Consider the following 221,539-nt stretch of genomic DNA (forward strand, 5'->3'; position numbering starts at 1 on the left):
GATGAAGGTAGAGCAGTAGAGGTAGGATATATGGATTTCAGCAAGGCATTTGATAAGGTACGTCATGCAAGGTTTATTGAGAAAGTAAGGAGGCATTGGATCCGAGGGAACATTGCTTTGTGGATCCAGAACTGGCTTGCACACGGAAGGCAAAGAGTGGTTGTAGACGGGTCATATTCGGCATAGAGGTCAGTGACCTGTGGTGTGCCTCAGCGATCTGTTCTGGGACCCCTACCCTTTGTGATTTTTATAATGACCCGGATGAAGAAGTGATGGGTTAGTAAATATGCTGATGACACAAAGGTTGGGTGTGTTGTGGATGGTGTGGAGGGCTGTCAGAGGTAACAATGGGACGTTGATAGGTTGCAAAACAGGGCTGTGAAGTGGCAGATGGAGTTCAGCACAGATAACTGTGAAGTGGTTCATTTTGGTAGGTCAAATATGATGGCAAAATGTAGCTTTAATGGTAAGACTATTGGCTGCGTGGAGGATCAGAGGGATATTGGGGTCCGAGTCCATAGGACGCTCAAAGCAGATGCGCAGGTTGACTCTGTGGTTGAGAAGGCGTAGGGTGCATTGGCCTTCATCAGTCGTGGGGTTGAATTTAAGAGCCGAGAGGTAATGTTGCAGCTATATTGGACCCTGGTCAGACCCCACGTGTAGTACTGTGCTCAGTTCTGGTCGCCTCACTGCAATAAGGACGTGGAAACCATAGAAAGGGTGAAGAGGAGATGTATTTGTATATTGCCTGGATTGGGGAGCATGCCTTATGAGAATAGGTAGAGTGAAATTGGCGTTTTCTCCTTGGAATGTTGGAGGATGAGAGGTGACCTGATAGAGGTGTACAAGGTGATGAGAGGCATTGATCGTGTGGATAGTCAGCTGCTTTTCCCCAGGGCTGAAATGGTTAGCACGAGAGGGCACAGTTTTAAGATGATTGGAAGGTAGGTACCGAGGAAATGTCAGGGGTAAGTTTTTTTTATGCAGAGAGTGGTGAGTACGTGGAATGGGCTGCCGGCGGCGGTGTTGGAGGCGGAAGGTATAGAGATTTTAAACAGACTCCTGGATGGCTGCATGGAGCTTAGAAAAATAGAGGGCCAAAGGTAAAGCCTAGGTCGTTCTAAGATAGGAACATGCTCGGCACTGCTTCGTGGGACGAAGAGCCTGTATTGAGCTCTATGTTTTCTGTCTTTCTATGTTTCTAACTGAATCGTTGTTTTCGGCAGGAGTTAAGCTGTTGATGGTTCCATTGACACGGCACACCGGCTCAGCAAAATGAAATGAAAGCTGAATGGATTTACTCCTTTTTACTACAGTCCAGTCATATCATCTGGCGCCCTGTAGACCAAGTTTCGATTGTGACCGACATATTGGCCTGAATGGCAAAGGAATTGTAGCTGATGAAAAGGAGAGAGCAGCGAAAGTTCGAGGGGAAAGTGCAGAGGGCATATGGTCTCGAGGGCATATGGTCTCCAGCCTGTTTCACTTAATTTATATATTCATGATATTTTATACTTTTTCTTAAATAATTAACGAATGCAGTGCATTGCTTCTGCAAACTAGCAAATCTCACGACATATGCCAATGAAAGTGTGCCTGATTCTTGTTCTGATTTAAAATACTGTTCATAGACATTGCAAGACGATTCACCAGGCGGAAGTATGGTATTCTTATGAAGGCGATACTCATGCAGAATCTGAACACAGCGCGAATGTCAGGTCAGAATACTAACGCAAATGCAGGGGACGAATACTAACCCACATACTGGGTCTGAACACTCACTCCAATGCAGGGCCTGAACAGTAATCCGGGTCCCAACTGCAACCGACACAGCTAGGGTTTGTCTACCCAGAATTTAGGAGGACTACCGTTCTGATCTTTCTCAAACAGTTCCTATGACAGGTTCTGGACAAGGACAGTGCTAAATATTAGGTGAGCGCAGGGAGTGAAAAGGAGATGTGCCGGATAAAGTTTTATCACTGTGATTGGATTGTAGCTGGAGCAATAGTCCCTCGGCGGGTGATGGAAGCAGATGCCTTATTGGTGGCTTAGAGGCATGAGCACACAGCAAGTGAAGGCATATGGATCATGAGCAGGTGGGTGGGTCTGGCCACAAGGCCAGCACAGGCACGATGGGCCGAACGATCTGATCCCTCACTGTACTGCTCTCCGTGTAATACTAAATTGTTTCCGCACGTGGGACAGTCACTAACAAAGCGACATAATTACCAAATAAATGCTCCATCTTTGAGAAGGTGGGTAAATGGAAATGTCTTCTCTCAGTGGCAGGTGAATGTCTGGAAATCTCTGCCCCTGACGGAGCTGGAGGCCGAGTGGAAATTGATAAATATTCGAAAGATGGGTTACCGGGAACTGGAGAAGAAGGATTTAAGTTTGCATAGTTCCGACATTTGAATGGTGACGCAGGCCTTGGGTTAGCTTTGTATTTTTTAAATTGGATTTGGTCTGACAATCAGCCAGAGAGAAAAGCATTCAGGCCATCGATAGGACCTGTCCCTGTTCGGAGGAATAATGTAATTGTAAGGGGAAGAAGCGTTTCTGAATTAAGCAGTCGTCCGCTTCTGATCATGAAACTCTTGGGAGTTTGCATCCATGTTGAGTTGTGAGGAACGAGTCGCAGGCTGTATAATTCCGAGGTTGACAGAGGTGCTTTCATTGGGCGATAGGGAACACAAGGGTTCAGTATACACGGGCATTTGATCGCGTCAATGTAAACAACATATCTCTGTCTGTCTGTCTGTCTGTCTGTCTCTCTCTCTCTCTCTCTCTCTCTCTCTCTCTCTCTCTCTCTCTCTCTCTCTCTCTCTCTCTCTCTCTCTCTCTCTCTCTCTCTCTCTCTCGCACCCCCTCACGTTTGGGTCTTACAGTTATTAACTAAACTATCCAGAACACATCTGACAAACTCTACTTATAGAATTTCCAGTCAAAATCTGGAAAGTTATATCACCTTTTTTTTTTCTTGCAACAGTTTGCAATCTCTGCTAATTTATTCCTCGAAAACCTTCGGACAGTTGTGTGGTCTGCATTGTAGCCCCGTTAACGTGGGCGGAGCTTTCCCATTACTCCGCCCAGTTCCACCCGGAATGCCTCACTAGGCGAGTTCTCCGTGATCTGGCAGTCTGGTTCCCATTCCCCTGGTTATTAAAATTCCAACCCCACCCCTACCTTGCATGCAGCACCAACATACCTTCCCGCTGGGACGTTAGTCCGTCTCTTCTGCACCGGTCCCACCGTCACTGGAACCTACTCCAATATAAAACAAACGACTTCTCTGTATAATCCTCTATTTTACTTTCATGCAGGTGTCGCCGAAACTCCCGTAATCTTTCAGCCACGTACATCAGCATGTGCCAAGCCCGCAACATTCTCTGTGTAAACAAAAAATCGTACTTCTGACATCCCCTCCCCAATTTCCTCCAATTAGCTTACTACTATATCCCTCACATTATCCACTAACGCCCTCGATAATGGCTCGCTGTTCAATTATCAATAACACTTATCGTGGAAAAAACCGAGGGCGCTCATTTTTCTCTGATAAGACCTGCTCCTCGTAAATACTTTCTGCATCCTATTTAAGGCTTCCAAACCCTTTCTATCATATGAGGCCATACGGCCTATTCTGCTCCAACATGCTATCATTGATGACTTGACATCGCTCGCAATACCATTCCGTTCCTTCTCCCCAAAACCTTTGAAGCCCTGACTAACCAAGAACCTGACAAGTTCTGCTTTAAATACTGCATCTATAACTTGTCCTCCACAGCCGAGAGGGGAAGTGTATGCACAAGATTCGCCGCCGTCTGGCTAAGCAAGAACAAATCCTCCTAATCATCTATTCCAAGTTAATGCCTATCTATTGGGATTCTTTAATAATGTGGGGCCAGAACTGAACTCGTTTCTGCCAGTGTGGTCTAAACAGAATTTGTGGTGCTGTTGCATTATCACCTCGTCCCCAGAATGAGGAGGTTTAACACCTGCTGAGCCTCATTATCAACTTGCGCGGTAACTTTGATCCGTGCAGGTGGTCACCAAGTCCCGTATGTACCTCCTCACCGCGAAGAATCCTGTCAATAATCCCAGACTTCTCCTTGTATTTCGGCCCACCACGGCGCACTGCTTCACACTTTTCCGGATTGAACGTCGACTTCCACTTCTCAGCCCAGCTTCACTTCCTATTCATGGTCCGCTCTAAGCTACGACAACCAATTACATTAATCATAAAACGAACAGTCTTCGGGTCAGCCACAATCGTGAAAAGCAAACCTTCCACTTTCGCAAAAAGCTTTTGTATTAAAGCCAAAAAGGGCAGGGTACCCAGAACAGACCCCGCGCAACACGACTGCCCATCGACCACCAGGCTCAATGATCTCCATTTGCTCTCAGTCCCTTCCTTTTGAGGGCAAAACAGTCTGCCGATCATAGAGGTTTATTAAATATCAGTGGAGGTTTCTCGAAGTTTCAGTAAGTACTTCCTCTCAGAATTCTGGAGCGTTAAACAAAGGAACAACATTTGTCACCCTCCAGCATTCTGTAACTACTCCTGTGGCGAGTGCGTACCCAGAGGTCATCGTCAACGGCGCTGTGATTTCTCCCCTAGTTCTGTTTTTCTGAATACCCCGGGGACCAGAACGTCTGCACCCTGCGACCTAGCTATCCGAATGTTTTCTTTCTCGCACATTTTGTTTTCTTTCCGTAAATCTAAATGACGTTTGGTGTCATTGATTTATTTGCAAGGCTTCTTACGCTCTTTCATTTGGTCTGTCTGCACGAAGACAAATCCGGCCATCGTTCACTGGATAAAGAGTATAAATTATGAAAAGAGATGCACCTTGTATTCAGTGGCTGCGGAGAATGGGACCTAAGAATATCGCGACTTACATGACTGACTGTTTTCAAATTTTCTGTTCACACGTATACATACGTTTAGTATACTTAACATCTAAAAAACTATAATGCGCTGAATGCTTCCAATAAATATTCATGTTTCTGCTGTTTGAACCATGCTGTGTATCAACAACAAAGGAGAGTTGCTGTACAATCCTAATCAGATTCATTGCAGGCAATAAGCGATGCCGTTAACCCTTTATATTCAGGCACTTGCAGATTTACGGGAAACGTCCATCTACATGCTTATGTGCAAGAAAAATAAGACAATATTTTCTGAGAGATTTTCAAAAGATTTGTAGATATTGCTGTAATAAGGGAAAAAGAGCAGAACAAAGATGTCTCTGTAAGTGGGAATTGATGTGAAACAGTCTGATGAATGCTCCCAAGCTCACCAGGAGGCGCACTCGCCCTCATCTCTCTGTGCGACTGCAGCGCCACCACCTGGACTGGGTTAGCACGTCATCTGACACAAAGCAGGCACGTTGACAGTAGTGTTGATATGTTTGAACGAGTACGGGGCCTGGTTTATTGTTCATATAGATTCTCCCTTTACATAAGCAGAATGGTCTGCGCTGCGCTTTCATTAACACTTGCCACTTGCCACGCTGAGGCTATCACTGCTTCTTAAACCATCATTGAGCTGAGATGTTGATGATATCATTTCTAGCCATGCTGACCGCGTCATTACTAATCCGCGCCCTTCGTTGGCCATGATGATGACGTTGTTTCCTCTGCACAATTAGCTGACCAAAGAGATGATGTCACAGCGTACCCTAATTATTCAATAATATGCATTGCTAAGAATGCATGCTTGAAGTTTCCCGTCTGTACGAAATTCAGGTGGTGATTTGTACAACCCATTCTGCGATCGCTGCAGTCAGCTGTTCACCGTTGAGCTTGATCAAGTGTATTTTGTACATTATTGTTTTTAGTTTTTATTTTTTTGTCGGCGTGGATTGTCCCAAGCGGACATAACAGCTCACCAGATGTTACTGTCCTGCTGAAGACATAACTGTATGACATGGATTAAAATCAATGGATATTTATCAAATAGTATTACTCTAGAAAGGGGCACGAGGCAGGGTTGTGCATGGTCACCGCTACTCTTCGCATTGTGTCTGGAACCATTATCTCAATACATCAGGCAAAATGAAGATATCAGGGGAAATAGTATTAAAGTGACAGAGCATAAATTGGCTTGTTAAGCTGACGACATTTTGATCTATCTAGGGCAACCAACATATTCTTTACTTAAATTGTTGCAATCCTTTGAACAATATGATCAATTATCAGGATAGAAGATCAACATAGTTAAAACCCAATTACTTTCATATAACTATAGCCCACCAAAAGAAATTGAAAGTCGATACCTCGGGCATGGCAAACAGAGTCTTTCAAATATTTGGGCATCATTATGCCAAAAAATTTGGCAAAATTGTCAGAATGTAATTATTAGCCTTTATATAAAACAAATTAAGGAAGATATGGCAAGATGGAACCTGATTTCTATTTTTTTAGTCTCAGTTCAAGGATTGAGTCTATTACAATGAATATATTGCTCAGCCTGTTATATCTCTTTCATACACTACCAATAGAGATGAATCAAAATCAATTCAATGAATGGAACGAGATGTTATCAAGGAATATTTGGCAGGGTAAAAGGCCTAAAGGTTTTCTTAAAACTTTGAAATTAACAAAGGAAAAGGGGATGGAGCCTATCTTCTCTTAGAGATTATTATTTTGTAGCACAGTTGAGAACTGTGAAATCTTGGTGCAAACCATCATATGACGCTCAGTGGAAAAACTTTGAGGAGCGGGTACTTCCCATCCCCATACAAGCAATTTTGGCTGCTAACAACCTGCAAAGGTACATAAATACTATTGATAACTCATGGGTGAAATTGACTCTTAAAATATAGAAAACTACTATCAAAAAATATAATCTAGAGGGAAATATTGCAATTATTAAATGGTGTGCATATGACTCGGATTTTACGCCAAATAAACTGGATGCTAGGTTTAAGGACTGGGCAGCTAAAGGAATAACAGTTCCTTGCAACATAATGAAAGAAGCAACACTGTTCAGATTCGAAACGCTTAAAGAGAAACACATTAGAAAAACAAGATTTTTATCGATATTTACTTATGCGACAATATGTTAATAGGACGCTTAAAAATGTAACCGGGGCAAGTACATGCTTGATAGAGCTATTTAGAAAAGCATATAATTCAGTTAACGGTAGCAGAATCATTTCAAACTTGTATAAGTTTTTGTGAAATAAAGCACAGTCGTCTTCATACATTAAAGCAGAATGGGAGAATGAATGAGGGATAATTATATCTGAGGAAGAATGGACAATAATATGTCCATTATTATCAATGGAAGAGTAGCAGTTCACAGAAATGGAGGGAGTTCGGATGGAAATCACATGATAAGATATTTTATTATACCCTCTTAGAAATTCCATTATGATAGTAACCTCCCTGTTCGCTGGTGAAATTGTGGAAATCAAAATGCAAATCTTTATCATATTCTTGGGACTGTCCTCGTATCAAAGACTATTGGAGGGGGATACGCAATGCCCTACAAGACATCGTTAAATGTGAAAGACACTTAGAGAGAAAGACCATAAATTTTGGGTATATGGGTCTATACCTCAAGAATGGTTTAATAGAGATGAATATTTACTGAATATACTGTTGGTGGCTGGTAGAAAGACTCTTACTAGGAAATGGTTATCACAGGGGAGCCCAACTTTAAATGCATGAATGGAAATTACAATAGATATTTTCAAAATGGATAAAATAACAGCATCTTTTTATCGTAAGCTGAAACAATTTGATTCATACTAGGTAAAATGGGTTAACTACATAATGTCTCATAGGCCAGGTTTTATTCTTAGAAATCAATGAATATGTTGTTAAAAGAAAAATCACTCCCTTCTTGTACATAGTTTTTTTTTCATTTTTTTGTTTTTTTTCTTTCCGCTGTTTTCTATACAGGTTTTACCTCAGATCAATACTAAGTGGAGATTTGTGACATATATTGTAACGTAGGATGAACAACTCTGATGGGCAGAAGGGTGCAGAGTTGCCCCCTTTGGAGAATCGCAAATCGCTACGATTCCGATGTTGCTGACAAGGAAGTAAGAGAGACGAAAGAAAACCTGCCAGGGCGGCTGTTACTGATAACAGCTCATGAAAGAGAAAGGGAAAGAGAGACAGATAAGAGTTACACAAGGTGGAACGTCTCCCACTGACAAAAGAGGAGAGGAGCCATTGATTTACTGCTATTGTCTTTTGGAGAAGGATTGTTTACTTGATACTATGCAATTCATTGAAATCCCTCAGGGGACAACTGGAGTGGGTTGGTTTAATGGGCTCGGAGATTCGAGTATCAAGTCCTGACTCCGAGGTTCCAGTATCAAGTCCTGACTCCGAGGTTCCAGTATCAAGTCCTGACTCCTAGATTCCAGTATCAGATCCAAGCTCGGAGGTTCCAGTATCAAGTCCGGAATCGGAGGTTCCAGTATCAAGTCATGACTCCGAAACTGATTGACACTTGAAACCCCGTGAGTGGGTGATAAAAGGGAGGTCTGGGGTGACACCCGTCAGACGCACCAGGAGACACGCTAGTGAGAATCAGAAACCCACGAGACAGGGTGGGACATCGGAGACCGGACGAAGGATAGGTAAATTTTAACTCACAGTGTTTACAGCGAGGCCGGTTGGGGCTTGTGTGTGCGTCCACCCTTGCCTGGGTGACGAGTCCATCACAGAACGGTCCAGCTAAAGGACGGAGGGGTCTCACTTGAATGGCCAGAACAACAACGCATCGACTGATCAAAATCGTAAAGGAAGGTTTGCAAGACAATAGCTGTTACTGTTTGTGCACTCCCTTTCTTTCTCTCTGTCTCTCTCTCCAATCCTCCCCGCTGGCAGGAGTAAATTGGCAACCACGCATAGTTACGGATTGAAATAAATCTTGTGATATAACTTATTTTTGAAGAAGAGTACGAATTGTTGGATCATTGTGGATTGTACCAGCACCCTCCAGTCTGTCATAATTGAGAGTGGAGTTTCAAGATAAATTCTGCTCTTTCTCTCTCTCTCTCTCTCTCTCTCTCCCCCACCCCCCACTCCCCCGCGCCCCGCCACTTTAGGCTTTTCGATCAAACCTTTGATAAGATGTCTTACCTGTACCAGTTGGGAATTATATTAAATATAGCTATCACAAGCATGTCCAGCTGGGGATTTGAAATAATTCACCTGCAAGATGATAACGAATGCGATCAAGAGGGCAGATATATATCCCAGAGGAGGAGCTTATTTACTGATCGACATTTCTGAAACTATTGAGTTTCCGTCAGTTTGTGTACTGGCGACACTGGACGAGTCAGTGAAGTCCATTTCTGCTCAACGGGCCCCGTGCTCATTCATTGTCTAAAAGCAGGGAACGAGTGCATCAGTTTCACCCTGGGCCTGGTGACCGAGAGTAGCACGACCCCACTTAGTCCGGGGCAGTACTGGCTCAATAATCATGACAGCTCCGTTGAGTGGAGTCTGTCGAGTTCACATCAGCCGGCCCTCCTGCAGCTGCCGGGTTCAGCTCTGTCCCGGCTCTCATTCCCGAATGTGCCTGAATGTGGTTTCGAGGGTAAGAGACATTGAAATGACGATCCCACGGGTAGGGGATGTAGGGCGCAAGGGAGGTATGGGAGAAGGTGGTGATCTCAGTTTTTCTGGGTTGTGATGGCGAATGAGCAGAGGTTCTGCCCCTCTCGGTTACTTCGCCAAGGTGAAACCGAGAGCATGTCATCAGCAAATTAACCCGGAGCAAATGCGCAGTTCGGCTGCGAACCGTTTTACTTCACTGAATGAGGAGTTTCCAGTCTCTATTGAAATATTTTTAAAATATTCCGGCTTGGAACATATTTCGCCAGTAATTTTACCGATCACTGTCGGAATAGTATTTTCACATTGGACTTCGCAAACACTGCTCCTCTCCCTGTTTGTAACTCACGATTTGTGATTCTTTCCCTAGCGAACCTATTGACAATGGTGGTCCGCTCCCGAGGGAATTGCGGCCTTTCCAAATGTATATCCCACTACATGGTTGCCATGGCAATGACAGATCTCCTGGTGATGACGTTCTGTGTAATCGGGTATCATGTCGTCATGTGCCAGTTTCCATTCTCCTTCCTGACCTACACATCCGCTTGTAAGGACGTCGTGTACTTCACGTCGACCAGCCTGCAAACCTCGGTCTGGTTCACTGTCCTGTTCACCGGCGCTCGCTTTGTCCCGATCTGCTGTCGGAAGCTTCGAGCGAAATATTGCACAGTGAGGACAGCTGTTGCCGGCATTATAACCGTGCCGTTCCTGATGCATTTACAGAGCGTCCCGTGTCTATTTCAGTATAAACCTGTGTATGTAGTTAACGGTATTCAATGGGGCTGTCAGCCGAGCTCATGGTTCATGAAGTCTCTTGTGGGAGTCACATTCTCCTTTCGGCAGAGTATTTTAACGGTTATAATACCTTTTTCTCTGTTAAACTGCCTGACAGTGAGGTGAGCCGCGGACTGCGGGTTCACAGCAGTCAGGCGCAGAAAGATCCGGAGATGGAAGGCCGCCGGAAATCCATCATTTTACTCTTCAGTGTGTCCGGCAGATTCATTCTGTTGTGGCTGACGGCCGCCGTGAGCTTTCTGACCACCCGACTCGCAGGAACCGCGCATAACCACGGCGATTACACCGACTCTGCCGCCTATGTCGCCACTGAAGCCGGCTGCATGCTCATGTACCTGAGCTCCTGCACCAACACCTGCATTTACACAGCGACCCAGGCTCAGTTTAGACAAGAAATGCGACGGGTGTTAAAACCCCCTTGGACTTGGTTTTTAATATTGATTAAAAAACACAGTTACAGCAAAGCACATGTTCCTAAAGGTCAAAAGTTCATCAACAACTAATTCTCCGCTTTGGGATCCGTCATTGGGTCGCGATGTGCATCTCGGTTTTATGCGTTTAAGTATAATGGGTCTCGCTATTAAATTGCCTTGGAATAAAATAACACTCAACTCCATTTCCGTGCAGGAGCGCCCTTGACAGCGTGACGTCATCAACAATCCCGGTATCCGGGATTTCATTCACTCCTTCCGCTTCGCAGCTGCGTTGACACTCAGGGCTCATTTGGAGCAATCGCAGTGACTTTTACACTGACAGTGGAGAGCCACTGCGGTCAACGCTGTGACAGAGCCACCATCTTGTAGATTGTAGCGGGGGATGAATATTGCACAGATTCTGCCCCAGCTCGACGATGGAGAACTAAGCTAATCCCCAGAGCCATAATACAGCCGGTATCCCTCGCTACCTTCGTCAACCAAGCGCCATCCGGACACGTTTCCATTATTTGTTTATCACATCTGCTGCAGACATAACCACGCAGCACTGGGCGAAAACAAAATGTATTCAGATCTGTGTCTGCATGTGCCTGTAGTTTTAGCTGCTACTGGCGTAGGAAAAGCCAAAGTTGTTGGCTATCCGTACAATATACACCTCCTCATAATTGTGTAAACTTATAAAAGAACCCTTCAATTTATTTTCTATATCAATCAATCAAACTTCTCCTTATAGTTTTTTCCCTTCCCCACAGTCCAGAAACAATCCGGTGAATTTTGATCTACCATCGCTCAAAGCCTTGTTGGACAAAGCAAGTATAACAAAAACCCCTTGTACTGTCCACTTGTCCCACTGCATTCGGAGAGGTATGACCCAGCATTGCAAGGTTACAACGAAAAGCGACCCTACAAAGGTCCCAGAATCTTATTTCACAAAGTACATTAAGTCACATTTTGTTTCACATACTGTTTTGCAAACAATGAAGGATCCAGCAGCAAATCTACACTCGCCGCCTATTGCCGGGGTCCGGGAAGAGAGAGACACACGCACACTATCATTTGCATCCATTTACCACGCTAATATTGTAACTAGTTTGCCAACTCATCTTGGCGTCTCTGTATCTGCCATTGGAGCCTTCTGAGAAACATTACTGAAGCCCATCCAAACTCCCTCTACCTTCCTGCTTCGTTAAATCGCCGAGATTATTCCTTTAAAATCACAGTCATATTTCTGAGACATGACGGCCCTGTCACACGACAACACTAACTCATTATTCGCTTAGATGGACAACCATCCGGGCTGTATATACATCAATTTTGTTAACCGGAATTTTCCCGCATGATATTCCCACACTGATATAAAGAGAACTGATCTCAATATTCAAGAAATGAAGTGATAATGGGAGCGATGTGGAATCGGTGAAGAAGGGAGAAAAATGAATTTAAGAGCCACAAACTGTAAAAGGAGTTTGGGGGATAAATTGAAGACAGATGTTTACATGACTAATGGCACAGCTTAATCGAGAACGCTGGGTTCAGAATTTATGCACTTGTATGGAAATCACTCCAAAGTCCCGTCCAGATCAGTCCCATGATCCCAGAGTTCAGCGCTCTTTCAGTCATTCCCGCATGGGCCTCCCTCCACCGCGGACATCCATCCTTCAGCTGCCTGAGGTGAGAATTGCGCAGTAACACCCGTCCGCTCAGTGGCCTGTCTTTTCCTTCCATTTTTGGGCATTGGCTCAGTGAAAAGCTGGGCGAGATCCGCTTCCCGACAAAAACTCACCCACTGAAATTCTGCAAGCCAAGTGATAAAGGACACGTAAATGATGCATTCCAGGAGTACGAAACGGGGCAAATAGAGCATAGTCTCCTGGGTAATAACTGGGGAACAGGGATCACACTGGGAAAATTCGCGGAAATCCGGATGGACATATGAAATACAAGCAGAAGCGATTCCTTAATGAGACATTATCACGGCTAATATTTTCCCACGAAGAAGTTTTTTTTTTCTGTTTCCGCATCTAACCAAATCGATTTATATAAACAAATGAATATTATGAAGTATTTCAAAGACTGAGCCTCCGCGGAACCTCGGTTAAAACGTTGCAAACGGACTCGACATTTGCTGAAGGGTATTCTTCCCGTCACAGTTCTAAATCATCCCGTTTCCTAACCCCTCACCTGGGGAAAATTCTCTCTGTGTCCTTTCTTTTGTATCCTGTCTTCAGTTTGGAAGTATGAGTCAGTTCATTTCTGTCCATTGTATTCACTCTGTGGTTCTCCTCAGCCCCGCCTCCTACATCCATTCCCCACCGTCATACTCCTCGTTTGAAGCTGTATTCCATTCTCACAGTTTCCATGTCTCCGCTGTACTTTTCCAATATTGGAATCTTCTCCACGCGGGTTTCTCTGAAGTTCCGTCCCTCTGCCAATGGAAAGAAATTCCTTTCTGCATCTCAATTATTTCCTCTGCATGTGCTCCCCACACCCCTTCCGAATTCAGCACGGTGTTATTGGCCTGGTCTTCATGCTCTTCAATTTCTATTAGTCAGCAAGATTCCACCAACCTTCACAACTCTTTTTATATTCTCTGCCACTCCACGACTTTCAGCATTTTTAAGGGAACATTTCTCCCTGATTTTCTGAACGATTCGGCCCTCGCCACCATTAAGTCCTGGTCCTGGATGAGGCCCGTCCACTGTGATCCAGGAACATGGAGCTGAGCAAAATAGCGGGCTGAGCGCTGGCGAAATTCTTGGCAGTCTCTAGAGTAGGTCTCTCTGCTGTGGGCCGAAGGGCCTGTAATGTGCTGTAAATATCGATGTTCCATGTTCACACAGTTTTTTGTCACTCCGTCCAGAGGAAACAGTAATGGAGTGGTACATCTGTTATTTCTGTGTACTCGATGGAACGTTTAAAGAAACGCCGCCTGTGGTTTGGACAAACGACAGGCGGGTGAGGAACCGCTCCTGCTTATCGTCGACGTTTCAGTTCCTGCCACTTTAATTCCCTGTTCCGGTTAAGTTCTGATCTTCATGTGTCTGGCCACATGCACTGATATACGGGTGAAACGCCACCGTTTCCTTGGCTGCGGAAGTCTAAGGAGAGCACACTCAATTCCCGCCGAACCGGTGAGATTGAGACGGCTCGAACCCACCTCAGACCCCGGTTTGTGTGGATGTTGTGTAATTTGCTATCCGGTTACAAATAACAGACTGCACGCTGCATAGGATTAAAGGAATTATGCTTATGAATCTCGACTTAACTGGAAGGTTAGTAAAGAGTAACAAACGGAAACTGCCCAATCCAAATTAAGCAGTCAAATGTGCACAAGTTGGAACTCATCTGGAACTTCTCTGTCACTCACGCGCTGGGTCCTCGGTCAAGCTGAAAGCTCACACCACCTTCCGCACGTCGCTCGCAACCCACCTCGAACAAGCGGCTCTCCCACCGGATCCTATGCTTCGACCGGTTCTCTGCAGCGTCTTCTCTCCCCATCCCCCGCAGAACAAAACCCAAGCCCAACCTTAGTGTCCCTCACCAGAGAATCATCTCCTTAACTCAACCATCCGAATCGGATGGCGCACATGTCCCCTCATCTCTTATGTTCAACCACAAGCCAAACAAGCTGAAAGCAAGCTGCTTTTACAGAACAGCCAATATGAAAGACATACAGCATAACAGTAAAAGTAAGAACCGTGGCATTACACTCTCCCCCCACCAAAATAGTCATGTCCTCATGACTTGGAAGTAACTTGTCATCTCAGAATAATAAAACCGTTTTCAGTAGAATTTCCTGATGTCAGCAACTCTAGTCCACTTGTAAAGGGTGGTGACATATCTCCTTCGTGGGATATTCGTAGCACTCTGTTCCCCTGATGGTACATAGACAAGCCTACCTGGGGGTCTCCTGATTCTTTGAGACCCCTTTGTTCCATCAACTATTCCTTCAGTTTCATACACTCCTAGGGATACCTCTGGTGTACATGACGAGGCTTCCCCCGGTCTATCACTCGTGCCTTCCTGCAAACCGGATCCCCCTGCTCAGTTTCATCCCCAGTTACTGTGGAGCCCACACCCCCTTCCTGGTCCAGCTGCAAGCCTGCCTGAGCACTGCTAATGCCACAACCTCCACCCCCCGACCAGGTCACCTGCCTCAGTGTGGGAAAGGTTAGGAATCTCCTCCTCACATTTTGGGGAGTTGGCGAAAGGCAGCAGATACCACAACCCCTTTTCCTCATCCTCTGAGTCATTCAATCTCTCCACGTTGCCGCAGAGTCCTCTTACTAAGTGTAGGGTCCAGGTGAGGCAGCTCTTGCCCCAGATGTTCCGTTTCAGAATCCATTCCCATGCTCTGGTATCGCGCATAACACTGGTACGTTTGACACCCCAGTCTCCATTACATAGGGCGCAACTCCCGGCGGCCAAACAACTTATGCTTCCCAGGTCGCCCCAGATATTTATGAGTACTCATTCTGCATGCATGCGTGAGGAGAACCTAACTTTTTGATCATACCTCCTGTTATTTCTTTGATTCTGCCTGGGAGCCGAGACCTCAGCTAATTCATCAGCCCTTTTCAGCTCCCTTCGCATCTCGGACACATACTTCAGATAATTGTTCTGCGGTAGATCTTCAGCGCCAGTCTCAAAACAGAGGTCGACAGGCAAACTTTCCTCGCTCCCAAACCCTACCATAACTTCCCTGTCTCATCGGAACGTACCGACGGAGAACTCCACACCGAACAAACTCCACCGCATCTAAAACACTTGCTCTAGGGAGATGCCAATTTATATTTGTGAAATTAAAATCTCCCACCATGACAACTGTTATTTTTATAACCTGCCACGATCTGTTTCCCTACCTGCTCCTCGATATCAATGTTACTACTGGGCGGCCTATAAATAAAAGACCCAGTTCAATTATTGACCCCTTCCTGTTCCTAACGTCCACCCACAGTCTCCGTAGACAATCACTCCATGACGTCCACCTTTTCTGCAGGCTTAACACTATCTCTGATCAGCAGTGCCACGCCCCACCTCTTTTGCCTCTCTCCCTGCCCTTTCTGAAACATTTAAAACCCTGCACTTTCCTGTCAACGAGCCATCCAAGTCTCTGTAATGGCCAAAACATCATAGATCCAAGGTCTGATCCAGGCCCGAAGCTCAACCGCTTCATTCACAATACTCCTTACGTTAAATCAGACACATCTCAAACCGTCGGTCTGAGCGTCCCTTCTCTATCACCTGCCTATCCTTTCTCACACATTGTCTCCAAGCTTCCTCTATTTGCGAGCCAACCGCCTCTTCCGCAGTTCCCACCCCCCAACCATTCCAGTTTAAACTCTCCCCAGTAGCATTAGCAAATCTCCAAAATAGGATATTCCCCCCCCCTCCCCGGGATTCAAGTGCAATCCATCTTTTTTGTACAGGTCACACCTGCCCCAAAATTAGTCTTAATGATCCAGAAATCACTGCCCTCTGCTCCAATCCCTCAGCCACGCATTTAACCTTCACCTCATTCCATTCCTATACTATCACGTGGCACAGGCAGTAATGCCGAGAATATTACCTTTGCGGCCCTGCTTCTCAACTTCCTTCCTAATTCCCTGGAGTCTGTTTTCAGGACCTCTTCTCCTTTTGGGACCAATATGTACCACGACCTCCGGCTGCTCTCCCTCCCACTGCAGGAGAGAACGCAGAAATTTGTCTGACTGAGGGCAACAGCAAACTGAGAAGCTGGAGAGGGGAGTTTGCGGAGGTGAAGAAATCACAGACAAATCTCGGAAGAGGGAAGCGGAAGCTTGAAGGGAACCTGAAGATGACCATCGACAGTTCAAATGAAGTGCAAAACCTGAAAGTTGATCTGGAAGAAGTCATGAGGAAGGAACAACTGGAGAGAAGTGCAGTGAATACTGAACTGGAGGCTGACCATTCTTTAACTGCTGCTTTTCCGGTCGGGGTGGAAGAAGCTGTTGGAGTAACTGCCTCCCCGATTGAGATGGCCGGGATGCGTGAGTCAGAACTGCTGAGCCTGTGGCGAGAGTTGCAGGAGGCTGAAGAGACAGCCGGAGCAGTGCAGGCCACGTGTTTCCGTTTGGAGAAGATCAAACAGTAGCTACCGATCACAGAAATGAGGAAGAATACAGATTCGATGGATAATGTGCTGGGTGTGTGGTACATGCTGCCTTTTGCTGACTTTCCCTCGATTGAGGAAGAGACCATTGGCCCTTCTCCCACTGAGTCAGGTGTAGCGGGGAGGGTTAGCTGTGTGCAGTGTGGGGCATGAGTGAGAGGTTGAGAGAGGAGTTGGCAGTGGGCCCAAGGTATCCCCAGTTGTATCCGAGCCTGAAGGGTTTAGGTGAGGGGGTACGGAAGTCTCAGCAGGATTAGGGAACTCCCAGATAGTTGGCCTATGTAGCGCCTGAGGAACAGGGCGTGAGGTTTACTGTGTGGGGAGGAGATGTCACTGTTTGTGCTTGGGTTACGGTGTGTTGGCAGGAAAGGTGGCGAGTTATTTAATAGTCATGAGGACATGACTTTTATTTGGTGGGTGTAGAGAGTAAAGGGGGTTTATTCTTTTTTCTTTGTTATTGTGTATGTAATCAAAATGGCTTCTTTGTTTTGTTAAAAGCAGGAATGCTTCTTTGTTGCGAGAGAGTGCTGGAAACTTGTTTGGGTTAAAATTTACTGATAACGAGAATTGTATTCCTTTGTAAACCAATTGGGATTAATGTTATTCTTTCTTCTGAGTCTGTAAGCTATTGTTGGCGGACTTTTGGGAGATCGGCGCGAGGGGGTGAGAGAGAGAGGACGCGATGCTGTAAACTGGGCGATGAACGGACCCCAAGCGGGGGTCCGAAGCCAGCAGGTACTCCGAGGAGGGGGGATGAAGCTCGATGTGCTTGGTTGACCACTCGGAGGGTCCTGAGCTGTTTGGAGAGTCGAGGAGTTCGGAGGGTCCTGAGCTGCGAGTCGAGGAGTTCGGAGGGGATCGAATGGTGGCCAGAAGACTTCAGTAATTGAGCTCCAACCGTTGTGCACGAAGTGCTTTGGACTTTGATAAGTTTGGCGCCTTTTCTTTATTTTTTTCCCTTCATATATACTGTATCGTTATTAATCACTTAGTTATAGTAACCTTTATAAATTGTACTCATTTAATTGCATATGGTGTGCTGTCTGTTTTTGGGCGAGGCGGGGACATCACACAGCATCCACACCAGCTGATTACCCAGTTTGGCGGGGCCGGAGGCTGCTCCCCCTGGACGGGAACGAGCTGAGCGAGCCTCAGGCGACCCAGGGGGTTACACTAGAATCGTCATTTCTTTGTCTTTGAGATTTTGCAAACTCATCACAATTGGGATTTTCCTTGAATTACATCATTTTTATTTTTTACCGCAGCTGTTGGAAGACACGCCAGCCTTGTGTAGTATTGAATATTCAGTGTGCTGGAGCGATTATAGATGAATGACCGTGGAGATTCGTCAGCTCAGAGATTCTTCAGCGAGATCGCGGGCAGGTAGAAGACAGGCTGAATCTCACACAAAATGCTTGAAGTATTTTACCGTGTGAGAAAGACATGGTACATGATCATCGCCGTTATCGGCGATCCCGGTAAGAACACAGGCGAACGAACAATTGCGGGTTTCTGTGCGCGGTCTGTGAACTCGTTTAGTTACCGACAGCATTGTGATGCCGGTGTATAAATGAGAGCGGTGCAGACATTGTGATAAATCTCTGTGTTCGTTCAGAAATCTCCTTGCTGTTTAATCCGTGCCCTCGACTGAAAATCACCTGGCGGTTGAAATAGATGCAGAGTAGAAGATCGGAGATATGATTCATGTCAGGCTGTCGAAGTAAACTCCGATAATCCCGAGCTTCTGCTCCTTTACGGGCTATTAGTGCTTTTCCGAATCAATAGAGCAACATGCTTTAAATTCATATTTAAATTATTGCGCAGTGTTTTCAGAAATCGCTGCAAGTTTGAAGGGAATGCAGGAAGCGGATCGCCGGTGAGATTCAGCGGGGAGAAGTAGACATCTCTTGAGATACACTCACAATGAAAAAGTGAACAGACGACGTTACGGGCCGAGCCCCCTCAGCAAGTCCTTCCTGCTGAAGCGTCTCGGCCGGAACTGTCGACTGTACCCTGTTCCATTGACGCTGCCCGGCCTGCTGAGTTCCTCCAGCATTTCGTGTGCGTTGCTCGGATTTCCAGCATCTGCAGATATTCTCTTGTTTGTGAATGGATTAGATCCCTTGCGGGTTAGACTCCGAAACATCGGGAGTTTCCGAAATTAAAATCCGGTTCTGCGTGCGTTTGCGTACACCAGGATTTGTTCCCCCGTGAAGTGAAGCGACATTTAAGAGCCAACCCAGCAGGGTCAGTTGGAGGTCAGAGGGGCAATATGCATACAATATCATGACCTCCTCTACTGCCATGATGAGGCCAAACTCAGGTTGGAGGAGCAACAGCTCATCTACCGTCTGGGTAGCCTCCAGCCTGGTGGTATGAACATTGAATTGTCCAATTTCCGGTAATTCCCTCCGCCTCCCCTTCCCCTTCTGCTATCCCAGGTCCCGCTCTGCCTCTCTCCGCTTTCAGCTTTCTGCTCCTTCATCTCTACAGTTCTTTCATGCTTATCCCCTCCCTCCCCCCCGTTTATCTTTCCTCTGATTGGTTTTCCACCTGTCGCCTCTGGGCCCTCCCCCCTCCCCTATCTCTATTACTGGGCCTCGGCCCTCTCTTCCCCCCCATTCCTGATGAAGGGTCTCGGTCCGAAACGTTGGCTACTCTTTTCTCACGGATGCCGAGTTCTTGCAGTGTTGTGTACGTATGCATACGATACTCCGCTCTCGAACGATAAACGATACGGGCTTTAAGTTCGCGCACCCACGTTTCCACAGCCTGTCGGCACCATCTCCAACTGACGGTGGCCAGTCTCTCTCGGGAGTAGCCTCGGCAGGAGAGGTTGGTCTCCGCCCCAGGCAAGGAAATTCCGTATATGATACGGAGGGGCGCCTGTAAAACGCCAGGCAGCGGGTTCAATATTTGACAGGTCGGAGTATGCCAATTATGGGTGGCTACAGGTTTTCTCAGCGGATCGGGGTGTCCTTGATCGGACTACGTAACTCAGCCGGAGTCCAGGGTTTTAAAATAGGGACATCGTCCACCATTATCCGGCGGAATAGAGAGGTCCCTCGCCTTGTGAGGCTATCGGGCAACACCTCTCCCCTCTCTGGTGGAAACCCGAACCTCGATGAACGGAGAGTCCGTCCCCGCCCAGGCTCCGAAAGAATCGGGCAGCGCGGCAGTGCTCCGGTCCTGGAGAGCATCCGGTGCTGCCGCAGACGGGGCTGGCAGCCCGTTCTGTGGTCTTTGTTTCAATCCCACTGCCACCTCAATAACCTCCCTATCTGCATGGGGTCTCATGGGGCGGTGGAAGCGCCAGCGGAGCCTACAGGTCTCCCAATGGAGCTTTCGGAGTGACACTAGAATCTGCCATCGGACTGTTACCTTCCCTATTTCTGGCGTTTCCCTTAGGGCGCTAGCGCCGCTTTCCCACCTCTTCCCATTTAGTAACATATGTAATTAAGATCCCAGCGAGTATCCTCACCCACAGACTCAACGCAGTGTCTCCCTTGCAGTATTCCATTTTGACCAAATCGAAATAGTCTCCATAGGGCCAGTCTCCTTGATCCAGCCATGTAAATCACTGGTAAAGGTAACAGAGTACCTGTTGTTCCTTGGTTCCAACCAAACCTTATAGGCGGGCGAACCCAGAGGGATTAACGTATCGCGCAATTATTGTTTTGTGTTCTTGAATTTTGCAATTTTCCTCTCCGTGTCCTTATTCACTGGGGCCTTCGTGTTCGGATCGGCCGGGCGTCGTTCCCGGGGGCGTCCTTTGTTCTTCTCCAGTTCGCTTGACCAAGACTTACTGGCTTGGTTTCCTATTTTAACGTGTATTTCTATCCTCATTTATTCCAGTTATTAGTATTCCACGTTCTATTTCCCATGCAAACCGTACTTCGTAATCATCTGGTTAACATATACGAATACCAGGTTCCCCTGAAATTTAACAGATATATTCTGTCCATTGGGTCTGATCTCCCTCTCCCAGTTTCGTTCTTGTTCTTACCAGAGCTTAGAAACTGGGCACCGGCCGGTCAGGGACGGACTTTCTCCCACCTCGCCCTGGTCCTGATCTTGACTCCCGTCTTTCAGGGAAGTCTCACAGGTAAGAATGAGATTCCTGTCCGAGGGGCCAATTACTCTGTCGGGGCTCAGCTGGACCCCGTACACAGGGATCCCATCCTCGCCGCCAGATTGTCAGGGATTTTTCCTTTCCACACAAGACTGGGACTCGGGTTTTCGTTGGAGACTCTGTATTGACGTGACATTGAGAGCAGTCCCTCCGTAGAGCAACGCCTTCGCTTACAATCCTCATGGTTGATTTTAACGGGTATGGTTTGTTCAACATTTCATATTAGGTATTTTTCTGAGCAAGCTAGAGGGGAAAAAAAACACTGAAGTCACGTGGCCTCGCGGTGTACCGCTGCAGGCCAGAGGGCAGTACGACGTAGTGTTTTCTCGACGCTAGAGGGCGCCTTCAGGATTTTATACTGATCCAGGCATTAAGCAACACAGACACAAGATGCTATAGACCCGCAAAGGTATTTACCCAGCGCAGCTGACCAAAATTCTCGACATAAGTGAAAAACCCTTCCTCAGGACCCTGATGCAACCACAAAACCTCTATCACACACAACCGACAAACCAATATATTGTACTTGAAACTTGTTAATGGAATACCAAGTGCGTGTAGTAAAGCACCTCACTGGGAAACAGTAAACATTTAGTAAACAGCTCGCTGTCCAAGTGACGAGACCTCAGTGCTGGCGGGATATTCATTAGTCTCGCAACCCGAGGGAAGATGTTATTACCCGGCATTCCTAGTGCTGATATGCATGCACCTTCATCCTGACCGCCGTGTGTCAAAGAGATCATGGGATGGGTGGTAGGGATTCTCAACAATGCTTTGGCCCCTTCGACTGCAACGATCCCGGAAAGTGTCACAAACAGGGCCGAGTGAGAACCCGATCATCCTCTCGGAGGTTTTTGCTCTCCCCCATATTGTCTTGTGGTTCGATGCCTTGCAGCTTCCGTAGCATAAAAAGACGCCGGACGTGACACTCTCCGTGGTGCTCCAGTAGATGCTGCTGTGTCTTCCTGACTAGTGTGAAGGTGTTGTGGGTCCAGGTTAGATCGTTTGTTATGTGCACACCAAAGAACTTGGTCCTCTTCATCCTCTCCAGAGCAGAGCCGTTGATGATCGATGAGCAGTGGTCGATCTCTGCCTTCTTGGTCCCCCATCAGCGCTTCACTTTCTCTTCTCCACGCTGACACTCGCGCTGTTGTTCTCGCACCATTGAACAAACCTCTCAACCTCCTCTCCGTGTGCTGAATCACCATTGTTGCTGATGATACCGACCACTGTGATGTCATCACGGAACCTGATGATGTTGTTTGAGCTGAATCTGGCAGTGCAGACGTCAGACAGCAGTTTGGAGAGCAGAGGACAGAGTACACAGTCCGGATAGCGCAGGATGAGAGGTGAGTTAATAGAGGTGGACAAGATATTGAGAGGTACTGATCGTGTGGATAGTCAGAGGCTTTTCCCCCAGGGCTAAAATGGCTAGCACGAGAGGACATATTTTAAGGTGCTCGGAAGTAGGTACACAGGAGTTGTCAGCAGTAATCTTTGTTTTACGCAGAGAGCGGTAAGTGCGTGAAATGGGCTGCCGGCCGCGGTGGTGGAAGCGGAAACGATAGGATCTTTTAATTCCAAGATGGCTACATGGAGCTTAGAAATATAGAGGACTATGGGTGAAACCCAGGTAACTCTAAGGTAGTGACATGTTCGGCACAGCCTTTTAGGCCGTATTTTGCTTTAGGATTTCTATGTTTATACAACCCTGGGGGTAGTGGCAGGGACGGATTAAGCTAGAGCAGGGCCTGTAGCATATGTTATAAAGGGGCCCTCAATTCCCATTTGCTATACAGCCAGATAATGCGACAAATGTCTGACACTTCAGCAATAGTATTACTTACATGCACGTATCCATTTCAAATGTCAAAAGTAACAAAAGTACAATTTAAAAGTTAGATTTTCTATAATCATCGTGAGCAAATTTGTTGGTGATACTGGAAATGTCTATTTCACGCAGACGTTCATGTTCAATGCTCATTAGAGTGAGATTGTTCAATCTGTTTTGACCCAGGGTGCACCTTAGTTCATTTTTAATGCTGTTCTCTTTTGATAATGAGCGTTCTCCACCGCAGTTGGTAACCATGAGTGACAAATAGATGCGCAACTAGACCCCGGCCGGTATTGCAGCCTTTACCCGAAGTGCAGCTCCCAATCTCCGGCCTCTCCCCAGACCGCTCCGGGCGCACACCGTCCCGCCCACTGACACTCCTCAACCAATGAGAGCATGCTTCTCCCAGCAGTACTCGCTGATTTGTTCAGAATGTCTGAAGATGCGCCGCTACCGGGAGCTGGAGCTGTCAGTCTCATTTTGCTCTCAGAATCAAAGTAAGTTCCCCAAAACACTTTCCCCATTCCGTGGACTTAGCTATATGTAAGTCACGTGAGCTCTTTCCCCGCTCCCATTTTACCGCAGATCTGCCTTATTTCCGAGGCTCCGCCCCCCGCTCTGATGACGGGAATTCCAGTCCTGACTTCCCTTCAGTTCTGTGTTGAAGCGGGACTGCGGCGGCGGCGGATCGTCTGCAGGATCCGGATTAGGAGACGACCATCACCCCCAGAGTCGGGAATCCGGGGGAGGGTTCACTGTCCGGGCGTGAAAACAAGTTCTCATCGGTGAGTACTGAGGCTGGTCCCGAGTGTGGACGTCTGATGTAAGGTAATGCACCCAGTTAACTTCCCCGATCTGGCGGCCTCTCTGCGCTTGCTGGACAGAACCTGTAGGGGTCGCTCTGTGTTGTGGGACCTTCACAACATACCGACTGAGATGAGCCGCCGCTCGGCCCCTCTTGCCCTGGTCCTGGGAGCGTGATGGGGTGGTGATACCGAGACTGCACTCATCCATTGAGGTTTATCCCGGGAACTTTACCTTCCTCACCCAGCCCCGTATCGGGTCCAAACTTCACCGGGGTCGATATCCGGTGTCGACAATAGTTTTCCATCATTCCAGGGCACGGAAAGCGGCCCTTCCACCTGTTGTGTTCTTGCAGACAGAGAATGTTAAACCGGGTAATCGCACCTTCGGGACACTGCTCCGTCTGTCTGAGTAGATCCATCTTTCACCCGTTCAGACTAGGTAGTGACATCCAGATCTCTCACGGCCTCTCGTTCTGGGTGGCCGTCGTTGTGTTTTCTGTTTTCTCACCTTCAGTTCTCTGACTCTCTCTCTCTCTCTCTCTCTCTCTCTCTCTCTCTCTCTCTCTCTCTCTCTGACTCTCTCTCTCTCTGACTCTCTCTCTCTTCCTCTCTCTCTCCCTCTCACACTCTCTCTCTCTGACTCTCTCTCCCTCTCTCCCTCTCCCTCTCTCTCCCTCTCACTCTCTCTCTCTCACTCTCTCTCTCTCCCTCCCTCTCTCTCTCTCTCTCTCTCTCTCTCTCTCTGACTCTCTCCCTCTCTCTCTCCCTCTCTCTCTCTCTCTCACTCTCTCTCTCACTCTCTCTCTCTCTCTCCCTCTCCCTCTCCCTCTCTGTAAAAATTAAAAATGAGCTGATCAATAACATGGATAGAAAGAAGGACGAGGTCCTGCAAAGACAGTTTGGGGAGTTAGGTGAAAAGTTGGACAGGTTGTAATCTCAGGATTTCTACCAATGCCACATGCTAGTGAGGCGAGAAATAGGGAGAAAATGCAGCTAAATGCTTGGCTATGGATTTGGTGTAGGGGGGACGGTTTCATGGTTCTGGACAATTGGGCCTTGTTCCAGGGAAGGTGGGACCTGTTCTGACTGGACGGGTTGCACCTAAACTGGAAGCGGGCTAATATCCTTGCAGGAAGGTGGGCTAGTACTGTTCCGAGGGGTTTAAACTAAATTTACAGAGGGAGGGGATCCAGAGTGTTACGGCAGATAGTGAGGTTGAGAGGGATAAAAGTCATGCGAGAACTGCAAGTACAGTGCATGGAGTAAAGCCAGATCTACGTATAAAAAAAAACTTTGAGGAAAGATAAGCAGAATAAATAAAGGGTGTAAAGGTAGAAGGGCGAAAGTGCGTGTAGTTCAATGCAAGAAGCATCAGGAACAAAGGTGATGAACCGAGAGCTTGGATACATACATGGAATTATGAGGTAATGGTCAGTACAGAGACATGACTGGCACCAGGGCAGGAATGGATTCTCAATATTCCTGGATTTCGGTGTTTTAAAAGGGATAGAGAGGGCGGAAAAAGGGGAGGAGGGTAGCATTACTGGTCAGGGATAATATTAGAGCTACGGAAAGTGTGGGTATTGTAGCAGAATCCTATTTTGAGCCAGCACGGGGAGGTCAGGAACAAGAAGGGAGCAGTCACTCTATTTCGAGTATTCTATAGTCCCCCCGGTAGCAGTAGAGATACAGAGGAGCAGATTAGGTGGCAGAGTTTGGAAAGTTGCAAAAATGAAAGGGTTGTCATCATGGGTGACTTTAACTTCCCTAATATTGATTGGCACCATATTAGTTCAATGGTTTAATTGGGGCAGAGTTTGTTAAGTGTGCCCAGGACGGATTCCTGTCACGGGATGTTGACAGGCCGACTAGGGAGAATGCCATACTGGATCTAGTATTAGGTACCGAACCGGGTCAATCACAGATCTCTCAGTGGGTGAGCATCTGGGGGACAGCGACCGCCGCTCCCCGCCCTTTAACATTATCATGGAAAAGGATGGAATCAGCGAGGATTGCGAGTGTGAATTGGGATGATGTTTTTGCAGGGAAATGTACTATGGACATGTGGTCGATGTTTATGGATCTCTTGTGGATGTTAGGGATTAATTTGTCCCAGTGAGGAAGGTAAACAATGGCAGGGTGAAGGAACTATGGGTGACAAGTGAGGTGGAAAATCTAGTCAGATGGAAGAAAGCAGCATATATGAGGTTCAGGAAGCAAGGATCAGATGAGTCTATTGAATATAGGGTAGAAAGAAGGGAGCTGAAGAAGCCGCTGAGGGGGAGCAAGAAGGGGGTATGAGAAAGTCTTGGCGAGTAGGGTAAAGGAAAACCTCAAGGCATTCTTCAAATATGTGAATAACAAAAGGATGACAGGAGGGAAGGTAGGATAGATTAGAGATAAAGATGGGAAGATGTGCCTGGAGGCTGTGGAAATGAGCGAAGTCCTCAATGAATACTTTTCTTCAGTATTCATCAATGAGAGGGAACTTGAAGACGGTGAGGACAATATGAATGAGGTTGAAGATCTGGAGCATGTTGATATTAAGGGAGAGGAGGTATTGCAGTTGTTAAAATACAGGACGGATAAGTCCCCGGGGCCTGACGGAATATTCCCCAGGCTGCTCCACGAGGCGAGGGAAGAGATTGCTGAGCCTCTGGCTAGGATCTTTATGTCCTCGTTACGGGAATGGTACCGGTGGATTGGAGGGAGGTGAATGTTGTCCCCTTGTTCAAAAAAGTTAGTACGGATAGTCCGGGTAATTATAGACCAGTGAGCCTTACGTTTGTGGTGGGAAAGCTGTTGGAAAAGATTCTTATAGATAGGATCTATGGGCATTTAGAGAGTCATGGTCTGATTAGGGACAGTCAGCATGGCTTTGTGAAGGGCAGATCGTGTCTAACAAGCCTGATAGAGTTTACTTTCAGGATATGACCAGGCATATTGATGAGGGGAGTACAGTGGATGCGACCTACGTGGATTTTAGTAAGGCATTTGACAAAGTACCACACAGTAAGCTTATTCAGAAAGTCAGAAGGTATTGGATCCAGGGAAGTTTGGTCAGGTGGATTCAGAATTGGCTTGCCTGCAGAAGGCAGAGGGCCGTTGCAGGGAGTACATTCGGATTGGAGGGTTGTGACTTGTCCCACAAGGATCTGTTCTGGGACCTCTACCTTTCGTGATTTTTATTAACGACCTAGATGTAGGGGCAGAAGGGTGAGTTGGCAAATTTGCAGACGACACAAAAGTTAGTGGTGTTGGGGATAGTGTAGAGGATTGTCGAAGATTGCAGAGAGACATTGATAGGATGCAGAAGTGGGCTGAGAAGTGACAGATGGAGTTCAACCCGGAGAAGTGTGAGGTGGTACACTTTGGAAGGACAAACTCCAAGGCGGAGTACAAAGATGTCATGTCTACAAATCCCTGAAAGATGCCTCACAGGTAGAGAGGGTAGTTAAGAAAGCTTATAGAGTGTTAGCTTTCATAAGTGGAGGGACAGAGTTTAAGAGTCGTGAGGTAATGATGCAGCCCGATAAATCTCTGGTTAGGCCACACTTGGAGTACTGCGTCCAGTTCAGGTCGCCTCACCATAGGAAGCATGTAGAAATATTGGAAAGGGTACAGAGGAGATTTTCTAGGATGCTGCCTGGTTTAGAGAGTATGCATTATGATCAGAGATTAAGGGAGCTAGGGCTTTAGTCTCTAGAGAGAAGGAGGATGACAGTGGACATCATAGAGTTATACAAGTTATTAAGAGGAATAGATAGAGTGGTCAGCCAGCGTCTCTTCCTCAGGCCACCACTGCTCAATACAAGAGGACATGGCTTTAAGGTAATGGGAGGGAAGTTCAAGGGGGATATTAGAGGAAGGTTTTTTACTCAGAGTGGTTGGTTCGTGGAATGCTCTGCCTGATTCAGTGGTGGAGGCAGAAACACTAGTGAAATTTACGAGTCGACTAGACAGGTATATGAAAGAATCTAAGGTGAAGGGTTATATGGGAGGCAGGGCTTAAGGGTCGGCACAACATCGTGGGCCGAATAGCCTTTACAGTGCTGTATTGTTCTATGTTCTATTCCCGAACCTTTCCCACATAAATGAGATTTAGCTCTCTTCTGGTCGGCTGGCACATCATCTGTAGCTGTGACCATTTTATAAGTCTGCCAGCATTCACGCAGTTTCAATACTAGCGTCCCAAATGCTTCCAGGGAATATGCTGTCAGGCCCTGGAGATTTAACCATCTGTGCTCACTTCAAGAGAGCAAGCACATGAGGGCCTTGACGGGCAGGATTAAGGAAAGACCCAGGCATGTGAACGACAAGAGGATAACACTTGAGAGAATAGGACCAATCAAGTGTGACAGTGGAAATGCGTGTATGGAACCGGACGTGATAGCAGAGGTACTTAATGAATGCTTTTCTTCAGTATTCACCGCGTATAAGGATCTTGGCGATTGCAAGGGTGATCGCACTAGTCTGAAAAGCTTGAGAATGCAGATATTAAGAAAGGGGATGTGCTGGAGCTTTTACAAAGTATCAAGTTGGATAAGTCACCGGGACCGGACTGGATATATCCCAGGCTCCTGTGGGAAGCGGGAGAGGAGATTGCTGAGCCTCTGGCAATGATCCTTGCATCATCAATGAGGACGGGAGAGGTTCCGGAGGATTGTAGGATTGCAGATGTTGTTCCCTTTTCAGGGATAGCTCGGGAAATTATAGGCTAGTGAGTCTGACTTCAGTGGTTGGCATGTTGATGGAGAGGATCCTGAGAGGCAGTATTTATGAACATTTGGAGAGGTAAAGTATGATTAGGAATAGTCAGTATGGCTTTGTCAAAAGCAGGTTGTGCCTTTCGCGCCTGATTGAATATTTTTGAGGATGTGACTAAACATATTGACTAAAATAGAGCCGCAGATGTAGTATGTCTGGATTTTAGCAAAACATTTGATAAGGCAAAAATAAGGCAGAAATACTGCCTCTCAGGATCCTCTCCATCAACATGCCAACCACTGAAGTCAGACTCACTAGCCGATAATTTCCCGAGCTATCCCTGAAAAGGGAACAACATCTGCAAGGCGTAATAAGAAATTAAGATGGCATGGGATCCAAGGGGGCATGGCTTTGTGGATCCAGAAGTGGCTTGCCCACAGGAGGCAAAGAGTGGTTGTAGACGGGTCATATTCTACATGGAGGCCGGTGACAGTGGTGTGCCTCAGGGATCTGTTCTGGGACACCTACTCTCTGTGATTTTTGTAAGTGACCTTGGTAACGAATTATAGGGATAGATTAGCAAATGTGCTGATGACTCAAAGGTTGGGTGTGTTATGGATAGTGTGGAGGGCTGTCAGAGGTTACAACGGGATTTGGATAGGATGCAAAACTGGGCTGAGTACTGGCAGATGGAGTTCAACCCAGATAAGTGCGAGGTGTTTCATTTTAGTAGGTCAAATATGATGGCAGAATTTAGCATTAATAGTAAGACTCTTGGCAGTGTGCTAGATCAGTGGGATCTTGGGATCCGAGGACACTCAAAGCTGCTACGCAGGTTGACTTTGTGGTTCAGAAGGCCTGCAGTGTATTGGCCTTCATTAATCGTGGAATTGAATTTAGGAGCCGACAGCTAATGTTGAAGCTATATAGGACCCTGGTCAGATCCACTTGGAGTACTGTGCTCAATTTTGATCGCGTCACTATGGGAAGTACGTGGAAACCACAGAAAGGGTGTAGAGGAGATTTGCAAGGATGATGATTGGATTGGGGAGCGTGCCTTACGAGAATAGCTTGAGTGAACTCGCCCTTTTCTCCTTGGAGCGAAGGAGGACGAGAGGTGCCCTGATAGACGTGTACAAGATAAACAGAGGCCTTGATCGTGTGAATAGTAAGAGGCTTTTCCCCAGGGCTGAAACGGCTAGAACGAGAGAACATAGTTTTAAGGTGCTTGGAAGTGGGTATAGAAGAGATGTCAGGGGTACGTTTTTGCACAGTGGTGAGTGCGTGGAATGGGCTGCCCGCAGCGGTGGTGGACGCGGAAACGATACGGTTATTTAAGAGACTCCTGCAGGGGGACATGGAGCTTAGGAAAATAGAGGACTTTTGCTGAATCCTAGGTCGTTCGAAGGTACATGTTGGGCACAGCTTCGTGGGCCGAAGGGCCGGTATTGTGCTGTAACTTTTCTATCTTTCTATGTTTCTATGTGTTGCCTCATCAGGACCATAAATTCTCAACAGCACATCCTTCCTTTTATATTACAATCTTCTTGAATTGGTTGCAAAGATCGCATTTGCCTTCTTCACCGCCGACTCGGCCTGTAAATTAACCTGCAGGAAAACTACACACGCACTCCCACATATCTTTGCATCTATTTTTAAAAATTACTTTCGGCCCCTCTTGTCCATTATTATTTCAGAGAAATTGCAGGGCAGGGAGACATGTGGTACAGTTATATTGTGAGGTTAAAGTCCTCCTTATCTTGCTGGCCACCGTTCATTTTGCTTATAACAACAGAACGGAAACCGTCCTTAAGCCTGGTTGCAGTGTTTTCCTTTTTTTTAAACTTCTACCCAAGTGGGATGTCAGACTGTCCCGGGATGTGAGGTTATGCTGTGCCTGCTTTACCAATCAAACAGGAATTGCAGGCACAGTCCATGGTGGGCAGATTGGTTTCTATGCTGTCCTCAGCTGTCCACAGCTCTCTGCAGTTCCTTGCACTTACGAGTAAAACAGGAGCCGTATGAACGCGTGAAGAATCCTGTTGGGATGCTCTCTATGGTAGGTTGATGACATTTACTGAGGGATAGAGGTCACAATTCAAAGTTCCCGTTGCTTCTTCTATCTCTATCGTTCCATTCGATTTTAATTTAGTATCTGTGCATTCCTGGAGGACCATCTTTGATTGTCATCGATGCTTTCTCCCACATGGTTCCATCAGCTCACTCCAAGCCGATTTTGTTCAAAATCTGTCCAGCTTATCTCTTCAAGTTAATGATACATATCAACTATCTTGCCCAACCTCTGTCCAATCTATTTCCCTCCACATCAATGAAATATATCAACTATCTTTTTCAAACGCTGTCCAGTCTGTATCCCACCACCTCAATATCAGCTATAGCTCTGTGCATTTTATTTGTCTCTGACAGTGTTCGAGCAGTTTCTGCACTGGCCTCCCACAAGGTCCAAAGGAACAACTTGTCAGGCCCCGGGGATTTGTCCATTCTAATTCAGCAAGCACCTGTTCTGTAATCCGCATACAATCTAGAACAAGACTAGCTTTTCCCGATTTCTATAATCTCTGTAACTGTCTCCCAGGTAAATACAGGCATTCAAAAATCATTGAAGATCTAACCCATCCCTTTCGGTTCCTTGACTAGATAGCGCAATGTTCTTTTTCGACAATTAATTGGGCACTACGAAACAGTACATGAGGCTCAATAAATTATTCCCCCGGCAAACTCTCTGTATCCGAGGGAATGTGCTCATTCCAGTTGTTGTTTACAAAGTTCACAAGAGTGATTCTAGATTGAAAAGGTTTTATGTATGAGGAGCATTTGGTGTTTCTGGGCCTGATCTCAATGGAGGGGTGATGACTCTGGGAACAGGAACCTCCATGAAATCCTGAGGTCCGGATGGAGCGGATAGGAACAAGATGTATTCAACAGTAGGGGAGTCTAGTAACTGAGGTTACAATCTCAATATATTCAGCTGTTTCTGCAGACCTTCCCTTCCGTCATTCTGTCCAGTAGCAGGATCTGAATTGAACATGAATCAATGCCTGGAGTTGATCATAGATATAAGCTATTGGTAGACACAAGAACATGATGGAATTTTAGCCACTTAATTGAACAAAGAAGTACACTTTATGGTTATCACCATGTTATATCTTTTGTAAATATCCGATAGTTGCCATTTGAAGCAGATAGGCCGCATCCAACAACGTGTTTTGATTTTGGAACAGCTTCTGCACTGCTGGAAGTTCTGTAGAGATGGAAATGCCAACAGATTTAATGGATACACCTCGCAGCAGGGTTAAAACAACCACTGGAATTTTAGCTTCCCCATTACAAAATGGCTGAGAGGCCAGTATTCATGTTTGTCATAATGAAACTCAGAGCATGTGAGGTCGAGTTCCTTATTTCCTATTTTCCCTTAGATCTGCTCAGCCACTTCCTCCATCACCAGAGTAACAGCCCACCACAGCTGCAAGGAGTATTGAACATTTTTATGGCTCTCTGGTCACTGCCCTTCAGCGGAGAGACAGTGACTTCAGGAGTCAGTGTGGATCTCCCCCAAAGTTTTTCGCTCCATGCGTACATAAGCACGCTGATCTTCAGAAGTTCGTTTGTCCAGTTATTGTGGCAGTAGGGAAACAACAGGTTTTCTCAAATAAATATACTACCACCAAATAGTTTGTTACTCGTGGAAATGTGCTCATTACAATAATTGTTTATAATAATGATTTCTGGATTGAAAAGCTTAATGTATTTGAAGCATTTGCTGTCCCTGGGCCTGTTCTCAAATGGATGATGGGGCACGCTAGCGGAGGGAAACTCATTGAAACGGAGCAAATACTGATGACTCCATAGAGTGGACGGATAAAGATATTTTCATCAGGAGAGGTGTCTTGAAACAGAGAAAAAAACCTCACAAACCACTGAGATGTATCTGCAAGCCTTCTCCTCCACCATTCTATCCAGTAGTTGGGTCAGAATGCTGCCTGTATTGTCAACTGTACTTTTACGTTATTCAAAGCTACAACAATTTGTCAGAATTTTTAATCGCTTAATTAAGCAAAGAAGGAAACTTCATGAATATCACCACAATGTGTTGTGTAATGTATTTTGTAAATAACAGATAACCGACTTTTGAAGCAGACTGACCGTATTTAATGACCAGCCTCAGCACTGCTGAGAAGGAGCTAACAGCAGATTTACTGGATACTGGCATTTTGATTTCAACATTGCAACATTGCTGAGTGTTCAATATTCATTGTGGTCATAAGGAAACTCAAAACATGTGAGGTTCAGACTGTTACTTCCTTTTTCATTTACTTCTGGTGGGCCTCTTGCTCGGTTAGTAGGGTTCAAGGAGGGTTGAACATTTTATCGCACTGTAATCACTGTGCAGACACAGTAGCCTCAGAAACAGGTGTGGATTCCAGGATGCTTTGAGCACTTACTGTATGGAATATATGATGCCTGTGTTGGAATGAAGAGATGAGTAATGAATGTTGGGATTGCATTTGTGGAAATCATTTTAGGCTGCCACAAACATCTTGCAATCAGTCAATATTTATGCATCGATAGAAAAGGCAAATATGCTTCCTCCACTCAACAATAAAATAATCGACAAGTGTTTTCAGTTTACCTGCTGAAAGGTATCCGCGTCCGCGCTGTGACCCAAGGCCCGGAATTCAACCCCGATCCCCGTCCAGACAAAGCTTCCACCGGCTACTATTCCGTCATGGGTTGGTTCAGGAGTTTTAGTTTGTGAACTGGGCATAGCTGAGACACCGAATTACGTCAGCGGCAGCAAAGAGTCCTGGGCCAAGGTTATCATCCTGGGATGGGGACTCCAGGAATATAGTATTTGTAGTGTTTGGCGTTCGTCTGAGCTTATTGCTACTACAGATGGCACTGGGCGTTCCTCTTTCCCCAATAAAGCAGACGTTTCGGACAGATGGGCATGGGCTGCGGGGAATTCTACGTGAGACGTGCGACGATCTGCGAATCTCTTGGGTCCAGGTTTTGACCCATATAAAATGGACCTGTCGGTCAAGCTGCCCGGGCGGATGAAGTGATGAGTTAGTATTAATGTTCTGTGCTCAGCTGTTTAGTTCTGGAGTTCCTTTGGAAGCAAAGAAGAGAACGAGTTACCTCTCCTTCCCTCGCAGTGAGACGCTGTGAGTTAATGGGCTGCTCCGTGTTTGCAGCAGTAAGCATGGACCGGGGTTTAGTGTTCAATCCGTGTTTGGAAAGTCCCTCTCACTGTCCCCCGTCTCTCAGCTAGTGGGAGTCAAACAGAAACTCCAGAAGGAGAAGCTAAAGGCAGAGGTATCAGTATTACAGAAGTACCAGCATTACAGTGGTGTACAGGGAATTACCGAGGCAGGAGAGGGGAATTGGCCAGAATTGATGGGAAACGGTCACTCGCAGGGATGGTAACAGAGCAGCAATTTGTGGGAAGCTGGAGGATTGGTAATGTTGTTAAAACAAACAGAAAACAAAAGGCAACAGTAAGTCATTAAGAAGGTAAAGGTGAACCACCAAAGAAAACGAACCTATAATAGTAAAGATGTTACTAAACGTTTCTTCAGATACATAAAGTGTAACAGAGAAGCACGGCTGGATATCAGAACGCTGGAAAACGACACTGGAGAGGTAGTAAATGGGGACAGGAATGGCGGCCGAACTGAATAAGTATTTTTCACCAGCCTTCATGGAGGAAGACACCAGCAGTATATTGGAAGCTCCAGGTGTCGGGGGCATTAAATGTGTGAAGTTAACATAACTAGAGAGAGGTTTCTTGGGAAACTCAAAGGTCTGAATTTAGATATGTCACCTGGACTAGGTGGCGTGTACACAAGAATTTTAAAAGTGGTGGCTGAAGAGATCGTGAGACATCAATAAAGTTCTTTCAAGAATCACCAGCTTCTGTAATGGTTCTGAGAGTCTGGAAAATTGCAAATGTTACTTCACTCTTCAAGAAAGGAATGGGAACGAAGAGAACCCATCTGTCCGTTTGTCTGACAGTGTTTAGGAAGGTATAGGAGCCGATGATTAAGGATGTCGTCTCAGGGTACTTGGAGACCCGTCATAAAATAGGCCGTAGTGGACATGATTCCTCAAGGGAAAATCATGCCTGACAAATCTTTGAAGAAATAATAAGCCTGATAGACAAAGGTGAATCGGTTGATGCTGTGTATTTGGATTTTCAGAAAGTCTGTGTTACGCTGCCACACATAAGGTTGCTTAACAAGCTACGAGATCATAGTATTACAAGAAAGTTTCTGACGTGGATAAAGCAGTGGTTGGTTGGAAAGGGGCAAAGCCTGGGAATAAAATAATCATTTTCTGGATTGCTCCCAGTGACCAGTGATACTCCACAGTGTCTGTTTTGGGACCGATTCTTTTACGTCATATGTTAATGATGTGGACAATGGAATTGATGGCTTTGTTGCAATGTTTGCAGATAGCATGAAGATAGTTCGAGGTGCATGAGGTTTCGAGGAATTAGAAAGGCTACAGAAGGTCATTGACAGATTAGGAAAATGGGCAAAGGAATGGAATACAGTTTGGAGAAGTGTATAGTCGTGCAGTTCGGTAGACGAAATGAAAGTCTTAGTTATTTTCTAAATACAAAAGAAAACTATGGTGCCAACGGACTTGGGGATCATTGTGCAGGATTCCCTAAAGGTGAATTTGCAGGTTGAGTCTGTGATGAGGAAGGCAAATGCGATGTTCGCATTCATCCCAAGAGGAATAGAATATAAAAGCAAGGATATCATGTTGAAACTTTATGAAGCACTTGGAGTGTTCTGAGCAGGTTTAGGCCTCTTAACTTCAAAAGGAAAGTGCTGAATCTGTAGAGGCTTTGCCGCAGATGTAGTATGTATGGATTTTAAAAAAACATTTGATAAGGTACCCATGCAAGGCGTAATGAGAAAGTAAGATGGCATGGGATCCAAGGGGACATTGCTTTGTGGGTCCAGAAGTGGCTTGCCCACAGGAGGCAAAGAGTGGTTGTAGACGGGTCATATTCTACATGGAGGCCGGTGACAGTGGTGTGCCTCAGGGATCCGTTCTGGGACACCTACTCTTTGTGATTTTTATAAATGACCTTGGTGAGGAATTAGAGGGATAGATTAGCAAATGTGCTGATGACACAAAGGTTGGGTGTGTTATGGATAGTGTGCAGTGCTGTCAGAGGTTACAACGGGATTTGGATAGGATGCAAAACTGGGCTGAGATCTGGCAGATGGAGTTCAACCCAGAAAAGTGCGAGGTGTTTCATTTTAGTAGGTCAAATATGATGGCAGAATTTAGCATTAATAGTAAGACTCTTGGCAGTGTGCTAGATCAGCGGGATCTTGGGATCCGAGTCCATAGGACACTCAAAGCTGCAATGCAGGTTGACTTTGTGATTCAGAAGGCCTGCAGTGTATTGGCTTTCATTAATCGTGGAATTGAATTTAGGAGCCGACAGCTAATGTTGCAGCTATATAGGACCCTGGTCAGATCCACTTGGAGTACTGTGCTCAGTTTTGATCGCGTCACTATGGGAAGTACGTGGAAACCACAGAAAGGGTGCAGAGGAGATTTGCAAGGATGATGCTTGGATTAGGGAGCGTGCCTTATGAGAATAGCTTGAGTGAACTCGGCCTTTTCTCCTCGGAGCAATGGAGGACGAGAGGTGCCCTGATAGACGTGTACAAGATAAAGAGAGGCCTTGATCGTGTGAATAGTAAGAGGCTTTTCCCCAGGGCTGAAACGGCTAGAACGAGAGAACATAGTTTTAAGGTGCTTGGAAGTGGGTACAGAAGAGATGTCAGGGGTAAGTTTTTGCACAGTGGTGAGTGCGTGGAATGAGCTGCCGGCAGCGGTGGTGGACGCGGAAACGATACGGTTATTTAAGAGACTCCTGCAGGGGGACATGGAGCTCAGGAAAATAGAGGACTTTTGGTGAAGCCCAGGTCGTTCGAAGGTACATGTTGGGCACAGCTTCGTGGGCCGAAGGGCCTGTATTAACCATAACCATATAACCATATAACAATCACAGCACGGAAACAGGCCATCTTGGCCCTCCTAGTCCGTGCCGAACCCTTAATCTCACCTAGTCCCACCTACCCGCACTCAGCCCATAACCCTCCACTCCTTTCCTGTCCATATACCTATCCAATTTTACCTTAAATGACACAACTGAACTGACCTCTACTACTTCTACAGGAAGCTCAGGAACTTTTCTATCTTTCTATGTTTCTATGTGTTGCCTCATCAGGACTTCATAAATTCTCAACAGCACATCCTTCCTTTTATATTACAATCCTCTTGAATTGATTGCAAAGATCGCATTTGCCTTCTTCACCGCCGACTCGGCCTGTATCTCTTCAAGTTAATGATAAATATCAACCATCTTGTCCACCCTCAGTCCAATATATTTCCCTCCACATCAATGAAATATATCAACCATCTTATTCAACCTCTGGCCAGTCTGTATCCCACCAGCTCAATGATATATATCAATCATCTTTTTCAAACTCTGTCCAGACTGTATCCCACCACCTCAATATCAGCTATAGCTCTGTGCATTTTATTTGTCTCTGACAGTGTTCGAGCAGTTTCTGCACTGGCCTCCCACAAGGTCCAAAGGAACAACTTGTCAGGCCCGGGTGATTTGTCCATTCTAATTCAGCAAGCACCTGTTCTGTAATCCGCAGACAATCTATAACAAGACTAGCTTTTCCCGATTTCTATAGTCTCTGTATCTGTCTCCCAGGTAAATATAGGCATTCAAAAATCATTGAAGATCTACCCCATCCCTTTCGGTTCCTTGACTAGATAGCACAATGGTCTTTTTTAACAATTAATTGGGCACTACGAAACAGTACATGAGGCTCAATAAATTATTCCCCCGGCAAACTCTCTGTATCCGAGGGAATGTGCTCATTACAGTTGTTGTTTACAAAGTTCACAAGAGTGATTCTAGATTGAAAAGGTTTTATGTATGAGGAGCATCTGGTGTTTCTGGGCCTGATCTCAATGGAGGGGTGATGACTGTGGGAACAGGAACCTCCATGAAATCCTGAGGTCCGGATGGAGCGGATAGGAACAAGATGTATTCAACAGTAGGGGAGTCTAGTAACTGAGGTTACAATCTCAATATATTCAGCTGTTTCTGCAGACCTTCCCTTCCATCATTCTGTCCAGTAGCAGGATCTGAATTGAACATGAATCAATGCCTGGAGTTGATCATAGATATAAGCTATTGGCAGTCACAAGAACATGATGGAATTTTAGCCACTTAATTGAACAAAGAAGTACACTTTATGGTTATCACCATGCTATATCTTTTGTAAATATCCGATAGTTGCCATTTGAAGCAGATAGGCCGCATCCAACAACGTGTTTTGTTTTTGGAACAGCTTCCGCACTGCTGGAGGTTCTGTAGCGATGGAAATACCAACAGATTTAATGGATACACCTCGCAGCAGGATTAAAACAACCACTGGAATTTTAGCTTCCCCATTACAAAATTGCTGAGAGGCCAGTATTCATGTTTGTCATAATGAAACTCAGAGCATGTGAGGTCGAGTTCCTTATTTCCTAGTTTCCTTTAGTTCTGCTCAGCCGCTTCCTCCATCACCAGAGTAACAGCCCACCACAGCTGCAAGGAGTATTGAACATTTTTTGGCTCTCTGGTCACTGCCCTTCAGCGGAGAGACAGTGACTTCAGGAGGCAGTGTGGATGCGAGGATGACTTCAGCATTCACTGTATGGAAAATATGATGTTTATATTGGAATAAAGAGATAACGAATGAATGTTGGGATTGCATTTATGCAAATCTCTTCAGGACGCCACAAACATCTTGCAGTCAGCCAATATGTGTGCTGACATATTGCACATTTTGCTGACATAAAGGCAAAATCCTGCACTGAGTTTCCGGTGATTTATTTTCAATTTTATATTAAAAGCATTTTCTTACTGTTTCACTACGGGATATCTTACTATCTTTCCTTTCAGTTAGTCCTGACGAAGTGTCTCGGCCCGAAACGTCGACAGATCTTCTCCCTATAGATGCTGCCTGGCCACCAGCATTTTGTGTGTGTTGTTTGGATTTCCAGCATCTGCAGATTTCCTTGTGTTTGCATTTTAATTCTGATTCCCATTCAGAGATCTCGATCAATGGCATCCTCTTGTGCCAAGATGAGACCGTCCTCAGGGTGGAGGAGCAACACCTTATATTCCATCTGGGTACCCTCCAACCTGATTGTATGAATATTGAATTCTCCTTCCACTAAACAAATCCCCCCCACACCAAAAACCTTCTGTATTCCCTACTCTGAACTTTCATTTCTGCTCACCAGCCTGTTATTGCTCCCAGGTCCCCTCCATCCCTTTCTCCTATTGACAACTCTCCGATTATTTCATCTTCAGCCCTTGACCACCTATCACCTTCTAGCTCGCCTCTTACCCCTCACTTACCTTTTTATTCAGATACCTCCCCCCTCCCGCATCAGTAATGAAGAAGGCTCTTTGCCCAAAATGACGAACGGTCTACTCTTTTCCTCAGATACAGCCTGTTGTGCTGAATTCCTTCAGCATTTTGCGTGTATTGCTTTGAATTTCCAGTGTCTGCAAGCTTTCTTGTGTTTAAGTGTAGTAATTACCGTAACAATTATTTGGGTTTTGTTGAGATTGTACCTGGAATATGGTGTAAAATCCCGCTCTCCATACTAACACGGGTTATCCAGACCAGAACAAACTGCCGGAGGAACCATGGACGTCCAGTGTAGTTTCTCCTTTGGCTCCTCCCACTTCCGCCAAACCAACGGTGTCGCCATGGGCACCCGCATGGGTTCCAGTTATGCCTGCCTTTTTGTTGGCTTTGTGGAACAGTCCATGTTCCAAGCCTATACGTGTGTCCATCCCCCTCTTTTCCTTTGCTACATCGACGACTGCATTGGGTCTGCCTCCTGCACGCACGCTGAGCTCGTTGAATTCATTAACTTTGCCTCCAACTTTCACCCTGCCCTCAAATTTACCTGGTTCATTTCCGACACCTCCCTGCCCTTTCTTGACCTGTCTGTCTCCATCTCTGGAGACGGCTTATCTGCTGATATCTACTATAGGCCTACAGACTCTCACAGCTACCTGGTCTATTCCTCTTCCCACCCTGTCTCTTGCAAAAATACTATCTCCTTCTCACAATCCTTCCGTCTCCGCCGCATCTGCTCTCAGGATGTGGCTTTTCATTCCAGGACGAAGGAGATGTCTTCCTTTTTTACACAAAGGGGCTTCCCTTCTTCCACCATCAACTCTGCTCTCAAACGCATCTCTCCCATTTCCCGCACATCAGCCCTCACCCCATCCACCCGCCACCCCACTCGGGATAGGGCTCTCCTCGTCCTCACCTACCACGCCACCAGCCTCCAGGTCCAACGTATAATTCTTCGTAACTTCTGCCACCTCCAACGGGATCCCAGTACGAAACACATCTTTCCTTCCCCCCCCCCTTTCTACTTTTTGCAGGGATGGCTCCCTACGCGACTCCCTTGTCCATTCGTACCCTCATCCCTTCCCGCCGATCTCCCTCCTGGCATTTATCCTTATAAACGGAACAAGTGCTACACCTGCCCTTACACTTCCTCCCTCACCAACTTTCAGGGCCCCAGATAGTCCTTCCAGGTGAGGCGACACTTCACCTGTGAGTCAGCTGGTGTGATATACTGCATCTGGTGCTCCTGGTGTAGCCTTTTATATATTGGCGAGACCCGACGCAGACTGGGAGACCGTTTCGCAGAACACTTGCGCTCGGTCCGCCAGAGAAAGCAGGATCTCCCAGTGACCACACATTTTAATTCCACGTCCCATTCCCACTCTGATATGTCTATCCATGGCCTCCTCTACTGTCAAAATGAATCTAAACTCAGGTTGGAGGAACAACACCTTATATACCGGCTGGGTAGCCTCCAATCTGATGGCATGAGCATTGACTTCTCTAACTTCCGGTAATGCCCCTCCTCCCCTTCTTACCCCATCCCTGACATATTTAGATGTTTGCCTGTTCTCCATCTCCCTCTGGTGTTCCCCCCACTCCTTTCTTTCTCCCTAGGCCTCCCGAAAACATGATCCTTTCAGCTCGGTATCACTTTTACCAATCACCTTTCCAGCTCTTAGCTTCATCCCACCCTCTCCGGTCTTCTCCTATTGTTTCGCAGTTCCCCCTCCCCTCCTTTTAAATCTCTTACTATCTTTCCTTTCAGTTAGTCCTGACGAAGGGTCTCCGCCCGAAACGTCGACAGTGCTTCTTCTTATAGATGCTGTCTGGCCTGCTTGTGTTCCACCAGCATTTTGTGTGTGCTGTTTGAATTTCCAGCATTTGCAGATTTCCTCGTGTTTCCACAACATGAAAGCCAGGACATCAACAGGATCCGGGACAGCTTCTTCCACCAGCCTATGAGAATGATTAATTCATGCTGACAAAATCGTATTTTATGTTCTATTGTTGAACATACTATTTATTATAAAGTACTATAAATTGCACATTGCATATTTAGACGGAAACGTAAAGGTTTTTACTCATGTATATGAAGGATGTAAGTGTAACTATCTTGGTCAACCATTGTCCAGCCTGTATCCCACCACCTCAAAGATATATATATATATATATATATACACACCATCTTGGTCAACATCTGTCCAGCCTGTATCCCATCAACGATTATATATCAACAATCTCTCTTCTGACGTTGTCTTCATTATGACGTATTTTTGACTCACTGAGTTGATACTGAAATCGGTGTATGTACCTGGAACTACTGGAGGGTTTATTGAATACAGCATGTAATAAGTTAAAGACAGCCATTGCGATTTTCGCTTGAAAGTTAAAATGTCTGATGTATTAATCGTTGTCGGAAGGAGGGCTGGAAGCAGAGAATACAGATTGATAGTGGGGTGGGATGGATGTTGTGAGCATTGACTGCATTATCCCTGTATTGGATTGAAGAGAAAACTAATGAATATTGGTATTACATTTGTGCTAATTTGTTCTGACCGTCACAAATATCGTGTAATCAGTTAATAGTTGTGCATCATTTAAAGTAAAAAGAGAAAATGGTGGAAATCTTCAGCAGATCGGGCAGCGTCTTGGACAGTCCCGGTTCAGATACTGGGTCTTCCACAGTTTCTCTCTCCACACATCCAATCTGATGTACCGGGTTTCCAACACATGACTTTCAATTTTACATTTAAAATGTTTTATTCCTATTAGCCTGCAGGAAGTGTGACGGGCAACTGTGCTGGGCAAGATCACATTTAACAATAGCATAATGATAAAATGTGCTCAGTTTATCTGGTGGAGACATTATACCCGCCTGCTGTTGCCCCGCGCCCAGGTTTTCCAGCCCGATCTCTGGCCCGGTCAGAGGTTCATCAGGTCCCCGTTCTGACACAGGCTGATGTCGGAGTGTTGGTGTTTGCAGTCTGAATGGCCGAGACACTGCAGCATATTACTGGCAACAAGGAGTCCTGGGCGAGTTGCTGCTTGAGCTGTAACCCTGGGAGACATTGGGCCCATGTAGCTGTCAGTATCGGGGATTTGACCCAGGTCAATACTTCCACAGATGGGGGCTGGATGTTCCTCCTTTCACAATGAATCAAAAGCCTCGGGGTGCTGGGCATTGGCTATGGGGAAATTTCTGATTACACCACGCAGTGTGAGATGCGGGGACGATGTGTGAGGATTCGGGGGTCGGTGAGTGGCAGATTCAGCTGTGTGACCCTGTGAGGTTAGGTCCTGGGATATCACCGTTTTAGATCCAAGTACAATGGCCCCGGGGTTCAAGCTGCCCGGGTTTATGAGGTGTTGAGCCAGTATTTCTGTTCTGGGCTCAGATGTTTGTTTCGGGAGTTTCTGTGGAAGAAATGACTGCCACACCGAGGAGAGGATGAGTTACCATCCCATCCCTCACAGTGAGAGGCTGTGAGTAAATGGGCTGTACCGTGTTTGCAACAGTAGAAATAGACCCGTGAGTTTGGTGTTCAAACTGTGTTTGGAAATCGCCCCTCATTGTCTCCTGTCTGCCAATCGTTGGAAATGAAGCAGATGTGTTCAGTACAACTGTGGCTCACGTGGTTCACAGGAGTAATCTCAGGAACGAGAGGGTTCCTGTACGAGGAGTGATTGATAAGTCTGTGGCCTGTGGTGGATGGAGATGAGTTATTAACTTCAAACTTTATGTATGATCACTCAAAGAGTTGATCTGAATGTGCATGTAACGAGAGCTGTATAACTCGTCTCCTTCTACCTTAGGCCATGAACATATCAATCACTCTTACTGTCGACCAACTCCGGAGGTCCAAGTTGTCGAATTCTGCAAAGAAGGGATCCGTTTGCTCCACGACCGCTGGACTGAGCGTGTAAATGTAGGCGGGGACTATGTCGAAAAATGAACGTGCTGGGTTTTCTAAAATGGACTCCTTCTACCTTGGGCCACGAACATATCAACCACCGCTCGTATGAAAAGCATTTGATGACTCTGAGCCTGTACTCTATTGAGTTCAGAAGTACAGAGGTGGACGGGATCTTATTTAAACCCACAGAATACTGAACAGCCTGGAGACAGTGGACACGTGGAGGATGTTTCCATCAGTCTGGGGTCTGAGAGAACAGCCTCGGAATAATCAAGCTTCCCTTTAAAACTGAGAGAAACTTCTCCAGCCAAAGAGTGGTCGATCTGTGGAGTTTGTTGCAACAGATGGTGATTGGGGCTGTCACTGGATATATTTCCGGCAGAGGTTAATATATTATTGATCGCTAACTATTGTCATTTTTTGTTAGGCAGAACTATCAGAGGATTATTGAATACAGCATGTTAAAAACAGACTTTACAATTTTAGATTCTTCATTTCAAAATGGCTGCAGTGTTAACCTTTTTCAAAATTATACTCGCAGCATACGATGTTGAGTTTGTTATTTCCCTTTTCGGTTATTTTCGGTGAGCCACTTCCTCCGTTTCCAGGGTAACGGCCCACCAGAGCTGCAAGAAGAGTTGCACAATGTTTTTATCGCTCTGTGGTCACCGCCTCTCAGCGTAGAGACAGTGGCCTCGGGAGCAAATGTAACAGAGTGATAGTGGGAGGAAAGGATGCTGTGAGCATTGGCTGTATGGAATGAACTGAGAACATAGAATCAGAGAAACATAGAGAACCCATAGCATAATACACAGGCCCTTCGTCCAACAGTGCTCTCCCAAACATGAACATACTTTATAAATTTCATAGGGTTAACCACCAGCCCTCTGCTTTTAACCTCCATGTACCTATCCAAAAGTCTCTTTAAAGGCCCTGATGTATCCGCCTCCACCACCGTCGCCGGCAGCCCAATCCACGCACTCACCACTCTCTGCCTAAAGAACTTACCCCTGACATTGCCTCTGTAACTTCTCCCAAGCATCTTAAACCTGTGCCCTTTCGTGTTCGCCATTTCAGCCCTGAGAAAAAGCCTCTGACTATCCACACGATCTATGCCTCTCATCATCTTATACACCTCTATTAGGTCACCTCTCATCCTCCATCTGTCCAAGGCCAAGTTCACGCATCCTGTTCTCATAAGGCGTGCTCCGCAATCCAGAGAAATCCTTGTAAATCTCCACTGCACCCTTTCTATAGCCTCCACACCCTTCCTGTAGTGAGCCGAACAGAACTGCACTCCAAGCACAGTACTCCATGTGGGGTCTAACCAGGGTCTTATACAGCAGTAACATTACCTCTTGGCACTTGAACTGAATCACTAGGTTGATGAAGGCCAATACACCGTGTGCCTTCTGAACCACACAGTCAGGCTGCGCAAATGAAATCAGACCCCAAGATTCCTCTGATCCTCCACACTGCCAAGAGTTTTACAATTCATACTATATTCTGCCATCGTATTTACCTTCTAAAGTGAACCACCTCACACTTGTGTGGATCAGACTCCATCTTCCACTTCTCAGCCCAGTTTCGCTTCCAATCGAGGTCCTATTATCACCTCGACAGCTCTCCACACTATCCACCATACCTCTGACCTTTGTGTCATCAGTAAATGTACTGACCTATCCCTCCACTTCCTCATCCAGGTCCTTTATAAAACTGACGAAGAAAAGTGGTGCCAGAACAGATCCCTGAGGAACAGCACTAGTCAGCGACGTCCAGGCAGAATATGACCCATCTACAAACAATTTTGCGTTCTGTGGGCAAAGCCGTTTCTGAATCCACAAAGCAAAGTCCGCTTGGATCCCATGCCTCCTTACTTTCTTAATAAGCCTTGCATGGGGTACCTTATCAAGTGCCTTGCTGAAATCCATATTCACGACATCAACTGCTCTACCTCCATATATGTGTTTAGTCACATCCTCAGAAAATTCAATCAGGCCGGTAAGGCACGAGCTGCCCTTGACAAAGCCAAGCTGACTATTCCTGATCATGTTATGCCTCTCCAAATGTTCATAAATTCATGAAACAGGGCATGTGAAGTTGAATTCCTTACTTCCTATTTTCAGTTAGCTCTGCTGAGCCCGTTCCTCCATCACCTCCAAAAGCCCAGCAGAGCTCCAGAGTGTTGAACATATTTATCGCTCTCTGGTCACCGCCCCTCAGTGACCTCAGGAGCCGGTGTGGGTGCCCGGATGCCTTGAGCATTCACTGTATGGAATATATAACGTTTCTATCGCAGTAAAGAGATAACTAATGAATGTAGGGATTGCATCCATGCAAATCAGTTTAGGAAGTCACAAACAGGGTTCAACAGGGATCACTCTCTCCACAATTCCCTTGTTCATTCATCCCTCCTCACTAATCTTCTTCCAGATACTTATCCCTGCATAAGCCTAAGTGCTACACCTGCCGTACCCCTCCTCCCTCACCTCCATTCAGAGACACAAAGCAGTCCTTCCGGATGAGGCAACGCTTCATCTGCGAATCTATTGCTGGGGTCATCTATTGTGTCCCGTGCTCTCGATGCGGCCTCCTTCACACTGGTGAGACCCGCCATAAACTGGGAGACCGTTATTTTTTTACAATCTCTGTATCATCTGCCACAAGGGGGACTTTGCAGTGGCCAAACGTTTTAATTCTGATTCCCAATCCGACGTTTCGATCAGACCGCCCTCAGGGTGGAGGAGCAACACCTTAGTGATCGTTTTCACAAAAAAAAGGCCGGCAGATGTGTGGAGACGGAAGGGATGGAGGAAATATGGATCGGACAGAAACATGTGGCTGAGATGGGAGAGCAGCCGCCATCTTGTTGATGGTTAGAGGGGCTGAATGGCCTCCTCCTGCTGTTTTTCACTTGATGTTTCAGTGTTCCTGTCCAGTGAGGCTCCGGAGGAATGTGAATAGAAAAAAAAACTGTTTATATACATAGAAGTGATTTCAATGAAACCTGCACAATTCCTTTCCGGGTGGGAATTGTATGTCGTACCGGGATGGGAATCGAACCCTTAACTCTGAGAACCGGAAGATGGTGCCATGGGGACGGGAAAGATCCAGAGGAAAACACAAAAAACGTAGCTGGTGTAAATATGGAATAATGTGGGGAATGCGGCAGGTAGGTCGGACAGTGTGTGAGGGGCGAGGAGCAGAGTCACCGGTTTCTCGCTCCCATTTCAAACGCAGATCTGCAGCATCTCAGGTTTTCGCTTCCGAGGCCCCGCCCCCGCTCTCACAGTCTCCGGATGGGCGGGGGTTTTCTTTCCGTTCTCTGTTGAAGCTGATCGTCTGTGGGGAGCCGGTGGACGGATCTCGCTGCTCTCCGGACAAATTGATGAAGTTCTCATCGGTCAGTTTTGAGGCCGGTCACTGGGGTTGAACGCAACCGACAATTTCCCATCGGTGAGTACTGAAGTCGATCCCGGGGGCGGGGAACCTCATGTTGGGCAGAGAGTCCCGTTCACTTCCTCGAACTGGCGGCCTCGTCCCGCTTCCTGGATACAACCTGTCGTTGTCGGTCCGGGTTATGGGACCTTCACACCGAACCGCCTGAGGTGAGCCGCCGCTCAGCCCCTGGTGTTCTGGTCCCAGGTCCGGGATGAGGTGGTGATGCCAAGACTGAACCCATCCATTAAGATGTACCTGGTGAACTTTACCTCCATCACCCGGCCCGCTATCGGATCCAAACTTCAACTGGATCGACGCTTGGAGACGATAATTGTTTTACATATTTCCAGCACACTGGAAGCGGCCGTTCGACCCGGTGTGTTCTTGCAGACAGAGGGTTAAATTAAGCCATCGCACCCTCGGGACACTGCTCCACGTGTATGAGAAGTTTCATCTTTCCCCGTTCAGACAGGACAGTAAGATCCAGATATATATCAACCTTCTTGTTCAACCTATGTCCAGCCTGTATCCCACTACCTCAATGATATATATCAACCGTCTTGTTCAACCTCTGTCCAGCCTGTATCCCACGACCTCAATGATATATATCAACCATCTTATTCAACCTCTGTCCAGTCTGTATGCCACCAGCACAATGATATATATCAACCTACTTGTTCAACCTCTATCTAGCATGTATCCCTCCACCTCAATAATATATATCAACCATCTTGTTCAACCTCTGTCCAGTCTGTATCCCACTACCTCAATGATATATATCAACCATCTTGTTCAAAATCTGTCCAGCCTGTATCACACCACCACAATGATATATATCAAGCATCTTGTTCAACCTCTGTCCAGTCTGTATCCCACCACCTCAATGATATATATCAACATCTTGTTCAATCTCTGTCCAGCCTGTATCCCACCACCTCAATAATATATATCAACCATCTTGTTCAACGTCTGTCCAGCCTGTATCCCACTACCTCAATATGTATCAACCATCTTGTTCAACCTCTGTCCAACCTGTATCCCACTACCTCAATGATATATATCAACCATTTTGTTCAACCTCTGTCCAGTCTGTATCCCACTACCTCAATGATATATATCAACCGCCTTCCTCAATGTTTGTCCAGCCTGTATGCCACAAGCACAATGATATATATCAACCTACTTGTTCAACTTCTGTCTAGCATGTATCCCACCACCTCAATAATATATATCAACCTTCTAGTTCAATCTCTGTCCTGCCTGTATGCCACCAGCTCAATGATATATATATCAACCTGCTTGCTCAATGTTTGTCCAGCCTGTATCCCAATGCTGCAATGTTATATTTCAGCAATCTCTCTTCTAATCTTTGTCTTCATTGTGAAGTTTAGTATTGCCCCTTTCTAATTATTTAGTTATTTATTTGTGTGCCTGTCTGTTTGTTTATTTATTTATTTATTTATTTAGTTAGTTATTGTTCGCTCGGAATACCAGAGGTTTAGTTGGACACAACACGTGGCAGGGTAAAAGCAACCATTTCAATTTTAGATTCACCTTTACAAAATGGCTGCAGTGTTAATCTTTGTCATAATGGAACTCATAGCATCTGATGTTGAGTTTGTTATTTCCTTTTTCGGTTATTTTAGTTGAGCCACTTCCTCTGTTTCCAGGGTAACGACCCGTCAGAGCTGCAGCAAGTGTTGCACTTTTTATCGCTCTGTGGTCACCGCCTCTCAGCGTAGAGACAGTGGCCTCGGGAGCAAATGTAACAGAGTGATAGTGGGAGGAAAGGATGCTGTGAGCATTGACTGTGTGGGATGTGTTACACCAGCGTCAGAATGAACTCAGAACTAACAAATTGTTTGGGGTGGGGTGGCATTTACAGTTCAGGGTGGCAATCAGTTACTATCTGTGCATTAAAATGAAGAGGGAGAAAATACTACAGTTGCAGGAAATTTAAAGTAAGGAAGGGAAAATACTGGAGACGCTCAGCAGATCGGCAGCATCTTGGACAGTCTCAGTTCTGGAACTGGGTCTTCCACCATTTGTCCTTTCAGAGACGTAGTCTGATGTACTGAGCTCCCAGCATTTTCTACTTAATAATTTTACATTTTTTTCCTGCTACACTGCAGGAAACATGGCAGCCCGCTCTGCTGGGCAAGATCCCACGCAGCGATGACATAGAGATCAAATGTGCTCTGTTTAGCTGCTGGGGTCAGGCTGAAGTGTATCCGCGTCCTCTATACAGACCGGGGAACCAGCCTGAGCACCGGCCCCGGCAGAGGGTCATTAGGTTCCAATTCCACCTTAGTTTGTGAATCGGAAATGGCAGGAACTCCACGGCAAATTGCCGGCACCAAGGCGTCTTTGTATGGGTGATAATATTGGGCTGATGAATCTGATGATATGAAATTGCCAGAAAACGGGCTACAGTCCAGGCTGGTAATTCTGCAGCTGGGATCGGAATTTTCTCAGTCTGCAGTGAAGCTGAAATCCCGGGCGGTTGGGCATTGGTTATGGGGAAATCACCGTCAACACTGTCCAATAGGATATCATATCTGTCAAGTATTTTGGAGATTATTTAAGAATGAACTAGGGCGTTAGGTGAAGTTGGGCAGTGATGTTGTTCATCTGAACTTTGGTAAAGTCTGTAACAAGATCCTGCATGGCAGCTGATCGGGGAGTTTCGGTCACGTGGGATTCACAGGGGGCTGGCGAGGTGGATTCACACCGGGCAAGAGAACAAGAAGGAGAGGGGGATGAATGTAGATGGTTCTAACGAATGGAGGTCTGTGACGAGTGGGATGGAAGTGTCAGTGCTGAGATCTCTGTAATTTACTATTCATGCCATTGATTTGTATATGAGTGTACATGGCTACACAGAGTATTATGTACCGTTGTGTTCACCCTACTGTAGTAAATATATTATCAAGCTGGAGAGGGTGCAGAAGAGATTGCTGAAGATGTTGCCTGGACTACAGGGCCGAGTCACAGGAAGCATTTGGCTGAGCTGGATCTTTAGTTCAGATGAGAATGAGGGTGACATTGTAGGAGTTCATGAAATCAAGATGGAATATAAATAATGAGGTTGGTCGTAGCATTTTCCCCAGGATTCAAGATTCAAAAATGATTGATGTCATTCTAGTAATGAAGAGTAAAAGAGAACAAAATAATTCATACTCTGGATCCAAAGCAAGACAGAAAATAAATAATGATAGAGACCACAATAATAAACAAAACACAATACATCAAGTATGATAGTTTAAAACGATTGATTGTCTGTCCATAAAGTGACGTTAATCACAGAAGTGTCTGGACATATGAGGCTGACATTGATAATTCTTCTGCATGTGTCTTGCGCGTTACACGCTTGGGCGATCATGGGTCTCCACATCCGATGACTCCTCACAGCGTCAATGATATCTTGCACACTTAGATCTGTTAGTTCTTTCACAGTGTCCATATATTTTCTTCTTTGTCTTCCTCTTCCGCGTTTCCCAGGCATAGGGCCTTGCAATGTAAGGCATTCTATTTCGCCCTTTCTGATGACATGGTCCAGGAATTTCAGTCTCCTCTCATTTAATGTTCTCATTAAAGATCTTTTTGCATGTGCACGTTGGAGTACCGCCTCATTAGTTACCCTATCTCTGTATGATATTTTCAGCATTCTTCTAAATAAAAACACATTTCTGTTGCTTCTAAGTTTTTTTGGAGTTCAGGTGTTACAGTCCATGTTTCGGAAACATACAGAAAGATTGACCAGATGTAACACTTTAGTAGCCTAAGCCTTGTTTTCATAGAAATGTGTCTGTTGGTAAAAATGGGTTTCATTTTTTTGGAAACACGAGTGAATCTGCAGATGCTGGAAATAAATAAAAACACAAAATGCTGGCAGAACTCAGCAGACCAGACAGCATCTATGGGAGGAGGTAGAATGATGAAGGGTTTCGGCCCGAAACGTCATCACTACCTCCACCCATAGATGCTGTCTGGCCTGCTGAGTTCTGCCAGCATTTTGTGATTTTATTCATTTTTGGACGTTGGTTTTGGCAATGGCAATTCTTCTTTTTATTTCTACTTTACTTCTAGCATCTTGTGATATAAAGCTACCAAGGTAATTAAAGCCGATCTTTTGTTCAATCGCTTGGTTACCGATGGACAATTGGCAGTTGGGAGTATCCTGCCCTTTTTATATTTCCATATATGTGTTTTATTTTACCGTTGATGGTTAGACCAAAATCTGCACTTGTTTGTACTAATTTGTCTGGGAGGATTTGTAAGCCTTCTGCAGCACTTGCTATTAGGGGGATATCGTCTGCATATCTTATATTGTTGATGCAAACACCTCCAATTTTTATCCCATCTATGTCTTCTATTTCTCTGAGAATCTTTTCAGTATAAATATTAAATAATTCCGGTGAGGCAACGCATCTCTAACTCCCCTTTGAATTTTAGTCTAACTGCTTATATTATCATCAATTTTTACAGCCACTGTTTGATTCCAATATAAATTTTGAATAAGTTACTGGTCCCTTCCGTCAATGTTTAGTTAAATGAGAATTTGAAAAAGTTTTTCATGTTACACTTTGCCGAATCCTTTAGTGAAATCAATAAAAAATGAAAAGACATCAATTTGACACTCAATTGCCCTTTCTGAAAGCATTTGTAGTATGAAAATTGTGTTCCTTGTTCCTCTATCCTCCATCAGCCCATATTGCAGTTCAGAAGTTTCTGGCCTTAACTTGTTTTTAATTCGACTCAGAACAATTATCAACAAAATCTTTATTATGTGACTCATAAGACTGATTGTTCTATAATTTTCGCAGTCAATAGTTCCAGGAATTTTAGGCAGAATTGTAAATACTGATTTCAAGAGATCGTCGGGCAATTATCCAGACTCATATATGCCATTAAACTCTTCAAAATGAATATCCATGCCCAGATCTTCCGGGGCTTGTATCATTGCCACTGAAATTTCATCAGGTCCAGAGACATGGTCAACCTTTGCCCCTTTTCCACTGAACTCTCACATGGTTAGCTTGCTCACCAGTGTGGAATAGGCCTTCACATACTCCTTTCATAGGATTTATCTTATCACCAATGTTTTCCAAACTTAGCCCATTCTCTGAACTTCCACACACTTCTTTATTTCTGAGCAAATCATTAATTCTATCTTCAGGACCTTCATTCTATTAGTTTTCATTTTAACATCTGCAAGCGATCCCCCTTTGTCCAACCAACACTTTTGGTTCAGTCTCTCCAAATCACCTCCTTGAATAACATCAGGCAGTTGTTCACCTTCAAATTCCAAAACAAACTGTAATAGATTCACAGGCACCTTGTTAACAAGCGATTTTTCCTTCAGCCTGGTTACTGCTTCTCAAACCAATCCAGACATTAAATTTTCTTTATTCAATTTAGGAACAACACCTTTCCCTTCTCCTTCAACAATATTCACATCACCAGCTTTCATCTCCTCACTAACTTTTAACACATCTTCTAATACAAACAACAGAGAATTCTCACTTTCCACTGGTACCAAGTTTAACCCTTTCTTCACTAAACCTAGTCCATCTGACCCAGAAGGACTGCATTCCTTTTCAACTGAATCAGATACCTCAGACTTTTTCTGAGCTTCAACACTAGGTTCAGTATCCTGTGACTCCACAGGTACTTCAACAACCTGAACACAAGCAAACGGGACATCTAGGCTTCCAATACCAGTCCCCTTTTCAAATTCTAAGTTCCCCTGATCCTCCCAGTTACTTTCTGGGCAATTCCCATCCGGAGTAAACTCAACCCTGCGGGTTAAAACAACTCCATCTGCTAACCCAGCAGACTCCTTCAAGGTAATGGCATCCTTTTCATCTAGGACTGCCCTTATATCATTATCGGGAACACATTTAAATTTTTCAACTTCTTCAAACAGTTCTGCCAAGCCAGACAGATCATCGGTGTCCAACCCTGGACCTTCTAACTGCCTCAACTGTTTCTCATCCTTACTCTGTGCCTCTATAAATTCCCTCTTGGCAAAGGTTAAATCTACCTCCTCTCCTTTACCTTCTTTCACCTCCCTATTCCCCGCTTTAACATCCCCTAACCCATCTAGATACAGGGTCGGTAAAAACGTCTCAGCAAAATAAACAGTGGACTCATTTAAACTGTCTTCTTTCTCAGCCGCCTTTCTCGACATGCTGCGAGTGATTGCGCATGCGGGAGAGATCTGAGAATTTAGGGCCGGGTCCTCAGCACTCACAGGCTTGCTTGTCAGCTTCACTGCTGAACACACGTCACCACCTGTTAAATCATTACAAGAAGGACGTCCACGCCGTCTCTCGGTAATTCTCAACGCACCCCTACTTCGACTGGTCCAGATACCAGGTCACATTGTAAAATGATCCTGTGCAAAGGTACAGCTTCTGTCCCTTTTCCTATGCCTCTTAATACCACCTCTCCAGTTTCTGGACCGAAATCCAGCACCTTACTTAGGATCAATGACTGGTCAGCCCCAGTATCCCTCCAGATCCTCACTGGAACTGGGGTTTCTCCTTCTTTCACAGACACCGTCCCTTCCGAAATAAATTTCTGACGGCCCTTTCGGACTCTTATCTACCTTTGCCTTCCTCGTTGATCTGCTGACCGACTCAATGCATCCTGTAGGGATTGCTGTTTTCCCTTTTCCCGTCTCCTTCTTCGGAGCAAAGCACTTAGATGCAATATGACCAACCTTTCCACAATTATAACAGGTCAAGCCAGGAACCTTCCTGCCAGCTTGCTTGTCCTCCTCCTTACCTTTACCACTAGCTCCCTGCTTATTCTCTACCTTAGCCCGTGGACTTTCTCTACCGTCTCTACTGCCTTTCTGGTAACTCTTATTTGGGGGAAACTTTGTCTTGTGGTTTAGGGCATATTCATCTGCTAACCTGGCAAATTCCGTTATAGACTTATTTGACTTCTCGTTCAGATACATCCGGATATTATCCGAAGCACAACCTTTAAATTCTTCAATCAGAATTAACTCTCTTAAACGATAGAAATCCTCCTCCACCCTTTCTGCAGCGCACCAACGATCCAAGAGCACACCCTTCTCATAGGCAAACTCTGTATACGTCTGATTCCACTGTTTCTTTAAATCACTGAACTTTTGTCTATACGCTTCAGGTACAAACTCATAGTCCCGAAGGATAGCCTGCTTTACTTCCTCATAATCCTCAGACTCTTCCATGGACAATGCCACATATGCCTGTTGAGTCTTTCCTTTTAATACACTTTGTAACAACGCCACCCACTGATCTCTGGGCCACTTCTGATTCACGGCCACCTTTTCAAAATGCAAGAAGTAACTATCAACGTCCGTCTCTCGAACGGAGGTACTAAACTAAACTCCCTACTTACATTAAACTTATCCGCTCGATCTGCCCCGCTACCCATATGTTGCCATCTCTCCCTCTCGAACTGCCGTTGTTTCTCTTCCTCCTCCATCCTCCTTTCAGATTCCTCTTTCCTCCTTCCAGCTGCCTCATCTGAAGTTCATTCTGCCTCTGCTTCTCCTTCTCAACCAACTCAGCTCTTCCTTTCTCCCTTTTCGCCTCCAACTCCTTTAGCAGGATCTCATACTCCATTTTCCTCTTCTCCATCTCCAACCTTATTTTTTCTATCTCTAACTGAGCCGCCCGATCGACTGGTTTCTTCTTAGGAAACAGGTTCAATGTATCAAGCGCGAACACAGCCTTGGATATATTATGCTGGGCTATGGCTCTCTGTATCTCCCACTTTCTCATCGACGATTTCACCGCCGAGAGACTTAATCGTCTTGCAACACTCACCAAATCCACCTTCCTGGCATTCTCCAATGCCCCCAAAGTCGGGTTCTTTATAAATTTGTCTATTCCCATCTCTGCTGGTTCCCGTCTGGTTACTCACGCAAACAGATCAGATAACGGACATAGCCGATTTCTCTGCGGTGGACTCGTCACTCTGTCATAAGTGGGCACACACACAAGCCCCCACCGGCCCTGCTATAACACTGTGAGTTAAACTGACCGATCATTTGTTCGGTCTCCGATGCCCCAAACCTTCACGTGGGTTCCAACATTCAAGCAGTACTCAATAGTGTGTTCCTGGTGTGTCTGAAGGGAGTCTCCCCAGACCTCACTTTTATCCCTTCTCAGGGGGTTTCAGTTGTACATCAATTTTGAATGACTGTGTCCATCAAACCAGCCCACTCCAGCTGTCCACTGAGGAATTTTAATGAACAGAATGGTACAAGGTGAACAACCCTCTCAGAAGCCATACGACTTTCAGAAGTCAGAATATGGTGGATCAACAAGTCTCACTCCCCTGCTTTATCTCTGTCTCTTATCTGTAGCAGATGTTCCAATTCCAGCATGTTTTCTCTTACATCTCTCTCTCTCATTAACAGCATAGCAACAGTAACGGTTTGTGATTCTCCAAAAGGCGGGGGGGGGGAGATGGGCAACTCTGCACCCTTCTGCCCATCAGAGCTGTTCATCCTTCGTAACACTGGCAAGTCCACATCTGACATGTGGAGGGTGTTTAAAGTCCATCTGCACGGAGTATAGGGTATTTTGAAGTACGGGAGGAGACAGTGTTGGGTCTCTATGTTCGGTGCTCAGTGACGCTCTCTTGCTCTCCGCTGTTGGAGTGCGTGGTTATTTGAGTTCTTGCCGCTTTCCTGTCGGATTTAATCAGTCTGCCCAATCTCACTGAGTTCTCTCATTAACGGGGCCTTTAGAACCGCTGTTCACTGGATTTTCCTTTGGTTTGATTCCGGACCATTCTCAGTAAACCGAGAGATTTATACTTGAGAATCCAAGCTGCTGATCAGTTTCCGTAACCCTCATACCACCCGGTCTGGCACCAACGATCATTCCACGGTCAACGTCACTTACCTCACATTTATTTCCTATTCAGATGTTTGGCCTGAATAACAACTGAACCCGTTGACCATATCTGCATGTGCTTGTGCTTTGAGTTGCAAGCAGATGATTAACAGATTCGTATTAATGAGCTGGAATAGAGTTGTACCTAACAAAGAGGCCATTTAAAACATTTCCCATTTAAGCAAACCCTCACCCATCTCGAATATGCACACGGATGAGATCTGGGCCTGATTGTTGATGATCTGCATGTTTGTAACAACAGGTTGTCGCTGGCAAGGCAGTGTTATAAGGTGGGGAATATCTGGAGAGAGAGACCCGTCACTGTTCCCTCTAAACTGCGCGTCTGCGTAACCACAATGCTCCCACGAACGGAGCCTTTGTTGCAGCGCAGATGGAATTAAACACTGTCGTATAAACGTTTATGAAACCTGAGTTTTTCTTTGTTGTACTACATTTTTATCCTATCCTTTAATTAGTAATTAAAATCAATAGCATGTTTTTTTTCTCTTGTCTGTCTTAATCCTAAAATATTCATGGATGCATTTTACAAAAGAGGACGCATCTATGGTGTTGTGCTTTTCTCAGTCCGTGTGAAAAGTTCCATCTCAGAGCAATGGCTGATCCACGCAGCTGCAAACATAGTCATTAGATGGAACATTGGAGACCGACCCACATTACATTCTATGCATATTAATCACGATTGAATATGGTACATTATCGTGCTTCCTGTTATAGAGGAGATGTTATAAGTCAATAGAGTGGACAAAACAGTTTCACCGGGAGCCTCTCTGGTATCCAGGAAATAGTAATGAACAACACAAGAAAAATTAATAAGTGTGTCATGTTGTAGTGCTTGTAGAAATGTGGAATTACCATGAACTGCAGCAACATGCCCTTGATCCCATTGGCTGTTGCAATCTGCAGTGATATACTTACCCTCGTCGCGTCGGCTTCTGCAGAGAACAGACCATTTATAAAGGAAAATATCCCAACACTGCATTTTATTCAGTCCAAACTAGCACATGGCAACCCATAATTTAGCTTGACAGACCTTGGCCTCATCAAGTACTTTTCTGCTAATTACATTGTCAGAACCTGTGAACGTGACATTAAGCAGAGGTGGAAATTCAAAGTTATGCTCCCATGGATGTTGTGCAAGGGCCTTCAGCAAAGCATTTGACAAGGTGCCACATGGCAGCTTGGTCTCGATGATCAGGTTCCACGCTGTCCGGAGAGAGCAAATTGGATGTATTCAAAATTAGCTTCAAGGTAGCAAGCAAAGAGTGCTGGTTGAAGATTTCTCCTCGCAATGGAGGCGTGTAAATAGCAGTGTGCCGTGGGGCTACAAGTTGGGACCTTTGATATTCGTTATTTTATAGCAATGATTTGGATGCGGTTGCACAAGGATTACTTGACTGGTAAGTTCGCAGAATGCACAACGTTAGTATTTGTTGTTCACAGAGAAGATTATCGTAGCATCTAGGGGATCTAAATGGACAGGGTCTGGTAAAGAGATTGCAAACCCAATCTGATCAGCAGCGGATTCATGCAGATGTTGGGGATCATGTGGAGGAAACAGCCAGAGGAAGTGGATGAGGCAGGTGCAGTTCCATAAATCAAAAAGCAGTTGGGGTGTGTAGATGGAGTGAAGAGGCCAGAAGGGAGATGGCCCTATCACAGGAAATTCTGACCATCTCAGTGGGCACTGTGGTTGGCATTGTGTCGTTGGGCTGAACGCTCTGAATTTGCATTTTCTTGCTCTGTGACTCTGTCAGTAGATGCGCCAGGTATCAGTGGACAGATATGGTGTGGAAGTGGTTACTAACAGGGAATGTTTGGTCCCCATGCCAAATGCTACAGGGGATGGAAATACTGTCATATTTGCAAAGCAGTCGTACTCTCTGACTCACTGTCTGCTTGTTGTGAAATTTAGAGCCTCACCACCAGGTGGAGCTGTCCTGCAGAGCGACCGAAGTGTGAACAAGACGACGACAATCAACAATCGTCAGTCAGAATCAGAATGGACAAAGGTATGATCACAGGGGTCTTTGAATTAAACTTTTATCGCGTTTGTACAGAATAGTTCAGATGAAAGAACTGACAGAGGTGTTAACAGTGCATAGAAGAGTTTCATCCAGCAGTGTCATTTATCCCACTGGTAAAGCGGCCTTGAGTAACTGATCAACCTAACAGTTCCAGCGCAGGGACCTGACACCAGTAATGATCGAATCACTCCGCTCACCGCACAAACCTTCAGCTGAGTGAAGGGAGCAGGGATTCCTGAATCAGGTGGTCGTGAGTGAAACACAGACAGGAATGTGACAGTGATCTTGTGGTTTATGTGAATGTTCAGGGTCAGGGTCCGTTTCACCTCCAGACAGGCCCTGACGTGTAAGACATCTTCAACTTTCACTTATAAAATTCAAAAGCAGATGATAGGAGCATTTCAGGGATTACCGAGATTCTATGATAACACAGCATTTCAGGTTTTGGAGGGAAAGCTACCAACTCACCCTGGTTTTTCTTGCCTGCTACGCAAAGGAGGAGGGGTGTCACCGAAATCTGTTTTCTGTAGCGGAGCGGAGATCATTGCCGGTGCTGGGAATGGCTGAGGATCAGAAGGCAGCTCATTGTAGATACATTTGTGAACTGCTTCGCAGTTTTAACACCCCAATGAATGTCTGGGCTGTGGAGAAATGGTGAACCTGAGTTTCTAAATATTTCCCTCCTGATATGACGTTCTACCTGAATTTAAATTCCCAGGATCTTGGCTGGAAAACCCGGCATAACCAATGACCAAATGTCTATGTCACCTGTAGACATTGTGATTGTGCTCAAATCTGAGATTCCAGTTGGAATAAAAACAATGCTCCAGCCTGGAAACGGGTCCTTCGGCCCATATAATTCATGCTGATCTAAATGCCCCACTTTCCTGCAGTTTTCCCAAACTTCCCTCGTAAACTTTCTCTCCCCTTTTTCCTGCCCAGATGCTCTCAATTTTGTAATTTTATTTGTGTTTGCGGCCTCCTCCGGATGCATGTACTTTATACCCATCAGCCACCACGTGGAAAAATGCCCCTTTGGTCCCTTTTAAATCTCTGTCCTCGAGTCTCAGACTCCCTTACCCGGGCAAAAAGACTGTGACCATCTACCCTATCTGCACCCCTGATTACTGTATGTGTGTGTGTGTGTGTGTGTGTGTGTGTGTGTGTGTGTGTGTGTGTGTGTGTGTGTGTGTGTGTGTCTGTATGTGTGTGTGTGTGTGTGTGTGTGTGTGTGTGTGCGCGTGTGTGTGTGTGTATGTGTGTGTGTGTGTGTGTGTGTGTGTGTGTGTGTGCGCGCGTGTGTGTGTGTGTGTGTGTGTGTGTGTGTGTGTGTGTGTGTGTAAGATCACCCTTCAAGCTCCTGAGCTCCTGGGCAAGCTGTCCCAGCCCAACCATATAACACTAAAAACAACACCCTAGCCCAGTACCGTAGTGTTCATTCTTCACTTCACACTTTCCAGCTTCATCACCTCCATCCTATAGATTAGCAACTGCAACTACACACAAAGCTCTAGAACCAAGACTTTGCCAATGACATGCATAGTTGTTACATGATGATCTGCGGGTGGGGAACAAGATGGGAACCAGGGGAGAGGACAGCATAGATCGCAAGGAAATGATCAGCCTGCGACCCAGGGGACCGGAGGACGTGCGTCTCAAGGGAATGGTCAGTCTGTGACCAAAGGGACTGGAGAAAGCAACTCCAGTCCCCTTGTCCAGTCTCCAGCCCCTCGTGTGACAAAGCAAGTGGAGAATGTGTGATCCAGCAGACTGGACCATGTGTAATCCCGTTGCTGGTCTTTGCGTGACACAGACTCCTGCACAGTTAGTGACCGAGGGAGATTTTAGCTTGTGGAAGATGATCACAGTGATATTTCCCAGTATCACCGGACACGGGTGCATTATGATCCCGTGGTCATCCGGGCGTTCAACTGCTGTGATTAGTATTACTGTGCCGATTGTGCTATTTTACTGGGAGTAAATGTGTCCGGTCACCGGCTTATCGGGATGGTCACCTGACAGGATGTTCGGTTCACATTAACCAGCTCAGTTCCACTCCAAATCTGGTCAGCCAGAGTCTCGGCTCCTTTGCAATCTGAATCAGTTTTGCTCAGATCTAAATCACACTTGTATAACCTGCAATTCATCACCAATTTCAGGTGGGAAATTGAAACGAGCAGCGAAAAGACTGAAGAGGATTTTACCAGGCAGATCATCGAGGGAAGATGATCTGAACACGGGAAGCAAGGTACCAAAGCAGGGTCAGATTGAGAGCGATGTCCCAATGGAATGCGGTCTGGCCGCAGAGGAGGAGGAGCAAATTCAGCCCAGAGAGAGTGGCGTCAGAGACACCAATCAGGACCCTGGAACCGGCACAAGTGAGGCGACTACCTGTCAGCCCAGAGACAGTGACGTCAGAGACACCGATCCAGACCCTGGAACCGGCACAAGTGAGGTGACTGTCTGTCAGCCCAGAGACAGTGACGTCAGAGACACTGATCAGGACCCTGGAACCGGCACAAGGGAGGCAACTATCTGTCAGCCCAGAGACAGTGACGTCAGACACACTGAGCAAGACCCTGGAACCGGCACAAGTGAGGCGACGGCCTGTCAGCCCAGAGACAGTGACGTCAGAGACACAGATCAGGACCCTGGAACCGGCACAAGTGAGGCGACTGTCTGTCAGCTCGGAAGCTCATTGAACACAGAACTGTCAAGTCCCCAAGAAGGATCGGGTGAGTGAAATATGAGCGTGATGTGCTCACAGAATGCGGCAGGGTGGAGGGTAAAGGTGTGACCTTGTTGGAGGGTTGGTCAGAGGAGAGGGAAAATGTGTGGGTGTGGTACATGTGGTGCACTGGGCAGCCGTTACCCCACGACAGGAAATGTACTACCTGCTCTGAGGATTTTCAGGATGTGAATTGGAGGAAATGCAGCTGTCCAGATGAGGAGAGTGTTTCCGGGATGTGAATCAGGGGAAATGTATTCGCCAGGATGGAGAGAGTATCTCTGGGAAGCGAATATTACCAACAGTCCCAACATTTATGCCCATCCAAATTGAAATAGGTGAATGGGTTGGATGGGGGATGGACTGGTTTATATTAAATATTGTCCTTCTATTATGTAATGCCTAGAACACTGTTGGGTAGGCTTTAAGGCAAGTGTTAAGTTACATTCAAGTCAAGTCAAGCCTTTTATTGCCATTTCGACCGTAACTGCTGACACAGTACATAGTAAAAATGAGTTGCTTTTCAGGACCATGGTGTTACATGACACATTACAAAAACTAGACTGATCTATGTAAGAAAACAGAGGAAAAGAAAAAAAAACACACAACAACTACACTAAACTACACACCAATCTAGGACGGCATAAAGTGCACAAAACAGTGCAGACATTACAATAAATAATATACGTGACAATCGGGCAGTAAGGTGCATGCCAGACTCTGGGTATTGAGGAGTCGGATAGCTTGGGGGAAGAAACTGTCTCATAGTCTGTCGGTGAGATCCCGAATGCTTCGGAGCCTTTTCCCAGACGGCAGGAGGGACAAGAGATTGTTTGAGGGGTGCATGGATCCTTTATAATGCTGCTGGCTTTACGGATGCAGCGTGTGGTGTAAATGTCCATGATGGCGGGAAGAGAGACCCCGATGGTCTTCTCAGCTGACCTCACTATACGCTGCAGAGTCTTGCGATCTGAGATGGTGCAATTTCTGAACCAGGCAGTGGTGCAGCTGCTCAGGATGCTCTCAATACAACCCCTGTAGAATGTGATGAGGATGGGATGTGGGAGATGGACTTTCCTCAGCCTTCGCAGAAAGTGGAGACGCTGCTGGGCTTTCTTTGCTATGGAGCTGGTGTTGAGGGACCAGGTGAGATTCTCCGCTAGATGAACACGAAGAAATTTGTTTTGTTCACATTGAGAGACAGTTTGCTGGCTCTGCACCAGTCTGTTAGCTGCTGCACCTCCTCTCTGTAAGCTGACTCGTCGTTCTTGCTGTGTGTTGCAGCACAGTCGTGGGTCAGCAGAGTGAACAGCAGTGGTCTGTGCACACAGCCGTAGGGGGACTCCGTGCTCAGTGTGATGGTGTTGGAGATGGAGAATTAATCCTATTTTGTATCTGGAGGCAGGTTCAAGACACGGTTTTTTTGTTGAGTTGGGTGAGAGCAGTGGAGACGAGGGATATCTGAGTTCAAGCCTACATTTTCCTTTTTATATTCACAGAGCCAGAGTTTATAATCTCCGACCTCCTGGCACAAGGGGAGGAATATCGACTGTACCAGCTGACAAAGTTCTACAGGGACAGACTCAAACAAGCAATTGAAGAAAAGGTTGAGAGACTGGGTTGGATGTTGACAAAGGAGGGACATTTCAGTAGAGAAGAAAATGAGGTGAGTGCAGTTCGTGTATTGTCACTGATCTGCTGGTATCAGAGGGAATAGTGATCAACATTTATCTCCTGCACGTTTTAGGAGATTGACTTGGGAATGGAGACTTTGATCTCTGACTTGCCTCTCGCAGATCTGGTTTCAGTTTTTCAGGTGGGGAGCACTGGGAACTGCAGGTTTAGCATCACCTTTTCCTGTATCACCTGCTGTATTTATCAGTGTGAAGTAAGAGCAGTGGCTGCATATCAGGACTTCCAAAAGGCATCCGGTCTGAAACTAATTTCAAATCTTGGCTGAACCGTCGGGTAGCTTCACCTCATCTCATTAATCCAGAATGAGTATTAAACTGTCAATTGGGCCAACCGGCTTCACTGCGGTACCTGAGTGAGGGAAACCAGCTAACCACAGCTTGTCTTGGCTCCGTGAGATCCCAAACAATGTGTGGCTGACTTGTCATAGTCGCAGCAAAGTACAGTACAGAAACAGGCCTTTTGGCCCATCTATTCCATGCCAGACTACATAATCTACTTATTCCCTTTGACCTGCACCGGGCCATGGCGCTCTATACACTCATTACGCAAGCATCTATTCAGAATTCTCTTAACCACTTGCACTACTTGCCCTGCTAGCTAGTTTTGCACTCTCACCACCCTCTGAGTAAACCGGTTTCACTTTTGTACCCTTTGAACTTTTCACCTTTCACCCTTTAGTGATAACCTCTTGTTGTAGTACCTCTTTACCTCAGTACAAAATGCCTGCTTGCATTTATCCCACCTATATCCCAATGTAATTGTGTACACTTGTATCAAATCTCCGCTCAACCTTTCATGTTCCAACGAATAAAGTCCTAATCAGTTCACTCTTTTCTTATAACTTAGGTCTTCCAGTCCAGGTTACATCCTTGTAATGTTTTTTCTGTACTCTTTCAAACTTATTTCCATCTCTCCTGCAGGTAGGTGTGCAGAACTGCACATAATATCCAAATTAGGCCTCTCCTACGTCTTATACAACATCATATCGGACACGATATTTTCATTTACCAGGGTTAATCCGCTAAGAAACTTTCTTTTAGAGCCTATCAACATTTGCTGCCACTTTCAATGGCTTATGTACCTGTATTCCCAGATCACCTTGTTCTACCGGTCGCTCAGTAAGATCTACCCTGATTGGTCCATCCAAAGTGCAACATCTTGCACCTGTCTGTATTAAATTGCATCGGCCCTTTTTAAACCCATTCTCCGGTTGGTCCAGATCTCACTGCAAGCTTTTGTACTCTTCCTCTTTGTCCACTGTGCCTTCCCAATGTTGGAGTCATCAGCAAATTTGCTGATGCTCTTAACCGTAATTTCATCAGATCATTGATATAGATGACAAACAACAACAGGAACAGCACCGATCCCCGTGACACTGCACAAGCTACAGGCGCCAATCAGAAATGCAACAGTCTAAAGTGACACTCCGGATTCTTTCCAAAAAGTTAGTGTCTAACTTTACCTTGAATGCTAAGCAACTGAATCTTCTAGACCAACCTCCTATACGGGACCTTGTCAAATACCGTGCTGAAGTCCATGTAGACAATATCCACAACCTTGCCTTCATCAACGTTCCTGGTAACTTCCTCGAAATACTCTGCGATTGATTGGATGTGAAAGATCACGCACAAAGCTGATATCTTATGACCACAAACATCAATAGTTTGACCTAAAAGGACAGAAGAAAGCACAAAACATAAAATAAATCTGGTGACTTGCTGATATCCCATGATCCCAAAAGATCAACAGGTTCTCCTGAAAGGGAAGAAGATCAATAGGATTTCCTGAAAGGGAAAGGGCAAACAAAAATAAATCTGCTAACTTGCTGAATATCTGACTAATGAGAGACAGGGACACACCATTTCAGGTCACTCTCCTTGGAGCTCACAAACAGTGATTGTCTTGTCCGAGATCTGACCTATTCAGCCATGAGTGGTATTAGAAAACCAACTGTGTTACACCCGTGAGTAACTCTGTTCTTTTTGGGATTCATTGGCGCTGTCTGTAATCAATCACACAGGCATTATCCAAAGGCAAGAGGAAATCTGTAAATATGATGCTGATCGATAAATTTATCATCTGGAGACGTCTGATTTACTGGTTAAATTTCTTTCACAACTGTAACTCCTCAAACCTGGTAGCAGTGAAACTGAAGAATTATTTTACAGTGCAGTGGGCCATCAGGGAATTATGCTGATTTATTTCAGTACAGCACAGTACAGGCCCTTCGGCCCACAATGTTGTGCTCACCCTTAAACGCAGCCTCTCTTATTTCTCAGAGCAAGGTCCTCAGCCCATCCATATTCAGTTACCTTAATTCCATCATAGATGTATGTTGCTTGAAGACTATTCAATGTTTAACTCATAATTCCTCAGTTAATCAGGAAGCCCATGCCGGCATTCAGGAAGTCATTACCATTTCACGGTACTAGTGCCAGGCAGTAACCATCTCCATTATAAGATAGCCGCACTGACATTTATTAATCTTCTTTTGTCTTTACACATCATGAGACCATAAGGCATCAGAGCACAATTGGCCATTAGGCCCATCGATTCTGCTCCGCCATTACATCATGGATGATTTACTATCCCTCTCAACCCCATTCTCCTGCCTTCTCCCAGTGAACTTTGCTGACCAGACGAGTCAAGAAGATACCAACCTCTGTTTTAAATATACCCAATGACCTGGTCTCCACAGCTGTCAGTTCCAATGGATTCTGCAGATTCACTACTCCTAGGTTAAATAATATCCTCTTTTCTGTTCCAAATGGACGTCCTTCTAATCTGAGGCTGTTCCGTCTGGTTCTAGACTCCCACACTTAGAAACGTCCTCTCAATGTCTTTCGATATTCCGCAGGTTACAATTAGATTCCCCCTCATCCTCCCACCCTCCAGCTATTACAGGTGCATCCAGGATCAATTCCCATCAAAATCTGGTTTAATATCACTGGTTCTGTTTGTTTAGATTCCTCTCTGGATGTTTCACAATGCCATCACATATTTTCTCTGATCAGGGGATCAAAATATGCGACTGCGGTCTGGCCAGTGCTTGTTCTTATATTCTGATCCTCTCGAAATGAATGCTAGCTTTGTATTTGCCTTTCCTAACACAGACTCAAACTGCACGGAATCCTGCACCGGGTCTCCAGAGATTCTTTACAACTCCGCTTTCTGAATTTTCTCCCAGATTCAAAAATAGTCTACGTCTTCATTATTTCTGCTAAAGTATATGGCCACGTACCTCACTATACTACATTCCAATTGCCACTGATGTGTCCATTTCTTCATAGGTCCATGTCCTCCCGCGAAATCCCTGCTTCCTCAACACATCCCCTCCCTCTCTGATCTTCGTAACACCTACAATAATGGCCATAAAGCCTACAAATCATTGACATAACGGAAAAAGAAACTGTCCCAAAACCAACCACTGCAGAACACCTCTGGTCACCAACATTCGACCAGAAAAAGCCCTATGTGTTCCCATTCTGTGCTTCCTGGCAGTCAGACAAATCTGTCTGGAGAAAATCTTGGATCCTCTATCCATGCCAGTGTCTTTCTTGTCCTACTGTCGGCCATTGTTAAACGGCGCCATGTGGGACACCTGGTCAAAGGTCCTCGGGAAGTCCAAGTAAACAACTTGCACTGACTCTCTGTTGTCGACTCAGCATGCTGTTCTCTCAAAAAATTCCAACAGTTCTGTCAGGCAGGATTCCCTTCCATGGATGTTGGCCTTTTTCTTATCATGTGCATCCAAATACCCCGAAACCTTATCCTCAATTATCGACTGCTGACATCTTCCCAAATGCTGATCAGACTAACTGACCTATAGTTTAAAATGATCAGTCCTCCGGAACCATTCCAAAATCTAGTGATATTTCAGCGATCATTACTAATGTCTCCACAATCTCTTCAGCCACCTCTTTCAGAAGCAATCGGGTGAGTTGATCTGGACTCATCTATCTTCAGAACTTTCAGCTTACCAAACGCCTTCTCCGCAATAATTGCAAATACACTCACTTCTGCCAGCTGACATTCTCAAATATCTGGCACGTTCTAGTGTTTTTACAGTGAGGACTAATGCAAAATGCCGACCAATATCTTCCGGCATTTCCTTGTCCCCTGATAGTGGTCCAATTTTTCCGGTGGTCCAATATCCACTCTCCTCTCTTTCAATCTTCATATATCAGACGTACGTTTTGGTAAGCTATTTTACATCATTCCCTAGCCTGCCTTCCTATTTCATATTTTCTCTACTTACAGTTTTTGAATTGCCTTCTGTTGATTTGTAAAAACATCCCAGTCCTCCAGCTTTCTGCTATATTTTGTAATACTCTGTGCCCTCACCTTTGCTTTTGTGCTGCTTTGACTACCTCGTCAGCCACGGTTGATCATCCTCCCTTTAGAATAATTCTTCATTTTTGTGATAATTTGTCCTGCACCTTCTGAATTGCTCCGAGAAACTTCAGCCATTCCTGCTCTGCCATTGTCCCCGTTAGTGTCATTTTCGAATTTATTATTGCCCAGCTCCTCTCTCATGCTGAAGTATTTCCTTTATTCTACTATAGCACTGATATCTCTAACTTCACCTTCTCCCTTTCAACTTGCTGGCTGAGTTTTGCTATTTTATGATCACTGCCTCTTAAGGGTTTATTCAGCTGAAGCTTCCTAATCAAATCTGGTTCAATACACAACACAGAATCCAGATCTGCCTTTCCTATAGTGGGCTCAATCATAAGCTTCTCTCAAAAGCCATCTCATAGGCATTCTATAAATTCCCTCACTTGGGATTCAGCACCGACCTGATTTTCCAAAGCTACCTGAATATTGAAATTCCCTGTGACAATTTTAGCATTGACCTTTTTCCATGCTCTTCTCTCCCCCGTTGTAATTTGTAGCCCACACCCTGGCTACTGTTAACATGCCTGTATATAATTTCCATCAGGGTCATTTTACCTACGCAGTTTCTTAACATCCACATCGTCTAATCCGACATCACCTCTTTCTCAGGACTTTTCATTTTTAATGACAGCAGCTTCGACCCAACACTTTCACCTACCTGTGTATCCATTTGATTCAATATTTATCCTTGGGTTTAAGCACCCAACTATAAAATTTTGTCAGCCACGATTCAGTGATGCCCGCCATCCACTTGTTTTTGCTCTCTCTCTCCCCTCTCTCCCGTTCTTGTTGTCACATCTTGTTGATATAATGCTGCACATTGACAGATCAAGGAAATTAATCACATTGCATCTACTGTAGGGTGTCAGGAAATCCTTATTCTTACACACTATTGATTTAGAATTTCCTTCAGTTACTGTTTCTCTGTTAATGACTGAACCCAGGGAGGATGAGGAGCAGCCCAGTGACTGCATCTGTTCTGAAGCTACCAGGGCCATGAACAGATACTTTCCTGCACATTCTCCATGTCTGTCTGTCTGCTCCACAGTAAGTCCATTGTTTCCATTTGTAGAAAGTCACTGAGCTGACAGAGAAGGGAAACCGGGCAGAGAGTTCCAGACTCTTCCTCAGTCTGGTGAATGGCAAAGGCTCCCGGGCCCGGAGGGCGATGTGGGAATCCTTTCTGATGTGGAGGACTGAGTTACCGAAGTTGGACAGAATACTGAGGGAAATACAGGAACTCGGTATGTTAAAACCACGCACTGAACACAAAGGCACATTGAGATAAACATTTTAGTTATTTTAATTATTTTAGCTCTGTTTCCATGGATTTTTTTTTTCATATTTAAACAGGTCCTGATCCACAAGAATACTTCAACATCGGCCAAGGTTTATATGAATTACCCACTCAGCTGATGGGTGAGTGATCAAATGCACAGTTCAAACCACATCTCAAGTGTTAGTCTGTGACTTGGCAAAACCTGGGAATCAAAGTTCGCCATTAATCATTCACTGATCTCTGGATTTTAGTAACAGTTCAACGAGTGTCTCTTTGCAGCCTGAATATTCTACAATATACTTTTCTATTAATCCAGCTGTTGGTTCTGCTGAAGCCTTCACTCCAGGTCCTCACGCTCTGGGAATCCCAACACACCCCAGGCAGGCTCCTGATACACTGTATGACCCAGTCCAGGTGACTTTTCTATCTTCAGACCTTTCATCTTCCAAGCCCCTTTTCCTTTGTAATAGGCCTACACGCAATTCTGTTCGCTGATGTTCTTTACCTTTTGGAATTCTGCCAGTGCCTTGCACAGAGTTTGTCTGGCATTTCCTTTTCACCCGTTACTGCAACTACAACAGCAGTTTCTAGTGGTCCGATATCGACCCTCTCCCATTTTCCACTCTTTATATATCCGGGAAAGAAAGGAAAAATACTTTGGTATCCTTTCTTATATTATTGACCATTTCCTTGCATTTCCTGCACATTCATGTATAACTAGAAGCATCTATAACATAGTTGCCTCTGACATGACCCTGGTCACTAGACCCTAGACACTAGAATACTACAGCACAGTACAGGCTCTTCCACCCTGGATGTTGTGCCGACCCATGTATTCCTTTAAAAAGAGTACTAAACCCACACTGCCCCGTGACCCTCTATTTTTCTTTTATCCATGAGTCTGTCCAAGAGGTTCTTAAATACCCTTAATGTTTTAGCCTCCACCACCATCCCTGGCACGTTGTTCCAGGCACCCACAACCCTTTGTAAAAAACTTACCCCTGATGTCTCCCCTAAACTTCCCTCCCTTAACTTTGTACATATGCCCTCTAGTGTTTGCTATTGGTGCCCTGGGAAACAGGTTCTAGCAATCCACCCCATCTATGCCTCTCATAATTCTTTAGACCTCTATCAAGTGCCCTCTCATCCTTCTACGCTCCAAAGAGAAAAGTCCCAGCTCTGCTAACCTTGCTTCACATGACTTGTTCTCCAAACCAGGCAGCATCCTGGTAAATCTCCTCTGCACCCTCTCCATAGCTTCCACATCCTTCCTATAATGAGTTGACCGGAATTGAACACAATACTCTAAGTGTGATCTCACCAGAGATTTGTAGATTTGTAACTTGGCCTCTCTACTCTTGAGCTCAATCCCCCTATTAATGAAGCCGAGCATCCCACAGGAGTTCTTAACTATCCTTTCAACCCGTGCAGCGACCTTAAGGGATGTATGGATTTGAACCCCAATGTCCCTCTGTTCATTCACACTCTTAAGTAACCAACGATTAAACTTGTACTCAGCATTCTGGTTTGTCCTTCCAAAATGCATCACCTCACACTTATCCGGATTGAACCCCATCTGCCACTTTTCCGCCCAAATCTGCACCCTGTCTATATCCTCTTGTAACCTTCAACAACCAGCTCCATCCACAACACCTCCAATCTTCATGTCATCCACAAGTTCACTCACCCATTCTTCCACCTCTACATCCAGGTCATTTATAAAAATCACAAATAGCAGGGGTCCCAGGACAGATCACTGCGGCACTCCATTAGTCACCGACCTCCAGGCAGAATACGTTCTTCCACTACTAAACTCTGCTTTCTTCCAATTATTTATTATTTATCCAAACAGCCAAGGTTCCAATTATCCAGTGCCTCATGATTTTCTGGATGAGTCTCTCGTAAGGGACCTTGTTAAATGCCTTGCTAAAATCCATCTAGAGCACATATTACACCGTACCTTCATCAATTGCTATTTGTTACCTCGTCAAAAAACTCAATTAGCCTCGTGAGGCACGATGTTCCCTTCACAAAGCCATGTTGACCCAGACAATAAATTCCAGGCATCCACAACTCTGTTAAAAAACTACCCACAATTGCTGTAAATTTACCCCATCTCACCTTAACCAAATGCCCTCTGGTATTAGACACCAGTCATATGAAAACAAAAACAACAAGCAAAATACAGGCTATCGACCCAGACTTATATCTCTCAATCTTGTACACCTCAGTCAGATCTCTATTCTAACTCCAGAATAAACAAACCAAGTTTATCAAAACTCTACTTGTAGCACATGTCACCGAATCCAGGCAACATCCTGATGAACCCATTCTGCACCCTCTCCAATTCTTCCAAGAGCTGGACAATCAGAAGTGAACACAATACTCCAGATGCTCCCTAAAACCATAAGACCTAGTAGCAGAATTAAGCCATTTGGCTCAGTGAATTTGCTCTTCAATTTCTCCCAGTTTGTCCCCGGCAGCCAGGACAATTCCCCACAGTTCTCAAGCATGTTAATATTCTGTATGAGCCTCCCTTGTGGGACTTTGTCAAACACTCTCACAATATACAAGTAGACAATATCCATGTGTAACTACATGCATCACCTTTGTCACCTCCTGGAGGAACTCCATCAAGCTGGCAAGACACAAACCCGACTCAAAGCCTTTCTACTTAACCCCAAACCACCTCATATATCCTCTCTGTCATACTCCCATGGGGGAGAACATATAAAAGGCTGAAGGTATGTACCACCAGTCTCAACGACAGCTTTATTCTGCATTTCTAAGACTACTAAATGGTCACTTACTATGTTATTATTGGCTGTTAATAATAATAAGACAATTTTATATCTAAAATTATAGCATCTTACGTCTTGTAACTAATAACAACTCAGATAACAACTTAGATAACCACAATATACTCACAGGAGAGCAGACAGAATACAATAATTCTAAACAGATTATGTAATTCTATTTCAAACGCTGTGGAAAGCAGAAAACTTTCACTGTTATATTGTCAATCAGAAAAAAAATCACATCTGATTCTGTTCCTCGTGTGTTTAAGAGAAGTTCCAAATTTATATACAATTCATACAATGCTTGTGAAATTTCTAGAAATGATGAAGCATTCGCTTAAAATAATCGTCCCAGTAACAACCAGAGAGGAACAACGACCACTATCAAAATAAATGGAGGGATTTTCCAGAGCGACTCACTGAGCCCACTATGGTTTTGTCTCGCTTTAAGCCCACTCATAATTTACTGAAACAGATAAAAATCAGGTATCTAATCAGAAAAAAATACGAATTATACCTTGACACAGCTATACATTGATGATTTGAAATTATTTGCTCGCATCAGTAAAGCTGAAATAAACAATTCAAATAATGGAACTAATTTCCATATATACAAGCATGAACTTTAGACTAGAAAAGTACAGAACATGATTAAACATAAAGAAAGGTACAATAGAACCGGTAGAATATCAAACAGAGCATCAGGATGCAATGCAACAGAATATGAAATGAATATTTAGGATATCAATAAGCAAAGAAGATAGATCATCGTGTGATAAAGGAAAACCTTCCAACAAAATTTACTTCAAGGCTGAAGAAAATCTGCATTTACTGCAAGGCTGAACAAACTTTGAATTTACATCAAGGATCAAGAAAATCTGCAAAACAGAGCTGAACAGTAAAAATATAACGAAGGTAGTAAACACTCACTGTGCCCATATTGATGTATAATTTTGGTAAAATCTCCTGGTCTGAAACAGATCTGGAAAATATGCAAAAAAATAAGAACTTAGATAACAATTTCTGGAAAATACCATGTGCACTGGAGCGCACTTGGATTGATATGAACGAGGATGATGAATAACAGATCTAAAAAAAAATCTGACAACAGCCAGATAAAAAATTTCAGGATCAGGGTTAATATCATGGACATGTCGTGAAAATTGTTTTTCTGCTCCAGCAGCACGATTACGATAAAGTGTGGGCAGTGAGTCTGTATTTATGTATACAATTGTGGAAATAGAATTGTATCAGCGTGAATTAATCAGTCTGATGGCCTGGTGGAAGAAGCTGTTCCGGAGCCTGTTGGTCCTGGCTTTTCCGCTGCGGTACCATTTCCCGGATGGCAGCAGCTGGAACAGTTTGTGCTTGGTGTGCCTTCAGTCCAGAATGATCCTTCGGGCACTTTTTACCCCGTCACTGAAATTACCTGAATAGTAGGAAGTTCACACCTACAGGTGCACTGGGCTGTCCGCACCACTCTCTGCAGAGTCCTACGATTGAGAGAAGTACAGTTCCTATGCAAGGCAGTGATGCAGCCAGTCAGGATGCACAAATTGTGCTCATATAGAAAATCGTTAGCATTTAGGAGCCCATTCCAAACGTCCTCAACCATCTCAGCCATCTGTTTTTCTGTTTTCCTTTTTTTTGTTCAGACTAGAGAATATGCCAGGCAGGATGTTGGAATGCTCCTCTTGCAGGATGTGGGAAGTCAGGGAGGCCTCCTGTGTCCCTGACAACGATACCTGCAAGAAGCGCATCCAGCTGCAGCTCCTAACAGACCGTGTTAGGGAACTGGAGCAGGAGCAGGATGACCTCCGTATCATCCGAAAGACTGAGCAGATTATAGATAGTAGCTTCCAGGAGGTAGTTACACCTAAGGAACAGGGCACAGGTAATTGTGTTACCGTCAGGTGAGTGAAGGAGAAAGGGCAGTTAATGCAGAGATCTTCTGTGGCCATTCCCCTCCAAAATAGGTATTTGGATACTGTTGGGGGGCGGGGTGAGGATGGCTTACCTGGGACAAGCTGTGGCAGCCGGATCTCTCGCACTGAGTCTGGCTCTGCAGTGCAGAACGGAGGGAGGAGGAAGAGGAGAGCAGCAGTGATAGGGGACTCCATAGTCAGGGGTTCAGACTGGAGATACTGTGGTTGTGACAGAGACTCCCGGATGGTATGTTGCCTCCTGGGTGCCATGGTCAGGGATGTCTCTGATCGCGTGCACAGCATTCTGAGGTGGGAAGGTGATCAGCCAGATGTTGTGGTACACATCGATACCAATGACATAGGTAGAAAGAGTCAGCATGTCCTAAAGAGTGAGGACAGAGAGCTTGGTAGGAAGTTGAAAAACAGGAGATAGAGGGTAGTAATCTCCGGATTGCTGCCTGCGCCACGTGCCAGTGAGGGTAAGAGTGCGATGCTCTGGCAGATGAACACGTGGCTGAGAAACTGGTGTAGGGGGCAGGGTTTCAGATTTCTAGATCATCGGGACTTCTTCAGGGACAGGTGGGACGTGTACAAGAGAGACGGGTTACACCTGCACTACAAGGGACCAATATACTTGCAGGGAGGTTTGCTAGTTTTATTGGGGAGGGTTTAAACTAGATGGGAACCAGAGTGCCAGAGTAGATAGTGGAACGGGGGTAAAAATAAATGATGCTGGTAGTTCATGCAAAGTCACAAATAGCAAGGTTGTGTGTGCCGGTAATAATCTTCTGAGGTGTGTATATTTCAAAGCGTGGAGTGTTGTGGGAAAGGCAGACGAGCTGAGGGCCTGGATTGACACATGGAGTTATGACATCATAGCCATTACTGAACCTTGGCTACAGGAGGGGCAGGACTGGCAGCTCAATGTTCCAGGGTTCTGATGTTTCAGACGTGATAGAGACAGAGGGATGAAGGGTGGGTGATGGCTTTGCTAGTCAGGGAATATATTAAAGCAGTGTTTCGGCAGGACAGATTAGATGGCTTGTCTACTGAGGCCATATGGGTGAAGCTGAGAAACAGGATGGTACGACCACATTAATAGGGTTGTATTATGGACTACCCAATAGTCAGGGAGAATTGGAGGAGCAAATCTGCAAAGAGATAACAGACATCTGCAGGAGACAGAAATATGTGATTGTAGAGGATTTTAATTTTCCACACATTGATTGGGACACCCATACTGTTAAACGTCTTGATGGGTTAGAGTTTGTAAAATGTGTTCAGAAAAGTTTTCTAAATCAATATATAAATGTACCAGTTAGGGAGGATGCAATATTAGATCTTCTATTTTGAAATGAGTTAGGGCAGGTGACGGAAGTCTGTGTTGGGGAACACTTTGGTTCCAGTGATCATAACGTCATTAGTTTCAACTTGATCATGGATAAAGACAGATCTGGTCCTCGGGTTGACGTTCTAAACCTGAAAAGGGCCAAATTTGAAGAAATGAGAAGGGATCTAAAAATCGTAGATTGGGACAGGTTGTTCTCTGGCAAGGATGTGATTGGTAAGTGGGAGACCTTCAAAGGAGAAATTTTGAGAGTGCAGAGTTTGTATGTTCCTGTCAGGGTTAAAGGCAAAATGAATAAGAATAAGGAGCCTTGGCTATCGAGGGATATTGGAACTGTGATAAAGAAGAAGAGAGATGTATAACATGTATAGGCAACACGGAGGAAATAAGATGCTTGAGGAGTATAAAAAGAGTAAGAAAATACTTAAGAAATAAATCAGGAGGGCTAAAAGAGGACATGAGCTTGCTCAGGGTAAAAGATAATTTTAATAACTTCTACAGGTATGTTAAGAGCAAAAGGAGAATAAGGGATAAAATTGATCCTCTTGAAGATCAAAGTGGTCGGCTATGTATGGAACCAAAAGAAATGGGAGAGATATTAAATAGGTATTTTGCATCTGTATTTACTAAGGAAACTAGAAAGGAGTCTATGGAAACAAGGCAAACAAGTCGGGAGATCATGGAACTTATACAGATTAAAGAGGAGGAGGTGCTTGCTGTCTTCAGGCAAATCAGAGTAGATAAATCCCCAGGAGCTGATAGGGTATTCCATCGGACCTTGAAGGAGACTAATGTTGAAATTGCAGGGGCCCTGGCAAAAATATTTAAAATGTCGATATCCACGGATCGGGTGCCAGAGGATTGGAGGATAGCTCAAGTAGCTCTGTTGTTTAAAAAAGGCTCAAAAAGTAAGCCGTGAAATAATAGGCCAGTAAGTTTGACATCCATAGTAGGTAAATTATTGGACTAAGAGATAGGATCTCCAGGTATTTGGATAGACAGGGACTTATTAAAAAAAATGTCTGTATGGCTTTGTGCGTGATGGATCATGTTTAACCAATCTATTAGAATTTATCGAGGAAGTTACCAGGAAAGTGGATGAAAGGAAAGCAGTGGATGTTGTATACATGGACTTCAGTAAGGCCTTTGGCAAGGTCCTGCATGGGAGGTTAGTTAGGAAGATTCAGTCGCTAGGTATACATGGAGAGGTAGTAGATTGGATTAGACATTGGCTCAATGGAAGAAGCCAGAGAATGGTAGTGGAGGATTGCTACTCTGAGTGGAGGCCCGTGACTAGTGATGTGTCACGGGGATCAGTGCTGGATCCATTGTTATTTGTCATCTATCTCAATGATCTGGATGAGAATCTGGCAAATTGGATCAGCAAATTCACTGATGATACAAAGATTGGAAGTGTAGTGGACAGTGAGGAAAGTTTTCAAAGCTTGCAGAGGGATTTGGACCAGTTGGAGGAATGGGCTGAAAAACGGCAGATGGAGTTTAATGCGGACAAGTGTGAGGTATTGCACTTCGGAAGGTATTGCACTTCGGAAGTTAGAACATACAAGGTAAATGGTAGGACTCTGATGAGGGCAGTAGAACAGAGGGATCTGGGAGTATAGATACATAATTCCCTAAAAGTGGCGTCATTAGTAGATAGGGTCGTAATGACAGCTTTTGGTAAATTGGCCTTTATAAATCAAAGTACTGAGTATAAGAGTTGGACTGTAATGGTGAGGTTGTATAAGACATTGGTGAGACCGAATTTGGAGTATTGTATGCAGTTTTGGTCACCTAATTACAGGAATGATATTAATAAGGTTGAAAGAGTGCAGAGAAGGTTTACAAAGATGTTGCCAGGACTTGAGAAACTGAGTTACAGGGAAAGTTTGAATAGGTTAGTACTTTATTCCCTGGCATGTAGAAGAATGAGAGGTGATTTGAGAGAGGTGTATAAAACTATGATGGGTATAGATAGAGGGAATACGAGCAGGCTTTTAACACTGAGGCTAGGGGAGAAAAAAAAACAGAGGTCATGGGTTAAGGGTGAAGGGGGAAAAGTTTAAAGGGAACATTGTGGAAGGTGCTTCTTCACACCGAGATTGGTGGGAGTGTGGAACGAGCTGCCAGATGAAGTTGTGTATGCGGTCTCACTTTTGACATTTAAGAAAAACCTGGACAGGTATATGAATGTGAGGTGTATGGAGGGATATGGGCCAGGTGCAGGTCAGTAGGACTAAGCAGAAAAATGGTTCAGCACAGCCAAGAAGGGCCGAAAGGCCTGTTTCTGTGCTGTAATGTTCTATGGTTCTATCTGAGGTGAAAGAGGTGCTGTTGTGCCCTTTTTCACCACACAGTTGATGTGTACAGACCACGTGAGGTCCTCAGTGATGTGAATGCCGAGGAACTTGAAGCTGTTCACTCTCTCAACCCCAGATCCATTGATGTCAATAGGGGTTAGCCCGTCTCCATTCCTCTTGTCTTTGCAACATTGCATCCAGCTCCTTTGTTTTTGCGACATTGAGGGAGAAGTTGTTTTCTTGTCAACACTGTGTCAGGGTGATGACTTCTTCTGTGTAGGCTGCCTCGTTATTATTTGAGATTTGGCCAATAAATATAGTATCCTCAGCAAATTTAATTAGCAGATTGGAGCTGTGGGTAGCGACACAGTCATGCGCATACAGAGAGTAAAGGAGGGAGCTTAGGACACAGCCCTGAGGGGCTCCTGTGTTGAGGGTCAGAGGGGCAGAGGTGAGGGAGCCCACTCTTACCACTTGCTGGTGATCTGACAGGAAGTCCAGGACCCAGCTGCACACGGCAGGGTGAAGGCCGAGGTCTCTGAGCTTCTTGTCAAGCCTGGAGGGAATGATGGTATTGAATGCTGAACTGTAGTCTAATAACATCATTCTCACACAAGCATCCCTCTTCTCCAGATGTTTAAGGAGGTGTGCAGAGCAGTGGCTGTTGTGTCATCTGTTGATCGGTTGTGTCGGTAGGGGAATTGTAGGGGGTCCAGTGTGGGTGGTAACAAGCTGCAGATGTAGTCGTTGACCAGTCTCTCAAAGCATTTGCTTATTATTGAGGTGAGTGCGACAGGACGCCAGACGTTCAGACATGTTGCCTTAGTTGTTTTAGGTACAGGAGCAATGGTGGATGATTTGAAGCAGGAGGGAACTCTACACTAGGAGAGGGTGAGATTAAAAATATCCGTAAATACACCTGCCAGTTGTGCCGCGCGCATCCTGAGTACCCGCCCTGGGACGCCGTCCAGTCCCGCAGGCTTGCGACTGTCCACTCGTTGGAAACACCTGCGAACTTCAGCCTCAGAGATGACCAATGTGCAGGTCGCTTTGTCGGCTCTCCTCGGGGTCTCAGTGTTGGCGATATCGAACCGAGTGTAAAGAGACTTAGATCCTCTGGGAGACAGGCAGCGATGTTGGCAGCACCACTGCACTTAGCTCTGAAGTCTGCATTGGGGTGCAGAGCTTGCCATAAGCTGTGTGTGTTGTTGGTGGAGAGCTGTGCCTGAATACGATCTCTGTATTGTCGTTTCGCTGCCTGGATGACTTTGCACAGATCGGAGCTGAATTTCTTGAGCTCCTGCTGATCACCGGCAATGTAAGCAGTCGGTCACACGGCAAGTGCTGTTCACACGGAACTGTTGTTACAAATTTTGTGGTTTGGGAAGTCCTGACCGATTCCTGAAGGAAATCATCTCCCCTTTGTGACAATAACACACAACCGGGGGATGTTGTTATTACACAGCTGTGATAATAACAGCCGGGAACTCCCTTGGCAGCCGGAAAGGTTTACACAGCAGCACCAGGTACTCCAGATCCGGGGAACAAAAGGGTTTGAGGGCATGGACATTCCGGGGTTCCACCAAGCATTAATGATCATGAAGCATACCCTAAATCCTGTTCTCTTCCCAAATAGGTGTGTGTGTGTGTGTGTGCGTGCGTGTGTGTGTGTGTGTGTGTGTGTGTGTGTGTGTGTGTGTGTGTGTGTGTGAGGGGGTGGGGTGGTACTGGATGACGACACGATTGTTGGTGACGGTAGGGGCCAATTCTGGATCTGTGGACTCGTGAGCAGTTGGGACAGAGGGACAGCTGGGATGCAGGCGCTTGGGTAGTTGGAATCTTCTTGTATCCCCTCTTCTTTTCAGCACTCGCTCTTCGGGGTTCCTCAAAATTCTTGGCTTTTCCGTGGATCAGCGGCTGCCACTCGTTGACCTCCATATTTGCCTGAGAGAGCCTCTGCTTAATTTGGCCCTTGTACCTCCTGCGCGGGGCACCACGATCTCTCTTGCCCTGAGAGAGTTCTCCGTAGTGTACTGCTTTCGGTAACCTGGAGTTGTCCATGCGAGACATGTGGCCTGTCAGACGGTGGATCTGGCTGAGCAGCGAAGTGGCTTCAGGGCCTGGAAGGAACATATATAGCTGTGCATGTCTGTGTGATTATATGAAATATTAAACTAAATAAGTAGTGCAGAAATAGAAATTTAAAAAGAGATTAGTGAGGCAGTATCGATGGGTTCAATGTCCATTCGGAAGCTGCATGGTAGAGGAGAAGTTGCTCCTGAATCGTTGAGTGTGCACCTTACTCCGTTCATCGTGAACCAGACGGTGATGCAGACAGTTACAATGCTCTGCAAGTTACCCCTGTAGAAATCTTCAAGTGATGTTGAGAACTCCTGATGAAATATTGCCACTGTTGTGCCTTCTCTGTAGCTGCATCGATATATTGGGTCCAGGTTAGATAGTCGGAGATATTGACAGCCAGGAATTTGGAATTGCTCACTCTTTCCACATCAGATCCCTCTGTGAGGACTGGTGTGTCGTGCTCCCTCATCTTGCCTTTTCTGAAATCCACAATTAGCTCCATTGACATAGATGTCGACAAGGAAGTGTCGAGCTCCTGTCTCACAGTTGGAGACTTCTTCCCAGAAATAGAAGGGATCATTGTAGCAATACAGGACAAGGTTGTTGACACACGTAGTTATCAATAATACAGAATAAACGACCAATAGGTCCAAGACCGTATATGCTGAAAATTATAAGAGAAACTACAAACAATCCGACTTTAAAAGATCCTGCAGTTCAACTGAATCTCATCACTTGCACAAGCAAAATAAAATGGCGAACAACATTCACAAAAACATTGCTTAAACTACAACTGATGAAAAACCCCATAATTTACTAAATATACAAACCTCTTCCACTTTTGGAGTTAGAGTCCTTCATATCATACTGCATCCGAACATTATTTCAGATAGGATAAACAAGCAAAAGCAACCTTTTAAATATATATAGCCATTCCAAACACACATAACTTACAGAAATGAATTAGTAAAAAAAAATATACCAGAAATATATTGAATTGAAAGGGCAAAATGAAAGACTGGAACACGAACAGGGTATTATTTATCCCAATCGTAATATCGATAACTGGTATCATCCTAAAGGCTTTACAGAATAGTATTAATAAATTAGGCCCACACGGCGATACTCGTGTAAATCTTCGAAAAGCCATAACACTATACACCACGAGAATAGTCTGAAATCTCCTATCAATTGAGACATGAGTGTGCTTGGCTATGCCTGTACCTCAAGGTTTACCAGTTTAGGCTAAGATGATGATGATGATAATAATAATAATAATAATAATAATAATAATAATGACTTATTTATAAAGCACCTTTCATCCAGACGATGCCGTTCAAACCGCATCACAACGGGATAAAGTGCAAACTAGAAAACAAAAGACAGAATGTGTCAGTCCTAATATACACCTCAGACTTCTGCACAGTACTGTAGTTTAAGCTGTTGAATTCTACAGTTTTGGAACATAGTCCCAAAAAAACTCAACGCTGACCTCCCAATGATGCTTTGGCCTTCTACCTTATCGTCTGCCTGCACTGCATTTTCTCGGCAACTGAAACACTGTTTCCCTGAACTATTCTGTTCCATTTTTCCTTGTACAACCTCATTGCACCGATGTGATGTAATGATCTATTTGGATCGCATGCAGAAAAGTTTTCCATTTTACAGTGGTGCATGTCACAATAATAAACCAATTTACCGATTCATTGTCAATAATACATCGCCCCTCGGTTGCTTAAGATTGTTATAACCGGGGGGTAGGGGGGGTGACAGTGCGGATGAGCTGCCAGGACCTATTAAATGCTCCCAGTGGCGAGTAGCCTCTGTCCAGCTCCTGGTCTTCACGTGAGATTTAGCCACTAATCCCGGTGGAAGCGTTTGTTCTGACAGGAGAAGAGGCAGAGGTGGGTTACTGGTGCCTTACAACCAGTCACTTTGGGCAGATGGGGCTTGTTGGCTGTGATTGACAGCTCACCCAGGAACAAGAAAACTCTGATCTCAAAACTCCACTGCCTTGTAACTGTAACCCCTCATGGGGAAGAGTTTGGGAGTAAACCCAGTGGGAAAGCCTGGAGCTGGAGTTCCTGAGTCAGTGTTAAATGGTGTTCAACGCAGACTGGCATCTCCTGCGACACCTCTGGTGCCAAGCTGTGTCAGTCTTTTGTGCACATCAGATGCATGGAGAGAGGGAGCTTGCTACTTCGGCAGAAGCTTCCTCTCCATATCGGAGAGTCCCGGCTTGCAGGGGCAGGACATCCATGGTCGACTCTGACAGACGGAGGCCTCATTAGACAGAGCCCCATACCCCCACAGCAAGATTGATGAGTAGCAGTTGCCAAGACTTCACCGCCCTCTCCCACAGACACAATGTGCATCACTGAGACAGACCCTTGTGGCTTCTTCCATTAACAGAGATTCCTTTCCACCAATCCTCCATCACTGCGATTGAAAACTACCCATTTTCATCTCTGTCATTCCGATGGGTTATCGATCCGCAACTTCACTGTGATTCTCCCCCAGACGCTGCCCGACTTGAGTATTTCCCGCGTATTCTGCTCCTGTTTTGATGCGAGCAGTGGACACCTGTGACTCCCCAGTGTGCAGCCTTGCCAAAATGCACAGTGACCTGCTCTCCATAGTTCCACACCAGATCAACATTAACATCGTCTGTTAATGAGTCAAACAATGCTTTAAATATAGTGAAATGTTGTTATAACGGGAGGTGCAGTCAGGATTGCAATAGGATATTCAAGATTCAAAAACTTTATTGTCGTTCCAACCGTACATCAGCTCTGCAGGGTAGAATGAGACAGCGGTTCCCAGAAGCAGTGCAATCATAACATAACAAACACAACACTAAATAATAAACACAACAATAAATAATAAAACACAACAGCCACATGTTGCTTTAAATCAAGTTATAAGTGTCCGGTGCAAGTTAAAAGTGGAGAAAGCAGAGTCAGATAGAGCAGCTATTTAGCAGTCTGACTGCCTGTGGGAGGAAGCTGTTTAGTAGCCTTGTGGTTTTAGTTTAGATGCTCCTGTAACGTTTACCTGATGGCGGAAGAACAAACAGTTCATGGAGAGGGTGTGAGAGGTTTTTAATGATGTACCGTGACTTCTGGAGGCATCGACGTTGAAAGAGGTCTTGGAAGAAGGTAGGGAGACCCTAATAACCTTCTCCACTCCCCTAACCACCCCCTGCAAGGCTTTTATGTCGGCAGCACTGCAGCTGGAGTACCAGGTTGTGATGCAAAAGGTCAGCACACTCTCACCACGCCTCTGTAGAATGTAGTTAAGATGTTATTGGGAAGTGATGCTTGCTTAAGCTTCCTCAGAAAGTGCAATCAGGGGAATGTTCACCTTCACAAATTACTAGAACCAGAACATGAGGATTGGACATTTTCAGGGACATCCATTGCTGTCAGTTCCGTGTCTGTGAACAGAATTTAACTTTCTGTCCTAATATCCATGGAAGCAGTGAATTTATTCATGTAATCTCAAACACTGAATGCTGAAATACCGTTATAAAGTTCTTTGTCAGATAAGCCATTTAACGTTTTGAATATGTTCTCTGTTCCCATGGAAGATGTTCAACAGAAACACAAGGAGACTCTGCGGGCACAAACTGAAACACTGAGAGTGAACACGATCCTGATGACGGAGAAGGTGAAGGTTTTCCAGCTGGCTGATCGATACGCTGAGCTCACGGTCATTTCTACTGTTCGAGATCGGACACTGGTGGAACATGAGCTGCTGGCAAGAGGCAGAGACCATGAGGATTATAGAGAGGAACAACTCCGCAGACAGCTGGAAAAAATCCGGACTGATCAGTTATTCCAGAGCAGCTTTTCCCGGAGTAAATCCAAATCTGGGAGTTCAGCAGCAGTGGCCGGAGTCCCGGGGATCGGGAAAACTACGATGGTACAAAAGATTGTTTATGACTGGGCCACGGGGAAAATATACCAACAATTCCAGTTTGTCTTCAGTTTCAAATTCCGAGATTTAAACAGTATTGACTGTCGAATAAACCTGAAGGAACTGATTCTGGATCAGTATCCTTACTTTGGGAATATCCTGAGAGAAGTCTGGAAGAACCCAGAGGGATTACTGTTTATATTTGATGGTTTGGATGAATTCAAACACAAAATCGATTTTGCGGACAGTCGGAGAGATACAGAAGCAAAGCACCAGTGCCCAGATCCCGAGTGGTGGTGTGAAGTGTCTGACATTGTGTACAGTTTAATCCAGGGCAAGCTGCTCCCAGGGTGTTCAGTGCTGGTGACCACCCGTCCCACTGAGTTACATTTGTTGGAAAAGGCGAATATCAGTGTCTGGGCTGAAATCCTGGGATTTGTTGATGAGGAACGGAAGGAATATTTCATCAGACATTTTGAAGATCAGACGGTGGCGGAAGCTGTTTTCAATTATGTGAAGGAGAACGAGATCCTGTACACCATGAGCTACAACCCCTCCTACTGCTGGATCCTCGCTCTGGCACTGGGCCCCTTCTTCACACAAAGAGTCAGGGACCCACAGCGAGTTCCCAAGACCATCACCCAACTGTACTCCTACTATATTTATAACATCCTGAAAAACCACGGCCGTGAGATTGAGAGACCCCGTGATGTGTTTCTCAGGGTTGGTCAGATGGCCTTCAGAGGAGTGTCCGAGAAGAAGATTGTGTTTACAGATGGAGATTTGGTCAGCTACAGTCTGCAGCCTTCCCAGTTCCTGTCCGGGTTCCTGATGGAGCTTTTGGAGAGAGAGGATTCTGCCTGGAGCGTGGTGTACACATTCCCACACCTCACCATCCAAGAGTTTGTAGCTGCAGTCGCACAATTCCTGACTATACATCCCAGGGAAATCCAGAAATTCCTGACTGATACACACAACAGGAGAGATGGACAATTTGAGGTATTTTTCCGTTTTGTTGCTGGTCTCTCCAACCCAATGACAGCTCGGGGCCTGGAGGAGATTCTGGGTCCATTTCCTCATGAAACAACCTGCCGGGTGATTGACTGGGTGAAGGAGGAAGTTAAACGCCAGAGTGGAAACACGGGGAGTGAAGCTGGTAAAAGGAGCCTCCTGAACACATTGCACTACCTGTTTGAGTCTCAGAATCGTGGACTGGCTCAGGACGCACTGGGATCTGTGAAAACACTTTCATTCCGTGGAATGACGGTGAACCCGATTGACTGCGCGGTCCTGTCTCATGTCATCGGACACTGCGATACAATAAAACATCTCGACCTGGAGGGCTGCCACATTCAGTGTGAAGGAATCCAGCGGCTGGGTCCCGGGCTGCACAAGTGCCAGGAGCTGAGGTAACTTGATTTATCTCTCACTCTGAACTGTGAAACTGTTCTGTTGTTTAATTTCAATGTAAAGAGATTTGGGTTAAACTGTGATAAATCAGATTGTGAAGAATTGTGACAAATGCCCAGGGGATCAGTCAGTAATTCCCCAAGGACAGGAGGGTACTGTGGTTCCTTGTGAAGGGATGTTGCAGACTTCATTAGATCAGTGAACAACGGCCATTGGTTTAATGGTAGTAAATCACAGGAATGGCCGTGTTTCCTGCTGCCTGTGACACGTCCATTGACAATGTTCCTTCTCACTGTTACTGTCACCCAGACCGACACTGACTGCAGGAGGTGGGTCAAAGATTCACATCCCCTTCCCGGTGAGGGACAAGAGGCCGTCTGCAGACTGTCCCAGTGAGAAGGAAAGAAATGCCATTGTGAGATTGTCCTCCCTGTCCTTTCCTGTTTGTGACTTTGCTCGCTACCAGATACACAGAGAGCGAGGCCGCATCTCCTCTGGGTCTCTGTTCAGACCCAACACACACGTACAAAAATGTTCTGCATCCTCTCGTCTTGTAGGATTATCGTTTACCCTTGGGACTTTTCATCCCAATCCCCCTTCGATTCTTAGGGATCTCTTCCCCATCCCCAATCCTCCTGTGGGCTCTCTATTACCCTTTCTTCATCCTCCAGTGGAATGTCTTCCCCCCCCCCCCTTTCTGCGGGATCTTTCTTCCCCATGCCCCTTCCTCCTGTCGGATCTCTCTTCCCCATTCCGCTTCCTCCTATGGGGTCTCTCTTCCCCATCCCCCTTCCTCCTGTGGGATCTCTCTCCCCCTTCCCCCTTCCTCCTGTGGGATCTCTCTTCCCCACCCCCCTTCCTCCTGTGGGAACTGACCTCTCCATATTCCTTCATAGAATCGTAAAATCATAGAACACTACAGCACAGAAAACAAGCCATTCGGCCCATCTGCTCTGTGCCAAAACTTTAATCCGCTATTCCCATTGACCTACACCCTGTCCATAACCCTTCAGACCTCTCCCATCCATGCATCTATCAGATTTATTCTTAAAACCAAAGAGTGTGTCCGCTTTTTCCACATCAGATGGCAGCTCGTTCCGCATTCTCACAACTCTCTGAGTGAGGACGTTCCCCCTAAACATTTCCCCTTTCACCCCGAAGCAAAGTCCTTTTGTAATTTATCTCTCCTAATCCGTGTGGAAAGAGCCCATTCGCATCTACCCTGTCTATAACCCTCGTAATTCTGTAAACTTCTATCAAATCTCCCCTCACTCTTCTGCGCTCGAAGGAATAAAGTCCTAACCTGTTCAATCTTTCCTTGTAACTCAACTCCTGAAGAGCCGGCAACATCCTCGCAGATCTTTTCTGCACACTTTCAGTCTTACCGATATCGGTCCTATAGTTCAGTGACCAGAACTGCACACAATGCTCCAAATTTGGCCTCACCAATGTCTTATACAACCTCACCATAACTTTCCAACTCCTATACTCAACTTTGATTTATGAATGCCCGGATGCCAAAAGCCTTCTTTACAACCCTGTCTCCCAGTGACGCCACTTTCAGGGAATTATGTATCTGAACTCCCAGATCCCTTTCTTCCTGCGCATTCCTCAGTGTCCTACCATTTACTGTCTATGTCCTACCTTGATTTGTCCTTACAAAATGGAACACCACACACTTGTCTGCATTCATTTCCATCTGCCATTTTCTGGACCATTTTGCCAATTGGTCCAGATCTCTCTGCAAGCTTTGAAAGTTTTCCTCGCTGTCCACAACGCCTCCATCTTAGTGTCATCAGCAAACTTGCTGATCCAATTTATCACACTATCATCTAGATCATTGAAATAGACAACAAACAACAATGGTCCCAGCACAGATCCCTGAGACACACCACTAGTCACAGGCCTCCAGTCTGAGAAGCAATGATCCACTAAGACTCTGTCTTCTCACACACAGCCAATTTGGAATCCAATCTACAACCTTTCCATGGATACCTACTGTCTGAACCTTCTGAACTAACCTCCCATGTGGGACTTGTCAAAAGCCTTACTAAAGTTCATGTAGACAACATCCACAGCCATTCCTTCATGTGCATTCTTGGTAACCTCCTCGAAAAACACTACAGGATTCATTAAACACGATCTGCCATGAACAAAGCCATGCTGACTATCTTTAATCAGCCCTTGGTTGTCCAAATCCTTGTATATCCGATCTCTCAGAACACCTTCCAATAATTTACCTAACACCGATGTTAGGCTCACTGGCCTGTAATTACCTGGTGCACTTTTGGAGACTTTTTCAAACAACGGAACAACATGAGCTACCCTCCAATCCTCCGGCACCGCTCTTGTGGCGAAGGACATTTTAATTATTTCTGCCAGGACGCCTGCAATTTCTGCACTAGTCTGTCTCAAGGTCTGAGAAAATATCATGTCAGGCCTGGGGGATTTATTTACCTTTATTTGCTGTAAGGCAGTAAGCACCTCCTCCTCTTTAATCTCTATATGTTCCATAAAACATAGAATAGTACAGCACATTACAGGCCCTTCGGCCCACAATGTTGTGCCGACCCTCAAAACCTGCCTGCCATATAACCCCCCTCCTTAAATTCCTCCATATGCCTGTCTAGTTGTCTCTTAATCTTCACTAGTGTATCTGCCTCCACCACTGACTCAGGCAGTGCATTCCACGCACCAACGACTCTCTGAGTGAAAAACCTTCCTCTAATATCCTCTTTGAACTTCCCTCCCCTTACCCTAAAGCCATGTCCTCTTGTACTGAGCAGTGGTGCCCTGGAGAAGAAGCACTGGCTGTCCACTCTGTCTATTCCTCTTAATATCTTGCACACCACAATCATGTCTCCTCTCATCCTCCTTCTCTACAAAGAGTAAACCCTGGCTCCCTTAATCTCTGATCATAATCCATACTCTCTAAACCAGGCAGCATCCTGAAAAATGTCCTCTGTACCCTTTCCAATGCTTCCACATCCTTCCTATAGCGAGGTGACCAGAACTGGACACAGTACTCCAAGTGTGGCCTAACTAGAGTTTTATAGAGCTGCATCATTACATCGCGTCTCTAAAACTCTATCCCTTGACTTATGAAAGCTAACACCCCATAAACTTTTTTAACTACCCGATCTACCTGTGAGGCAACTTTCAGGGATCTGTGGACATGTATCCCCTGATCTCTCTGCTCCTCCACACTACCAACTATCCTGCCATTTACTTTGTACTTTGCCTTGGAGTTTGTCCTTCGGAAGTGTACCACCTCACACTTCTCTGGGTTGAACTCCATCTGCCACTTCTCAGCCCACTTCTGCATCCTATCAATGTCTCTCTGCAATCTTCGACAATCGCCTACACTGTCTACAACACCACCAACCTTTGTGTTGTCTGCAAACTTGCCAACCCACCCTTCTACCCCCACATCCATGTCGTTAATAAAAATCACAAAAAGAAGAGGTCCCAGAACAGATCCTTGCGGGACTCCACTAGCCACAACCCTCCAATCTGATTGTTCTACCTCCACCATGACCATCTGCCTTCTGCAGGCAAGCCAATTCTGAATCAACCTGGCCAAACTTCCCTGGATCCAATGCCTTCTGACTTTCTGAATAAGCCAACCGTGTGGAACCTTGTCAAATGCTTACTAAAATCCTTATAGATCACATCCACTGCACTACCCTCATCTATAAGCCTGGTCACCTCCTCAAAAAACTCTATCAGGCTTCTTAGGCACGATCTGCCCTTCACAAAGCCATGCTGACTGTCCCTGATCAGACCATGATTCTCTGAATGCCAATAGATCCTATCTCTAAGAATCCTTTTCAACAGCTTTCCCACCACAGATGTAAGGCTCACTGATCTATAATTACCTGGACTATCCATACTACCTTTTTTGAACAAGGGGACAGCATTCGCCTCCCTCCAATCCTCCCGTACCATTCCCCTGGACAACTAGAACATAAAGATCCTAGCCAGAGGTTCAGCAATCTCTTCCCTTGCCTCGTGGATCAGCCTGGGGAATATTCCGGCAGGCCCCGGGGACTTATCCGTCCTAATGTATTTTAACAACTCCAACACCTCCTCTCCTTTAATATCAACATGCTCCAGAACATCAACCTCACTCATATTGTCCTCACCGTCATCAAGTTCCCTTTCATTGGTGAATACCAAAGCGAAGTATTCATTGAGAACCTCGCTCACTTCCTAAGCCTCCAGGCACATCTTCCCACTTTTATCTCTAATCGGTCCTACCATCATTCCTGTCATCCTATTGTTCCTCACATAATTGAAGAATGCCTCGGGGTTTTCCTTTACCCTACTCGCCAAGGCCTTCTCATGCCCCCTTCTTGCTCTTATCAGCCCCTTCTTAAACTCCTTTCTTGCTACCCTATATTCCTCAATAGACCCATCTGATCCTTGCATCCTAAACCTCGTGTACGCTGCCTTCTTCCACCTGACTAGATTTTCCACTTCACTTGTAACCCATGGTTTCTTCACCCTACCATTCGTTATCTTCCTCAGCTGGACAAATTAATCCCTAACATCCTGCAAGAGATCCTTAAACATCGACCACATGTTCAGAGTACATTTCCCTGCAAAACCATCATCCCAATTCACACCCGCAAGTTCTAGTCTTATAGCCTCATAATTTGCCCTTCCCCAATTAAAAATTGTCCTGTCCTCTCTGATTCTATCCTTTTTCATGATAATGCTAAAGGCCAGGGAGCGGTGGTCACTGTCCCCCAGACGCTCACCCACTGACAGATCTCTGACCTGACCCGGTTCGTTACCTAATACTAGATCTGGTATGGCATTCCCCCTCGTCGGCTTGTCAACATACTGAGACAGGAATCCATCTAGGACACACTTAACAAACTCTGCCCCATCTAAACCCTTGGAACTAATCAAGTGCCAATCAATATTAGGGAAGTTAAAGTCACCCATGATAACAACCCTGTTATTTTTGCACCTTTCCAAAATCTGCCTCCCAATCTGCTCCTCGGTATCTCTGCTGCAACCTGGGGGCCTGTAGAATACCCTGGTAGAATAACTGCTTGCTTCCTGTACCTGACTTCCACCCATACTGAATCAAAAGAGGATCCTGCTATATTACCCACCCTTTCTGTAGCTGTAATAGTATTCCTGACCAGTAATGCCACCCGTCCTGCCCTTTTCCCCCCTCTCTATCCCTTTGAAAGCACTGAAATCCAGGAATATTGAGAATCCATTCCTGTCCTGGTGCCACCAAGTCTCCGTAATGGCCACTACATCATAATTCCATATGTATCCAAGCTCTCAGTTCATCACCTTTGTTCCTGATTCTTCTTGCATTGAAGTACACGCACTTTAGCCCTTCAACCTTACTGCCTTTATACCCTTTATTCTGCTGCCCTTTCCTCAAAGCCTCTCTCTGTGTCAGATCTGGCTTTACTCCATGCACTTTTTTCACTGCTCTATCGCTCTGGGTCCCATCCCCCTTGCAAATTAGTTTACACCCTCCCGAACCATGCTAGCAAACCTACCAGCAAGGATATTGCTCCCCCTAGAGTTCAGGTGCAACAGGTCCCACCTTCCCCAGAAGAGATCCCAGTTGTCCAAAAATCTAAAACCCCGTCCCCTGCAGCAACTCCTCAGCCACGCATTCAACTGCCATCTCATCCAATTCTTACCCTCACTATCACGTAGTACTGGCAACAATCCTGAGAACACCACCCTTGAGGTCCTCTTCTTCGGCCTTCTGCCTAGTTCCCGAAACTCACACTTCAGGACCTCATCCCTCTTCCTGCCTATGTCGTTGGTACAAATATGTATCACGACTTCTTGTTGCTTTCCCTCTCGTACCAGGATGTCACGCACCCTGTCAGAGACAACCCGGACCCTGGTACCCGGGAGGCAACAAACCATGCGGGTTTCCTTCTCACGTCCAAAAAATCTCCTCTCTGCTCCCCTGACTATAGAGTCTCCAATGACGACAGCTCTCCTCCACTCCGTCCCACCCTTCTACACCACAGGGTCAGACTCAGTGACAGAGGCCCTGCCACCGTGGCTCACACCTGGTCGGTCGTCCTCACCAACAGTATCCAGGACGGTAAACTTATTATTCAGGGGAATGGCTACACGGGTGCTCTGCACTACCTGTCTACTCTCCTTCGCTTTCCCCCCTCGGACTGTCACCCAACGACCTGCTTCCGGCAGCCTAGGTGTGACTACCCCCCTGTAGCTCTCATCTATGGCAGCCTCATTCTCCCTTATGAGTCGAAGGTCATCCAGCTGCGGCTCCGGATTCCTCACACGGTCTTCCAGATCGCCCAGCCGCAAGCACTTCTGGCAGATGTGACTCTGCAGAAGACTGCCTCATCTCACAGGAGAGGCACATCACCGTCTCAGCAGGCATTGTAAAGACCTGTCAAAGCCTCAAATCACCACTCTCTCACTGGCCGCTTTCCACGGGCCGCTCAGCTTGAGCTACCCCTCTATTTATTTGTTCGAGCTTTTCAAACTGCTTGGTCAATCAGCTGCTTTCTGCTGAGTCTGAGCTATTCAAATCTTCGTTGTCTTGATTTGCACAGACCAATTGCCAAAACTGCCAGAATCTCTCAAGTCAAAGCCTCATATTTCCACTCCTTCACTGGCCCACTCACTCACTGGCCGCGTTCCATGACACTACTGTTTGTTTCCTTTAATTCCATATCCACTATGCCAGTTTTCTAAGTAGACACTGATGCAAAAAACTGTTTAAGATCTTCCCCATCTCGTGATGCTCCACACATAGACAACCACTCTGATCTTCTAGGGGACCAATTTTGTCCTTTACTATCCTTTTACTCTTAATATACTTGTAGAAACCCTTCGGGTTTACCTTCACATTATCTGCCAACACAACCTCATGTCTTCTTTTTGCCTTCCTGATTTCCTTCTTTAGTATTCCCTTACATTCTCTATACTCTTCAAGTATCTCATTTGTTCCTTGTTGCCTGTACCTGCTAAACACGTACTTAACCAGATCGCCAATATCCCTTGAAAAACAAGGTTCCCTATCCTTGTTAACTTTGCCTTTAATCCTGGCAGGAACAAGCAAACTCAGGATGTAAGCGCAGTTCATTAACTCCACTTACTGAATACATCACTGCCAGAAAACAACTTATCCCAATCCACTCTTCACAGATCCTCTCTCATTTCCACCAAATTGGCCCTTCTCCAATTCAGAACCTTAACTGGTGGACCAGTCCTATCCTTATCCATAATTATCTTGAAACTAATGACATTATGGTCACTGGACCCAAAATGTTCGCTGACACATACTTCTGTCACCTGACCTGTCTGATTCCCTAATCGATCAGGTACTGCACCCTCTCTTGTTGGTACCTCAATGTATTGATTTAGAAAACTTTCCTGAACACATTTGACAAACTCCACGCCATCTAACCCTTTCACAGAGTGGGAGTCCAGGTCAATATGTGGGAAGTTAAAATCCCCTACGATTACAAATTTCTGTTTCTTTCATTGGTGTGCTAACTCTCAACAGACTTGCTCCTCCGATTGGGCCGTATATAATAATACCCTATTAGTGTGGTCACAGCTTTCCCGTTCCTCAGCTCCACCCATACGGCCTCTGTAGACGAGCCCTCCGGGCTGTCCCGTCTGCACACAGCTGTGAGATTCCCCTGACTAGTAATGCCACCCCTCCCCCTTTCATCCCTCCCCCTCTATCACGTCTGAAACAACATAACCTCGGAACATGAAGCTGCCAGTCCTGCCCCTCTTGCAAACCAAGTCTTACTAATAGCAATAATGTCGAGATCATCATGTGCCAATCCACGCCCTAAACTCATCTGCCTTACACACAATACTCCTTGCATTGAAATAGATGCACCTGAGAACATTTCTATCACGTACAAACCATTGATATCTGTCGAAACAGGCAGTCCTCGCATGACCATTATCCTCCTCCACATCACTATCTGCTCTAAAACTCTGCCCCGTCCCCCTGCAACCTTGTTTAAAACCCCCAGAGCAGAACTTGCTAGCCTACCGATAAGGATGTTAGTTCCCCTCCAGTTCAGGTGCAAACTGCCCAATTCGAACTGGTCTCACCTCCCCTGGAAAAAGCCCAATTGTCCAGAAACATGAACCCCTCCATCATGTATCATCCCCTCAGCCACGTATTTAGCTGCATTATTTCTAGCCTCACCAGCACGTGGCACGGGTAGCAATCCACCTGTGGGATCTCACGTTCCCATCCCCCATTCATTCTCTGGGCTCTCTGTTTCCACTCCCCCTTTCTGCTGTTGGATCTCTCCTCAGCATCCCCCTTCCTCCTGTGGGATCTCCCTCCCCAATCCCCCTTCCTCTTGTGGGATCTCTCTTCCACATCCCCCTTCCTCCTTTGGGATCTGTCTTTTCCTGAGGTATCCTGAGGTATCTCTCTTCTGCATCCTGCTTCCTGCTGTTGGGCCTCTGTTCCCAATCCCTCTTCCTCTAGTGGGATCTCTCTTCCCGATCCCCCTTCCTTCCGAGAGATCTCTCTTTCCTAACCCCTTCCTCCTGTGGGATCTCTCTGCCGCATCCCCCTTCCTCCTGTGGGATCTGTCTTTTCCATACACATTCATCCTGAGGTATCTCTCTTCCGCATCCCGCTTCCTGCTGTTGGGCCTCTGTTCCCAATCCCCCTTCCTCTAGTGGGATCTCTCTTCCCGATCCCCCTTCCTTCCGAGGGATCTCTCTTTCCTAACCCCTTCCTCCTGTGAGTCCTCAGCTCCTTTGCCCCCTCTTCCTGTCGGATCACACTTGGCCATGCTCCTTCCTCCTGTGGGATCTCTCTCCCCCATCCCCCTTCCTCCTGTGGGATCTCTCTCCCTCATCCTTTCCTCTTGTGGGATCTCCCTTCCCATCTCCATCCTCCTGTGGGATCTCTCTCCCCCATCCCCTTTCCACCTGTGGGATCTCTCTCCCCCATCCCCCTTCCGCCTGTGGGATCTCCCCATCCCCATCCTCCTGTGGGATCTCTCTCCCCCATCCCCCTTCCTCCTGTGGGATCTCTCTCCCCCATCCCCTTTCCACCTGTGGGATCTCTCTCCCCCATCCCCCGTCTGCCTGTGGGACCTCTCTCTCCCCCATCCCCCTTCCTCCTGTGGGATCTCTCTCCCCCATCCCCCTTCCTTCTGTAGTATCTCTCTTCTCCATCTCCCTTCCTCCTGTGGGATCTCTCTGCCACTTCCCCCTTCCTCTTTTGGGATCTCTCTCCCCCATCCCCCTTCCACCTGTCGGATCTCTTCCCCATCCACCTTCCTCCTGTGGGATCTCTCTCCCCCATCCCCCTTCCTTCTGTAGTATCTCTCTTCCCCATCCCCCATCCTCCTGTGGGATCTCTCTTCCCATTCCCCCACCCTCCTAAGGGATCTCTTTGCCCCATCCCCCTTCCACCTGTGGGATCTCTTCCCCATCCCCCTTCCTCCTGTGGGATCTCTCTGCCCCGTCCCCCATCCACCTGTGGGATCTCCCACCCCCGATCAACTTCACCCCTGTCTGATCCCACTCCCCAGTCCAACTTCCCCCCTGTGGGATCTCTCTCCCTCGTCCCACTTCCTCCTGTGGGATCTCTCTCCCCCTTCCCACCTGCGTGCTCTCCGTACCCCGTCCACCTTACCCCCTGTGGGATCCCTCTCCCCCGTCCCCATTCCTCCTGTGGGATCTGCCTCCCCTGTCCCCCTTCCTCCTGTGATATCTCTCTGCCACATCCCCCTTCCTACCGTGGGATCTCTCTTACCCGTCACCCATCCTCCTGTGGGATCTCTCTGCCCCGTCCCACTTCCTCCTCTGGGATCTCTCTGCCACATCCCCCTTCCTACCGTGGGATCTCTCTTCCCCGTCCCCCATTCTCCTGTGGTATCTCTCGTCCCCGTCCCCCAACATCCTGTGGGATCTCTGTGCCCCGTCACCCTTGCCCGTGTGGGATCCCCCTCCCCCGTCCACCTTCCCCCTGTGGGATCCCCCTCCCCTTGCCCCTTCCCCATTTTGGGATTCCCGTCCCCCTTCCCCCCTGTGGGATCTCCCTCCCGTGTCCCCCTTCACCCCTGTGGAATCCCTCTCCACCGTCCACCATCCTCCTGTGGGATCTCCCTCCCCCGTCCCCCTTCCTCCTGTGGTATCTCCCTCCCCCATCCCCCTTCCTCCTGTGGTATCTCCCTCCCCCGTCCCCCTTCCTGTGGGATCTCTCTTCCCCGTCCCACTTCCACCCTGTGGGATCTCCCTCCCCCGTCCACCTACCCTCCTGTGGGATCCACCTCCCCCGTCCCTCTTCCCCCTGTGGGATCCCTCTCCCCCGTCCCCCTTCCCTCCTGTGGGATCTCCCTCCCGTGTCCCCCTTCACCCCTGTGGAATCCCTCTCCACCGTCCACCATCCTCCTGTGGGATCTCCCTCCCCCGTCCCCCTTCCTCCTGTGGTATCTCCCTCCCCCATCCCCCTTCCTCCTGTGGTATCTCCCTCCCCCGTCCCCCTTCCTGTGGGATCTCTCTGCCCCGTCCCCCGTCCACCTGTGGGATCTCCCACCCCCGACCCCTTTACTCCCGTGGGATCCCCCTCCCCCATCCCCCTGTGGGATCTCTCTTCCCCGTCCCACTTCCACCCTGTGGGATCTCCCTCCCCCGTCCACCTACCCTCCTGTGGGATCCACCTCCCCCGTCCCTCTTCCCCCTGTGGGATTCCTCTCCCCCGTCCCCCTTCCCTCCTGTAGGATCTCCCTACCAAAGACCACCTTCCCCTTGTGGGATCATGCCTCCCCCATCCCCCTTCCCCCCTGTGGGATCCCTCTCCCTCGTCCCCCTTCCTCCTGTGGGATCTCTATCCCCCTTCCCACCTGCGGGCACTCCGTCCCCCGTCCACCTTCCCCCCTGTGGGATCACTCTCCACCGTCCCCCATCATCCTCTGGGATCCCCCTCCCCCGTCCCCCTTCCTCCTGTGGGATCTCTCTGCCCCGTCGCCCTTCCTCCTGTGGGATCTCTCTGCCCCGTCCCCCTTCCTACTGTGGGATCTCTCTGCCCCGTCACCCTTCACCCCTGTGGGATCCCCCTCCCCCGTCCACCTTCCCACCGTGGGATATCCTTCCCCCTTTCCCCTTTCCCATTTTGTGATCCCCGTCCCCAATCCCCCCTGTGGAATCCATCTGTACTGCCCCCTTACCCCGTGTGGGATCCCCCTCCCCTGTCCACCATCCCACCTGTGGGATCCCCCTCCCCTTCCCCCTTCCCCATTTTGGGATCCCGGTCCCCCTTCCTCCCTGTGGGATCTCCCTCCCGTGTCCCCCTTAACCCCTGTGGAATCCCTCTCAACCGTCCACCTTCCCCCTGTGGGTTCTCCCTCCCGCCTCCCCCTCTCCCCCACTGGGATCCCTCTCCACCGTCCCGCATCCCCCTGTGGGATCTGACCCCCGTGTCCCCCTTCCTCCTGCGGGATCTCCCTCCACCGTCCCCCTTTCTCCTGTGGTATCTCCCCTCCCCCTTCCTCCTGTGGGATCTCCCTCCCCCGTCCACCTTCCCCCCTGTGGGATCCCTCTCCCCCGTCCCCCTTCCTCCTGTGGGAACTCCCTCCACCATCCCCCTTCCTCCTGTGGGATCTCTCTTCCCTGTACCCCTTACTCCTGTGAGATCTCCCTCCCCCATCACCCTTTCTCCTGTGGTATCTCCACTCCCCCGTCCCCCGTCCTCCTGTGGGATCTAACTCCCCCATCCCCCTTTCTCCTGATGTATCTCCCCTCCCCCGTCCCCCTTCCTCCTGTGGGAACTCCCTCCACCATCCCCCTTCCTCCTGTGGGATCTCTCTTCCCTGAACCCATTACTCCTGTGGGATCTCCCTCCCCCATCACCCTTTCTCCTGTGGTATCTCCACTCCCCCGTCCCCCGTCCTCCTGTGGGATCTACCTCCCCCATCCCCCTTTCTCCTGTGGTATCTCCCCTCCCCCGTCCCCCTTCCCCTGTGGGATCTCTCTGCCCCGTCCCCCTTCCTCCTGTGGTATCTCCCTCCCCCATCCCCCTTCCTCCTGTGCTATCTCCCCTCCCCCGTCCCCCGTCCTCCTGTGGGATATCCCTACCCCATCCCCCTTCCTCCTGTGGGATCTCTCTCCCCCGTCGCCCTTCCTCCTGTGGGATCTCTCTGCCCCGTCCCCCTTCCTCCTGTGGGATCTCTCTCCCCCATCCCCCTTCCTCCTGTGGGATCTCTCTGCCCCGTCACCCTTCACCCCTGTGGGATCCCCCTCCCCCGTCCACCTTCCCACCGTGGGATATCCTTCCCCCTTTCCCCTTTCCCATTTTGTGATCCCCGTCCCCAATCCCCCCTGTGGAATCCATCTGTACTGCCCCCTTACCCCGTGTGGGATCCCCCTCCCCCGTCCACCATCCCCCCTGTGGGATCCCCCTCCCCTTCCCCCTTCCCCATTTTGGGATCCCCGTCCCCCTTCCTCCCTGTGGGATCTCCCTCCCGAGTCCCCCGTCACCCCTGTGGAATCCCTCTCAACCGTCCACCTTCCCCCTGTGGGTTCTCCCTCCCGCCTCCCCCTCTCCCCCACTGGGATCCCTCTCCACCCTCTCCTGTGGTATCTCCCCTCCCCCTTCCTCCTGTGGGATCTCCCTCCCCTGTCCACCTTCCCCCCTGTGGGATCCCTCTCCCCCGTCCCCCTTCCTCCTGTGGGAACTCCCTCCACCATCCCCCTTCCTCCTGTGGGATCTCTCTTCCCTGTACCCCTTACTCCTGTGGGATCTCCCTCCCCCATCACCCTTTCTCCTGTGGTATCTCCACTCCCCCGTCCCCCGTCCTCCTGTGGGATCTACCTCCCCCATCCCCCTTTCTCCTGATGTATCTCCCCTCCCCCGTCCCCCTTCCTCCTGTGGGATCCCCCTCCCCCATCCACCTTCCCCCCTGTGGGAGCTCCCTCCACCATCCCCCTTCCTCCTGTGGGATCTCTCTTCCCTGAACCCCTTACTCCTGTGGGATCTCCCTCCCCCATCACCCTTCCTCCTGTGAGCTCTCCCTCCCCCGTCCCCCTTTCTCCTGTGGTATCTCCCCTCCCCCTTTCTCCTGTGGGATCTCCCTCCCCCGTCCACCTTCCCCCCTGTGGGATCCCTCTCCCCCGTCCCCCTTCCTCCTGTGGGAACTCCCTCCACCATCCCCCTTCCTCCTGTGGGATCTCTCTTCCCTGTACCCCTTACTCCTGTGGGATCTCCCTCCCCCATCACCCTTTCTCCTGTGGTATCTCCACTCCCCCGTCCCCCGTCCTCCTGTGCGATCTACCTCCCCCATCCCCCTTTCTCCTGTGGTATCTCCCCTCCCCCGTCCCCCTTCCCCCTGTGGGATCTCTCTGCCCCGTCCCCCTTCCTCCTGTGGTATCTCCCTCCCCCATCCCCCTTCCTCCTGTGCTATCTCCCCTCCCCCGTCCCCCGTCCTCCTGTGGGATCTCCCTACCCCATCCCCCCTTCCTCCTGTGGGATCTCCCTCCCCCGTCCCCCTTCCTCCTGTTGGATCTCTATGCCCCGTCCCGCTTCCTCCTCTGGGATCTCTCTGCCCCGTCCCCCATCCTCCTGTGGTATCTCCCTCCCCCATCCCCCTTCCTCCTGTGGTATCTCCCCTCCCCCGTCCCCCTTCATCCTCTGGGATCTCTCTGCCCCGTCCCCCTTCCTCCTGTGGGATCTCCCTCCCCCGTCCCCCTTCCTCCTGTGGGATCTCCCTCCCCCATCCCCCTTCCTCCTGTGGGATCTCCCCCCGTCCCCCTTCCTCCTGTGGGATCTCCATCCCCCGTCCCCCTTCCTCCAGTGGGATCTCCCTCCCCCATCCCCTTCCTCCTGTGGTATCTCCCTCCACCGTCCCCCTTCCTCCTGTGGGATCCCCCTCCCCCATCCCCCTCCTGTGGGATCCCTCTCCCCCGTCCCCCTTCCTCCTGTGGGAACTCCCTCCACCATCCCCCTTCCTCCTGTGGGATCTCTCTTCCCTGTACCCCTTACTCCTGCGGATCTCCCTCCCCCATCACCCTTTCTCCTGTGGTATCTCCACTCCCCCGTCCCCCGTCCCTCCTGTGGGATCTACCTCCCCCATCCCCCTTTCTCCTGATGTAACTCCCCTCCCCCGTCCCCCTTCCTCCTGTGGGATCCCCCTCCCCCGTCCACCTTCCCCCCTGTGGGATCCCTCTCCCCCGTCCCCCTTCTGTGGGAACTCCCTCCACCATCCCCCTTCCTCCTGTGGGATCTCCCTCCCCCATCCCCCTTCCTCCTGTGCTATCACCCCTCCCCCGTCCCCCGTCCTCCTGTGGGATCTCCCTACCCCATCCCCCTTCCTCCTGTGGGATCTCCCTCCCCCGTAACCCTTCCTCCTGTGGTATCTCCCTCCACCGTCCCCCTTCCTCCTGTGGGATCCCTCTGACCCGTCCCCCTTCCTCCTGTGGGATCTCCCTCCCCCATCCCCCTTCCTCCTGTGGGATCTCTCTCCCCCGTCGCCCTTCCTCCTGTGGGATCTCTCTGCCCCGTCCCCCTTCCTCCTGTGGGATCTCTCTCCCCCATCCCCCTTCCTCCTGTGGGATCTCTCTGCCCCGTCACCCTTCACCCCTGTGGGATCCCCCTCCCCCGTCCACCTTCCCACCGTGGGATATCCTTCCCCCTTTCCCCTTTCCCATTTTGTGATCCCCGTCCCCAATCCCCCCTGTGGAATCCATCTGTACTGCCCCCTTACCCCGTGTGGGATCCCCCTCCCCCGTCCACCATCCCCCCTGTGGGATCCCCCTCCCCTTCCCCCTTCCCCATTTGGGATCCCCGTCCCCCTTCCTCCCTGTGGGATCTCCCTCCCGAGTCCCCCGTCACCCCTGTGGAATCCCTCTCAACCGTCCACCTTCCCCCTGTGGGTTCTCCCTCCCGCCTCCCCCTCTCCCCCACTGGGATCCCTCTCCACCCTCTCCTGTGGTATCTCCCCTCCCCCTTCCTCCTGTGGGATCTCCCTCCCCTGTCCACCTTCCCCCCTGTGGGATCCCTCTCCCCCGTCCCCCTTCCTCCTGTGGGAACTCCCTCCACCATCCCCCTTCCTCCTGTGGGATCTCTCTTCCCTGTACCCCTTACTCCTGTGGGATCTCCCTCCCCCATCACCCTTTCTCCTGTGGTATCTCCACTCCCCCGTCCCCCGTCCTCCTGTGGGATCTACCTCCCCCATCCCCCTTTCTCCTGATGTATCTCCCCTCCCCCGTCCCCCTTCCTCCTGTGGGATCCCCCTCCCCCATCCACCTTCCCCCCTGTGGGAGCTCCCTCCACCATCCCCCTTCCTCCTGTGGGATCTCTCTTCCCTGAACCCCTTACTCCTGTGGGATCTCCCTCCCCCATCACCCTTCCTCCTGTGAGCTCTCCCTCCCCCGTCCCCCTTTCTCCTGTGGTATCTCCCCTCCCCCTTTCTCCTGTGGGATCTCCCTCCCCCGTCCACCTTCCCCCCTGTGGGATCCCTCTCCCCCGTCCCCCTTCCTCCTGTGGGAACTCCCTCCACCATCCCCCTTCCTCCTGTGGGATCTCTCTTCCCTGTACCCCTTACTCCTGTGGGATCTCCCTCCCCCATCACCCTTTCTCCTGTGGTATCTCCACTCCCCCGTCCCCCGTCCTCCTGTGCGATCTACCTCCCCCATCCCCCTTTCTCCTGTGGTATCTCCCCTCCCCCGTCCCCCTTCCCCCTGTGGGATCTCTCTGCCCCGTCCCCCTTCCTCCTGTGGTATCTCCCTCCCCCATCCCCCTTCCTCCTGTGCTATCTCCCCTCCCCCGTCCCCCGTCCTCCTGTGGGATCTCCCTACCCCATCCCCCTTCCTCCTGTGGGATCTCCCTCCCCCGTCCCCCTTCCTCCTGTTGGATCTCTATGCCCCGTCCCGCTTCCTCCTCTGGGATCTCTCTGCCCCGTCCCCCATCCTCCTGTGGTATCTCCCTCCCCCATCCCCCTTCCTCCTGTGGTATCTCCCCTCCCCCGTCCCCCTTCATCCTCTGGGATCTCTCTGCCCCGTCCCCCTTCCTCCTGTGGGATCTCCCTCCCCCGTCCCCCTTCCTCCTGTGGGATCTCCCTCCCCCATCCCCCTTCCTCCTGTGGGATCTCCCCCGTCCCCCTTCCTCCTGTGGGATCTCCATCCCCCGTCCCCCTTCCTCCAGTGGGATCTCCCTCCCCCATCCCCCTTCCTCCTGTGGTATCTCCCTCCCCCGTCCCCCTTCCTGTGGGATCTCTCTGCCCCGTCCCCCTTCCTCCTGTGGTATCTCCCCTCCCCCGTCCCCCTTCCTCTTGTGGGATCTCTCTGCCCCATCCCCCTTCCTCCTGTGGTAACTCCCTCCCCCATCTCCCTTCCTCTTGTGGTATCTCCACTCCCCCGTTCCCCTTCCTCCTGTGGGATCTCCCTCCCCCGTAACACTTCCTCCTGTGGTATCTCCCTCCACCGTCCCCCTTCCTCCTGTGGGATCCCCCTCCCCCGTCCCCCCTCCTGTGGGATCCCTCTCCCCCGTCCCCCTTCCTCCTGTGGGAACTCCCTCCACCATCCCCCTTCCTCCTGTGGGATCTCTCTTCCCTGTACCCCTTACTCCTGCGGGATCTCCCTCCCCCATCACCCTTTCTCCTGTGGTATCTCCACTCCCCCGTCCCCCGTCCCTCCTGTGGGATCTACCTCCCCCATCCCCCTTTCTCCTGATGTATCTCCCCTCCCCCTTCCCCCTTCCTCCTGTGGGATCCCCCTCCCCCGTCCACCTTCCCCCCTGTGGGATCCCTCTCCCCCGTCCCCCTTCCTCCTGTGGGAACTCCCTCCACCATCCCCCTTCCTCCTGTGGGATCTCTCTGCCCCGTCCCCCTTCCTACTGTGGGATCTCTCTGCCCCGTCACCCTTCACCCCTGTGGGATCCCCCTCCCCCGTCCACCTTCCCACCGTGGGATATCCTTCCCCCTTTCCTCTTTCCCATTTTGTGATCCCCGTCCCCAATCCCCCCTGTGGAATCCATCTGTACTGCCCCCTTACCCCGTGTGGGATCCCCCTCCCCCGTTCACCATCCCCCCTGTGGGATCCCCCTCCCCTTCCCCCTTCCCCATTTTGGGATCCCCGTCCCCCTTCCTCCCTGTGGGATCTCCCTCCCGTGTCCCCCTTCACCCCTGTGGAATCCCTCTCAACCGTCCACCTTCCCCCTGTGGGTTCTCCCTCCCGCCTCCCCCTCTCCCCCACTGGGATCCCTCTCCACCGTCCCGCATCCCCCTGTGGGATCTGACCCCCGTGTCCCCCTTCCTCCTGCGGGATCTCCCTCCACCGTCCCCCTTTCTCCTGTGGGATCTCCCTCCCCCGTCCACCTTCCCCCCTGTGGGATCCCTCTCCCCCGTCCCCCTTCCTCCTGTGGGAACTCCCTCCACCATCTCCCTTCCTCCTGTGGGATCTCTCTTCCCTGTACCCCTTACTCCTGTGAGATCTCCCTCCCCCATCACACTTTCTCCTGTGGTATCTCCACTCCCCCGTCCCCCGTCCTCCTGTGGGATCTACCTCCCCCATCCCCCTTTCTCCTGATGTATCTCCCCTCCCCCGTCCCCCTTCCTCCTGTGGGAACTCCCTCCACCATCCCCCTTCCTCCTGTGGGATCTCTCTTCCCTGAACCCATTACTCCTGTGGGATCTCCCTCCCCCATCACCCTTTCTCCTGTGGTATCTCCACTCCCCCGTCCCCCGTCCTCCTGTGGGATCTACCTCCCCCATCCCCCTTTCTCCTGTGGTATCTCCCCTCCCCCGTCCCCCTTCACCCTGTGGGATCTCTCTGCCCCGTCCCCATTTCCTCCTGTGGTATCTCCCTCCCCCATCCCCCTTCCTCCTGTGCTATCTCCCCTCCCCCGTCCCCCGTCCTCCTGTGGGATCTCCCTACCCCATCCCCCTTCCTCCTGTGGGATCTCCCTCCCCCGTCCCCCTTACTCCTGTTGGATCTCTATCCCCCGTCCCCCTTCCTCCTGTGGGATCTCTCTGCCCCGTCCCCCAACTTCCTGTGGTATCTCCCTCCCCCATCCCCCTTCCTCCTGTGGTATCTCCCCTCCCCCGTCCCCCTTCATCCTCTGGGATCTCTCTGCCCCGTCCCCCTTCCTCCTGTGGGATCTCCCTCCCCCGTCCCCCTTCCTACTGTGGTATCTCCCTCCCCCGTCCCCCTTCCCCCCTGTGGGATCTTCCTCCCCCGTGCCCATTCCTCCTGTGGGATCCCTCGGCGTCGTCCCCCTTCCCACCTGCGGGCACTCCGTCCCCTGTCCACCTTCCTCCCTGTGGGATCGCTCTCCACCGTCCCCCATCATCCTCTGGGAGCTCTCTGCCCCATCCCCCTTCCTCCTGTGGGATAGGTCTGCCCTGTCCCCCTTCCTCCTGTGGGATCCCTCTCCCCCGTCCCCCTTCCTCCTCTGGGATCTCTCAGCCACATCCCCCTTCCTAACGTGGGATCTCTCTTCCCCGTCCCCCTTCCTCCTGTGGGAACTCCCTCCACCGTCCCCCTTCCTCCTGTGGGATCTCTCTTCCCTGTACCCCTTCCTCCTGTGGGATCTCTCTTCCCTGTACCCCTTACTCCTGTGGGTTCTCCCTCCCCCATCCCCCTTTCTCCTGTGGGATCTCTCTCCACCATCCCCCTTCCTCTTGTGGGATCTCGCTCCCCCGTCCCGCGTCCTCCCGTGGGATCTCCCTCCCCCGTCCCCCTTCCTCCCGTGGGATCTCTCTGCCCCGTCCCCCTTCCTCCTGTGGGATCTCCCTCCCCCATCCCCCTTCCTCCTGTGGGATCTCCCTCCCCCATCCCCATTCCTCCTGTGGTATCTCCCTCCCCCGTCCCCCTTCCTCCCGTGGGATCTCCCTCCCCCGTCCCCCTTCCTCCTGTGGGATCTCTCTCCCCCATCCCCCTTCCTCCTGTGGGATCTCCCTCCCCCGTCCCCCTTCCTCCCGTGGGATCTCCCTCCCCCGCCCCCCTTCCTCCCGTGGGATCTCTCTGCCCCGTCCCCCTTCCTCCTGTGGGATCTCTCTCCCCCGTCCCACTTCCTCCTGTGGGATCTCCCTCCCCCGTCCCCCTTCCTCCCGTGGGATCCCCCTCCCCCGTCCCCCTTCCTCCCGTGGGATCTCTCTGCCCCGACCCCTTCCTCCTGTGGGATCTCTCTCCCCCATCCCACTTCCTCCTGTGGGATCTCCCTCCCCCGTCCCCCTTCCTCCTGTGGGATCTCCCTCCCCCGTCCCGCTTCCTGTGGGATCTCTCTCCCCCATCCCCCTTCCTCCCGTGGGATCTCCCTCCCCCGTCCCCCTTCCTCCCGTGTGATCTCCCTCCCCCATCCCCCTTCCTCCCGTGGGATCTCTCTGCCCCGTCCCCCTTCCTCCTGTGGGATCTCCCTCCCCCGTCCCACTTCCTCCTGTGGGATCTCCCTCCCCCATCCCCATTCCTCCTGTGGGATCTCCCTCCCCCGTCCCCCTTCCTCCTGTGGAATCTCCCCTCCCCCGTCCCCCCTGTGGGATCTCCCCGTCCCCCTTCCTCCTGTGGGATCTCCCTCCCCCGTCCTCCCTCCTCCTGTGGGATCCCCCTCCCCCGTCCCCCCTGTGGGATCTTCCTCCCCCGTGCCCATTCCTCCTGTGGGATCCCTCGGCGTCGTCCCCCTTCCCACCTGCGGGCACTCCGTCCCCTGTCCACCTTCCTCCCTGTGGGATCGCTCTCCACCGTCCCCCATCATCCTCTGGGAGCTCTCTGCCCCATCCCCCTTCCTCCTGTGGGATAGGTCTGCCCTGTCCCCCTTCCTCCTGTGGGATCCCTCTCCCCCGTCCCCCTTCCTCCTCTGGGATTTCTCAGCCACATCCCCCTTCCTAACGTGGGATCTCTCTTCCCCGTCCCCCTTCCTCCTGTGGGAACTCCCTCCACCGTCCCCCTTCCTCCTGTGGGATCTCTCTTCCCTGTACCCCTTCCTCCTGTGGGAACTCCCTCCACCATCCCCCTTCCTCCTGTGGGATCTCTCTTCCCTGTACCCCTTACTCCTGTGAGATCTCCCTCCCCCATCACCCTTTCTCCTGTGGTATCTCCACTCCCCCGTCCCCCGTCCTCCTGTGGGATCTACCTCCCCCATCCCCCTTTCTCCTGATGTATCTCCCCTCCCCCGTCCCCCTTCCTCCTGTGGGAACTCCCTCCACCATCCCCCTTCCTCCTGTGGGATCTCTCTTCCCTGAACCCATTACTCCTGTGGGATCTCCATCCCCCATCACCCTTTCTCCTGTGGTATCTCCACTCCCCCGTCCCCCGTCCTCCTGTGGGATCTACCTCCCCCATCCCCCTTTCTCCTGTGGTATCTCCCCTCCCCCGTCCCCCTTCCCCCTGTGGGATCTCTCTGCCCCGTCCCCCTTCCTCCTGTGGTATCTCCCTCCCCCATCCCCCTTCCTCCTGTGCTATCTCCCCTCCCCCGTCCCCGTCCTCCTGTGGGATCTCCCTACCCCATCCCACTTCCTCCTGTGGGATCTCCCTCCCCCGTCCCCCTTACTCCTGTTGGATCTCTATCCCCCGTCCCCCTTCCTCCTGTGGGATCTCTCTGCCCCGTCCCCCATCCTCCTGTGGTATCTCCCTCCCCCATCCCCCTTCCTCCTGTGGTATCTCCCCTCCCCCGTCCCCCTTCATCCTCTGGGATCTCTCTGCCCCGTCCCCCTTCCACCTGTGGGATCTCCCTCCCCCGTCCCCCTTCCTACTGTGGTATCTCCCTCCCCCGTCACCCTTCCCCCCTGTGGGAACTTCCTCCCCCGTGCCCATTCCTCCTGTGGGATCCCTCGGCGTCGTCCCCCTTCCCACCTGCGGGCACTCCGTCCCCTGTCCACCTTCCTCCCTGTGGGATCGCTCTCCACCGTCCCCCATCATCCTCTGGGAGCTCTCTGCCCCATCCCCCTTCCTCCTGTGGGATAGGTCTGCCCTGTCCCCCTTCCTCCTGTGGGATCCCTCTCCCCCGTCCCCCTTCCTCCTCTGGGATCTCTCAGCCACATCCCCCTTCCTAACGTGGGATCTCTCTTCCCCGTCCCCCTTCCTCCTGTGGGAACTCCCTCCACCGTCCCCCTTCCTCCTGTGGGATCTCTCTTCCCTGTACCCCTTCCTCCTGTGGGATCTCTCTTCCCTGTACCCCTTACTCCTGTGGGTTCTCCCTCCCCCATCCCCCTTTCTCCTGTGGGATCTCTCTCCACCATCCCCCTTCCTCTTGTGGGATCTCGCTCCCCCGTCCCGCGTCCTCCCGTGGGATCTCCCTCCCCCGTCCCCCTTTCTCCCGTGGGATCTCTCTGCCCCGTCCCCCTTCCTCCTGTGGGATCTCCCTCCCCCATCCCCCTTCCTCCTGTGGGATCTCCCTCCCCCATCCCCATTCCTCCTGTGGTATCTCCCTCCCCCGTCCCCCTTCCTCCCGTGGGATCTCTCTGCCCGGTCCCCCTTCCTCCTGTGGGATCTCTCTCCCCCATCCCCCTTCCTCCTGTGGGATCTCCCTCCCCCGTCCCCCTTCCTCCTGTGGGATCTCTCTCCCCCATCCCCCTTCCTCCTGTGGGATCTCCCTCCCCCGTCCCCTTCCTCCCGTGGGATCTCCCTCCCCCGCCCCCCTTCCTCCCGTGGGATCTCTCTGCCCCGTCCCCCTTCCTCCTGTGGGATCTCTCTCCCCCGTACCACTTCCTCCTGTGGGATCTCCCTCCCCCGTCCCCCTTCCTCCCGTGGGATCCCCCTCCCCCGTCCCCCTTCCTCCCGTGGGATCTCTCTGCCCCGACCCCTTCCTCCTGTGGGATCTCTCTCCCCCATCCCACTTCCTCCTGTGGGATCTCCCTCCCCCGTCCCCCTTCCTCCTGTGGGAACTCCCTCCCCCGTCCCGGTTCCTCCTGTGGGATCTCTCTCCCCCATCCCCCTTCCTCCCGTGGGATCTCCCTCCCCCGTCCCCCTTCCTCCCGTGTGATCTCCCTCCCCCGTCCCCCTTCCTCCCGTGGGATCTCTCTGCCCCGTCCCCCTTCCTCCTGTGGGATCTCCCTCCCCCGTCCCACTTCCTCCTGTGGGATCTCCCTCCCCCATCCCCATTCCTCCTGTGGGATCTCCCTCCCCCGTCCCCCTTCCTCCTGTGGGATCTCCCTCCCCCGTCCCCCTTCCTCCTGTGGGATCTTCCTCCCCCGTGCCCATTCCTCCTGTGGGATCCCTCGGCGTCGTCCCCCTTCCCACCTGCGGGCACTCCGTCCCCTGTCCACCTTCCTCCCTGTGGGATCGCTCTCCACCGTCCCCCATCATCCTCTGGGAGCTCTCTGCCCCATCCCCCTTCCTCCTGTGGGATAGGTCTGCCCTGTCCCCCTTCCTCCTGTGGGATCCCTCTCCCCCGTCCCCCTTCCTCCTCTGGGATCTCTCAGCCACATCCCCCTTCCTAACGTGGGATCTCTCTTCCCCGTCCCTCTTCCTCCTGTGGGAACTCCCTCCACCGTCCCCCTTCCTCCTGTGGGATCTCTCTTCCCTGTACCCCTTCGTCCTGTGGGATCTCTCTTCCCTGTACCCCTTACTCCTGTGGGTTCTCCCTCTCCCATCCCCCTTTCTCCTGTGGGATCTCTCTCCACCATCCCCCTTCCTCCTGTGGGATCTCCCTCCCCCATCCCCCTTCCTCCTGTGGGATCTCCCTCCCCCATCCCCATTCCTCCTGTGGTATCTCCCTCCCCCGTCCCCCTTCCTCCTGTGGGATCTCTCTGCCCCGTCCCTCTTCCTCCTGTGGTATCTCCCCTCCCCCGTCCCCCTTCCTCCTGTTGGATCTCTCTGCCCCATCCCCCTTCCTCCTGTGGAATCTCCCCTCCCCCGTCCCCCCTGTGGGATCTCCCCGTCCCCCTTCCTCCTGTGGGATCTCCCTCCCCCGTCCCCCCTCCTCCTGTGGGATCCCCCTCCCCCGTCCCCCTTCCCCCCTGTGGGATCTTCCTCCCCCGTGCCCATTCCTCCTGTGGGATCCCTCGGCGTCGTCCCCCTTCCCACCTGCGGGCACTCCGTCCCCTGTCCACCTTCCTCCCAGTGGGATCGCTCTCCACCGTCCCCCATCATCCTCTGGGAGCTCTCTGCCCCATCCCCCTTCCTCCTGTGGGATCTCTCTGCCCTGTCCCCCTTCCTCCTGTGGGATCCCTCTCCCCCGTCCCCCTTCCTCCTCTGGGATCTCTCAGCCACATCCCCCTTCCTAACGTGGGATCTCTCTTCCCCGTCCCCCTTCCTCCTGTGGGAACTCCCTCCACCGTCCCCCTTCCTCCTGTGGGATCTCTCTTCCCTGTACCCCTTACTCCTGTGGGATCTCCCTCCCCCATCCCCCTTTCTCCTGTGGGATCTCCCTCCCCCATCCCCCTTTCTACTGTGGTATCTCCCCTCCCCCGTCCCCCTTCCTCCTGTGGGATCTCCCTCCCCCGTCCCCCCTCCTCCTGTGGGATACCCCTCCCCCGTCCCCCTTCCCCCCCTGTGGTATCTTCCTCCCCCGTGCCCATTCCTCCTGTGGGATCCCTCGGCGTCGTCCCCCTTCCCACCTGCGGGCACTCCGTCCCCTGTCCACCTTCCTCCTGTGGTATCTCCCTCCCCCGTCCCCCTTCCTCCTGTGGGATCTGACCCCGGTGTCCCCCTTCCCCCCTGTGGGATCTTCCTCCCCCGTGCCCCTTTTTCCTTTGGGATCTTCCTCCCCCGTCCCCCTTCCTCCTGTGGGATCTCTCTCCCCTATCCCGCTTTCACCTAAGGGATCTCTCTTACCTGTCCCCCTTCCTCCTGTGGGATACCCCTCTCCCGTCCCCCTTCCTCCTGTGGGATCTCCCTCCCCCGTCCCTCTTCCTCCTGTGGTATCTCCCCTCCCCCGTCCCCCTTCCCCCCTGTGGGATCACCCCTCCCGCGTCCCCCTTCCTCCTGTGGTATCTCCCTCCCCCGTCCCCCTTCCTCCTGTGGGATCTCCCTCCCCCATCCCCCTTTCTGCTGTGGTATCTCCCTCCCCCATCCCCCTTCCCCCTGTGGGATCTCTCTGCCCCGTCCCCCTTCCTCCTGTGGGATCCCTCTCCCCCGTCCCCCTTCCTCCTCTGGGATCTCTCTGCCACATCCCCCTCCCTAACGTGGGATCTCTCTTCCCCGTCCGCTTCCTCCCGTGGGATCTCTCTGCCCCGTCCCCATTCCTCCTGTGGTATCTCCCTCCCCCGTCCCCCTTCCTCCTGTGGAATCTCTCTGCCCCGTCCCTCTTCCTCCTGTGGTATCTCCCCTCCCCCGTCCCCCTTCCTCCTGTGGGATCTCTCTGCCCCATCCCACTTCCTCCTGTGGTATCTCCCCTCCCCCATCCCCACTGTGGGATCTCCCCTCTCCCATCCCCCTTCTGTGGGAACTCTCTCCCCCGTCCCCCTTCCTCCTGTGGGATCTCCCTCCCCCGTCCCCCCTCCTCCTGTGGGATACCCCTCCCCCGTCCCCCATCCCCCCTGTGGTATCTTCCTCCCCCGTGCCCATTCCTCCTGTGGGATCCCTCGGCGTCGTCCCCCTTCCCACCTGCGGGCACTCCGTCCCCTGTCCACCTTCCTCCCTGTGGTATCTCCCCTCCCCCGTCCCCCTTCCTCCTGTGGTATCTCCCCTCCCCCATCCCCCTTCCTCCTGTGGGATCTCCCTCCCCCGTCCCGCTTCCTCCTGTGGTATCTCCTTCCCCCGTCCCCCTTCCTCCTGTGGGATCTAACCCCCGTGTTCCCCTTCCCCCCTGTGGGATCTTCCCTCCCCCGTGCCCCTTTTTCCTTTGGGATCTTCCTCCCCCGTCCCCCTTCCTCCTGTGGGATCTCTCTCCCCTATCCCGCTTTCTCCTAAGGGATCTCTCTTACCCGTCCCACTTCCTCCTGTGGGATACCCCTCTCCCGTCCCCCTTCCTCCTGTGGGATCTCCCTCCCCCGTCCCCCTTCCACCTGTGGTATCTCCCCTCCCCCGTCCCCCTTCCTCCTGTGGGATCTCCCTCCCCCGTCCCTCTTCCTCCTGTGGGATCTCACTGCCCCGTCCCCCTTCCTCCTGTGGGATCCCCCTCCCCCGTCCCCCTTCCTCCTGTGGTATCTCCCTCCCCCATCCCCCTTCCTCCTGTGGGATCTCTCTCCCCCGTCCCCCTTCCTCGTGTGGGATCCCCCTACCCCGTCCCCCTTCCTCCTGTGTGATCCCCCTCCCCCGTCCCCCTTCCCCCCAGTGGGATCTCCCTCCCCCGTCCCCATTCCTCCTGTGGGATCCATCGGCGACTTCCCCCTTCCCCCTGTGGGACACACCTCCCTCGTCCCCCTTCCCCCCTGAGGGATCGCCCTCCCCCGTCCACCTTCCCCCCTGTGGGATCCCTCTCCCTCGTCCCCCTTCCCCCTGTGGGATCTTCATCCCCCGTGCCCATTCCTCCTGTGGGATCCCTCGGCGTCGTCCCCCTTCCCACTGTGGGACACACCTCCCTCGTACCCCATCCCCCCTAAGGGATCCCCCTCCCCCGTCCACCTTCCCCCCTGTGGGATCCCTCTCCCTCGTCCCCCTTCCTCCTGTGGGATCTCTATCCCCCTTCCCACCTGCGGGCACTCCGTCCCCCGTCCACCTTCCCCCCTGTGGGATCACCACTCCCCCGTCCCCCTTCCTCCTGTGGTATCTCCCTCCACCATCCCCCTTCCTCCTGTGGTATCTCCACTCCCCCGTCCCCCTTCCTCCCGTGGGATCTCTCTGCCCCGTCCCCCTTCCTCCCGTGGGATCTCCCTTCCCCGTCCCCCCTTCCTCCCGCGCGATCTCTATGCCCCATCCCCCTTCCTCCCGCGCGATCTCTATGCCCCATCCCCCTTCCTCCTGTGGGATCCCCCTCCCCCATCCCCATTCCTCCTGTGGTATATCCATCCCCCGCCCCCCGTCCTCCTGTGGGATCACTCTGCCCCGTCCCCCTTCCTCCTGTGGGATCTCCCTCCCCCATCCCCCTTCCTCCTGTCAGATCTCCCTCCCCAGTCCCCGTTCCTCCCGTGGGATCTCTCTGCCCCGTCCCCCTTCCTCCTGTGGGATCTCTCTCCCCCATCCCCCTTCCTCCTGTGGGATCTCTCTCCCCCGTCCCCCTTCCTCCTGTGGGATCTCTCTTCCCCGTCCCCCTTCCTCCTGTGGGAACTCCCTCCACCGTCCCCCTTCCTCCTGTGGGATCTCTCTTCCCTGTACCCCTTCCTCCTGTGGGAACTCCCTCCACCATCCCCCTTCCTCCTGTGGGATCTCTCTTCCCTGTACCCCTTACTCCTGTGAGATCTCCCTCCCCCATCACCCTTTCTCCTGTGGTATCTCCACTCCCCCGTCCCCCGTCCTCCTGTGGGATCTACCTCCCCCATCCCCCTTTCTCCTGATGTATCTCCCCTCCCCCGTCCCCCTTCCTCCTGTGGGAACTCCCTCCACCATCCCCCTTCCTCCTGTGGGATCTCTCTTCCCTGAACCCATTACTCCTGTGGGATCTCCCTCCCCCATCACCCTTTCTCCTGTGGTATCTCCACTCCCCCGTCCCCCGTCCTCCTGTGGGATCTACCTCCCCCATCCCCCTTTCTCCTGTGGTACCTCCCCTCCCCCGTCCCCCTTCCCCCTGTGGGATCTCTCTGCCCCGTCCCCCTTCCTCCTGTGGTATCTCCCTCCCCCATCCCCATTCCTCCTGTGCTATCTCCCCTCCCCCGTCCCCCGTCATCCTGTGGGATCTCCCTACCCCATCCCCCTTCCTCCTGTGGGATCTCCCTCCCCCGTCCCCCTTACTGCTGTTGGATCTCTATCCCCCGTCCCCCTTCCTCCTGTGGGATCTCTCTGCCCCGTCCCCCATCCTCCTGTGGTATCTCCCTCCCCCATCCCCCTTCCTCCTGTGGTATCTCCCCTCCCCCGTCCCCCTTCATCCTCTGGGATCTCTCTGCCCCGTCCCCCTTCCTCCTGTGGGATCTCCCTCCCCCGTCCCCCTTCCTACTGTGGTATCTCCCTCCCCCGTCCCCCTTCCCCCCTGTGGGAACTTCCTACCCCGTGCCCATTCCTCCTGTGGGATCCCTCGGCGTCGTCCCCCTTCCCACCTGCGGGCACTCCGTCCCCTGTCCACCTTCCTCCCTGTGGGATCGCTCTCCACCGTCCCCCATCATCCTCTGGGAGCTCTCTGCCCCATCCCCCTTCCTCCTGTGGGATAGGTCTGCCCTGTCCCCCTTCCTCCTGTGGGATCCCTCTCCCCCGTCCCCCTTCCTCCTCTGGGATCTCTCAGCCACATCCCCCTTCCTAACGTGGGATCTCTCTTCCCCGTCCCCCTTCCTCCTGTGGGAACTCCCTCCACCGTCCCCCTTCCTCCTGTGGGATCTCTCTTCCCTGTACCCCTTCCTCCTGTGGGATCTCTCTTCCCTGTACCCCTTACTCCTGTGGGTTCTCCCTCCCCCATCCCCCTTTCTCCTGTGGGATCTCTCTCCACCATCCCCCTTCCTCTTGTGGGATCTCGCTCCCCCGTCCCGCGTCCTCCCGTGGGATCTCCCTCCCCCGTCCCCCTTCCTCCCGTGGGATCTCTCTGCCCCGTCCCCCTTCCTCCTGTGGGATCTCCCTCCCCCATCCCCCTTCCTCCTGTGGGATCTCCCTCCCCCATCCCCATTCCTCCTGTGGTATCTCCCTCCCCCGTCCCCCTTCCTCCCGTGGGATCTCTCTGCCCCGTCCCCCTTCCTCCTGTGGGATCTCTCTCCCCCATCCCCCTTCCTCCTGTGGGATCTCCCTCCCCCGTCCCCCTTCCTCCTGTGGGATCTCTCTCCCCCATCCCCCTTCCTCCTGTGGGATCTCCCTCCCCCGTCCCCTTCCTCCCGTGGGATCTCCCTCCCCCGCCCCCCTTCCTCCCGTGGGATCTCTCTGCCCCGTCCCCCTTCCTCCTGTGGGATCTCTCTCCCCCGTCCCACTTCCTCCTGTGGGATCTCCCTCCCCCGTCCCCCTTCCTCCCGTGGGATCCCCCTCCCCCGTCCCCCTTCCTCCCGTGGGATCTCTCTGCCCCGACCCCTTCCTCCTGTGGGATCTCTCTCCCCCATCCCACTTCCTCCTGTGGGATCTCCCTCCCCCGTCCCGCTTCCTCCTGTGGGATCTCTCTCCCCCATCCCCCTTCCTCCCGTGGGATCTCCCTCCCCCGTCCCCCTTCCTCCCGTGTGATCTCCCTCCCCCGTCCCCCTTCCTCCCGTGGGATCTCTCTGCCCCGTCCCCCTTCCTCCTGTGGGATCTCCCTCCCCCGTCCCACTTCCTCCTGTGGGATCTCCCTCCCCCATCCCCATTCCTCCTGTGGGATCTCCCCTCCCCCATCCCCCTTCCTCCTGTGGGATCTCCCTCCCCCGTCCCGCTTCCTCCTGTTGTATCTCCTTCGCCCGTCCCCCTTCCTCCTGTGGGATCTAACCTCCGTGTTCCCCTTCCCCCCTGTGGGATCTTCCTCCCCCGTGCCCCTTTTTCCTTTGGGATCTTCTTCCCCCGTCCCCCTTCCTCCTGTGGGATCTCTCTCCCCTATCCCGCTTTCTCCTAAGGGATCTCTCTTACCCGTCCCACTTCCTCCTGTGGGATACCCCTCTCCCGTCCCCCTTCCTCCTGTGGGATCTCCCTCCCCCGTCCCCCTTCCACCTGTGGTATCTCCCCTCCCCCGTCCCCCTTCCTCCTGTGGGATCTCCCTCCCCCGTCCCTCTTCCTCCTGTGGGATCTCACTGCCCCGTCCCCCTTCCTCCTGTGGGATCCCCCTCCCCCCGTCCCCCTTCCTCCTGTGGTATCTCCCTCCCCCATCCCCCTTCCTCCTGTGGGATCTCTCTCCCCCGTCCCCCTTCCTCGTGTGGGATCCCCCTACCCTGTCCCCCTTCCTCCTGTGTGATCCCCCTCCCCCGTCCCCCTTCCCCCCAGTGGGATCTCCCTCCCCCGTCCCCATTCCTCCTGTGGGATCCATCGGCGACTTCCCCCTTCCCCCTGTGGGACACACCTCCCTCGTCCCCCTTCCCCCCTGAGGGATCGCCCTCCCCCGTCCACCTTCCCCCCTGTGGGATCCCTCTCCCTCGTCCCCCTTCCCCCTGTGGGATCATCCCCCGTGCCCATTCCTCCTGTGGGATCCCTCGGCGTCGTCCCCCTTCCCACTGTGGGACACACCTCCCTCGTACCCCATCCCCCCTAAGGGATCCCCCCTCCCCCGTCCACCTTCCCCCCTGTGGGATCCCTCTCCCTCGTCCCCCTTCCTCCTGTGGGATCTCTATCCCCCTTCCCACCTGCGGGCACTCCGTCCCCCGTCCACCTTCCCCCCTGTGGGATCCCACTCCCCCGTCCCCCTTCCTCCTGTGGTATCTCCCTCCACCATCCCCCTTCCTCCTGTGGTATCTCCACTCCCCCGTCCCCCTTCCTCCCGTGGGATCTCTCTGCCCCGTCCCCCTTCCTCCCGTGGGATCTCCCTTCCCCGTCCCCCTTCCTCCCGCGCGATCTCTATGCCCCATCCCCCTTCCTCCCGCGCGATCTCTATGCCCCATCCCCCTTCCTCCTGTGGGATCCCCCTCCCCCATCCCCATTCCTCCTGTGGTATCTCCATCCCCCGCCCCCCTTCCTCCTGTGGGATCACTCTGCCCCGTCCCCCTTCCTCCTGTGGGATCTCCCTCCCCCATCCCCCTTCCTCCTGTCAGATCTCCCTCCCCAGTCCCCGTTCCTCCCGTGGGATCTCTCTGCCCCGTCCCCCTTCCTCCTGTGGGATCTCTCTCCCCCATCCCCCTTCCTCCTGTGGGATCTCTCTCCCCCGTCCCCCTTCCTCCTGTGGGATCTCTCTCCCCCATCCCCGTTCCTCCTGTGGGATCTCCCTCCCCCGTCCCCCTTCCTCCCGTGGGATCTCCCTCCCCCGTCCCCCTTCCTCCCGTGGGATCTCTGCCCCGTCCCCCTTCCTCCTGAGGGATCTCCCTCCCCCATCCCCATTCCTCCTGTGGTATCTCCCTCCCCCGTCCCCCTTCCTCCTGTGGGATCTCTCTGCCCCGTCCCTCTTCCTCCTGTGGTATCTCCCCTCCCCCGTCCCACATCCTCCTGTGGGATCTCTCTGCCCCATCCCACTTCCTCCTGTGGTATCTCCCCTCCCCCATCCCCCCTGTGGGATCTGCCCTCTCACATCCCCCTGTGGGAACTCTCTCCCCCGTCCCCCTTCCTCCTTTGGGATCTCCCTCCCCCGTCTCCCCTCCTCCTGTGGGATACCCCTCCCCCGTCCCCCTTCCCCCCTGTGGTATCTTCCTCCCCCGTGCCCATTCCTCCTGTGGGATCCCTCGGCGTCGTCCCCCTTCCCACCTGCGGGCACTCCGTCCCCTGTCCACCTTCCTCCCTGTGGTATCTCCCCTCCCCCGTCCCCCTACCTCCTGTGGTATCTCCCCTCCCCCGTCCCGCTTCCTCCTGTGGTATCTCCCTCCCCCGTCCCCCTTCCTCCTGTGGGATCTGACCCCCGTGTCCCCCTTCCCCCCTGTGGGATCTTCCTCCCCCGTGCCCCTTTTTCCTTTGGGATCTTCCTCCCCCGTCCCCCTTCCTCCTGTGGGATCTCTCTCCCCTATCCCGCTTTCTCCTAAGGGATCTCTCTTACCCGTCCCCCTTCCTCCTGCGGGATACCCCTCTCCCGTCCCCCTTCCTCCTGTGGGATCACCCTCCCCCGTCCCTCTTCCTCCTGTGGTATCTCCCCTCCCCCGTCCCCCTTCCCCCCTGTGGGATCACCCCTCCCGCGTCCCCCTTCCTCCTGTGGTATCTCCCTCCCCCCGTCCCCCTTCCTCCTGTGGGATCTCCCTCCCCCATCCCCCTTTCTGCTGTGGTATCTCCCTCCCCCATCCCCCTTCCCCCTGTGGGATCTCTCTGCCCCGTCCCCCTTCCTCCTCTGGGATCTCTTTGCCCTGTCCCCCTTCCTCCTGTGCGATCCCTCTCCCCCGTCCCCCTTCCTCCTCTGGGATCTCTCTGCCACATCCCCCTTCCTAACGTGGGATCTCTCTTCCCCGTCCGCTTCCTCCCGTGGGATCTCTCTGCCCCGTCCCCCTTCCTCCTGAGGGATCTCCCTCCCCCATCCCCATTCCTCCTGTGGTATCTCCCTCCCACGTCCCCCTTCCTCCTGTGGGATCTCTCTGCCCCGTCCCTCTTCCTCCTGTGGTATCTCCCCTCCCCCGTCCCCCTTCCTCCTGTGGGATCTCTCTGCCCCATCCCACTTCCTCCTGTGGTATCTCCCCTCCCCCATCCCCCCTGTGGGATCTCCCCTCTCCCATCCCCCTTCCTCCTGTGGGATCTCCCTCCCCCGTCCCCCCTCCTCCTGTGGGATACCCCTCCCCCGTCCCCCTTCCCCCCTGTGGTATCTTCCTCCCCCGTGCCCATTCCTCCTGTGGGATCCCTCGGCGTCGTCCCCCTTCCCACCTGCGGGCACTCCGTCCCCTGTCCACCTTCCTCCCTGTGGTATCTCCCCTCCCCCGTCCCCCTTCCTCCTGTGGATTCTCCCCTCCCCCGTCCCGCTTCCTCCTGTGGTATCTCCCTCCCCCGTCCCCCTTCCTCCTGTGGGATCTGACCCCCGTGTCCCCCTTCCCCCCTGTGGGATCTTCCTCCCCCGTCCCGCTTTCTCCTAAGGGATCTCTCTTACCCGTCCCACTTCCTCCTGTGGGATACCCCTCTCCCGTCCCCCTTCCTCCTGTGGGATCTCCCTCCCCTGTCCCTCTTCCTCCTGTGGTATCTCCCCTCCCCCGTCCCCCCTCCCCCCTGTGGGATCACCCCTCCCGCGTCCCCCTTCCTCCTGTGGTATCTCCCTCCCCCTGTCCCCCTTCCTCCTGTGGGATCTCCCTCCCCCATCCCCCTTTCTGCTGTGGTATCTCCCTCCCCCATCCCCCTTCCCCCTGTGGGATATCTCTGCCCCGTCCCCCTTCCTCCTGTGGGATCCCTCTCCCCCGTTCCCCTTCCTCCTCTGGGATCTCTCTGCCCCATCCCCATTCCTCCTCTGGGATCTCTCTCCCCCGTCCCCCTTCCTCCTGTGGGATCTCTCTGCCCTGTCCCCCTTCCTCCTGTGGGATCTCTCTGCCCCGTCCCTCTTCCTCCTGTGGTATCTCCCCTCCCCCGTCCCACATCCTCCTGTGGGATCTCTCTGCCCCATCCCACTTCCTCCTGTGGTATCTCCCCTCCCCCATCCCCACTGTGGGATCTCCCCTCTCACATCCCCCTTCTGTGGGAACTCTCTCCCCCGTCCCCCTTCCTCCTTTGGGATCTCCCTCCCCCGTCTCCCCTCCTCCTGTGGGATACCCCTCCCCCGTCCCCCTTCCCCCCTGTGGTATCTTCCTCCCCCGTGCCCATTCCTCCTGTGGGATCCCTCGGCGTCGTCCCCCTTCCCACCTGCGGGCACTCCGTCCCCTGTCCACCTTCCTCCCTGTGGTATCTCCCCTCCCCCGTCCCCCTACCTCCTGTGGTATCTCCCCTCCCCCGTCCCGCTTCCTCCTGTGGTATCTCCCTCCCCCGTTCCCCTTCCTCCTGTGGGATCTGACCCCCGTGTCCCCCTTCCCCCCTGAGGGATCTTCCTCCCCCGTGCCCCTTTTTCCTTTGGGATCTTCCTCCCCCGTCCCCCTTCCTCCTGTGGGATCTCTCTCCCCTATCCCGCTTTCTCCTAAGGGATCTCTCTTACCCGTCCCCCTTCCTCCTGTGGGATACCCCTCTCCCGTCCCCCTTCCTCCTGTGGGATCACCCTCCCCCGTCCCTCTTCCTCCTGTGGTATCTCCCCTCCCCCGTCCCCCTTCCCCCCTGTGGGATCACCCCTCCCGCGTCCCCCTTCCTCCTGTGGTATCTCCCTCCCCCCGTCCCCCTTCCTCCTGTGGGATCTCCCTCCCCCATCCCCCTTTCTGCTGTGGTATCTCCCTCCCCCATCCCCCTTCCCCCTGTGGGATCTCTCTGCCCCGTCCCCCTTCCTCCTCTGGGATCTCTTTGCCCTGTCCCCCTTCCTCCTGTGCGATCCCTCTCCCCCGTCCCCCTTCCTCCTCTGGGATCTCTCTGCCACATCCCCCTTCCTAACGTGGGATCTCTCTTCCCCGTCCGCTTCCTCCCGTGGGATCTCTCTGCCCCGTCCCCCTTCCTCCTGAGGGATCTCCCTCCCCCATCCCCATTCCTCCTGTGGTATCTCCCTCCCACGTCCCCCTTCCTCCTGTGGGATCTCTCTGCCCCGTCCCTCTTCCTCCTGTGGTATCTCCCCTCCCCCGTCCCCCTTCCTCCTGTGGGATCTCTCTGCCCCATCACACTTCCTCCTGTGGTATCTCCCCTCCCCATCCCCCCTGTGGGATCTCCCCTCTCCCATCCCCCTTCCTCCTGTGGGATCTCCCTCCCCCGTCCCCCCTCCTCCTGTGGGATACCCCTCCCCCGTCCCCCTTCCCCCCTGTGGTATCTTCCTCCCCCGTGCCCATTCCTCCTGTGGGATCCCTCGGCGTCGTCCCCCTTCCCACCTGCGGGCACTCCGTCCCCTGTCCACCTTCCTCCCTGTGGTATCTCCCCTCCCCCGTCCCCCTTCCTCCTGTGGTATCTCCCCTCCCCCGTCCCGCTTCCTCCTGTGGTATCTCCCTCCCCCGTCCCCCTTCCTCCTGTGGGATCTGACCCCCGTGTCCCCCTTCCCCCCTGTGGGATCTTCCTCCCCCGTCCCGCTTTCTCCTGTGGTATCTCCCCTCCCCCGTCCCCCTTCCTCCTGTGGGATCTCCATCCCCCGTCCCCCTTCCTCCTGTGGGATCCCCCTCCCCCGTACCCCTTCCTCCTGTGGTATCTCCCTCCCCCATCCCCCTTCCCCCTGTGGGATCTCTCTCCCACGTCCCCCTTAATCCTGTGGTATCTCCCTCCCCCATCCCCCTTCTGTGGGATCTCTCTCCCACGTCCCCCTTAATCCTGTGGTATCTCCCTCCCCCATCCCCCTTCTGTGGGATCTCTCTCCCCCGTCCCCCTTCCCCCTTTGGGATCCCCCTACCCCGTCCCCCTTCCTACTGTGGGATCCCCCTCCCCCGTCCCCCTTCCTCCTGTGGGATCTCTCTCCCCCGTCCCCCTTCCTCCTGTGGTATCTCCCTCCCCCGTCCCCCTTCCTCCTGTGGGATCTCCCTCTCCCGTCCCCCTTCCCCCTGTGGGATCTCTCTGCCCCGTCCCCCTTCCTCCTGTGGGATCCATCTCCCCCGTCCCACTTCCTCCTCTGGGATCTCTCTCCCCCGTCCCCCTTCCTCCTGTGGGATACCCCTCCCCCATCCCCATTCCTCCTGTGGTATCTCCCCTCCCCCGTCCCCCTTCCTCCCGTGGTATCTCCCCTCACCCGTCCCCCTTCCTCCTGAGGTATCTCCCCTCCCCCTGTCCCGCTTCCTCCTGTGGGATCTCCCTCCCCCATCCCCCTTCCTCCTGTGGTATCTCCCTCGCCCATCCCCCTTCCCCCTGAGGGATCTCTCTGCCCCGTCCCCCTTCCTCCTGTGGTATCTCCCTCCCCAGTCCCCCTTCATCCTGTGGGATCTCCCTCCCCCGTCCCCCTTCCCCCTGTGGTATCTCCCTCCCCCATCCCCCGTCCTCCTGTGGTATCTCCCTCCCCCGTCCCCCCTTCCTCCTGTGGGATCTCCACTCCCCCTGTCCCCCTTCCTCCTGTGGGATCTCTCTTACCCGTCCCCCAACCCCCTGTGGGATCCCCCTACCCCGTCCCCATTCCTCCTGTGGGATCCCCCTCCCCCATCCCCCTTCCTCCTGTGGGATCTCTCTCCCCCGTCCCCCTTCCTCGTGTGGGATCCCCCTCCCCCATCTCCCTTCCTCCTGTGGTATCTCCCCTCCCCCATCCCCCCTTCCTCCTGTGGTATCTCCCCTCCCCCTGTCCCCCTTCCTCCTGTGGGATCTCCCTCCCCCATCCCCCTTCCTCCTGTAGTATCTCCCTCCCCCATCCCCCTTCCCCCTGTGGGATCTCTCTGCCCCGTCCCCCTTCCTCCTGTGGGATCAATCTCCCCGGTCCCCCTTCCTACTCTGGGATCTCTCTCCCCCGTCCCCCTTCCTCCTGTGGGATACCCCTCCCCCGTCCCCCTTCCTCCTGTGGGATCTCTCTCCCCCGTCCCCCTTCCTCCTGTGGTATCTCCCTCCCACGTCCCCCTTCCTCCTGTGGGATCTCCCTCCCCCGTCCCCTTCCTCCTGTGGGATCTCTCTGCCCCGTCCCCCTTCCTCCTGTGGGATCCATCTCCCCCGTCCCCCTTCCTCCTCTGGGATCTCTCTCCCTCGTCCCCCGTCCTCCTGTGGGATCTCTCTGCCCGGTCCCCCTTCCTCCTCTGGGATCTCTCTGCCACATCCCCCTTCCTAAGGTGGGATCTCTCTTCCCCGTCCCCCTTACTCCTGTGGGATCTCCACTCCCCCGTCCCCCTTCCACCTGTGGTATCTCCCCTCCCCCGTACCCCTTCCTCCTGTGGTATCTCCCTCCCCCATCCCCCTTCCTCCTGTGGGATCTCCATCCCCCATCCCCCTTTCTCCTGTGGTATCTCCACTCCCCCGTCCCCCTTCCTCCTGTGGGATCTCCATCCCCCATCCCCATTCCACCTGTGGTATCTCCACTCCCCCGTCCCCCTTCCTCCTGTGGGATCTCACTGCCCCGTCCCCCTTCCTCCTGTGGGATCAATCTCCCCGGTCCCCCTTCCTACTCTGGGATCTCTCTCCCCCGTCCCCCTTCCTCCTGTGGGATACCCCTCCCCCGTCCCCATTCCTCCTGTGGGATCTCTCTCCCCCGTCCCCCTTCCTCCTGTGGGATCCCCCTCCCACGTCCCCCTTCCTCCTGTGGGATCTCCCTCCCCCGTCCCCTTCCTCCTGTGGGATCTCTCTGCCCCGTCCCCCTTCCTCCTGTGGGATCCATCTCCCCCGTCCCCCTTCCTCCTCTGGGATCTCTCTGCCACATCCCCCTTCCTAAGGTGGGATCTCTCTTCCCCGTCCCCCTTACTCCTGTGGGATCCCCCTCCCCCATTCCCCTTCCTCCTGTGGGATCTCTCTCCCCCGTCCCCCTTCCTCGTGTGGGATCCCCCTCCCCCATCTCCCTTCCTCCTGTGGTATCTCCCCTCCCCCATCCCCCTTCCTCCTGTGGTATCTCCCCTCCCACTGTCCCCCTTCCTCCTGTGGGATCTCCCTCCCCCATCCCCCTTCCTCCTGTAGTATCTCCCTCCCCCATCCCCCTTCCCCCTGTGGGATCTCTCTGCCCCGTCCCCCTTCCTCCTGTGGGATCAATCTCCCCGGTCCCCCTTCCTACTCTGGGATCTCTCTCCCCCGTCCCCCTTCCTCCTGTGGGATACCCCTCCCCCGTCCCCCTTCCTCCTGTGGGATCTCTCTCCCCCGTCCCCCTTCCTCCTGTGGTATCTCCCTCCCACGTCCCCCTTCCTCCTGTGGGATCTCCCTCCCCCGTCCCCTTCCTCCTGTGGGATCTCTCTGCCCCGTCCCCCTTCCTCCTGTGGGATCCATCTCCCCCGTCCCCCTTCCTCCTCTGGGATCTCTCTCCCCCGTCCCCCTTCCTCCTGTGGGATACCCCTCCCCCATCCCCATTCCTCCTGTGGTATCTCCCCTCACCCGTCCCCCTTCCTCCTGAGGTATCTCCCCTCCCCCTGTCCCGCTTCCTCCTGTGGGATCTCCCTCCCCCATCCCCCTTCCTCCTGTGGTATCTCCCTCGCCCATCCCCCTTCCCCCTGAGGGATCTCTCTGCCCCGTTCCCCTTCCTCCTGTGGGATCCATCTCCCCCGTACCCCTTCCACCTCTGGGATCTCTCTGCCCCGTCCCCCTTCCTCCTGTGGTATCTCCCTCCCCAGTCCCCCTTCATCCTGTGGGATCTCCCTCCCCCGTCCCCCTTCCCCCTGTGATATCTCCCTCCCCCATCCCCCGTCCTCCTGTGGTATCTCTCTCCCCCATCCCCCTTCCTCCTGTGGGAAACCCCTACCCCGTCCCCCATCCCCCTGTGGGATCCCCCTCCCCCATCTCCCTTCCTCGTGTGGGATCTCTCTTACCCGTCCCCCATCCCCCTGTGGGATCCCCCTACCCCGTCCCCCTTCCTCCTGTGGGATCCCCCTCCCCCATCTCCCTTCCTCCTGTGGTATCTCCCCTCACCCGTCCCCCTTCCTCCTGAGGTAACTCCCCTCCCCCGTCCCCCTTCCCCCCTGTGCATCTCCCCTCCCCTGTCCCCCTTCCTCCTGTGGGATCTCTCTCCCCTATCCCGCTTTCTCCTAAGGGATCTCTCTTACCCGTCCCACTTCCTCCTGTGGGATACCCCTCTCCCGTCCCCCTTCCTCCTGTGGGATCTCCCTCCCCCGTCCCTCTTCCTCCTGTGGTATCTCCCCTCCCCCGTCCCCCCTCCCCCCTGTGGGATCTCCCTCCCCCTGTCCCCCTTCCTCCTGTGGGATCTCCCTCCCCCATCCCCCTTTCTGCTGTGGTATCTCCCTCCCCCATCCCCCTTCCCCCTGTGGGATCTCTCTGCCCCGTCCCCCTTCCTCCTGTGGGATCCCTCTCCCCCGTTCCCCTTCCTCCTCTGGGATCTCTCTGCCCCATCCCCCTTCCTCCTGTGGGATCTCTCTGCCCTGTCCCCCTTCCTCCTGTGGGATCCCTCTCCCCCGTCCCCCTTCCTCCTCTGGGATCTCTCTGCCACATCCCCCTTCCTAACGTGGGATCTCTCTTCCCAGTCCCCTTCCTCCTGTGGGAACTCCCTCCCCCATCTCCCTTCCCCCTGTGGTATCTCCCCTCCCCCGTCCCCCTTCCTCCTGTGGGATCTCCATCCCCCGTCCACCTTCCTCCTGTGGGATCTCCCCTCCCCCGTCCCCCTTCCTCCTGTGGGATCTCCCTCCCCCGTCCCCCTTCCTCCTGTGGGATCTCTCCTCCCCGTCCCCCTTTCTCCTGTGGGATCTCCCCTCCCCCGCCCCCTTCCTCCTGTGGGATCTCTCTGCCCCGTCCCCCTTCCTCCTGTGGGATCCCCCTCCCCCGTCCACCTTCCCCCCGTGGATCTCCCCTCCCCCGTCCCCCTTCCCTCCTGTGGTATCTCCCTCCCCCGTCCACCTTCCCCCCGTGGGATATCCTTCCCACTTTCCCCTTTCCCATTTTGTGATCCCCGTCGCCAATCACCCCTGTGGAATCCATCTGTACTGCCCCCTTACCCCGTGTGGGATCCCCCTCCCCCATCCACCATCCCACTTTCCCATTTTGTGATCCCCGTCCCAATCACCCATGTGGAATCCATCTGTACTGCCCCCTTACCCCGTGTGGGATCCCCCTCCCCCGTCCACCATCCCTCCTGTGGGATCCCCCTCCCCCGTCCACCTTCCCACTTTCCCATTTTGTGATCCCCGTCCCAATCACCCATGTGGAATCCATCTGTACTGCCCCCTTACCCCGTGTGGGATCCCCCTCCCCCGTCCACCATCCCCACTGTGGGATCCCCCTCCCCTTCCCCCTTCCCCATTTTGGATCCCCGTCCCCCTTCCTCCCTGTGGGATCTCCCTCCCGTGTCCCCCTTCACCCCTGTGGAATCCCTCTCAACCGTCCACCTTCACCCCTGTGGGATCTCCCTCCCCCATCCCCCTTTCTCCTGTGGTATCTCCCCTCCCCCGTCCCCCTTCCTCCTGTGGGATCTCCATCCCCCATCCCCCTTCCTCCTGTGGGATCCCGCTCCCCCATACCCCTTCCTCCTGTGGTATCTCCCTCCCCCATCCCCCTTCCCCCTGTGGGATCTCTCTCCCACGTCCCCCTTAATCCTGTGGTATCTCCCTCCCCCATCCCCCTTCTGTGGGATCTCTCTCCCCCGTCCCCCTTCCCCCTTTGGGATCCCCCCTACCCCGTCCCCCTTCCTACTGTGGGATACCCCTCCCCCGTACCCCTTCCTCCTGTGGTATCTCCCTCCCCATCCCCTTCCCCCTGTGGGATCTCTCTCCCACGTCCCCCTTAATCCTGTGGTATCTCCCTCCCCATCCCCCTTCTGTGGGATCTCTCTCCCCCGTCCCCCTTCCCCCTTTGGGATCCCCCTACCCCGTCCCCCTTCCTACTGTGGGATACCCCTCCCCCGTCCCACTTCCTCCTGTGGGATACCCCTCCCCCATCCCCATTCCTCCTGTGGTATCTCCCCTCCCCCGTCCCCCTTCCTCCTGTGGTATCTCCCTCCCCCATCCCCCTTCCTCCTGTGGGATCTCCCTCCCCCATCCCCCTTCCTCCTGTGGTATCTCCCTCCACCGTCCCCCTTCCCCCTGTGGGATCTCTCTGCCCCGTCCCCCTTCCTCCTGTGGTATCTCCCTCGCCCATCCCCCTTCCCCCTGAGGGATCTCTCTGCCCCGTTCCCCTTCCTCCTGTGGGATCCATCTCCCCCGTCCCCCTTCCACCTCTGGGATCTCTCTGCCCCGTCCCCCTTCCTCCTGTGGTATCTCCCTCCCCAGTCCCCCTTCATCCTGTGGGATCTCCCTCCCCGTCCCCCTTCCCCCTGTGGTATTTCCTCCCCCATCCCCCGTCCTCCTGTGGTATCTCCCTCCCCCGTCCCCCCTTCCTCCTGTGGTATCTCCACTCCCCCTGTCCCCCTTCCTCCTGTGGGATCTCTCTTACCCGTCCCCCATCCCCCTGTGGGATCCCCCTACCCCGTCCCCATTCCTCCTGTGGGATCCCCCTCCCCCATCCCCCTTCCTCCTGTGGGATCTCTCTCCCCCGTCCCCCTTCCTCGTGTGGGATCCCCCTCCCCCATCTCCCTTCCTCCTGTGGTATCTCCCCTCCCCCATCCCCCTTCCTCCTGTGGTATCTCCCCTCCCCCTGTCCCCCTTCCTCCTGTGGTATCTCCCCTCCCCCATCCCCCTTCCTCCTGTAGTATCTCCCTCCCCCATCCCCATTCCCCCTGTGGGATCTCTCTGCCCCGTCCCCCTTCCTCCTGTGGGATCAATCTCCCCGGTCCCCCTTCCTACTCTGGGATCTCTCTCCCCCGTCCCCCTTCCTCCTGTGGGATACCCCTCCCCCGTCCCCCTTCCTCCTGTGGGATCTCTCTCCCCCGTCCCCATTCCTCCTGTGGTATCTCCCTCCCACGTCCCCCTTCCTCCTGTGGGATCTCCCTCCCCCGTCCCCTTCCTCCTGTGGGATCTCTCTGCCCCGTCCCCCTTCCTCCTGTGGGATCCATCTCCCCCGTCCCCCTTCCTCCTCTGGGATCTCTCTCCCTCGTCCCCCGTCCTCCTGTGGGATCTCTCTGCCCGGTCCCCCTTCCTCCTGTGGGATCCCTCTCCCCCGTCCCCCTTCCTCCTCTGGGATCTCTCTGCCACATCCCCCTTCCTAAGGTGGGATCTCTCTTCCCCGTCCCCCTTACTCCTGTGGGATCTCCACTCCCCCGTCCCCCTTCCACCTGTGGTATCTCCCCTCCCCCGTACCCCTTCCTCCTGTGGTATCTCCCTCCCCCATCCCCCTTCCTCCTGTGGGATCTCCATCCCCCATCCCCCTTTCTCCTGTGGTATCTCCACTCCCCCGTCCCCCTTCCTCCTGTGGGATCTCCATCCCCATCCCCATTCCACCTGTGGTATCTCCACTCCCCCGTCCCCCTTCCTCCTGTGGGATCTCACTGCCCCGTCCCCCTTCCTCCTGTGGGATCAATCTCCCCGGTCCCCCTTCCTACTCTGGGATCTCTCTCCCCCGTCCCCCTTCCTCCTGTGGGATACCCCTCCCCCGTCCCCCTTCCTCCTGTGGGATCTCTCTCCCCCGTCCCCCTTCCTCCTGTGGGATCCCCCTCCCACGTCCCCCTTCCTCCTGTGGGATCTCCCTCCCCCGTCCCCTTCCTCCTGTGGGATCTCTCTGCCCCGTCCCCCTTCCTCCTGTGGGATCCATCTCCCCCGTCCCCCTTCCTCCTCTGGGATCTCTCTGCCACATCCCCCTTCCTAAGGTGGGATCTCTCTTCCCCGTCCCCCTTACTCCTGTGGGATCCCCCTCCCCCATCCCCCTTCCTCCTGTGGGATCTCTCTCCCCCGTCCCCCTTCCTCGTGTGGGATCCCCCTCCCCCATCTCCCTTCCTCCTGTGGTATCTCCCCTCCCCCATCCCCCTTCCTCCTGTGGTATCTCCCCTCCCCCTGTCCCCCTTCCTCCTGTGGGATCTCCCTCCCCCATCCCCCTTCCTCCTGTAGTATCTCCCTCCCCCATCCCCCTTCCCCCTGTGGGATCTCTCTGCCCCGTCCCCCTTCCTCCTGTGGGATCAATCTCCCCGGTCCCCCTTCCTACTCTGGGATCTCTCTCCCCCGTCCCCCTTCCTCCTGTGGGATACCCCTCCCCCGTCCCCCTTCCTCCTGTGGGATCTCTCTCCCCCGTCCCCCTTCCTCCTGCGGTATCTCCCTCCCACGTCCCCCTTCCTCCTGTGGGATCTCCCTCCCCCGTCCCCCTTCCTCCTGTGGGATCTCTCTGCCCCGTCCCCCTTCCTCCTGTGGGATCCATCTCCCCCGTCCCCCTTCCTCCTCTGGGATCTCTCTCCCTCGTCCCCCGTCCTCCTGTGGGATCTCTCTGCCCGGTCCCCCTTCCTCCTGTGGGATCCCTCTCCCCCGTCCCCCTTCCTCCTCTGGGATCTCTCTGCCACATCCCCCTTCCTAAGGTGGGATCTCTCTTCCCCGTCCCCCTTACTCCTGTGGATCTCCCTCCCCCATCCCCCTTTCTCCTGTGGTATCTCCACTCCCCCGTCCCCCTTCCTCCTGTGGGATCTCCATCCCCCATCCCCCTTTCTCCTGTGGTATCTCCACTCCCCCGTCCCCCTTCCTCCTGTGGGATCTCCATCCCCCATCCCCATTCCACCTGTTGTATCTCCACTCCCCCGTCCCCCTTCCTCCTGTGGGATCTCACTGCCCCGTCCCCCTTCCTCCTGTGGGATCAATCTCCCCGGTCCCCCTTCCTACTCTGGGATCTCTCTCCCCCGTCCCCCTTCCTCCTGTGGGATACCCCTCCCCCGTCCCCCTTCCTCCTGTGGGATACCCCTCCCCCGTCCCCCTTCCTCCTGTGGGATCTCTCTCCCCCGTCCCCCTTCCTCCTGTGGGATCCCCCTCCCACGTCCCCCTTCCTCCTGTGGGATCTCCCTCCCCCGTCCCCTTCCTCCTGTGGGATCTCTCTTCCCCGTCCCCCTTACTCCTGTGGGATCTCCACTCCCCCGTCCCCCTTCCACCTGTGGTATCTCCCCTCCCCCGTACCCCTTCCTCCTGTGGTATCTCCCTCCCCCATCCCCCTTCACCCCTGTGGGATCTCCCTCCCCCATCCCCCTTTCTCCTGTGGTATCTCCCCTCCCCGTCCCCCTTCCTCCTGTGGGATCTCCATCCCCCGTCCCCCTTCCTCCTGTGGGATCCCCCTCCCCCGTACCCCTTCCTCCTGTGGTATCTCCCTCCCCCATCCCCCTTCCCCCTGTGGGATCTCTCTCCCACGTCCCCCTTAATCCTGTGGTATCTCCCTCCCCCATCCCCCTTCTGTGGGATCTCTCTCCCCCGTCCCCCTTCCCCCTTTGTGATCCCCCTACCCCGTCCCCCTTCCTACTGTGGGATCCCCCTCCCCCGTCCCCCTTCCTCCTGTGGGATCTCTCTCCCCTATCCCGCTTTCTCCTAAGGGATCTCTCTTACCCGTCCCACTTCCTCCTGTGGGATACCCCTCCCCCATCCCCATTCCTCCTGTGGGATCTCCCATCCCCCGTCCCCCTTCCTCCTGTGGTATCTCCCTCCCCCGTCCCCCTTCCTCCTGTGGGATCTCCCTCCCTCATCCCCCTTCCTCCTGTGGTATCTCCCTCCCCCGTCCCCCTTCCCCCTGTGGGATCTCTCTGCCCCGTCCCCCTTCCTCCTGTGGGATCCATCTCCCCCGTCCCCCTTCCTCCTCTGGGATCTCTCTCCCCCGTCCCCCTTCCTCCTGTGGGATACCCCTCCCCCATCCCCATTCCTCCTGTGGTATCTCCCCTCCCCCGTCCCCCTTCCTCCCGTGGTATCTCCCCTCACCCGTCCCCCTTCCTCCCGAGGTATCTCCCCTCCCCCTGTCCCGCTTCCTCCTGTGGGATCTCCCTCCCCCATCCCCCTTCCTCCTGTGGTATCTCCCTCGCCCATCCCCCTTCCCCCTGAGGGATCTCTCTGCCCCGTTCCCCTTCCTCCTGTGGGATCCATCTCCCCCGTCCCCCTTCCACCTCTGGGATCTCTCTGCCCCGTCCCCCTTCCTCCTGTGGTATCTCCCTCCCCAGTCCCCCTTCATCCTCTGGGATCTCCCTCCCCCGTCCCCCATCCCCCTGTGGTATCTCCCTCCCCCATCCCCCGTCCTCCTGTGGTATCTCCCTCCCCCGTCCCCCTTCCTCCTGTGGTATCTCCACTCCCCCTGTCCCCCTTCCTCCTGTGGGATCTCTCTTACCCGTCCCCCATCCCCCTGTGGGATCCCCCTACCCCGTCCCCCTTCCTCCTGTGGGATCCCCCTCCCCCATCCCCCTTCCTCCTGTGGGATCTCTCTCCCCCGTACCCCTTCCTCGTCTGGGATCCCCCTCCCCCATCTCCCTTCCTCCTGTGGTATCTCCCCTCCCCCATCCCCCTTCCTCCTGTGGTATCTCCCCTCCCCCTGTCCCCCTTCCTCCTGTGGGATCTCCCTCCCCCATCCCCCTTCCTCCTGTAGTATCTCCCTCCCCCATCCCCCTTCCCCCTGTGGGATCTCTCTGCCCCGTCCCCCTTCCTCCTGTGGGATCAATCTCCCCGGTCCCCCTTCCTACTCTGGGATCTCTCTCCCCCGTCCCCCTTCCTCCTGTGGGATACCCCTCCCCCGTCCCCCTTCCTCCTGTGGGATCTCTCTCCCCCGTCCCCCTTCCTCCTGTGGTATCTCCCTCCCACGTCCCCCTTCCACCTGTGGGATCTCCCTCCCCCGTCCCCTTCCTCCTGTGGGATCTCTCTGCCCCGTCCCCCTTCCTCCTGTGGGATCCATCTACCCCGTCCCCCTTCCTCCTCTGGGATCTCTCTCCCTCGTCCCCCGTCCTCCTGTGGGATCTCTCTGCCCGGTCCCCCTTCCTCCTGTGGGATCCCTCTCCCCCGTCCCCCTTCCTCCTCTGGGATCTCTCTGCCACATCCCCCTTCCTAAGGTGGGATCTCTCTTCCCCGTCCCCCTTACTCCTGCGGGATCTCCCTCCCCCATCCCCCTTTCTCCTGTGGTATCTCCACTCCCCCGTCCCCCTTCCTCCTGTGGGATCTCCATCCCCCATCCCCCTTTCTCCTGTGGTATCTCCACTCCCCCGTCCCCCTTCCTCCTGTGGGATCTCCATCCCCCATCCCCATTCCACCTGTGGTATCTCCACTCCCCCGTCCCCCTTCCTCCTGTGGAATCTCACTGCCCCGTCCCCCTTCCTCCTGTGGGATCAATCTCCCCGGTCCCCCTTCCTACTCTGGGATCTCTCTCCCCCGTCCCCCTTCCTCCTGTGGGATACCACTCCCCCATCCCCATTCCTCCTGTGGGATCTCCCCTCCCCCGTCCCCCTTCCTCCTGTGGTATCTCCCTCCCCCGTCCCCCTTCCTCCTGTGGGATCTCCCTCCCTCATCCCCCTTCCTCCTGTGGTATCTCCCTCCCCCGTCCCCCTTCCCCCTGTGGGATCTCTCTGCCCCGTCCCCCTTCCTCCTGTGGGATCCATCTCCCCCGTCCCCCTTCCTCCTCTGGGATCTCTCTCCCCCGTCCCCCTTCCTCCTGTGGTATCTCCCCTCACCCGTCCCCCTTCCTCCTGAGGTATCTTCCCTCCCCCGTCCCCCTTCCCCCCTCTGGATCTCCCCTCCCCTGGCCCCCTTCCTCCTGTGGTATCTCCCCTCCCCCTGTCCCCCTTCCTCCTGTGGGATCTCCCTCCCCCGCCCCCTTCCTCCTGTGGTATCTCCCTCCCCCGTCCCCCTTCCTCCTGTGGGATCTCCCTCCCCCGTCCCCCTTCCTCCTGTGGTATCTCCCCTCACCCGTCCCCCTTCCTCCTGAGGTAACTCCCCTCCCCCATCCCCCTTCCTCCTGTGGTATCTCCCTCCCCCATCCCCCTTCCTCCTGTGGGATCTCCCTCCCCCATCCCCCTTCCTCCTGTGGTATCTCCCTCCACCGTCCCCCTTCCCCCTGTGGGATCTCTCTGCCCCGTCCCCCTTCCTCCTGTGGGATCCATCTCCCCCGTCCCCCTTCCTCCTCTGGGATCTCTCTCCCCCGTCCCCCTTCCTCCTGTGGGATACCCCTCCCCCATCCCCATTCCTCCTGTGGTATCCCCCCCTCCCCCGTCCCCCTTCCTCCCGTGGTATCTCCCCTCACCCGTCCCCCTTCCTCCTGAGGTATCTCCCCTCCCCCTGTCCCGCTTCCTCCTGTGGGATCTCCCTCCCCCATCCCCCTTCCTCCTGTGGTATCTCCCTCGCCCATCCCCCTTCCCCCTGAGGGATCTCTCTGCCCCGTTCCCCTTCCTCCTGTGGGATCCATCTCCCCCGTACCCCTTCCACCTCTGGGATCTCTCTGCCCCATCCCCCTTCCTCCTGTGGTATCTCCCTCCCCAGTCCCCCTTCATCCTGTGGGATCTCCCTCCCCCATCCCCCGTCCTCCTGAGGTATCTCTCTCCCCCATCCCCCTTCCTCCTGTGGGAACCCCCTACCCCGTCCCCCATCCCGCTGTGGGATCCCCCTCCCCCATCTCCCTTCCTCGTGTGGGATCTCTCTTACCCGTCCCCCATCCCCCTGTGGGATCCCCCTACCCCGTCCCCCTTCCTCCTGTGGGATCCCCCTCCCCCATCTCCCTTCCTCCTGTGGTATCTCCCCTCACCCGTCCCCCTTCCTCCTGAGGTAACTCCCCTCCCCCGTCCCCCTTCCCCCCTGTGCATCTCCCCTCCCCTGTCCCCCTTCCTCCTGTGGGATCTCTCTCCCCTATCCCGCTTTCTCCTAAGGGATCTCTCTTACCCGTCCCACTTCCTCCTGTGGGATACCCCTCTCCCGTCCCCCTTCCTCCTGTGGGATCTCCCTCCCCCGTCCCTCTTCCTCCTGTGGTATCTCCCCTCCCCCGTCCCCCCTCCCCCCTGTGGGATCTCCCTCCCCCTGTCCCCCTTCCTCCTGTGGGATCTCCCTCCCCCATCCCCCTTTCTGCTGTGGTATCTCCCTCCCCCATCCCCCTTCCCCCTGTGGGATCTCTCTGCCCCGTCCCCCTTCCTCCTGTGGGATCCCTCTCCCCCGTTCCCCTTCCTCCTCTGGGATCTCTCTGCCCCATCCCCCTTCCTCCTGTGGGATCTCTCTGCCCTGTCCCCCTTCCTCCTGTGGGATCCCTCTCCCCCGTCCCCCTTCCTCCTCTGGGATCTCTCTGCCACATCCCCCTTCCTAACGTGGGATCTCTCTTCCCAGTCCCCTTCCTCCTGTGGGAACTCCCTCCACCGACCCCCTTTCTCCTGTGGTATCTCCCCTCCCCCGTCCCCCTTCCTCCTGTGGGATCCCCCTCCCCCGTCCACCTTCCCCCCGTGGGATATCCTTCCCACTTTCCCCTTTCCCATTTTGTGATCCCCGTCGCCAATCACCCATGTGGAATCCATCTGTACTGCCCCCTTACCCCGTGTGGGATCCCCCTCCCCCGTCCACCATCCCCCCTGTGGGATCTCCCTCCCCCATCCCCCTTTCTCCTGTGGTATCTCCCTCCCCCGTCCCCCTTCCTCCTGTGGGATCCCCCTCCCCCGTCCCCCTTCCTCCTGTGGTATCTCCCTCCCCCATCCCCCTTCCTCCTGTGGGATCTCCCTCCCCCATCCCCCTTCCCCCTGTGGGATCTCTCTCCCCCGTCCCCCTTCCCCCTTTGGGATCCCCCTACCCCGTCCCCCTTCCTACTGTGGGATACCCCTCCCCCGTCCCACTTCCTCCTGTGGGATACCCCTCCCCCATCCCCATTCCTCCTGTGGTATCTCCCCTCCCCCGTCCCCCTTCCTCCTGTGGTATCTCCCTCCCCCATCCCCCTTCCTCCTGTGGGATCTCCCTCCCCCATCCCCCTTCCTCCTGTGGTATCTCCCTCCACCGTCCCCCTTCCCCCTGTGGGATCTCTCTGCCCCGTCCCCCTTCCTCCTGTGGTATCTCCCTCCACCGTCCCCCTTCCCCCTGTGGGATCTCTCTGCCCCATCCCCCTTCCTCCTGAGGTAACTCCCCTCCCCCGTCCCCCTTCCCCCCTGTGCATCTCCCCTCCCCCTGTCCCCCTTCCTCCTGTGGGATCTCCCTCCCCCATCCCCCTTCCTCCTGTGGTATCTCCCTCCCCCGTCCCCCTTTCTCCTGTGGGATCTCCCTACCCCGTCCCCCTTTCTCCTGTGGGATCTCTCTGCCCCTTCCCCCTTTCTCCTGTGGTATCTCCACTCCCCCGTCCCCCTTCCTCCTGTGGGATCTCCCCTCCCCCATCCCCCTTCCTCCTGTGGGATCTCCCTCCCCCGTCCCCCTTCCTCCTGTGGTATCTCCCTCCCTCATCCCCCTTCCTCCTGTGGGATCCCCCTGCCCCGTCCCCCTTCCTCCTGTGGGATCTCCATCCCCAATCCCCCTTCCTCCTGTGGTATCTCCCTCCCCCGTCCCCCTTCCTCCTGTGGTATCTCCCTCCCCGTCCCCCTTCCTCCTGTGGTATCTCTCTCCCCCGTCCCCCTTCCTCCTGTGGGATCCCTCTCCCCCGTCCCCCTTCCTCCTGTGGGATCTCCATCCCCCGTGCCCCTTCCTCCTGTGGGATCCCCCTCCCCCATCCCCCTTCCTCCTGTGGGATTTCTCTTCCTCATCCCCCTCCTCTACTGGGGTCTCTCTTCCACATCCGCTTCCTTCTGTGTCTTTCCATCCTTTACCTTAGGTGATGTCTCTTCCTCCATCTCCCATCGACATTTCCCGATTCTCAAATCTTCCTCACTGTTTGACTTCTCCCCTTCACACCTGCCCTTTCCGACTGTCTCACGTCAGGAACACTTTTCTAACCATTAGGGAATGAGAGAGAATATGTGGAGTTTACAGGGTCACACCGACAGACGAAATTACTGACATTCGGTGAATTCATTGGAGCTGGGCAGTGAGGGACATTGACAGTGATGGGATCTACGATCAGTGAATTACTGAAGGGTTTAATGTTTCCTGAAATATCCGGGTGAGAGAAATGCCCTCAGCCGGACGATTTTAATCACAATGTTCATCAATTTGTCTGTTTGTGTTTAGACTGAACGATAATAAACTGGGGGATTCAGGAGTGAAACTGGTGTCTGCGGCTCTGAGGAACCCGGAGTGTAAAATACAGAGACTGGGGTAAGTACCAGACTGTGGGAGATTGTGTTTACAGTCACTGGGTGTCTGACACTGAACATTAATGTGATCAGTAATTGTGTTACTGATAAACCCTGGGGATTTGTACCGTCTCCTGTCTCTCTGTGTCCTTCACCCTCACTCTCTCTCATCTCCAGGCTGGGGTATGTCGGTCTCACAGATTCTGGGGCCGAGGATCTCGTCTCCGCTCTCAGTACAAACACTTCACTGACAGATCTGGACCTGAGTGGTAATAAACTGGGGGATTCAGGAGTGAAACTGGTGTCTGCGGCTCTGAGGAACCCGGAGTGTAAAATACAGAGACTGGGGTAAGTACCAGACTGTGGGAGATTGTGTTTACAGTCACTGGGTGTCTGACACTGAACATCAATGTGATCAGTAATGGTGTTACTGATAAACACTGGGGATTTGTACCGTCTCCTGTCTCTCTGTGTCCTTCACCCTCACTCTCTCTCATCTCCAGACTGTGGGAGATTGTGTTTACAGTCACTGGGTGTCTGACACTGAACATTAATGTGATCAGTAATTGTGTTACTGATAAACCCTGGGGATTTGTACCATCTCCTGTCTCTCTGTGTCCTTCACCCTCACTCTCTCTCATCTCCAGGCTGCTCCGTGTCGGTCTCACAGATTCTGGTGCCGAGGATCTCGTCTCCACTCTCAGTACAAACCCATCACTGACGGATCTGGACCTGAGTGGTAATGAACTGGGAGATTCAGGAGTGAAACTGGTGTCTGCGGCTCTGAGGAACCCGGAGTGTAAAATACAGAGACTGGGGTAAGTACCAGACTGTGGGAGATTGTGTTTACAGTCACTGGGTGTCTGACACTGAACATTAATGTGATCAGTAATTGTGTTACTGATAAACACTGGGGATTTGTACCGTCTCCTGTCTCTCTGTGTCCTTCACCCTCACTCTCTCTCATCTCCAGGTTGAACCGTGTCGGTCTCACAGATTCTGGTGCCGAGGATCTCGTCTCCGCTCTCAGTACAAACCCATCACTGACGGTGCTGAACCTGAGTGGTAATAAACTGGGAGATTCAGGAGTGAAACTGGTGTCTGCGGCTCTGAGGAACCCGGAGTGTAAAATACAGAGACTGGGGTAAGTACCAGACTGTGGGAGATTGTGTTTACAGTCACTGGGTGTCTGACACTGAACATTAATGTGATCAGTAATTGTGTTACTGATAAACACTGGGGATTTGTACCGTCTCCTGTCTCTCTGTGTCCTTCACCCTCACTCTCTCTCATCTCCAGGCTGTGGGATGTCGGTCTCACAGATTCTGGTGCCGAGGATCTCGTCTCCGCTCTCAGTACAAACCCATCACTGACGGATCTGAACCTGGGATCAAACTCTCTGACAGACCGATCTGTCTCCGCTCTCCGCCGCCTCATACTGACCCTCCCGAGTCTGGAGCTGATCCGGTGAGTGTTTGTGTTAATGTTCAATGTGATAAAATGTCAGCGGATCCGCGGGTTTTCTGGTGATATTTGTCTGTGAGTGTTGTTGAAACATTAACCCCGGTCCCCTGTTACTGACACTGTTGTGTGATCTGTTTATTTCATCTTTATTCTCCCATCTGTTTCAGGCTGTGGGGGAATCGGTTCAGTGAGACCGGGAGGAAGGAACTGAGATCTCTACAGGAACCCAGACCCGGACTGATGGTGGATCTGTGAACATCTGAATGTGGGGAATCGGTTCAGTGAGACCGGGAGGAAGGAACTGAGATCTCTACAGGAACCCAGACCCGGACTGATGGTGGATCTGTGAACATCTGAATGTGGTGAATCGGTTCAGTGAGACCGGGATGAAGGAACTGAGATCTCTACAGGAACCCAGACCCGGACTGATGGTGGATCTGTGAACATCTGAATGTGGGGAATCGGTTCAGTGAGACCGGGATGAAGGAACTGAGATCTCTACAGGAACCCAGACCCGGACTGATGGTGGATCTGTGAACATCTGAATGTGGTGAATCGGTTCAGTGAGACCGGGATGAAGGAACTGAGATCTCTACAGGAACCCAGACCCGGACTGATGGTGGATCTGTGAACATCTGAATGTGGGGAATCGGTTCAGTGAGACCGGGATGAAGGAACTGAGATCTCTACAGGAACCCAGACCCGGACTGATGGTGGATCTGTGAACATCTGAATGTGGTGAATCGGTTCAGTTGGACCGGGATGAAGGAACTGAGATCTCTACAGGAACCCAGACCCGGACTGATGGTGGATCTGTGAACATCTGAATGTGGGGAATCGGTTCAGTGAGACCGGGATGAAGGAACTGAGATCTCTACAGGAACCCAGACCCGGACTGACAGTGGATCTGTGAACATCTGAATGTGGGGAATCGGTTCAGTGAGACCGGGATGAAGGAACTGAGATCTCTACAGGAACCCAGACCCGGACTGAGAGTGATCCTGTGAACATCTGAATGTGGTGAATCGGTTCAGTGAGACCGGGATGAAGGAACTGAGATCTCTACAGGAACCCAGACCCGGACTGATGGTGGATCTGTGAACATCTGAATGTGGTGAATCGGTTCAGTGAGACCGGGATGAAGGAACTGAGATCTCTACAGGAACCCAGACCCGGACTGAGAGTGGATCTGTGAACATCTGAATGTGGGGAATCGGTTCAGTGAGACCGGGAGGAAGGAACTGAGATCTCTACAGGAACCCAGACCCGGACTGATGGTGGATCTGTGAACATCTGAATGTGGTGAATCGGTTCAGTGAGACCGGGATGAAGGAACTGAGATCTCTACAGGAACCCAGACCCGGACTGATGGTGGATCTGTGAACATCTGAATGTGGTGAATCGGTTCAGTTGGACCGGGATGAAGGAACTGAGATCTCTACAGGAACCCAGACCCGGACTGATGGTGGATCTGTGAACATCTGAATGTGGGGAATCGGTTCAGTGAGACCGGGATGAAGGAACTGAGATCTCTACAGGAACCCAGACCCGGACTGACAGTGGATCTGTGAACATCTGAATGTGGGGAATCGGTTCAGTGAGACCGGGATGAAGGAACTGAGATCTCTACAGGAACCCAGACCCGGACTGAGAGTGATCCTGTGAACATCTGAATGTGGTGAATCGGTTCAGTGAGACCGGGATGAAGGAACTGAGATCTCTACAGGAACCCAGACCCGGACTGATGGTGGATCTGTGAACATCTGAATGTGGTGAATCGGTTCAGTGAGACCGGGATGAAGGAACTGAGATCTCTACAGGAACCCAGACCCGGACTGATGGTGGATCTGTGAACATCTGAATGTGGTGAATCGGTTCAGTGAGACCGGGATGAAGGAACTGAGATCTCTACAGGAACCCAGACCCGGACTGATGGTGGATCTGTGAACATCTGAATGTGGGGAATCGGTTCAGTGAGACCGGGATGAAGGAACTGAGATCTCTACAGGAACCCAGACCCGGACTGATGGTGGATCTGTGAACATCTGAATGTGGGGAATCGGTTCAGTGAGACCGGGATGAAGGAACTGAGATCTCTACAGGAACCCAGACCCGGACTGAGAGTGGATCTGTGAACATCTGAATGTGGGGAATCGGTTCAGTGAGACCGGGATGAAGGAACTGAGATCTCTACAGGAACCCAGACCCGGACTGATGGTGGATCTGTGAACATCTGAATGTGGGGAATCGGTTCAGTGAGACCGGGATGAAGGAACTGAGATCTCTACAGGAACCCAGACCCGGACTGAGAGTGGATCTGTGAACATCTGAATGTGGGGAATCGGTTCAGTGAGACCGGGGGGAAGGAACTGAGATCTCTACAGGAACCCAGACCCGGACTGATGGTGGATCTGTGAACATCTGAATGTGGTGAATCGGTTCAGTGAGACCGGGAGGAAGGAACTGAGATCTCTACAGGAACCCAGACCCGGACTGAGAGTGGATCTGTGAACATCTGAATGTGGAGAATCGGTTCAGTGAGACCGGGATGAAGGAACTGAGATCTCTACAGGAACCCAGACCCGGACTGATGGTGGATCTGTGAACATCTGAATGTGGGGAATCGGTTCAGTGAGACCGGGATGAAGGAACTGAGATCTCTACAGGAACCCAGACCCGGACTGATGGTGGATCTGTGAACATCTGAATGTGGGGAATCGGTTCAGTGAGACCGGGATGAAGGAACTGAGATCTCTACAGGAACCCAGACCCGGACTGATGGTGGATCTGTGAACATCTGAATGTGGGGAATCGGTTCAGTGAGACCGGGATGAAGGAACTGAGATCTCTACAGGAACCCAGACCCGGACTGAGAGTGGATCTGTGAACATCTGAATGTGGTGAATCGGTTCAGTGAGACCGGGATGAAGGAACTGAGATCTCTACAGGAACCCAGACCCGGACTGATGGTGGATCTGTGAACATCTGAATGTGGGGAATCGGTTCAGTGAGACCGTGATGAAGGAACTGAGATCTCTACAGGAACCCAGACCCGGACTGATGGTGGATCTGTGAACATCTGAATGTGGTGAATCGGTTCAGTGAGACCGGGATGAAGGAACTGAGATCTCTACAGGAACCCAGACCCGGACTGAGAGTGGATCTGTGAACATCTGAATGTGGTGAATCGGTTCAGTGAGACCGGGATGAAGGAACTGAGATCTCTACAGGAACCCAGACCCGGACTGATGGTGGATCTGTGAACATCTGAATGTGGGGAATCGGTTCAGTGAGACCGGGATGAAGGAACTGAGATCTCTACAGGAACCCAGACCCGGACTGAGAGTGGATCTGTGAACATCTGAATGTGGGGAATCGGTTCAGTGAGACCGGGGGGAAGGAACTGAGATCTCTACAGGAACCCAGACCCGGACTGATGGTGGATCTGTGAACATCTGAATGTGGTGAATCGGTTCAGTGAGACCGGGATGAAGGAACTGAGATCTCTACAGGGAGTCAGACCCGGACTGATGGTGGATCTGAATGTGTGAACATCCCCGCCCGCGGGATGGGGACATTTGGCCGACTCCCCGCCCTCCCCTTTAACTCCCGCCCTTACCTTTAACGGCCGCGCGCCGGGGCTGATTCCCAACGGTTTTAACGGAACCGGCTCGGGCCTCGCGCTGTCTGCGTCGCTCGCAGCGGTCCCGCAGTGACGTGTTTCCGCCTGTTGTCCGGCGGGGCAGCATCCGCCGGAAGTGCGTGGAGGAGACTCCCCACGTGACTCCCCGGGGAATTACCCGGACAGGAAGAGCCCGGGGTCCGGGGCTCAGTCTGGGACACCGGTGTCCCGGGGTGGGGGGGATGGTCCCGGGAGAGAATCCTTTTGCCCCCTTTGCTGAGGACGGTGCATTCGGCAGCCTGGCCGATATAATGATGTTAAATGGACAAATCCCTCGGCAGTGACCCTGGATCTGCAGCGATCCCGGACACGGCCCCGAAGTGTGATTTTATAATCAGTTTTATAATTTTATAATCAGTTCCCCGATGCAGAGTGACGGTGAGCAACGGGACTGGTTATTATTCAACCGGTCACCCCTTGTCGCCGGTCAGTTAATTGTGTATGACTGTCAGCAGATTATTTATTACCGCACGTTAGCAGCTCACACATTGTTTCATTGAAATTTCTCATAAAAATCAATAAACCACGATCTTCCTGTCTTGTGTCGGAATCGAGTTTTATTTGAAGTTTCTATTGCCCTCCACACCCTGTGCACTGCAACAGTGGGTCGGAGCTCCTCACACTGACACAGTAGCGTCTCAGCTCCAGGCTGAGGGAGGTTGGACAAGCAGAGTCTTGGAGCCCCGGATCTCATCTCCACCAAAGCCCATTTCTGGCAAATTGACCCCCGCAGTTAAAATCGACGTGAATCCACTGAGGTCCCGAGTAAGAGTCTGAAGGGGGTGGAAAACCGGCGTCAGACACAGAGTGAATCACCCTCCACACCGTCCCGTCACACACTCCCAGGGTCAGACACAGAGTGAATCACCCTCCTCACCGTCCCATCACACACTCCCGGGGTCTGACACAGAGTGAATCTCCCTCCACACCGTCCCATCACACTCTCCCGGGGTCAGACTCAGAGTGAATCTCCTTCCACACCGTCCCGTCACACACTCCCGGGGTCAGACACAGAGTAAATCACCCTCCTCACCGTCCCATCACACACTCCCGGGGTCTGACACAGAGTGAATCTCCCTCCACACCGTCCCATCACACTCTCCCGGGGTCAGACTCAGAGTGAATCTCCCTCCACACCGTCCCATCAAACAATCCCCGGGTCAGACACAGAGTGATTTTCCCTCCGCACCGTCCCATCACACAATCCCGGGGTCAGACAGAGAGTGAATCTCCCTCCACACCGTCCCATCACACTCTCCCGGGGACAGACTCAGAGTGAATCTCCCTCCACACCGTCCCATCACACACTCCCGGGGTCAGACAGAGAGTGAATCTCCCTCCACACCGTCCCATCACACTCTCCCGGGGTCAGACACAGAGTGAATCTCACTCCACACCGTCCCATCACACACTCCCGGGTTCAGACAGAGTGAATCTCCCTCCGCACCGTCCCATCACACACTCCCGGGTTCAGACAGAGAATGAATCTCCCTCCACACCGTCCCATCACACTCTCCCGGGGTCAGACTCAGAGTGAATCTCCCTCCACACCGTCCCATCACACACTCCCGGGGTCAGACACAGAGTGAATCTCCCTCCACACCGTCCCATCACACAATCCCGGGGTCAGACACAGAGTGAATCTCCCTCCACACCGTCCCATCACACACTCCCGGGGTCAGACACAGAGTGAATCTCCCTCCACACCGTCCCACCACACACTCCCGGGGTCAGACAGAGTGAATCTCCCTCCACACCATCCCATCACACTCTCCCGGGGTCAGACACAGAGTGAATCTCCCTCCACACCGTCCCATCACACACTCCCGGGGTCAGACACAGATCTGAATCTCCCTCCACACCGTCCGATCACACACTCCCGGGGTCAGACACAGAGTGAATCTCCCTGCACACCGTCCCATCACACACTCCCGGGGTCAGACACAGAGTGAATCTCCTTCCACACCGTCCCATCACACACTCCCGGGGTCAGACACAGAGTGAAGCTCCCTCCTCACCTGCCATCTGAAGGCTTGTTCATGAAGAGTCACTTCATGCCGGTCTGAATCCCGGCCGCTCCGCGACCCCTCAGCCCGGACGTCTTCACCTCCCCGAGGATCCAGTCCGTCCCCTTCAGCAGGATCTCCTTCGTCTTGTACCAGTCGCCCCGCCGTAGCGCTCCCTTCAGCCAGGGGGGACAAGAGTGGAGGGGAGCGGGAAGAAGGGGAAAAGAGTGAGGGGGATTGAAAAAGATTTATGTCCTGTTATCACCCTGATAGCGAGGGAGTGTCCCCAATTTCCTGTGAGTTATGGAGCGTCCGAATTTCCCTGGCAGATCAGGGAGTGCTGACGTTCACGTCCCAGATGGAGGCAACTCAGAATTGATAACCCTTCGCCTTGGGGGCTTCAGAAAAGACACCCCCTCCCGTTAAGTACGGGGGCATCACAAGTTCCCCCGCCCTTAAAAAATGAGCACCCAGAAAGATCCATTACTCAAACAGGGGACGTCCGCAAATACCCCAACCCCTGAATTAGGAGACGTCCACAAATACCTCAACCCCTGAATGAGGGAATGTCCACAAATACCCCAACCCCTAAATTAGGGGACATCCACAAATACCCCAACCCCTCTATTTCAGGACATCCACAAATACCCCAACTCCTCTGTCAGGGGACGTCCACAAATTCCCCAACCCCTCTATTTCAGGACATCCACAAATACCCCAACTCCTCTGTCAGGGGACGTCCACAAATTCCCCAACCCCTCTATTTCAGGACATCCACAATTTCCCCAACCCCTCTGTCAGGGGACGTCCACAAATTCCCCAACCCCTCTATTTCGGGACATCCACAAATACCCCAACCTCTCTGTCAGGGGACGTCCACAAATTCCCCAACCCCTCTGTCAGGGGACGTCCACAAATTCCCCAACCCTTGAATTAGAGAACGTACACTATCTCCCCAATCCCTGAATTAGGGGACGTCCACAAATACCCCAACCCCTGAATGAGGGAAAGTACACAAATATCCCAAACCCTGAATGAGGGAATGTCCACAAATTCCATCCCCCCTCCCCCCAGTGGAGTGCCTGCATTTTCCCTTCCACTGTCTGGAAGCGTCACCCTGATATTATCCCTGTGAGAGAGCGTCCCCGTTTTCCTCCCCTCACAGTGAGAGGACACCTCCCTCCATGAGCCTGCGACCATCTCCCCTCGGTTAGGGATCGCCTCTGAATTCCTCTCACCTCCAGTCGTGCCTGCCATACAGGTTGGTGAAGATACGGTCCTCATCCTTCAGCGGGCCGTATTTGGTCTTGGCGGGAGGGTAGGACACGCACTGTGAACGGTGAGGAGTGTCGAGGGACGGGGGACCTCGGGGTACGAGGGTAGGACACGCACAGTGAACGGTGAGGAGTGTCGAGGGACGGGGGACCTCGGGGTACGAGGGTAGGACACGCACCATGAACGGTGGGGAGTGTAGAGGGACGGGGGACCTCGGGGTACGAGGGTAGGACACGCACCATGAACGGTGGGGAGTGTAGAGGGACGGGGGACCTTGGGGTACGAGGGTAGGACACGCACAGTGAACGGTGGGGAGTGTCGAGGGACAGGGGGACCTCGGTGTACGAGGGTAGGACATGCACAGTGAACGGTGGGGAGGGTTGGGGGTCAGGGGGACCTCGGGGTACGAGGGTAGGACACGCAGAATGAACGGTGGGGAGTGTAGAGGGAAGGGGCATCTCGGCGTACAAGGGTAGGACACGCACAGTGAACGGTGGGGAGTGTCGGGGGTCAGGGGGACACCTGGAAAGGACTGTCTGGGGCCCTGAACGGAGGTGAGCGGGCAGGCGAGGTCCCGGAGGACTGATGGGTGATTCGCCGGTAAGGAAGGGGACCGGGATCATCCTGGGAACTAGAGAGTGGCGACTGTCCCATCAGCAGCCGGACAGAATTCTCAGCAATAGGATTTACGGGCACTTGGAAACCCTTGGCCTAATTGTGGACTGCCAGCTTGGCTCTTTGCGGAGCAAGTCAGGAAAATGATTCCGGGATTGTGGGCAATCGCAAAAGGTCGGTTTGCAGGGGCAGCAGGCTATCAAGAAGGAAAATAGGACGCTGGCCTTCGTTGCTGGAGGGGTCGAATTCAAGAGCAGGGAGGTCATGCTGTAACTGTACAGGGTACTGGTGAGGCCGAACCGGGAGTTCAGTGTGCAGTTCCGGTCTCCGTACTTGAGGAAGGATATACTGGCTTTGGAGGCAGTGCAGAGGAGGCTCACCGGGCTGATTCCAGGGATGAAGGAGTTAACCTATAAGGAGAGATTGAGTCACCTGGGAATGTACTCTCTGGAGTTCAGAAGAATAAGAGGGGATCTTATAGAAACAGACAAAATTTTGAAAGGGACAGATAAGATAGATGTAGGGAAGTTGTTTCCATTGGTGGGTGAGACTCGAACTAGGGGACATTGCCTCAAGATTCAGGGGAGAAGATTTAGGACGGAGATGGGGAGAAACTGTTTTTCCCAGAGAGTGGTGAATCTGTGGAATTCTCTGCCCAGGGAAGCAGCTGAGGCTTCCTCACTAAATATACTTAAGAAACAGTTAGGTAGGTTTTTACACAGCAAAGTAATTAAGGGTTCTGGGGAAAAGGCAGGTCGATGGAGCTGAGTTTACGGACAGATCGGCCATCATCTCATTGAATGACTGAACAGGATCGATGGGCGGGATGGCCTACTCCTGCCCCTATTTCTTATGTTATGTTCTTAAATCAATTACAGTGTATTGGATAGATTAAACATCCGTGCAAAAAGCAGAAATAATATATTTATTAAAAAGCGAGGTAGTGGCCAAGGGTTCAGTGTCCATTTCGGAATCGGATGGCAGAGGGGAGGAAGCTGTTCCTGAATCACTGAGTGTGTGTCTTCAGGCTCCTGTACCCCCTCCCTGATGGTAACAGTAAGAAAAGGGCATGCCCTGGATGCTGGGGGTCCTTAATAACAGACGCTGCCTCTCTGAGACACCGCTCCCTGAGGATGTCCTGGGTACTTTGTAGGCTTGGACCCAAGATGGAGCTCTTCACTCATTTCCGACTCCGCTCCATCTCTGTCCGCCTCTTCCTCTCTATCGCTTCACCCCATGTCCCATAAATTCCACTTCCTCCCTCTTCACTCCACTCACTCATTTCCGACTGTCCCCTCCCTCTTCCTGGCCTCCTCTGCATCCCAATCCCCTTCACGCAATCTCCCGCCGTCTTCCCCAACTGCTTACTCATTTCCCACTCTCCCCTCCCTATCCCCCTCACCCCATTTCCCTCAAATCCCACCTCCTCCCTCTCTCCTCCACTCCTTACTCACTTCGCACTCTCCCCTTCCCTTCCCGACGAGGGGGGAGTGTTCATCCGCTGGAGGGGGCAAATAGCGGGAGGGGGGTTGAGGGAATGACAGAGTGTCTGGGGGCACATTGGCTGGGGCTCCCCCTCTCCCGTCTTGTTCCAGAACGAACAAACCCATTTCGAATGGCTCCCAGCCTCCTCCTTGCCCTCCCGGGGGTCCTCGGCCGTCCGGCGCCCCATCGAGAAGGAACCGGGGGGGGGGCGGGTGTTTGTCAGGATTCCCCTCCCCTCCCTGTGCTCCCCACCCAGTGACAATCACCCCCACCCTCCCCGCAATTCCTCACCACCTCCCGCGACCTCCAGACCCCACCCGCTCACTCCTCCGTCTCTCCCCCCGGCCAACCTCTCTCTTTCTCCTCAGTCTCTCTCTTCCCTCCCCAAGTCTCCTTGACCCGCTCTCAATAGGTGCAGGAGTAGGCCATTCGGCCCTTCTAGCCAGCACCACCATTCTCTGTGATCATGGCTGATCATCCACAATCAGTACCCCGTTCCTGCCCTCTCCCCATATCCCTTAACCCCGCTATCTATAAGAGCTCTATCGAACTCTCTCTTGAAAGCATCCAGAGACTTGGCCTCCACTGCCTTCTGGGGCAGAGCATTCCAGGTATCCACCACTCTCTGGGTGAAAAACTTTTTTCCTCAACTCAGTTCTAAATGGCCTACCCCTTATTCTTAAACTGTGGCCTCTGGTTCTCACCCATCAGCGGGAACATGTTTCCTGCCTCCAGTGTGTTCAATCCCTTAATAATCTTATATGTTTCAATCAGATCCCCTCTCATCCTTCTAAATTCCAGTGTATACAGGCCTAGTCGCTCCAATCTTTCAACATAAACAGTCCCGCCATCCCGGAAATTAACCTCCTGAACCTATGCTGCACTCCCTCAATAGCAAGAATGTCCTTCCTCAAATTTGGAGACCAAAACTGCACACAATACTCCAGGTGGGGTCTCACCAGGGCCCTGTACAACTACAGAAGGACCTCTTTACTCCTGTACTCAATTCCTCTTGTTATAAAGGCCAACATGCCATTAGCTTTCTTCACTGCCTGCTGTACCTGCATGCTTACTTTCAGTGACTGATGTACAAGAACACCTAGATCTCTCTTCCTAACTTGACACCATTTAGATAGTAATCTGCCTTCCTGTTCTTGCCACCAAAGTGCATAACCTCACATTTATCCACACTAAGCTGCATCTGCCCACCCACCCAACCTGTCCAAGTCACCCTGCATTCTCCTAACATCCTCCTGACATTTCACACTGCCACCCAGCTTTGTGTCATCGGCAAATTTGCTAATGTTACTTTTAACCCCTTCATCTAAATCATTAATGTATCTCGTAAATAGCTGCGGCCCCAGCACCGAGCCTTGCGGTACCCCACTGGTCATTTCAAAGGGAATAGAATATAAAAGCGGACAGATAATACTGAGCCTTTATAAGACACTAGTCAGCCGCACTTGCAGTATTGTCAACAGTTCTGGGCCCTGCATCTCAGAAAGGATGTGTTGTCGTTGGACAGAGTCCTGAGGAGGTGTGCGAGGATGATTCCGGGAACGAAGGGGTTAATATACGAGGAGCGTTTGGCAGCTTTGGGCCTGGTCTCACTGGAATTTAGACGAATGCGGGGTGGCGGGGGGGGGGGGGGCGGTGGTTCTCATTTAAACTACCGAACGTTGATAGGACTGGTTTAAGGTGGGCATTGGAGAGGATGCTCCCTTTGGTGTGGTGGGGGGGGGAGGGGTATCCAGAACTAGTGGGTACAGCCTCAGAGTTTAAGGGCGCCCCTTTAGGACAGAGGTTAAGGATGAATTCTTTTCGCCAAAGAGCGGCGAATCTGTGGAATGCTCGGCCACGGAGTGCGGCGGAGGCCAAGTCAGGAAAATGATTCCGGGATTGTGAGGAATCGCAAAAGGTCGGTTTGCAGGGGCAGCAGGCTATCAAGAAGGAAAATAGGACGCTCTCCTTCGTTGCTGGAGGGGTCGAATTCAAGAGCAGGGAGGTCATGCTGTAACTATACAGGGTACTGGTGAGGCCGCACCGGGAGTACTGTGTGCAGTTCCGGTCTCCGTACTTGAGGAAGGATATACTGGCTTTGGAGGCAGTGCAGAGGAGGTTCACCGGGCTGATTCCAGGGATGAAGGGGTTAACCTATGAGGAGAGATTGAGTCACCTGGGACTGTACTCTCTGGAGTTCAGAAGAATGAGAGGGGATCTTATAGAAACAGACAAAATTTTGAAAGGGACAGATAAGATAGATGTAGGGAAGTTGTTTCCATTGGTGGGTGAGACTCGAACTAGGGGACATTGCCTCAAGATTCAGGGGAGAAGATTTAGGACGGAGATGGGGAGAAATTGTTTTTCCCAGAGAGTGGTGAATCTGTGGAATTCTCTGCCCAGGGAAGCAGCTGAGGCTTCCTCACTAAATATGCTTAAGAAACAGTTAGGTAGGTTTTTACACAGCAAAGTAATTAAGGGTTCTGGGGAAAAGGCAGGTCGATGGAGCTGAGTTTACGGACAGATCGGCCATCATCTCATTGAATGACTGAACAGGATCGATGGGCCGGATGGCCTACTCCTGCCCCTGTTTCTTATGTTATGTTCTTAAATCAATTACAGTGTATTGGATAGATTAAAAATCCGTGCAAAAAGCAGAAATAATATATTTATTAAAAAGCGAGGTAGTGGCCAAGGGTTCAGTGTCCATTTCGGAATCGGATGGCAGAGGGGAGGAAGCTGTTCCTGAATCACTGAGTGTGTGCCTTCAGGCTCCTGTACCCCCTCCTTGATGGTAACAGTGAGAAAAGGGCATGCCCTGGGTGCTGGGGATCCTTGATAACAGACGCCGCCTCTCTGAGACACCGCTCCCTGAGGATGTCCTGGGTACTTTGTAGGCTAGGACCCAAGATGGAGCTGACCAGATTTACAACCCTCTGCAGTCTCCTCCGGCCCAGTGCAGTAGCCCCTCCACCCCAGACAGCGAAGCGGCCTGTCGGAGTGCTCCCGGGAGCCTGTTCGAGACGCCTGCGGTGCGAGGGATCGACGGACAGTTGCCTGTTTGGATTCAGGACCGGCTTGCCCGCGGGAGACGGAGGGTCGTGGTGGAAGGGACTTATTCAAGGTGGAGGTCTGGAATTGACGGCTTTGTGGCAAAGTTTGCGGATGATACGAAGTGGGGCGGAGAGATAGGTAGTGCCGAGGAAGCAACGCGATTGCAGAAGGACTTAGACAAATTGGAAGACTGGGCAAAAAAGTGGCAGATGGAATACAGTATTTTGGTAAAAAGGAACAAGAGTGCGGACTATTCTCTCACCGGGGAGAAGGTTCGAACATTAAGAGGTGCAGAGCGACTTGGGAGACCTCGTGCAGGACTCCTGGAAGGTTAATTCTGAGGCCGAGTCTGTGGTAAAAAAGGCAAATGCAATGCTGGCGCTTATTTAAACAATAGACTATAGGTGCAGGAGTCGGCCATTCAGCCCTTTGAACCAGCACCGCCATTCAATGTAATCATGGCTGATCATCCACGATCAATACCCCTTTCCTGCCCTCTCCCCATGTCCCTGGACCCCGCTATCTTTAAGAGCTCTATCTAACTCTTTCTTGAAAGCATCCAGAGAATTGGCCTCCACTGCCTTCTGAGGCAGAGCATTCCACATATCTACCACTCTCTGGGTGAAAAACTTTTTTCCCTCAACTCCGTTCTAAATGGCCTACCCCTTATTCTTAAACTGTGGCCTCTAGTTCCGGACTCCTCCAACATCGGGAACATTTTTCCTGCCTCTAGCGTGTCCATTCCCTTAATAATCTTATATGTTTCAATCAGATCCCCTCTCATCCTTCTAAATTCCAGTGTATACAAGCCCAGTTGCTCCAATCTTTCAACATATGACAGTCCCGCCATTCCGGGAATTAACCTTGTGAACCTACGCTCCACTCCCTCAATAGCAAGAATGTCCTTCCTCAAATTTGGAGACCAAAACTGCACACAAAACTCCAGGTGGGGTCTCACCAGGGCCCTGTACAGCTACAAAAGGAGCTCTTTACTCCTATACTCAATTCCTCTTGTTATAACGGCCAGCATGCCATTAGCTTTCTTCACTGCCTGCTGTACTTGCATGCTTACTTTCCGTGACTGATAAACAAGGACACATAGATCTCGAATCGCAAAAGGTCGGTTTACAGGGGCAGCAGGCTATCAAGAAGGAAAATAGGACGCTGGCCTTCGTTGCTGGAGGGGTCGAATTCAAGAGCAGGGAGGTCATGCTGTAACTGTACAGGGTACTGGTGAGGCCGCACCGGGAGTACTGTGTGCAGTTCTGGTCTCCGTACTTGAGGAAGGATATACTGGCTTTAGAGGCAGTGCAGAGGAGGCTCACCGGGCTGATTCCAGGGACGAAAGGGTTAATCTATGAGGAGCGATTGAGTCGCCTGGGACTGTACTCCCCGGAGCTCAGAAGAACAAGAGGGGATCTTATCGAAACATACAAAACTTTGAAAGGGACAGATAAGATAGAAGTAGGAAAGTTGTTTCCATTGGCGGGTGAAACTAGAACTAGGGGACATTGCCTCAAGGTTCAGGGGAGAAGAGTTAGGACGGAAATGGGGAGAAACTGTTTTTCCCAGAGAGTGGTGAATCTGTGGAATTCTCTGTCCAGGGATGCAGTTGAGGCTTCCTCACTAAATATATTTAAGATGCAGTTAGATCGGTTTTTACACAGCAAAGTAATTAAAGGTTCTGGGGAAAAGGCAGGTCAATGGAGCTGAGTTTACGGACAGATCAGCCATGATCTTATTGAATGGCGGGGCAGGCTCAGTGGGCCGGATGTTGTCCGATCAAAGGTATTGTTTTCCGCACACCAGGCCGAGACGCAGCCAGTCAGCGCGCTTTCTTCCGCACCACTGCAGAAGTTTGCCGAGGTTTTGTTCGGCCCGCAGCTGTGGGCGTCATCAGCGATGTTGTTTCTGGTGGCGGAGCCGTACTGAGCCATACAGTCGTAGGGGGTCAGCCAAGTCGAGCAGGGGGCTTGTCGCTCACAGACACACAGCTCGGGGGTTCACAGGGAAACTGCCCCCGTGTCAGGTCTGCTGATGCCAAGTGCGGGCTGGAACCCGCACTGCGTGGGAGGCCGCTGCTCGATCACAGACTCACAGCTCGGGGGTTCACAGGGAAACAGCCCCCGTGTCAGGTCTGCTGATACCGAGTGCGGGCTGGAACCCGCCCTGCGTGGGGGGCCGCTGCTCGATCACAGACACACAGCTCGGGGGTTCACAGGGAAACAGCCCCCGTGTCCGGTCTGCTGATACCGAGTGCGGGCTGGAACCCACCCTGCGTGTGGGGCCGCTGCTCGCTCACAGACACACAGCTCGGGGGTTCACAGGGAAACAGCCCCCGCGTCAGGTCTGGTGATGCCGAAACCCGAAGCAACACAGACAAAGCTCTGAAAGAGCTCAGTAAGCCGGGCCACCGTTATCGAAAGGCGTCCTCTCAATAGCCACTGGAAACTGGAGTTTTTTAAAAAATATATATATTCTAGGCCTAGATGCTTGATCAGCCGTGGTGTGCAGCCGGAAGACAACAAGACCCGGAGAAGAATTTGGCAGTTTGTCCCATCGAGTCTGCTCTGACATTTCATCTTGGGTGATCGACCTTCTTCTGTCAGAACCTTCTTCTGGGAACATAGAAACCCAGAAAGTCTGCGGCACATTACAGGACCTTCGGCCCACAATGTTGTACCAACCGTGTAACCTGGCCTGGAAAATCCCTGGATACCCGCGTCGCATCCCGTGCATTTAGGCACGCACCACTCTCTGTGTGTCAACAACACCCCCCTTGTACCTACTTCCAAGCACCTTAAAACTATGCCCCTTTCGTCCGGACTATCTGAAAGGAAATATAGTAATAGATTAGAAAGTAGTGGGGGGAGGGGGAAATGCGAAATGATCGGAGAAGACCGGAGGGGATGGGATGAAGCTGAGAGCCGGAAAGGTGATTGGCAAAAGTGATACAGAGCTGGAGAAGGGAAAGGATCATGGGACGGGAGGCCTCGGGAGAAAGAAAGAGGGAGGGGGAGCACCAGAGGGAGATGGAGAACAGGCAAAGTGATGGGCAGAGAGAGAGAGAGAAAAAAACAAACAACTAAATATGTCAGGAATGGGGTAAGAAGGGGAGGAGGGGCATTAACGCGTTAGAGAAGTCAATGTTCATGGCGGCTACCCAGCCGGTATATAAGGTTTTGTTCCTCCAACCTGAGGGTGGTTTCATCTTGACAGTAGAGGAGGCCCTGGATAGACATATCAGAATGGGAATGGGACGTGGAATTAAAATGTGTGGCCACTGGGAGATCCTGCTTTCTCTGGCGGACAGAGCGTAGGTGTTCAGCGAAATGGTCTCCCAGTCTGCGTCGGGTCTCACCAATATATAAAAGGCCACACCAAGAGCACCGGACGCAGTATACCTCACCAGCCGACTCACAGGTGAAGTGTCGCCTCACCTGGAAGGACTGTCTGGGGCCCTGAATGTTGGTGAGGGAGGAAGTGTAAGGCCAGGTGCAGCACATGTGGCGCTTCCAAGGATAAGTGCCAGGAGGGAGATCGGTGGGAGTGGATGTGGGGGGGGGGGGGGAGGATGAATGGACAAGGGAGTCGCGTCGTGAACGATCTCTACGGATAGCAGAAAGGGGGTGGGGGAGGGAAAATGTGTTTGGTAGTGGGATCCCGTTGGAGGTGGCGGAGGTTACGGAGAATTATACTTTGGACCTGGAGGACAAGGGGGACCCTATCCCGAGTGGGGTGGCGGGTGGATGGGGTGAGAGCAGATGTGCGGGAAATGGGAGAGATGCGTTTGAGAAAGATCATGGTGATTTCCTTAGGGTAGGAGCGTGTTTGGTGGGGGTCCAATCGCAAACCAGAGAAAATAGGGAGATGCTGGAAACCAGACAAACCCGGATAAAATGCTGCAGGAACTCAGCAGGCCAGGCAGCCTCTGTGGGGGGAGAAAAAAGTACAGTCGACGTTTCGGGCCGATCCCCTTCAGCAGGATCGGAGAGAGAAAAGGTTGAGGGGTGGACTTAAAAGGTAAAGGGGGCGGGGGTGGGCAAAGGGAACCACAAGGTGATAGAAGAAACCGAGATGGTGAGGGGGATGAGGTAAAGAGGGTGGGATGCTGATTGCTGAAAGGGATCCGGGGCGGGAGAAGGGCGGAGTCTGTTAGGAGAGGACAGATGGCCACGGAGGAAAGCAAAAGGGCGAGAAGCCACAGAGGGAGGCGAGGAGATAAGGTGAGAGAGCGGAAAGGGTGCGGGGAGGGGTGAAGGAAGGGGGGTGATGCTGGGGATGAGGGGAGCTTTAACGGAAGTTCCACCAATCGGTGCTCATCCCATCAGTTTGGTGGCTACCCAGACGGTACACAAGGTGTCTCTTACCCAACCTGAGTCAGTTACCTATCCCAATTTTAATTTTGAACAGGTCTGGTGACCCTTTATTCGTTATTCTCACATGGTCTTCCTTTCTTCCTTCCTTCCTTCCTTTCTTTCTTTCTTTCTTTCTTCCTTCCTTTCTTTCTTTCTTCCTTTCTTCCTTCCTTCCTTCCTTTCTTCCTTTCTTCCTTTCTTTCTTTCTTTCTTTCTTTCTTTCTTTCTTTCTTTCTTTCTTTCTTTCTTTCTTTCTTTCTTTCTTTCTTTCTTTCTTTCTTCCTTCCTTTCCTTCTTTCTTTCTTTCTTTCTTTCTTTCTTTCTTTCTTTCTTTCTTTCTTTCTTTCTTTCTTTCTTTCTTTCTTTCTTTCTTTCTTTCTTTCTTTCTTTCTTTCTTTCTTTCTTTCTTTCTTTCTTTCTTTCTTTCTTTCTTTCTTTCTTTCTTTCTTTCTTTCTTTCTTTCTTTCTTTCTTTCTTTCTTTCTTTCTTTCTTTCTTTCTTTCTTTCTTTCTTTCTTTCTTTCTTTCTTTCTTTCTTTCTTTCTTCCTTCCGTTCTTTCTTCCTTCCTTCCTTTCCTTCTTTCTTTCTTTCTTTCTTTCTTTCTTTCTTTCTTTCTTTCTTTCTTTCTTTCTTTCTTTCTTTCTTTCTTTCTTTCTTTCTTTCTTTCTTTCTTTCTTTCTTTCTTTCGTATTTATTTACATTCTTACTTACTTACTTACTTACTTACTTACTTATTTTCTTATTTATTTTTCTTTATTCTCTTTTGGGAAAATCCTTATCGGTGAAGGTTCGGAGATGACAGGAAGGATGGTTTTTTTTTCTCTCTCTTTTTAATTTTTTTTTACCCTCAATTGGACTGCCCAAACTTTCTTTCCCTTTCTTTTTTCTTTCTCTTTTATTTCGTTTCAGTTTAGTTAGTGGTATTTCCCCCCCTTTATTAAATAAAATTTGCAATCCTTTTTTATGATTGCTATAAGATTATTAAGTGATTGGACACGCTGGGGGCAGGAAGCATGTTCCCGCTGATGGGTGAGTCCAGAACTAGAGGCCACAGTTTAAGAATCAGGGGTAGGCCATTTAGAACGGAGATGCGGAAAAACTTTTTCACCCAGAGAGTGGTGGATATGTGGGATGCTCTGCCCCAGAAAGCAGTGGAGGCCAAGTCTTTGGATGCATTCCAAACTCTTAATCTCACCTAGTCCCACCAACCCGCACTCAGCCCATAACCCTCCACTCCTTTCCTGTCCATATACCCATCCAATTTTACCTTAAATGACACAACTGAACTGGCCTCTACTACTTCTACAGGAAGCTCATTCCACACAGCTATCACTCTCTGAGTAAAGAAATACCCCCTCGTGTTTCCATTAAACTTCTGCTCCCTAACTCTCAAATCATGTCCACTCGTTTGAATCTCCCCTACTCTCAATGGAAACAGCCTATTCACGTCAACTCTATCTATCCCTCTCAAAATTTTAAATACCTCGATCAAATCCCCCCTCAACCTTCTACGCTCCAATGAATAGAGACCTAACTTAGACAATAGACAATAGACAATAGGTACAGAAGTAGACCATTCGGCCCCTCGAGTCTGCACCGCCATTCTGAGATCATGGCTGATCATTCACTATCAATACCCAGTCCCTGCCTTGTCCCCATATCCCTTGATTCCCCTATCCATCAGATATCTATCCAGCTCCTTCTTGAAAGCATCCAGAGAATTGGCCTCCACCGTCTTCCGAGGCAGTGCATTCCACATCTCCACAACTCTCTGGGAGAATAAGTTCTTCCTCAACTCTGTTTTAAATAACTGACCTCTTATTCTCAATCCATGCCCTCTGGTACTGGACTCTCCCAACACCTGGAACATATTTCCTGCCTCAATCCTATCAAATCCTTTAATTATCTTAAACGTTTCAATCAGATCCCCTCTCAATCTCCTCAATTCCAGTGTGTACAAGCCCAATCTCTCCAATCTCTCTGTCCTGCCATCCCAGGAATCAACCTAGTGAATCTATGCTGCACTTCCTCAATTGCCAGAATGTCCTTCCTCAAACCTGGAGACCAAAACTGTACACAATATTCCAGGTGTGGTCTCACCAGGGCCCTGTACAAATGCAAAAGGACATCCTTGCTCTTGTACTCAATTCCCCTTGCAATAAAGGCCAACATTCCATTTGCCCTCTTCACTGCCTGTTGCACTTGCTCATTCACCTTCATTGACTGGTGAATTAGGACTCCTAGGTCTCTTTGCATTTCTCCCTTACCTAACTCGACACCGTTCAGACAATACTCTGCCCTCTTGTTCCTGCTTCCAAAGTGGATAACTTCACATTTATTCACATTGAATGACATCTGCCAAGTATCTGCCCACTCACCCAGCCTTTCCAAGTCTCCCTGTATTCTCCTAACGTCCTCTTCGCATGTCACACTGCCACCCAGTTTAGTATCGTCAGCAAACTTGCTGATATAGTTTTCAATGCCCTCATCTAAATCGTTGACATAAATCGTAAAGAGCTGTGGTCCCAATACAGAGCCCTGTGGTACCCCACTAGTCACCTCCAGCCAGTCCGAGAAACACCCATTCACTGCTACCCTTTGCTTTCTATCTGTCAACCAGTTTTCTATCCATGTTGAAACCCTGCCCCCAATGCCATGAGCTCTGATTTTACTCTCCAATCTCCTATGTGGCACCTTATCGAATGCCTTCTGAAAATCTAGGTACACAACATCCACTGGCTTACCCTCGTCTAACATCCCTGTTACACCCTCAAAAAACTCCAACAGATTAGTCAGACTTGTTCAACCTTTCTCTGTAACTTAAGTGCTGAAACCCAGGTAACATCCTAGTAAATCGTCTCTGCACTCTCTCTATCTTTCCTATAATTCGTATTGACATTTGTATTTGTATATTTGTATTTGTATCTATATTTGTATTGACATTTATTTGTATATTTTACTAATAAACACTGTTTGAAAATAGTACCAGCAGACTCCAACGGACACTTCTATCTTTGCCTGTAAGACACCCAGTTATGGGGTACGTAACAATCCTAACTGGCCATTGTCCCAACGGGAATCTCAATCCGCGGGCCGGACCTAACTAAGTTACATGTTAATTTTGAAACCCATGATATGGTGATATAAGCAGACTTGGTCTCGATACTTGACCGGAACGGAACTCACCCTTCAGCCCAGGACATCCGTCCAACTATGCTCAATTACTTCAAGACGTACAAACAAGCTGGATGATGATATCCGGAATAGTTGATCCCTTCGTGGGCTCTGAAGTCGCCACGCACCAAAGTGGCAACTGAAAACCGCCGTGACCATTGTTCACGCAATTCCTGTCTCCCGTTTCATCACGCCTTGGATCGTCTTTGAAGGTCTGTGTATAACCACCCTCTGAGTCTTTTTAGCTTTTGCAGAACCTTTGCCCGACCCACAACGATTCTCCAACCCTATGTCACTTCTGTGTAATGATTGAATTTCATCCTGTGAACACAGAGCCGCCCCGCACCCCCTGCCTGCCAGCCTGACCTTATGATACAATCTGCATCTTTGGCCTTCAAGCTCCCAGCGGTAATCTACTTTCGGCCACGGGTCATTGACGTCCACAACGTTATCCGTGCCGATCCTAACAGTTCTAAAGATCATCTGCCTTATTTCACACACTGCGTGCATTAAAACATCTCACCCTTTTTGATTTTGTCCCGTATTTGTTATGAAACGGATCCTGGTGACTGCAAGACTGCCCTGTGATCAGACTTTCCCTGCCAGAATCCCAGACACAGTACATCTGTTTGTTAAACCAACTGTCCCATCCTCAGACCCATCGCACCAGTTCAAGTCCCCCTGACAAATTCGTTTAAACCCGCCCCCTGCCCAACAGCTGTACCGAACCTCTCTACCAGGATATTAGTCCCCCTGGGGTTCAGGTCTAACTCATCACTTCTGTCCAGGTCGTACCTCCCCCATGTACCTCCAACAGAAAGTTATGTTATAGTCCTGGCAATGCAGGAGAATGGGGTGAGTTATGTTATAAACAAGTTGCATGAACTCACAGGTCGGGCGACATCCTTTGAAAGGAGCAGTCAACTCGGCTACTGGTCCTCCTCAGTTCATTGCAAACTATCCTTTCGGTACAGGTCTCAAATTCCCAGGGGCAGGGTCCCGTCACCGCTCGCTCTCGCTCTCTCTGTAAGAAGCAATGACACCGAATAACCATGCGGCTCAGAAAGGAGAATGTCTCAGACTGATTTATTTTAAGGAATCGTGAAACACGAGGAAAGTTGGGCAGCAGCTGTGACAATAGCCTTGCATCTCATTCTATATTCCATCCCATTCTGGAGTCTATTGCTTTCTGCTGAAAACAGAGATAGTTAAAGATAAACTCGTGTGAACTTTGCTCACAGCTGAACGTGAGCGGGGAAAGTGGAGCCGGTTGGACCGGATCTCAGCGGAGAGGCCGCATCCTGTTCTGCGGAATGCCTGCCTGTTGGAACCCGTCCTACATACAGGGCCGATGCTCGCACACAGACACGGCGCTCCGAGATTCACAGAAAAACAACCCGCACGTCCTAATCATGGAGAAGATCTGCTGATGATGAAACACGAAGGAACACACACAGAACTCCGAAAGAACTCAGCAGGCCAGGCAGCAGATATGGAAAGGAGTAAATGGTCCTGGGACCTTTCGGGCCAAGATCCTACATCAGGAACTAGCCCAATCCGTAATCCATAACTCCAAATACAGCTAAATGTCCCTCGGCTCACTGGTTGGACTGAAGGCAACAACCTGAAAATATACCCACACAGAAACATAATATTGTTATTATATTTTTCGGATCTTTATTTCCAGCCAGACTGTTGTCTGCAGTGGGAGCGGTGATCAGGAATTCAGAGGCCCAGTTTTAAGCTTCTACTCGACGTGATGGTGTTTGTATCCCTGCGGGCCTGTTTCCACGTTGAGATTTTCTCACCTGTTAAGAGGTGTTCTGCAATCAGTGGTGATGGTTTCTGTGGGGTCTGTATCGCATCAGCCTGCTCGGTTTTCAAAACATGTTACTTCAGGTGTACACATCGAAATACATCTTTTTCCTTTGCTTTATTTGGGCAGGTTGTGGCTCTTTGGAACTCCTATCAATGGCCACTAAAGCAAGCATTTTTGTTTATTTTCAAGGTCTTGTTGCTTGACAAGCCGTGGGGAGTCTGCTCCCCCATTTCAAAAAGGACGCGCTTCCGTTCTGTGGCAGTGTCCTCTAGTCCTAGACTCAACCAGTGCGGGAAACATCCTCTCCACACGCACTCTATCTGTGTCCTCTGGTCCTAGACTCCCCCACTACAGGAAACATCCTCTCCACATCCACTCTATCTGAGTCCTCTGGTCCTAGACTCCCCCACGATAGGAAACATCCTCTCCCCATCCACTCTATCTGTGTCCTCTGGTCCGGGACTCCCCCACTATAGGAAACATCCTCTCCACATCCACTCTATCAGTGTCCTCTGGTCCCAGACTCCCCCACTACAGGAAACATCCTCTCCACATCCACTCTATCTGAGTCCTCTGGTCCTAGACTCCCCCACGATAGGAAACATCCTCTCCGCATCCACTCTATCTGTGTCCTCTGGTCCTTGACTCCCCCACTACAGGAAACACCCTCTCCACATCCACTCTAGCCGTGTCCTCTAGTCCTAGACTCCACCAGTGAGAAACATCCTCTCCACATCCACTCTATCCGTGCCCTCTGGTCTTAGACTCCCCCACTATAGGAAACATCCTCTCCACATCCACTCTATCTGTGTCCTCTGGTCCTAGACTCCCCCACTACAGGAAACATCCTCTCCACATCCACTCTATCTGTGTCCTCTGGTCCTAGACTCCCCCTCTATAGGAAACATCCTCTCCACATCCACTCTATCTGTGCCCTCTGGTCCTAGACTCCCCCACTACAGGAAACATCCTCTCCACATCCACTCTATCTGTATCCTCTGGTCCTAGACTCCCCCACTACAGGAAACATCCTCTCCACATCCACTCTATCTGTATCCTATGGTCTTAGACCCCCCCCCCCCACCCCACTATAGATATTGGAGCAGAATGAGGCTACTTGTTCCCGTCATTCTGTTTCGCCTTTTTATCATGGCCGATTCAATTTTCTTCTCTGCCCTATTGTCCTGCTTTCCTCGTGTCCCGTCACGGCCACCGTAGGATACATCCTTGCAACATGCTTTCTCACAATGCCTGTCGGCATTCCATATGTTCGAATTGGATTATCACCTATTTCCTTCCCCTGAACTCCATTGAATACCGGCCCAGAGCCATCAAACGCTCTTGATATAATAAGCCATTCTATCCTGAATTTATTTCCGCGAATCTCTTTTCAAACCCCTCCTGTTCCAGTACATCGTTTCTTCGATGATGGGCCCCACACTGCTAACAATACTGCGACTGAGGCCTCACTGTTTTATACAGTCTCCAAATTACATTGCTGCTTTTATGTGTGACTAGTGGTTTGCCACAGGGATCAGTGCTGGGTCCATTGTTATTTGTCATCTATATCAATGACCCTGATGATAATGTGGCAAATTGGATCAGCAAGTTTGCTGATGATACAAAGATTGGAGGTGTAGTGGACAGACAGGAAGGTTTTCAAAGCTTGCAGAGGGATTTGGACCAGTTGGAGGAATGAGCTGAGAAATGGCAGATGGAATTTAATGCGGACAAGTGTGAGATATTGCACTTCGGAAGGTCAAACAAAGGTAGAACAGAGAAGGTAAATGGTAGACACTGAGGAGTGCAGTAGAACAGGGGGATCTGGGAGTGCAGATACATAATTCCCTAAAAGTGGCATCACTCGTATATAGGGTTGTAAAGAGAGCTTTTGGTACATTGGCCTTTATAAATCAAAGTATTGAGTATAAGAGTTGGAATGTAATGGTGATGTTGTATAAGACATTGGTGAGACCAAATTTGAAGCATTGTGAAGAGTTTTGGCCACCTAATTACAGGAAGGATATTAATAAGGTTGAAAGAGTGCAGAGAAGGTTTACAATGATGTTGCTGGGACTTGCGAAACTGAGTTACTGAGAAAGGTTGAATAGGTTAGGACTTTATTCCCTGCAGCGTAGGAGAATGAGGGGTGATTTGATAGAATTTCATAGTATAAAATTAGGATGGGTATAGATAGAGTGAATGCAAGCAGAATTTTTCCACTGAGGCCAGGGGAGAAAAAAAAACAGAGGTCATGGGTTAAGGGTGAAGGGGGAAATCTTTAAAGGGAACATTGGGGGGGGGGTTCTTCACGCAGAGAGTGGTGGGAGTGTTGAATGAGCTGCCAGATGAAGTGGTGAATGCGGGCTAACTTTTGACATTTAAGAAAAACTTGGATGAGAGTGGTATGGATGGATATGGCCCCGGTGCAGGTCAGTGGGACTAGGCAGAGAAATGGTTCGGCACAGCCAAGAAGGACCAAAAGACCTGATCCTGTGCTGCAATGTTCTATGGTTCACAAGATCACAAGACACGGTGCTATGGCTCTAAATTTTATTAATACTAAAATCGCCTCCTTCAGCACAGAGTCGGCCTGCAAATTCACCTCGGAGGAATCCTGCACAAGGTCTCCCGAGTCACTTTGCACCTCAGCTTTTGTATTTCCTCTCGATTTAGAAAATGGTCACCGTTTCATTTCTTCAACCAAAGTGCATGAGCATTCATTTCCCGAGATTGGACTCCATCAGCCCCTCCTTTGCCCATCCTTCCTCGTTAGGTGGAAGTGTTGGGTGTCAGAGATCATGGCATGAGTGAAATTACCAGAAGGAGATAGAGGATTCTTGGGAAACTGATAGGTCTGAGTGCAAATAATCAACCTGGACTAGATGGTGTATACCACGGCGCTCAGAAACAGGTAGCTGAAGAGATTGCAAAGGCACCAGTAACGGTCTTTCAAGAATCAGTAGGTTCTGGAATGGTTGCGAAAAACTGGAACATTGCAAATATCGCTTCACACATCCAGAAGGGACAGAGGCAGAAGACAGTAAACAATTAGTCTGACCCCAGAGTTCGGGAAGACGGTGGAGTCGTTTACTGAGGATGAGGTCTGAGAGTACTTGGAGTGTTTTGAACAGATCTGATGGACCATGGGGTGCAGAGTTGCCCACATCCCCCGCTTTGAGAATCACGAACCATTACTGTTGCTATGCTGCTCATGAGAGAGAGCGATGAGGAGGAAACATTCAACAACATCTGCTACAGTTAAGAGAGGGGAGAGAGGCTTGTTGATTTACCGTATTATGACTTCTGAGAGGGTAATTGATCCTATACCATTCTGTTCATTAACATTCCTCAGTGGTCAGCCGGAGTGGGCCGGTTTGATGGACACAGTCATTCAAAATTGATTGATAGCTGAGACCCCGTGAGTAGGGATAAAAGTCAGGTCTGGAGAGACACCCCTCAGAAACACCAGGAGACACACTAGTGGACACTGATTGAGTGTTGGGACCCACGGGAAGGTGTGGGACAACGGAGACCGAACAAGGAGATCGGTCAGAAAAACTCACAGTTTTATAGCAGGGCCAGTGGGGACTTGTGTGTGTGTCCACTCATGCCAGAGTGACGAGTCCACCACAGAAGAACGGTCTGGCTGAAGGACATAACTGAATGGCCACAACGACACGACGGATCAAGATCGATGCTTTGATGCAAAGTTTGCAGAGGAGAGGCGCTTGGTGGCTCTGGGACTCTACTCATAGAGTCACAGAGATACACGACTTACAGGGACGCCCTTCGGCCCATCTGGCCCATGCGGAAACCATTTAAGCTGCATTATCCCAGCCCGCTGCAGCTGGATCATAGACCCCCAGAAGCCTCCTATCCGTGAACCCGTGCAAACATCGCCTAAACGTTGGAATCGAGCTCGCACGGACCGGTCGTGCTCGCAGATCATTCCACACTCTCACGAACTTCTGAGTGAAGGCGTTCCCCTTCATAATTCCCTTAAACTTCTCACCTTTCACCCTTAACCTTTGATCTCCCGTTGCAGTCCCACCCAACCACAGCGGATAAAGCCAGTGAGCCTCCATCAAATCCCCTCTCAATCTTCTACGTTCATTAGAATCCTGTCCCATTCAATGTTTCCTGAAACCAGAGGCCCCGCAGACCCAGGAGCATCTCTGTGAATGTTCCCTATGCTCTGTACACCTTTCCCGTAAGTAGGTCACATCCGTAAGGGGCCGGGGTCAGGTTCCATGCCCCAAGCGGAGGGCAAGAGCCCGAGAGTGGGGAAAGCGGGGCGGGGAATAGCTGAGAGGGGAGAGGGGCATGTCGCAGGGGTGGGGGGAGGGGCCAGATCTTTTAAAGCGGCCCTGACAAGTGGCGAGAGAGAGTGAGAGAGAGAGCGTCAGCGAGAGAGAGAGAGAGAGAGTCAGCGAACGAACAAGTGCAACAGAGAGAGAGAGAGATGGCACCAGTGTGGACAAAAGAACAACCGGCCACGACAGAGGTCCATAAGGTCGCAGATGAGGTTTGTTCCAAACCCTTCCAGACCCACGGGCACAGTCCTCCCCACTCCTCCACTCCCACACCCCTTAAGCTGCCCTCCTCGGGGGGAAAGAAGAGAGAGGGGGGTGAGAAATTGAATAAAATAGTGATGTATGTATATATATATATATATATATCTCCAGGCGAGATAGGGGAGGGAGGGCAGAGGGATTTTCGAGCACGGAGAGGGAGAGAGAAGGAAAGAGCGCGAAGTAGATATATATATGTCTGCGAGAGACGGGTAGAGAAGTAGAGGTACGGAATAGACAGTGGAAGTCCACTTGGAGCAGGGGGAGGAGAGGATTGAGCGTAGGACCGGGGGGGGGGATAATGGCGACAGTGACAGGGCGGAGGCTGGATGAAGGGGGAGAGTGCGGCAAAATTGTGAGGTGGCGATATATCGGAGAGGAGAGGGGAGGGGAGGGAGGTAGAGAGAGACGGAAGAAAGGGGGATGGGAAAGAGAGGGGGACTAGAGAGGGAAGGAAGGAGGAGGAGAAGGGGGAGAGTGAGTGTTTGGATTAGAGGGCGGGAGGAAAATTGGAGAACGAAACGGAATGCGGGGGTAGGTAGGAGAAAGGGAGGTGGAAGGAGGAGGAGCCAGGAGTGGAGAGAGGGAGAATAGCGGGGTAATTGGAGATCGAACAGTGGGGGAGAGAGAGAGGGGGGAGGTAGAGAGAGAGGGAGAGGGAGAGAGAGACGGGGAGAGGGGGGGGGATAGATCAGGGGAAGTGGGGAGAGGTGGGAGGGTGGAGAAAGAGTAGGGGAAGTGGGGATATGCGGGAGAGAGACAGCGATACGGGGAGAAAGAGCAGGGAAAACAGAGAAACGTGAGAGGCAGAGAGCCAGGGAGCCAGGCGAGATAGGGGAGGGAGGGCAGAGGAATTTTCGAGCACGGAGAGGGAGAGAGAAGGAAAGAGCGAGAAGTAGAGTGCGCGAGCGAGAGAGAGAGAGTGAGAGGGAGAGAAAGAAGGTAGAGACACGGATGAAAGTTGAGAATTCCAGCAGGGGAATCGGAGAGATTGTAGACGGATACAGACGGGGAGAGGGAGAAGAGCGAGAGCGAGACGGGAAAAGTGTGAGAACGAGCAGGGAATGTGGAATGAGGGAGCAGAGAGTGAGGCGAAGGACAGGGCAGGAGAAGGGGAGAAAGATCAGTGACGAAGCGACAGAGATGTAGAAAAGCCCGGCCAGGGTAAAGATTATAGAGGCACACAGAAAGAGGAAAGAGCAGGGGTGGGGGAGAGTGCGGTAGGAGAGAGAGACGTTGAAGCGTGGTGAGAGAGCAGGGAAATCGAAGAGAGGGGGAAGAGGGAGACGGTGAGGGGGTGAGAGTGCAGCGGAATCGAAGAGAGAGGGAAAAGGGAGACGGTGAGGGGGGTGAGAGAGCAGGGGAGGCTGAGAGGGGGAAGAGAGAGACGGTGAGGGGGTGAGAGTGCAGCGGAATCGAAGAGAGAGGGAAAAGGGAGACGGTGAGGGGGGTGAGAGAGCAGGGGAGGTGGAGAGAGGAGGAAGAGAGAGACGGTGAGGGGGGTGAGAGAGCAGGGGAGGTGGAGAGAGGAGGAAGAGAGAGACGGTGAGGGGGGTGAGAGAGCAGGGGAGGCTGAGAGGGGGGAAGAGGGAGATGGAGTGAGGATAAAATGGTAGATCAGAGAGAGACGAGGAAGAGTGGGGAGTACGGGTACGAGGTGGGGAAAGGCGAGAGACGGAACGAGGAAAAGCGGAGAAATGGAGTGGGGAGAAGTAAAAAAGAAACGGTACCGCCACTCGCTTCCGGACACCCTTCCTCGTCCCGCTCTGTCCTCCCCGGGAGATTCAGAAGATTGTGTTGTTCCTGTCCAGGTTCAGTCCGACGCGGAGAGTCACATCCACGCCTTAGAGCAGATATTCGTCACGAAAACGTACCGTGAGCAGGACCAGACCATCATGCTGGGGAAACTTCTGCTGATCAAGGTCGAGTATTCACACAGAAGCCGGAAGGGAGCAGGGGTGGGAGGGGAATGGAGACCGGGAGAGGGTGGGAGGGGAATGGAGACCGGGAGAGGGTGGGAGGGGAATGGAAACCGGGAGAGGGTGCGAGGGGAATGGAGACCGGGAGGGGGTGTGAGGGGAAAGGAGACCGGGAGAGGGTGGGAGTGGATAGGAGACCGGGAGAGGGTGGGAGGGGAATGGAGACCGGGAGGGGGTGGGAGGGGAATGGAGACCGGGAGAGGGTGGGAGGGGAATGGAGACCGGGAGAGGGTGGGAGGGGAATGGAAACCGGGAGAGGGTGCGAGGGGAATGGAGACCGGGAGGGGGTGTGAGGGGAAAGGAGACCGGGAGAGGGTGGGAGGGGATAGGAGACCGGGAGAGGGTGGGAGGGGAATGGAGACCGGGAGGGGGTGGGAGGGGAATGGAGACCGGGAGAGGGTGGGAGGGGAATGGAGACCGGGAGGGGGTGGGAGGGAAATGGAGACCGGGAGGGGGTGGGAGGGGAAAGGAGACCGGGAGAGGGTGGGAGGGGAATGAAGACCGGGAGGGGGTGGGAGGGGAAAGGAGACCGGGAGAGGGTGGGAGGGGAATGGAGACCGGGAGAGAGTGCGAGGGGAATGACCGGGAGAGGGTGGGAGCGGAATGGAGACCGGGAGAATGTGGGAGGGGAATGGAGACCGGGAGGGGGTGGGAGGGGAAAGGAGACCGGGAGAGGGTGGGAGGGGAATGGAGACCGGGAGGGGGTGGGAGGGGAATGGAGACCTGGAGGGGGTGGGAGGGGAATGGAGACCTGGAGGGGGTGGGAGGGGAATGGAGACCTGGAGGGGGTGGGAGGGGAAAGGAGACTGGGAGAGGGTGGGAGGGGAATGGAGACCGGGAGAGGGTGGGAGGGGAATGGAGACTGGTAGAGGGTGTGAGGGGAAAGGAGACCGGGAGAGGGTGGGAGGGGAATAGAGACCGGGTGGGAGGGGAAAGGAGACCGGGAAGAGGTGGGAGGGGAATGGAGACCGGGAGAGGGTGAGAGGGGAATGGAGTCCGGGAGAGGGTGGGAGGGGAATGGAGACAGGGAGAGGGTGGGAGGGGAATGGAGACCGGGAGAGGGTGGGAGGGGATAGGAGACCGGGAGACGGTTGGAGGGGAATGGAGACCGGGAGAATGTGGGAGGGGAATGGAGACCGGGAGAGGGTGGGATGTGAATGGAGTCCGGGAGGGGGTGGGAGGGGAAAGGAGACCGGGAGTGTGTGGGAGGGGAAAGGAGACCGGGTGGGTGTGCGAGGGGAATGGAGACCGGGAGAGGGTGGGATGTGAATGGAGTCCGGGAGGGGGTGGGAGGGGAAAGGAGACCGGGAGGGTGTGGGAGGGGAAAGGAGACCGGGAGACGGTGGGAGGGGAATGGAGACCGGGAGGGGGTGGGAGGGGAGAGGTGTAGGGGCGGTTAGGATTAACAGAGACGGGAAGGGAGCAGCTCTGGCAGGGGAATGTAGACTGGAGGGGTGGGAGGAGAATGGAGACCAGGAGGGTGTGGGAGGGGAATGGAGACGGGGATGGGTGGGAGGGGAATGCAGACCAGGTGGGTGTGGCAGGGGAATGGAGACGGGGAGGGGTGGGAGGGGAATGGAGACCAGGAGGGTGTGGGAGGGGAATGGAGACGGGGATGGGTGGGAAGGGAATGGAGACCAGGAGGGTGTGGGAGGGGAATGGAGACGGGGATGGGTGGGAGGGGTATGGAGACCAGGAGGGTGTGGCAGGGGAATGGAGACGGGGAGGGGTGGGAGGGGAATGGAGACGGGGATGGGTGGGAGGAGAATGGAGACCAGGAGGGTGTGGGAGGGGAATGGAGACGGGGATGGGTGGGAGGGGAATGCAGACCAGGAGGGTGTGGCAGGGGAATGGAGACGGGGATGGGTGGGAGGGGAATGGAGACCAGGAGGTCTGCCAGGGACGTAGATGGGGTTGGGGAGAGAGAGTAAGATGGAGATGGGGACGGACGTAGTGGAGCGAGTGCATGACGGAGATTTCAGGAGATGTAGGAGCTGGAGTGGGTGACGAGACGAGGAGAGGTTCAGGGGAGGTTGGAGGTGACGGAGACCGGGAGGGTTAGAGGGCAGAGAGGGGGATGACAGTGAAGTGGACGGGGTGGGTCAGAGACGGGGAGAAGTGCAGGGGACGGAGCGTGTGACGGTGTGGGAGACGGGTTTAGGAGAGGGAGGGGGTGACGGAGACGAGCAGTGGTTTAGGGGACGGAGGGGGTGACGGAGACCGGGAGGGTTAGAGGGGAGAGACGGGATGACAATGAAGTGGACGGGGTGGGTCAGAGACGGGGAGAAGTGCAGGGGACGGAGCGTGTGACGGTGTCGGAGAGGGGTTTAGGGGAGGGAGGGGGTGACGGAGACGGGGTGAGGTGTAAGGGAGGTTAGGATTATCAAAGACGGTGAGGGATGTGGAGGAGGGAGGGACGATTAAAACGGGGCGGTAGTGTAGGGTAGGGAGGGGTGATAGAATCGGGGAGGGGTGTAGGGGAGGAAGCGGTGATGGAGTCGGGGAGGTGCGTAGGGGAGGGAGGGTTGAAGGAGTCGGGGAGGGGTGTCGGGGAGGGAGTGGTGACGGAGACGGGGAGGTGTGTAGGGGAGGGAGGGTTGAAGGAGTCGGGGAGGGGTGTCGGGGAGGGAGTGGTGACGGAGACGGGGAGGTGTGTAGGGGAGGGAGGGTTGAAGGAGTCGGAGAGGGGTGTCGGGGAGGGAGGTTTGAAGGAGTCGGGGAGAGGTGTAGGGGAGGGAGTGGTGACGGAGATGGGGAGGTGTGTAGTGGAGGGAGGGTTGAAGGAGTCGGGGAGGGGAGCAGCGAGGGATGAAGTGGCGGGGATGCGGAGGGAAGTCTCGCGAGAGCGCGGTGGCAGTGGGAAGGGAGTTAGCGGACGGGACTCCCATGACTAACCGAGTGACCCTGCCCACAGGTCGATATTGGAAACCCCAACAACTTCGTCCACATGGAGGTGTTCGTACCCAGTAACAAGCTGCCAGTTGTGGTGGCGATCCAGGAAAACTTCAGTAACTGCGCTCCGCTGGAACCCTTGGTCTGAGAAACGAGAGTTTTCTGACCGATGCCAACCCCTCGCTGTGCTTGCGGCCCACCCCTCGGGAATATTCCCCTCCCTCCCTACAAAGCTCATCACACGGGGTAGTTGGGACACCCTTCAGCTACCCACTGTTTAATGCTGGTTTTGGTTCTTCCTGTCCACAGATCCCAGACACACTCCCACCTCCCCCAGACCCTGCACACCCACCTCCCCCCCCGCCAACTCACCGACACGTCCCGCGCTCCCGGAATACCATCAGTCCCACCTCTCCAGCTCGCTGAGGCCACCTGAACCGTCAGCTGTTCGACGCACAAGCTTTTCGCTAATAAAACGCGTTGATCCGATTGGTCGTCTGGTCGTCTTTAACCACCCCCTCTTTCGGATGCTGGGGGCGGGGGCAACGCTGCGGGGCAGCTAGTGCGGATGTCGGAGGGGGAGTGTATAATTTCGGAAGTTTGCGGGCCGCTGACCTACAGTCTGACGGAGATCCAATCGGAGGCAGGCGGTCACGGAGACAAGGGGAGGGGGCGCGGTTCGAGGTGGCGTGTGGAGGGGAATCACTGCGAGGTGTGGATGGTGTCAGTGGGATGAGAGGGCGGGGTGTGTGAAGTGGGCGGGATGAGAGGAAATAGAGGGCAGGGTTCGTGGGAGGAGGGGGCGCGTTAGGGACGAGGGGCGGGGTTTGCGGGAGGAGAGGTCGGAGTCAGTGGAGAGAGGGGGCGAGTGGAGAGAGCGGTTCGTGTTGTACAATCTGCGGCAGGGAGCGCGTAAGAGGGACACTTTTCAATCGGGGCGGCGATCGAGATTTTCAAAGCCAGAGTTTCGGGGCAATTCACGAAGAAGAGCTCCGACCAGCGATCAGCCGGCCTCTGGGATTGGTTAGCAGGAGCAAGTTAAAGGAAGGCTGTGCCAAGCGCGGCGGCGGTCGTTTGCGTGGTGTTAGGTACACGCAACCCTGGGGAGAGTACCTGTTACATGCTCGCAACCCTGTAAAACTATCAGCAGCAATAGGACGCACTTTATTTTGCGGTTAACAGTCACTATTTTATTAGTAACTACTAAATATAGTAAATTAACCAGGTAATCAAAGGTTAGCAGCATTATGCGGACATAGGAGTACAGATAAAGTTCGCCAAACAAAGACAAGCTCAGCTGGTAATAGTTACAGTCTTACGATGGGATGTTAGAAAGTTCGTTTCAGTTCCAATGCAGAGCTGTTGCTGTTGTGTTGAGGGAGATATTTGTAACCCAAGGCGAAACCCACGACAGGGGGAACGCCAGTAAACAGGTGTCGTCGATCTTCCCGCTGTCCTGCGAATCCTCGCACGCAGCTTCACCAACAGTAGCTGATCAAAGGGGGACCCGAGTTCAACCCGGGGAAGTGTGAGGTGTGCACTTCGGAAGGACAAACTCCAAGGCAGAGTACAAAGTAAATGGCGGGCTACCAGGTAGTGTGGACAAGCGGCAGGGGACATGCCCGCAGATCCCTGAAAGTTACCTCCCAGGTAGACAGGGTAGTTAAGAAAGCTTATGGGGTGTTGGCAATGGAACAAATTTGGTACGGTCGGTTCGTTGCTGCGTTATCAATTATAACCCAAACATTCCGACTAAACAGACCATTACCTCAGCAGTTACCCACAAAAAAACCACTTCATTATAACGCTGCAGAGAAGCCATTTTATATATGCAGTTAATAATGAGGACCCTACCATCGTTTACCCCTCCCCATGCTACACGTTTCTCACCCTTACCCGCAGAGTCATTTCCACGCCACTCCGCATTATTCTTTTTGGAGCGGCTTTTGACTGTCAATTTCTGACGGCAGTTTTGTGTCACTTATGAGTTCTTGTTCTGCTTGGCCGTTCTTGATTGGAGTTCCGACCCTGTCTTTAGTTCTGCCCGTTGCACTGAGGTAACGGGAACCATGTTTCCTGAAGTCACTATTTCACATCCGGAAACAGCAGCCCACTCCAGCCATTGAAATTACTCTTTCAATCATTGAGGGGCCATCACTGTGCAGAATGAAATCTCTGGCAGAAGAAGAAACTGCCATAGATTTGGTGCGCTACCTCGGGAGAATATGTGCTGCGGCGTCCAAGGAGGGGTTGATGCTGCCCCCTAGTGTACATTCAGGAAGATATCAAGCTGTATTGTGTTGGATTGTAGATTTCCGCAACATAAATGGAAACAGGGTCTCAGACTATATTTTCCTGTGTCACTTCCATCCTGTGTTTATCGTTAACGTCTCGGATAAATGGTTTATCTGTAGCAGTGAATCTTAATTCAGGTGTAGACAATGACGATTTAAATGTTTGAAACACTTTCAGTTCTTCATTTACAGCGACAGAGTCGGCTGAGCACTGAATGTCTCTCAGGAGATTGCCAATCAACTGATCAATTGTTGTTGGAACTGCCACCACTGGTGTTAGCTTGCTAATGTATTGATTAACAATATCGATAACCATATAACAATTACAGTATGGAAACAGGCCATCTCGGCCCTTCTAATCCATGCCGAATGCTTACTCACACCTCGTCCCACAGACCTGTACTCAGCGCATAACCCTCCATTCCTTTCCTGTCCATATACCTATCCAATTTTCCTTTAAATGACAATACCGAACCTGCCTCTACCACTTCTACTGGAAGCTTGTCCCACACAGCGACCAGTCTCTGAGTAAAGAAATTCCCCCTCGTGTTACCCTTAAACTTTTGCCTCCTAACTCTCATATCATGTCCTCTTGATTGAATCTCCCCTACTCTCAATGGAAAAAACCTATCCACGTCAACTCGATCTATCTTCCCATTATTTTAAATACCTCGATCAAGTCCCCCTCAACCTTCTACGCTCCAAAGAATAAAGCCGTACCTTGTTAGGTCTTTCCCTGTAACTGGGTGGTGAAACCCAGGTAACATTCTAGTAAATCTTCTCTGTCTATTTTGTTGTTATTTTTCCTATAATTCGGTGACCAGATCTGTACACAATACTCCAAATATGGCCTTACCAATGCCTTGTAGAATCTTAACGTTACATCCCAACTCCTAAACTCAATGTTGTGTTTTACAAAGGCCAGCATACCAACAGCTTTCTTCATCACCAGGTCCACGTGAGATTCCACATTCAGGGAACTATGCACCATTATTCCGAGATCACTCTGTTTTGCTGCATTCCTCAATGCACCTTTTACGAAGTATGTCCTATTTGGTTTATTCATACCAAAATGTAGCAACTCACACTTATTAGCATTAGACTCCATCTGCCATCTTTCAGCCCACTCTTCTAAATGGCCTAAATCTCTCTGCAAGCTTTGAAAACCTACTTCATTATCCACAGCGCCACATATCTTAGAATCATCTCCATACTTACTAATCCAATTTACCAACCCATCATCCAGATCATTAATGTATATGACAAACAACATTGGACCCAATACGGATCCCTGAGGCACACCACTGGTCACCAACCTCCAACCTGACAAACATTTATCCACCAATCCACCAACAGTTTCACCTTCAATCCTGGGTGAATTCACTCCCTTCACATGGCATATCTGTCCGTCTTTTTGTTTTATCGCTGTCACCCACGCTTGACGCGCTAGGGGTCGCAGTAGTGCACATATCATGACTGGCCTGCAGTGTCTCGGAGTTCGGATGGTGTCACTGTATCGGGAGACTAACCGGTGTGGCCTGAAATCCGGATGGGGCCGCTATCTCAGAAAGGTGATTCTCAGGTCAGAGCTTAAAAATGGCGTCACCTATCACTTCCTTCGAATATGGCCAAGCGCGGACGGACAGACTCTGAAGTAGGTCGGTAGTTCCCAAACATTCAAGCGAACAGAGCTTAGAGGGAAAGGAAAGCATTAAACGCTCGGTTTCTTGCGGTGAAGACCAGTTCGCTAATTTCTCTCCCAGCCTGACAGTGATGGGCGCTCAGGACTTCGATTGCAGACGCACCATCGCTGTTCGGCCAGATGGTGGCGCTCCAGTCCGTTGTATTGGCAGCGATGGGCGATCTCACACCGCGGAACACTGGACTTCTCATCTGAGGGCCCAGGCACCGTCGCTGCTCAGGAGCTGATTTTAAACAATTCCGTCATGGACGGTCCCAAGACCGGCTGCGGAAGGAGGAGATGCAGGAAAGATGTCGCGACTTTGCGGAGGATGCAGACGAAATTTAGCAGGATACAGCCTTGGATCAAAGTGCATGTGCTATAACGAGAGCTTCGGGCAAGCTTGGAGGCTGTCGGTTGATCTAATAGAGGATTTTCAGGCACACCTGGAGTGGACGGTGGGTATATCTTTTGCAATGTCAAATAGCAGGGGTCAGAAATTTAAGATAAAATGGAATTATTCAAAGGAGATGAGACAGTTTGCGTATTTTTTTCAAAACAGACTGCGGTGTGTGCCTCGGATTCACTGCAGGGGATGCCGGTTGAGACAGATGCAGTAGGGAATTTTAGAGATGTTTAGATGGAACATGGAGGGGTCCGGGGTGGAAGCGGAGGGTCGGCGCACAGATGCGCTTGGATGAGGCGGGTAAGGAGAGTGGGCGAGGGAGCAAGGAGAGTGGGCGAGGGAGAAAGGAGAGTGGACGAGGGAGCAAGGAGAGTGGGCGAGGGAGCAAGGAGAGTGGGCGAGGGAGAAAGGAGAGTGGGCGAGAGAGAAAGGAGAGTGGGCGAGGAAGCAAGGAGAGTGGGCGAGCGAGAAAGGAGAATGGGCGAGGGGGAAAGGAGAGTGGACGAGGGAGCAAGGAGAGTGGGCGAGGGAGAAAGGAGAATGGGCGAGGGGGAAAGGAGAGTGGACGAGGTAGCAAGGAGAGTGGACGAGGGAGCAAGGAGAGTGGGCGAGAGAGAAAGGAGAGTGGGCGAGGGAGTAAGGAGAGTGGGCGAGGGAGCAAGGAGAGCGCGTGGACGAGCGGGAATGAATAAGCTGCCCCCGATTCCCCCACAGTCACACACAATTAACTGTCCGGCGACAACGAGTGACAGGTTGAATCCTCAGTCCCGTTTCTCACCGACACTCCGCATCCGGGAACCGGCGGTCAGAAAATCACACTTCAGGGCCGTGTCCGAGATCGCTGCTGATCCAGGGTCACTGCCGAGGGATTTGCCAATTTAACGTCATTATATTGGCCAGACTGTCGAATGCAGCGTCCTCTGCCCAAAGTGCGCAAAAAGATTCTCTCCCCGGATAATTCCACAACCGGATACTGGTTTCTCAGTCTGAGCACCGGCCCCCCGGGCTCTTCCTGTGTGTGAAATTCCGCCTGATCTCCCGAGAGCAAACAACACGGCGGATGCAGCGTCACCGGACAGGCGGCGGAGTCACGTGGGTGTGTGGCCACCTCTTACTCGGCTGGAGCCAGCGTCGTTTCAGAAGTTGGGAATTACCTGAATCGTGGCCCTTAAAGGGGAAGGCGGCCATTAAAGGCGATGCCAGGAAGTCGGCCAAAATGTCCCCGTCCCGTCGATGAGGATTTTTCACACATTCGGAAGTTCACAGTCACACAAGACCTCCGGCTCTGGTATCCGGGCAAAACTTCAGTTCCAGTCTCACTGAATTAATTACTCGTCAGTCTGAAACAGATGGAAGAACAAAGATGAAATAAACAGATCACACAACAGTGTCAGTAACAGGGGACCGGGGTTAATGTTTCAACAACACTCACAGACAAATATCACCGAAAACCCGCGGATCCGCTGATATTATAGCACATTGAACATTAACACAAACACTCATAGGATCCGCTTCAGACTCGGGCGGGTCAGTATGAGGCGGCGGAGAGTGGGCACAGATCCGTCTGTGAGCGAGTTTGATGCCAGTCTCAGATCCGTAAGTGATGGGTTTGTACTGAGAGCGGAGACGAGATCCTCGGCACCAGAATCTGTGAGACCGACATCCCTCAGCCTGGAGATGAGAGAGAGTGAGGGTGAAGGACACAGAGAGACAGGAGACGGTACAAATCCCCAGTGTTTATCAGTAACACAATTAGTGATCACATTAATGTTCAGTGTCAGGCACCTAGCGACTGTAAATACAATCTGCCACATTCTGGTACTTACTCCAGTTTCAGTATTTTACACTCCGGGTTCATCAGAGCCGCAGACGCCAGTTTCACTCCTGAATCTCCCAGTTTATTGCCCACAATTCTAAACATAAACAGACAAATTGATGAACAAAGTGATTCAAACCGCGGGTCTGGGGGGTATTACTCTCACTCGGATATTTCAGGAAACATTAAACCCTTCAGTCAATCACTGAGCGGAGTCCCATCACTGTCAATGTCCCTCACTGACCAGCTCCATGGTATTCACCAAATGTCAGTAATTTCGTCTGTCGGTGTGACCGTATAGGCTCCACACATTCTCTAACGTTCAGGAAAAAAAAAACCTTCCTGACGTGAGTGGTCAGGATAGAATGGCGGGAAAAAGAGCCACAGTGGAAATCTGGCGTGGGCGGCTAAATAGATGGCGGAATAGTGATGGGAAGAGGGATGCCACAGGAGGAAGTGTGTGGGAGAGAGTAATGCCACAGGAGGAAGAGGAATGGGGAAGAGGGATCGGACAGCAGGAAGGGGGATGGGAAGAGGGATGCCACAGGAGGAAGTGTGTGGGAGAGAGTAATGCCACAGGAGGAAGAGGAATGGGGAAGAGGGATCGGACAGGAGGAAGGGGGATGGGAAGAGGGATGCCACAGGAGGAAGTGTGTGGGAGGGAGTAATGCCACAGGAGGAAGAGGAATGGGGAAGAGAGATCCGACAGGAGGAAGGGGGATTTTAGCAAGGCATTTGATAATGTACCATATGCCAAGCTTATTGAGAAAATAAGGAGGCATAAGTAGACTTTGAGGAACCAGAACTGGTTTCCCCACAGAAGTCTAAGAGTGGTTGTCGGCGGGTCCCATTCTGCATGGAGGCCGGTGAGCAGTGGTGTGCCTCAGGGATCTGTTCTGGGACCCCTACTCTTTGTGAATTTTATAAATGACCTGGATGAGGAAGTGGAGGGATGGGTTAGTGAATTTGCTGATGACTACAAAGGTTGGGGTTGTTGTCGATAGTGTGGAGGGCTGTCAGAGGATACAAAGGGACATTGATAGGATGCAAAACTGGGCTGAGAAGTGGCAGATGGAGTTCAACCCAGATAAGTGTGAGGTGGTTCACTTTGGTAGTTCAAATATGATGTCAGAATATAGCATTAATGCTAAGCCTCTTGGCAGTGTGGAGGATCAGAGGGATTTTGGGGTCCAAGTGCATAGGACACTCAAAGCTGCTACGCCGGTTGACTCTGTGGTTAAAGAGGCATACAGTGCATTGGCCTTCATCAGTCGTGGGATTGAGTTTAAGAGCCGAGAGGTAAAGTTGCAGCAATATAGGACCCTGGCCAGACCCCACTTGGAGTACTGTGATCAGTTTTGGTTGCCTGACTACAGGAAGGATGTGGAAGCCATAGAAACGGTGCGGAGGAGATTTACAAGGATCTTGCCTGGATTAGGGAGCAAGCCTTATGAGAATAGGTTGAGTGAACTCGGCCTTTTGTCCCTGAAGAGGTGACCTGACAGAGGTGGACAAGATAATGAGAGACTTTGATCGTGTGGGTAGTCAGAGGCTTTTCCCCAGGGCTGATATGGCTGCCACGAGAGAGCCTAAGTTGCTAGGGAGTAGGTATAGAGGAGGTGTATCGAGGAGGGTAAGTTTTTTACAGAAAGTGGTGAGTGCGTGGAATGGGCTGCCGGCGGCGTCGGTGGTGGCGGAAACGATAAGGTCTTTTAAGAGACTCTTGGATGGCTACCTGGAGCTTAGAAAAGTAGAGGGGTTGGGTAAAGCCTAGCTAGTTCTAAAGTAGTGACATGTTCGGCACAGCTTTGTGGGCCGATGGGCCTGTGTTGTGCTGTAGGTTCTCTGTGTTTCTATGCTTCTAAAGCAACCTCTTCCTCAATGTCGCAGAAGGGAAGAATCGGTCCGTGAATTGCAGGAGGAATGGAGACATGCTCACCACTATTGATGTAAACATCACCGAGGATTTTACCTGGCCTGGACATATCGGCTGTGTGGTGCCTCATTCTCCTCAGACGGTGAAAGAAACCGGAGACGGTTGAAGGGTCCTATATATCTGCAATATTACCTCTCGGCTCTTAAACTCAGTCCCACGATTGATGAAGGCCAATTCACCGTATGCCTTCTTAACTACAGAGTCAAAACACTTTGAGTGTCCTATGGGCTCGGAACCCAATATCCCTCTGATCCCCCACCTGCCAAGAGTCTTACCAGTAATACTAGATTCTGCCATCACATTTGACCTACGAAAATGAACCACCTCACACCTATCTGGGTTGAACTCCATCTGTCACTTCTCAGCCCAGTTCGGCATCCTAGTGATGTCTGGCTGTAACCTCTGACAGCCCTCCACACTATCCACAACACCCCCAACCTATTAAAGGTGTCATCAGAAAATTTACTCACCTATCCCTCTACTTCCTAACCCAGGTCATGAATAAAAATCACCGACCTCAATGCAGAATACGACCCGTCTACAACCTCTCTTTGCCTTCTGTGGGCAAGCCAGTTCTGGAGCCACAAAGTAACGTCCCCTTGGATCCGCTGCACCCTTACGTTAGCAATAGGACTTGCAAGTGGTCCCTTATCAAATGCCTTGGTGAAATACTACATCTACTGTTCTTCCTTCATCAATTTGTTTAGTTACATCCTCAAAAAAAAAATCAGGCTGGTAAGGCATGATGTGCCTTTGACGATGAATTGCTACAGGTTCAATTCTATCTGATGAGAAAAAAAAACGTATAATTGACTAACAGCAGTGTCTGTAAAAAGAATTCAACCGCCTTTGAGGAGTTTCGTGTTTTATTGCTGCACAACGTTCAATCACAGCGGATTGAACTCGTCTGTCATGATACAAATCAACAGAAAAAGACTCTTTCGTATCAAAGTGAAAACAAACCCCTGTAAGGTGATCTGAATTAGTTACCAATATAAAGCACAAAATAATTCATTTCATAAATATTCAGTACTTTCCCACCATCAATCATCACAGGTGCAGCCAATTGGTTTTTGAAGTCACATGATTAGTTAATTTGAGATCACCCTGTTCAGTGAAAGGTGTTTCAAATGATTCCGGTAAAATCAATTGTATCTGTATCTGGAAAGTCCGGCTGCTGTAGATCAGGATCCCGGCAAAAACTACACCATGAACACAAAGGAACACTCCAAGCAACACCTAGAAAGGTGATTGACAATCACCAGTCAGGAGATTGAAGCATGAAAACGTTCATGTCACTGAATACTTCTTGAAGGACAATGAAGTCAATCATTAAGAAATGGAAAGAATATGGCACAGCTGTAAATCTGCTTAGAGCGGGCTGCTCGCAAACACTGAGTGACCATGCCAGAGGGGGACGAGTGAGAGAGGCCACCAAGAGACCCATGACAACTCTGGAGGAGTTACAAGCTCCGGTATCCGGGATGGGAGGGACTGGGCACACAACAACGGTTGCCCGGGTGCCTCACCGGTCGCAGCTTTATGGGAGGCTGGCAAAGAGAAAGCCGCTGTTGACAGGAACCCACATGGAATCTCGGCTGGAGATTGCCAGGAGGCATGTGGGAAACGCTGATGCCAGCTGGAAGATGTTTCTCTGATCTGATGAAATCAGAATAAGCCTTTTCGGCCATCAGACAAAATCCTACGCTTGGCCTAAGCCAAACAAGACATATCATCAAAAACACACCATCCCTACCGTGAAGCATGGTGATGGCTGCATCATGCTGTGGGGATGCTTCACTGCAGCAGGCCCTGGAGGGCTTGTGAAGGTAGCGGGTAAAATTAACGGAGCAAAATACACGGGGAAGTTTCCTGCTTATGCAAGAACATCTGTTAAAGATAGGAGAGGGGAGAGAGACTTGTTCATTTGCTATATTATGACTTCTGCGAGGGTTATTTATCTTCTACCATTTTGCTCATTAACATTCCTCAGTGGACAGCTGGAGTGTGCTGGTTTGATGGACACAGTCATTCAAATTTGATTGAGAGCTGAGACCCGGTGAGTAGGGATAAAAGTCAGGTCTGGAGAGACACCCTTCAGACACACCAGGAGACACACTATTGGACACTGATTGAGTGTTGGAACCCACAGGAAAGGTGGGGGCACCTGAGACCGAACCAGGAGATCGGTCAGTAAAGCTCACAGTGTCAAAGCAGGGCCGGTGGGGACTTGTGTGTGTGTCCACACATGCCAGTGTGACAAGTCTATCACAGAAGAACGGTCTAGCAGAAGGACGAAGAGGTCACAACTGAATGACCACACCGATCCGACAGATTAAGAAAGCAAAATAAGGTTTGCCGGACTGTAGATGTTACATCCCGCTCTCTCTCTCTCTCTCTCTCTCTCTCTCTCTCTCTCTCTCTCTCTCTCTCTCTCTCTCTCTCCAACGATTACAATACAACAACCATAACGACATAAGCACTCATGAACTGAACTGAACTTTATACTTTTCTATGACAATTTATTTACCGCTAGACATCGATAGCTTGTTTATTATTGACTATTATTATTCCAACACTTTTAGGTTTATTACTGTTAACTTGTTTTATATGTTTATTTGCATTATTGATATGGTTTTTTGCTTATTTTATATTAATAAACACCTTTAGTATAGTACCACCAGACTCCAACAAATTCTTCTTTCTCTGCTGGTTAGACACACAGTTACGGGGTACTAACAAATTGGGGGCTCGTCCGGGATTGATAAATAAATTGGGGAGCCAGTGAATCCGGATAAAAGTCCCTTAACTGATCTAGTTGCGTGGATAACCAGGCGGGAAACCAGAAAAGATGGAAATAGACAAATTTCTAAAGAACCCGACTTCGGGGTCATTAGAAGGTGCCAGGAAGGCGGAATTGGTGAGTGTTGGGAAACAATTAAATCATTCAGCGGTGAAATCGTGAATGAGAAAGTTGAATATACGGAGAGCAATAGCTATGCATTATGTATCAGAGGGCGTGTTCCAATCGGCCGTATACAAGTATACGATTTTCTGACATTAGATTCTACCTTTGAAACTTTTTAACATTGGAGAATGATCCCAAAACAAATAGGGCTGGACGTCACGGATAAAAATCTGGTTGCTGGATAAGACGAGACTCACATCATATCGCTCAGTATTCAGTGAGCTAATTCTTATAACTTGCTGATACGAAGAGCCGGGACGGGAAGGACGGAATCATTGGAATTATTGTCACGTGACCGTTTCAGCCGCTGCACCAGTCTCCCGGACAAGATGAAATAGAGGCTTGTCTGAAGGTTGAGAGTCACACACTGCTACTTTTCAGATCTGTGCGAAACATGTCTTTAGAAACTGAACCGCCTATAATGTGGGCAATGAGTTTATTGAGATCGTAACGCAGAGCAAAGTTGAGAGGGCAAAGGTTGGTGAAAGCGTGAGGCTGCCTATCATGGGCTGGAGGAGTCTAGGTTGAAGTGAGAGAACTAAGCCGCTACGATAAAAAAATGTGTCACACCCTTCAGTGATGTCTCGGAGTGAAGATGTGACACTCGAGAGAGAGATGCCGGAGACACGGATAACGGTCGTATATAAAAAGTAAGAGACGTGTGGCACGGTGGCTTCTTCCACGATGGTTGTCCTTCTCATGTGTGAATTCCCGGCCAACCGTCCTCTTCTATTCAACAGTGACGTCATCTGACGGAATAAATAAACAATTCATGTTGGCTCTCTCGGCAACTGGAAGGAAATAAAGATGGTGAGATCAAATACGGGCGATATTTACTTATTTGGTGTCAAAGAGAATTTGCAGACAATTTGTCTGTTTCTCAAGGCCACAGGCCCAGGACCATTATTCCTCTGAATAACAATGTTTGCTGCCCGCCGACGCCTGACCCCAGTCCCACAGTGTTACATGTCTCTCATCTGTTAATCACTGGGTAACTTGGCAGCACGCACAGCCGGGGCTCTGCTCAACTCATCGGCTTGGCCATAATGGACATGTTCCCTTTGCAAGTCACATTTTTCATCGACAGCCTCGTGTTCTGCTCACTTACCTCTTCAGATCACTGTAAACAGATCGATCCCCCAGAACCAGTCCCTGTTAAACGGAAATAAATCATTGTGATTAGCAAAAGTTAATAACAAACGCAGTCTGTGAGGGAGGAGAATTGAAAGAACTCCGAAAAGGACGTGGACACATGTAACAAATCGGCTCGGAAAGACCGTGGGACAGAGGGACCAGGTTGTGCTCCACAGTCCAGACTAACACATGATACTTCATGAGTTCATCCGCCATTTCTGCGGCCCCCATTGCCGCCTCTTCGACGTCATTCTTGCTGTCGAATGTCTCACTTCAGGGTCTGTTTCTTACTGTGTGAGGTGGAAACAATTACTTCAAAAAGGGAGAGACGCAAATAATTCCCTCATCGTGTAAGTGGAGTTTCCATCTTGTGCATTGTGCCTTGCGCCCTGAAAAGAGAAATCAGAGATTTCTATTGTAACTTTTAACCTTGCGCTCGACAATTGTATTCTGTCTCTCCACATGTAAACCCCGAGGGTATCAATCTTCGCATTCATTGCTGCTCGGACGCGACCCATCACATTATTTATCTTCTCATCTTTGAAACAATGACTGCGATCATGAACATAGTTCAAAAATCCAACCTGTTCATTCCTTGAGAGATTTTCATAGATTCCCGATGAGTTCACCGTGTTTGTATCCAAGGTGCCTGCGGGAACAGTACAGACACGTCACAGCGGTGAAGAGCATCATGGGCCGTTGTTAATACAGCGGATGTCAATCCGGCCACAAAACAAAATGCCAGCGACAGCACGAACTACATTCCCACAAACGCCAGAAACCGGTCACCCCCTGTATAGACGGCCAATAATTTAGGTCAGATACAGAAAGGGAAATACCATACCGCCCCGCCAATGATTTTGTAATCCTGTGTTGAAAATATTTACTTATTTAACCGGGCAACCCAACAACCCAAGCAACATTATTCGTGACCATTCTCTCGGATGAAACCCTGCAGATTCTGTGCACTAGGAACTGCCATATCTAAATGAAGTGCTGAGATTTCCAGGGGCCCAGTAACAGAACATATGAAATGCAATTCACTCACTGTTCCGTCCGGAATCGATGCTCGTGTCGTATTGGGATTGTGGGGGATCTTTGATCCTGAATGAACAGAAACAATGTTCAAAACATGAATTCCGGAGGAGTTGACTTTCCTGCGCTGATACACAGAGTGAGAACGGCTCCAATCATTCCATTGCATTCTGCCTGGTTACTCCCTGAGACTGTCCCGGTTATCGGGTGCCCGGTTCCAGGCCTGCTCGATCTCAACAACAGTGACCACAATGGGATTAACAGAGAAAGAATTGCTTTGGCCAACTGGATCACCGTTTTCCAGGGGAAAGTGTCTTTCAAACAAATGTTCCCATTTCAGGGGGAAAGCTCAATGCTGATTCTGACCACAGGTGACCCCTGATCTGTGGGATAATTCCGGAACTGCTGATCAATTTAACATGTCCTTGGGAAGATAAACTCTTGTTCCCCTGATCCTGTTCCCGTTTACAACACTGTCCTTTATCAATATCTTTCAGCCTCGTTCATCCCACCGAAAGACTGTAAGACCATAAGAGATAGGAGCAGAAGTGGGCCATTCGGCTCAGCGAGTCTGTTCCGCAATTTAACCCTGAGCTGATCCAATTCTTCAAGTCGTCCCATGTCCCCTGCTTTCACACGATACCCTTTGATACCCTGGTTAATCAAGAACCTGTCCATCTCTGTCTTAAATGCACCCAATGACTTGGCCTCCACAGCCGCTCGTGGCAACAAATTCCACAGATTTATCCCCCTTGATGAAAGTAATTTCTCCGCATCCCGGATCTAAAAGGACGTGCTTAATTCTGAAGTCGTGCCCTCTTGTCCTAGACTCCCCTACCATGGGAAATAACTTTGCCATATCTAAACTGTTCAGGCCTTTCAACATTCGGAATGTTTCTATGAGATCCCCCCTCATTCCCCTGAACTCCAGGGAATGCAGCCCAGACCTTCCTCAAACGGTAACCCTTTCATTCCTGGAATCATTCTCGTGAATCCTCTCTGAACCCTCTCCAATGTCAGTACACCCTTTATAAAAATAAGGAGCCCAAGACTGCACACAATGCTCCCAGTGTGGTCTCACGAATGCCTTATAGAGCCTCAACATCACATCCCTGCTCTTATATTCTATACTTCTAGAATTGAGTACAAACATTGCATTCACCTTCTTCACCACCGACTCAACCTGGAGGTTAACCTTTAGGCTATCTCGCACAAGGACTCCCAAGTCTATTTGCATCACTGGATTTTGAATTCTCTCGCCATCTAAATAATATTCTGCCCGTTTATTTCTTCCAACAAAGTGCATGAACGTACACTTTACCACAGCATATTTCATTTGCCGCTTCTTTGCCAATTACCCTAAACTATCTTGCTCTCTCTGCAGGCTCTCTGTTTCCTGAACGCTACCGGTTCATCCACCTCTCTTTGTATCAAGGGCAAACCTAGCCGCAGATCTATGAATCCCTTAGCCCACATCATTGACATACATCGTGAAAAACAACGGTCCTAGCACCGAGCCCTGTGGATCTCCACTAGTAATCAGCAGCCAGGCAGAATAGGATCCCTTTATTCCCGCTCTCTGTTTTCTGCCGAACAGTCAATGCTCAACCCACACTAGTAACTTCCCTGCTGTTCCATTGGCTCTTAACTCGGTGAGCAGCCTCATGAGTGGCCCCTTGTCAAAGGCCTTCGGAAAATCCAATTAACCACATCTACTTTATCTCCTTTGTCTACACTGCTGGTAATTTCCTCAAAAGGGTTTGTCATGCTGGCTTTAGCCTATCTTGTCGTGTGCCTCCAGGTACTCCCTAATCTCAACCCTAACTATAGATTCCAACAGCTTCCCAGCCACTGATGTCAGTCAATCTCCTTCCACAAAGGCCGTCGGTTCATGTTCCCCACCAGTAATGCCCGAATCGCCAGTTTCCTCCAGCTCCGGCTTGTGTAAATTGCTTCGGTCATCGGTTCCCGTTAAACCTTCCAATATCCCACTTCTGCAAAATAAAGATCTCCCGCAATAATTAGAAGAAGAAGCGATATTCGGAGAAAAGGGCATTTACCCGCCAATTTTCCTTGCGAATAACCATGCGCAGACTCCGCCGATCAGTCCTCCGGCAAGAGAACCCAGTACAATGCCCACGATCGCGGCAGCGCCTAGGGTGAAATTGTCGCCTGTTTCTGGGGCTAACACACACACAAAAAAACAACAAATATGTATCTTACATTGCGCAAACCCGTCTTTTTCGGTGTCAAATGGATTTTATAGAATCTTAGAACATCACAGCACAGAAACAGGCCTTTCGGCCCTTCTTGGCTGTGCCGAACCATTTTTCTGCCTAGTCCCACTGATCTGCACCTGGGCCATATCGCTCCAAACCCGTCTCACCCATATAACTGTCCAAGATTTTCTCAAATGTCAAAAGTCAGCCCGCATCTGCAACTTCATCTGGCAGCTTATTCCACACTCCCACCACTCTTTGTGTTCCATTTAATCTTTTCCCCCTTCCCCCTTAACCCATGACTTCTGTTTTTTTTTTCTCCCCTAGCCTCAGTGGAAAAAGTCTGCTTGCATTCACTCTATCTATACCCATCATAATTTTATACATCTCTATCAAATCACCTCTCATTCTCCTCCGCTCCAGGGAAGTCCTAACCTATTCAACTTTTCTCTGTAACTCCGTTGCTCAAGTCCCGGCAACATCTTTGTAAACCTTCTCTGCACTCTTTCAAACTTATTAATATCCTTCCTGTAATTAGGTGACCAAAACTGCATACAATACTCCAAATTCGGTCTCACCAATTTCTTATACAACCTCACCATTACATTCCAACTCTTATACTCTATACTTTGATTTATAAAGGCAAATGTAGCAAAAGCTCCCTTTACTACCCTATCTTCGTGTGACGTCACTTTTAGGGAATTTTGTATCTGTACTCCCAGATCCCTCTGCTCTACTGCCCCCCTCAGTGTCCTACCATTTGCATTGTATGTTCTACCTTAATTTGACCTTCGGAAGTGCAATACCTCACACATGTCCGCATTAAACTCATATGCCGTTTTTCAGCCCATTCCTCCAACTGGTCCAAATCCCTCTGCAAGCTTTGAAAACCTTCCTCACTGTCCACTGCACCTCCAATCTTTGTATCATCAGCGAATTTGCTGATCCAATTTGCCACATTCTCATCCAGATCATTGAGATAGATGACAAATAACAATGGACCCAGCTCTGATCCCCGTGACACATCACTAGTCATTGTTCCCATTGCTACTGACACAAGGGTGAGTTCCTGCCCTGTCTGCAGGAGATTGTTCCCGTTGTCACTGACACAAGGGTGAGTTCCTGCCCTGTCTGCAGGAGATTGTTCCCGTTGTCACTGACACAAGGGTGAGTTCCTGCCCTGTCTGCAGGAGATTGTTCCCATTGTCACTGACACAAGGGTGAGTTCCTGCCCTGTCTGCAGGAGATTGTTCCCATTGTCACTGACACAATGGTGAGTTCCTGCCCTGTCTGCAGGAGATTGTTCCCATTGTCACTGAGACAAGGGTGAGTTCCTGCCCTGTCTGCAGGAGATTGTTCCCATTGTCACTGACACAAGGGTGAGTTCCTGCCCTGTCTGCTGGAGATTGTTCCCGTTGTACACCAGGGACTGACAGAGCATTTTCAGGTTTAAAACAATATTTTAAACAACTAGACGCTCCGGTAAAATTCGGACCTTCTTTGACCCATCTATACATTGCGAAAATATGTTTGTTATAGTGCTTACCGATATAAAAAAAATGAATGTTGTTATTTACCTGTGCAGCCGCAGTAAACTTGCACGTACGTCTCTCCAGCGCCACCGCTGAAAGAGTTGCTGGCGATGCACTTGTACGTCCCTGTGTCGTTTCTGTTCACAGTGATTACAGTCAGTTTCGAGTTGCCGAAAGATGTAAATATTCTGTCTTTTTCCTGGATGGGTTGGTTATCCTTGAACCATGTCCGTGTCTGAACAGTGCCCGACGCGTCACAACTCAGTGCGATGTTGTCGAGGTTTTCCAGGGGAGTGGAATCATTGGTCACCACGGCAACCCCACTCACCGACTCTGTAAATACAATTAAAATGCAAATAGTTCTTCACTTGCTTTTACCTGCAACACGTCCGCAATATTTGGATGCCGCCAACTGAAGATTGTCTCCATTCATAGCTCTTATCGCCCATGCCTTTCGATATCAGGTTTCATTCCTGATTGAACTAAATTCCGGCACAGAGTTTAAAGTTTTACAACTGTCACTTACGGTGAACAACATATTTACCACATAACCGTATGACAATTACAGCACGGAAACAGCCCCTCTCGGCCCTTCTAGTCCGTGCCGAACGCTTACTCTCACCTAGTCCGACTGACCCGCAGACAGCCCATAACCCTCCATTCCTTTCCTGTCAATATACCTATCCAATTTTACGTTAAATGACAATACCGAACCTGCCTCTTCCACTTCTACTGGAAGCTCATCCCACACAGCTACCACTCACTGAGCAATGAAATTCCCCCTCGTGTTACCCTTAAACTTTTGCCCACTAACTCTCAACTCATGTCCTCTTGTTTGAATCTCCCCAACTCACAATCTAAAAAAGTCTATACACATCAACTCTATCTATCCTCTCATAAATTTAAATAACTCTGTCAACTCCCACCTCAGCCTTCTACGCTTCAAAGAATAAAGACGTAACTTTTTCAACCTTTCCCTGTAACTTAGGTTCTGAAACCCAGGTAACATTCTAATAAATCCTCCGTACTCTCTCTAATTTGTTGACACCTTTCCTATAATTCGGTGACCAGAACTGTACACAGTACTCCAAATTTGGCCTTACCAATGCCTTGTACAATTTTTACACTACATCTCAACTCGAATACTCAATGCTCTGATTTATAAAGGCCAACATACCAAAAGCTTTCTTCACCACCCTATCCACATGAGATTCCACTTTCAGGGAACTATGCACCATTATTCCTAGATCACTCTGTTCTACTGCATTCTTCAATGCCCTACCATTTAACATGTATGTCCTATTTGGATTATTCTTGCCAAAATGTAGCACTTCACACTTAACAGCTTTAAACTCCATCTGCCATCGTTCAATCCACTCTTCTGACTGGCCTAAACCTCCTGGCAATCTTTGAAAACCTGCTTCATTATCCACAAAGCCACCTACCTTAGTATCATCTGCATACTTACTAATCCAATTTACCACCCCATCGTCCAGATCATTAATGTATATGACAAACAACATTGGACCCAGTACAGATCTCTGAGGCACAATACCAGTCACCGGCTTCCAACCTGACAAACAGTTATCCAGAGAATTATATATACCATCCCTAAGAATACTTTCCATTAATTTACCCACCACTAATGTCAAACTGACAGGCTTATATTTGCTAGGTTTACTCTTAGAATCCTTTTTAAACTATGGAACCATATGAGCAATACGCCAATCCTCCGGCACCATCCCCGTTTCTGATGACATTTGAAATATTTCTGTTAGAGCCCCTGCTATTCTACACTAACTTCCCTCAAGGTCCTAGGGACTATCCTGTCAGGATCCGGAGATTTATCCACATTTATATCCCTGAAACGCGCCAATAATTGCACCTCTTTAATCGTCATAGTTTCCATAACTTCGCTACTTGTTTCCCTTACCTTACAGAATTCAATATCATTCTCCTTAGTGAATACCGAAGAAAATAATTTGTTCAAAATCTCCCCCATCTCTTTCGGCACCACACACAGCTGACCACTCTGCTTCTCTAAGGGATCAATTTTATCCCTCACTATCCTTTTACTATTTATATAGCTATCAAAACCCTTCGGATTTATTTTCACCTTACTTGCCAAAGCAACCTCGTATCTTATTTTAGCTTTTCTCATTTCTTTCTTAAGATTGATTTTACTTTCTTTATATTCCTCGAGCCCCTCATCTCCTCCATGCTTCCTGTCCTTATTGCAGATATCTCTTTTTTTCCGAACAAGTTTCCAATATCCCTCGAAAGCCATGGTACTCTCAAACTTTTAACCTTTCCTTTCAACCTAACAAGAAAATAAAGATTCTGTACACTCAGAATTTCACCTTTAAATGACCTCCATTTCTCTATTATATCCTTCCCATAAAACAAATTGTCCCAATCCACTCCTTCTAAATCCTTTCCCATCTCCTCAAAGTTAGCCGTTCACGAATCGAAAATCTCAACCCTGGGTCCAGTCTTATCCATCTCCACAATTATATTGAAACTAATAGCATTGTGATCACTGGACCCGAAGTGCTCCACAACACATACCTCCGTCACCTGGCCTTTCTCATTCACAAACAGGAGATCCAACACACCCCCTTCTCTAGATGGTACCTCTATGTATTGCTGCAAAATAAAATATCCTGCACACATTTTACAAACTCCAAACCATCCATCCCTTTTACAGTCTGGGCTCCCCAGTCTATGTGTGGAAAATTAAAATCTCCCCCAATCACTACCCTGTGCTTAGGTGCCAGATGACCTAATATCACCTGGTCAATGCACACACAAATGACAGGACGCAGTTCATGGGCTGCAGCTCGGCATTTAACACTGTCATTCCCGCATCCTGATTGAGAAGTTACGGGGCCAGCTGTCCCCGTTTCTTTCACAAGAGGAAATCTTGCAGCTCAGTTTCATATCTTCAGTTCTGTTAACTGTTGGGCAACTCTCTCCATTTCTGTTGTGTCCTTGAATCACACTGGTGTTGATGCTTGCAGAGTTTCCAACGGGGAAACACGGAAGTACATTGGAACAGCAAGGGCCCCTCACGCACACCTCTTGTTGGTCTGTAACTGGCGTTGGAGTTGACAGTGATGAGAGTTTTGAATCCATGGTCGGATCAGTACTCCTCTGATCAACGCGCTCCAGACTTCCGCCGCCTCCTGTGAAGGAAGTCAAACCCTCACGAAACTGCGGTTTGTATCTTAGCAACCGACTGTTGCAATTCAATCCACCTCTGATGCACACTTCCAGTCAACGTGTTCTTGCCTTCCGAAAAGAGGACATGTTCAGGATGTATGTTGAGCAATTTCGGAAACAGAATCAGCTTATTACGGTCAAAAAGGCAACGGTCTGCGAGCTGGTGTTTCAACATCTCTGCCTCTGATCTCAACGAGCATAGTGTACTAATTAACGGTTGGTTCAGCAAAGACACTAACAGTTAGAGTCACACAAAGCTGAATCAGGACCTTTGCCCCAACTGGTTTATCCCACCGAATATTCTGCCTGAGGTGGTAGCATTTACTCGCTCTTGTTTCATCGCAATTGACCAAATCGATTTTAAACAACCCGATTACGTCCGCATCTACCAATCCCTCCGGCTGATCTTTCTACATCAGCATCAAGCTCTGTGTGAGATCTTTGCTTGTCGCCACCGCTTGAAATGAAACCCCTTTCATCTTAACAAAGGCCCCGTAGTGTTGCCTTCTCTGCCCTGGAAACTGATTAACAATTTATATCCTGTGTTATATACCTCATCTTTCCGTTCAACTAGATTCACTACAGCCTTTGAACACCACGGTTCCTGTACCCTCCCATAACATCTCTGTCTTATTGGAAAGAACCTTTGCAGAACTCCACACAAACATCCGCTGAACATTCGCCACATTTCTTCCGTCCCTTTCCCTGAGAACAATCTGTTCCCAATTTAAGCCTCCAAGTTCTTGCCTGACGGCCTCATCGTTCCCCTTACTCCATGTAAACGCTTCGCTAACATGTCTGTTCCTATCTCTCTCCAATGCTATTGTGAAGGAGATGGAATGATGATCACTGTTTCCAAAATGCTCTCCCACTGAGAGATGTAACAGCTGATGAGGTTCTATTCCCAACACCAAACACCAGGTTCAATTCCCAATACCAAACACCAGGTTCAATTCCCAATACCAAACACCAGGTTCTATTCCCAATAACAAACACCAGGTTCAATTCCCAATACCAAACGCCAGTTTCTATTCCCAATAACAAACACCAGGTTCAATTCCCAATACCAAACACCAGGTTCTATTCCCAATACCAAACACCAGGTTCATTTCCCAATACCAAACGCCAGTCTCTATTCCCAATAACAAACACCAGGTACAATTCCCAATACCAAACACCAGGTTCTATTCCCAATAACAAACACCAGGTTCAATTCCCAATAACAAACACCAGGTTCTATTCCCAATACCAAACACCAGGTTCTATTCCCAATACCAAACTTCAGGTTCTATTCCCAATAACAAACACCAGGTTCAATTCCCAATACCAAACACCAGGTTCTATTCCCAATACCAAACACCAGGTTCAATTCCCAATACCAAACACCAGGTTCAATTCCCAATACCAAACACCAGGTTCATTTCCCAATAACAAACACCAGGTTCAATTCCCAATACCAAACACCAGGTTCATTTCCCAATACCAAACATCAGGTTCTATTCCCAATAACAAACACCAGGTTCATTTCCCAATACCAAACACCAGGTTCAATTCCCAATTCCAAACTTCAGGTTCTATTCCCAATAACAAACACCAGGTTCAATTCCCAATACCAAACACCAGGTTCATTTCCCAATAACAAACACCAGGTTCATTTCCCAATAACAAACACCAGTTTTTATTCCCAATAACAAACACCAGGTTCAATTCCCAATACCAAACTCCAGGTTCTATTCCCAATAACAAACACCAGGTTCAATTCCCAATACCAAACACCAGGTTCTATTCCCAATAACAAGCACCAGGTTCAATTCCCAATAACAAACACCAGGTTCATTTCCCAATAACAAACACCAGGTTCAATTCCCAATACCAAACACCAGGTTCAATTCCCAATACCAAACACTAGGTTCAATCTCCAATTCCAAACATCAGGTTCAATTTCCAATTCCAAACATCAGGTTCAATTCCCAATAACAAACACCAGGTTCATTTCCCAATACCAAACACCAGGTTCAATTCCCAATACCAAACACCAGGTTCTATTCCCAATAACAAACACCAGGTTCATTTCCCAATACCAAACTTCAGGTTCAATTTCCAATTCCAAACATCAGGTTCAATTCCCAATACCAAACACCAGGTTCATTTCCCAATACCAAACACCAGGTTCATTTCCCAATACCAAACACCAGGATCAATTTCCAATACTGTGATCAGTTGGTCATGACTAGAATGCTACCCGCTGCAATTTGCTTTTCACAACAGCGGATCTACAACAGATACAGTCCCACTCGCTTTGCACTGGGCCTTGGGCCAACTGGCCAATATTGAAACCAATGGCAGGCTGTTGATCATTGACTGAAGTTCACCACTCAACAGAAACATTGTTCTCAATTCCCATTGATTCGCTCCCAACCCTGGGTGGCTGTATCCTCCCCTGCATCTGGATCCTTGACTTCCTCACCGAAAGACGGCAGCCTCTGTGGATCGGGAATAACGTCGCTTCCTCGCAGACAATCCACACTGGATGCACACGGATTGGGAGCAGTCGAAATATGCTGGTTGTCAACCTTTCTGAGAATCTATCCCGGGCCCAACATATTGATGCAATGGCCGTGAAGGCAATTTTTCATAAGGAGATTGAGGGAACTTGATTTGCTACTGGAAATACTCCCAAATTTCTAAAGTTGTGCCGTTGGGAGCATTCTAACTGCTTGTAGTACGCGCTGGTCTTGGACCCAGCACGTAAGTGCAATAGCTACGATGGCGTGGCAGCGCCCCCACTTCCTTAGGAGTCTGCGGAGATTCGTCCTGACGTCTAAAACATTGACAAACGTCAACGGATGTGTAATGGTGAGAGTATTGACCTTCTACCTCACGGCCTGGAATGAGGAAAGTCGATGCCTTTGAATGGAAAATCCGGCAAAAATTAGTGGATTCAACCCTGTCCACCATGGGTAAAGCCCTCTATAAAGAATAGAGGGCTATTTGAAACGATAGGTAACTTCTCTGGCAGGGACATTCTCGGCACAGCTTTGTATAGTGCTGTAGGTTTTTCAATGGTTCTACGTTTTTTCAAAGACCATTGAGTGCATCTGCATGACGCGTTTTCATCCATTATCAGACTCCCTCACCACCCAGGAGTTGAGCCTCCCGCGATGCTGCCATCAGGTGGAAGGTACAAGAACCTCAAGACTGGCCCCATCGAGCTGGAGGATAGTTATAATCCTTCAGCCATCAGGCTCTTGAACAAAGCGGATAACAACACTCAGTTGGTTCCCACAACCAATGATCTCTCTTTAAGGAAACTTTATCTTGATATTTCATGTTCCCATTACTTATTACTCTTTGTATCTGCGCAGTGTGTTGTCTTGTCCACTCTCGTGGGTTTTCCATTAATCCTGTTAAAGTTACTAATCTACAACTTTACTGAGTATGAGTGAGAGTTGAGCAGTCCGGAAAGTGGGACTGGCCGGGTTCACTGGAGGCCAGGTGCTGCGTCCACAGTCACCAATCATCGCCGAGGCCTGTCCGAGATGGACTTCAAACTAAATCTAATGCGGAACTGTGTTGTTCACTCGGTCTAGTTTTTCATTCGGAAAGAATCCGTCGTTCAGCAACGAACAGTAAGGGTTAGATTGTATTCTATAACAACGGGAATGAAATGAATGTTATAGTCGGAGATGGCAGAACTCTGTATAACTCTGTCTCACTTACCAAGGACATACAGATGGAGAGATGGTCGCTGAGGTTTGTGAGCCATTAGCTGGAACCATATTCACACGGTATACCCCACTGTCCGACGTGATCACCGATATCTGGATTCTGACGTCACAAGCGGCAGCGCTGATTGGATCAGAGAATCTGTGCTGAATATCTGGATCAAATCCTGTGTGCTGTTCTACAACTATCTGCTGTTGTGTGGAATCCGATAATGGTCTCGAAGAGAGTTTCTCTCACCCACCGACATGAAGAGAAAGAGAGAGAGTAAAGTGAACGTCATGCACGCGATCCCGAGAGAGCTGAGACTGTCTCTGTTACCCTGGGCGAGTGAGCCACATCTCCCGGTCACTATTGAAGTCCTCGGGAGTCTCTAATCTGAAAACCCGGAGCTGAATGGATCGCACAGCGAGAAGGCGGACACTGAACGCACACAAAACACTGCGGAAACAGGAGGCTATTCGGCCCTTGATATTCTTCTGCCGTCCTCTATCAGCTCACGTAGCATTTTTCTCAAAACTGTTCTCCTGCGAGATTGATGGACTGGTCGGGTGATGTCATCGCATTTGAGTTTGCACACAAAGTCAGCGAGACCAAGGAATAGATTGTAACCTCAGGAAGGGGCAGTCGGGAGAACACTCACCAGTTCTCATTGAAGGGTCAGCGGAGGTAAGGGTGAGCAGCTTTAAGCTCTTTCTTAGGGTTTCTCTGTTTGGCTGCACATATTTTTACCTTCACAAAGAAAGTCACGACAGCGATTTTATCTTGTTACGACATTGAAGAGACTTGGTATTGGCTTGACACCAAAGACCGGGAAATATGCAAGGTGGGGAGCACTCTGACTCTGACTGTTCCCATTGCCCTCTGATCAGCACGCTCCAATGCCCAGGATCGGCAAAGATTGCAGAGGGCTGGGTACACAGTCACATCCATCACCGTACAAGCCTCACCATAATCCAAGACATCTTGAAAAGGTGGTCACTCAACAATAAAAGGTCCAGAAATAAGGGCCACCACCTTCCGTGACCTGGTCTCGTCTCATTACTACCATTGGGAATATGCTCTTGTCTGATTACTACCATCCGTGACATGGTCTCTTCTAATTACTAGCAGGCGGGACATGCTCTCGTCTTATTACTACCATCCGGGATATGCTCTTGTCTCATTACTACCATCCGGGATATGCTCTTGTCTCATTACTACCATCCGGAATATGCTCTTGTCTCATTACTACCAGTCGGGATATGCTCTTGTCTCATTACTAGCATCCGTGACATGGTCTCTTCTAATTACTAGCAGGCGGGACATGCTCTCGTCTCATTACTACCATCCGGAATATGCTCTTGTCTCATTACTACCAGTCGGGATATGCTCTTGTCTCATTACTACCATCCGGAATATGCTCTTGTCTCATTACTACCAGTCGGGATATGCTCTTGTCTCATTATTACCATCCTGGATATGCTCTTGTCTCATTACTAACAGCCGGATATGCTTTTGTCCAATTACTACCACCAGGAATATGCTCTGGTCACATTACTACCATGCGGGATATGCTCTTGTTTCATTACTACCATCCTGGATATGCTCTTGTCTCATTACTACCACCAGGAATATGCTCTGGTCACATTACTACCATGCGGGATATGCTCTTGTTTCATTACTACCGTCCGGGATATGCTCCGAGGGAGCAGCGCCTGTGTCTGTTATACCTGGGGACTGAGCCACACTTCCTGGTCCTCGGGTCAGATAATTGGACCCTTGAGTCATAAGCGTCAGTGTTGAACAGAAACAATATTTTCTTCAACAAATGATCAATTGTTGTGAACTATTTCGCAAACATCTGCCACTGTCTCAGAATGAATTGCTCGGTCTGGCCCTTCATCCCTTCTTGGCTGTGCCGAACCGTTCTTCTTCCTTGTCCCACTGACCTGCACCTGGACCATTTCCCTCCAAACCACTCTCATCTATGTACCTATCCAAGATTTTCTTAAATGCTAAAAGTGAGCCCACATTTCCCACTTCATCTGGCAGCTCATTCCACACTCCCACCACTCTCTGTGTGAAGAACCCACCCCCCATGTTCCCTTTAAACATTTCCCATTCACCCTTAGCCCATGTCCCCTGCATTCCTTCTCCCCGAGCCTCAGTGGAAAAAGCCTGCTCGCAAATGACCATAAATCCTGCCTCTCGCGATCTTCTCCAACATCCTTCCCACCGCTGAGGTAAGGCTCACTGGTGTATAATCCCCTGGATTAATTTAATTATTCGTTCATTCATTTCTGTCATCAATTTACTCATTTCCGTGCTTCGTCTTCGCCCGGAGAATAGAGACGATTGTCTCCCCAATCCGCACAGGTAAAGTCCACCACAGCGAGAGGAAGGACAGGTCGGGTCTGTATTTTGGACAGTATTTCAATAGGCAAATGACACCTGAGTTACGGACTCAGAGACGGGGTCTGACTGTCACGTGACAGCTGAAGGATTATAGTTCATTATTATTAATATTATTATGATTATTAGTAGTAGTAGTAGTAGTAGTAGCAGTATTTTTTTCCTCTTCTTCTATTTCTGTATTACGTATTGCATTGAACCGCTGCTGCTAAGTTAACAAATTTCACCACACGTGCCGGTGATGATAAACTTGATTCTGATTCTGAATCTACTGTGGAATGAGGTTGAAAATCTCACCGCGGACAAATATTGTCTGGGCACTGGAGTTCCCTCCTTTGGCCTCTCAATGACAATAGAATTTCACCGGCTCCTCGGAACAGCAGCCACGATAAAATAGAGAGTGGACAAAGAACGTTGAACCAGGTGTAACTGACTGCAGTAAACACAGATTCTGTTTACAAACGGAGCAGCCACGCAGGGCGTAGTGGCGACCAGACCTAATAGGGGGACTGTTAAGTGTCAGTGGAGGCTGGAACCTGTGGCTCTGTCTTGTTTAGTCGATATCGTTTCTATTTCGCAACGAACAAACAGTAAAGGTGAAATTGTATTCTTTCACCACAGGAATAAAATGAAAGTAATCTTCCGGGAATGCGTGACTGAATACGGCGAAATCTCACTTACCGAGGACATGCAGAGTGACGAACGCTGAGGTCTCGGAGCCGCTGGTTGGAAGCATATCCACACGGTATCCCCCACTGTCCTCGCTGTTCACCGACTTCAGCAGAAGCGACCCGTTGGAGGCGAATAACTCAGCCCGAGAAGTGAATTCTTTAGTCACGTTCTGATTGTTCCAGTGGGCGATTATTTCATCCTTAACAAACCAGATCACTCTGCTGAGCCCGGCCGACGGCCGCACGGAAAAGAACGCATCACCACCCTCGGGGACATTTATCCGGCTGTGCTCCACGTGGATGGTAAAGTTCTGAGACTGACCTGAGGAAGGGAAAACCGTATCAGGGAAAAGCGACAGAGGCGGATAGTCTCGAACTACACAGATACTTACACAGAACAATAAGTACCGACATTTAAGCTGTAACATCTCTCGTAATCTATTTTCTACAGCAACCACCCGCCGCTCTGTCGGTTCTCTGAACACTACCGGTCTGTGAGAGAGAGACCCTCACCCGCAGGAATGAAGAGACAAAGAACAAAAGCCGAGAAGGACAGTCCCGCCATCCCGAGAGAGCAGCGCCTGTCTCTGTCACACTCGGAGACCGAGCCGCACTTCCTGGTCCCCGGGCCGGATCACTGCAGCCCGTCATCGGAAAAGGCGGAGCTGAATGGATCGCCGAGCGAGAACGTGTCGGGGAGAATGAACGAGCCTGAAACACGGAAGATGTAGAAGCCCTTTCAGTCCTCGCTCCTCTTCATTCCTCCTCTACCAGCTCACATGACATTTACCTGAAAACTACTTTCCAACCAGATAGGTAGACTGGCTGAGTGGCGCCGCCACGACAATTTTGCACACAGAGACAACACGACGAAGGAGTTGATTGTCGACTTCACGAAAGAGAAATCGGGAGAATATACACACGTCCACATTGAAGTGGTGCAAATGGCGAGCAGCTTTAAGATCTTCGGCGCGGAACTTCGTGGAAGATCTCCGCTTGGCCTGACGTACTGATACATTCACAACGAAAGGCACATCAGCGGCGGCAGCTAATTAAGAGTGTGAAGAGACTTGGCATGTCAGAAATGACACGGGGTGGTGTACAGCATGGGCAGAGGCTGCAGAGGATTGTCGGCACATTCACATCCATTAACGGCACAAACTTCGCCATCACGGAGGCACAAAGTCGAAACGCCCCTCAACACACAAACAGGAGCTTCTGCCCATCTGCATAGACCCATCGACCTCGTTGTTGCACAAAGTTAATGCTTGATATCCCACACCCCAGTTCTGCTTATTTGTTCATTTGTCATTCTTTCTGTATGTTTCATTCCTACAATGTGCTGTCGTTTGCAACCTGCTGTAACACGCAGTAGATTTGCCGTCTCCCTGATTCTAATACGGTTATTAAGCCATGGATTTACTAAGGATGCCACAAGAAAATTATCCCCGGGGTTGTATCTGGCGACAAACGTGGACTTTGATAAACGTCCTTGAAAGAGAAGGAGCAAGTAAATCTGTGTGCAGTTAGCCCCTCCTGATTCGTCACCATCGGTGGTGTCGTCAGCAGACGTCAGCATGTCATTGGAGCTGTGCATAACCTCATAGTCTTCCATCAGTGTAATGCAAATAGAGCAGGGAAGAGAAACTCGCTTCTGTTAATCCTAACTTAATGTACCAAAGACAAACAGCCACCATGAGATGCTCCAGAGCTGACCTCAGCATCCTGGAACGAAGCAGAAATCAGGATGTGTCAGTGAAGATGTCCCACACCTCCCTTGGGAGGACTGAGAAGGTTCACGTGTGAGTTTGTATCTGAGAGAACAGTGGATCAGAGAGATCACGTTTGCGACCGAGGAATTTATTTTGCACGATTTCAGTGGAGGTGAGGTCAGAAAATTCAAGATACTCTGCACGTACAGACACATGAGTGGAACCCCATTTTACCGGGCGCATCCAGAAACACCGCTGTTTAGCCCCTCGTTAACAGGCCAATCAACACAGCGGTGAGAAAACTATTTTTCTCGAACTCCGCACCTCTAGCCGTGATATGACTTGTTTCTCACCAAACAGAGAGACCCGGGATATATTGTCCACCCTCACCCCAATCTGAGCGAAGACTGTGGAAATGCTGCCCTCTTGCAATTTCCCGTCCTCAAGATATCACCGATCGTACACTGTATACAATAGGAAAGGTTTATTTATGAAAGCCGACTTCATCAAACAGTGGTTCAGGAAGAAAAGAAAGGGAGAAAAATTAAATATTATTGCCCATTATAATCAAGAAAATAAAAATGTGCTCAAAGTTGGAGCTGAAATTTTCCGGAAGCTGGATCTGTCTTCCCGTCTTCAGCCTTCACCCGGCAAACTGGCCAAGCTGGCATCAGACCCTCCAGTCCGAAAGGCGTCGCCACCGAACGGTCAGCCAATTCAATCCGCAAACACCAGGAAATCTGCAAATGCTGGAAATTCAGGCAACACACACAATGTGCTGGTGGAACACAGTAGGACAGGTAGCAGAAGTTTCGGGCCGAGATCCTTCGTCAGGACTAACTGAAAGGTCAGATAGTAAGGGATGTGAAAGTAAGAGGGGGAGGGGAATGCGAACTGATAGGAGAAGACAGGAGGGGGTGGGGTGAAGTTGAGAGCCGGAAAGGTGATTGGCGAAAGGGATATAGAGCTGGAGAAGGGAAAGGAGCATGGGACGGGAGGCCTCGGGAGAAAGAAAGAAAGGGAGAAAGAGGGGAGCACCTGAGGGAGATGGAGAACAGGAAGAGTGATGGGCAGAAAGAGAGAGAAAAAAAGGAGCAGAGGGGAGAAAACTAAGTATATCAGGGATGCGGTAGGAAGGGGAGGAGGGGCATTAACGGAAGTTAGAGAAGTCAATGTTAATGCCATCAGGTTGGAGGGTATACAGCCAGTATATAGGGTGTTGTTTCCCCAGCCTGAGTGTGGTTTCATCTTGACAGTAGAGGAGGCCATGGATAGACATATCAGAATGGGAATGGGACGTGGAATTAAAATGTGTGGCCACTGGGACATCCAGCTTTCTCTGGCGGACAGAGCGTAGGTGTTCACCAAAACGATTTAGCCAATTTAATCCTCGCTGAGAGCACCAAACGCCTTGTTACGACTCATCCTCCAGGCCTCAGTTGGGCGAATCTAATCTGTTGATCCTATCTCTCTTGCTTCCTTGACTACTTAATAGAAGAGACAGCTTCCAGTTCACGGGCCTTCAGCAGATCCTCCTCAGATTAGCCAAGTCAATAATGAAGGTCTTCTGTGCGATGTCTCTCACTGCCAGTCCTAAAACAGAGATTTACAGGCAACCTCGCATCGCGCCCGAGCGTCAAGTAGTTCGGCGAGTGTCCAGGACCTTCATTCTGTGCCCAGTTGTACCCGTGGACCAAATGCCTGGAATGGTGACTGTATGTGTTCCTCTTGTTGATACCATGGCTCCGAGCAGGTCCCGCCGTATCCGGTTGAAACCATCAGGCTGGGGATCATCCTGAGGGCGATGAGGCGTGGTTTCCACTGGATCAGTCGTTCGCGAATCTCCTGTGTTACCCACAGAATCTAAGGGACGGGCGGACAGCACGCATATTCTTCAGCCGTGAATTTAGAGAAGATCATTACAGCACAGAAACAGGCCCTTCCGCCCTTCCTGGCTGTGCCGAACCATTTTTGCACCCAGTCCCACTGACCTGCAACTTGACCATATCCCTCCATCCACCTTTCATCCATGTACCTGTCCAAGATTTTCTTAAGTGTTAGAAGTGATACCACATTTACCACTTCAGCTGGCAGCTCATTCCACACTCCCACCACTTTCTGTGTGAAGAAGCCCCGCCCCGATGTTGGCTTTAAACTTTCCCCCTTCACCCTTAACTCATGTCCTCTGCCTTTTCTCTCCCCGAGCCTCAGTGGAAAAAGCCTGCTCGCAAATGACCATAAATCCTGCCTCTCGCGATCTCCTTCCCACCGCTGAGGTAAGGCTCACTGGTGTATAATCTCCTGGGTTAATTTAATTATTCGTTCTTTCATTTCTGTCATCAATTTACTCATTTATGTGCTTCGTCTGTCTGTCTGTTTGTTTATTCTGCCGCGACGTTCGCCCGGAGAATAGAGACGATTGTCTCCCCAATCCGCACAGGTAAAGTCCACCACAGCGAGAGGAAGGACAGGTCGGGTCTGTATTTTGGACAGTATTTCAATAGGCAAATGACACCCGAGTTATTAACCTAGAGACGGGGGTCTGACTGTCACGAGACAGCTGAAGGATTATAGTTCAACTTAGCAAGTAAATCACAGTCAAAGTAAAATATATTATCAGTGTACATACATACACGTCACCACAAGCACCCTCAGATTCTTTTACTGTGGGCATGTCAGCAAATCTATAGAAGTGTAACTGTAAACAGGATAAATGTAACTGTGCAAATGCAGATATAAATAATAACAAGAAATAACGACTGTGAGATAACAGGATAACAGGGTCCTTAAATCAGCGTGGTAATCTCCTTTCGGTGAAGAGTCTGATGGTTGAGGGTCAGCGACTGTTCTTGATTCCGGTGCTGCCAGTCCCGAGGCAGCGTTACCTTCTACCTCATGGCAGCAGCGGGAAAAGTGCACACACCGGGTCGTGAGGATCTTTGTGACGGTGGATGATGCTTTTCTCCGACGCGTTTCACGTGGATCTGCTCAGTGGTTTGGAGGGTTGTGCCCGTGACGTTCTGGAACGACTGCGCCACCTGCTGGGTGATTTGCCGCTCGGAGACATTGGTCTTCCCACACGATGTTTAACTGCAGACTCTCAGTGCACTTCCCGCAACACATCCACAGAGGTTGGCCGAGGTATTTCATGACATGCCGGATCTCGTCAGGCTCCTGAGGAATTAAAACAGTTCTCGTGTTTTCCACGCAATTACATCTCTACTGTGGTTCCAGGCCTGGTCTGATGAGAGAGTAGCAACCAGAAATTTAAAGTTACTGACCCTTCCACCTCTGATCCTGTGATGATTACTGGCTGATGGACCTCTGATTTCTCGAAGTCCGAACATTTATGTGATGATTACGTCGCTTTGTTCGTGACTCTCCCTTCGATGAAAACAATTTACTATCACACATAGAGCTGTACAATGCAGGAGCAGAGCCTTCGCCATCGAAAAAAAAGTAAATCACATGCCCTCTCCATGACCTGGAGGAACTGACGCCGCGCCCTCCTCTTCACGAGCCCGTGTCTCGTGTCAATGTAAACATCAACTACTACACTCTTAGAAAAAACAATGATAAAGTTGTTTTCCCCTGTGACGCTAAGGGCTCAATTCAGATAGAGCATGATTAGAATACATCTGACCGAACTGATATCTTGTATGTACGCAGTTAGATCATTACGTTAGTTTACACTCAATATCACCGATCACAGAAACAGCATACAATCTCTATTTCTGTTGTAGATGGGTCAGGCAACTTGGGGATTTAGTCCGCAGGGTCCGGTTGTCACAGATACTGTAACAAGTCTGAAATTACCTTGTTCTGTCCAGTCCGTTCCCAATGCTGACTCTAGATGGCGCAGTGGAGCTGACAGCAGACAGGACAGGGCGACACCATCGAGTCAGTTGTCAACGTTGCCAGTGGAAATTGTACTTGCCAGGTTCAGAACAACGTAACGGTGAAACGCAGCGGCTTTTCTGTAAAGATCAGTTTGTCGCGTAAATAAAAGTTTCTGCCCATATTCCACTTCAATGGACCGCTTAAACGTCCAAGTAATTTCATTTCACAATTTAGCAATTTTCATGCTATGCTCTTCTGTCGACGTCGGTCACCAGAGGGATAAAATATATGTAGCGAATATGGAGCAGAGTTCCAGATATCACAGAGGGTCTGGAGGGATTTATTTCGATGTCAATTTGCCGGAAATTTAAAATATTCATTTAAGTGTACGGCGAATAACATTACTCGTGTCCCAGAGGATACAGAACTAAAGAGCGGGTAGAACTCTTCTGTTATAGTTATGGACTGCCCTGTCGGGTTTTCAGCCTCAGTAACCGCGGGCCGGTGCTTGTCATCAGGATCGCTCAAAGCCGCTCTTCACGGTAGCAGCTTCACTTGACATCACCACCTATTGTCGAGTGAAACTCCTGACGTTTTGAGAAGTAGATGCGTTTCTCAGAATACAGATCCCCGAGCAGTGCAAACCTGACTTCACTAAGTTAAGGAAGCTACCCCTTTGTGAATAAAATGCAGCCGCCGGACACAGTGAGCGAACCATCTTGGAGCCGGTTACCGGGGGTATGAGTAACATAACATTAAGGGGTAGACACATAAACCGCTGAAAACACCCAGCAGGTCGGGCAGCATCTGTGAAAAGAGAAGCAGCAGTCAACATTGCGATGCAGGACGATAAGGCGGGGAACAACAAAGCGGCACTAAAATGTTAAATGAACCGTCAACGGAGAGGGAGGGACATGGGAACGAAAAAATTCGTTCAGCAATTCTGAGGGAGGATTTCAACTTGAAATCTTTAACGTTCCTTCTCCACAGGGGCTGCCCGACCACCTGTGTGTATTCCGGGATGTCCTTGTTCTTGATATTTCCAACAACCCCAGCGCCTACGTTGTCATAAAATTCAGTCAAATCCAGTTTATAGGTGAAAGGAAAGATCTCTTCAGGTAACCCGTCCTGATGGGTGACCACTGGGAGATCCCGATTTTTCAGGTCCTCGGCAACAGGGTCTCCCAATCCTTGCCGGGTCTCAGCGCTCGCTGTCTGTAAATCCGTCAACACCGTACACCCTCTATCGGAACCTCCTCTCCCCTTTACCCTTCCCTGTTTCTGAAGCATCCGGCAAGAACTACACCTCTCTCCATTTCTGTCCCCTACAACCACCCTGTCTCTGTAAACACCTCCATTGCTGTTCCCATCAGTCTCTGTAACCCTCTCCGGTCCCGAGAACCTTCCCCATCTATTCATCTGTGTACACTGTTAATAAATTAAGATTCCCGGGGAGATGTGAACATTCTGTTGTGAAGATGATTTTTTTTTTACCCGCTTCGTTACTATTTGTGGATGGGACAGAATTACAGGATTTAATCCGTTGTGTTTGGGAAATTCTGTTCTGATTTCAGGAATCATCTACCCAGGGTGGAAGTTGAAGTCCCATGGAAAACAACGTTTTGGTTGAAATCACTTGTGACGAACAAGGGAATTCCTCAAAGAAGAACATGGATAAATGATGACAAACCCATCCAGGATAATGACAGGAGGTCTCAATCTTCAGAAAAAGCTGATCTGAACATAGCCCATCTTTACAGAAACGACACAGGAAAATATAAATGTACCGTAAGCAATGATTTCAGTTGTGATCGCGCTGAGATCTATCTACCTTCAAGTGAACTGTAAGTTTGCAGGTAGCTCATTACGTCAAATTGCCTTCCGGATTACTGATTACAGAAACAATGATTACGGATGCTGACACTAGAGGGCGGAATGGGACAAGTTACGGACAGGACAGGACTACGCCACCGAGTCGGTACTCAACGTTGATCCTAGAAATTATACTTGTCAGGTTGAGAACAAAGTAACCATCAAACACAGCGGTCTTTCTGTTGAGATCACAGTGCCGGGCAAGTGAACGTTTTGGTCGATATTCCACATCCAACCACAGCTTCAACGTCCGAGTAATTTTATTTTGCAACTTTCACGCTATTCTATTCTGTCTACTTTAATCGTCAGAGAAAAAAAAAAGCAGCGTTGTCTGGGACGGGGAAGATGGAGCAGATATACCACAGGGCCTTAAGGGACATATTTATAAGTCAAAGAGCCGGGTTTATTTCAAAACCAATATAGATGCTTATTTAAGTCTACAGCGAATAATGCCTCATGCTTGCCAGAACATTTTGACTCTTTATTTATATAAAAAAATGTAGAACCGTGCCGGTTTATCTGCCTCTGTCATAGAAGGCCGTTCTGTACCCGTGCTTGTAAACAGGATTGCCCATCTCTTCTCTTGACACCGGCAGCTTCATTTGGAATCGCCACCGATTGTGCAGTGAACCTGCTGAAGTTTTGAGAAGCAGATCTGTTTCTCAGAGTACAATCCTCCTCGCAGGGTGGACGTGACTTCACTAAGTTAAGGAATCGATCCGTTTCTGAACGAAGTTCAGCTACTGGACATACTGAATGAACCAAAATTAAATCAAATTAAATTAAGCCAGCAGTGAAAAAAGAGACCGACAAAATAAATCCGTAGAATTGTGGCCGGGAACTCCTTTTCATAAACTCAATTTCCTAACTTGATCTACAGAGCCCAGCTGATGTGGTTGGACTGCAGTAGAAAGGAGTGATGCCATTCCTCTGTCAGTTCTATTGGCAGAGTCCGTGTCTCGTGTCAATGTAAACATCAACCCTTACACTGTCAGAAAAAAACGATACCGTTGTGTTCTCCTGTAACGCTAAGGGCTCAATTCAGATAAAACATGGTGAGAAGATATCTAACCGACCCAATATCTTATAGGTATGCAGGCAGATCATTACATTACTTTACATTCAATATTACCGATCACAGAAACAACATACAATCACTATTTAAGCTGTAGATGGGTCAGGCAAAATCAAGATTCAGACGCAGAGTCCGGTTGTCACAGATACAGTCACTAGTCTGAAATAAACTTTGATCTGCTCAATGGTTTGGAGGGTTGTGCCCGTGACGTACTGGGACGACTGCGCCACCTGCTGGGTGATTTGCCGCTCGGAGACATCGGTCTTCCCACACGATGTCTGACTGCAGACTCTCAGTGCACGTACCGCAACACATCCACAGAGGTTGGCCGAGGTATTTCATGACATGCCGGATCTCGTCAGGCTCCTGATGAATTAAAACAGTTCTCGTGCTTTCCACGCAATTACTTCTCTACTGTGGCTCCAGGACGGGGCCTCTGAGAGAGTGGCAGCCAGAAATTTAAAGTTCCTGACCCATCCACCTCTGATCCTCTGATGATTATTGGCTCATGGACCTCTGGTTTCTCAAAGGCCGAACATTTATGTGATGTTTACGTCGCTTTGTTCGTGACTCTCCCTCCAATGAAAACAGTTTAATATCACACATAGAGCTGTATAGTGCGGGAGCAGAGCCTTCGGCAATCGAAAAAAAAAAGTAAATTCCATGACCTCTCCATGACCCCGTGGAACTGACGCCGCGCCCCACTCTTCACAACCTGTCATTCATTTGCCATTTAGACCAATACGTCGGTCACGATCGCAATTTGGTCTACAGCTTCTTAGCTGAAATGATTGGACTGCAGTAGAAAGGAATAATTCCATTCCTCTTTCAGTTCTATTGGCACAGCCCGTGTCTCGTGTCAATGTAAACATCAACTATTACACTCTCAGAAAAAAACAACGATACACTTGTATTCCCCTGTGACTCTAAGGGCTCAATTCAGATAGAGTATGATTAGAACACATCTGACCGTACTGATATTTTGTAGGTAAGCAGATAGATCATGACGTTAGTTTACACTCAATATCACCGATCACAGAAACAGCATACAATCTCTATTTCTGCTGTAGATGGGTCAGGCAACTTGGGGATTCAGCCGCAGCGTCCGGTTGTCAGACATACTGTTACAAGTCTAAAATTAACTTGTTCTGTCCAGTCAGTTCCCAATACTGACTCTAGATGGCGCAGTGGGTCTGACAGCAGACAGGACAGGGTGACACCATCGAGTCAATTGTCAACGTTGCCAGTGGAAATTGTACTTGCCAGGTTCAGAACAACGTAACGGTGAAACGCAGCGACTTTTCTCTAAATATCAACCTGTCACGTAAATAAAAGTTTCTGCCGATATTCCACTTCAATGGACCGCTTAAACGTCCAAGTAATTTTATTTCACAATTTAGCAATTTTCATGTTGTGGTCTTCTATCGACGTCATTCACCAGAGGGATAAAATATATGTAGTCAAGATGGAGCAGAGCTGCAGACATCAAGGAGGGTCTGGAGGGATTCATTTCGAGGTCAATTTGCCGGATATTTAAAATACTAATTTAAGGGCAAGGCGTATAATATTTCATGTTTCCCAAAGGATAGAGAACTAAAGAGCGGGTAGAACTCTCCGGTTAAAATCATGCAGCGCCACGTCGGCCTTTCAGCCTCAGTAACCGAGGACCGGTGCTTGACATCAGGATCGCTCAAAGCCGCTCTTCACAGTAGCAGCTTCACTTGATGTCACCACATATTGTCGAGTGAATCTCCTGACGTTTTGAGAAGTAGATGCGTTTCTCAGAATACAGATACCCGATCAGTGTAAGCCTGACTTCACTAAGTTAAGGAAGCTACCCCTTTGTGAATAAAATGCAGCCGCCGGACACAGTGAGCGAACCAATCTTGGAGTCAGGTACCGGGGGTAGGAGTAACATAACATTAAGGGGTAGAAACATAAACCGCTGAAAACACTCAGCAGGTCGGGCTGCATCTGTGAAAAGAGAAGCATAAGTCGACATTGCGATGCAGGACGGGAAGGCGGGGAAACAACAAAGCGGCACTAAAATGTTAAATGAAACGTCACCGGAGTGGGACGGACATGGGAACGAAGACATTCGTCCAGCAGTTCTGACGGAGGATTTCAACTTGAAATCTTTAATGTTCCTTCTCCACAGGGGCTGCCTGACCGCCTGTGTGTATTCCGGGGTGTCCTTTTTCTTCATATTTCCAACAACCCCAGCGCCTACGTTGTCATAAAATTCAGTCAAATCCAATTTATAGGTCAAAGGAAAGATCTCTTCAGGTTACCCGTCCTGATGCGTGACCACTGGGAGATCCCGATATTTCAGGTCCTCGGCAACAGGGTCTCCCAATCCTTGCCGGGTCTCAGCGCTCTCTGTCTGTAAATCCGTCAACACCGTACACACCTCTATCCGAACCTCCCCTCCCCTTTACCCTTCCCTGTTTTGAAGCACCCGGCCAGCACTACACATCTCTCCATTTCTGTCACCTACAAGCAGCCGGTCTCTGTAAACACCTCCATTGCTGCTTCCGACAGAGTCTCTGTAACCCTCTACGGTCCCGATAACCTTCCCCATCTCTGCAACTGTGTATACTGTTAACGAAAAAAAATAATAAGATTCCCGGGGAAATGTGAACATTCTGTTGTGAAGATGCATTTTTTTTACCCGCTTCGTTACTATTTGGGGATGGAACAGAATTACACGATCGAATCCGTTGTGTTTGGGAAATTCTGTTCTGATTTCAGGAATCATCTGCCCAGGGTGGAAGTTGAAGTCCCGTGGAAAACAACGTTTTGGTTGAAATCACTTGTGACGAACAAAGGAATTCCTCAAAGAAGAACATGGATAAATGATGATAAACCCATCCAGGATAATGGCAGGAGGTCTCAATCTTCAGAAAAAGCTGATCTGAACATAGCCCATCTTCACAGAAACGACACAGGAAAATATAAATGTACCGTAAGCAATGATTTCAGTTGTGACCGCGCTGAGATCTATCTACCTTCAAGTGAAATGTAAGTTTGCAGGTAGCTCATTACGTCAAATTGCCTTCCGGATTACTGATTACAGAAACAATGATTACGGATGCTGACACTAGAGGGCGCAATGGGACAAGTTATGGACAGGACAGGACTACGCCACCGAGTCGGTAATCGACGTTGACCGTAGAAATTATACTTGTCAGGTTGAGTACAAAGTAACCATCAAACACAGCGGCCTTTCTGTTAAGATCACAGTGCCGGGCAAGTGAACGTTTCGGTCAATACTCCACATCCAACCACTGCTTCAACATCCGAGCAATTTTATTTTGCAACTTTCACGCTATTCTATTCTGTCTACTTTAATCGTCAGAGAGGAAAAAAAGCTGCGTTGTCAGGGACGGGAAAGATGGAGCAGATATAACACAGGGCCTTAAGGGACATATTTGGAAGTCAAAGAGCCAGGTTTATTTCAAAACCAATTTGAATTAGATGCTTATTTAATGTCTCATTAGAACATTTTAACTCTTTATTTATAAAAATAATGTAGAACCGTGCCGGTTTATCTGCCTCTGTTATAGAAGGCCGTTCTGTACCCGTGCTTGTAAACAGGATTGCCCATCGCTTCTCTTGACACCCGCAGCTTCATTTGGAATCACCACCGACTGTGCAGTGAACCTGCTGAAGTTTTGAGAAGCAGATCTGTTTCTCAGAGTACAGACCTCCGAGCAGGGCGGACGTGACTTCACGAAGTTAAGGAATCGATCCGTTTGTGAACGAAGTTCAGCTGCTGGACATACTGAATGAACCAAATTCAAATCAAATTAAATTAAGCCAGCAGTGAAAGAAGAGACCGACAAAATAAATCCGTAGAATTGTGGCCGGGAACTCCTTTTCATAAACTCCATTTAGTAACTTGGTCTACAGAGCCCAGCTGATGTGGTTGTACTGCAGTAGAAAGGAGAGATTCCATTCCTCTTTCAGTTCTATTGGCAGAGCCCGTGTCTCGTGTCAATGTAAACATCACTATTTCCCTCTCAGAAAAAAACAACGATAAAGTTGTATTCCCCTGTGACTCTAAGGGCTCAATGCAGATAAAACATGATTAGAAGACATCTGACCGAACTGACATGTTGTAGGTACGCAGTTAGATCATTACGTTAGTTTACACTCAATATCGCCGATCACAGAAACAGCATACAATCTCTATTTCTGTTGTAGATGGGTCAGGCAACATCGGGATTCAGCCGCAGGGTCCGGTTGTCACAGATACTGTCACAAGACTGAAATCAACTTGCAATGTCCAGTCAGTTCCCAATGCTGACTCTAGATGGCGCAGTGGAGCTGACAGCAGACAGGACAGGGTGACACCATCCAGTCAATTGTCAACTTTGCCAGTGGAAATTGTACTTGCCAGGTTCAGAACGACGTAACGGTGAAACGCAGCGGCTTTTCCGTAAAGATCAGCCTGTCGTGTAAATAAAAATATTCTGCCGATATTCCACTTCAATGGACAGCTTAATCGTCCAAGTGATTTAATTTTGCAATTTTGCAATTTTCATGCTGTCGGTCACCAGAGGAAAAAGAAAGTATGTGGTAAATATGGAGCAGCGTATCATGGAGGGTCTGGAGGGATTTATTTCGAGGTCATTTGCCGGATATTTAAAATACTATTTTAAGAGCAAGGCGCATAATATTTAATGTTAAATCCCTGACGTTTTGAGAAGTAGATGCGTTTCTCAGAATACAGATCCCCGAGCAGTGCAAACCTGACTTCACTAAGTTATGGAAGCTACCCCTTTGTGAATAAAATACAGCCGCCGGACACAGTGAGCGAACCAATCTTGCCGGGGGTATGAGTAACATAACATTAAGGCGTAGAAACATAAACCGCTGAAAACACCCAGCAGGTCGGGCAGCATTTGTGAAAGGAGAAGCAGCAGTCGACATTGCGATGCAGGACGGGAAGGCGGGGAACAACAAAGCGGCACTAAAATATTAAATTAATCTTTAAAGAGAGAGGACATGGGAACGAAGACATTCGTCCAGCAGTTCTGACGGAGGATGTCAACTTGAAATCTTTAACGTTCCTTCTCCACAGAGACTGCCTGACTGCCTGTGTGTATTTTTCTTGATATTTTCTTGATATTTCCAACATCTTCAGCGCCTCCGTTGTCATGAAATTCAGTCAAATCCAGTTGAGAGGTGAAAGGAAAGATCTCTTCAGGTAACCCGTCGTGATGGGTGACCACTGGGAGATCCCGATTTTTCAGGCAATCGAAGCTTAGGTCCTCGGCAACAGGGTCTCCCAGTCCTTGCCGGGTCTCACCGCTCTCTGTCTGTAAATCCGTCAAGACCGTACAACCCTCTATCCGAACCTCCCCTTCCCTGTTTCTGAAGCACACGGCAAGCACTACATATCTCCCCATTTCTGTCCCCTACAACCACCCTGTCTCTGTAAACACCTCCATTGCTGTTCCCATCAGTCTCTGTAACCCTCTCCGGTCCCGAGAACCTTCCCCATCTCTGCAACTTTGTACACTGTTAATGAAAAAATTAAGATTCCCGGGAAGATGTGAAAATTCTGTTGTGAAGATGCATTTTTTACCCGCTTCGTTACTATTTGTGGATGGAACAGAATTACACGATCGAATCCGTTGTGTTTGGGAAATTTTGTTCTGATTTCAGGAATCATCCCAGCGTGGAAGTTGAAGTCCCGTGGAAAATAACGTTAAGGTTGAAGTCACTGGTGACGAACAAGGGAATTCCTCAAAGAAGGACATGGATAAATGATGACAAACCCTTCCAGGATAATGACAGGAGGTCTCAATCTTCAGAAAAAGCTGATCTGAACATAGCCCATCTTCACAGAAACGACACAGGAAAATATCAATAAATGTTTTCACTTGTGACCGCGCTAAGATCTACCTTCAAGTGAAATGTAAGTTTGCAGGTAGCTCATTACGTCAAATTGCCTTCCGGATTACTGATTACAGAAACAATGATTACAGAAGCTGACACTAGAGGGCGCAATGGAACAAGTTATGTGCAGACAGGACAGGACTACGCCACCGAGTCGGTCATCAACGTTGACCGTAGAATTATACTTGTCAGGTTGAGAACAAAGTTACCATAACACACAGCGGCCTGTCAGTAACGATTACAGTGCTGTGCAAGTGAAACTTTCTGTCAATATTCCACATCCAACAAGCGCTTCAACATCCGAGCAATTTTATTTTGCAACTTTCACGCTATTCTGCACCGTCTACTTTAATCGTCAAGAAAAGAAAAGCAAGCTGTGTTGTCAGGGACGGGGAAGGTGGAGCAGATATACCAGAGGCCCTTAGGACACGGTCATGATCCGGTCCGTGAAATTCCCATTCCTGTTCACGGTCCGGTCCATGTTCCTTATTCCAGGTTTTCCGCGTTTCCCCAGCTTCTGTTGAGGCAGCTGATTTTTGTTTGGACTGGCCTCGTAAATAGCTTCAGGATTCAGCCCTTGGCCAAGCACCCTGTCTTTATCCCTTCGCTTCAAGTCCCTCCTGCAGCCTTGCCTCGCCTCGCTTTGCCTCTGCCTGGAGCGTTGCCTCGCCTCGCCTTGCCTCTGCCTGGAGCCTTGCCTCGGTTCGCCTCGCCTCTGTCCGCAGCCATGCCTCGCCTCGCCTTGCCTCTGCCTGGAGCCTTACCTCGCCTCGCCTCGCCTCTGCAGGGACCCTTCCCATGTCCTTTGCTTGCCGGTGAATTTCAAGTCTGAAGCTAAAATAATGGAGAACTGTGCCGGGTTATCTGCCTCTGTCACAGAGGGACATTCTGTGCCCAATGCTTGTAAGTATTACACCGACAGCTTCATTTGGAATCACCGCCGACTGTGCAGTGAAGCTCCTGAAGTTTTGAGAAGTCGATCTGTTTCTCAGAGTACAGACCTCCGAGCAGGGCGGGCGTGACTTCACGAAGAGAAGGAATCGATCCCTTTGTGACTGAAATTCAGCCTCGGGGCATACTGAACGAACCAAACTTAAATGAAATGAAAATATGCCGGCAAGGAAAAAGAGGCAAACGAAATAAAAGGCGTCTTCTCCATGATTCCGTACGACTGTAGCCGGGAACCTCTTTTCATAAGCTCCACGTCATTTGCCATTCAGGCCAATCTGTCGGACCCGATTGTATCCTGGTCTGCAGAGCCCAACTGATAAGATCGGACTGCAGTGGGAAGGAGCAATTCCATTCCTCTATCAGTTCGACTTGCAGAGCCCGTGTCTCGTGTCAATGTAAACATCAACTCTTACAGTTCTCAGGAAGTGAACAATAAAGTTGTATTCACCTGTGACGCTAAGGACACAATTCAGATAAGAGATGGTTAGAAGACACTTGACCGAGAGAATATCTCTGCTTTCTGAAAAACCTAATCTGAACATAACCCGTCTGAGCAGAAATGACACAGGAAAATATAGACGTACTGTCAGTATTGATTACAGCACTTACATCTCTTAGTCCCTTTCCTTAGTTCTGACGAAGGGTCTCGGCCCGAAACGTCGACAGTGCTTCTCCCTATAGATGCTGCCTGGCCTGCTGCGCTCCACCGGCATTTTGTGTGTGTGTTGCTTGGAGAATTGTGTCCAGTCCTGGTCGCCTCGCTATAGAAATAATGTGGCAGCGTTGGAAAGGGTACAGAGAGGGTTTACCAGGATGCTGCCTGGTTTAGAGAGTATGGATTATGATCAGAGATTAAGGGAGCTCGGGCTTTACTCTGTGGCGAAGAGGAGGATGAGAGGAGACATGATAGAGACATGATAGAGGTGTACAAAATATTAAGAGGAACAGATGGATTGGACAAACAGCGCCTCTTCTCCAGGGCACCACTACTCAGTACAAGAGGACGTGGTTTTAAGGTAAGGGGAGGGAAGTTCAAGGGGGATATTAGAGGAAGGTTTTTTACTCAGAGAGTGTTTGGTGCGTGGAATGCACTGCCTGAGTCAGTGATGGAAGCAGATACACTAGTGAAGTTTAAGAGACTATTATACAGGTATTTGGAGGAATTTAAGATGGGGTTTATATGGGAGTAAGGATTAATGGTCGGCAGAACATTGTGGGCCGAAGGGCCTGCACTGTGCTGTACTGTTCTATGTTCTATAAAGGAGATACTGAGTTGCTCTGACCGTATTTCTGGTTCAATTTTGAACGGCTGAAAAATGAGGAAATGATGACAACAGCTTCCCATTCTGTTTTCTATAATTAGCAGACACTGCAGTTTGAGACATTGCTGCAGAGCAAACGAATTCAATTACAACATGCACCTTCCCTTGCTCCAGGACCAGCAGGGAATGGCCGATGTCTGCAGTGTCTATAGAATGCAGCACAGTTACTCGCCAGGACTATTCTGCAAGAACATTCGGACCACCATTCACACCACTACCAACTACCTGACCCCCAGCTAACAACCGTGCTTGTCAGCAAGGTCAAATAAGAGGGCGAAGGTCAGCAAGAAAAATGAGGAACAAGGCGATTAAGCGTCACTTTTGCTAGCAAGGAAATCGTTGTGTATGTATGTTATGTAAATTCTGCACGGACTGGGAAACAAGCCGACAGTCTTTCCCGCTGCCCACTCCCTTCCTGAAAGATTAACGAGGCTTTGCAGGCTTTACCTAGTAAAACATTTTCATTCTGATGGAATTTCATTTTGAATTTTTCACCCCATACCCCCGTTGGCTCCTGGGATCTCTGCGACTGCGTGCAGGGCCTCAGTTTTGGCGACCCTGCTTCTTCACGGGGGACGGACTAGAGTCAGGCACTGCTCGCTAGCTGGGTTTGAACAACAATGCCGACCTGGCTGATATCACCATCATCGGAAACTTGCAGGAGGATTGGTTCTGTAGCCTATATCTTAATATTTATTATATTCCTACGGAATAGAATCAAGGCTTGAGAATGGGCTGAGAGGGTCCTGAGTGCGGTGTAAGTATTATACCTAGTACAAGCTCCAACCACGATGAAAAAACAGGCTATTATTTACATCGATGTGTAAACCGTGTTCACCGTGATCTTGGGGGTAGGGGGCAGTGATCGGTAGAGGTGAAAATGGGTTGTTTTGACCGTATTTCAGGTTCAATTACAACTGCTGTAGAACTGTGAGGGAGTAATTACCACAGTTTCGTATTTCTGACTTTCCATTATTAGCAGACTGTGTAGTGTTAGACCCAGTGTAGTGTCACGTACACCGTGACCGGGTTACCGAACAAGCAGAAATGGAATATACGTTGCAGTCTGGAATTACTGCAACTAATAGAGTTTAATAGTGAACTAGGTAACACAGTACTATAAAATGCAAATATATGAAACAGTTTAGCAATGTTATATACAGAGGTGTAAACATAACAAGCAAAACCAAGCGGTTTCAAAGTCTAGGGGTAAATGGACAGTCTTACGATGGTGAAGACTTCAGTTCAGTTCAGTTCAGGTCGACGCAGCTGCTGGTGTAACGTTGGCTGGAGAGAGAGATGGATTGAGAGAGAGAGAGAGAGAGAGAGAGGGAGAGAGAGAGAGAGAGAGAGAGAGAGAGAGAGAGAGAGAGAGAGAGACAGAGAGAGAGAGAGAGAGAGAGAGAGCGAGAGAGAGAGAGAGAGAGAGAGAGAGAGAGAGAGAGAGAGAGAGAGCGAGAGAGAGAGCTGGAGGCACGTCACACTGACTTATCTATTATTATCTGACAGTGTAGAGTTAGACCCTGCTACAGAACAAACGAATGCAAATACAACATGCAAGTTCCTTTCCCCCACAACCGGCACGTAATGGACGATTTGTGCACAGACTACATAATGTAGCACAGGTAACCTACCACGGGTATTCTACGGGAAACTCCGGACCATCACTCCCACCACTACCAACTGCCACACCCCCAACTTATCTGATGATCTAGAGCTGAAGACGAAGATCAGCAAGGATCAAAAGTGGAACAAGGAGATTAAACACTCCTATTGTCCTTATGTTAATTTTGTCCCGGACGAACCCCCGATTTGCAACTTACGCCGTGACCGGGTTACCGAACCAGCAGAAATGGAATACACTTTGGAGTCGGGTATTACTATAACTAACAGTGTTTATTAGTAAACTAACTGATACAGTACTGTAAAAGTGCAAATATATGAAACAGGATAGCTATGATATATACAGAAGTGTAGACACAGTAATCAAAACCAAGCGGTTTCAAGGTCGAGGGGTAAATGGATAGTCTTACGATGGTGAAGAGATCAGTTCAGTTCAATTCAGGTCGTCGCAGCTGCTGGTATAACGTTGGGGGGGGGGAAGCGTTGGAGAGAGTGAGAGAGATTGAGAGAGAGAGAGCTGGTGGCACGTCACACTGACTTATCTATTATTATCTGACAGTGTAGTGTTCGACCCTGCTACAGAACAAACGAATGCAAATACAACATGCAAGTTCCTTTCCCCCACAACCGGCACGTAATGGCCGATTTGTGCACAGACTACAGAATGTAGCACAGTAACCTACCACGAGGATTCTACGAGAAACTCCGGACCTTCACTCCCACCACTACCAACTACCACTCCCCCACCTTATCTAATGATCTAGAGCTGAAGACGAAGATCAGCAAGGAAAAAAAGTGGAACAAGGACATTAAACACTACTTTTTTCCTTATTTCAATTTTGTCCCGGACGCGCCCCCGATTTGTAACGTACGCTGTTAACGGGTAACCGAACCAGCAGAAATGGAATACACTTTGGAGTCTGGGATTACTGTAACTAACAGTGTTTATTAGTAAACTAACTGATACAGTACTGTTAAAGTGCAAATATATGAAACAGGTTAGCAATGGTATTTACAGAAGTGTAGACTCCGTAATCATAACCAAGCGGTTTCAAATTCTAGGGGTAAATGAATAGTCTTACGATGGTGAAGAGTTCAGTTCAGTTCAGTTCAGGTCGACGCAGCTGCTGGTGTAACGTTGGGGGGAGAGAGCGTGAGAGAGAGAGAGAGATTGAGAGAGAGAGAGAGCTGGAGGCACGTCACACTGACTTATCTATTATTATCTGACAGTGTAGTGTTAGACCCTACTACAGAACAAACGAACGCAAATGCAACATGCAAGTTCCTTTCACCAACAACCGGCACGTAATGGCCGATTTGTGCACAGACTACATAATGTAGCACAGGTAACCTACCACGGGTATTCTACGAGAAACTCCGGACCATCACTCCCACCACTACCAACTACCACACCCCCAACTTATCTGATGATCTAGAGCTGAAGACGAAGATCAGCAAGGAAAAAAAGTGGAGCCATGAGATTAAACTCTACTTTTTTCCTTAATTCAATTTGTCCCGGAAGAACCCCCGATTTGCAACTTACGCCGTGACCGGATAACCGAACCAGCAGAAATGGAATACACTTTAGAGTCTGGCATTACTGTAACTAACAGTGTTTATTAGCAAACTAACAAATACAGTACTGTAAAAGTGCAAATATATGAAACAGGTTAGCAATGATATATACAGAAGTGTAGACACAGTAATAAAAATCAAGCGGTTTCAAAGTCTAGGGGCAAATGGATAGTCTTACGATGGTGAAGACTTCAGTTCAGTTCAGGTCGACGCAGCTGTTGGTATAACGTTGGCTGGGGAGAGAGTTGGATTGAGAGAGAGAGCGGATGGTTCGTCACACTGACCTATCTATTATTATCTGACTGTGTAGAGTTAGACCCTGCTACAGAACAAACGAATGCAAATACAACATGCAAGTTCCTTTCCCCCACAACCGGCACGTAATGGCCGATTTGTGCACAGACTACAGAATGTAGCACAGTAAACTACCACGAGGATTCTACGAGAAACTCCGGACCATCACTCCCACCACTATCAACTACCTCACCCCCACCTTAGCTAATAATCTAGAGCTGAAGACGAAGATCAGCAAGGAAAAAAAGTGGAACAAGGAGATTAAACACTACTTTTTTCCTTACTTCAATTTTGTCCCGGACGCGCCCCCGATTTGTAACGTACGCCGTTAACGGGTAACCGAACCAGCAGAAATGGAATACACTTTGGAGTCTGGGATTACTGTAACTAACCATGTTTATTAGTAAACTAACTGATACAGTACTGTTAAAGTGCAAATATATGAAACAGGTTAGCAATGACATTTACAGAAGTGTAGACACAGTAATCATAACAAAGCGGTTTCAAATTCTAGGGGTAAATTGATAGTATTACGATGGTGAAGAGTTCAGTTCAGTTCAGTTCAGGTCGACGCAGCTGCTGGTGTAACGTTGGGGGGAGAGAGCGTGAGAGAGAGAGAGGGAGAGAGAGAGACAGAGAGAGAGAGAGAGAGAGAGCGAGAGAGAGAGAGCTGGAGGCACGTCACACTGACTTATCTATTATTATCTGACAGTGTAGTGTAGACCCTGCTACAGAACAAACGAACGGAAATGCAACATGCAAGTTCCTTTCACCCACAACCGGCACGTAATGGCCGATTTGAGCACAGACTACATAATGTAGCACAGGTAACCTACCACGGGTATTCTACGGGAAACTCCGGACCATCACTCCCACCACTACCAACTCCCACACCCCCAACTTATCTGATGATCTAGAGCTGAAGACGAAGATCAGCAAGGATAAAAAGTGGAACAAGGAGATTAAACACTACTATTGTCCTTCAGTTAATTTTGTCCCGGACGAACCCCCGATTTGCAACTTACGCCGTGACCGGGTTACCGAACCAGCAGAAATGGAATACACTTTGGAGTCTGGTATTACTGTAACTAACAATGTTTATTAGTAAGCTAACTAATACAGTACTGTAAAAGTGCAAATATATGAAACAGGTTAGCAATGATATATACAGAAGTGTAGACACAGTAATCAAAACCAAGCGGTTTCAAATTCTAGGGGTAAATGGATAGTCTTACGATGGTGAAGACTTCATTTCAGTTCAGTTCAGGTCGACGCAGCTGCTGGTGTAACGTTGGGGGGAGAGAGCGTGAGAGAGAGAGAGATTGAGAGAGAGAGAGAGTTGGAGGCACGTCACACTGACTTATCTATTATTATCTGACTGTGTCGTGTTAGACCCTGCTACAGAACAAACGATTGCAAATACAACATGCAAGTTCCTTTCACCAACAATCGGCACGTAATGGCCGATTTGTGCACAGACTACATAATGTAGCACAGGTAACCTACCACGGGTATTCTCGTAGAAACTCCGGACCATCACTCCCACCACTACCAACTACCACACCCCCAACTTATCTGATGATCTAGAGCTGAAGACGAAGATCAGCAAGGAAAAAAAGTGGAGCAAGGAGATTAAACTCTACTTTTTTCCTTAATTCAATTTGTCCCGGACGAACCCCCGATTTGCAACTTACGCCGTGACCGGGTTACAGAACCAGCAGAAATGGAATACACTTTGGATTCTGGTATTACTGTAACTAACAGTGTTTATTAGTAAACTAACTAATACAGTACTGTAAAAGTGCAAATATATGAAACAGGTTAGCAATGATATATACAGAAGTGTAGACACAGTAATAAAAATCAAGCGGTTTCAAAGTCTGGGGTAAATGGATAGTCTTACGATGGTGAAGACTTCAGTTCAGTTCAGTTCAGGTCGACGCAGCTGCTGGTGTAACGTTGTCTGGAGAGAGAGTTGGATTGAGGGAGAGAGAGACAGAGAGAGAGAGCGGAAGGCTCGTCACACTGACTTATCTATTATTATCTGACTGTGTAGAGTTAGACCCTGCTACAGAATAAACGAATGCAAATACAACATGCAAGTTCCTTTCCCCCACAACCGGCACGTAATGGCCGATTTGTGCACAGACTACAGAATGTAGCACAGTAACCTACCACGAGGATTCTACGAGAAACTCCGGACCTTCACTCCCACCACTATCAACTACCTCACCCCCACCTTACCTAATGATCTAGAGCTGAAGACGAAGATCAGCAAGGCAAAAAAGTGGAACAAGGAGATTAAACACTACTTTTTTCCTTATTTCAATTTTGTCCCGGACGCGCCCCCGATTTGTAACGTACGCCGTTAACGGGTAACCGAACCAGCAGAAATGGAATACACTTTGGAGTCTGGGATTACTGTAACTAACCGTGTTTATTAGTAAACTAACTGTTACAGTACTGTTAAAGTGCAAATATATGAAACAGGTTAGCAATGATATTTACAGAAGTGTAGACTCAGTAATCATAACCAAGCGGTTTCAAATTCTAGGGGTAAGTGAATAGTCTTACGATGGTGAAGAGTTCAGTTCAGTTCAGTTCAGGTCGACGCAGCTGCTGGTGTAACGTTGAGGGGAGAGTGCGTGAGAGAGAGAGAGAGAGAGAGAGAGAGAGAGAGAGAGAGCTGGATGCACGTCACACTGACTTATCTATTATTATCTGACAGTGTGGTGTTAGACCCTGCTACAGAACAAACGAACGGAAATGCAACATGCAAGTTCCTTTCACCCACAACCGGCACGTAATGGCCGATTTGTGCACAGACTACAGAATGTAGCACAGTAACCTACCACGAGGATTCTACGAGAAACTCCGGACCATCACTCCCACCACTATCAACTACCTCACCCCCACCTTAGCTAATGATCTAGAGCTGAAGACGAAGATCAGCAAGGAAAAAAAGTGGAACAAGGAGATTAAACACCACTTTTTTTCTTATTTCAATTTTGTCCCGGACGCGCCCCCGATTTGTAACGCACGCCGTTAACGGGTAACCGAACCAGCAGAAATTGAATACACTTTGGAGTCTGGTATTACTGTAACTAACAGTGTTTATTAGTAAACTAACTGATACAGTACTGTTAAAGTGCAAATATATGAAACAGGTTAGCAATGATATATACAGAAGTGTAGACACAGTAATCAAAACCAAGCGGTTTCAAATTCTAGGGGTAAATGAGTAGACTTACGATGGTGAAGAGTTCAGTTCAGTTCAGGTCGACGCAGCTGCTGGTGTAACGTTGGGGGGAGAGAGCGTGAGAGAGAGAGAGGGTGAGAGAGACAGAGAGAGAGAGAGAGAGAGCTGGAGGCACGTCACACTGACTTATCTATTATTATCTGACAGTGTAGTGTTAGACCCTGCTACAGAACAAACGAACGGAAATGCAACATGCAAGTTCCTTTCACCCACAACCGGCACGTAATGGCCGATTTGTGCACAGACTACATAATGTAGCACGGGTAACCTACCACGGGTATTCTCGTAGAAACTCCGGACCATCACTCCCACCACTACCAACTACCACTCCCCCACCTTATCTAATGATCTAGAGCTGAAGACGAAGATCAGCAAGGAAAAAAAGTGGAACAAGGAGATTAAACACTACTATTGTCCTTATGATAATTTTGTCCCCCGATTTGCAACTTACGCCGTGATCGGGTTACCGAACCAGCAGAAATGGAATACACTTCGGTGTCTGGTATTACTGTAACTAGCAGAGTTTATTAGTAAACTAACAAATACAGTACTGTAAAAGTGCAAATATATGAAACAGGTTAGCCATGATATATACAGAAGTGTAGACACAGTAATAAAAATCAAGCGGTTTCAAAGTCTAGGGGTAAATGGATAGTCTTACGATGGTGAAGACTTCAGTTCAGTTCAGTTCACGTCGACGCAGCTGGTGTAACGTTGGCTGGAGAGAGAGTTGGATTGAGAGAGAGAGAGAGAGAGAGAGAGAGAGAGAGAGAGAGAGAGAGAGGGAGGCTCGTCACACTGACTTATCTATTATTATCTGACAGTGTAGAGTTAGACCCTGCTACAGAACAAACGAATGCAAATGCAACATGCATGTTCCTTTCCCCCACAACCGGCACGTAATGGCCGATTTGTGCACAGACTACAGAATGTAGCTCAGTAATCTACATGAGTATTCTACGAGAAATTCCGGACCATCACTCCCACTGCTACCAACTACCCCAGACCCACCTTATTTAATGACCTAGAGCTGAAGACGAAGGTCAGCAAGGAAAAAAAAAGTGGAACAAGGAGATTAAACACGACTTTTGTCCTTAATTCTATTTTTCCCCGGACGAGCCCCTGATTTGTAACGTACGCCTTGAATGGGTTACCGAACCAGAAGAAATGCAATACACTTTGGAGTCTAGTATTACTGTAACTAACAGTGTTTATTAGTAAACTAATTAATACAGTGCTGTAAAAGTGCAAATATATGAAACTGGTTAGAAACGATATTTACAGAAGTGTAGACACAGTAATGAAAATCAAGCGGTAACGTTGTCTGGAGAGAGAGTTGGATTGAGAGAGAGAGAGAGAGAGAGAGAGAGAGAGCGGAAGGCTCGTCACTGCCTTATCTATTATTATCTGACTGTGTAGAGTTAGACCCTACTACAGAACAAACGAACGCAAATGCAACATGCAAGTTCCTTTCCCCCACAACCGGCACGTAATGGCCGATTTGTGCACAGACTACAGAATGTAGCGCAGTAAACTACCACGAGGATTCTACGAGAAACTCCGGACAATCACTCCCACCACTATCAACTACCTCACCCCCACCTTAGCTAATGATCTAGAGCTGAAGACGAAGATCAGCAAGGAAAAAAAGTGGAACAAGGAGATTAAACACTACTTTTTTCCTTATTTCAATTTTGTCCCGGACGCGCCCCCGATTTGTAACGTACGCCGTTAACGGGTAACCGAACCAGCAGAAATGGAATACACTTTGGAGTCTGGGATTACTGTAACTAACCATGTTTATTAGTAAACTAACTGATACAGTACTGTTAAAGTGCAAATATATGAAACAGGTTAGCAATGACATTTACAGAAGTGTAGACACAGTAATCATAACAAAGCGGTTTCAAATTCTAGGGGTAAATTGATAGTATTACGATGGTGAAGAGTTCAGTTCTGTTCAGTTCAGGTCGACGCAGCTGCTGGTGTAACGTTGGGGGGAGAGAGCGTGAGAGAGAGAGAGGGAGAGAGAGAGACAGAGAGAGAGAGAGAGAGAGAGAGAGAGAGCGAGAGAGAGAGAGAGCTGGAGGCACGTCATACTGACTTATCTATTATTATCTGACAGTGTAGTGTAGACCCTGCTACAGAACAAACGAACGGAAATGCAACATGCAAGTTCCTTTCACCCACAACCGGCACGTAATGGCCGATTTGAGCACAGACTACATAATGTAGCACAGGTAACCTACCACGGGTATTCTACGGGAAACTCCGGACCATCACTCCCACCACTACCAACTCCCATACACCGAACTTATCTGATGATCTAGAGCTGAAGACGAAGATCAGCAAGGATAAAAAGTGGAACAAGGAGATTAAACACTACTATTGTCCTTCAGTTAATTTTGACCCGGACGAACCCCCGATTTGCAACTTACGCCGTGACCGGGTTACCGAACCAGCAGAAATGGAATACACTTTGGAGTCTGGTATTACTGTAACTAACAATGTTTATTAGTAAGCTAACTAATACAGTACTGTAAAAGTGCAAATATATGAAACAGGTTAGCAATGATATATACAGAAGTGTAGACACAGTAATCAAAACCAAGCGGTTTCAAATTCTAGGGGTAAATGGATAGTCTTACGATGGTGAAGACTTCATTTCAGTTCAGTTCAGGTCGACGCAGCTGCTGGTGTAACGTTGGGGGGAGAGAGCGTGAGAGAGAGAGAGATTGCGAGAGAGAGAGAGCTGGAGGCACGTCACACTGACTTATCTATTATTATCTGACTGTGTCGTGTTAGACCCTGCTACAGAACAAACGATTGCAAATACAACATGCAAGTTCCTTTCACCAACAATCGGCACGTAATGGCCGATTTGTGCACAGACTACATAATGTAGCACAGGTAACCTACCACGGGTATTCTCGTAGAAACTCCGGACCATCACTCCCACCACTACCAACTACCACACCCCCAACTTATCTGATGATCTAGAGCTGAAGACGAAGATCAGCAAGGAAAAAAAGTGGAGCAAGGAGATTAAACTCTACTTTTTTCCTTAATTCAATTTGTCCCGGACGAACCCCCGATTTGCAACTTACGCCGTGACCGGGTTACAGAACCAGCAGAAATGGAATACACTTTGGATTCTGGTATTACTGTAACTAACAGTGTTTATTAGTAAACTAACTAATACAGTACTGTAAAAGTGCAAATATATGAAACAGGTTAGCAATGATATATACAGAAGTGTAGACACAGTAATAAAAATCAAGCGGTTTCAAAGTCTGGGGTAAATGGATAGTCTTACGATGGTGAAGACTTCAGTTCAGTTCAGTTCAGGTCGACGCAGCTGCTGGTGTAACGTTGTCTGGAGAGAGAGTTGGATTGAGAGAGAGAGAGACAGAGAGAGAGAGCAGAAGGCTCGTCACACTGACTTATCTATTATTATCTGACTGTGTAGAGTTAGACCCTGCTACAGAATAAACGAATGCAAATACAACATGCAAGTTCCTTTCCCCCACAACCGGCACGTAATGGCCGATTTGTGCACAGACTACAGAATGTAGCACAGTAACCTACCACGAGGATTCTACGAGAAACTCCGGACCTTCACTCCCACCACTATCAACTACCTCACCCCCACCTTACCTAATGATCTAGAGCTGAAGACGAAGATCAGCAAGGCAAAAAAGTGGAACAAGGAGATTAAACACTACTTTTTTCCTTATTTCAATTTTGTCCCGGACGCGCCCCCGATTTGTAACGTACGCCGTTAACGGGTAACCGAACCAGCAGAAATGGAATACACTTTGGAGTCTGGGATTACTGTAACTAACCGTGTTTATTAGTAAACTAACTGTTACAGTACTGTTAAAGTGCAAATATATGAAACAGGTTAGCAATGATATTTACAGAAGTGTAGACTCAGTAATCATAACCAAGCGGTTTCAAATTCTAGGGGTAAGTGAATAGTCTTACGATGGTGAAGAGTTCAGTTCAGTTCAGTTCAGGTCGACGCAGCTGCTGGTGTAACGTTGGGGGGAGAGTGCGTGAGAGAGAGAGAGAGAGAGAGAGAGAGAGAGAGAGAGCTGGATGCACGTCACACTGACTTATCTATTATTATCTGACAGTGTGGTGTTAGACCCTGCTACAGAACAAACGAACGGAAATGCAACATGCAAGTTCCTTTCACCCACAACCGGCACGTAATGGCCGATTTGTGCACAGACTACAGAATGTAGCACAGTAACCTACCACGAGGATTCTACGAGAAACTCCGGACCATCACTCCCACCACTATCAACTACCTCACCCCCACCTTAGCTAATGATCTAGAGCTGAAGACGAAGATCAGCAAGGAAAAAAAGTGGAACAAGGAGATTAAACACCACTTTTTTTCTTATTTCAATTTTGTCCCGGACGCGCCCCCGATTTGTAACGCACGCCGTTAACGGGTAACCGAACCAGCAGAAATTGAATACACTTTGGAGTCTGGTATTACTGTAACTAACAGTGTTTATTAGTAAACTAACTGATACAGTACTGTTAAAGTGCAAATATATGAAACAGGTTAGCAATGATATATACAGAAGTGTAGACACCAGTAATCAAAACCAAGCGGTTTCAAATTCTAGGGGTAAATGAGTAGACTTACGATGGTGAAGAGTTCAGTTCAGTTCAGGTCGACGCAGCTGCTGGTGTAACGTTGGGGGGAGAGAGCGTGAGAGAGAGAGAGGGTGAGAGAGACAGAGAGAGAGAGAGAGAGAGCTGGAGGCACGTCACACTGACTTATCTATTATTATCTGACAGTGTAGTGTTAGACCCTGCTACAGAACAAACGAACGGAAATGCAACATGCAAGTTCCTTTCACCCACAACCGGCACGTAATGGCCGATTTGTGCACAGACTACATAATGTAGCACGGGTAACCTACCACGGGTATTCTCGTAGAAACTCCGGACCATCACTCCCACCACTACCAACTACCACTCCCCCCACCTTATCTAATGATCTAGAGCTGAAGACGAAGATCAGCAAGGAAAAAAAGTGGAACAAGGAGATTAAACACTACTATTGTCCTTATGATAATTTTGTCCCCCGATTTGCAACTTACGCCGTGATCGGGTTAACGAACCAGCAGAAATGGAATACACTTCGGTGTCTGGTATTACTGTAACTAGCAGTGTTTATTAGTAAACTAACAAATACAGTACTGTAAAAGTGCAAATATATGAAACAGGTTAGCCATGATATATACAGAAGTGTAGACACAGTAATAAAAATCAAGCGGTTTCAAAGTCTAGGGGTAAATGGATAGTCTTACGATGGTGAAGACTTCAGTTCAGTTCAGTTCACGTCGACGCAGCTGGTGTAACGTTGGCTGGAGAGAGAGTTGGATTGAGAGAGAGAGAGAGAGAGAGAGAGAGAGAGAGAGAGAGAGAGAGAGAGGAGAGAGAGAGAGAGAGATGAGAGAGAGAGAGAGAGAGAGAGAGAGAGAGAGGGAGGCTCGTCACACTGACTTATCTATTATTATCTGACAGTGTAGAGTTAGACCCTGCTACAGAACAAAACGAATGCAAATGCAACATGCATGTTCCTTTCCCCCACAACCGGCACGTAATGGCCGATTTGTGCACAGACTACATAATGTAGCACAGGTAACCTACCACGGGTATTCTACGAGAAACTCCGGACCATCACTCCCACCACTACCAACTACCACACCCCCAACTTATCTGATGATCTAGAGCTGAAGACGAAGATCAGCAAGGAAAAAAAGTGGAGCCATGAGATTAAACTCTACTTTTTTCCTTAATTCAATTTGTCCCGGAAGAACCCCCGATTTGCAACTTACGCCGTGACCGGATAACCGAACCAGCAGAAATGGAATACACTTTAGAGTCTGGTATTACTGTAACTAACAGTGTTTATTAGCAAAGTAACTAATACAGTACTGTAAAAGTGCAAATATATAAAACAGGTTAGCAATGATATATACAGAAGTGTAGACACAGTAATAAAAATCAAGCGGTTTCAAAGTCTAGGGGTAAATGGATAGTCTTACGATGGTGAAGACTTCAGTTCAGTTCAGGTCGACGCAGCTGTTGCCTATAACGTTGGCTGGGGAGAGAGTTGGATTGAGAGAGAGAGCGGATGGTTCGTCACACTGACCTATCTATTATTATCTGACTGTGTAGAGTTAGACCCTGCTACAGATCAAACGAATGCAAATCAACATGCAAGTTCCTTTACCCCACAACCGGCACGTAATGGCCGATTTGTGCACAGACTACATAATGTAGCACAGGTAACCTACCACGGGTATTCTCGTAAAAACTCCGGACCATCACTCCCACCACTACCAACTACCACTGCTCCACCTTATTTAATTATCTAGAGCTGAAGACGAAGATCAGCAAGGAAAAAAAGTGGAACAAGGGGATTAAACACTACTATTGTCCTTCATATAATGTTGTCCCGGACGAACCCCCGATTTGCAACTGACGCCGTGACCGGGTTACCGAACCAGCAGAAATGGAATACACTTTGGTGTCTGGTATTACTGCAACTAACAGTGTTTATTAGTAATCTAACTAATACAGTACTATAAAAGTGCAAATATTTGAAACAGGTTATCAATGATATATGCAGTAGTGTAGTCACAGTAATCAGTTCAGTTCAGTTTAGGTCGAGTTATTTCGGGTGTAACGTTTGAGAGAGAACGAGTGCGAGGAGCGAGAGAGAGAGAGTGAGAGAGAGAGAGAGAGAGAGAGAGAGAGAGAGAGAGAGAGAGAGAGAGAGAGAGAGAGAGAGAGGTGAGAGAGAGAGAGAGAGAGAGGGAGAGAGAGAGAGAGAGAGTGAGAGAGAGAGAGAGAGGTGATGCCGTTGCCGTGGATCTTTCCGTTGTCTTCATGTTGCGGTCACCGACTTGTGATCATACCAGGGCACGACCTTTCTTCAGTGGTAGACCCAGGCAAGGGTGGACACGCAAATAAGCCCCTGCCGGTCGCACACTGTGAGACTCTGATCGATCCTCCAAATCTCCACCATCACGTTGGTGCATAACACTCTTTTAGTGTCCCGTGGTGTGCCTCCCTGGAGTGTCTGCCTACGTCTTCGCAGACCTGCTTTTTATCTCCTCTTGCAGGGCTCCGACCGTCTATTAGGCCCCGGTCCCTGCTTGCTGTCTCTGCATGAATTTCACAAGCAGGAAAAGAAAGTGTCCTTGCAGCAAATACATAATATTAAATCATGTTTCTCTCTCCCTTATCTGCGCAGATATCTCTCTCATCTCTCATTAGCAGCATTGTTCATGGGGGTGGGGTCAACTCTGGACCATGTTAGCTTGGTTTGCTCATCACATCCTCACCCCTCATCCTTTTAGGACATTTTGTACGGTGGGGGGGTGGGTAAAAAAATTAAACATGCATGTACATTACATGTCATATGTCATTCAATCTGCTGTTTTTC

General features: G+C 50.1%; 1 protein-coding gene and 1 long non-coding RNA gene across 8 annotated transcripts; one reads left to right on the plus strand and one right to left on the minus strand.

The window, feature by feature from the left end:
• The first annotated feature begins 23,617 nt into the window (after positions 1-23,617).
• Positions 23,618-134,514, plus strand: LOC132389444 (NACHT, LRR and PYD domains-containing protein 12-like). 5 transcript variants are annotated; one of them, XM_059961967.1, is made up of 13 exons: positions 23,618-23,695; positions 57,117-57,213; positions 59,388-59,963; positions 61,456-61,622; positions 67,122-67,293; positions 67,403-67,468; positions 81,371-83,108; positions 131,157-131,243; positions 131,399-131,569; positions 131,869-132,039; positions 132,195-132,365; positions 132,521-132,688; positions 132,853-134,514. In XM_059961967.1, the coding sequence occupies exons 2-13, from the start codon at positions 57,204-57,206 to the stop codon at positions 132,938-132,940; spliced, it is 3,585 nt and encodes a 1,194-aa protein (XP_059817950.1). In that variant the 5' UTR covers positions 23,618-23,695; positions 57,117-57,203; the 3' UTR covers positions 132,941-134,514. The 5 variants fall into 5 exon arrangements, with proteins under 5 accessions (XP_059817950.1, XP_059817953.1, XP_059817951.1 ...); XM_059961966.1 differs by lacking the exon at positions 23,618-23,695 and adding an exon at positions 46,177-46,295; XM_059961968.1 differs by lacking the exons at positions 23,618-23,695; positions 131,869-132,039 and adding an exon at positions 46,176-46,295.
• LOC132389445 (uncharacterized) lies at positions 54,435-136,788 on the minus strand. Of its 3 annotated transcripts, none has more exons than XR_009510526.1 (5): positions 136,305-136,788; positions 130,796-130,917; positions 79,097-79,149; positions 63,114-63,320; positions 54,435-55,813 (listed from the first exon to the last, which is right to left on the minus strand). It is a non-coding gene; the product is annotated as an uncharacterized LOC132389445 (long non-coding RNA). The 3 variants fall into 3 exon arrangements; XR_009510525.1 differs by lacking the exon at positions 54,435-55,813 and adding an exon at positions 61,629-61,999; XR_009510524.1 differs by lacking the exons at positions 54,435-55,813; positions 63,114-63,320 and adding an exon at positions 70,641-71,108.
• Between the last annotated feature and the right edge of the window lie 84,751 nt (positions 136,789-221,539).

Source organism: Hypanus sabinus, unplaced genomic scaffold (assembly GCF_030144855.1).
Source record: "Hypanus sabinus isolate sHypSab1 unplaced genomic scaffold, sHypSab1.hap1 scaffold_572, whole genome shotgun sequence".
Lineage (NCBI taxonomy): Eukaryota > Metazoa > Chordata > Chondrichthyes > Myliobatiformes > Dasyatidae > Hypanus > Hypanus sabinus.

Excerpts from the sequence above, each read along its gene's own strand:
- LOC132389444 (XM_059961967.1), top strand. Across the intron at positions 61,623-67,121 it reads TCAGTAGAGAAGAAAATGAG|AAAGTCACTGAGCTGACAGA; the intron begins GTGAGTGCAGTT and ends TTCCATTTGTAG. Across the intron at positions 132,040-132,194 it reads TGTAAAATACAGAGACTGGG|GTTGAACCGTGTCGGTCTCA; the intron begins GTAAGTACCAGA and ends TCTCATCTCCAG.